This window comes from Aristolochia californica, unplaced genomic scaffold, assembly GCF_029961685.1.
Source record: "Aristolochia californica isolate CCGP_79_NKW_82.1479 unplaced genomic scaffold, dmAriCali1.0.hap1 SCAF_4, whole genome shotgun sequence".
Lineage (NCBI taxonomy): Eukaryota > Viridiplantae > Streptophyta > Magnoliopsida > Piperales > Aristolochiaceae > Aristolochia > Aristolochia californica.
Window position 1 is genome coordinate 45116994 of NW_027182103.1, and position 261449 is coordinate 45378442.

At 39.0% G+C, this 261449-nt stretch overlaps 36 protein-coding genes, 1 long non-coding RNA gene, 1 other non-coding gene and 2 pseudogenes across 70 annotated transcripts; 17 read left to right on the forward strand and 23 right to left on the reverse strand.

The window, feature by feature from the left end:
- Positions 1-2353: 2353 nt before the first annotated feature.
- On the reverse strand, positions 2354-4514 carry LOC137961895 (cytochrome P450 CYP72A616-like). Its single transcript, XM_068808511.1, has 5 exons — positions 4235-4514; positions 3732-3952; positions 3370-3614; positions 2888-3272; positions 2354-2790 (listed from the first exon to the last, which is right to left on the reverse strand). Exons 1-5 carry the CDS (start codon positions 4506-4508, stop codon positions 2365-2367), a joined length of 1551 nt encoding a protein of 516 aa, XP_068664612.1. The 5' UTR covers positions 4509-4514; the 3' UTR covers positions 2354-2364.
- A 10507-nt stretch (positions 4515-15021) lies between these two features.
- LOC137961853 (uncharacterized) lies at positions 15022-15968 on the reverse strand. The gene is made up of 2 exons (XM_068808456.1): positions 15807-15968; positions 15022-15649 (listed from the first exon to the last, which is right to left on the reverse strand). Exons 1-2 carry the CDS (start codon positions 15966-15968, stop codon positions 15098-15100), a joined length of 714 nt encoding a protein of 237 aa, XP_068664557.1. The 3' UTR covers positions 15022-15097.
- Positions 15969-24552: 8584 nt separating this feature from the next.
- On the reverse strand, positions 24553-27157 carry LOC137963730 (cytochrome P450 CYP72A616-like). Its single transcript, XM_068810902.1, has 5 exons — positions 26872-27157; positions 26478-26698; positions 25692-25936; positions 25207-25597; positions 24553-25096 (listed from the first exon to the last, which is right to left on the reverse strand). Exons 1-5 carry the CDS (start codon positions 27143-27145, stop codon positions 24671-24673), a joined length of 1557 nt encoding a protein of 518 aa, XP_068667003.1. The 5' UTR covers positions 27146-27157; the 3' UTR covers positions 24553-24670.
- A 169-nt stretch (positions 27158-27326) lies between these two features.
- LOC137963442 (cytochrome P450 CYP72A616-like) lies at positions 27327-29863 on the forward strand (annotated as a pseudogene).
- A 335-nt stretch (positions 29864-30198) lies between these two features.
- LOC137963575 (large ribosomal subunit protein eL20z-like) lies at positions 30199-33324 on the reverse strand. Its single transcript, XM_068810702.1, has 4 exons — positions 33076-33324; positions 32762-32849; positions 32170-32284; positions 30199-30656 (listed from the first exon to the last, which is right to left on the reverse strand). The coding sequence occupies exons 1-4, from the start codon at positions 33230-33232 to the stop codon at positions 30594-30596; spliced, it is 423 nt and encodes a 140-aa protein (XP_068666803.1). The 5' UTR covers positions 33233-33324; the 3' UTR covers positions 30199-30593.
- A 1151-nt stretch (positions 33325-34475) lies between these two features.
- Positions 34476-37974, forward strand: LOC137963735 (transcription factor bHLH144-like). Of its 3 annotated transcripts, XM_068810912.1 has the most exons (5): positions 34476-34667; positions 35217-35344; positions 35525-35697; positions 36261-37275; positions 37834-37974. In XM_068810912.1, exon 4 carries the CDS (start codon positions 36571-36573, stop codon positions 37261-37263), a length of 693 nt encoding a protein of 230 aa, XP_068667013.1. In that variant the 5' UTR covers positions 34476-34667; positions 35217-35344; positions 35525-35697; positions 36261-36570; the 3' UTR covers positions 37264-37275; positions 37834-37974. The 3 variants fall into 3 exon arrangements, with proteins under 3 accessions (XP_068667013.1, XP_068667012.1, XP_068667015.1); XM_068810911.1 differs by lacking the exon at positions 37834-37974 and having other exon boundaries at positions 36261-37738; XM_068810914.1 differs by lacking the exons at positions 34476-34667; positions 37834-37974 and adding an exon at positions 34693-35086 and having other exon boundaries at positions 36261-37738.
- A 3499-nt stretch (positions 37975-41473) lies between these two features.
- LOC137963538 (WRKY transcription factor 71-like) lies at positions 41474-44325 on the reverse strand. 3 transcript variants are annotated; one of them, XR_011115212.1, is made up of 5 exons: positions 43782-44325; positions 43111-43254; positions 42296-42695; positions 42053-42189; positions 41474-41967 (listed from the first exon to the last, which is right to left on the reverse strand). XR_011115212.1 is itself a non-coding variant. In XM_068810654.1 (4 exons), the coding sequence occupies exons 1-3, from the start codon at positions 44204-44206 to the stop codon at positions 42332-42334; spliced, it is 933 nt and encodes a 310-aa protein (XP_068666755.1). In that variant the 5' UTR covers positions 44207-44325; the 3' UTR covers positions 41474-42189; positions 42302-42331. The 3 variants fall into 3 exon arrangements, 2 of the variants coding, with proteins under 2 accessions (XP_068666755.1, XP_068666754.1); XM_068810654.1 differs by having other exon boundaries at positions 41474-42189; positions 42302-42695; XM_068810653.1 differs by having other exon boundaries at positions 41474-42189.
- Positions 44326-53747: 9422 nt separating this feature from the next.
- Positions 53748-57391, reverse strand: LOC137963896 (uncharacterized). Its single transcript, XR_011115251.1, has 4 exons — positions 57255-57391; positions 57002-57173; positions 54243-54391; positions 53748-54149 (listed from the first exon to the last, which is right to left on the reverse strand). It is a non-coding gene; the product is annotated as an uncharacterized lncRNA (long non-coding RNA).
- Positions 57392-61768: 4377 nt separating this feature from the next.
- Positions 61769-62808, forward strand: LOC137962865 (probable 3-hydroxyisobutyrate dehydrogenase-like 2, mitochondrial). Its single transcript, XM_068809975.1, has one exon. It carries the CDS (start codon positions 61799-61801, stop codon positions 62729-62731), a length of 933 nt encoding a protein of 310 aa, XP_068666076.1. The 5' UTR covers positions 61769-61798; the 3' UTR covers positions 62732-62808.
- A 94-nt stretch (positions 62809-62902) lies between these two features.
- On the forward strand, positions 62903-71300 carry LOC137962864 (tobamovirus multiplication protein 1-like). Its single transcript, XM_068809974.1, has 14 exons — positions 62903-63045; positions 63352-63458; positions 65359-65409; positions 66689-66722; positions 67070-67156; positions 67545-67596; positions 69297-69480; positions 69604-69699; positions 69798-69858; positions 70088-70152; positions 70369-70443; positions 70561-70636; positions 70717-70883; positions 71029-71300. Exons 2-14 carry the CDS (start codon positions 63363-63365, stop codon positions 71050-71052), a joined length of 1068 nt encoding a protein of 355 aa, XP_068666075.1. The 5' UTR covers positions 62903-63045; positions 63352-63362; the 3' UTR covers positions 71053-71300.
- Positions 71301-73486: 2186 nt separating this feature from the next.
- LOC137963849 (high mobility group B protein 14) lies at positions 73487-76784 on the reverse strand. Of its 4 annotated transcripts, none has more exons than XM_068811067.1 (6): positions 76742-76784; positions 75907-76241; positions 74841-74898; positions 74704-74748; positions 74261-74341; positions 73487-73905 (listed from the first exon to the last, which is right to left on the reverse strand). In XM_068811067.1, exons 1-6 carry the CDS (start codon positions 76775-76777, stop codon positions 73867-73869), a joined length of 594 nt encoding a protein of 197 aa, XP_068667168.1. In that variant the 5' UTR covers positions 76778-76784; the 3' UTR covers positions 73487-73866. The 4 variants fall into 4 exon arrangements, with proteins under 4 accessions (XP_068667168.1, XP_068667170.1, XP_068667167.1 ...); XM_068811066.1 differs by having other exon boundaries at positions 73490-73926; XM_068811068.1 differs by having other exon boundaries at positions 73846-73921.
- Positions 76785-79835: 3051 nt separating this feature from the next.
- Positions 79836-87416, forward strand: LOC137962830 (DNA replication licensing factor MCM3). Of its 5 annotated transcripts, XR_011115171.1 has the most exons (19): positions 79836-79959; positions 81312-81395; positions 81488-81600; positions 81690-81898; positions 82174-82304; positions 82417-82655; positions 82756-82992; positions 83077-83231; positions 83307-83515; positions 83652-83820; positions 84248-84441; positions 84827-84886; positions 85003-85095; positions 85246-85433; positions 85619-85690; positions 85819-85960; positions 86055-86143; positions 86592-86778; positions 87122-87416. XR_011115171.1 is itself a non-coding variant. In XM_068809926.1 (18 exons), the coding sequence occupies exons 2-17, from the start codon at positions 81330-81332 to the stop codon at positions 86109-86111; spliced, it is 2334 nt and encodes a 777-aa protein (XP_068666027.1). In that variant the 5' UTR covers positions 79836-79959; positions 81312-81329; the 3' UTR covers positions 86112-86143; positions 87122-87416. The 5 variants fall into 5 exon arrangements, 4 of the variants coding, with proteins under 4 accessions (XP_068666027.1, XP_068666025.1, XP_068666028.1 ...); XM_068809926.1 differs by lacking the exon at positions 86592-86778; XM_068809924.1 differs by lacking the exon at positions 87122-87416 and having other exon boundaries at positions 86592-87054.
- A 1913-nt stretch (positions 87417-89329) lies between these two features.
- LOC137963844 (NAD(P)H-quinone oxidoreductase subunit M, chloroplastic) lies at positions 89330-90426 on the reverse strand. Its single transcript, XM_068811060.1, has 2 exons — positions 89929-90426; positions 89330-89684 (listed from the first exon to the last, which is right to left on the reverse strand). The coding sequence occupies exons 1-2, from the start codon at positions 90376-90378 to the stop codon at positions 89508-89510; spliced, it is 627 nt and encodes a 208-aa protein (XP_068667161.1). The 5' UTR covers positions 90379-90426; the 3' UTR covers positions 89330-89507.
- A 232-nt stretch (positions 90427-90658) lies between these two features.
- On the forward strand, positions 90659-92686 carry LOC137963651 (uncharacterized protein At2g34460, chloroplastic). 2 transcript variants are annotated; one of them, XM_068810807.1, is made up of 5 exons: positions 90659-90866; positions 90947-91151; positions 91255-91371; positions 91632-91904; positions 92011-92686. In XM_068810807.1, exons 2-5 carry the CDS (start codon positions 90957-90959, stop codon positions 92176-92178), a joined length of 753 nt encoding a protein of 250 aa, XP_068666908.1. In that variant the 5' UTR covers positions 90659-90866; positions 90947-90956; the 3' UTR covers positions 92179-92686. The 2 variants fall into 2 exon arrangements, with proteins under 2 accessions (XP_068666908.1, XP_068666907.1); XM_068810806.1 differs by having other exon boundaries at positions 90957-91151.
- Positions 92687-93543: 857 nt separating this feature from the next.
- LOC137963443 (protein SRC2-like) lies at positions 93544-94179 on the forward strand. Its single transcript, XM_068810562.1, has one exon. The coding sequence runs from the start codon at positions 93544-93546 to the stop codon at positions 94177-94179; it is 636 nt and encodes a 211-aa protein (XP_068666663.1).
- A 797-nt stretch (positions 94180-94976) lies between these two features.
- Positions 94977-97196, reverse strand: LOC137963810 (GDSL esterase/lipase At4g10955-like). Its single transcript, XM_068811014.1, has 2 exons — positions 96992-97196; positions 94977-96190 (listed from the first exon to the last, which is right to left on the reverse strand). Exons 1-2 carry the CDS (start codon positions 97108-97110, stop codon positions 95182-95184), a joined length of 1128 nt encoding a protein of 375 aa, XP_068667115.1. The 5' UTR covers positions 97111-97196; the 3' UTR covers positions 94977-95181.
- A 312-nt stretch (positions 97197-97508) lies between these two features.
- Positions 97509-110964, reverse strand: LOC137963444 (uncharacterized). The gene is made up of 7 exons (XM_068810563.1): positions 110210-110964; positions 109809-109970; positions 108956-109104; positions 108542-108865; positions 102309-102899; positions 99120-99431; positions 97509-97933 (listed from the first exon to the last, which is right to left on the reverse strand). Exons 1-7 carry the CDS (start codon positions 110348-110350, stop codon positions 97753-97755), a joined length of 1860 nt encoding a protein of 619 aa, XP_068666664.1. The 5' UTR covers positions 110351-110964; the 3' UTR covers positions 97509-97752.
- On the reverse strand, positions 103214-106801 carry LOC137963811 (urease accessory protein G). Of its 2 annotated transcripts, XM_068811015.1 has the most exons (7): positions 106386-106801; positions 106069-106260; positions 105465-105525; positions 104889-105090; positions 104214-104335; positions 104004-104108; positions 103214-103418 (listed from the first exon to the last, which is right to left on the reverse strand). In XM_068811015.1, the coding sequence occupies exons 1-7, from the start codon at positions 106436-106438 to the stop codon at positions 103335-103337; spliced, it is 819 nt and encodes a 272-aa protein (XP_068667116.1). In that variant the 5' UTR covers positions 106439-106801; the 3' UTR covers positions 103214-103334. The 2 variants fall into 2 exon arrangements, with proteins under 2 accessions (XP_068667116.1, XP_068667117.1); XM_068811016.1 differs by lacking the exons at positions 106069-106260; positions 106386-106801 and adding an exon at positions 105788-106053.
- LOC137963812 (uncharacterized) lies at positions 106923-108036 on the forward strand. Its single transcript, XM_068811017.1, has 3 exons — positions 106923-107109; positions 107481-107549; positions 107633-108036. The coding sequence occupies exons 1-3, from the start codon at positions 106932-106934 to the stop codon at positions 107923-107925; spliced, it is 540 nt and encodes a 179-aa protein (XP_068667118.1). The 5' UTR covers positions 106923-106931; the 3' UTR covers positions 107926-108036.
- Positions 110965-119925: 8961 nt separating the features above from the next.
- On the forward strand, positions 119926-122242 carry LOC137963542 (large ribosomal subunit protein eL20). Its single transcript, XM_068810658.1, has 4 exons — positions 119926-120027; positions 120367-120482; positions 120582-120645; positions 121718-122242. Exons 1-4 carry the CDS (start codon positions 120013-120015, stop codon positions 122057-122059), a joined length of 537 nt encoding a protein of 178 aa, XP_068666759.1. The 5' UTR covers positions 119926-120012; the 3' UTR covers positions 122060-122242.
- Positions 122243-127099: 4857 nt separating this feature from the next.
- On the forward strand, positions 127100-128972 carry LOC137963806 (aspartyl protease family protein 2-like). The gene has a single exon (XM_068811008.1). The coding sequence runs from the start codon at positions 127349-127351 to the stop codon at positions 128966-128968; it is 1620 nt and encodes a 539-aa protein (XP_068667109.1). The 5' UTR covers positions 127100-127348; the 3' UTR covers positions 128969-128972.
- A 665-nt stretch (positions 128973-129637) lies between these two features.
- On the reverse strand, positions 129638-135981 carry LOC137963033 (persulfide dioxygenase ETHE1 homolog, mitochondrial-like; annotated as a pseudogene).
- A 14674-nt stretch (positions 135982-150655) lies between these two features.
- Positions 150656-155410, forward strand: LOC137962222 (C2 domain-containing protein At1g53590-like). Of its 3 annotated transcripts, XM_068808965.1 has the most exons (12): positions 150656-151256; positions 151510-151584; positions 151693-151836; positions 152141-152236; positions 152389-152520; positions 152657-152809; positions 152891-152932; positions 153062-153110; positions 153305-153397; positions 153474-153657; positions 153756-153879; positions 153957-155409. In XM_068808965.1, the coding sequence occupies exons 1-12, from the start codon at positions 151131-151133 to the stop codon at positions 155088-155090; spliced, it is 2352 nt and encodes a 783-aa protein (XP_068665066.1). In that variant the 5' UTR covers positions 150656-151130; the 3' UTR covers positions 155091-155409. The 3 variants fall into 3 exon arrangements, with proteins under 3 accessions (XP_068665066.1, XP_068665067.1, XP_068665068.1); XM_068808966.1 differs by lacking the exon at positions 151693-151836 and having other exon boundaries at positions 153957-155410; XM_068808967.1 differs by lacking the exon at positions 150656-151256 and having other exon boundaries at positions 151693-151817.
- An 842-nt stretch (positions 155411-156252) lies between these two features.
- On the forward strand, positions 156253-160776 carry LOC137963525 (phospho-N-acetylmuramoyl-pentapeptide-transferase homolog). Its single transcript, XM_068810639.1, has 8 exons — positions 156253-156576; positions 156692-156766; positions 156980-157218; positions 157884-158334; positions 158453-158517; positions 159291-159484; positions 160043-160251; positions 160362-160776. Exons 1-8 carry the CDS (start codon positions 156442-156444, stop codon positions 160542-160544), a joined length of 1551 nt encoding a protein of 516 aa, XP_068666740.1. The 5' UTR covers positions 156253-156441; the 3' UTR covers positions 160545-160776.
- A 568-nt stretch (positions 160777-161344) lies between these two features.
- On the reverse strand, positions 161345-161425 carry TRNAL-AAG (transfer RNA leucine (anticodon AAG)). The gene has a single exon. It is a non-coding gene; the product is annotated as a tRNA-Leu (tRNA).
- A 360-nt stretch (positions 161426-161785) lies between these two features.
- LOC137962834 (rRNA (cytosine-C(5))-methyltransferase NOP2C) lies at positions 161786-167911 on the reverse strand. 4 transcript variants are annotated; one of them, XM_068809932.1, is made up of 13 exons: positions 167771-167911; positions 167563-167688; positions 166598-167015; positions 166018-166165; positions 165419-165556; positions 164851-164913; positions 164363-164484; positions 163871-164120; positions 163539-163735; positions 163324-163424; positions 162989-163070; positions 162535-162599; positions 161786-162327 (listed from the first exon to the last, which is right to left on the reverse strand). In XM_068809932.1, exons 2-13 carry the CDS (start codon positions 167679-167681, stop codon positions 162213-162215), a joined length of 1818 nt encoding a protein of 605 aa, XP_068666033.1. In that variant the 5' UTR covers positions 167682-167688; positions 167771-167911; the 3' UTR covers positions 161786-162212. The 4 variants fall into 4 exon arrangements, with proteins under 4 accessions (XP_068666033.1, XP_068666032.1, XP_068666034.1 ...); XM_068809931.1 differs by having other exon boundaries at positions 167563-167911; XM_068809933.1 differs by having other exon boundaries at positions 163539-163698; positions 163867-164120; positions 167563-167911.
- Positions 167912-171629: 3718 nt separating this feature from the next.
- Positions 171630-172535, forward strand: LOC137963445 (uncharacterized). Its single transcript, XM_068810565.1, has one exon. It carries the CDS (start codon positions 171630-171632, stop codon positions 172533-172535), a length of 906 nt encoding a protein of 301 aa, XP_068666666.1.
- A 6563-nt stretch (positions 172536-179098) lies between these two features.
- Positions 179099-183425, reverse strand: LOC137961903 (serine/arginine-rich splicing factor RS31-like). 6 transcript variants are annotated; one of them, XM_068808528.1, is made up of 6 exons: positions 183215-183425; positions 182912-183045; positions 180796-180908; positions 180396-180631; positions 180097-180294; positions 179099-179499 (listed from the first exon to the last, which is right to left on the reverse strand). In XM_068808528.1, the coding sequence occupies exons 2-6, from the start codon at positions 183015-183017 to the stop codon at positions 179469-179471; spliced, it is 684 nt and encodes a 227-aa protein (XP_068664629.1). In that variant the 5' UTR covers positions 183018-183045; positions 183215-183425; the 3' UTR covers positions 179099-179468. The 6 variants fall into 6 exon arrangements, with proteins under 6 accessions (XP_068664629.1, XP_068664627.1, XP_068664624.1 ...); XM_068808526.1 differs by having other exon boundaries at positions 179102-179499; positions 180040-180294; positions 182912-183059; positions 183298-183424; XM_068808523.1 differs by having other exon boundaries at positions 179102-179499; positions 180040-180294; positions 183215-183424.
- Positions 183426-183718: 293 nt separating this feature from the next.
- Positions 183719-187141, forward strand: LOC137962526 (mannosyl-oligosaccharide 1,2-alpha-mannosidase MNS3). 2 transcript variants are annotated; one of them, XM_068809433.1, is made up of 6 exons: positions 183719-183962; positions 184435-185351; positions 185542-185818; positions 185939-186136; positions 186239-186387; positions 186478-187141. In XM_068809433.1, the coding sequence occupies exons 1-6, from the start codon at positions 183885-183887 to the stop codon at positions 186734-186736; spliced, it is 1878 nt and encodes a 625-aa protein (XP_068665534.1). In that variant the 5' UTR covers positions 183719-183884; the 3' UTR covers positions 186737-187141. The 2 variants fall into 2 exon arrangements, with proteins under 2 accessions (XP_068665534.1, XP_068665535.1); XM_068809434.1 differs by having other exon boundaries at positions 185557-185818.
- Positions 187142-187183: 42 nt separating this feature from the next.
- Positions 187184-190790, reverse strand: LOC137963446 (potassium channel KAT3-like). Its single transcript, XM_068810566.1, has 11 exons — positions 190630-190790; positions 190312-190527; positions 189973-190128; positions 189804-189861; positions 189381-189698; positions 188545-188784; positions 188347-188445; positions 188218-188250; positions 187936-188121; positions 187400-187850; positions 187184-187317 (listed from the first exon to the last, which is right to left on the reverse strand). The coding sequence occupies exons 1-11, from the start codon at positions 190788-190790 to the stop codon at positions 187184-187186; spliced, it is 2052 nt and encodes a 683-aa protein (XP_068666667.1).
- Positions 190791-195042: 4252 nt separating this feature from the next.
- LOC137962705 (protein BIIDXI-like) lies at positions 195043-200943 on the reverse strand. The gene is made up of 4 exons (XM_068809724.1): positions 200705-200943; positions 198893-199057; positions 197544-197876; positions 195043-195764 (listed from the first exon to the last, which is right to left on the reverse strand). Exons 1-4 carry the CDS (start codon positions 200787-200789, stop codon positions 195169-195171), a joined length of 1179 nt encoding a protein of 392 aa, XP_068665825.1. The 5' UTR covers positions 200790-200943; the 3' UTR covers positions 195043-195168.
- Positions 200944-202641: 1698 nt separating this feature from the next.
- LOC137963836 (DNA-directed RNA polymerases II, IV and V subunit 12) lies at positions 202642-205193 on the forward strand. 4 transcript variants are annotated; one of them, XM_068811050.1, is made up of 4 exons: positions 202642-202748; positions 203189-203248; positions 203362-203454; positions 204986-205193. In XM_068811050.1, exons 2-4 carry the CDS (start codon positions 203209-203211, stop codon positions 205006-205008), a joined length of 156 nt encoding a protein of 51 aa, XP_068667151.1. In that variant the 5' UTR covers positions 202642-202748; positions 203189-203208; the 3' UTR covers positions 205009-205193. The 4 variants fall into 4 exon arrangements, with proteins under 4 accessions (XP_068667151.1, XP_068667149.1, XP_068667150.1 ...); XM_068811048.1 differs by lacking the exon at positions 202642-202748 and adding an exon at positions 202774-202874; XM_068811049.1 differs by lacking the exon at positions 202642-202748 and adding an exon at positions 202863-202946.
- A 1426-nt stretch (positions 205194-206619) lies between these two features.
- LOC137963447 (uncharacterized) lies at positions 206620-207051 on the forward strand. The gene has a single exon (XM_068810567.1). It carries the CDS (start codon positions 206620-206622, stop codon positions 207049-207051), a length of 432 nt encoding a protein of 143 aa, XP_068666668.1.
- Positions 207052-213058: 6007 nt separating this feature from the next.
- On the reverse strand, positions 213059-217450 carry LOC137963689 (nuclear intron maturase 1, mitochondrial). Of its 3 annotated transcripts, none has more exons than XM_068810855.1 (3): positions 214526-217450; positions 214133-214394; positions 213059-214022 (listed from the first exon to the last, which is right to left on the reverse strand). In XM_068810855.1, exon 1 carries the CDS (start codon positions 217169-217171, stop codon positions 215090-215092), a length of 2082 nt encoding a protein of 693 aa, XP_068666956.1. In that variant the 5' UTR covers positions 217172-217450; the 3' UTR covers positions 213059-214022; positions 214133-214394; positions 214526-215089. The 3 variants fall into 3 exon arrangements, with proteins under 3 accessions (XP_068666956.1, XP_068666957.1, XP_068666955.1); XM_068810856.1 differs by having other exon boundaries at positions 213059-213481; positions 213940-214022; positions 214133-217450; XM_068810854.1 differs by having other exon boundaries at positions 214133-217450.
- A 6410-nt stretch (positions 217451-223860) lies between these two features.
- LOC137963688 (ubiquitin C-terminal hydrolase 15-like) lies at positions 223861-230942 on the reverse strand. 4 transcript variants are annotated; one of them, XM_068810851.1, is made up of 14 exons: positions 230581-230942; positions 228430-228989; positions 227697-228063; positions 227221-227617; positions 226965-227119; positions 226766-226854; positions 226514-226599; positions 226262-226424; positions 225948-226071; positions 225673-225830; positions 225489-225573; positions 225186-225398; positions 224763-224824; positions 223861-224671 (listed from the first exon to the last, which is right to left on the reverse strand). In XM_068810851.1, exons 2-14 carry the CDS (start codon positions 228720-228722, stop codon positions 223999-224001), a joined length of 2865 nt encoding a protein of 954 aa, XP_068666952.1. In that variant the 5' UTR covers positions 228723-228989; positions 230581-230942; the 3' UTR covers positions 223861-223998. The 4 variants fall into 4 exon arrangements, with proteins under 4 accessions (XP_068666952.1, XP_068666951.1, XP_068666954.1 ...); XM_068810850.1 differs by having other exon boundaries at positions 228430-228994; XM_068810853.1 differs by lacking the exon at positions 230581-230942 and adding an exon at positions 230233-230556.
- Positions 230943-235476: 4534 nt separating this feature from the next.
- LOC137963690 (alkaline ceramidase TOD1) lies at positions 235477-237974 on the forward strand. The gene is made up of 4 exons (XM_068810858.1): positions 235477-235756; positions 235842-236045; positions 236480-237040; positions 237271-237974. Exons 1-4 carry the CDS (start codon positions 235522-235524, stop codon positions 237624-237626), a joined length of 1356 nt encoding a protein of 451 aa, XP_068666959.1. The 5' UTR covers positions 235477-235521; the 3' UTR covers positions 237627-237974.
- Positions 237975-238063: 89 nt separating this feature from the next.
- LOC137963691 (uncharacterized) lies at positions 238064-239476 on the reverse strand. Its single transcript, XM_068810859.1, has 4 exons — positions 239014-239476; positions 238708-238854; positions 238538-238615; positions 238064-238460 (listed from the first exon to the last, which is right to left on the reverse strand). Exons 1-4 carry the CDS (start codon positions 239431-239433, stop codon positions 238254-238256), a joined length of 852 nt encoding a protein of 283 aa, XP_068666960.1. The 5' UTR covers positions 239434-239476; the 3' UTR covers positions 238064-238253.
- A 2357-nt stretch (positions 239477-241833) lies between these two features.
- Positions 241834-243218, reverse strand: LOC137964025 (uncharacterized). The gene is made up of 5 exons (XM_068811286.1): positions 243005-243218; positions 242770-242918; positions 242554-242682; positions 242385-242456; positions 241834-242275 (listed from the first exon to the last, which is right to left on the reverse strand). The coding sequence occupies exons 1-5, from the start codon at positions 243198-243200 to the stop codon at positions 242006-242008; spliced, it is 816 nt and encodes a 271-aa protein (XP_068667387.1). The 5' UTR covers positions 243201-243218; the 3' UTR covers positions 241834-242005.
- A 1725-nt stretch (positions 243219-244943) lies between these two features.
- LOC137964048 (uncharacterized) lies at positions 244944-246353 on the reverse strand. The gene is made up of 5 exons (XM_068811313.1): positions 246119-246353; positions 245894-246042; positions 245665-245793; positions 245510-245584; positions 244944-245402 (listed from the first exon to the last, which is right to left on the reverse strand). The coding sequence occupies exons 1-5, from the start codon at positions 246312-246314 to the stop codon at positions 245124-245126; spliced, it is 828 nt and encodes a 275-aa protein (XP_068667414.1). The 5' UTR covers positions 246315-246353; the 3' UTR covers positions 244944-245123.
- A 6418-nt stretch (positions 246354-252771) lies between these two features.
- Positions 252772-254985, reverse strand: LOC137963448 (uncharacterized). Its single transcript, XM_068810568.1, has 5 exons — positions 254947-254985; positions 253585-253761; positions 253358-253486; positions 253203-253277; positions 252772-253093 (listed from the first exon to the last, which is right to left on the reverse strand). The coding sequence occupies exons 1-5, from the start codon at positions 254983-254985 to the stop codon at positions 252815-252817; spliced, it is 699 nt and encodes a 232-aa protein (XP_068666669.1). The 3' UTR covers positions 252772-252814.
- Between the last annotated feature and the right edge of the window lie 6464 nt (positions 254986-261449).

Sequence of the window (261449 nt, forward strand, 5' to 3'; positions counted from 1 at the left end):
AATGATAAAAGAGACTTTCTAAAGAGCTTGAATGCCGTCTTTGGAAACTGTACAAGAATTTCTAAACTCCTTGAATAAGTGTTAAGAGTTATAATTTACAAAACTACCCCTATACACTTAATAAACCTTAATCTCCTTGCTTTGGGGGTCTTATGTATCTGCCACAAGAGATTGCTGGAACATCCCATCCGATTATAACCTCCCGTCTGTCGATTTTCTATCCATAAATGTAACAAAAGAATTACACTACGACTGGTTTTATTTCAAAAGATGAAATGCTTTGTGAATCTCAGGCAGACACGTCTCAAAGCACGAAGCCAGACGTAGAGCTTGCTTTGACAAAACATCAATAATTTTGATAACTTGTGGATGGATGTAGGGCGATCAGCAATCTTGTCTTCTTCCGCAAAAAAATAAAATAAAAAAATCCTCAAGTTGGTTCGTCTCCTACTGTACAGAGAGTCCCCCATGAATGACATATTTTCAATTATTTGAAGTCTCCACCGGCACTTACTGGACGAAATTTTCGAAGAAGGTGACATGCCAAACGGCAAAACGAGTTGATCGAGCCTCAGCATAAACATTAGGAACATTCTTCAACTCAAGGAAAAGCAATATAAAAGCTTCCAATTATCATCTGATAGAAAGAAAGCCTCCAGTTCGCCCAGAAATGTCAATTTTCTGCAAAAACACTCAAACTTCCTTTCAGGTTTCTTATGGTGGTTGATCGGAATTTGTCGTGTGCACTCTCTTTCACAAACATTTCGAAATGGATATAAGAAGAAGACAAAGAAAGAGAGAGGGATGGTGACTGCGCCACGACGTAAGCGACATTCCAGGAGTTGGGAAAGCAATGGTGAAGGCAGGGAGAAGACGAAAGAGAAAGAGGGATAGTGACTGCGTCACACACCACTTTGGGAGACCGCGGTGGCTACCCCACCACGTCCATGTGACATCACGTGCGAGTTTATAGAATGCCCACGTGAAGCACATCTGACGTTGGAAAGAAGCGAGTGGGGGTCGTGACGTGAGTGACGCGTGGCAATTAAAATCATAATGTCAATTCCTTCTTTTATGAGCCTTTTGACATTTCTCCAAATTGAACAATTATTTGACCCTCTACTGGCCACACGTGTGTCCATAGGATTTCGTCCTTTACTTATTTTTATCACTAATTTATTTAAAAAATAATTTTCTTTTTAATGGTTGGATTTGTTTCCACGTAGCAGGAATATGCTTATGCTAAAGGCCAAAATAGTGAAATAACCCCTAGGGTGAGTTTAGCTTGATCTGAATATTTCGAATTCGAGTTTAGCCTGAGAGTAAAATTGGAATCGAACTCGAGCTTGATCTCGAACCTATATTAAAAAAAAAAAAAGAATATTATGATGAATTTAGTACCATCGAATTTGAAGTTATCATGGAGGAGTCTAAGACTTTGAAACGGAGTATACTATATAATTACTGACTTAATAGACCTAAAAGAAAACAAATACCTCCATAAGTAGTGTTTATTTTATTGGTAATCAACAACATTAGATGTTGAGGGACTCAAAAAGACTGAACTATCAGTAGTCTTTGAGGTTTGAGGTAAATAAAAGCAACTATCAACCAACTAAAGAGGGAATCTATGTAAATGAATCGATTCGAGCTAACAAGCGGGTTTGGTATTATAGTCTTGGGTTAAGTACCTATGTCTTCCGCTCCTAACAAGCTGGTCTTTTGGGTAGTATTGGCTAGGTGCTTAATATTTGGTATCAAAGCGGGCTCTCATGTCGCGAGTTCGAATCCCGGGGTGTATAAAGGCTGGATTAAAATTACTGATAGGTTCGAAAGGGGCGACCTGGAGCATTGCGAAGGGGCACTAGGAGTAGGCCACCGGGTTGGGCCAGTGTCGTTGCGTCGCCGTGGTCGTCGGCTCACGAAGGTGGGGTGTGATATTATGTCTTCCGCTTCTAACAGGCTGGTCTTTTGGGTAGTATTGCTAGGTGCTTAACATTTGGTTTGTTATACTTAACAAACTTTATTTCAAGAGTGAACTTGAGCCGCGCTTAAAAAATTGAACTGAACCGAACTAGAACGGTTTGGGAACTCGTTTTGATTAGTGCTACCCCTAAACACCCCTCTTTCCCGATCCGCCTCGGCATGCACGCGCTCATCGTTTAAAATCTTTCAGAACATTAGCATTCTTGTGACAATGTGCAGCTTCGTCGGAAAGAGCCAAGGGGAAAGAACAATTACTATACTGCTTCTGTTTTACAGCCTGCTACTGTTACACATGAACGAATTCACACAAGCAGGGGGTAGGGAGCTTGAAATTTACACTTCGTTTACCACCCAGGACCGGGATTTGGATTCCTGTATTCAGACTCTGCGCAAGATTATGTGAGCTCCGTGTTGAGGATGCATAGTTATGGCAACATGTGGCGCATGGGCGTAGGAGGGAGAGAGCTCGAACCGGAAATGCTGAAGAACCATCGCCAATGCCGTCTTTGCCTCCATCAAGCCGAAGTTTTGCCCTATACAGATCCTTTGGCCCCATCCGAACGGGAAGAATGCGCCGGGTTGCTTGGAAGCCATTGAAACTCCATTGGCAAATCTCTCTGGATTGAACTCACCTGCATCCTCACCCCAGAGACGAGGGTCGCGATGGATGAGGACAATTGGCATGCCCACTTGGATTCCTGGGGGAAGAAGAAGCTTCCCGACTTTCACTTGCTTCTCGGTATGCCGAATAAGTATCGTTGCCGGCGGGTATAGCCTCAGAACCTCGTACAGGATCATTGTCACCTGATACATATCAAGTGTTTGAGAAATTTTATCAAAGATTGGCGGACTGCTGTTTAAAGGGACGATTTCAAGAATAGGAAGTTCGGTAGTTGCTCACACTTTTGAGGCGGCTTAGCCCGTCTATATCCGGGGTTCTTTTACCAAACACTTCCACAACCTCTTTCCTTGCTCGATCTTGCCAACTCGGGTGCATACTTAGCACAACCATTGTCCATGTCAGTAAAGCAGCAGTGGTGTCTGATCCAGCGAAGTAGAATAATTTGCATTCTCCAATGACATCTTCAATGGTGATTTCTATCTTTTCGTCGTAGTCGTTCCGGCCATTACGTTTGGCATCTAATAACAAACCCAGCAAGTCATGAGCACCAGAATCTCTTCCCTCTTTCATTCCCTTTTCTCTCTTCTCGATCATAGCTGTCAAGAGGGTTCTCACTCTTTTGTTTAACTCTCGTCTCCTTTGGTTCTCTTTTGTGGGCAAAAACCTGCTCAACCGGATAAACTTTGATTTGATCATGGGAATAGAGAAATTAATCCTGCACAAATACAGCCAGTTGAACAGAATGAACGACGGCAGCATACCTGAGACCGGGAATATATAAAGCTCGATCAGCTTTTATGTGGAGCTTGATCTGTTCAGATTGAATTTCGAATATCTGCTTCCCTTCTTTGTAGCTGCTCCCAAATGCCGTCCGAGAAATGACATCCCCCGCAAGATTTTTCATCTCCGGCCACACATTCAGTTCGTAGGACTCACCGGGGCCAATTAATGTTTGCCATCTTTCTATCAACTCGGTGCAGCTAACGGAGTATGCTGGAAGCATTCCCTAAAATGCAAAATTCACCATTAAAAGAACAAACACAAAGAAAAAGAAGAAGAAGCCGCTCTAACTACTCATCTTGCATTCTGAGAAAGTTTCTTTAAATGAGAGACAAGAAGCAACCTTCAGCTTCTCAAGATGGAAAGCCGGGGTTAAAAGCCTCCGGTGCTCTGCCCACTTCGCCCCTTGATAAACGGCCAGACCTCCGGCTAGCAACTTCGTGTGAGGATTCGGCTTAAGTTTTTCAAAGTCGCCAGACCTGTTCGAAAGAATTTCCTTCACCAGCTCCGGGGCCATGATGTTCACTCGAGGAACCGTGCCAAACCACTGGACTGACGTCATACCTGCAAGTTGGAGAATCTCTTCTAATCTGAGCATTAACATTCTAAGAGTTGTGAATGCAGGTGACGATATAGGGGCACAGCGAACGAAATTAATCGCGACAGAAGCATGAGAGTTTTTATTAACTGAATTGCAACCCAAAACTTATCTTGGTTCTCCGAGAAGAAACAAAGCACGGGCTAGAAAAAAAGAGATGAAGATAGAAGAAAGAAAGAAATCGAGCAAATGAAGCCATGGCCAACAGAAAGACAAATTCTTCATGAAATCAGAACTGCATAGTATACCGTAGTTCTTTATAATGTCGCAAAGGAAGGGCAAGAGACGTGGGGCGATGTCGTGGGTCAGATTCATGGGCTTGGACAGTGCTTCTTCGATCATCAGAGAGTTCTCCTTCAAATTGCCTTGTAAAAGTCTGTAAGAAGGACCGGCAATGCCCTGCTCTCTCAGATGCTTCTCCAGCTGCTTAGGTTTCCACCAGATGGAGTTCAATAATCGTGATATACATATCAAGAAGAAAAGACAAGAGATACTCAGTAAACCAGCGACAAACTCTTCCATTTTTCTTCTGCTAGCTAAACCAGAAAGAGAGTTGTAATTTCATCCATCGAGATGCTAAAGGCAGTTGTATTAATATGTTCTTAAACAAGTGTTCCCTCTTTCAGAAACGATATTCTAGGCTTCTAGCAAATGGAATATGAAGGGAACCTGTAATCACGAAGTGAATGGGATCTTTCCCAAGGAACAAACCAACTTATTTTAAATGTCCCGTCGTTGGCCTGCAAATTGCAGTAGTAGTCTAGATGGCAGGAGCTTTCATAAACCAGATTATACTTTAATTCGATGTGCTATAGATGGTTCATAAACTAATAATTATCGTTTTTTTAAATGTTAATCAATGTTATCTTTCCATCTCCATTTGCTGCAATAGGAAAGCCAGGGTTGGCTGGACCCTCAAAGACAGAGATAAAGAAAGAAAGCAGGAGCATCAGCTAATGGTTTCCAAGCAACAATACATTCATCCATCGTTGACAGCTACGGAGGCAATGCCAGGAAACTCAATTGGTTGGTCAGTTGGCAATGTCGTGTTTACAGCGGTGACATATGACCAGGATTTTGATGAGTTTAAGAATTTCTCTTTTATTTCTTCTGGGAAGTGATGATAAGTTAAGATCATTGAATCGATTCCAAAAACCAATGAAGCAGTGAAGGAACCAAGTAAATCATTTGTCAAAGTCGGAAGAACAGGGAAATCCATTGATTTGTCAGAGGAAAAAGGGCGAGAAAGAACTCTGGTTACTTTGGTTCACATGTATCCAAAAAACCAATCACAACTCACATGTTACAGTTCCAGTTTATTTGTATTTTATAAGCTTGGTCGTCTTCGAAGTCAATGGCGGATTATGTTCAATTATCTCTCTTCAATCTAAGCGGTTACAACTGTCTCTCTTTTCTCAGCAATGCTTTTCTTTTCTGCTCCACTCCTCCCACCGCCTCATCAATAGCTGTCGCCACCCAGGACGTTTTCTAGTCAATGAGTCTGTTTCAATCGTCATTACTGACTGCATAAGAAGCTACAGAAAATATTAAAAGTGAAACAACGGCATGGCCGTGATGCTTTCTGGGTTTCTGGATCCTTTCCCCTCAAACTCTTCTTCGTTTTCTTTTCTCAGAGCTGTTGGGAGCAGACGCTAGTGGCTGGTCACTTCACTTTTAGCAAAAAACCAATAAAACCGTCCAAACAGTTAAAAAAATAGTTTATATCAAGCCTCAGGACAGCAATATCTGATCAAGAACATCCATTAAGTAATAGCAGATCATTCTGGAATAAAATCTTTAAAATAAGCTATCTCCTATCCAAGAGGGTTTTTTTTTCTTTATTAAATTATTTCAATAATTATTATTTAAACTTATTAAGAATTAATTATTATTTAAATTGTCTAAATTTATTAACATAATAATAATAATAATAATAATAAAAGAGTAGGAAGCAAACAACACTCTATTGAGATCAGAGGAGGGCTTGTTCCATAGGGAGGACGTTGATTGCTCTCCTTGTTCTATCTAAAAGAGGGTGATTGTTTTAGTGGGGGTAGGGGAGCAATTCGTCTGGAGGCAAAATGGCTACCACCCTCCTTTAGCAGTCAAAGGAGGGGTGACCTCCTTCCTCGACTAGGAGGGTGACCATGAAAGGGGGAAGAGGGGCCTACGCCTCTTTCATTCCCACCTATTTGATGGGGAGAGAGATAGGTTCCTCTTAATTTCTCCCGGGGAAGGATTGTCAGCCGTCCTAAAGGAGGAGGGCACACTAGATGAGGGGGTGGAAGGATTTGTTTTAAATGCGGAAGGTGCTCATGAAGAGGTGGAGGACACCCTAGATGAGGTGGGTTGTGGCCTCACTTCGTTCCCTCAGAGCGCCATATTGGGGTAGAACATAGGTTGGTGAGAATTCAAACCAGAAGTTCTGCCGAATCATGGCCAGAGCTAACTTAGCTTGAGTGAGTGCAAAGTTCTGGCCAATGCAAATTCTAAAACCCCAAGCCAATGGGGAAAAAGCTGTTTGATACTTGGTTGCGTTGGAAACTACCCTCGTGAATCTCCTGGATTGAATTCTTCTGCGTCTTCACCCATATTTCATGGTCATGAACGAGGAGAGTGCAGGAACCGATGATCACCAAAAACGAAAGAAAACAATCTCTGACTGTATAAACTGTTAATACATGCATGCGGGAAATTTAGATTGTTCTCCATTCGAAGAGAAAAACAATCCCACCGGAAAGATGTTATGAATCAAAAGAAGAGGGTGAAACAGATGCAATGCGGAAGCCGGCCATGATTGAAGAAAACAAGGAATGAAGATACGGTATTCCACTACGCTACGATGCACAATATTGGAGAAGAGTTCATGGTTTTGGATCGAGCTTTATGGTTTTCCGCGGCGTTTTCGTTGAGATTGCCGGAGAGCAATTTGTAAAGCGGACCCACGATCCCTTGCTCCTTCAACAACCTCTCCAGCTTCATCGGCTTCCACCATGTGGAATACAGCACTCTGGATATCCACAATAGGAAGCAGACGAAGAGAACGGCCACAGGAAAGTATCCCATTTCCGACTTCTTCAGTCTTCACCTTATGGGGTAGGGGTCATTTATACACAAGCTCTATCACAGGAACCCGAGTCTTCGCCTACTGTTTTGACCATTTTCAGCACGAGAGGAGCCTGTGATTATCGTCATGTTTGCGGAATTACTTGGCAAGAACAAATCGAGACCCCTGATATGATGGTTCATAACTTGTTTTCACTCTTAATTCCAATAATTAAGTTCTTGTGAGAGGTGCCGACTGAATTGCTCATTAGCTGTCTCATTGAAGGAGCTTTCTACCGACTTAAATAAAAAGCCTTCTTTTATCATACTTATTTGCACCCTTTCCATCCATGTCACATACAGTTTTTCTGTCTCTTTCATTTCTCCTTCGATCTAATTGCCTAGACCTTAACAGCCAACGACTGCAGTTTTTTCTGAGTAAATTATATACACTTCATTAACATATGCTCAGGTCATCAAACCCGTCCAGGTTAGAAGTTTTCAGAAGGAAATGGGTTTTCTCTTAGTAAAAACTGGACTAGACAATGGTTCCGCTCCAACTAGACTAATCAGTTATGAAAAGAATTCTCTCTTTTTCCTTCGCCCCTTAATCCTTTTTGTCCTCTTGCCTGTCAATATATGCTGATGTTACAACTGATCAATGATCAAAGCTTAATGCACTCCAACAGTAGGAATATTGGTCAGCCAAAAATTCAATACAAATGGATTCATATGCAATGATTATCAGTCCTTAAGCATGTTGTATTGTAGGAAATACAAATTACATAGCTTTCTATCAGCTTGACCCCCTCCCAAAACCTGTCACTGCTGAATAAGTTAATTCTACAATAAGTCAGACTTGTTTGATTAAGAGCATCCTTCTTTGTCAATTCACATACTCATTTCAGTTCGTACAAACCACGAATTTACTCAAACTTGGCTCAGTAAACCAGCAGTGATGACAAAACTTGTTTTCTTTCTATCAAAAGAAAATTTTCATCTCCGTTTCTCACTCAGTTTCGGAATGATATTATCTGTTAATCAGGTATCCTCGTTTGGCCATCTTAGCTTCAACACGCTGATATATTCGAGGATGATACCACCATGGAGTATTGCAGAGATTGCATGCTCAAGCCACTCCTGCCTTGCTTCCTTCTATCTAATTACCTGCTTACAGAACCTTCCCGCACATACACCACTCGACTCAGCCTGACACTTTTTTCAGCTCCAAACAGATATCTGATATCCATAGCATTCAAACGTAAAGCTTATTTAACAAAAAAAAAGTCCTTAGCAAGTCAAATCAGCTCATCACCCCTGATAATGTACATGTACTTCCAAAGTAAAGCCCAAAGGAATCGTGGACATGAGATTCTGATATATGTTTCAGCACATTTAATGATTTGCAATATTTGTATCATACACTTCATCAGACAAATAATGCTAGAGATAATCCTGTCTATTGAGAGAAAGTATGCTTTGTCCAAACAGGTACAGAAACAACAACTCAATGCAAATAAAAGTGAAATATACTTCAATGTCAACTGAGTGCCAGTGAGCTCCTTGTCTATCCAAGATAGTGGCTTTTCAACTCTGTGGGTTGTGAAGTTTACAATTACCAATTGGCACCAATTGGTTATGGAACAAGAAGTTTACAAGCAAAAGTTGCATCTTTTAAACCTGCTCTAAGGCACACTTTTGCTTCTTGTAACTGTTAGAAATCAGTAGAATGGCATTTTGGTAATTTTATATGTAATTCCTGAAGATGATATTGTATTTGAAAAATAGGTGATTTGGGAGAAAATAGAAGAGAAAATGAATTTCTGGAAGAGGGGCAGCTTTGCTGCCTTGGAATTCGAGCCAGAAAGGCCCTTCTTGCTTCTTTATCATCAGGGTTTAAGTGAAAATTTACAAAAGGACAAAAATGCCCCTCAATACTCAAAATTACATATCTCCTAAAACATGTTTAAATTGAATGAAAATTTAACTTGAGATAAAATAAGACATTCTCTATCTAATAGCCATACTATAAGAGAAAAATGTAATTTTGAAAATATAAGAAATGACTAAAATACCCCTGAACTTGTATTTTAACACTCCACTTCAGGTTTTAAAACCCAATTGTAAATTGTTTGGTGTGGTTCCTCGTATTTTTGGATGTACCTATTTTGTTCATATGCTTGGAACTTCGGTCAATAAGTTGTCACCTCGGTCTGTCAAATGTGTTTTTTTGGGATATTCTCGCCGACAAAAAGGATACAAATGTTATGATTTTGTTCGATGGAATACATATGTGTCAACCGCAGTGACCTACTTTGAACATACTCCATATTTTTCATCGTCTATTGAGTTTCTTGTATCACTTGAATCTCCTTTAGATAGTCCTGTTCCTGTTGCAGTTTTGGATGTTGCAGCGTCATTGAGTTCTTCATTGCCTCTTCGTGTTTACAGTCGTCGCTTTCGTACTCCTATAATGCAGTTATCTCTACAGAGCTCTCTTCTCATGATCCACCAGTTTCCTCATTGCCTGCAGATCCTGTTGTCACTGATTTAGACCTGCCTATTAGTCTGAAAAGGTAAACGATCTTGTACTTCTCATCCGATATCCAAATATGTGTCATTTGATTTTTTGTCCCCATCCTTCAAGTCCTTTGCTATGTCATTGTATTCTTCCCATATACCTCGTCCAGTGCTAAAACCTTGTGCTCTCCAGAATGGAAACAAGCTATGGATGATGAGATGCGTGCGTTGGTATCTCGGGGAACATGGCATCTATGTGATCCACCTATAAGAGCAGCTATTGTGGGGTGTCGTTGGGTTTATACTATCAAATATAATGTTGATGGCTCTATTGAACGGTACAAAGCTAGGCTGGTAGCGAAAGGGTATACGCAAACTTTTGGAGTTGATATCTTTGAGACATTCTCTTCTGTGGCCCAACTTACTTCGATACGTATCTTAATATCTGAGGCTGCTAATAAGGATTGACCTCTCTTTCAACTCGATATGAAGAATGTCTTTTTATATGGTGATCTACATGAGGAAGTGTATAGGGAGCAACTTCCTGGGTATGTTGCTCAAGGGGAGACAGAAAAGGTGTGTAAGCTACAGAAGACTATTTATGGACTTAAACAGAGTCCACGGGTCTGGTTTGAAAAGTTTAGTGATGTGGTACTACAATTTGGGTTCTATAGGAGTCATTGTGATCATTCTATGTTCCTACTTAAAAGGAAGACTGGTATAGTGGTTTTGGCTGTCTATGTAGATGACATTGTGTTATCTGGTGATAATCTTAATGGTATTATAGAAGTTAAACAATATCTGACCACACATTTTCAGATAAAGGATTTGGACTCTCTCAAGTACTTCCTTGGCATTGAAGTTGCTCGTAGCAAGCGAGGTATTATTCTTTCTCAGAGAAAATATATATTGGATATGTTACAGGAGTATGGTTTATTAGGTGTTAAGCCCATAGACACCCCCATGGAAGTTAATCATAATCTACATGACACCCAGGGTCCTACACTCAAGGATAAAATTCAATACCGCCGGTTAGTAGGTAAAGTGATCTATACTACAGTAACTAAGCTGGATATTTCATTTGATGTAGGAGTTGTGAGCCAGTTCATGGAAAATCCTCAAAAAGTCCATTTAGAAGTTACTCAGAGGATTTTGAAGTACTTGAAGGGTACACCTGGAAAAGGTCTTCTGTATACTCATAATGGGAAAATTGATGTTCTTGGGTATTTTGATGTCGATTATGCTGGGTGTAAGATGGATAGACGTTCTACATCAGACTACTGTTGTTTTATTGGAGGCAACCTGATAAGTTGGAAAAGCAAGAAACAGATAGTTGTGGCTAGGCCCAGTGCAGAGGCCGAGTATCGAACAATGACTCATATAGTTAGTGAGCTTATGTGGATTAAATTTATGTTTCTTGAGTTTGGTTTTATATTACCTGACCCTATGGTTATAAATTGTGATAACCAGGCAGCTATTTTTATTGCCAGCAACCCTGTATTCCATGAGAGAACGAAATATATAGAGGTTGACTGCCACTTCATTACAGATGCAATTATACAGAGGAAGGTGGTAACTCCTTATGTAAAGTCTTTAGATCAGTTGGGAGATATATTGACCAAACCTTTGGATAGACGTGAACATGTATCCTATAGTGACAACCTGGGATTGTTTGATATCTACTCTCCAGCTTGAGGAGGAGTGTAAAATACAAGTTCAGGGGTATTTTAACAATATTGTTCGGCATGTTTAAATTTCTTTGTATTGCAAATTTCATGTAATTTTGGTAAGTCTATTGGGAGATATAAGGGTTTATGTAAAATGTAACTAAATAGGTGTAGTTTTTGTAACTGCCTAACACTTAAATGAAGACTGAAGTTGCTCTCAGTCAAGTGGTGAAAAGAAAAAAACGATGAAACAAGTGTTTGACCTCAACTCAAGTGCTCTACTACATTTCTTACACATATTGAGGTTCTTACCACATTACACAGAGCTTGTAAAATAATAATCCCTTAGCATTACTAAAGCTTCACTGTAGATTTGTTAGCTAGAAACTCAGCTCCATCTTTGGCAGTCATGGGTTCATATCCAACACCTCTCACTTTTATAATTCAAATCCCTAAATTCAAATTCAAAAGTACTGGGCTCTACCCACTCAAAGTTCCAATTACACAGGGAAATGGGTTTCTCTCTGGAAGAACTGTACTGGACCACTGTTCCACTCCAACCCAGTTTGACCAGCAAGGTTCCTGCTTCCTTATCTTTTTCTTACAGCACTGCTGCACATATAAGAATCAGTCCATGGTTCTCTAACTCAGGATGTGCAGAACTTCTTATACTGCTTAAATGGAATAGCTTGAAAAACATAACCTTCTGCTTCAAGGGTGGTTGAAATAAAATTACAGTGATGGCTACATTAGCAAAGTAGACAAGCTGAAGCAGGTGGTTTTATGTGAGTAAAAAGGCCAACTCTTTTTACTCAACATTCGTCCTAGCAGACTTGATCAACATCAAGGTCTTTCGAGGTCAAGAACAGGGCTCCACAGGAAGAGACTTGATCACCATTGTTCAGATGGATTACTTGAATTATCCTTTTCAACAGAAGTAGGATAGGATGCCTAAATAGATTATTGAAATATATGAGCAGATTTTTCAACTCTATAAGCAGAAGCTAATCAAGATGGGAGTTATGTAATAAAGGTGCAACTAGACTAATCAGTTACAGGCTCCATGGGGTGGTCTTCCTATTTTTTGGCTCAAGAACCTCATCTTTTTTGTTTAGCCCCTTAAATCTCATTGCCGTCAATACATTTATGTCACAATACTAACAAGCTAATCTTCCTTCTCTTTTATAAATGCTTTAGTCCATGAATTTTAATAATTTTTTTGAAAAAACATATTATAAGCTAATAATGAAAAAAGGTAAGCAAGACAAAAACTACTTATCATCATCATCACCATTGAATAATGGATTTGTGTCATAATTTGACTAAAATTTCACAGCGGCCATCAACAATGAAATCTTCTTCTCTAACGGACTTGGACCTAATGTTTGGCATCCTGAGTTAATAGTAACTGGTGGAATTCAAGAAACTTTATCAAAGCTTAAGGGTTGAAGTAGAATGTGCCATTACCACAAACATGAAACCAAGGTTTGCCAAAACCACTTGCACTAGTTCATTAAGGATGACAGCAAGACCTTCATCCTCTGAATCACCGGAACCATCCCCACCACGACCAAGTACATCTCCAGAACCTCCATCATCGCAAATTCCACCGATTCCATGTGTTTTCTCAAACATCCTGAATGTAAGCCACCCATGGCTTTCTCTAATGATTTTCACAGATTAGGCTACAATCAGATGCGAGGTCATTCAACGAGAAATAAACTATGTACTTTTTCTGACAAATCACTGTGATAACTGTGAAGTATTGACGGCTTTGCCGCAACGTAGAGTATTCATGTCTCCACAGAGTAAGGGATTCAACATACAAAAGAAAAAAGACAGAACAACTATGAATAGAATCTTGGACAAGCCATAAAAAGAAAAAAAAGAAAATCCCTTTTTCTCTAGTTCTTATTCTAATAGAAAATGGAGTTTCTGGATAGGTTTCTACAGCACATACGAGTCCTCGCCAAAGTCGGAAGTAGATAAAATGCATGTAATGGAGAAATACAAACACGAGAAGGAAGGTAGCAAGATAGAGATAGAAGAGACATACTGCTTGCTTTTACTTGAACTGATTTGCTTGGAGCTCATCATTAGGCCGCAGTAACAAACTCCTGATTCCCCAACACAATAACCAAAGAAATGAATAACCTAATCAAACACCCAGAAATTTCTTTCTTCCAAAAACAACAGAAGAGATAAAAAAACGAAAAAGCATATTTCAAACTGCAAACAAACTCCGCGGCAATAATCAAGACCAAGATTCAACACTCGACCAGGAATCCTACCCAAGCCAGTATCAACGAGAAAAAAACCCAAGTCCCCTCTCCCACTTCCCCGAAATCTCTCTCCCTACCCGAACAAATGAAGTGTTTAGAACCGCTAAGACCGTGTTCCAGCAATGGCGCTGTCCCTCCAAGATCTGAATGGGCTTGATTCATCTTCTATATAATCGAAGAAGATTAACTTTATTATTAATATAGTATCAAATTTGTATGTCTCAGATTTGAAGTGAGACATTATAGTCTCAAAATTAAAAGGGTCTTATAGTTTTACATTTTGTATTTTGAACAATCTAAAATGAATGCTCAAAATGTTACACTCATCCTGTTCTTAGAGACTTCTTAGGGATCATTTGTGCTATAGAAAAATAAAATAATGGAAAATTATTTCTCCTTTGTTGGAAAAAAATCGTTTTGACTGGTTTTCTTAGGTTTGTATCGCCATAGAAAACAATGAGAAAATAGTTACGATGTTTGTATTTATACTGGAAATAAATTATTTTTTATAAATAATAAAAAAATTAAGAGTAAAGAGTGGGGTGGCGTCAAGTCAGAGCTAAGCTCTAACTTGTGTAGGTTTGAGTTTGGCTTGACCTTAAAACTTCAGGGTCAAAACTTGAACTCAGAAATTGTAAAGGAGTTCAAGTTCGAGCTCGAATTGGGTTTCAACTCAACATATATTTAAAATTATAAAAATAAATAAAAAATATATTGGTGAGTTTAGTACCATTGAACTGAAAACTTTTATAGAGGAATCCAAGACTTTGCAATGGAGTATACTAATATAAAATAACTAGTTTAATAGACCTAATAGAAGAGCAAATACCTCAATCGATAGTGTTTAATCCATCAACAAATAACAACATTAGATGTTGAAGGAGCTAAAAGGGCTAAACAACCAATCGTCTTTGAAGTTTGAGGTAAATAAGAACAACCATCAACCAACTAAAAAAGGAATTAACGAGAGCCTTATTTCTAGTTCAAACATCGAGCTCAAGTAAAAACTGAAGTGAGCCAAGCTTGAATAATTTGGCTTGGTGCCACCGCTAGGACTCAGGGGTATGATAGAGTCTTCGTACGTTTTAACGTGGGATATGATTTGTTGCACAAGATGGATGCATGTAACAGAATGTACAAATTGGCAACCTCACAAGACTAGGAATAAATTTAAAATTTTAAAGTAAAAATATATTCTATTATGTAAAAAATTCACTTGCCAATAAAGCTTTTTAATTGACTTAGGTGAAGATTTTAAAATAAAAGAGGATTTTACAATTTCAAATTATTTTTAGATAATATTATTGTTTCATATTACTTTTAACAGATTGCTGCATTTCCATTAGAGAACACTCTTCGGAGGGAAGATTTACCAAAGAAGGAAGAATCCTCCTTATCCTTTATCAAATGGACCTTGACGATATCATCTCAGCTAAAGCAATCAAAGTGAGGAAGTATATAATAGCAAACTGATACCTACTCAGACTTTCTGCTACATCCGATAACTTCACTTACCAACATCTCATAAACTCCATGAATCTACAACCAAATTCAACTTGAGTTGAATTAAGAAACCAAAGGCATCTCTTTTTGTCATTTAGACGACGCTTTGGCAGGTGCACTCTTCGATGCTTCTCTCATCGCTATGATCCAACACCCCACAATCGAATGACCCATCGAGAAAATAGAGCAAGAAAACGAGGAAGAAGCTGGAGGATAACATGGGAATGGGGCCAAAGATCCAGAGATAGAGGGGGAAGGAAAAGTAGAAGCCACGAAGACCGAGCGACCAGAACAAACTGCCTCGATTGATGGCACGGGCGACATATTCTGCCGATAGACTACCAAATCTAGGAGGGACGTTAATGAGGATGCTAGCATGGCTATAGTATCGGATTGATTGCACGTTCATGAGGAAGGCCACCAGGAAACAAACCAGAATGGCGAAGTACTTGATCGAGAAGCCAAGCTCGCTGGTGTCACCATATACCATTCCATTCACCGGGAAGACTGACGTCCCCCGACTATTATTCGTCATCAAGACGGCAATTAAGGAACTAAGCATGATCGCTGTTGATGCTAGGAGGGTTGATGCCATTATGTTGTTCCGGAGCGTCTGCACTGATAGAACTCCATTTTTCATCGGGTCCTGATTTAAAAATAATCCCCATCAATCGGATATGTTTAAAAAGATATCATGAATTACTAAATAGAATACTGTAAATGAATTACCTCCATTTCAACAGTACAAAACACAGAAAAACGCAAAAGAAAGAACGGAAGGAAGAGAGAGATACGAGAATTACCTCCATCATAGTTCGAACCCAGAGTTTTCTGTTGATGGCGTTGATGCCCATGACGGTTTTAGTGGGGTGCTTCATGACGCGATAGAAGAGCCACGCATGGTAGCCCGTCATTACTATAAGCCCCAATGGAACTAAAACATAATCTAGGATTTGTTTTCTCATGGGGCTTGAATTACCTTACCCACCTAAGCCAGAGAAAGAAAACCAAAAATCAGGCCCTGAAAGTGAGATTTTCAGTGTCCCAGAATTAAAAGAGCAGCAGAGAGAGTGGAGAATTTCTTAGACTCGAACGGGAACCTAAATGGAAAGAACTTCAACAAGATGAATGGGAAGTTTTTTGTAACTTTCAGTTTTCCAACTCTCCACTAATTGTGTTAGTGACTTTGGGCACGCTTTGCTTGCACGTTTAAAACTTTAAGCTAGTGGAAAAGGAATGGATTTTCCGTCGTCAGTTTCTCTTTATTTCATCACTGCCTATGAAGGAATCCAGTATGACTGTTTGAATAAGAAAAACAAGGGTTGATGTTCGTAACCCTACAGCCACCCAAACTCATATTCAGTGGCCACTTATTGACCCAAATCCAACTCCACTAACAAATGTTTCCCCAATTTCACTTGTACAGGGTAAAATCCTGTGCGATGTAACTTGTAAAATTTTGGATGTATGGCTTTGGCCAAATTCTCTCCACTCAGATGGAGGAAAAAGTTATAAAACAAACCAGGCCCCGACTGCTGGATACCACATTAACTTTCACAAAGGCCTTCACTGCTCAAATAGTAGTAACAGAAGCATCTCATCCTTACACGCTAAAAACCAAGAACCATCAATGGCGTCCTAAGAACATAATTTAATTTTATAAACAAAAAATCGATCAAAACAAAGCACTGCAACACGTGCACTCGGCGGGGAACATCTCCAATGGAGGAAAAAAAAATGAATGGGAATTTTTTTTATCTAGTGATCAACTGTACTTGCTGGTTTTCTTCTCATACCGAATTCCAACTGGTCCCGCTCTCAAAATCGCGACCTCTGCTTCTCGAGTCGTGGGAAGTTCCCAGTTAACAAGTTTCTTCAGTTGTTCTCTTTTCTGCTGACATTTCCTTTCTCTTTGGTTTTTCTCCTTTCCGTGCCGGTGGTCGCTTAGATGAAGAACGATAGAGCCAAAAGGAACTGTTGACGGTAACTATCAAATCCTGGATTTTCTTGAATTTACGGGTCTCGAATCAATTAGTTCTGTTGGGATAGTGAGCCGCTCTTCTTGCTATCGCCAGAAACTATTGATCTTGATCTGGTTTTTCATGGATTTTGTTTTCATGGTTTTTCATTGTAAAGGCGTTTGTGAATGTGACGCATCCACTTTTTAACAAAAAAAAAAAATCGTTTAAAATGGAAAATATTATTAATTAGAATAATTGGAATTCTGAATTAAGAATAATTTTCATTAATTTGAATTAACATATTTTTAAATTTTAAATGTACTTTTTAAATATTATTTTTAGAAAATCTCATATATTGACACATAAAAATTTTATATGCTACAATGCCCTGATCCAATTATAATTGAACCGACAAAATCGACTACTTGGTTGTCATAGTAGGGTTTGTGACAACTAAATCTCCAAGTGAAGTTTACCAATTTTTAATAAATAAATTTAATAAAATTATTAAATTTCTATTTTGACAATGGCCTCATCCAATTACAAAAGTAAGATCGAATCTATAAAATTATGTACTTGATTATCCTAATGTGACAAAGTTTGCCAATTTAAGAGGTTAACTTATAATAAAAATTACAAAAAGTAAAGTTAATTAATTATGGTTAAAATGTAAAACTTATATGTGACAATTGCATGATCCAATTACAAAAGTCGGATAAAATCGTGTACTTAATCTTTTTATTTAGGTCATATAAAAGAACATAATTGTGGAAGAGCAAAAACTCGGTTGTCCTAGCCGGGTGTGTGACAACCAAGTTTGCCAATTTAAGAGGCAAACTTATAATAAAAATTACAAAAATTATTAGATTACATTAATTTAATTATAATAAAAATATAAATTTATATGTGACAAAGGCTCGATCCAATTACAAAAGTTGGATCAAACCGAAAAAATTGTGTACTCGATCTCTTATTTAGGTCATATATAAGAGAAAAATTGAGGAAAAGAAAAAAACTAAATTGTCGTAGCTAGGTTTGCAACAACCGAGTTTGCCAATTTAAGAGGGAAACCTATAATAAAAATACAAAACATATATTAATTACATTGATTTAATTTAATAAAATATAAATTTTATATATGACAATGGCTTGATCCAATTATAAAATTTGGATTGAACCGACAAAATTAAGTGTAACCGAATACTTTAAGTTAGAAACAGATTCGTTGTTTGGCATAAATTCTACACTATTGAGTCTTAATACTATTTAGACACATTATTCAAATACTATTCATAAAACACTATTCAAAAATTACAATTCAAATATATATGTTCATAATTGTTTTTCAAATATATCAACACTATTCATACATACAAATATTGTTCATACATATTGAGAAAATTAAAATAATACAAACACTACAGTAATCCCTATAGGTTATTGACCGGTCACCGATTGGTTCCCTATTTCTAATTAGCCATTACGGCTTAAATGGCACATATCGTGCTTTGTTGCTGGAAATCTCCTTTTGCTGAAAAACTCTTCGTCGAAAATCGTCTTCAAACTCTTTTCAGATTTCTCGTTGTTTCTTCGATGATCATTTTGAATGGCAAGAGTCCAATTTATAATTTTTTTTTTGATTTTATCCCTAAAAAGAATGGTTGTAAGGAAAAGCATAAGGGAATTTTTTACCTTTCCTTTTAATTCCAAAATTACCCTTGCATTATTGGGTTGCGCCACCAAAAGTAGGGCTAATTTGGACTTTTCATGTTGTGATATCATCTTTGCTTATGTAAGAGCATCTTCTTTGCTAGTGTCTTGTTGACGTTATCTAGTTAACGGTGGCAGTCGAAGTCGTGTGGCATCCGTTAGTTTGTTGACGATGTCAGGTGACATTTACTGACGTTCTTTACGTAGCACAAATCTTTTTCAAAAACCTTCTTTGTACAAAGACTGTACACATGCCGAGTTTCGAAAGCTTCCTTGAAGGCACAAAACTTTTCTTTTGTTACCATTGTGCTAGGACATTTTCCAAGCCTAATTTTTCTTTCTACTTCTTCTAGGGCCTTCCGTATGGGGGTTAGAGTTGTCAAAGTGGTTCCGTCCACTCTTGTAGGCGGTAACTTTTCGTACCTAACAGATTGGTCTTTTGGGTGTATTGGCTAGCAGCTGTCATGGTATCAGAGTTATGCACACCACGTCCCGCGTTTGAATCCCGTGAGAGACGGTCAAGAATGGGCGGGGTGGTGTCAGAGTGATTTTTGTCCACTCTTGTAGGCGATAACTTTCTGCACCTAACAAATCAGTCTTTTGGGTGTATTGGCTAGTAGCTGTCAAGAGTCTCTTTATAAGTCTTATATACAATCGTCAATGGAACTATAGTCTTATAGACAAAATGGATGCAATAAATCTTTCTTTATTTTGGAGATAATAACCCTCCATTTTTTTGGCTTCATTAACTTTGACGCTTTTCTGCGTTTTATCTCTGCATGATTTTTGACCAAAAATGCAGGGGAGGTACGCGAGGAGTGACTTGCTCATATAAGGCTTTGTGTAAGCAAATCGTTTATTTGTTGGGAGAATTCCTTAACATCTATAGGAGTGTAAACCATAGGTTTTACTTAAATGAACTTATTGGGATAATAAGTTCAAAATCGACAAATGGTTTTTGTTTTGTCTACCATTCCAGAGGTGTATTGGACCAAGTGGATTCAAGAAGTTTTGGACTTATTTGTTGGTGGTTTGTGTAAGTAGTAATGGTTATAAAAGTGGAATCTCACCACATTTGTTGTACTTTTGGAAATGTTGATGGAGAATGTATGTATTGCCAGCTATGGCATAAGCCTGAGAGGGTTTATAGGCATAAGCAAATACCATGTCTCCATTTATTTCTTGTCTAGTATGATATTTTAGACAATAATATTCTGGTGTTTGTTCTCTAGGTGCGTGAAACATGAACCAATAATTTCCTAAAACTAAGTCGAGTCCTATGGTTACAGAGTTCCCATGGCTTAATAAAGAGGGAATTAAAAAAATCTTGCCTCCGATGTTGAGGTGAATTTTGCATGCTTCATGTTGAAGTTGTTTTATTTCTCTTGAGCTGATAGTTACACAATGTGGGTCCAGGAGACGTTTCCACAGATTTTTTGGAAGTAGTGTATGTCGGGCTAGATAGAAGGTACTTCTTGTATCTACTAGGGCATGGATATGGAATTTGTTATATTCAGGTAGTTTTAAGACTACAATGATATAAAAATTTACTAATGAAACATGCTCAACTTCAATTTTGAGACTCATTCATCTTCGGATTGGATGTCATCGTAATGACAAATATATAATTATTCATTTTCGGCAAGTACTATATAAGTTTAGTAATGCATTTTTTGTTTTTCATTGGGACAATCTCTTGCAAAATGTCCTTCTTTTTTACAAATTTAGCATTTGTATTTAGTAGGAGGTTTTCCTTTTGGGCGATAGGACTTTTATTTTGGAAAGTTTTCTTTCTAAAATATCTCTTTTTGGGAGATTTTTTTTTTTTTTTGTATTTTTTACTTCTTTTTAGAAACTTTTTGTGATGGTTTCTTTGTTTGGAGGAATGGTTCTGACAACCATACACTCCTAATATTTTATTTTGTTGTGTACAACAAAGGGTTTGTTTGTATGCATGACTGTTTTTCTAAGAACAAACATTCTTCATAGAGGATGATCCATTGACTTTTACCGAAGCAAGGAAATCTAGTGAGAATCCATGTGGGAGGAAGCAGTTAAAAGTGAAATGGATTCAATTCTTTCACACTATACATGAGAATTAATAGACTTACCTCCAAGGTTTAGACCAATTGGATGCAAATGAATTTTCAAAATGAACCATAATCCAGATGAGTCCATTGAAAAAAACAAAGCTAGATTAGTTAGAGAAGAGGGATCGATTTTTTTGACACATATTCACCGATCAATAGGATAACTATAATTCGAGTGCTTATTGCATTGGCTGCATCATATAACCTTGAAATACATCAGATGGATGTTAAAACAACTTTTCTAAATGATGAATTAGAGGAAAAATTTACATGGAACAACCAGAGGGTTTTGTAGTTCGTTGACAAGAAAATAAGGTGTAAATTAGTCAAATATTTATATGGTCTAAAATAAGCTCCTAGACAGTGGCATGAAAATTTTGATAGGGTAATCCTGTTATATAGTTTCAAAATATGTGATTTTGAAAAATGTGTATATTTGAAAATATATGATAGATATTTCTTTATCTCATGTTTTTATGTTGTTGACATCTTGATATTTGGAAATAAAAATATCAAGATATTAGAGGTAAAGAAATACCTTAATGATAAATTTGATATGAAAGACCTAGGGTTAGTGAATGTAATATTATGAATCAGAATAATTTAAAAAAATGCGATTGCATTGAGTCAATCTCATTATGTGGATAAAGTTCTAAAACATTGCATACCATATGATTCTAGCATAAAATTAAAGAAGAATGGTGGGAATAGTGTTTCACAATTGAGCTACTCTCAAATTATTGGAAGTCTAATGTATTTATCAAACTATACTAGACCAAATATCTCCATACGGTAGGAAGACTGAATAGGTATATGACTAACCTTGATAAAACTCATTGGGATGCTATTGAAAGACTACTTAAATATTTGAAAGGTATTTTTAATTACGAAATATACTATTTTAGTTTTCCTACTGTACTAGAAGGGTACAATGATGTTTACTGGATTTCTGATTTCAATAACACAAAACCACTAGTGGTTTTGTATTTACTCTATGTGGTGGGACTGTTGCTTGGAAAATTTTTAAGTAGACCTTGATTACCAAATCTACTATGGAGGCTGAGATAGTAGCCTTAGAGTTTGCTGGTGGAGAAGCTGAATAGCATGGGGGTCTATTATCCGACATTCCCATGATGGATAAGCCAATTCCAGTTATCTTAATTAATTGTGAGAATTATGCGACTATTATGAAAATTAAAAGTAAAGATCATAATTCAAAGTCGTCTAGGTATATTGAGCTTTGATATAAAATTTTGAGGAAACACATATCCATTGAAGTTATAACCTTGAGTTATATTAAGTCAGTGGAAAACTTGGCAGATCATCTAGGGCATGTCTAGAGAACAAATACATTATGCTTCCAGGGGCATACGATTAAAGCCTATTACTTGAGTCACTGTTAGTGGCAACTCAACCTATCTGATTGGAAATCCAAAGACAAAGGTTCAATGGGAAAAACAAGTTGAATGAGTGATTGGTAAGAGCACCAAATTAAAGTGAATTTTATTCATGTCCCATTTCTATGAAGTATGTGCTCAACTGCACTGGATATGAGGTTGATATATTACCTTAATGATATCAAGGCCATTATAGTAGTATATAGAGATGTAATATACCCGTAGAGATATCACTTATGTGAGTGTGGTAGTGGGCCCGTAGTCTAATAGAGAATTAAGGCTTGTTCTCTAAGTGACACTCACAATACAAGATACCTACACATGGCCATAACACGCTACTCGGATGGAACTCACATGCATGATTAACACTTAGTTGTTTGGTATTCTCAAAGCTTATACGTTAAGTTCAAGTTTAAGATTCGTTCTCTTAGGACCAGTATGTGTGGCAAAATTCCAACTAGATACAGGTTCAAGTCCAAAAGACACATGTTATCGTGAGCTATAGAGTACTGCTGTTATCAATAACCACCTGGAAATGGCAATTGAATAGACTTATCATTGCAAGGACTATTCAAGAAGATGTTGACTGATGATGACTATAGATAATGGCGAACTCGATTTGATTGCCATCTAAAATTTTTCAAGAAACACCATATTTGTCCAAAAAGGGTAAATAGAGAGCATACTGAGTACCTTGGACCCATTTCTGAGTGTAAGATTTAATTTGATATTTGTAATCACCACGAATTGATAATGAAGATTCACATTTAATTTATACTGATTTTAAAACAGAGGAATTACAAAAATTTATTGGTTTTTCCGCCTCTCGACTAACTGGTCTTCTGCCTTTGATTCTGGTAATAGAAACCTAGTCTTCAGTCTTCTGTTATGGTGTGATATCCTTCACACCCCCTGCAAGACGAGCATCAGATTGGAACAGACGTGAAGCTTGGAATGACAAAAATTCAAAAAGAAGACGTGGAATACATTTGGTGAAAATATCGGTAACCTGCAGGTGAGATGACACATATTGCGCGTGAAGTTTGTCAACAACAATAAGTCTACGACGGAAATGATAATCTAATTCAATATGTTTGACTTGCTTGTGAGAAAACAGATTGGAGTTCAGGAAGATTACACTTTTGTTGTCACATAAGATAAGAGGTCGATGTGGAATAGGAACATGAAGATAGCCAAAAAGATGCGATCAATCAGCTCAAATATGCACGAATCACTCCTCTTGCTCTTGCTCTGCGTTTTTGTTTGGTTTTCACCATATGATTACACGAGCTAAAGTTGGTATTTTCAAAACTCGCTATCCAGTCAACCTCGGTATCATGAGATCCTTTGGACTTCTCTCCGCACTTCTTATCTCTACTGTGCCTAAAAGTTTTAAATCTGCTACAAAGAATCCTGTTTGGCTTGTTACCATAGATGAAGAAGTTAAAACTCTTATACCATGTAAGATTTAATTTGATCTTTGTAATTACCACAAATTTATGGTGATGATTTACATTTAATTTATATTGATTTTACATTTGTAAGAATTATAACAATTTATCATTTTTTTTGTTTTTCGACTAACAAATTTTCTACCTTTAATTCCGGTAATAAAAACCTGATTTTGGGGCTTCTGTTACGGTGCGATATCCTTCACAATGATTCCCCAACCATGGTAGATATTTCTAGAGTGATCAAACGGAGGACATAAGCAATTCTGAAAACTCATGCACTTCCACAAGGTTAGATAAGAGGGAGACAGATTCTAGAAAGTGGGTGGAAAAGAGACAATCAGTCCTTTCTCTGCCTTTTCCTTCTTCTTCATCCGAGACATTCCTTCACTTGGAGAAGTACCATTTTCAGCCAAGCTGTTTGGAATATTTCACACTCAATGGGATAAAATAAAAACCCATCCTAGCTTTAAGTTGAGTCCTTCGATCGGTTTCAGTTACAATTTTTAAAAACCCAATAAGGCTGGAAACCAAACCTCATCCCCTCAACCGCGTCTCCAGCCCGGCATTTTCTTGTTTCTGGGTCTCAAAAGTTTGCACAGTGCTTCAACAATTTGTATTCCAAAATGTGTCCTTTGATTATCCATTGTTTTTTCTCAGATAACGTTAGTTACTCTAATTTGACATCATCTTAACTAGCAATAATTTTGAGTTCATTCGGGATTCAAATTTTTTGTTGGAAAACCATTTCAATCTAATTATAGATTAACTTGATATATAAGATTATCTAATTATAAACTTGTTTCCACGCCTTTTGCACTAATCTCTACTAATAACTTGCTTTCATGGCTGTCGAGTTCTACTGATCTTGGAGTTACGCAAGCCTGTATGTTTGGTGTTCCATAAGCTTGTGATTCCTTCAGGCTTCAACGACAACAAAAAACGTTATCTCACTCTTGTAATTAGACAGAAATCCAACCAGGCGACAATTGGAATGCTGGAAAATCTTTATTCAGGATAACAAACTGGCCATGGTGACGAAAACGAGATGGGTCCGGTCAGAATCTATGCAGAATGATCTGAGCGCCATGCTGAGGCTGATGAGTGAGAACCGCACGAGGAGCATGAGCGTAGATAGGCGAGAGCTCGAAGGAGAAATATCTGAGAATCGTCGCCAGTGCTATTTTAGCTTCCATCATCGCAAAGTTCTGGCCTAGGCAGATTCGTGGCCCGAAACCAAATGGGACAAATGCCCCTTGGTTTTTACACGCCTGTGCGATCCCTCCTGCAAATCTCTCCGGCTTGAATTCCTCTGCGTCGTCTCCCCACCACCCAGGATCTCTATTAAGGTGGAGAGTTTGCAGTGTGAGTACCACACCAGAGGGAAAGTTAATTCCTCCAATAGTTGTCTCCTGGAGAACGCTTCGAACGAGGAAAGTAACTGGCGGATAAAGCCGTAATACCTCGTATAAAATCATGGTCACCTGCCATCAGCAGGTTTTCAACAGCATTTAGAACAGTTTGCTTCGCCCAATTCAATATCTTGAAAATAGAAATGATTGGTTGGTCAGGGAACGATCGAGCTAATACTCACAGTTTTGAGGTTATTTAGGCCATCGATATCCGGTTCAGCTTTGCCAAAGAATTGCAGGACCTCTTCCCTGGCACGGTCTTGCCATTCCGGATGCATAGACAACACAATCACGGTCCAAGTTAGCAGGACGGCTGTAGTCTCCTGTCCCGCGAAGAAGAACAGTTTGCACTCCTCTATCACATCCTCGATCGTCATTGAAAGACTGGAAGAAGTTCGCCCTTGCTCCTGTGAATCTCTGAGGTTGGATTCCATCAGCAAACCCAGTAAATCATTATAAGTGCACTGCCCCATTTTCATGTCCTTCTCTCTCTTCTTGATCATATCCTTCAACAGAGCTCGCACCCGTCGGTCTATCTCGTTCCTCCGGTGGTTGTCTTTCGTGGGGAAATATCTGAGATCACATGTTGAAAATCATAACATCAGGGGGCAACAGAGACGACTACAGCCCGTTTGGAATTCTTCATCAGATTGCCGTATATACAAACCTGTAACCAGGGATACATGCAGATTGACCGGCCTGAGCGAAAAGCCTTCCTTGCTCATTGAGAAGCTCGAAAATCTGCATGCCGTCTTCGTAACTGCTGCCAAAAGCTGTGCGGGAGATGCCATCTGCCGTTAGAAAATGTAATTCCGGCCACACATCCAATTCACAAGACCCATCTGGACCGATCAACTTCCTCCATTTCTCGATCAGAGTGTAAGAGCTAATGTAAAACGAAGGGAGCATTCTCTGTAACCATTTAGCGTCCAAGTAAAAGAAATTAGAAAATGTTTGGGGTTTTGCACCAAGTTGGATGCAGTCTTTAATTGAGTGCGGTGGTTCACATTCGGATCCACAGAAATAGAATCTGGGTCTTTTTTTTTGTTGTTGTTGTAAAACTGTAGAGAAAAACTTCTGAAATGACATAGACTGATCAACCCATTGCTAGTGATTGGATGAACAAGTCGGGAGAGGTTGACCATGCTTTTAAATGTCCGAAAGAGATGGAAACCAAACCCAATTAAGGACCAATTCCAGATTCCGTCGACATTTCAAGTATGAGATTCACTCAGGTTTTAATCCCTCACTGAGGGAAACCAAATTCCTCATCTCTTCAACTCGCTTTCATTGGCAACCTTGAAATCCCGTTTCATCCAATCTCAATCGGAGTACTAGCGACCAGGTATTCATATTAGTCAACTCAGGAACCAGAAGAGAACAGAGAATTAATGATCTGGTTCGAGTTCTAGTTCTAAAAAAATTAAAGATGGGGATGGGAGAAATAAAGAACCTTGAGTTTTTCTACATGGAAGGCGGGGTTGATGATCCTCCTGTGAGTAGCCCACTTCTCGCCGTCGAGGAGGGCGACACCCGGAGCTACCAGCTCGATCAACGGGTTTATCTTCACCTTCTCCAGGTGATTGAACTTGTTCAGCAAGACTTCCTTCACCAGCTCTGGATCCATGATACTCACCCTTGCATATGGTCCAAGCCAACTGAGAGCAATCTTACCTGTTACAGAATTACAACATGAGTTGATACTTGATAGGCAAGAATCCTCAAGCTCAACCGCCAGAACAGCAGCCTGGAACTGCTTAACTTGATGAGCAGATGACCGACTTCAACTGTGAATTAATGGTCTTGGGAATACAAAGAATGGAAAAGTGAGAGTGTACGAGAATCACCATAGGTTTTGTGGACTTCGCTGATAAAAGGTTCAAGGCGCTTCACGATCTGGTGAGAACGATTTATGGGTTTCGAAAGAGCCTCGTCTATCAAGATCTGGCTCTCCTTGAGGTTTCCGAACAAGAGTTTGTATGGCGGACCTGTAATTCCTTGATGTTTCAGAATCCGCTCTATCTTCGCAGGCTTCAACCAAATGAAATTGAGTAGTATCCAAATCCATGACAAGGCAAATAGCGAGCAGAATAACAGAGCAAACGAGAGAAAACTTGCCATTTCCCCCTTCCTTCTCCGTCTCTCTCCCTCAACACCTGCTCAGAATATGTCATATACGAGTCTGAATTGATTCAAGAGTATTAAAGTACCCAAGAGGGTCTTAGCCATTGATCTTCACCCGTCCATAACAGATCTGGATCCTGCCTTCTGATTTAAACGAAAATTATCTGCTGTCGCATTAATGCATCATCTCAAATTAATCGTCGAGACAAGAACAAACCGGATATCAGGATTTGACTTTGACCTCTGGAAGTCTTTAGTTCCCATCGTCTGTTGTCCTCTCTTCATTGGTTTTATTTGTCCAGATTCTAGAATGAGCCGCCACGTTTGACGAAAATCAGGAAAGAAAGTAAAAAAAAACGGAGCCAGGTCTGAAAGAGAATCGTGATAGTTGATTCTTCTACCGAGGAGCTGGATCTTCAATCCTGATTGTCTTCGTGTTTTTTTACTTGTTGGATCTCAATTCTTTGCATTCTGCATCTTATCCTCTACGGCTTGTTTCAATACTGAAGTCGAAGAACTTCACAACAGTACTTTATCCAATATCAAGCAAAAACTTGCCCACCACTCCTAGTTTCCCAAGAGTAAAGCCTCTGAAATAAAAGAATAATAATTTATTACTTAATCTGTGGCAAAATGTTTGATAAATTTTGCTGTTGGGGTTTCTCGTAACCAAAAACAAAATCTCTCGACTTCCATTGTTCCTTGGTTCAGAGCTTACTTCGAGTTCCTTGTCTCTTGTCCTCTTGGGAGTGGTCAAACTGGTCTACTCAATCTGGTGGAAACCTAAGAAATTAGAGAAGCATTTACTCAGACAAGGAATCAGAGGATCGCCTTACAGGCTATTGTTGGGCGACCTGAAAGAGCTGGAAAATGCGATGAAGGAAGCATGGTCTAAACCCATGAACCTGAATCATCAAATTCTGTCTCGGGTAATTCCGTTTGATCATGAGACAGCGCAGAAATACGGTAAGTAATAATCCTTCCCTCTTTTCTTTCACATTCCAAGTAGTGTCGATTTACAATTTTAATTCAGTTATCATACTGGATGTTGAGAGCTGGAAATACAGGTAAGGTATCTCTATGTTGGCTTGGGACAACACCGAGGGTGATCATCCAAGACCCTGAACTAGTGAAGGAAGTTCTTTCAAACATTCACATTCAGAAGCCACCAATAAGCCCGGTGCTCAAGCTGTTAGCAATGGGGTTGACGAGCTTGGAAGGAGAGGAATGGGCTCGGCGAAGGAGGTTAATGAATACCGCTTTTCACCTTGAGAAATTGAAGGTATCTTCTGCGTTTTAGATGTCAGCAAGCTTTAATCTCAAATTAATAACTATACCAATCTTGTCAGTCATTTTCGTTGTTTTTTTTCTTCGCTGTCCATAATATCAGGGGATGGTGGCAGCATTTTCAGGCAGTTGTGCTGACCTGATCAGTAGATGGGAGGAGCTAATGAGCTCCCAGGGTTCATGTGAACTGGACTTATGGCCTGAATTTCAGAACTTCACACTAGATGTAATATCACGCACAGCCTTCAGCAGCAACTACAGTGAAGGAAAGAAGATATTCGATTTTCAAAAGGAACTCATTCAACTTGTCATCGAGTCTATGACCACTTCATTTATTCCGGGTTTCAGGTTCATCAAAATTTTTTTGCCCTCTTTTTCACATAATCCTAAAATCTACAGCTGCAGAACCTCATGGTAGAAGAAAATGAGGCTCTGGGTAGAGATTTTCATATAATTTGAGTTAGAAGTTAGAACCGAGAATATAGATTTGGGAACAGAAAATGACATGAACTGTTTTTACCGACTGAAATGCACAGATTCCTACCCATAAAGAAGAACAGGAGAATAGCTTATCTGGACAAAGAAATCAAAAGAGTGCTCAGAGATCTGATCTATAAAAAAACAGGCAGCAATGGAAAGGGGAGAATCGAGTAGTGATGACTTGCTCGGACTGCTGCTGCAACCTAATGACAACGTGGGGACGAGCGGCTTGGCTATTGAGCAGGTCATAGAGGAATGCAAGGTCATGTTTATTGCTGGGCAAGAGACGACCGCATCTTTGCTAACATGGACTCTGATCGTGTTCTCTATGCATCCGAGATGGCAAGAAGAAGCCCGAAAAGAGATTTTCCAAGTATGCGAGAGAACCACCCCAGTTTTTGAAAGCATAAATCACCTGATAATTGTGAGTCTTTTTTGTTCTTTCAGTTCCAGAACGGAAGCCGCCCGAAATCTTCCCCAAAAATGACTTCCCGTCTTTCCAGGTCACCATGATCCGGAATGAAGTTCTAAGGCTGTACCCTTCTGTGATCGCCGTGTATCCGACATACCTACCAGAGCAGCAAATTGGGAGAAATCTTGATCCCTGAGGGTGTGGACCTTGTGCTACCGACACTCCTCATCCACCATGATCCTGAACTTTGGGGTGAAGATTCAGAAGAATTTAAACCTGAGAGATTTTCAGGAGTTTCGAAGGCAACGAGGATCCCAAACACGTTTATACCTTTTGGTGGGGGACCAAAGACCTGCATTGGCCAGAATTTTGCCATGATTGAAGCCAAAATGGCTCTGGCTGCCATCCTGCAAAATTTCTCCTTTGAGCTCTCGCCATCCTACACTCATGCCCCTTACACTGTCATCACCCTCCAACCACAGCACGGTTCTTCACAAACTTTAGCATCATCCTCCATTTGTAACCACACTAGTTGAGATTTGCAACATCTCCTCTGTCTGTGTTCCATGATGTTCTTTAAACAATTTCTAGTAATCGGATAACTAGCTATAAATAATAATTATTCATAATTTTTTATTTAATTAATAATAAACAAGTAAATGGCTTAAATAATTATCAGAATATTTGATTGAGTAAATGTTTTTGTTCAATATGGATATATATAATCGGGTAAATGGATAAAATTTTCACCTTTGGAGCTAAGAAACCCACTACAAGGAAACTCTACTTGAATTAAAGACACAAAAAAACATAAAGAAAATAACAAGACAAAGAGTGCAAATATTAGTTACACGTTCAGATTGTCTGAAATTTCTTAGCCTCTCCCATGTCAATCCCTTATAAAGTAGAACAGGCAAAACAAATATAAATATATATGTTTGAGCAGCAACAGCACTGAAGTGTACAAATCAGATTGCCAGCATATAAATGGAAGGTGTAAAAACAAAATATATTCATGGTACACAAAGAAATATGAAAAACTCATCCAGTCGCGTCAGTATTGAATACAAAGATGTATTGAAACTGTGTCAGACAGGGCCTGAGCATTTGATGTATGTACAATGATCTTAAAACAAGTTTGCCAATTATTAGAAAAGTTTGACATTGTATATCGGTTGCATACTCAACAGTTCAGTATCCATTCTGACCATTCAAATGCGAATAGAGACCTCACAATTGATTATATACAAAAACAGCTCGTCAACATTACCAGTCCAGGAGGTCATCATTTGTTAACCCAAAGAATAATGCAACTGCTAGCAAAGCAACCTACACGCAACACAATAAAGTACATCAACAAAATAAAACTGAACTCAAGAAAAAAGACACAAAGAAACATAAAAGTAAATAATAAAAATGAGTGCAAATATTAGCTATACATTCACAGCTTTGACAGCTAGTTTTTGAGAAAGAAAGAGAGAGAGGTCTCTTTTTCTTCGTCTCCTTCAAAAATAAATAGCCTGAGAGTCACACGTTTCCAATTTTTTAAAAACCATTGACAGATTTTCTAATCTGCACCTCCCAGTTTGAGAAATAACTACCTCCAAAGATTGTTTTCTGTTCTGGCTTCAATTTAGTTATAGCTGAACACGAAAAGAGAACTTATTTACAACTTTCAAACTATATAATTACCTAAAATATAGATATAAAATAATTTTTGTACATTTATATCTTCCATTGCTGGGCTTAATAACTTATTTTTTGAATAATCATCAAATGCCTGATATGGAGAAGTTTGGGCAATACTCACGGTCACAACCACATTACTTTTCCCTCAATTTATCTTCTCAATTCATTGACAAATATGATAAAAACGTAAATACAGATTGCACCAGAATTGTGATTAAATAAATCATACTAGTGAATTTCCCCAAGCACAGCAAGATACGCATTGGGACAAGTGGAGGGGTTAAGAGATCCTAAACCTGCTCAAGATCTATTGAGAACTCCTTAATCAACTCGTATTTATTGAAGGAGAGTAAGACTTCTGGGCCAAAAGTCATAGCAAATTCAGTTGGAGATTTGTTCAGATCAAAGATCCTGCTGCTGGTATTGGGTTTGATTGGTCCCATGTCTCCTGTAAGGCCAACTCCCTGGCTGACCCATTACATGAGATTGGGTCACATTCAGCCAGATTTAGAGATCAATTCCTTTACCTTTTGTAATGATGTTTAATTACTTGGCTGGCAGACCCCCTTGCCAGCTCGTTGTATTCGTTATTCTTTTAATAAAATTTGAAATTTCTTAAATAAATAAATAAATAAAGGTGAGGTTCTCACATACTGGCCATGGAGGGCAAAACTTATTCCTAGACCAATAAAGCTCCCCACCTTAGAGTCGTTCTATTTCTAATGATCAGACAAATACCTTCTCAATTTTTTGTGAAGTTCTCTAGGCAAAGGGAAACAGGGGAGTAATTATCATCGTCACTGTCTTTATACATTGCTCTGCACCTCACTGGTGCAGAATTACCACATTAAAAAACCAATAAAAAGATTCAGAACCATTTGAGAGGAAAAACAAGGGAAGAAAGCAGCGGCTTCCTCGATATTTTCAGTCATAGATAGTTTTTGAGTTCCATAGAATTTTTGTCATTAAAATTGAAAGTTAGAATGATACTGAGAGAGTGGCAATTTTATTGTTTTATTTACAGAAAAAATTGTTGTGGTGCTTCTTTGTTAGAAATGGAAACTTATAACTGTTGCTCCACAACAAAACTCAGATTGTTTTATTAACAATTGTCAGCCTAAAGAGAACAGCGTGTAAGGAGATCAGCACTTACCCCAATTGTGCATGCAATCAATCCTGGTTTCTCTCGGTAGTCGACCCCAACACAGAGTAATATAAATGCCCCAACACACCATGGAATTCCAGCAAAAAAGAATCCACACAAAAACCTAGATACAGGAATTATAAATTCCAGAGCATTAAGCACAACAGACAGAAAAATCTACCCAAAATAGTGTAATATATATGCACCAATATACCATGGAACTCTAGCCAATAAAATAAAATAAATCCACACCAAAACCTAGATGCAAGAATTATCTATTTGAGAATAGCATTTTGCGCAACAGATAGATAAATACAAATGTGAAAAGAGAAATGATGAGCTATCAGTACACAGACAGTGTTGAGAGAGTTGACCAACGAGTAGAACCACTTCAGATATCAGTCGTGTATCCTGCACCCAACTGATTTTTCTTCTGGTTTTCATATAAATTACAATGATATGCATAAATTTCTCTTTTAAGAAGCACTCAGGAAATAAAAATCTACTTTGAAGGGAAATTTCCGAAATTCAACCACAGGAAAGACATCTCCTACCTCCAAAATCAATCTAAATAAAGAGATTGCAACGGCAGAATACTCACAATATCCACCCAATGCCGATACCACAACAAGGAAGCCGGCGCTCCCTCACCGGAATACCTTCCACTACCGTGGCGTAATGGTATCCCACTGACAACACAAATCAATAGAAGGACAGTCAATATTACCACAAAGTATACTCTACAATCTCCACGTAACGTTTTAGGCACAAAAGCTACAATATACGAACCCTTACTTGATAAACCCCATAAAAAAAATCAATATGGTAAAAACATTTAAAGCTAACTAATCCAGGGGATGTATGGAACTATGTTGGACGTGTAAAGAAAAAACGGGTTCAAGAAATCAAACCTACCGGGAACCGAATGATACGGATTAGAGTTCTGGTAGAAGTTCGGTGGCGCAGGAAAGGGGATTGAAGGCTGTACGACTATCTGTTGAGGAATTGGTGGGGTGAACGTGCCATAGCTGGGCTCTTCTACAGGAGTTTTGGACGGGTCATGTTGTGCCATCCTCGAATTTCAGCCGATTACAGAGCGGGAGTTCTTAGCGATTTTGCTCGACGAGAATCCCAGCCCCCTTCGTGACGAAGACGAGAGGTGTACAAGAGATTGGCAATTTTTTCCGATTATTAATAATATATCTAAATTCAAATTTATAAAAATAAATAATGATAGTAAATAATATTTTTTAGTCACTAAATAGAGGTAAAAATCTAAATAATTTTTTCAGGAAAAATCAAACATCTTAAAAAATTATTTAAATATCTTGTGATTGATCTGAATATTTCCACTCTCAAAATCGTTCAGAGATGCCTCATAGAAAAGGGTTGAATAATACAGACATTGGTGGTCTAGGTAGATTGTGACAGGCGTAGCGTAAACGGTCGCAATGGGGTCCAGCTTTCAGGCACTCACTCATGATTCCATTGGGTCCTTTTTCCTCCTCCTCCTCTCCTTCACACAATAATAATCACGTATTACAGCTCCATTAATTATATTAATTATATTGCACATCAAAAGTAGACTACTTCCTTAGACTTTGGGAGGCACCGATGTCACACGTGGTAGCAGAATCCACCTCACGTGGATTTGACGTTGCCTCGGTTGGTGTTACTCGTGGGCCCCCTCTCCTCAAAGAGTTTTTCTTACTCGCGGGTTTCGTAAATAAATTTGAAAAGGAGAGGCGAATGCATGCGCCGTAGGGAGCACGCGCAGGCACTCCCTCCTGCTTACACGAACCAAATCATGAAAAGCAACGTGTTATTATTTGCAGCCAATCGCAACTCTGATTTGCCGCCATTTTCCTTCAGTACGACTGTACAATCCAGAATCGTCACTCATTTGCGTTACAGTTTGAGCCTCGGGCCGAAGAATTGACGATTAAAGAAAGAATCGGCGACTTCATGGTTGGTCGAGAAACTGAGAGAGCTTGAGTTATATCTGGCGAGTCGTAACCTTGGGTCAGACGCCTCCCCGACAATACTATACCACGCCCAACGACAAGACGCGCCGACACGCGTCGACCCACTCACGCGCACGCCGCAATCCTCCGTCCCGCCTCCGTCCCGCAATCAATGGAAAGCATTTCCGAGGCCTCCATCCGACGGTTTCGATCTTTTCCGCATTTTGCTCGCCTTGTGGAGGCACGGGCCCCAATGTCTTAACCCTGGTTGGGATCCCACCCCAGGCTCCAGTTAAAAATCTCCTTCTCCTCTCTCTCTCTCTCTCTCTCTCTCTCTCTGCGTTAAGTAAACCCCTTTCCTCGCATCTCGTTCGCGTTTCCCAGTCACGCAGTCGATTTCCTCTTGTCTCCTGAAGATACTTTCTCTTGCAACCGAAAGCCTGAAAATCTGTCCGAAATTACTTGTCTTACACTTTCTATTTGAGCTCTTTTTTGTGTTTACTTTCTGAATTCTTCCAATCAGTGGGATTCTGAGAAACATAGGTTTGCGTCTGCTCCTTTTTGCTTCACTGGTTTTATCCTACCTCTTGCGGCCTGTACTTGCGGTTTATCTTCTTCGTATTGATGACTTGTTTTTATATTCTGATGAAATTCTATTGTAAGACTTTACAGGTGGTAGTTGGGTTTACCCTGTACGACTAGCTTGTCATCTCTTGATTTTGCACATAGAGGAAGTGCTTTCTGTTTACTTTGTGCATTTTCAGACTTTGTTTCCGTTTTATTACATTGTTGACACGGTTGAATTTCATTTCATTTGTGTAGTCTTATGAGAGTTTGATATTTCCCGGCACCACTGTTGCCGTGTTGCATTTCAGCCAAATATTTTTGTTTCACTTTTGTAGTAGCCGTTACGCATTCGTTGTTTCCTCCAATTCCGAAGGCTGACTTCATTCCTATTGAAGGTTGTGCGAATGCCGACTTGTGTGGTAGCTTATTACAATAATCGTTGCTAGTTATTGGGTGTGAATTCCATTTTGCCTCTGTTTTGGTTATACCTGCAATTTTCGTGTGATTTTGGGTTCTGTTATGCAGATTTTGACGGAGTGAACTGAGGTAATCAGCATGCCTTGGTTGTTTTCCCTTGTTCATTACTGTCAGAACTGTGTTCGCTTGGTGGTATTTTTTCGTGTTATTCTGTAAGATACGAGTTCTTCTTGCAAGTAAGTGGATCTCTGTTTAAGGTTCTATTTACCTCTAGTTTGTTTTCTAGGGTTTCTTATTTTTCAGCCATTAACTCTTATTATGTTTTGCTATAGGATTCTTGTCTGCTTCAACTTTTTCCGCTCTAGTCTTGTGTTTTTCGAATTGTAAAATATCGGTTTCTTGCAATTTTTGTGCAGGTGATAAGCCTTTACTGCAACAGTTTGCTTTCTGTTAAATACCAGTTAGTTCTGAAGGAGTGAGAATGTACGCTGCTGTGAATCTGAAAAGATATAGAACGGTAAACAAAGTTGGAAGAATTACAATGAACATTACAATTATTGCGTATTACCAATTGATGCAAGTTTGCCAGGTAAATGTGCTCTTATCCTGTTTTATATTTCTTCTATTCATTTCTCTGGGGCGTCGTGTGTGCTAAGTCGGCATAATTTTTTTCTCTTTTATTCGTTTCATTGTCACATGTTAAATATCATTAATTCATTATTGCAAACGAACACTATCGTGTCTTGTAGGACATCTGTCTGTTTGTTACACTGTGTCTGCGTTTTCCTGTTTGTCATTAGATATGTGGAAGATGGTATATACGTGTCACATTACTTAATACTTAGTTTTTCAACATTTTTGACATTGTGTAGCTCTGAAGCTTGCTGACAAGCGAGAAAAAAATGAACTGAAAGGAATACTTGTGTATAATACATCAATAAATTTGGGATATAATCAGTGGAGACAAACTGATTTAGTAACATCTAAAGATGAGAAATTTGACTTTCCACCTTGAATTTGAGATCTTTTATTTTTTATTTTGTCTGTAATAATATTTTTGTTTTTTCATTATTCTGTGGATTTGGTGTGTTGATAAGCTTCTTTCTGTAGCATTTGTTGTGTAGATGTTAATTTCTTCATCTGATACTGCAGGCTGAGTATTTTCGCCAGTTGCTTAAGCCTGTTACGTAGTTTTAAGATCAGATTATCTTCTCTTCCAGACACCAGCCTTTTTATTTCAATCTATCATTGCTAGGCATGAAGAGAAACGAAATAATTATTATGGCTCTGTATTCGTAGTACATACTACTCCCTGTGTTCATTGGCAAGACTCTTTTGATTCCTCCTCGTTGCTTAGAACTGCAAATTCCCTTCTTTGACACCACACCCGAAACAGAAACCCTGCCAAATTTGGTTTACTTGGAACAGATCATTACAGCATATTGAGCAATCACTAATACCAATGCAGAAAGACCCGAAGTTGTACCCTTGGAAGCCAGCAAGCCCAATAGCTTATGATTTGGGTGGTTATACCTACAACATTCCTGTGGCACCTCCAGGAGATCCAATGCCAGGGCCTGCTCATGGTATGGGCATAAACACCACAAATGCCACCAAGAGTTTCATCATCTTTGATCAGACAGACAATAAGTGTCGAATCATGTTCTACCCTTCACCAGCAAACAAGTTCAGCTACCCAAACTTTGATTTCAATGCCACTTACCCTCTTAAATGTGGTAAAAGCCAAGAAAATTATGTCAAAGCATCTTCTTCACTAAAAGAAGACACAAAGGATATTGATGCACTGCTGAGCTTGGACTATGATGAAGAAACTGAGGATGATGAGGAAGTTAGCACAGGCCGGACAATGGGCAACAACTATGGAAATAGTTCCCCTGATTCCTCTTGTTCCACTGATGGCTCCAAATCCAGCAACTCTAGGTTGTCCTTTATGGACAAGTCCTGCTGCAGTGGAAGCAGCGGTGAGAGGGGACAACAGAAAATGAAAAAGTTAATGAAGGTACTGAGGGGAATTGTGCCTGGTGGAGATCAGATGGATGCTGCTGCTGTTCTTGACGAAGCTGTCATACACCTCAAGTCGCTGAAGATGGAAGTAAAGAAGCTTGGAATTCGAAACTTGAAGAAGCATGGTTAGATCTACTACACGGTAATTGAGATTAATCTTTCTCAATAATGTTAAATTATTATTATTGTTAGAATTTTTCCCCTCTCTCGCCCACAGTTGTGTTAGTAGCTTTATAAAGCACAGGGACTTTTGGAGATGGTTGTATGGGCAAAAGAGGAGGAAGCGGAGTGTGGGGACCCTGGTGCTGGAGGACTTTCATCTTGGTGTGGTTGTGTTGGGGTGTTCCCATCCTTCTTCTTGTTGGACCTTGTTCCGTCTGTGGAGGGCTGACCTCTATTTTCGTTGCTTTTTTTATAGATTTTTTTTATAACCTTTTGTTATTCTCATGGGAATGTGGGTGGATGGAGGGGACGTTGGCGTCCGATGATCTGTGATATGATCTATGATATTCTGTCAAATGTCGTTGTGTACGACAGACTCTTACCACTAGCTCTTCTAATGGCTGTCCTTATATATAAAAAAACACTATTATTAAAATGCGCACTGAGCCGTTTTTGTGGCTTTATGGAATCTTTGGATGGGCCTATACTGGTTTTCTTTTTGTCTGTTTTCTTATTTTTTGAATTCATTTTCTCGCAGTGCCCTAGGATGCAAGGCAGCGACTTTTGTGGCATATGAATGATTTGTATTTTTATTTCTTTTTAGTGGGTGCGGGAGTGAATGGGCCGTTTGTTTATCCTTACTTTATGCGCAGCTGGAATTACATGTATGGGCTAACAATGGCGGGCTGTCTGTTTTTCTTTACAAGTTTATGCTTTTAGTTTTTTTATGTTGGAAATCAAGAGACACGGGTTGTTCAAACAGACCATCTTACTGGGTTTGCTTTTTTATTTACGCATAATGATGATTCTTAGTGGGCATGTCCTTCCCCATTCCCATTAATCTTTAGAATAGTTATGTCTTTTGTTCATCTTTTCCTCTGAAATTCGTGTTTCGCATATCTACTTCATAACCCATTTCGATTATTAGTATTCGTAATCTCCTAACTAGGCAGACAGAGATGGAAGCGCAGGGAAAGGGGAGAACTGACTGAAGAAGATGGGAAATTATTGAAGGTTCTATCGAATGTGAAGCCCAGATGAGTAGGCGGGATTGGTGGCAGCGTCGATAAACTAGACTTTTGCTCCTTTTAAAGCAGCCTACGCTTCTAATTTGCGTTGGGAGTGTCGTGGGTGAGTGGGTTTGTAGTTCCAAATTAAAGATACAATACCAGTAATAGTATATGCAGCGTCACCTAGCGTACACAAGTCAAAATTCTCATGAAGTAAACATCATTTCAATCCATCCGTCTCAGCCCCGACCACTGGAGCAGAGAAATGAGAGATGCCTCTTCAAAGTGGTGGGTGTAGTTAGGCTAACCTAATTAATTGACGGGTAGCTAACCTCTCCAGCAATTACTGAGTTGATGGCGCTCGCATTTCCCTTTCAGCTTCTCCCCTTACCTCTTTCCACTCATTCGTCGTCATTCTTACCGCTTCAACCGGGGGGGTAGAATCTGGATATTATTTGTAGAACTTCAAAACGTAATTGATAGAGTGCACACGTCATTCACATCTCGGGAAGAACTTCTAGAGATTCAGAAAAGAAAACTAAAACCTACGGACCACGAGGGAATGAGAATGAAATCCCATGGCAGAGGCAAAGGTAGAAAGCAGGAAAGACGACGATCCCCAGTTGCTTGCCTGCGCGACGTAAATTTTATTTCTCGAATGTAAAATTTTCATTTTCTACAAAGCTTCCACGTTCAAATTCCTTTTTTTTTTTTGGAAATTGGACATAAAAGACGATCCACTTCATTCATTTCTTTCAACCCCATCAATTAATTTGATCAAATATCAGATGGTTGCTAACCCCTTTGCTTTTTGTTTTTGTCTCTCACTCTCTATGCTCCTGGTACCGCGTCTAAGCAAGAGGGAAGACTAGGAAGGGCGGAAACAAGGTTGGGCTGCTCCCGATCACTGATCAACCAAATGCCTCTTTTCTAGGTCAGAAACCTACAAAAAGAGAGCATCAGATTGATGTGAAACTCCTTTCACTTAACCAGCAGAAGCAAGAGTTGGGACCCATTAAATTTCAGTAGAAATCTAAAAATGTTGTCTAGTGTTTGTGTGGACTCTGTGTCTGGTATCTGGTTCTCGTTTGGCCTCTCATGTATGACGAGTGAGTTTGATTGATTTACGCGGCTGTTAATTTGAGCCACCATTCCATCATCTTTAAGCATCTGTTAGTAGAAGAAGAGTCGTCTTCCGTTCAGTCGACAACATTGATTAGGTTCTGTGTTCCCTCTTGTCGACTTGTCCAAGATAATCCCATCACAAAAACCTGGATGTCCAAGTCCACGATTGAATATTTGGAACTTGCATCTTAGGAGCTTTGAACAAACTCTTTTCTCTGGAAAATGGAGACTCTTGACGAGCGAGGGAAATATGCGATGATAAAGCTTCCATGTCGGTAAGCTTGCCTAGCATCTGTGGGAAACGAGATCTGGTTTCTGTTCCACAAGGACTGCTTCAACTCTTACCTAAAAAATGAGAGCAAGTTGAGTTACAGGTTAAAAACAGGAAAGAAAGAAGGAAGCCGCGGTAATTTTCTAATTGATTTCTATCTCTGAACGTAGAACAAAGTCAAATAATGCGCCTTTTGTTTAATCGCCCAAGAGAGCAATTACGTCTTTCAAAATACTGACATATATCCTCCCCTTAATAAGAGGCGTACTAATTCACGTAAAGTGATTATGTTCCTTTGAAGTTTTCTTCACTCCCTTTCACATTCTTAAACCATGATCCACATGAATTTTTTTTTTATTTCACAGTACGATCCTCGTGGAAACTCTGAGCACACTGTGTTGGCGAACTCTAGATTTAACTTTCTGTTTGCTGAAGCTGAAAGGAAACCCACTTCGATTCAGTGAACGCATCAAGATGCTCCAGATCATAAGCAGAGAACAATCTGTCAATGTCGATGGATATAGGCGGGGAGCTTGTTGCAGATAAGATGTCAATTCATACACGCATTAACCTGATCGGAACATCCAAGTTGCACCTCCAATCATTCTAACTGGAAAAGATAAAAGTGAAGAATCGAGTAGCTCTTGTTGTAGATGGCACTACAAGGTTTGCGTTTCCAACAGAGTTGAAACAATCATGAACACTTCTCTCCTGATTCTGCTTACTGAAGCCATAGAACGTGAAATAATTTTCCTGGTTCAAGTAGTCGCTCTCAAGAACACAAGATCTTGGAAGCAATAAATGGAAAAGCCATCGTTTCTATAGTGTTTCAGATAACATCTTTCTGGTCAGAACCCACCCAAAAAATAAATAAATAAAAAAGTTACCAGTTACCCTTGGAAGATGTTACGATCAGAAATCCGTGACATTAAGTGATTGAGGTTCCGCCCGAAGTTTACAGTTGAATGAAGGCTGAAAATTCTGCTTCTCTCCATCAACAGTCGTGGAATTATGGTCTCGAGACAAAAAACAGTCTTAGGGGTTAAAAACTGGAAGGAATGAATAATTGTTGTACAGTCTGAATAGAGTATTACTTCTTTATACCGGATTTGGCAGTTTCATGGACCTGGAACGGAAGTTCATTCAGGTAGGAAACTTCGACGAATAATACGATGATTATTTTAATACTACATTAGATTAGTCAAGAAATCTTCGTAGCGTAAAGATACGAAATCTAATCCGACTAAAAATTAGGATAAGATTCAATACGATATAAAAAATCGTCAAGATATCTCTTAGATTAATGAGGAAATAAATAGTAGGTGACTCTAGATTCCCAGAAGACGTTATTCTCATCTTCCATGGGAGTAAAAAATTGCAGAGAAGGAATAAGCAAAATTTGAGCGCCTTGATTGAAGGACCGGCAACGGATGCCTGCGATTTAAGAATTTCTGGAACTTCATCACAACTAAGAAAGGACTGGCGTAACCCAAGTGAAAATAAAAGCTCACATGCATGCATTTATACTAATTAACGGAGAAGTCGCTTCTTTCATATATTTGTTAATGATTTTCTCTATCTTTCTCCTCCCCTTCTTTCATGCAAAGTTCACGAGGGCGGTCGTGCTTCTGAGTGGCTTGACTGTTGCAGTATGTGTTTAAGCTGCTGGGCAAAAAAAATTTCTTTGTGAAAACTCTCTTTGCAGCACCTATCGAGAAGGACCAGATGAAATGCGAAAGGGATATATATAATACAGGGAAGCTCTGATAAACATTGGATTCTAAAGAGGAGAGTGACATAACAAAACAAGCGAGACTGGTGGCAGTTAGGGAGTTTTCAGAGGGATACCGCACATTCTTGCCTGCAAACGGTCAGCGCCTTCTATGGGTATCCGAGAGCCCAGAAATTATAAAGAAAAAAGGAAAAAAAAAAAGTTGACCTTGATTATCGTTTTGGAGGACTTCTGCTCATTGACATTGAATGAAGACCCACTGTTTATTAAACTGCTAACAGCCTTTATTTGCTTGATTTGGATTTAAAAACAGACAGCCCTTAGACTGATTGGCCGGGTTTTCAGGCTAAGTAAATCGTCCCAAATCATTGCCTGTGTGACTCCATGAGGTTGTCTGACAGAGGGTAAAGATACCAAGTTTAGGTTTCTTTGCACTCCATAACTGCATATGTTCTTTAGCCTCTGCTCGAGAATCCTAGCTTTCCAAACCAGACCCAAACCAGCCATGGTGTCTTCAAACTTCCAAATCTTTATCTGGCAGTAGCATCACTTTCATGAAACAAACTGATGCATTAAAACCAGTGGAAGCAAAAGCACGAAGTGATCCAATAATACCCACCATTCCTGGCCCTTTTATCGACCCGTCTGCTTCAACATAAATACACATATGCCTAATGGGCTGCTGCTAACCGAAAGGTTTCCCCTTCCATTACAATGCTGCCGTTGAAGTTCTCATAAACAACTGAAACGGCTATTCTGCAGGGACCAAGAGAGCATCAAGCTTCCACAAGACAGATGAATTTAATGCTCTAGATATAACATACTAGTATAGATGTTCAGGTACGGACAAAAAGTTTAGTACATGTACACTACAAGAGAAGAAGCGATCTGGCTTGCTTCATGGGTGGTGGTGGTGGTGGTGGAAAGAGGGAACCATGTCTTGCAAGAGGCCGTAGTCAGGGAACTGCATCTGCTGCAGAGGAGATAGATTTTGCAGGTACATGGAAGTAGCGCTGGTGTCGGCGCCTTGGATGGTAGATTGAGGAACCTGCATCAGCAGTTCTTGGTGGAAATTCTGAACCGGAGGCGGCGAAGTTAACAGAGACGAGCCCAACATTCCGGTGGTGTTCCCCCTCAGTGTAGCGGGGCTTTGATGGGTGTGCTGGCCTTCGTATGTGGTGATCACTATCGTCGGATCTTGGTACGACCTCTCCACTCGCTTCTTCACCGAACACTTCTGGCTGGTGCAACGATAATAGCTTCTGTAATAGGAAATACAGTTGCCCCGGTCACAAATATTTCTTTTATTCATTCAAGATACATTATGGGCCAAGAACTCATCAAGTAGACTTGACTCTAGAACACCAACAAGCATTAAATAGTCGGCCAGAAAGAATCGCCGGATCGAACACCTTTTATTTTCTTCCATTGAAGGAAAAATGTATCAGTTTGATGGCCGGAGCATAAACTGAAACCGTTACTTTAACAGTCGAATGTGCAAAAACGAATCCAGAGAGTACTTCTATGGCTGAAGACTCGAATAATACACCAACTGGCTTGTGCATCCGCATATTTTTGTATAAATCATACTGAAGAGACGTATAATTTAGGTCTAATGGAGACCGTTATGTATTCAGAAGTTTCAGACGAGATACTTCAAATTTTTATACAACATACCTGGGATAAGGGCTGTGCTTTACTGCCTTTTGGCCATATTTCCTCCATCTGTATCCGTCTTCGAGATGATCCACCTCGCTCTTAGTCATGAAAGCAAATCTAGGCTCTCTTGGCCTCTTCTCTCCTTTCTTCCTCGGCTTGTTCCTGATAATATACACCATGACCATCAGGTATGTAGTGACACCCATTTCCTCAAATCGAGTAGCATGCGCAGGGTACTGTTAATTGATGCAATGCCAAAAACCTAGGGTTTGTTGCATGAAATGAAAAACACTAAACTGATATTGCACTGAAACGAATGCTGAGAATCGGTGACACCAGTAAAACTTAGCAGGAGCGAATTGCGACGGCGTAGGTACATTAATGGAAAAGAGAAGGGAAAAAGATGAATGAAGTGAAAAGTAGATTTTCTTTTCTTTTGAAGAAAGGCGCATCAGAGAAGAGGATCTGCTAAAAGTTAATCGGATTGTCCATCCATAAAACCTTGTTCTGCGGGAGATAAATGGAAAAAAGAAAAACAAAGAAATGCGAACCCATCTTCTTTTTCCAGAAAAAAGGTGGGATGATAAGGCTGAAATGAAGGTGAAAAAACAAACCAAGGGGCTTCAATTAAACAACTATTTCTCATCCGGAAATTCTTCCGTGAATCTATCAAGGATGAACCAACTTACGCTTTCTTGGACTTCTCCACCCCATCATCGCCCCCTTTAGGCTGCTGTTCTTTCTTGCTTCTTACAGAATCCTCTTCCGCTGCAGCCTCTGTAGAAGACGAAGAAACGGAAGAATTGGGAGTAGCCGGGGTCCCACCAGGAGCTCCAGCAGACTCCACCACTTCGTTAGCCGGGGCTCCGCCATCGGTAGAATTGAAAACTTCCGACGACGAGCACGATAAGTCAAATGCTCTGACAAGGGTTCCGTAATCCATGGATCCATGTAAATAGTCCGTGAAACTCATGTAAGTGGGATCGAACACATGAAGATCTCTACTTATCTGGGACTCCGGCGGCCGTATGGAGACCTGGTTGTAGGGCGATGGCATGTTAGAGTAGGAGAATCCGATGTGGTCATGGTGGCCAGAGTCTCTATTACCAGACATGAGTACAACCCAAGTAGCAGCAGCAGCAGAAGAAGAAGAGAAAGATGAGATGGAGAATAAGAGAGGAGAAAAATAAGAAAGAGAGAGAAGGTAGAACCTTGAAAAAGAGGTTTGTTTGTATAGCCGATGAAAGGAGGAGAGGGAAGAGGGAAGATAAAGAGGACTTTGAAAGCTTTGTCTAATATGTCTACTCATTTGAATAGTCGTCCAAGGCCAAGTCCTTTTTTTAAGGGTGAGTCAGCACTCACCACCGGCAGTAGCCGGTCACGTGGCCCCCATTCCTGGTCAATGTTTCAAACACTCGGGCATTGTAAAATCTCCAACACGTGTCTCGGCGCGCAAACCCTTTTGACTGTAGTCGGAGATAACTTGGGCACGTGGGAGAAGCATCCACTGTCCTGCCACGTCGACATCCTGGTGACGCCTCTTCCCGTCATCACGTCTCCGTTTCACATCAGAGATTATACATTTCACTAAACTGATAATTAGCTAACCCTAAACACGATTCCAGAAACTTCAAATCACTCCCTGTGGGTATAATTAGTTCATCCAACGGCTAGGATCGTTTATATATACCTCAACGGCTAGGTGTACGTTGTCCTAATTCTTCTTGTCTTAACTAAATGCTCTTAGACAACTAGACCCTTCTTCAATGGTTTGGATGCGGATGGTTTTGAAGTGAGGAAGAAGACAGTACAGATAAATGCGGAGAGGGGCCTCCTTTAAATGAAAGTTACATCCTAACAAAAAGGCCAAAAGCTGCCTTTGCCATTTGAATACTTGCCCCTGGTAAAAGGCCGAGGATGGTGGCTTTTGTGGACTGATGGCAGAATCTATAGCAGAAGTAGCGTTTTCTGGATTCAGTGGCGTTTCCATTGGAAAGATATACTTCTTTTTTTTTCAAGTTTCTTCGAAACTCAAATAGTTCGAATGATTGGCGGATGGCAATGGAAATTAACCTTCTTCCTGTTTGTTGCAAGAATTTCGAATGTATACAAGACTGATCTGAAAAACCTCTATCACCAGGATGTTTCAGAGCCATAATCAACTGATGTGTGGATCCTCTTGACGTTTCAGCTAACCATATCTGGAAAATTCTTCTTTTAAAATGTACTGAAATATGCTTGTGTTCTGTTGCCTTCTTCTTTGTGATCCACACTGCAACCACGATAGAGGAAACAATGCTGATTGTGATTGATCAGGTAAGTCTAGGGTGGGCCATTAATCCCTTACCCTTTTTCGCCTGGGAATGGCATCTCTTCAGATCAAGTGTCAAGAATAGGCAAAGGTGCAATGCATATTATCAAACAGTAGTGTTAGTTCAAATTAATTGCACCACGTTATGGTAGTGCTTGTGGCCTTATGTCAATCCAGACCAACTGAGCTTAATCATGGCGGAAAGGAAAAATTAGGAAAAAAAACAAAGGTCTGTTTCTGTTTCTGTTTCTGCTCCCGATACGCGGAAATGAATGTGGAGTTGTGCAACGCGTCTTCTAAAATACGGTGCAGATCTGACAGCGAGGAAAAACATGCTCGTCTCTCGACCTCGAATTGGAGAGATTTTGTGTTTCACACTAGACGGAAGTTGGATTTCTCTTCTTCCCTTTTTTTTTTTTTTTCCTTACTTGTTCTGCAAAGATTCCAATCCAGTACCTGCTTCGATGTTCAGCAACAGATGTGTTTGATTGACATATTTCAACATTTCTCCGCAGACAACTCTCCCCTTAATCTTAAAATACTAACCCATGATTCTCTCACCCTTGTAATATAAACTTCCAGTGCAGTTTTCTTCCTCCTTGTTTTATGTAGCTTTGACTAGATGCAAGAAGACAAGGGTCTGGGAGGCAGAATATTTATAAGGAAAATGATGCCACAGCGCTGCTGTATTTGGGCACATGTACACCAGGACAGGAGAAGGATGATCGTTGGTGGGCAATCGTTGCTTTCGGACTTCAGAGAGAGAAGCTGCCTTCTTCACGACGACCAGGAATTGTAATCTGGTTCACATCCAAACCATAATATCGACAAACAGTATGAGTACTGCTGACCCATTTTTGATTTCATGCGCTCATCTGATTAAACACATGAAGATGACAAGTATAAAAGGAGAGTATATTTGTACTAGACCAGATCGGATTTTTAAATGTTGTGAAAGAACAGAAGGTCAGTTGTAATTTATAACAGATTGAGTAAAAAGAGGAGAGTCTAGATTAGAAGACGAAGGCATGGATTCAAGAAACTATAATTAATGAAAATGGAATGAATACTATATTAATACAAGGGTATATACAGTAGATATGAACAACAAGAACAGAACATTGTAAGGATGAAGTGGGAAGAAGAAGGTGAGGGTCGTAGGAGAAGGGCGGTTGCTTAAGAGGCACGGCTTTTGGTGGAGGACGGAGTGATTATGAGAAGGGCATGAGATTGTTGACCTTGTTGGCGCTTTCCATGGTAAGTAATGGTATTTTGGCTCTGCGTGGGTCTTTATCAGAGGAAGGGAGGGGAAGGAGGGGCAGGTTTTTTGTTAGGTCTATGCATGAGGGAGCCTGCGGAGGAAGAAGAGGAATCTTACTGACGTCGACCCCTTTGGTTTATAAAAAGGAACAATGGAGAAAGTAACACCAAAAAAGGCCCAACACCAACCCTTACTGGAGACCTTTATCTGCCGCATCCCCAACCTCCGAGCAAATCATGGACCCAACCGCTACCCATGTATCGGAAAGAAAAACCTGGTTTTTACGTTTCGCCCGGTACAAGTTAACCATCATCAATGACGCCGATCTGTACATGCATAGACTGTTCTTCTGGAAATGGCATGTCGGCGAGTCCATGAGATGTGAGCGGGGGAACGGGGACGCATGACCAGAGAAGAGCATCAGGCATGCCGGCTCTATGATCACAAATACGCCTCAGATGTGAGAATATGGAAAGAAATTTGAGTGTGAACCGATTCAGGTTGAGTTTGATCTTTGTTCAAATAGAAAAAAAGATTTGGACTTCTTCTTGGTCATAAGCATAAAAACTAAGTGTATCAACTCCAACTATGTATCTGCTTCTACTGATAATTTATGTTCTCCAGAAACATAAAAAATTCTCAGGGATGGCTAAAGTGATGGATCTTATATATATTTTTTAATAAACCCAGTTGACTCAATCCCATGCCAAGATCCCTAGAAGCCTGTAGGCAGTCAATTTCAGTTAGGACCAGTTAACATTGTTGATTGATTAAAGAATGAAACAACCTAAGAGAAAGGTGACTTGACTTGGCCACAATAATCTTCATAGACTTGGAATGAGTTCATCGACTACAAAGGCACTTGGAAGCAATCTCTTCAAAAAAGGAAACAAGGATAGTCCTAGTCCACTTCTCTCACCCCCTTCAACTCAACCCTCTGCCCCTAACCCCACTGAGTAGGTCTTCTCTGAAGATTTTTTTAATCGATCTCGTGCCATCTATTATATGATTTATAACGACGCCATGACTGCAACTGACTTAAGAATTCTTCCTTGAATTGTGCCTCCCATATAAACTAAGTAGAAACTCCGTTTAGAAGGGAGTTCACATCCGATTTGTTTGGTGGGTTTGAATGATCAAGTGATTAGTTTCAAGGAAAGAAAAAAAAAAATTAGTCTGTTAAGGAACTGAAGTGGTTATAAGAGGTGGCGTTTCTTATGTTTAAAAAAGAAGAACGGGAATTCCAGAGTTCACAAATTCTCGGTTCAGAAAAAGATGAAACGGGTCGCCTACTCGGACAAATTTAGGCTTTGGTCATTCAAGGGCGGTTCCATACTGATGCAGGTGGCTGTCCCTCCCAACTCTATTCGTCCACGGCGAAGCGAAGAGTTCTTGGAAAGAGAGAGAAAGAGAAAGGGAAATAATGATTTGAACTTTTTGGCGGAGCTGAATTGAATGGAATAGCTCCAATGAATTGGCAGTGGAGTTAGGAGGTTGTCTTTGTCACCTTTTTCGTTGGTGGGTGCGGTTAAGAAATATGGAAAAGGCAGCAGGACCTCGTCAATTCGCCACACCATGGCTATAGACTCATCGCTCTTCTCACCCTTGTTGTGGGTCTCACAGGATCGTACCCTCAGCCTACCAAATCCAGAGGGGAAAAAATGGCGGATGGAAAGGTGAATGTGAGAGAGATAAGTCCATGTCTGCAACTGAAATAAATCGTAACAGACAAAGCTGCTCCAGGAAAACATTTTCATTTCACGAAGACAAAGACATCATATCGTGATCCTAAGATAAATGTGAGAGATTAAAGAAACGTACCCGGTTGCATTTTTTGGCCCACTTTTTCAGTACAAAGCAATATTCGGAGCTCCTTCTGGATTTACCTCCTTTGACTGCGTCAAGATTCAATGTTCTTGAATCAGACTTTTAACCTTGATGACTACCAGGGCCTCTGATGTTGGATTAAAGTTTCCCCTTTTCTCCATCAATTGAGCTTTTACATGTTTGATCAATTGTTATGATAAAGAAAGGTGTTTTTTGCCAACTCTATTGCGGCCTTTCCGAATCATTTAATCCTTCTTTGTGTTCATCATGATCTGTATCTTTTGCGATATTGCAGGGATTTGGACTGAACTTCTAAGATAATGGGTATAAAAAATCTAAGAGATGATGCGTCTTTAACAGCGGTCAAGGGAGAAGGTGGAGGGCTTTTTCCACTGGGACGCTTCATGCCCCAGGCCGCTGCATCGACGCCTTAAAGTGTGCTACTACTTCCCTTTTTCAGTGATTTCCACGAACAGGTAATCGGCCTACAATTACAACACCCAGATGAACTGATCTGGGTTCTTCAATTTCATTATTCCTCGCTTCAATTATTGACGACTGGCGAACGAGTCAGGATTGACGTTTCTTACCAGGACTGACTCGATTCAATTGAGTAGCTCAATGCAGACCCAACCAGCTTTCTGCTACAATAAGAGACACAAAGCTTGAGCCAATATAATAACAATGCTTTCTCTATTTCTTCCAATCCGTGGTTATGATTATGCCTTGACCTTACACTTCGGAGTCGTCACCCGAGGCCAAAGACTTTCTCCATAGAAGACGCCGCAGCATGATCGTGGGTCGGACCCACAAGCCATAAGAATCCCCTAAGGGAGACGTTGGAGTGGGTTTGCCGGTGGACGGAAAACCCCCGCAAAGACCAGCAGCAGCCATGAGATTGAGGTGGTTATTCCTTCCTGGGTAACGCCTTAAAAGCCAGTCTGTTGCTGCTGTCGCTATTTCGAGGCCACCCGGTGGAGATGATGATGTACGGACCAAGCGTAGTAGCCACTCTAATGGAACGCATCGGGTGCCTACCCAATTAGAAATTTGCTGGTTTCTTCCAAGCCCTTGGCTCAATCTGGAATTTTAACCGCTTTAGCGTATCAATTACTCCAATAAAAAAAAGTTGGAAAAGGACTCTAAATTCCACAAATTACTAATGTGATTACGTTTCCAGAAAAGATCTAGAACATAGGAAGAGGAAGACGAATACCCGCAGTTGAATTTCCAAATAAGAAAATTCAGAAGGCAGGACTATTACGCATTGGATCGGAAAATCGACCAGTTCGACGCTGGTTTTAATCGCCGTACTTGGCTGGTACTGCTTCAACGTACCGTGAAAGAAACAGGCATCACTTTCGTCGTCAATTAACTGTTCTGCATTGGTTCCAACTTCAAGTAGGTGAAGGTGTTCTAGATTTTCTTGCCATAAAATCTCCTCCTCCCGTCAAGAACAGGACGTCGTTTGCTATCCCTTCCTCACCAAACTTAGTTCCCAGTTGATAGAGATTCATTATGACAAGTAGAAGCCTTCCAGGGCGATCTTTTAGCAAAAAATGGAAATGCATGTATAGCAATCAAAATCAACAAACGAAGATCCTATCACGGCGGCGACCGCACTCGTAAGTGGAGTGGCACTTCAGGGGTAACCCCAGCCATCAAACTAGCCTGCTAGATGTGAATCATTGTCAACTTTTTTAGGTCCAAAGGCCAGGCTAATTAATGGAAGCTGTAGTTGATGGATGGTGCAAAGGTGCACTCGACGGGTGACTCTGGTTCACCCTCGCGAGTGCGACATGCCCAGGCAAGATTTGGAGTTGGCACCCTGACAATCAACCGGCACCAACTGCTTTCAAGTTTCAAGTGGATGTAGTAGGAATTCACCTCTTTAGGCCCTGTTTGGAACCCATAGAAAATAAAATAAAATAAAATAAAAAGGGAGAGAAAGTTAATTTATGTTGTTTGACAGTTGAAAATCATTGAAATAAAAAAAAATTTAATAAATTTTATCTCACAAAATGATGACATTCGGAGAGAAAATAAAAGAAAAAACAGACACTTTAAAGAGAAAAAAATCTATATTATTTGGATAATTAGGAGGGGTGGGGGTGAAAGTGAAAGTAAATCACTTGTTTGTGTTAGTCTACGCAATGGAAAATGCAGTGTAAAATACTTATTTGTGTTAGTGTGCACAATATAAAGTGCAGTATAAAGTATTTGTTTGTGTTAGTGTGTACAATAGAAAGTGCGGTGTAAAGTGCAGAGGGATTGTTTATTAAATAAAATATTTTCATATATCTGACTTTGAAAAAATTAAATTAATATTGTTTAATAAATAAAATATATTAAATATAATGATTAAACAAATGATTACTTTTATAAAGTGTGGTATAATGATTAAAAAATATTTAATGGCATTAAAACATAATAGTCAATAATTTTGCCACATCTGAATTGCTAATACATCTCGAAAATACGATGCTCTTGCAAATTGTATTGCAAACTCCCTTTGAGTGTCCACATCATCACCATTATCATTGTCTTTATTTTCATTTGCATTATTATCTTCACAATGTTCTCCACCAGAATCATCACTTGAATCATTTTCTTCATCTTCAAATAAATTCATGTAATATTTCATGCATATATAATTATGCAATACACAGCAAGCAATCACAACTTTTACTTAGGACATCAAAATCAAAAGGGGGAGAATATTTTAATATCTTGAAAAGAGTTTTTAAAGCCCCAAATGTACGCTTGATAGTATTCTGTAGAGATGAGTGTCTTCGGTTAAATAATTCTCTTTTATCCGTAAGATTATTATCTCCAAATTCTTGCAAGTGATAGCAAATCACTCGATAGGGAGCCAAACACCCTAGAAGATTTGCATATCCAGCATCTACCAAATAATATTTGTCTACAATAAAATACATATCTATTATAATCTAATAAAAATAATTATAAATTTAAATAGACTATAAAGAGGTGACATTTACCTTCAAGAACACAAAATTTATCTCGTCTGATTAATGATGATTTCATTACACATGAATCAGTTGTTGATCCCTCCTATCCAGCAAGTATATAAGTGAATTGCATGTCAAATGTACATGATGTCATTATGTTCTGTGAGAGGAAACCTTCTTGTTCTAGAATTTTGCTTGTTGATCAAACGAGATATGTACTTTAATATGAGTACCATAAATTACACCAATACAATCCTAATAAAATAAATTCATTAATACAAACATATATTTGATAGTAATTGAGAATTATTCATCAAACCGCTTTATATTTACCTTAAAATATGGATAATAGATATCGATATTCAAGATCTTTGAACAAGTACCTCTTGAAGATCGTTCGATGTGATCAGAAGAAAAATACTTTACCACTTAAAAATAGTAAATGATACTAAAACATAAAGTAACATAATGATAAAAAACAGAGAACTGAAAATTGAATATAGAAATTGTTAGTTCTTTAGCCTTGTCTACCGGGCCCTCATTTGAACTCATGCTTGCATACATGCCTCAAGAAGAAAAGTTGCCAGTGACTCAGCAATTCTAGAATTTGTACATTTTATAGTGCTTGCAAATATATTCACACTGTCATAGATTACATACACATGAACAGAGCCCTACAATCTTAGATTCCACCTTAAACTCTCAACTCCAAAGTCAACCTGGGTCTTATACCATATACTGCAACCATTTTGTTAAAGCATGACCTACCCTCATCCACCAATCCGGCATGGCTAAATGCATTCAGTACAGTAATAAATGTGACATTGGTTGGACCTATGCCTAATTTTTCCATCTCAAAGAAAAAGCTAAGTGCATCATTAGCCCTACCGTGCATGGCTAGGCCTCCAAAGATAGCGTTCCAAGTTACCACGTTTCGAGCCTCAAATAATTTAAGGGCCTTCTCAATATCACCACATTTTACATATGAATAAAAGCATAACCGAACACCGCATCTAACTTGATCCTATTCTTCTCTGCATAAGCATGCAACCACCTACCCAAATCAAGAGACCCTAGATGTGAAATTTCGGGGAGGTCATCAACTAGTATATATCCTTTAACAAAATGGTCGTAGTATATGAATTTTTTACCAAAAAATCAAAATGGAAGTAACATTATAAATCAAAATCGAAGGGGATAACTCGTGCTGAATGCAGAGGGGAAGGCAACCAAATCAAGAAGAATGATTTCGAACCAAGAAGAACGAACCCTATTTTTTGTCGAATCAAGTGAGAGAGGTTGTAGAGGCAGAAGAACGATTCCGAAAATGGAGCCGAAAATTAAAATAAAAAGTAGAGGAACAATTAAGAAACAATAAGAAGAATAACCAACAATTTTCAGGAAGAAGGGTTTACCTTAGTTTCTTTCAAATCGAGCCAGAGAGGTTGTAAAGGGGGCAGAGAAGTCGCCGAAGGTCATCGATGTTGGGGACGGCGAGAAGAAGAGAGTTAGGGAGCACCAAGGAGAGATTGCAGAGGGGGCGATTGAAATTACCAAAGGTCGCAAGCGAAAGAGGAGTCGAAAAAAAATTTCTCCAAAAAACTTTTGTTCGACAGCCCTCCTGACAACCGATGTAATTGATAGAGGGGAAGTGAATTCAGAACTCGATCCGACTGAATTCACTTTCCCTCGGGTTAAGCCTAAAACGGGGAAAAGTGAATTACATTTATAATTTACTTTCCCTTCCAACTTACATAGGGCGCTAACAGGGGTTTTAGTGTAATACATTTCACTTGGGGGCACTAACAAACTGGTTTTGTCTCTTTTCCAACTAGAAGGCCTTATTTCTTGTGCTTAATGTCGAAATAAAGCTATATTCATGGATCTGATCTTCTCCTTTGAAGCTCATATCTTTCTGTTATAACATATATTAAGAACATTATAAGGAAAATTCGAATATGCGACGTGTCTAAACGGTGAATCAACTCATGCAACTCAGATCGACCAAAAATACCTGTTTAAAGTTTGAATAAACTAGGGTACGTCTCAGAGTTTTGTTAAATTATCTATTCTGAATGTTATCCAGCTTTCCTTTTATCGAATAAAAACCTGTGTGACGAGACATGAAGACATAGACTTCGATTTGGCTTAATACTTAATTAGCAGATAACCTTAGCGTGACGAGACATGAAGAAGTCCAACCATTAAGCTGTCTTAGGAAATCAAAATGACAAATTCAACAAGAAAATACTTTTTAAAGTTTGATGTAAAGTTCTAAGTCAGGCTTGTGCAAATAATGCAAAGATCATGTACAGATTTGGAACTCATTGTTACTTGCTAGGTTACAAAACCAACCAAAGAAAAAGTATCACCTTTGTGTCAATATGAGATCCTGCTAGGACAGTCGTATGAGATCTATCAAGGAAGATAATTTTTATATGCACCAACAGGAAATAAAGAAGCAGAGTCACTTGTGAGCTCAGTTGAAATTGTCCAGCAAGAACTGGGTACACCATTCAACCATCTCACAGTCAATATCTGTATGTGATTAATATAATTGGAAATCTCAACAAGGAAGAACAAAACTGACAAAGAATACACCTGCCTAATCTTATGCATCTCATACTCCTGCCTGAATTTATTTGATTCTCCAGTTTGTTGAAAGAATTCATTGTAAGTCTTCCAACTACAGAAAAATTAAGTAAATAGCATAAGCTAATAATTAGCATTTTCCAAATGAAAATACTAGTCAGGTTGATCACCTGAATTTGAGTCAAACCTGATTTCTGTGCGAAAATTTGTTGCACCCCAACCTCCACTTTTCTTGGTTCAAGTAGCAGTGCCATCTGGTATAGATTGAATTCTCACTGGCAAAGCAAGAACCATATCATTGTGGGCAGCTAGTTCTTCTCCAGAAAGCCTTTTCACCTGTGAGTTTACAATATGCTTAGATATGACCAAGAGGAGATTGCCCATACAAATATTGCTCATCTAGGAACATGGAGGATCATAATATGACCTTCAAATAATAGAAGCGTACTAAACAGCTTTATGAAAAGAAATGTCAAGATATCTAATTATTCAACTCTTTTAGTCAAAAATATGTAATACCGGTGTCAAAAAGATTATGTATGTGAATCACCTTTTTTTTTCTTTTGTCGAAGATGAAGCAAAGAAAAGAAACAAAAGAACCAACTCAGCAGCCCCGAGGGCTGAAAATCAAGACAGAAGCAAGCACGTGAAAGAAGAAGAATTATGGGTACTAGTGCAACCCAAGTATGGGTACTGTCCAACCCAGCATCTGTACTTGGACTCCACTAGCACATATAACCCCCAAGCTTCTACGTCCAACATCGTTGATGGCCCCCTTTAACATAGGTCTTGTTCTGGATCAGCCGATCTTTTGTAGCACATTTTACCTTCATGATAGCTCTCACTCAAGCCCTAGGTAGCCCTTTCTAAATGTCCATCTCTCTGAAATATACTGATCCACTCAATGATGGCTTTCATTTTTAGATCAAATAATCCATTCCGCCTTTATGACAGCTCTTGTTCTGGAAATCAACAGCCTTCTCAATATAGCACACCCTCTCTGAATCAAACATGACAAATGGCACTTGCTCTAATACTAAATATTAGATACCTAAATATAATATGAAAGTACTAGTGGTAGATAATCATGCTCATAAACCGATCCCACATACCATGTTAGCCTAAAACAATACACATACCCCAAGTAAGGCCCCACAAGCACATGACATAGAGATAATTCTGAGTTGAGTGAGTGTATGCCTAATATGCAAGACACAGGATTTAAGCATAAATCATTTAAAATAAAATTCAGGAGCAGCCATTTCCCATTTCTAAAAAACAGATTGAATTTGTTAAATTGTTGGCTGAACCCTTCACCTATCCATCCTATCAATTCTCATGATAAAGTAGCTTCTCAACGTTCTCCACTCTCAACCATACTCTTTAAATCTCTTCTCAACTTACTGTATGACCATTTAACAGTGGTTTGATTGATATAGTTGGTTTCATGAATATGTAACAAAGTTACTTTCTTGGAGGTAAGGAGTTAAAGAAGAAGTGACTAAGTTCCTTGAAGCTAAACCCTAGATAGTTCAGTTAGATAAATCAACTGCTATTTTCATCCATAAAGCACATGAAAACTTTACATGGAATAGTGCTATAAAAAAGAGCTGCCTAAACAATTATGTCCGGTCATCTTCATCAGTAGCCTTAACCCAACTATCTTGGGTCAGGTAAATAAACTCTTTTTCCTACATCTTGATTAATTCTTTGCTAACTCCATCTGTCAACTTTCAATTTTCCTCTCACTAGTTTGGTCAGTGTCATTTTTTTTCTTTTCTGTCAATTATTGTTACTTCTAAATGTTCGCCAAACGCATTTGTTTCTAATTCTCCCTCTCCCAATATACCCACCCCCATCCATGCTAATATCCTCAAACGGCCACGTTCATACCTTAAAAATGATGCTTCCTTGTCCAACAAACAGGTGGTATAATTGTACAGTGTACAGTTTTACCTTGCAAAATGGTTCATATTGTGACTATACACATAACTACAAGTGCCAGTTCACCACATTCAATATCTATTTTATAATCCACATCCTCAACCAATTTACCATTCCAAAATTAAAAAGAAACATATGTCATCCTCCAAATCATTTTGCAGACTGAGGTAGGTAGCCAAAGGAGTCTCCCTTTCACAGCATAGATAATACACATAACCCAAACACCCAAGCTTAAAACCAAGACCCCACATTAAGAAGACCACCAAATGGGGCCTTTGAGCCCCCCCAATTATGAGCCCACAATCTGCATCAGATTCACATTCTCCCGAGTTCTCCTCTACACGTGCAGACCCTGAATTTGAATAAGCACGTCTCAAAAGAGACTAAAGAAATAGAAAGAATGACAAAAGAGACTTGACTAAGGAAAATATTGGTGAAAATTATGAGAACTTCATCTCTTTGGAACAATCTGTGGGTTTGACTAGATGTGTCTAGTAATCTGTATAGGCATCACCATTCTATCATTCAGCCATTTCACATGGACTAAGAGTTGGAAGGTTGGTCACTATCACCAAGATTTATGATGCTTCTAGTATAAGCTAACACAAACAAGAAGATGATCGACCTATTACCAGGATATTGTACAACATCAACTGTTCAGAATATGTTCTGTTCCAAGACAGCTTAACAACATCTAAGGTTGCAACGTTATCACAAACTTGGAATTCGGTCCACGTTCAACTTCCCCTTCATCCAGATGCCAAAGACTAAAGAAAAGGTAGCAACAAATAAAGAACAGATATAGCAAGAAGACGCTCCTTCAATTTAACCGTAGTTGCTAAATCTGTACTACAGAAAATCCGATGATCATCAAGTCCAAACAGAGACCAGATACAAATACACTAAAAGTAGATAGAAATGTGACAAATGCTGGTCAAGCCGTGTGAATTAACGGAAAAGATTATGTCAGCCGCATGTCAAACAAGCGAATTTATACCACACCTATGATGAGGAAATTCAAAAAATCCGTCATCTTATGCAAATGATCCTTTTTAATCGCAAATCGCTGCAATTGTGAAACCTCCTCCATCAATCGAGCCTTGGTACGTCGAATCTCAGCGTTAATAGCTACAGAAGATTCCCAAATTTTCTCCATTGAAGCAGTGTCCGCTTTCTAAATTGAGAGAAGTGAAGATTAGAGCCCTGAAAAACCTAGTGATCAGAGACAAAAGCAAACAAAAGAAAGCACAACGACCTGGAGAGCTGCTTCAATATCTGCTTCCACAGAAGCGTAGAGACGAGCGAACGTATCGTCGCCGGAGATGTTAACTTTTCTCTCTGCTTGTCAACGTCATACTTATCGTATTTCCGGCAGGTCGCAGTCGAGGCGAATCCGAATAAGATGGAGAGGGTCGTCATCTTGACAAAATAAATGATAATTTAATGAATAATAACATTTTAAAAAAATAAATACTTAGGTCGATATGGTAGGGGAGAATCTGATAGACCAATTTTCTAATACCCTCACCAATTATCTTGGATAAGAGCTATTGGGTGTAAGGGAAAAAACTACCGGAGACAATATTTTCGTGATTTGACAATTTGCCTATGTCCACGGAAGTTATAGAGGATTTCATTTCAAATCAATTGATGATCACAATACAATAGGGAGGTTTATCTGTTACAGCAGCAGCGTTATCCCACTGTCTCTCACAGCAACGACTCCCTACTACCTCTACCCGCTGCCCTTGGAATGCCTCCTCGCTACTTTTACTAGCAGCCCTTGCAAAACCTTCTTGCTACCTCTGCCAGCAGCCCTTGGAAAGCCTCTTTGCTACCTCTGCCAACAGTTCCTGGAAAGCCTCTTTGCTGTCTCTACCAGTAGCCCCTGGAAAGCCTCCTTGCTGCCTCTGCTAGTAGCATCGGAACTAGCACCTCTCTGCTGCCTCTCTCAACAGTACTGGAATTAGCGCCTCTTTGTTGCCTCTCCCAGCGGCACCGGAACTGGCGCTTCTCTACTGCCTCTCTCAGCAGCACTGAAATTGGTGCTTCTCTACTGCCTCTCTCAGCAGCACTGAAATTGGCGCCTTTCTGCTGCCCCTCTCAGCAGTACCGGAATTGGCGCCTCTCTACTGCCTCTCTCAACAGCATTGGAACTGGCGCCTCTCTGTTGCCTCTTTTAGTAGTACCAGAACTGGTGCCTCTCTGCTGCCTCTCCCTGCAGCGTCGATCAGACGAGAGTCAGAGGCCGAAACCTCTCTTCCGCAGCTCCCACTGATGCCGATCCTGTTCTTCCGACACCGACGAGACCAAAGCTCACTGCTTTGTCTTCCTAGCAAGACCGAAGCTCACTGCTTCGTCTTCATGGTGCACACACAGGCACAGATACAAAATCCCGGGTTTACCCTTTTTCGACAGCAGTGTCGCTTCTCACGAAGGTGAGAAATCTCATCTCTTCCAGCACCAGCAACGGCAACAGCGTTGTCCTTATTGAGCCTCTCTGGCTACCGAAACCCTCTCTTCTGGTGACGGCCACGGTGTCGCACGATAGTGCTCACGACTCTGAGTCCTCTCTCTGGCACCGGCGATGCTCGTCCCGTGTTGTTCTCTTCCGGGGACAAGCATCGCCTCTCTCTGTCAGTCCCTAGGGAGACATGTATTTGGTTGTGTCTCTATCAATTCCAAAGAGAGATATTGTTTTTCCACTTCGTCTCGGTAAATCCCAATAAGGAAGATAACTATCAACAAGGGAAACTTTATTTTCCTTTGGTCATCCAAGTCCCTTGGACCCACCTCTGACAAATTGCCCATTACTATCTGACAATCTCCCACTTGAAGACTGATTTCAATTTGTCTTCACACATATCGATGCAAACAGCTCTTCCTCAAACAAGATATCCTCTACTTCTACAACTCACTGCCCCTGTCTTCATGCTAGAAGACCAACTGAAGTTGTGCAGTTTCTCAAGTGTAACACCTGGTCAGCTCCCACTTGCCTCTGAGCCCTCTCTACTGCCATCGTTTTTCCCTCATACTTGAACCTCAGCTCTGATACCAGCTGTTAGGGAAGAAACGACCATGAAGAGATAGGTAATCATGCACGACACAATATTTTCGTGGTTCGGCAAACTGCCTACGTCTACTGGAGCTGTAGAGGATTTCATTTCAAATCAATTGAGGATCACAATACAATAGGGAAACTTATCTGTTACAGTAACAACGTCGTCCCACTGTCTCTCATAGCAATGACTCTTTGCTACCTCTACCCGCAGCACCTGGAACGCCTCCTCGTTGCTTCTACCAACTGCCCCTGGAAAACCTCCTTGTTGCCTCTGCCAGCAACTCCTGGAAAGCCTCTTTACTGCATCTGACAGCAGCTCCTAGAAAGCCTCCTTGCTGCCTCTCTCAACAGCACCGGAACTGGCGCCTCTTTGCTGCCTCTCTCAACAACATCGGAACTGGCGCCTCTCTGTTGCCTCTCTTAGCAGCACAGGAACTGGTGCTTCTTTGCTACCTCTCTAAGCAACACGGGAACTGATGCCTCTCTGCTGCCTCTCCCTACAGCGTCTACCGGACAAGAGTCAGAGGCCGAAACCTCTCTTCCGTAGCTCCCACTGACACCAATCCTATTCTTTTGGCACCGGCGAGTCCCGACAAGACCAAAGCTCACTGCTTCGTCTTCCTGCCGAGACCGAAGCTCCTACTTCGTCTTTCCGGAGCACACACAAGCACAAATACAAGATCCCGGGCTTACCCTCTTTCGATAACAATATCGCTTCTCACGACGGTGAGAAATCTCATCACTTTCGGAACCGGCGACGGCAACGGCATCGCACGATAGTGCTCACAACATCGATTCCTCTCTCTGGCACTGGCGATGCTCATCCCAAGTTGCTCTCTTCCGGGGTTGAGCGTCGCCTCTCTTCGACACCCCTCTCTCTGTCTGTATTCGGCTGCGTCTCTATCAGTTCTCTACGAGAGATACTGTTTTTCCACTGCGTCTCGGTAAATCCCGATAAGAAGATAACTATCAACAAAGAAACTTTATTTTTCCTTGGTCATCCGGGTATGGCCATTATTATCTGTCATTGGGCATGACATGGTGGTCTTTTGTGGGCAACCAGACAATTAGGTAATATTTATATTCGTACGATTTAGAAGACAAATTAAGTTATATTGGTATTATTATTATTTGTAGTATATATATGAAAATGAAGCCTCAAATCTCTCACTTTCTTAACATCATGCTTAATATAATTGAGCAATTTGTCTAATACAATAGAAGATAACTTACTCTCAAAATTCCATTCGAATAATTTTGGTAGAATCCTTTTTCTCCGAAAATTTGAGGTTTTTACCGCTCAAACAATCCAGTTGGAGCGAGATTCTGGATTGAATTAGTTTTCTGATACATTGTCGTTGACCCATTTGTTTCAGTCAGGTTCACGGTAAAGTCCATGGTCAGAGGATTTGCCTGAGTTTGCCCACTTTTTGGCCTAATGGAGGGACTTGTCCAGGTCATTTCTTTCCCTCCACCATCGATTCGAGAGCACAACGAAGCATTGACAAGTCATACCAGATACATCCTTTGGTACTCTCGTTCTTCTTGTGCAACTTGGCTTTCTTCCTTTTCTCCGAGCGTTCTTTTTATTGACCACCAAACCCAAAGCAGAGGATCATAAAAAGCTTCAGGAAAGAATACGAATCACTTGCTTAAAAAAACAAATTTCGCGTTGAGCCGTTGGCGATTTGCCATTGTCAAAGGCAAGAAATCAATTGGAGTAAGCAGTGATAGTCAGCAAAGGAAGCGAGAATTCTAGCCGTTTGAAGCAGTGGACGTGACAAGCCGTCTCTTTCTTACACGGTAAGACTTTGATTCGCACTTGCAATCTTCTGGACTTTACACTAACCACAACTGGAATTGAAAATAATGGTAAAATATTGTCTATTGGACGAGCATTGGTAGATCAACTGTTCCGCTACTACTGCTTGCCCTCCTTGACCGTATCTGACTAGCTTCAAACGGTGAATTGTGCGGAGCTTCCGTGGCCTCCCCAGCTTTACGCCCTCTTCTTCAAAAGCCCGCATTCTAAATTCTGGAAGAACGCGGATTCATTTTTCTGCTATTGGAAATGGCCAAGCAGCCCTCTTATGTACGTCAGCGTCAATTTCAGAAGATGCCTGACCCATTTTGGAATTAAGTTATTTTATGAATTATTATCGTCTACAGATCGACTCTGGCCTCGGCCAGCAAAACCGCGTGGCGAAGAAACCAAGGATATTTGAAAAGCCTCTGTTTCTTGCCTTTATAAAGTACATCATTCCATTGACGGAGCTATTGTAGCGACTGCTCCTGCCCTTCCCGTCCCTCCGTCCGTCTGCCGTCGTTCTTTCTTATGGGGAAACGTTGGTTCAAGCTAAACAAAATGAGCAAGGAGTCGTGGCCATGGCGGTTTCATATCGCTTCTGTATGGCGATGGAAACGCTTGGATATTCAGCTTTCCATTCTCGACGACGTTCTCTTCAAGATTGTATACGTCTTCGAGGCTATCCTTCTCGTTGCTGCCCTCTGCTTCTTCTACCTCTGCTGCGGCTGTCATTTTTGATATTCAGTCTCTATTTTGTAATTCTGAATTTTTTAATGTTAATTCATTATTTTGTATTTTTTCGTTTGTTGTCATCTAACAATATTTTATACCCAACCACTCCTCCTTTGGAACAATGGAAGTAATAAATAACAAAAAAAATTTCATCCTAGGCGCACAAATTATTGGTTCTCTCTGAGTCTTTGTAGTTTGGATGTCAGTAAAGAGCTTGCGATTCTCGATCATGGAGATTCCCTACCCGAAACCCGTAAAACCTAATCAAACTCGGGTGGGATGGATCGGTATCGGCGTCATGGGAATGGCGATGGCCACGCGTCTACAAGCCGCCGGCTACGCTCTCACCGTCTACGCTCGCTCGCCGGAGAAAGCCCTCCCACTGCAACAGCACGGCGCCTGTCTGGCCGATTCCCCCGCCGACGTGGCTCGTTCGAGCGACGTCGTTTTCACTATGGTGGGTCACCCTTCCGATGTCCGATCCGTCGTCCTTTCCGAAAACGGCGTTCTCGCCGGCCTTCACGCGGGCGGGGTCCTCGTCGACTGCACAAGCAGCCGTCCTTCCCTCGCGCGTGAAGTCTCCGAGGCGGCGCGAGCGAAAGGCTGTTGGGCGATCGACGCGCCTGTGTCTGGTGGCGACGTGGGAGCTCGCGACGGCAAGCTAGCGATACTCGCGGGGGGTGACGGCGAAGTGGTCACGCGACTGCAGCCGTTGTTCGAGATTCTGGGGAAGGCGACCCACGTGGGCTCCGCCGGCTGCGGACAGAGCTGCAAAATCGCGAACCAAATCGTGGTGGGGGGAAATTTGATGGGGCTGAGCGAAGGGCTGATATTCGCGGAGAAAGCCGGTCTGGATCCGAGGGAGTTTATGGAGGCGGTGGCGCCCGGTGCAGCGGGTTCGAAGGTGATGGAGCTGTTTGGGAAGAGGATGATCGAGAAGGACTTCAGACCGGGAGCTTTTGCAGAGTACATGTTGAAGGATCTGGGGATGGGGCTTGAGGAGGAGTTTGTTTTACCCGGCGCTGCTTTGTGTAAGGAAATGTATCTGAGCATGATAGCTAACGGAGACGGGAAGATTGCTCATCATGGCCTTATCACTGCCATTGAGAGAATCAATGGCAAAAAGAACTGAAAGATGTTGCTTTTTTTATGTAGCTGTTCCTGGAAATTTTCTTAATACCAGATTCGGAAACCGTGACAAATACGAAATTGCCTTCGTAACAAAGTGGCAGGACCACGCAGATAACCCAATCACCTAGGTAGGGGCTAGGGCGAGCTACCGCATCTGAATTTCTATCGACAAATCTAACGGATCTCCCTCCTTTACCAAGAATATGTGTCACGAGCCTTTGTAACAGGATGTTCCGTGACGTGCGAGGCGTCCACATTGAGAGAAAATCAGCGCCTCACGGTCCCGCCCTTTCCAATAAGGCGACAAGAAGACAGGTACGCTGTTTTCCTCTCCGCTGATTAATTTAAACTAAAACGGAATAGGAAGTCATTGCCCATTGGAATTAGGAGCAGCTAAAATTTGATTATTAGTTTTTAATCCGAACGAGCGTCGCTCCTCTAATCACAAGATAGGAACCCATCACAAACGACTCCCTCAGATCTGTCGATTGTACTTCAGTTTTTTTCTTTTTTATTTTGTTTTAATCTTTTCAACTGCGATAGAGATACTCAGGACTGAAAAACAGAAGAAAGTGGTTCTCCAGGACTAATCTCTGTATGTTTTGGTTCTGCTGAACGAAGTGCTCCGCATAATGGAGCAGGGGCGTTGCTCGCCGTTGGCTTTGGTTGCAGCGAATGCCGCTCTTGCCTGTGTCGATGGAATTATTGCTGGCGTCGCCTTCTCTCAGGTCGGCTGCAATCTTGTGTTGAATTTCCGGAATTAAATTGTCCAGGCACTTTGATTTTTTCATGTACAACCGTCGACGTGTCTCTGTTTTTCAGATATCACCATATGAGTTAAATAACCGCCATGCAAGTTGCAAATTGTCTTTTTAATTTTTTTATTTGGTACTTTTTCTCTATTAAAATGTACATAGAAAGAAGCGTGAAGAAGAAGTCATGAAATGCATTTCTTAGAAGAGAGATAACAGGGGATGAAATGTGAGTGTGGTTACGTATTATTGTGAGAAATCTATCCACTTTTTAAGTGCCTGTTTGGAACCCACATAAAACAAAGAAAAAGAAAAAGGGGAGTGAAAGGTATTTTCTGTTGCTGTAGAGAATCATTGAGAGAAAATAAACTAAGAGAAAATATCACATTCTCTCTTATTTAATAAATTTTCTCTCATAAAATGATGGAATTTAGGGAGAAAAGAAAAGAAATAGAAACTCGAGAAAAAAATTTAATCAACGAAATTTAAAAATATTACTAATTTTCTTTTCTTTTTCATTTTTCACGTGCATCCTAACAAGATAAACTATATTTTTCTGTTATTTTCTCTCTCAATTTCCATGGGCATCCAAACAATTTCTTTTCTTTTTCTCTTTCCCTTATCTTCCTTTTATTTTCTCTACACTTTCTGTGTTCTAAACACATTCTAGGTGTAATTAAAAAAGAAAAGAAAATTTTGAAAATAAGTTTGTATGTGGTACAGAATAGTTAATTCAGTGTCCTTGAGAAAGTATGGCCGACATGCAAATCCGTTGCCACCGTGGGAAAAGAAAGAGTTTGAAAGAGTCTTAGGGTTATTTGTAACTGAATCGAAGCCATGATCAAAGCTCTTGGTTTGATATATTTATACGAGAAAAATTGCTTATGGTATTCATTACTCAAAGACCTCTTGGTAGTGATTCAGTTGTGTTCAGAGTAATGTGTAAAGATTGTTGTATGCCTTTGAGGGGAGAGTGAATTATGAGTAGCCACTGACATTACACTACAGTATATATAGTAAATAATGGTTATAATTCAGATACAAAACAGAAAGCAGTGCTGAAGAGGCTGTATTTTTTTGGTGTTGGGTAGAACTGAAGCAAGAGAAAGGAAGACTGTTAATGTTGCATCCGTAGGACAGCATGTAGATATTGACAGTCAATAACGAGGGTTACACCCTTCACGTGGAAGAAGTTTCAATAATGATAAACACAGAAAATGGTATTGGTCACATATATCATGTTGTGGTATGGGAAATGTGGAAACGAAGCAGGTCTACTTTGGTTGAGTAGTCTCCTTCAGAAAATATATAAAACAAAGAAATACAAATGAATGAAAAGCATGTTGGTACATATATTTAAGAACAAAGAATGCCTATTGGGGAATAAAGCTAATGAATACTAATAAGAAATTTTCAGAGAGTAGCTAAAATGAGGTGTCGGTCAATCACCAAAATATTAATTTGGTCTAATGCCAAGGGAATTAATTACCTTAGACAACTAGTGGAGAAATATCAGGATAAAAAGAGAACTGCACAGATGGTCTTTATTGTTTTAGAGAGACTATACGATACAGTTCCCAGAGACCTGATTTGGCTGGTATTAGGGAGGAACATTGTGAAACTATATAGTAACTCCGTTATTTAAGGTGTTTCTCATGATTGTGGCTGACAGCAGCAATCAACTTCAAGCCCGTTCTTTTGTAGTTATCATCCATTCACAGTACTGATATTGAAAAGAAAAACTCTCATTTCACAATAGAAAGTAAACCATTCTTCTTTTCTTGTAATTGTTCACAAAAAAGACTATTCGTTGCTCAGAATGAAAATTTGCACAAATGTCTGGTCTTAATCTGATCCAATTACTTTGTTATGACAGTTGGTAAGGATTCATTTGTATAATCAATGGATTGGATGGACACGTCAAAAGGTATTCTATTTCTTTTATTTGATTTAATCAGCTAAATAGAACGTTTTGAATTCAATCTACCATAATTTGGTTGAGAATTTTTTTGACAATCATATTATATTTCCCAATTCTTTAAAAATCTCTAGATCTTTTTCTTTTTTAATGGTGAACAACGAAGTTTTTAAATTTAGCATGTAGTTTCTGGTTGCTCTGTTACTAATCTGCACAAGCATGGTTGAGTACTTACTTTTTTATCTCATCATATGAATTCTTCCTCAGAAATGCCACTAGGTAACCACCAAATTATTTTATTATAGTGCTTTGGTATTCCTTTTCTGTTAGTTCTCTGTTGTTGCTCATCTGGACAACAATTTTGTTGCAATTATTGTGTATTCCCTCACCGCAGTTGCCTTAAATGGGCAGATTCACTCATTATCATGCAATTCTGGTTTTTTTTTGTGATACTATTAATGTTCTTACGAGATCCTTATTTTTGTTGGGAATATGCATACTGTCTAGCAAGAATAAAATTTCCATTATCTTAGAGTTGCTTACTTGCAACAAATGTTTAGAGGAAATGAAACATATCTTTGCCGACAATGAGTAGTTTGTGATAAATAGTTTATTTTTGTTTCAAATTGATGTTGGTAGGTTTAGCAATAAAAAAACTGATGTTGTTTGGTTTATTAATAGATTTTAGTAAAACAACTTTTTTTAGGAAAGCAACCTATTCAAATTAAATAACATATACATTTATTTTTACGTTTCATTCAGAAAAAAAATAGTTTACATGGTCTTATGTGAAGTCTCATATAAGTTTTCAATTGAATTTAATTGAAAGTTTCCTGCAAGTTCAGAAAAGTTTCCTAGAATTTGGGGAAGTTTTTTTTTTTTTTAGTATCTTAAATGGATTTTCTACCCCAGGAAAGAGTTTCCCTTTCTCTGAAAGCTGCCTAGGGACTTCTCTGTAATCTTGTAATCTTGTTTTTTTTTTTTTTTTTTTTTGGGAAAATGATGAGTTTTATTATGCCAACAGGGGGAAACAATCAATTAAGGAACATTCCCCTTAACAACTAGAGATTGGAGAGAAACTCCTTGTTTTGCAAGAGAATCTTGTTAAATAAAATCATTTCCACATTCTCAAAAAAGAGAAGGAAATGGAAAGATAAAGCTGAAGAACATTAAATAATGATATTTTAACCTATTCTGAATGGTAATATAACAATTCATAGGCTCGTCTTTTCTTGTAGATTGATTCATTGAAAGGTTTGCTCATTCATGTATACATGTCCTGATGCAGGTTTTCCATCTCATGATCGGCTGCTCAAACATAGGTATCATTCCTTGGTTTCACATGCTGGCCAAGTTTTTGAGCATATATTTACTTGAGGAAATTTTAAAAATCAATAGGTTGATTTATTGATTTATTATTATTTTTAGCCACATCATTTTTTAAGGACTCATAATGCAAGCATTATTGCATTTTAAATTTTGTTTTGATTAAAGTAGATCATGTTGTCTGCCATTTCTTTTTCCCCGTCTTTCATTGAATTAAAGGGGCCTTTGGTTTTCAATCTTTATTAAACTCTTTTATAATTTAGTTTACTGTTGAATTAATTCTGAGCTTTTGCACTTATAACCTGTCATAAGTTCTCTGTTTTTTAATTTCTCCATCTGGCAGGGTTCTTGGTTTATTTTATATCAACTCTTTTTGCTACATGTGGGAGATGTTTCTGCTGGACTTTGGCTTGTAGATTTATCCTTATGGGTATGTTTCTTCCAGACTTTGCCCTCTGAGTATGATCCGCATGTCCCATTCTGATTCATGTGGAATCTCACAAAAAAGAAAAGAAAAAAGGAATGATGTAGAAAAAATGTTAATAGATAATCCGTTTAAGCAAGGGCACAAGGAACTTAAGTGGCCAAGATATTAAGAAGAGAAACCTCAAGTGAAGCGAGCAATTTTCCTGCACACAGCTGAGCTTATGAAGAAAAGAGTTTCAAAATTAATAATTTTTTGTGTTTTTAAATTTCAGAAAACCTCACCGTTCAGAATAATTTTTTAAAAACTAATTTCAAACAGAAACGCATAAACTATTTGTTTCTTTTTTGTATCTCAGCATGTTGAGGATTTTAATTTTCCAATCTTTGTGCAGCCTCTCCTCAGATTTTATTTTTAGCAGCGTTCCTTCTGCTTCTATCATTTTGGTATGCTCTCTCTCTCTCTCTCTCCTCCTCCCTCCCCTATAATGGTAGTTTACAACTCTTAATAGTGATTGTGTAGAGTATGAATTTATATTTGTTCTATTCCAAGAGATGGCAGACGATTGCAGACAGGGAGACAAGTTATGCACCAAAAGCTATTCTTTATGTTACCTGGGTTCAATCACATAACAGTAACTGGCAATTGAGGAGGACATAGCAGATGGAATAGTGCATCTTTCAGAAGTGGAGATTGGCATCTCAAATACTATGTGATTAACCAAACTCCTACAAGACGACTGCTTCATCAACTTTGTCTACTGAGCAGGATATTGGTGGTGAAGAAGCAACATCTATAAAAGATGATTGCAACATAGATGCGAATGTTGCATAGGTGTTAAAATGATCAAAGGAAAAGGACACTAAAGCATTAAAAATACCTATGAGTAGTTCTGACGGATTGGTGAGAAAGTAACTAATTCATAGATGAGAAAATAAGAAAAAAACATATTAAAATGGTTTGCACATATTGAATGGTTCTAGTGTCTATATGAGAGGAGTCTTACCAGTGGTGATTGGTGAAACAACAAATGGAGGAGAAAAATAGATGATGGAACGTTGGTGCTTGACAAAGTCTGCGTTCAATATGTTCATCTTCTAGATGATAAAATTCAGATGGAAAAAAAGTACTATAAGTCTTCGTTTGATTTCTCTTATAAAGCCAAGGTTTTGAGTTAAATGCCAATTGGATTCTGCTTTCTGTGTGGACCTGTACAAGTACTTTTTGGTGGTTGCTCCAAACTCTTAGTTCCTAATTCTGTGCAAAACATAGTTTGAATCATTTTATAACAGCAGTAACATGTATATGCCTTAAGTTTATCAGTTTGATGCTTTACACTTCTCTAGCTGTTTCTGGGAACATCACTTCATTAGAGACTTGTGGGTCCATAGGGTTTCTCAACCATATCACAACCATTTCAGTAGCTTCTTTTCATTCCAACAGTGGACACTGTCTATCTGTAGGTCTCTGTGAAAACACTATTCTGCAGCTTGATAGAAACCATCCTTCAAACTACAGTCTTCTCTCTCTCTTATGGTATGAGGAAGGCAAAGTGGTACGCAGTGGTTGCTAGTGCATGTAGTAACAGAGATATATGTTGGTTTCTTCCTAATGTTATGGAAAAGCAGGGAAGGAAGACTTCAGAACCACAAAAAAAGCAGTTGTACTAAACTTTTGGAATGCTATATCAGCAGTGGCCATCTTTACTGCTTCAGTCACCATTTGACACAAAAAAATCCCTTTACATTACTTGATGTTGTTTACTTCATATACTCAATCAGGATCACATGCTTATTGCTGCATAAAATTGAAATTACTGTCGTTTGCTGCAGCAAAAAAACAAATCTGTTGTGCTAAATTGGGTCCCTCCCTTCAATCTCTTGTTGTATTTTCTTGCTCTCTTTTTAAATAAAATCATCACCATTTTTTTGAAATAAAACTAAGAAACAAATCCTTTGAAGAGGGCTACTATTAAAGAAAGATTATTTGAAAGATGAATCTCAAATTAGTTTGTCATATGCTCTGTCCATATCCATTTTAACTACCCTCTGTCATCTTTTCTTTTCCCTCATTAGGCTTCACAATATACTTGTAGAGCTGCTTTTACAAGAAGTCCACTATATTCTAAAAGTTTGATGTTTTCCAGGGTTGACCTTTGTCATCAGGCAAGTGATGAGGATGAGGATGAGGATGATGAGGAGAATATTTCTTGTCAACCTTTATTGGGAAAGATTAAGACTGCCACTGGTTCACATCAAGTAGATAACCATCGGAAGTGTCTCTCTTGCAACTGGATTCATGTTGGTAGCCGTCAAAAGTTTGTTATTTTGGTATGTTTTAATGTTTTTCAGAAATATTTGTAACCCTTTTACTAATGCATCATTTACATTTAGGTGTAGTTAATTTTAAGAAGGTAGTTAAACATTTAATCTAATAGTTTTCTATTTTTCTAGGTTATGTTATTAACCTTTATCTTGATGATGGCATTTGCTGTGTTAATATGGGTTGGTAAAGGCAAAAATTCCATTGATTCTTCAACAGTGGCTCGGGTATGTCATACCACATCTTGTTCTTTAAGGTTTTGGGTTCGTGATCTTACTATAGCAGTTCTAGAAATGCTCCACGGCTTCCCTTTTTAACTGTGCAGGTTTATCTTGATCTTTTTTCCACAGCTATTCTTTTATTATTAGGAGTTCTAGCTTGCTACGGTTGGTATTTTTCATACTTTACCTGTTCACCTATCTCAGTAGCTGTCAGAACTTTAGACATTATTTTTCTGTTATACATCGTGCAAATGAGGTGCTCAACTTTTCTCACTATTGCAAACTTCTCTTAAAGATATATATTAGAGTATTGTCTTCCATTTATTTTGCTCTCTGTCATTATCTGGTTTACCCGCTAATTCATACTTTTGGTCTCATGGCTCATTTCTTCAAGGTTTACTACTGTTCTTGAAAATGAGCAAGGTACGTTCAGAACAGGCCTCTGCTGAAATGTGGAAGGTAAAATACCAAAGGGGAGAAACCCTCCGCAAATTTTTCTGTTCTTGAAATTGTGTGGTTAGATCCATACATATGACAAAGATTGAGAAGTTTAGCATCATTTATAGATGAAGGGAGTCATTTATTGGCTCCAGCAATCTCTATTTTGTTCCTCCAAATTCCTAAATATATCTTTCCTGCATGTGTTCAGTTTTTTTAAATATCTCTTATGAGCAGGTCGCAGGTTTGGCAGTGGTCTTGGTTGTGTGTTTCACATCATGTGCTGTAGTAGCACTTGCCACCAATATCCCTGTATGTAATGACTGTTTGAATTCTGTACAAGCTCTTTCTATTGAGACACCATTAACACAGAAGTTCACCGCGCATGATTATTCTTCTCCAACATTGTATGACTTGTTCTAATTGCAGGTTCTTTATCATGGAAATTTTGAGTACAATGATGCTGTCAAGACTTCGATTTTGATAATTGTGTATTACTTTATAGGTACACTCCATATCATGAGCAAGTATGACAAATTAGTCCCATTTAGATCAGTTTCAGACATTAGCTTCACACCTATGCAGGTTCTTCAGTGCCCTCCGGTTTTGTACTTTGGGTCATGAGGGAAATGCCACCACGGCTTGTTGTTATCACACCAGTGCAATCTAGAGTTGTGACTTACATCAGGGATGGAAGGGTGCCTGTGCCTTATACTCAACGCTGGACGACTACAACCAGCTCACAGAACCAGGTTTAAGTTCATAATCACTTTCTACTAAAAAAGAGTTAATAGTTTATTAGTCATCAGAAGCCAGTCTTGCATTTTGGTCTCCAAGATGTCAGAGTTGATAAGGCTTAGTGGGAAGTGGATGTAACGGTTCAACTTGCTATTGCAGGCCTCAAAAGCAAGCCCCATCTAACTCTGATGGCATCAGATGCCTACGTTTCACACATGCCTTTATCCTGCCGGACGTGTAGATTGCTCATGAGAACAATTTCACTCGGGCCACAGACTCCATGGGCTCATGTAAAACTGCAACAATGAATTCCCAAGCTGTCTGGCATCAGTAATTTTATACCTGTAACATAGCAGAAATCTGCTGCCTCCGGTGTACATGATTTAGACGACGAAGGGAGGAGCTTTTCAAGTAATCGGTTCTCTTAATTACCTTGGTGGAAGTAATTTTGATTTACAAGTTTTCTTATCAGTTTCTGATAGCTGTTGTGGCCATTTGGTGAAGTGGAAGATTTGGGTAAGAGGAGCCCAAAACACGGATAGGAGAAGAAAATTTGAAACTCACCCATAATACAGAGCTATAGAAGCCCTATTATTGAAAGAGAGAGCCAACCTCCAATTCAGATGAACAGACAAAAGAATCTACGCGGTTCTCTCAAAGGGCAGTATCAATCTCCGCCCACCTTAAACAAAAAGGATTATATTTAAACGATTCGAGGATTCCTTTTCTTCTGCTTTCTGAAGCGAGATACCCTTTTTCCTACAACATCTGGGACTTGTGGAAGACGATGCGTTTACTCTCACTGCCAATTTGGACTTAAATTAGCTCAGACTTCACAGTGACCTTCCCTTGTCGTATTATCAGGATATTTCTTAATCCAACTCCCCGTCTCTCTCAATAAATAGTTGTCATCTACAGTCTCCTTTTCGTGTCCTCAATGCCCTCTTATGTCTATATCACTGTTGGGTCCAGAAGAAGACTGCGTCTGGTATCTTTTACAGAAAGACAGCCGGAAACCCAATTGGTAACTGAGAATTAGGCCCGCTTTCTAATGAAGGGCCCCATGTTTTCACCTCTCAAAGCGATTACCCACAAGCTACCTGTAATGTTTCCTTCATGAATATATAAATGCAGAAGTTACAAGAGACAGAAACAATGAAGAAACAAAAGAAAAAAGACATTTCATGAAATGACAAACTCAGCGGATTTTTGAGAATTCTCTGCATATTCATGACAGAGATGACTAGATCATACAAGTGACAGAATATCGGGGGTGAGAGCTGGGTAGTGGGTAACGACCCTTAAATCTCCAAGTACATCCATATCGTCCTTTTTCAGCCATCTCCTGTGATAGTTTAATGGATTATTCCTAATCGCTGCCCACCACCTATAAATGGGGCTCTCCTTCAAATGGACGATCATCCTCAAGCAGAGGAGTCTCCGCGGAGAGAAGAGAAGGAAAAGTGCAGTTGGATTAAACAAAAAAATGAACGGCGCTTCTGAAACGAGTCACGGATCAATAAAGGCAGAGAAGAAGCAACTGAATAGCATGCTAAAGGTGCTGCGGCCCAAGGTTTACATCACGGACTCCGCCAGCTTCAAGAGGCTCGTTCAAGAGCTCACTGGCAACGGGAGGAACGCCACGTCTCCCTCGCCCTCACCCAAGAAAGATTTACGTGAGTCGGTTCTTCCTGTGATTGAGGTTGAAGAAGGCCGGAGTCCTGAAAATTTTGGTTCGGGTGGCATAGATTGCGGAGGAACGGCGATGTACTTCAATTCGTTGGAGTCGGAAATCCAGACTTTCTCGCCTCTTGCAGCTTTTACAGCGACGCAGAGTCCATGGTTGATGAACCAAGGCCCGGATGTTTTTCAGCAACAGAATGTCGACGTTTGGCCTGTCGAATTGGAAGTACCGTTTGCATCTTACGATGGTTTCATTTTCCAAACAGAGGAACTGGAGGAGGTGCTCTTTCCTTCTGAATGTGACCTCTCTGCGCTTTTGGACATTCTTAATGGGTGACTGATCGAAGATAGATGACAGATGCATGTATTGTAAGAACATATCTTCTACACTTGACATTTTCTTCTAGTTCAAAGATTACCCCATGAAAAGAGGGGCTCTTGGTGCATGTATTGTAAAGCTTGGAGAAGGAACACTAAAAGAGTGGTTTGATTCGATCACTATCAGTCGTCAATTGCACAGTACTAGCTGATAAAAAACCTCTACAGGTGTATACGTGTTTATTCCTTTTTCTGGCTACTCGCCTTGATCCTTCTCCCTGTCCCTTGCACCGATGATTCAAATACTTACCGAGCTTGCGTAAGCCAACAGTGATCCAAGATAAGCAAACCAAGCACATGAATAATAAAGCAATTTAAGCGGCAAGTCGACATTTTTTCAACAATAAAAAGGTCTACTTGGGAAATCGGAGAATTGAATTCGGGATCATATAAGTTGGCGACGATGTTTATCCTGTTGGTTGCTCATTCTCTGTGGTCAAGAATAATTAAAATAAATGTCCTCTTGAAGATGTAAAAACTGTGCAACTGTAGCATTACTTCCACTATGGAAAGAAGAAAATATTAAACTGAGAATAATACAAAGTAGTTTGGAACCAGCAGCTTCTCTACCATTACTCTTTGTCCTTCTTCCTTTTCTTTTGAGCTGTCAATTTGTATTGCCTAAAGCAAATGCTTTTTTTTTAATAAATCCATACAATTACCAAATCCACAGAGTTTTTTTTAGACTGGAGACGTTAAGGTGTTTCATTGGGAATTCATGATTTGTCTTTCACATAGGACAGTAGAGTATGTAATTGATAACAGTAGGGAGAAACAAGAGAAAGTTTTTACTGTCTGGGCAATTAAAAAGATCAAACCTGAAAAATGGGACTCACATTACATGTACAATCTTAAAACCAGCAAGTTTCACAAGATCGATGCCTACAAGATGACTTCAACTGAAGAATAAGGTCCATGAACACGATGCACAAGTCTCTAGTCAGACATATCCCCTTCATAGTCCTCATCAGATTGCTGCAAATACTCACCGCTTTCCTTCAGGCAATGAAAATGATGATAAAATGAATAATGATATGGAAAACCATACAAATGACCGTATTTGAGAGAACAAAGAACAAAAGCTTGAAACTAAGAAGGCCTATATAGTAAGTTTCGATTAAATAATTGATTGACCACTTTATAAGAGAAACCTGTGCTAAAAGACCAGTTAACACATTGTGCAAAATCAGCGACTGGTAAGTGTTCAGAGGTTTCTTTTGTTCTACATATCCTAAATGAGGTTAGCAGTTTAGAAACACAAGTTATGCATCCAGGCATTCCAAGACATCCTAGCGGCAGCCACAGAAATGCAGCTAGGGAAGGAAATTACCTTTTTCTTTATATATGCTGTCATAGCATCCTCGAAATCCTGCCGCTTTTCTGTGGCTATATCATAGTATTTAACCTTCTCCTGTAACACAAACCACAACCCAAAACTAGTTGTCATTTATTATGGCTAATTAATCTCAGAGTTCTTTCAAAGCTTCCGAGGACAGAACAGCAAGTGAAAGCTACTGCCAAAGGATAGATAAATTCGATGACTCTTCACCCGCAAGTAGCCTGAAGAATCTTCTAATTCACTGATTTCATAACAGATCATTTCTTTGGTTGGAATTCTGGGGTACAAAGAATGCCAAAGTTGTGTGTTTTTGCAGCTCCAAGTGGGAGGGTCCATAAAATCCAAAATTGACATTGGAACACCAACAAAACAAGAAGCAAACAACTCCAAGAGTATCTTGCAAACATATGAGAAGTTCAAAATCACTGACAAACCTCAAATGACATTGTTTTCCACTTCTCTCCACAGGCCTTTCCTATCTGAAAAAAATGAAGTATTATGGTTTCAGAGCCAAGAAGATTAAACAGACATAACTTCATAATAAAGAATGCCATAAGTGTTTGCTGCATACATCACGCATGGATTTGACATCTGGATGCTCCTCTTGGTAACTTTTACGGAAATCTTCCCTATTAGAACAAAAAAAGAAAGTTTTTTGTTGAGAAAGCGTACTCATGTGAGAAAAATACAGTCCCTGTGTTTTTTGAAACTGTTTCGTCTCTTTCTTTTTTTCAGGACATAGAAATCATATTAGCATTCGACAGTTTGAAGAAATTTAGATATAATCAGAGGAATTCGTTAAAACACTACTAGCCACTCGAATTTGTAACCACATTTAACCCACGGTCCTGCCCAAGATCCAAAACATGGAGGTGATTTTGGGTTAGCACAAACTGAACTTTGGGCTTCAGTGAACTTGTTGAATCCAGTTTAATGCATTTTTCTCTTTTCTAAAACAAGTAAATATCATTACCACCAAGCTGAAACCAAATTTCTGATCGCTAGGCATTTGAGATGAAGTGATAAATAGATTAAGCACTTGTAACACAAAATTTAAACAGGGGGTACAAATTCAAGTCAGAAAGTCGGTTTTTTCTCAAGAATGGAAGCCAAAATCTGATGAGTATCATATCAAGTGACTATTTCTGCGCACACCCATGGCCCAATATAGACTAAGTCAAGACTGCTTGCCATGTAACATTTACTTATTGCTGTACTCATCTTGGATGGAATATTGCAGACACCTCCATGGACAGGTTTCAGGATAGTATGTCATATTTGCTGAAAGTCCTCAATAACAGAGCACCGTTTGAGGGCCTTAATTCTCAAGAATCAACTAGCTGTAGGCACTTCCCATTTCGGCCAAATACACCCCCAAAAATTTATCGGGTGCACATACAGTTTATACTTCCTATCGAATATGGCGTCTTCCTACCAAGTGCTAAGGATGTATAAAACTTCAACAAACATAAGCGTCTTCAGACCAAAAGTTGACACGAAACAAAATAAACCGAAAGCGAGTATTTATCCACTATGTGCAACACCGAACATCTCTCTCATGATATAGTGGAGCGGAGTAGTCAGAAACAAATAGTCTCCACCTCTACTATAAATTAGAGAAGGTAAGCGACACTCACAAGAAGTAGAAGAAAGCCGTAGGGGGTTTCTTAGGCTTATCGAGTTCCTCTCTGGTTAACTTCTTCTTCGGCTTTGGCTTCACCTTGGGCTTCGGTTTTAAAGATTGGAGTTGATTTTCAGTCTTAGCAGCTTTCCTCTGCTTCGTATTCTTCTTCATTTTGCTGCTGCGCGTGAGCTTGGCGTCGCTACTTTTTCCCTCAAGAATTTCCACAAACAAGAGGAGGGCAAGGGGCAGATAAATAGGATAAGCTCTGCGAGGAGGGTAGTTGGGGAAAACATGGTTTAAAGGGTAGGGGCAAATGAAAGAGCGAGACGCCAATGAATTCCCGCGAACCTGTTGTTTGAAGCATAAAAATATTAAATTTATTCTCATTTAATGGTGCAGATAAATTGTTATTTAATTTTAATTTATTTCTGATTCAGTTATATAAATTGTAGTAGTTTAATATTTTTTAAAATTAATATTAATTATTTAAAAATCATTTCTAGGTTTTGTCTATGGAACTTCTGTTTCATATCTGCTTTGCCGCTTACAACCACGCAAATTAAAACCAGAGAACAGTTTCAGATAAAATTGCTAGCTATATTCTCTGTGGGCACTGAATGAACCAACCTTTTGATCTAATCAATATCAATCGTCTACATTTACAAATCATCCCCATATGAATAAGCTTGTTATTTTCAATCGAAAGCAAAGAATTGATAATGTTTTATGTTTCTGGCATTGAAGAAATTGAAATTTTTATTTACACATGTTATATGCTTTGCATAAATAACAAACCAGAATTGGTGAATTTCCTTCTACTGCAATTTGACAACCTACTTAGAACTTACTCTCATTGTGTTTCTAATGACGAATCGCAAGATCATGAACGGGATTTCCTGACCACCATGAGTGTATAGACAACTCAGTTCTTATTGCTCTCACTATGCCCAGCATCGATGCACATGAGCTGTACGATCTGACCTGAAACAGCACCAAGACAGGCACATAAAGATGATAAGCTATTCAAACTCAGGCCATACTAGTTTCCTCCGAGACAGGCCTGAAGATGATTTGTAGCTGTACTTGTTGTGCAACCATACTAGTTTCCTCCAATAGCACCCACGTTTTCAAATATGGTACTTCTAGAAGATTATATGCAGAATGAATCTGCAAATTCTGTATCAACTTTATTTTCAGTCAGAGACAGATACAGGGCAAACGCTTATAAGGGATATTAAGAACACATGAATACTATGTAAATTCTTGAACTGAAAGCCTTAAGACTGTCAAAACCATACAATCATTTAAGCTAAGAAGGTAGAGAACCATTTACGGAGAGACATTATTACAAAGAGATCATAAAGGTATCCAGAAATGAAAACTACATAGTGTATATAAATAGATGCACATGTATCTGCATGGGCAGAAGTTTTTGCAAATTTTAGAAATGACTGCAGAAGCAGCCATTCGGATTTTATTCCATGCTTCATCTGGGTTGCAGCCTTCACCAAGTAAGAGCTGCAAATTGTACTCTGGAAAGAAGAATTTTGCAAGTAGAACCACCAAAAAGCATTGAAAACAGAGTAGAAGGCATCACTTTAGACTCTTTCGTTTGAATAACCTGATACCCTGGCAGAAACATACAAATCAGGAAACATTCTCACGTGAATCAGGGGCTCACCTTGCCCAGATACCATGGCTGACAAGAAGACTCTCCATTTACTATTAACCAGGTGCATAAGAGGTCCATTTAGCTGAGAGTGCACAATGGAACACAATAACATAATCAAATAAGGATAGGTTTGAAAATTTTTACAATGGCAGAAAATTGAAAGCAACAAAACTTGTAGTTCTGTATGAATTAATGCACAGGATACATTTGAGCCACCTCTTTTATTCCTTGCAAAGCTGAATCTTTGAGCCCCAATATGACAAGTGGTTCTTCATCTAAGACAGGTTCCTACAGAGATATTAAAGAGACTATTCTATGACAAAATATCATAACAAATTAATAGACAGCCTTTGAATTCTTCCTTCAGGGGGGTGTTTTTGGCCCTGCTCTTTGGGGGAATAGATCTCTTTGGACCAATAAGCTTTTTCCAATAACTTATCAAGGAGGTGAAAATTGATTCTTTCAAAAATCCACTAGTCAGTGGCACTTTAAAGTACACAGTGAAATTTAATTTTAAACAAATTTACATGGTTATGTTGTGCCCAAATAACTCACTTTAATGCACAAAGAGAACCAATGAATGGAAAATGAAAACAATGAAAGATTAAGTAGCCAAAATGTGTACGGTGCAAGATAAATTCTTCTATATCATGCACATCAGCTATATCCTCTGTAACCGAGGACAAAGCTTGCAACAAGAGGAAAGAAGGAAGTACTTGTTAAACAAACAAGATCCACATGCTGCAACTGCTGCTTCACAATTTTCATGCATAAAATATTATGAAGTGATTCAGCATCCACTACTGCAATGGTGATATCTAAGTGTATTCCAACTTCCTCCAATTCTGCCACAAACTTATCAGGTTTTCTCAGCCAGAACTTTACGAAACAAAAACCATCAACCTTAGATTTGTTAAATACATCAAAGGAACAACAACAAATCCATTAACAAATTCCAGGACCACATGATCAACATAATGGAAGAAGCAACTGATGACGCATAAGACATTGTTTAGCGTGAACTTAATTCGAGCCCCAAATGTAGTTTGACTAGACGATTCCAAGTGTCTACTTAGTGAATTCTAAGTGGATGGTTGAACTTACATGTACGTATACTATCTTTCTATTTGAGGTTTAATTAGGATCTGTACCTTGATGCTTGTTACCAGTTAAATGCACGAAATGGTTAGTAGTAGGCGCACGGTGTTCTTAAGAAAATGCCACTTATGATTGCTTTCCTACCGCACAAGAAACCAATATATTTCTCAGAAACTAATATAATCCTTGACATTCAACTCATAAACTCCATGAGATTCAGGAAGAACTGGGATATACAACCTATCTAACATACAGAGATAAAAATAAAAGAAATGGAATAAAGGAAAAGAGAACCTCAATGAGGAGGCAATCGAAGTTGCGTTTGCTGTTGACGACTGCTGCACAGATTCTCTAAACAGACCGCTCACGTTGCAACAATCACAACCTACGAATTGAGAGAGCAAAAAATGAAATAAGAAGGCATTCAATTACTGATAAACTGGAAGAAAGTAAAAGATTTGAGAGATATCGAGAGACGACCGTAAGGGAAGCATTGGAAAGATTGAAGGCGGCATTGAGATTAGTGAAGTTGGTAAAGAGAGATTCGGCGCCGGGATCAGCAAATTCACTGACGAGTACAGCAATTCGGAGGTCTCCGCGATTCTCGAGGATGTGCTTCATGGGCGTGGTTTTGCGGCTACCCAGCAAACCTGTGACCAGAGTGCAAGCCATACGTCCTCCACTCAGACCCGAGCGCCGATGTAAAACCCGGTTATCTTACGCCAGGCTCCTCGTTTCCCTCCATTTCTTCCAGACTTGTAACGCGAGAGAAGGAATTTACGACACGCGAGCTTCAAGAGAAATACGGACTTTCTGATTTGAATTCTCGTAGTGCTGAGGTCCGAGATACGCACGTGCGTTGCGTTGGGGGCACGACTGAGAGTACCGATTACTTAAACCGAAATTCCATTTTCCCGCCGCCAGAAGTCGACCTGTCTACTCTATTCTTCCCGCCAAAATCCGAACAGAGTCCCCGGGATCCCTCTTTTTCACTCGAACCAACTTCCCGGCATCCGGGGCCTCCATCGAAAATTCTTTGCCAAAAGCGGGACGAGGGCACGACTGAGAGAACCGATTACTTAAACCGAATACCGAGTTTAGCTCCGGATTCTATCCCATTTTCCCGCCAGAAGTCGACCTGTCTACTCTATTCTTCCCGCTAAAATCCGAGGTTGGGCAGCACAGAAAGTCCCTAGGACCCCTCTCTTCCTCTCGAACTAACTTCCCGGCATCCGGGGCCTCTATCGAAAATCTTTGCCAAGAGCGGGACGATCTTCCTACCTTCACCGGTTACAGGTACTTTCTCTCACTTTATCTCGTTCGTTCTCTGTTTCACCGGTCGTGCTATGTTCATCGGTTGCGGGTACCTTTACAGTTCGTGCTTTTGAAGTCTCATTGACTGCTTTTCACATCTCCTTCTTTCTCTGTTTCTTCTTTCTTTTTTCTCATTTTGTGGTGAACATTAGGGAAACAGTTTGTGAACGATTTACTGATAATCACTTTGACTTGTCTTAATGTTTTTGGTCGATCGAGCTGCTCTTCGGAAGGTCATTCTGCCCGTAGATTTTGATTGGTTCAATTATTTTAGGTTGGATGAACAAATTTCAGGTTTTGTTGGTTTGAAGATCAGTAGAATCTTAAGATAACTATGGGAGATTTTAGGTTGTTTTTTTGTTGCGATTCCAGTTGAGTTTAGCAAGTTAAGAGAACGGATGGTTTCTTTATTAGGAGCTTAAGTGATGAAGTTAAAGCTGCCTGATGGGTTTGTTTGATGCATATGAAGTTTCTTAGATGCATTACTGGTAATCAGTCACAGGTTATGAATTCGACCTTTTTTCCATTACTCTGATCTGTTATTGTTTATCAGTTTCTTATGTTAACAAGTTCTACTGTTTTTTTTTTTCTCTCCAAGTTTTGAGGTTGCTGTGATTTATGGGAAGGAAACCCTTTCCAGTTTTTAGTTATAGTTATGCTTAGGATGGTTTCAAATTTCAAACAAATCCTTTAAATCATGACACACTCCGGTTTTTGTTGACTGTGTTGATTTTTTTTTTTTTTTTGAACTCATGAGTTTTGGAGTCAAATTGTCCTCGAATTTACTGGTTGTTGCTTCTCAAAGAGTTAATATTTTAGTACTGAATATGTGAGTTGAACCGAACCTGATATAAGAATGGTGCATTATTTCTCTGTTGTTGGCATTAACATGCTCAAATAACGTCTAGGCTGTGAGTTGGTAGCAACATTCATGATCAAATATGGAGATGCTCTGTGAAGTACACGTAGCCAATTTTGCTTTCATGTGATACTCTAGGGTGATCTTGTCTGTGTTAAGTAATGTTTTTGTTCTGTTTTTTCTCTTCCAATAAGGCTATCAAACAGGTGCTCACTAGCTTGCAGTGTTGATGGTTTCTTAGTGGATATCAACAGTTGAATACCAAAGCACAATTATCAATTTGTCTTTATGTTAATTATTCATTGGCAGGGAATTTCATCATAATTTTTATGTTGTGGTGATTGTTCTCTTCTTTCTCTTTCTTTTCTCTTGACTTTTTATGCTGTCAAATGCCAGCCCAAAACAAGGGCAAAGACTCCAATACATCTCTTTGTTTCTCTTTGGTACTCACTCTCTCTTTGTTTTCTCTCTCAAGCAATCAACAGAGCTAGAAATGGAGATCAGCATGGAAACCCTGGCAATTCATAAGCGCACATTCATGGATTTTTTGGACCAAGATGTAAGCTGAACCACCCTTCTTATTATTTTTTGTTGTTTATTCTTAATTCCTGTTCATCTGATTCCTCTAAGCCCTTACTTTTATTTATTCAGGTCGGAAGGGGAATATACATGCAAGCAATAAGGGACATGATTCACAACAAGCGTCATCGCCTTATCATCGATATGTCTGATCTCCTTGATTATAGCCGAGATTTAGCTCGAAAGTCTGTGATTTCTTTCTCTTGCCAATCTTTTTGCTTTAGCTTGTTTTCGTCTCATTAACCTAATTATGCTTTCTTATCCGATATGTCAGTTTGATCCGGAACCCGGGTGAGTACATGCAACCCTTCTCTGATGCTCTTACAGAAGTGAGCCGAAATGTCGATCCCAAATTCCTCAAGGAAGGGGAGCAAATCCTTGTTGGATTTAAAGGGCCTTTTGGCTTCCATAGGGTTACTCCTCGGGAGCTTCTTTCTGGATTTATAGGTACCATGGTTCGAGTTGAGGGCATCGTCACCAAATGTAATCTCTCTCTTAATTGCCCTTAAATTTTTCTGTGTTTATTCTCACATGTTTGTATGTAACAGAGTGATGGGAAAGTTTTACCAGTTTTGATTGGTTTGATGATGCTCTGTCATGTGTTTTGGTGCTTAGACGTTAGTGAAAAACATCTAACTGGTTTTCCTCTTCATGCTTTAAACAATTGTTAATTGAAAATTAAGCTTGTTTGGTTCTGGGCTCAAGTTTGGCCACAGCTTAAATTCACCAAATTACCTTCTTTTTGTTTTCGATGTAAGGTTCCCTTGTAAGACCAAAGGTTGTCAAAAGTGTCCATTACTGCTCTACAAGTGGACAGTTTACTACCCGTGAATATCGAGATATCACATCCAACCTGGGGCTTCCCACTGGTTCTGTCTACCCGACCCGAGTATGTAGTAGCTGTAGTATTTCACTGTTATTGCTTGTCCTCATTCATGATTATTGGTTTTATGCTTTCCACGGCTGTCAAGACGATTAATTAGAATAGTCATGTTATGCAGGATGAAAATGGGAATTTACTAGTCACTGAGTATGGTTTGTGCAAATACAAAGACCATCAGACCTTATCTATGCAAGAAATGCCTGAGAACTCCTCTCGTGGTCAGCTTCCTAGAACAGTAGATGTGATTGTTGAAGATGATTTAGTGGATTCTTGCAAACCTGGAGATAGGGTAGCTGTCATTGGGATCTACAAAGCTCTTCCTGGAAAAAGCAAGGGTAGTGTTAATGGTGTATTCAGGTAACTTATCTTTTTCACTCAATGCCCACCTTTTGTGTTCAAGGACAAAATATAAGTTGTTTCTTATTTATGAGTCTGAATCTTGTGGTCTGCTTTGTAGGACTGTTCTCATTGCGAATAATGTTTCTCTGCTAAACAAAGAGGCGAATGCTCCAATATACAGTGCTGAAGACGTAAAGAACATCAGGAAAATAGCTGAGAGAAATGATACATTTGATTTGCTTGGAAACTCTCTGGCACCATCCATATATGGGCATTCATGGATAAAGAAAGCAGTGATTTTGTTGATGCTCAGTGGAGTTGAAAAAAATCTAAAGAATGGAACCCACTTAAGAGGGTAAGTAGAAGCTCGCTGTAATTTCTGGATGCCAACTTGATCATCGATAGCCTAGTTCCTTCTATAATCTGCTCTACTTTGTAGGGACATAAACATGATGATGGTAGGGGACCCTTCCGTTGCTAAGTCTCAACTCTTGCGAGCAATAATGAACATTGCTCCTTTGGCTATATCAACCACAGGGCGTGGTTCATCTGGTGTTGGTTTGACAGCTGCTGTGACTTCGGACCAAGAAACAGGTAATACTTACCTTTGAGAAGATGTGTTTTGATTCATCTCTCAAACTTCTGAACTTCATGAGGTTGTATAACCAGGTGAAAGAAGGCTTGAAGCTGGTGCAATGGTTCTTGCTGATAGAGGTGTTGTCTGCATTGATGAGTTTGATAAGATGAACGATCAAGATCGTGTTGCCATACATGAAGTTATGGAGCAGCAGACTGTAACCATTGCCAAAGCTGGTATACATGCCTCATTAAATGCTAGATGCAGTGTAGTGGCTGCTGCAAATCCTATATATGGAACTGTAAGTCGTATTTTACCATGAATTGGTTAATCTTATGTTACAAGAAAACAAAGATTAATGTTGTTATATCAATGTTTGGAAATGATTTTGCTGAAAGCTATATTATATTGACCATGTTGATTTACTGAATATGCAGTATGATCGATCGTTAACTCCAACAAAAAATATAGGACTTCCAGATTCATTGCTTTCTCGTTTTGATTTGCTCTTTATTGTCCTGGATCAAATGGATACAGAAATTGACAGAAAAATTTCAGAACATGTCTTGCGCATGCATCAATATCGTCCCATGGGAGAGGATGGAGGTAAGATTTTTGCCTTGGAGTTGCATGGTGGAGAGGCTCTTCCTATTGTCTTGTCATTTTGTTTCTTTTGCTCCTTAAAACTGTTCTGAGTTTCTTTTTTGAAAAGGTATCTTTTGAATTATAATAACATGTTAAGAATTTGCCTTCCAGTTGCATGGAGGGGTTTCTTCCTCGTATGTAATCATTTTTTTAGCACTTTTATAGGATCTTTTATTTTTTGATTCCTCGCACTGTTGTAAGATTGTCATATGAGGTAGTTAACTTAAGGAAACAGAACATGAATATCCTTTGATGTTCATACAAATTCCATTTGTGATGTTTTTCCTAATTAGGAAGCCTTGTCCTAGTGGTCTGCTGTTTACAGATGTGATGTAAAGATTTCAAATTTCATCATACCTTGACTAATTTAAAAATGGTACATGAGTAGGGGCACATATCAGTGATACAAGGTATGGTGAAGAAGAAGTTGATACCAATACATCTGTATTTGTCAAGTATAACCGCATGCTTCATGGAGAGAAAAGAAAAAGGGGTCGCAAGAATGAGACACTGACCATCAATTTTCTTAAGAAGTATATACACTACGCAAAGAATAGGATCCAGCCCAAGCTGACAGATGAGGTAAAACTGCCACATTATCACCTTTTTGAATAGGTTACAAATGTTGGTATGCAGTAAGTGTTGGCTGGTACTTGGAAATGCTTTGTTGATTTGTTAGACTACAGGTTAGTTTAAATGTAATTATCAATTTAATGGACAAGTGCACTTTGTTTATGACATGTTGGCATATTTCAATGTTACATTTATATAAGCTTGAGTAGGGAAGCAGCATTAGATGTAATATAAACTAGCTCTTGACAAATTATAAAACTAATGTTTTTTTATCAGATGGCATACAAACTAATGTTTCTAAAGTCCTAATATGAAAGGACTGCTTTTTGAAGAATTTTTATATGGTGTCCCTGCAATTGTCTAGGTGTCTTTGTAATATCTGTTTCACCTACAGGCATCTGATCATATTGCAACCACATACGCGGAGTTCAGAAATGGTGCTACTAATGCAAAGGTTGTCCCGCAGTACATAAATTACATTTAGCAATCTGGCATGTGTAAATGTAATTTGATAAGTTAAAGCTAATGCTGTGGGATGCATAATCATCATTTACCTGTTATTCATTTTAGTCTGGAGGAGGCACACTTCCAATCACTGCTAGAACACTGGAGACCATCATCCGGCTGTCAACTGCTCATGCTAAACTGAAACTGAGCAATAAGGTTGGTTTTGAAAAATTGTATTTAACTGCTTAGATCATATTATCCAGAGTTTATGTCAACACATTATTTCCACTCCCACTATCCAAATTATAAAACTTAATACCAAACAATGGCATCCTTAGCAGTTTGTATCATTGACTATTCTTATAGGTGTCAAAGACTGATGTTGAGGCTGCTCTGAAAGTTCTTAATTTTGCAATCTACCATAAGGAATTGACTGAGATGGAAGAGCGAGAGCAAGAATGGGAAAGGGAGTTGGAGAGAAAAAGAAAAGCTGAACAAGAAAGTGGGGACCATGGTATAGTACAACAAGATGGAAGTAGTGCTCCCGTAGGGAGGTTAGTTGGCCATGTACAAGCTTTTGCTAGATGTGCATTGAACTAAATACTTGTAATCAATTTCCACTATTTTTTTTATCATGAAAAATTTATTGTCCAAATCAATTAACTATAATCTTATTAAAAAACAGTACTAAGTGTAATCATTTAAACATAGTTTATTCTGTTTCTTTCTTTTGATTCAGCAGACCATTAGATCCGATGGAAGTTGATGGGTCATCTGCTAGAGAACCTAGTGCAGATATTTCAGCAGAAAGGTCAGTTGTCTTTCTGCCAGCAATAACAATGATAAAGGATGTGGCAAGTTGTTCTAGGTTCATTTTTCAAACATTGTCTTCCGCTGTTAGTATTTCTCTTTCAAGTCTTCTATTTCTATCTGGTGCAGAAAAGAAGCATTCAACACTGCCTTTGGTCAGCACATGGCAGCAAACCGTTTGGATGTCATCTCTATCAGTCAGGTGGAGCAAATTGTTAACCGAGGAGCTGCTATACCATACTCAAGGCCGGAGATTCTTTCCCTGTTACAGGTAAATGGTGCATTTGTAGTGAATAATGAATGGCAAAAGCATTAAATTTCATCTGTAGGATTAGTGCTTAAAAGCATTTCACGGTGTCTTCTAGGATCTACAAGAAGCTAACAGGGTGATGGTAGCAAACGACACGGTCCATATTGTTTGAGTGCTGGCAAGCAACTGTATCACTGAAGCAAGGTAGGATGGAAATGCAGATATAAATGTTCCTCATTTTTATGATATGAGAAAATGCCTGCTTATTCATGAAACTCTTGTTCCTCTTTCTTTTTAATTATTGGTAAATACTGCTTTATTTCTTTCTTTTATCTTGAAAAGAACTTGCCAGGCAAGTAGAAATATCTGGGCTATTATTCTGTTGTGTTATAAAAAAAATGTAATCAGGTTCTTTATTTGTCATATATATGCATCTTTTCAATGATATAGCTTTTCTTTGATTAATTGAGTACTAAATAAGATAGGGGCAAACTTTCAGTACTAGTATAGAAGGTGATCTAAATCCTAAGACCCAAGAAACTATTCTCTCACGCCTAGTTGAGCTCAGTGTTTAATTCGACATGGATGACTTAACATGAAGACTCGACACAAAATACAAACGCAATTACCGTACGTTGGTCAATTTTGCTAGGTCTTGCTGCCGGATTTTTTTCTCCACCAAATTATGAGGTGTAACAAGTGGGTTGTCTTCTGAAGCTTCAATTATAGTCAAATTGCACAAGAACCTCGGGACTGTTGATTCTGGCCGACTCGTCACATGGAAATGGCATTGCAGAAAAATCTCCAAACTAATTGAACTGTTGGGATTGCCTCTGAAGGTAAAAATTAAACATATGATAATCCAGTCCCAGGTCTAAAATACTTCATGGTTCATAATGAAGTGACCAATTCATTGGAGGAACAATCTAATTTAGTAAAAACAGTTGCAGTAGTTGTATGATGATTTCTTTTCTTATAGATTAATATGTAAGATTCTTCTTAAGATGTTTGTTGGGGAGTATTTATGTACATTATCTGCCTGGGATCATTGGTAGTTCTCTACCGGTCTCAGCTTGGGGAAGTGATATATGACTTGCTCATGGGTGCGAAGTTGGAATCAATTGAGACTAGTCTTCACACCTAAATCAAACTAAAGTAACTTAATTACTTGCTTTTTTGTAGGCGTACCTGTGCTTGATCCAGTAGCTATGGTTGTTTTGTCAATACGCTTTTAGGTGGGCACTCATGGTGCTAAATGATCATGCACAGAAATTCTTGCCTCGGCTGCTTATGTTGCCAAAAAATGAATTTAGGTGTCGTACTACCAAGAATGTGGACTAGCAAATTCTTTTGCTCCTTCCGACGAGCTCCTCTCATCTTCTCAATTATAAAAAACTAGAAATAAAAAGAAAGCATCTATCTGTACGACGATTATCTAAACCTCAATTCGAAAGATTTTCTTCTGTATGCCCTCAACTTTTACGGGTAAACTTTCTTCACCTTTGGTTATTCGTTTGGGTTACTGCTGCTCTTTTTTTGTTTTTTTATTTTTTATTACCATTTCGTTTACCTGAAATCTCAACATCGAACCTAACAGATAATTGCATCTTCGCTGATTAAAGCCCGATATCTTATATCTATCTTGAAGTGCACTGCGCTATACTGCTTCCAATTCTATGGTGAATGTTTTAAAAATTACATCTTCTCGATTCGGATGTCCCTTTTAAGTTATGCTTATTTTAGTGTAAGTCTCTGCTTTACACTTCGTGGAGCTAAAAAAATGTTAGATGGAGAGAAGTGATGTAGAATGAACCAATGCCTTTTGTTTTTAATGGAGAAGTAACTGTCTTAGACCCTGACAGGGCGTGCAATCGATGTAGTGAATAGATGAAGAAGGGATTCTTTAGTTTCTTTGAAAGACAAAGTCGGCCACTTCTGAATGAAGTAATAATGCCTTTTGTTTTCGACAGAGGACTGTCTTAGAGCCTTATGGGTGTATAAAAGAATGGATGAAGGGCTTCTTTTGTTTCTTTGGAATATGAAGTTAGTTAATTACTCCGAAGTTTGTTTAGAATAGGTTACTCATGTGATTTGAATCATGCAGGAGAGAACTGAACTCAATGGGGACACTGATTTCATAAATCTGATCATGTGATCTAACCATGCAGTTCCTAACTTTTTTCTTCTTTCATAGTTTTTACTTTACAATTCCGATGCTTTCTTAGTTTGTTGCTGTCATCACATTAGTTAGCATTGTTCTTTCATAGTGTAAGGAGCTTTTTCCAAGTACTTTAGTAGATTGTTGGTGACACAGGTTGATCTGGTCAAGCCTACATAGAAACTCAATACTCATACACACTACAAACAGAAAGTAACAGCAGGATTCTCATTGTGGTAAAGTATGAATTGGAAGATGAGTTTCGTGTTCAGATCTAGGCTAAAAGAAATTTAAGCACAAAGGGTCTAAAAAGAGCTTCTTCTTCTTTTTTTCTTTTTTCTTTTTTTTTTTTTTTTTTTGAGAGAGAGAATAAAAAGAGCTTATGTTGAAACAGAGAAACATAAATTTCCAACATCAGATCAAACTAATGGGCCGAAAGGTAGTAAGAGACATAAGTACAATTGTAAAATTGATCATCCTGACATGGACATGAGAATGAATCAGGAGTGGTGGATATAATTACATGACATTCATAAACAATCTTAGAGTCCATGTGTACACAATGGTTTTGGAATTGGGCGATCCTACTATTGAATATGATAAAATAGATGAATCTTCCCATGGCACCAGAAGGATCATCTACAAAAAGTGATGAACCTTGTGAGGATCTGCCAATAGTGTCATTTTCTTCCAGGCTACTGGCCTTGAATGCATCTGTAAGACACCATTTATTTTAATGTGAACAATATGATACAGCTTTCTTTTGCTACTCCCTAAGTACAGATTAGTGAGAATTTGTCAGGGAGTTTCTCTTATGATGGTTCATTACTTTTTGAGACAAATCTAATGGCCTCTTAGTAAGCCTTATAACAGGAAAGAGCATAAAGAACTCCTCAGAGAAGTATCCACTTATAACAGGAAAGACGCTTGCGAAAGTGAAGTGTTGCCTATCCATCTGACAGACAGGGCAAGTTTTATCTTGAATATTTCTCTGGTAATTGCATTTTTTTGCCCCAGAGAACCTGGTGAATGATTTAAGAATTTATATGTTAGCTAATGTTTAGACAGTACTAATGTTATTGCTCATCTTGATGGCTCTGCCAAAGGAATAAACGTTCATCATTGACAGTTTTTTGGCTAAATCCTTTCTCTGCTCAGAGCTGATTCTTGGGTTTTTTGTATGTATTATGTGTATAAGTCCTGCACATAGGCTTTTTCATACTGTCAAGTAGTATAAGTGCAGTTTATTGCTTTTTCTTTTTCTTAAAAGGTATCCTCCACATGCTGCCTTCTTAAATTCTGCATTTTCAGATATAATCCACTAGATAGCATATTTTCAAACATGGCCTTAGTAACAGGAAATTGAAATATGCATCAGGTCTGTACTTCCTGGTGTCCAGTTTATGATTCTCATTCGGCTCTTGGAAGTTGATTGCTGTTAAATAGCACTCGTGGTTTTCCCATGCTGAAGTTGAGAACTTTTGCATTCATGTTGTATTTGATCTCCCCATCGTATAGCAGCTTGCGGATGTAGTGTTCAATGTCTGAACCGATCAAACGGAGAGTGTACTCTGTTAGTGGAGCTCCCTGCATTCATCACAACTTCTTTCATTAGTCGATCAATCATAAGATCATTCCCTGTGAAAATATATCCATTACTTTTCCTCAATTTTGGGTTTGCTCTTTTCTTCGCATCCATCCCTAAAATTGTATTCGATTACTCATAAGAAAGAAAAAAGGGGAACGTCTATTTAACTGAGCACTACTTCATCGATCAAATTTCCAGCCCCGACATTGGAAAACCAGAAAAGAAGAAGGAATCACTGGTTACCTCATAATGGTCGACAAGCTCCTGGAAGTAGGCATAGACTTTGTTACAGGTTTCGTTCGTCCAGACGAATTCGTTGGTGGGATCGAGAATTAAGGTCAGCTTGTCCATCTGGGTCTGATCAAACGCGTAAGTGACTGGATCGATATAAGCTGCGTAGATCCTTACATGGCGAGTGCAGGAGCTTAGCCACTGACCCCCGTATTCTCTGTCCAAATTCTTGCTCCTCGCCATCGGTTGAGCTTCTTGTGTTCTCGGTGGCGCTGGTTGCTTTTCGACGACATTGGCTTGTTTACTTTCCTCCCCTTTCTGCACATTCGCTTCTTTTTGTTGGACTTCAGTTTGCTGCTGGGCTCTTATGGCTGTAGCTACTTTTCTGGAACGGTGACGCTGAGTCCATTCCGGCGAGGAGACTGTAGTAGTAGAAGCGATGTAGATGGACGTGGCGGCCATGGCTAACAAGAGCAAGAATCTGGGCTTGGCCTCTGGCCTTGTTCTGCTTTGAAGTAGCTTCCATCGCTTTTCCAATCATGTTAGTATAGTGCTCAGACATCCACACGTAAATTGGCTTATTTATCTGCTCTATCTGTGGACGAGGTTCGCTTCACACTGTAGATGATGTCGAATTTATCTGTTTCTCTCGACGTTTTATTTGCGCTGGAATTTTAATTTTTACCGGGAAGGCAGTAGCCATGGCCAATGGATTATATCAAAACTAACGCAACGACTGGTTCAGCGAGGCTGGGCTTGGGTCTGCTGTAGCACGTGGCTTCATGAAAACCTATCAAGGTCAGACGTCTGAAACGTCTGAAAAAATAATAGCAGCGATAATGGAAGCCATTAGTCGGTTCGCATACTGCCGTCTCCAATTTCAGAATCCGAAATTTCTCTCTCTAAAGCCTCTCCCCAGGTTTCATTGCTCTTCAGTTTCGTCTGCAAAGGTAACGGAAAGAACCTAAACGGTGTTTGCTTCTCTTCTTTTTCTTTCCCCATTTGGTTAGTTCAGATTTTCTAGAATTAGTTACCTGCAGATGGAGATGAGTGAAATTGCAGAAGAGGAAAACAAACAAGTTCTAAAGAAGAAGATTTTCGTCGCCGGGGCTACAGGAGCAACGGGTAAAAGGATAGTGGAGCAGCTTTTGGACAGGGGGTTTGGAGTTCGGGCTGGCGTTCGCGACCCTCAAAAAGCAAGGACCTCTCTTTCTGATGACCCAAATATCCAAATTGTGCGTATTGTGGATTTGAAGCTATGGAATTTATTATGAAACTTAATTTTCTGTAGTTTTATTCGTGGAACATCTTTGATTGGAATTAAGTGATTATTTGCAGGTGAAGGCAGATGTAACAGAGGGTGCCGATAAATTAGCAGACGCCATTGGAGATGCAGAAGCTGTCGTATGTGCCACGGGCTTTCGGCCTTCATGGGATTTGACAGCTCCATGGAAGGTATCCTCTGCTTATGCAGCTACCTTTGTCATTCTCATCTGACAATACTACTGTTGGTTCTCGAATTTCTCCAGCTGTTCTTGTAACTGGTGTATTCCTTTCTTCTTATATAAGGAAAATACACAAAACGATCAGCGTCTCTCTAATTAAGTCCAAAAAAAAAAAAAAAAAAACATGACAAGTTTATAACCTCTTTTCCATGGACATTTCCTGACTGCTACTCTTTTAGTTCATAATCTTAGGTCCTGTTGTCGCTGTAGGTCGATAACTTTGGCACAGTCAATCTTGTGGAAGCATGCAGAAAAATTGGGGTGAACAGATTTATTCTCATTAGCTCAATCCTTGCGAATGGAGCTGCTATGGGCCAAATCCTCAATCCAGCTTACATTTTTCTGAATGTATTTGGGCTCACTCTGATAGCAAAACTACAAGCAGAAAATCATATAAGAAGATCTGGTATAAATTTCACAATTATTAGGCCTGGAGGGCTGCGGAATGATCCCCCTAGTGGGAATATTGTTATGGAACCTGAGGTAAAAAAAAAAATGTTTTATCTCTTCCTCAGCAGTTCCTTGAAACACTAAAATCTTTGGTGACTTCTCAACTTTGTTTGTATTTTGGATGTTTTCCTGTTTGCAGGATACTCTCTATGAAGGCTCCATATCAAGAGATCAGGTTGCAGAGGTTGCTGTGGAGGCCCTGTTACACCCAGAATCCTCTTCCTACAAAGTGGTGGAAATAGTTTCTCGTGCAGAAGCTCCAAAACGTTCAATTGAGGATCTATTTGGTGCAATCCAACAACGCTGAAGTTTGGGGTATGTGAAGGGTATAAGAAGATTTCCCATTTCCTGCTATAGATCCCAGCATTTTCTTCATCCTCAAAACTCCAGCCTTAGTATAATGGTAGACTTCACTGGTTTCCCAAAGGTATATTTTTCAAGCATGTTGAACCTGAAACTTTGTAAAGCGTAAACAAATGGTAGATGCAAACTCACATTCGTGTTATCCAAGTGCGTTTTGTAAGAGTGAAGGAGAGTGTGGATTTTACTCACCAACAGATATAAGCAATAAATACTCTCTGAAAGTCTGAACTGAGTGCTTCTCTCAGATTCTCCTGTACACTTGAGGTGTGATATTGGAATGTTGATTCAAATGTTCTCCCAACTCGTGCAATTCTTCTGTCACAACCGCATGTACAAAAGAATTCGGAATCTCAACTTACAACATCCATCCATGACGAAACAAAAAGAAGCAATTCAAAGGAACCAGGCGAGAAGAGAAACCACGGCTGTGACAACAGCGGGCGCAGGCGCACCCAGGGCCATTGCTCCATTGGACATGGCAGGAGATGGGGCCAGTTCACCCGCGTCCTCCCTTATAGCCGCAGCTCCCATAGCAAAGAAACCCAGAACCATGCTGAAGACGGCGAAAGCGATGGCCGACCTGCGACTCTCCATTGCTGAATTGTAAATGGGTTTTCTGGTTTGCGGCGGGGGAAAGAAGAGAAAAAAAGGTGATGAAATTGGAAGCGATGCGGCTGCTGAAGTTGTTCAGAGGTTGTGAGTGAGTTGCAGAGAACGATGTACTTCAAAAAAAAAAAAGAGTATTTAATATTAAATTGGGAAGAGGGTGATCAAGGGAGAAGGATATGCCAGCTCTTGGCTGTAGAGACAACTACTAGCAGAATCATTTGAGGCGGTGGGCAGTCAATAATTTGCTCTCCTGTAACGGTCATATGACGGCGCTGACTCTGGCACACAATAAAATCATATTCCGCTTCTCTTCTGGCCCGTAAGCCACCCTACAAAGCCCCACAATTGAGAAGCTAGACCTTGAAATGGATCTCCTATACGTATTACGTCTTTCCGTATCGGGCATTCATGTCGTTTTCCGGGTTCTACCGGCGCAGACGGAAAGGTGCGGAATTTTGCCTCGTTACGTTATATATGCAGACAGTTGCAGTTCGTTCACGCCGCCCACCAGTAGCCTCCAACTTGCAATAATGAATGAAATTCAGACAATGCTCACGCCACTCGCCCCTGAGGAATCTCTGCACAGGGATGCACGTGAACTCTTATAATTCCGAACTCCTCAGAGTTTACTCGGTGGTACAAAACATCGTTTCCGACGCTCCGGTTAGACAGAAAAAGGGTTGTCTGATTGTCTTCAAAGATGAGCCCGACGAAATACGTCCTCCAGCCGATACAGAAACCAGAGGCCCGGCTGAGAGAGATTGAAGTTCTCATAATCTCCGCTCAGGACCTGAAGAACGTGAAGCATCTGACCAGGGTGCGGGCGTACGCGGTAGTGTACGTAGACCACGACATGGTGTCGAAGACGAGCGTCGATAGGGAGGGCGGCGTGAACCCCGTGTGGAACGAGCGCCTGACTGTGAGGTTCCGGGAGCGGCCTTCGCCGGAAGAAGACGTGTTGACGGCTCTGAACGTGGACATATACGCGCACGGTCATTTGAGGGAGAAGCCCATCGGCTCGGCTCGAGTGTTGCTGTGCGACGTCTTGGGGGAGGGAAGCGTAGAGGAACCGGCGGATAACCCGATACAGTGTCTGACACTGCAGGTGTGGAGGCCGTCAGGGAGGCCGCAGGGTTTCCTCAATCTCTGGGTTCCGCCGACCGGGAAATTCCTCCGCAGGAGGGACTCGTTATCGTTCGGTGTCAGAGACGAGGTGATGGAAGAGAAAGGCCAAGACGATGAGAAGGAGAAGGAGCAGGAGCAGGCGGAGGCGGAGGCGGAGGCGGACGTCCTCGATGACGACAAAAAAAACTTACCTTTTTTGTGCCATCAATAACCATTAGAATTTTCTACCTTGGATGCTGTTACTTGTTAGTAGTAGATTAGTTAATTATGTAAGCTTATAGTGCATTTCTGATTACCACATGAAATCCATTGAATAAAATTTAAACCCGTAAAATTCAACGGCAGTTTCTGCTTCTGCTTGGATCTTCCGCTCTTTGATAACTCTAAGTGAAGGTGTAAACTTCCGAAATGGAAACACTGAGTGACGTTGGACCATTCCTCCGGAAACTGAAAGGAAGTTGGATAAGCACGAACCGAAACGAAGCAGCCGTTAACAAATTAGACCTACAAAATATTAGCTGTTTTCGTTTTTTTTTTTTGTAAGGGGCATACAGTGACGAAAAGCTGTGAGCTTTTGAAGACCGAGGAGCGAGTTTGCAAATCGATGTACTCTGTTTTGTTCTTTTGTGATTATTTTTCCTTACAGAGAACATACATTGAATCGATTATTTCCTTACAGAGACCGGACGTGCCAAATTTGGACTGTCCTGCACCTGCGAAACCTTTCCTAGTTCGCTGTATCGTTTGATTTCTTAGGCCTTTATCTGTCAGGAGTCTGTGTTGGACATCGAGAGTCCGCCTCCACTCCCCAACAAAGTTTCTGGATCTTTTTTCAACGAAAAAACATGGACATGCCCAGCCTATTACAATTTACAAGGTTGGGAGAACTCTGGGTTGCTTATTAAACTTTAAAATATTTGTTCTCAATCAGAAAATTCGGTTTAACAGTGGGGGTTGACTGATATGATTTCTGGGACCGGCAGACCGGCAGAGTTCAAGAGCAGCAAATGATGAACAAGTAAAACAAGAATTTATTAATCATCTGGAAGTGCACCATTAAGCGGCAATGCCAGAATTCACCCAGCTTTCTTCGACACAACAATGACGGTTTAAAAAATTGCACTCAAGACGAGTTACTGGCAAACTAGGTAGAGAACTTCCAGTTTTCATAGTAATAAAAGAAAAAAGAAGAGATTCAAGGAAACGATAGTTGTTATTGAGCTTTTCCCTGGGCAGAATATAACGACTTGAGCTGCTTGGTTATAAGCTTGCTGTCGTGGATAGCCAGTTGAAGCTCCATATCACTTGACCACCACTGCTCCAGTCCGTGAGCTTCAAGGAACTTCTGTGGACCCTTGGACATTATCACGAACATCTTTGCGGTAACATCCCCCTTCTGTGCATCATTCTTCAGTAGCTTCTTGGAACCGACAGTGGCAACCTGCTTCGCCTCGGCATTCTCTGCCGGATCGGTGTAGTAGCAACAGATGTAATCACTGTTGTTCACGTACAGATGGGGAACCCATTTCTTTACTTCTGCACGCAGTAGGCCCCATCCATGGCTTGAAGGGCTTCCCTTCTCCTCCTCCTCGTTGTTGGGAAGAACCTCCACACTGGAAGGAAACATAGACTTCATTCTCCTCCAGACATACCCTGCTTTCTCTCCGAGATTTCTCAAGCTCATAGCTATTGAAACAGAAGGTGGATTAAATAAATGAGTCTCTACAAATACCCCTTGTTTGGCTAATGTTTTGCCGACTTGGAAGGCAAAACCTGCCCCTAAAGAATGACCTGCAATGCACACATTGCAACTTCCAAATCTTTCTACAGCAGATTTAAGTGCTTCCAGAGCTACATAAAACCTTACGGAACCCTTCAAGCTTTCCCAAGCCAAAAATCGAAGATCATCCTCCAAGTCCCTCCTGATTGTGTGGCTCTTCAGCAATGTACCCCTGAGTGCCAGAACAGCCCTTGGGGCGCCACTGGGTCTCATCAAAATGAAATCTGTCAATGCTGCCGCACGGTCCCACTCCAGAATTGCTCCAAATATGGATCCGTCCCTTTCATCCAGTAATGTTTGGCCTAGCTTGTACTTGAAGGGCTTCAACCATCTGAGAGCAAGACCGTCTTCTCCAGTTTTATTTTCTTGGCGGTCAAGTTCCATCAAGTATGCCGCTTGTATGAAGCAGGCCATCACCGTCCTTTTGTAGTTGTTATCCTTCCTGTCAGCCATTCGGAAAACTTGGATCACTAAGCTGAAGCAAGATGGAATGGCTCAAGATTTATTTGAAGCAATTTCAAAGCCCAAATCTGCAATTACGTTAAGCTAACCATACATGCGATTCTGCCCGTTGGTTCGAAGGTATGCAAGTCGTAAGAATCAAACCGTACAGTAAGGGTCTCCCTCATCCAACAGACTTAAAAGTTACTCTCGTTACTAAATGATTAGAGTATCTGATAAGAATTTTCATTTTCTTACAAAACATGGTAAAAGACCAAAAAAACAGAGGATGAAATAAACTAGGCATTTGCTATCATCTGGAAGGCGAAGCAACTGAATCAAATTTTTAGAGAAGATACGACACAGGGAAGTGCGTTATTGCAAATAATCAGCAGTAGCTGTTTTAGATTCGGCCACAGAGAAACTCTCAGCTAAAACCATTCTTGAAAAACATTGAAGGACGATCAACTCAGGATACGTCGTTTCCGGAGTAATACTCGGATAAAATCAAACTGAAAACCGGTAAGACCAGATAAACCTTAAAAGATCTTCTCTTTTTCGTTTCCTTTAGACTCTGAGAAACCTGAAATTTGTTGATCCCCACTTCCCTATAAACAGGAGACGACCCCCAATGTTCAACATTAGAAGACAGGCAGCAATGGTTTCAATTTCAAAAGTGACTATCATCCGGGACTGCAACTTTGCCTCCAGAAAACACTGTATAAGGATCTAAAAAAGCGTGGAAGTCCCAGGATTTCAGAAAAAGCATAAACTAGACAAGAAAAAATTGAGTCGTATTTACCAGTTAGAACTAACAAGATCTCTCCAAGTCGGCGAAGAAAGATTGCGCGGTCCAGAGACATGGAAATCATACGGATGACCATCCTGTTCAGTTATCTGCTCAGCAGAGGGCTTTGCCATGAAGAATTAGCCTCTGCTACCTGAATTGTGGTCTATGGTTTTCAAAAACCTCACCTCATTACAGAGGCATCAGGAGGAATGAGAAACGAGAGGAGCAAGCTACGGTCAGGGACGCTTGAATAGAAAGCGTTGTGCTTTTGTCTTCGTCTGCGGTCCCTACAGATTAGATTCGGCTGGAAAGTTTTATTTCCTGGTTATTCGTCTCCAACGGTCATCTTTCTTTCATGCAGCCTCCTGGTCTTCGTTTCCTTCGCCTCCAATAAACGGTTTCCACATTTAAATTAGGCGATACGAGAAGGAACGGTTGTTTAATCCAAATTTTATTTAATTAGAAAATAATTTTAATTAAGTATTTTAAATATTATTAGATTTGATTTATTATGTAGAGAGCTTTCGAAGTAGATTTTTGAGAGAAATTTAAGAAGAAATTTATTTACACAGGCGGTCTCAGACATTTAAAAGAGCTATTTTATTGCAATTATCTCCAGTAGCACTGGATAATGTCACTCCGTCCATAACTAGTTTACAAAGACACAATTCTGTGGCTGAACGGATGCAAAAGATCCCACCATCTACCCATTGCAGGAGACCAACGAATAGGCTTCGTATTCATAGATATTAGCATGGACTTCGAGTTTCATATCACTCGCCAGCTCCACTCACTTGGGTCTCTTCTTGTGCTTTTGTAGCTATTAATTTTTCTAGCTGTTTTCTGAGATATGCTTGCTTTAGTTTCTCCCTGTGAGCAGCTGCCTGCGCTTGTCTCCGTAGCTTGAGGGTAGATGCCTTCTCCCTCGCTTGATTTGCTTCCTCGTGCACTTCCCTGGATGAAATAATGAATACATGAATGATTCATAGAAACATTTTTACTGCAAATCACAATGACAATTTGAAAATGATAGATGATGTAACAGGGCACCGCAAAATAGATCTTCTTCCAGAGACGAACAGATTACTCCAGAGCTAAAAGAGACCTCTGCAAGGAGAGTGTCATCTTCATTTTAATTTTCTGTTTCCATACGTTGGTATAAGATAGTAAGGACTACAGGTTCTAAGGTCACAGCCGACTCAACAAATCAGGAAATAGAGTATATTACTTTGCAAGCTAATACCATAAAGAAAGATAATAACTTAAACAATGAAAATATACTAAAAATCACTACAAATATGTATAACAAGTATTAACTAAAAGAGAAAATACCTTGGAAATAAAAGTTCTTAGCAATTTTGGAAGGATAGAGAACAATAAGGCTCAAAAAGGATCAAAGATGCAATTTTCAGGCATGTCCTACGCTGATTTAGGCAATCCACAAAAAAACAAAAAAAAATGATGACAGAACTAAAGGTGAATGTGAAAGCTGATAGAGATATGCTTTAATTGAAGCAAATGGTCTTGAAATTGAAGAAAAACTACTGAATTTTGAAGAAAAGGGGGTCAAAAAAGGAAAAAGAACAACTACAGGGTTTGCTACATAACCATGCTATGAAAAAATGACAAAAATTGCTTTTTTTCTTACTGAAATAGAGCTAAAATTTAATGGCCCAAATTAAAACATCTTATTGACTGAAACTAAAGGCCAAGATTAAAAATTCAAAAGAACACCGATGGACCTTAAACCAACACTAAAAAGGACAATCAAAGTAAAAAAAGTATTATAGGCAAGGACAAGGCCAACTAAAACATAACCAACTAGAAATAAAAACAAAAGTACAACTAAAACCTACCCAATTTCCTAAAACTACTAACTAACAAAACTCAAGTATTGGACTCCTCATTGAGTCAAATGGTAACATTTCTTTTCTTCTTCCATGAACTTGCTTGGAACTTTGATCCCCATCATATATATGAGCACATTGAAAACAGGAAATTAGCGCTAAAAATATTTTTGTCTATCTCAGTTTCATATTCCAGAGGGAGATTAGCGCTGACATTCTAAGCAGTAAACAATAATGGCACACCTAAACCAGGTTTTCATTAAAAAGTTTCCACAGTCTGTCTAGGATCATACCTCACAAAGCGCTTATGCTCATCAGTGTTTATTGTAAGTCCAGTTCGGCCAGGTCCCACTGGTTTTGCACTTGAAAGCAGATCTGCATCATCCACTTCATTTTCTGGTGGCACTTGAGGAGTATCACGTCTTTCTGCCTGCTCAGAGCTATCCTGCTCAAGGCCCTTACGGAAAAAATCAACACAGTATTTCTCTCTCTCTTCCTCGTCTGAAAGCTCTCCATTGACTAATTTCTCATATAAATCAGCCTTCCTCTCTAAAGCTGCATAGCTAACTGAACCATCTTTTTCTGCTTTTAACTGGAGCTTGTCCCTGAATTGTCAATGTACAACTTTAGATGATACTGGAAAACAAGAATAAGATCTAAGACTAAAAGTAATTAAATGGACATTTAAAGAATGAGGAATCAAACATATTGAAGGCCTATGTTTAAGGCAAAAATAAATAAATTTAGAACAAAACAAGTAATTCCTTTGAACCAACTCTTACACGTTCCTTAAGCCTACCTATAGATTAAGCAACCCTTTCTTCACAATCACTCAGATATCTTCCTTTCATGCTTCTCTTTATTATTAAGACAGATTTTTATCACGCAAATTGATCATATAGTGTCTCAACAGTCTTTTTTTCTCATAGAAAAGACCAAGCATTTAACAAATAATCTGTACTTTCCATTTCATTGTAGAGTAGTACAAAGCACACTGATGAATATCCTAGGACTAGTAAGAAAATAAAATTCCTTGGTATATTCAGGCAAAAGATCGACCCTAGCAATGACCCAGCTAAGTTCCTCTTGATAGAGAGAGAGAGAGAGAGAGAGAGAGAGCTTGCTTTAAGGGCTTGGGTTTTGAGAGGCAATAGAAGCAGTTAGTTGATCACCTGACTTTTGAGTCTCATTGTCAGGGTGGTTGGATTGCCTTCAAATTTCTGGTCTGATTACATGTTTCACAGTTTAATAGATGTAAAGCAGATGAGAGACCAGCAAACCCAGTTTTCTAGTACGAGGAGGCAAGTGATTAGTGGCTCTTGCTAGACCTGACTATTGGTTCTAACAAGCGGTTTTCCTTTAGTCTTGGAAGACCAGATCCTGCTCTGAATGCCTCTCTTGTTTAAGGCCTTGTTTTTTGGTTCTTTTGTGAGCTTCTTATACGCTTTTCTGCTATCTTAACGGTGAATTACTGGTTATGGTCTTTAATTGGTTAACAGTTAGAAAACCATGCTTTATGGGGCCCCTTGCACCCTATGAATATAATGAGCGTATTTTACTAGCAAACAGCGTGAACATAGTGAAAAGTTTTATTAATACAAGGTGCCTATTGTGGCACGAGTATTAGTGAAAGAAATGAATGAAGTGAGCTAAGCCAGGGGGAGGGAGCTAAGAAGACAATAAGGCAAGAGATGGTAGTAGCACTAGGTAGAGCACAAGCCTTGTAGCGTGTCTCAAGCTCTATTGCTAAGGGCTACACACTTGACATACACTTCAAGCACTCTTCCTATCAGGTAGAAATCCCCTATACGAAACAGGAGCTTCAAGCATGCACAATTGGCTGACTATATTAGATTAGATATAATAGAGCAAACTAAAACTCTTCTTCTTTGATACAAAGAAAAGCAAAGGAAATCATATGGATAGAGAGGACACCCTAAAGGAGTGAATATCCCTCGGATGTCTTCTTTTATCCATCTATAGTATAACTTGAACAGCAAACCATAATATGACTTGTTACTTCTGTACACTTTATGCAAAAGCACATGGAGAGGTGAATCTAGCAAGACTTCTAGCGGTGTAGTGTAATTATAAGCTACATTCGATGTTACCAATTAAGTGACGTAATTACAAGCCATTCTGGTACCAACTGAAATTACAAGCAACATTTTGGTACCAGTCTAAATGCTCAATTCCCTCTAGTTCTACTGAGGCTTAATTAATGAGAGCTCACTCTCTTGAAATGGTTCAGGTACAGAGATGAAAGGATGATCCATCTTGCAACACGTTATGATAACAGTTGATCATTGGTCGATCTGGATAAATCGACCATAAGCACAAAGGCAGAGGGAAGACTTTATGGGGAGACCACGGGATTAAAAGGTGGCTTTCCAATCTCTTTAACTTAGGTCTTAGAGGGACAGCACAACCAACTAGCCTGCACCTCCCAAGCTAGAACTTAAAGATAAGTCAATGACCAATTGGTCACTGAGCATATGCAAAATTGGTGAGGCAGCTTCACTATTTGTCATGGCCATCAACATAAGGATAGAGAAACTTTCTACACCAAACAATCAAAAGCCATCCAATAATTCTACCTTTCACCTTTAAAGTGTTATGGATTCAGAATACTAACTTGACTTATCCCTATGTGGCATCTAATGGCTCCTGTGAAGGATAAGCTTCAGGCAATTTTTTGGACACAGATTGGGCATTGTACAATAAGGCATTGTTATCTCGTTTTTCATCTTATTGCATGTGGAAAAGAATAAGAGGCAAACCATCTTTTCAGAGAAAGGTCTACGTTGATCCCAACCACCTCCTTCCATGTGCCATGTGACATCAAGTTCTAGCTCCAGCAACCATGTAATCAACAAATACTTCCATATTCCTTGGACAATAAGTACTCTCGTCATATCACTAATAACACAGGTTTTTACTACAAGTACAAAGTGTACACAAATCCCTAAGCAAAAATTAGTTTTGAGGATTGACAAGTTATCAAACCCATTCTTGCCACTTCTGGCCCCATCCAGAATCAGGAAATCCTGGTCCAAGCTGCAGTCTCTTCTTTGAGGCAAAATTTGGAAAAGGCTTTCTAGACGGAGACATCAAAGGCACAGGAAACTCCGAGTCGGCATTTGTTATAAGTACTTCCAACAGAGAAACACTCGAACAACAAAAAGCGTCCTTTCTTTGCAGCCAGGAGCTGAGAACTAGCATATGCCAAATTTCCGGGAGATAGGCAGTAACAGCAGGATGCAATGCACAATATGCTGTTACCTTTCAAAAAAATGTACAATATGCTGTTTTAGATCATTCTTTTATCCTGGATTTCATATTTGTCGAAGTATGCAAAACTGCAGAAAGCACTCTAACCTAGGCAATCCCCACTCACAAAAATTAAAAGATGAAGTTCAAGAAGAGAATTCCCTAAACACCGTACATAAGAAAAAATTGAGAGAGAAAAAGAAAAAGGCCACCTTTTAGCACGGGACTCAACTCCAGAATTCTTCTGCGAAAAGATATTATGGGACACGATTTTCTTTGTGGCGCGATGGAACTCCACATCGGGGGCCAAGTCTTTGACCTGTTTGGCCTCTTCCTGAGTCTTATAGAGCTGGGCTTTGAGGTCAAGGATTGAGGAGGGGCCGACGCCTTCGATGGCCTTGTGCCGTTTCGGTAGCACAGTTGATTCCGTCAGCCATCCCAGCGATTCTACCCTCTTGTGCCTCTCCTCTTCCACCATCTCCCTGATAAGGATCGACTGAGATAGATGCTGAAATAAAACTCGGCAGCTCTTCCTCCAAGTAGCAATTGGGGAAGAGCAGCGATGATGAATTGAAGTTGGTGCGTCCAATATCGATTCTCCCACAAATTTAAAGCGATTTCTGGATGGATATTTGGCGGTGAAAAGGGCTAAACATTCAAAATACAGAAATGTAACTGGCTCGACCAATAAAACGAAGTTAGGGTAGAGGAAGAGAACGCAGGGAAAAAAGGGAACCAAGGTGCGCAACGACGAAGTGGACCTGTGGGGGCTGTAACCGCCAGGCACCAAGGACTTGGCATAACTACACTAGCAACGTCACAGGCCCTCTGATCCCACTTGGGCCATCCAATCTGAATGATTCTGGTTATCGCCTTGTGTTTCCCGTCCCCTTAGATTGCTTCCTCACCCTTCTTCTCCAACTCATTTCCCTTCTTTTGGATGATGGTTGCGCTCTGATGGTTCAACATTTATTTAATTTAAACTAACATTTATATAATTCTTATAATTAATTCACATAAATGTTTTTAATTAAATTATATGCTATTTTATATAAATTAATTAATTAGTTTTAATAATAAAACTCATTAGTAATTCAAAACAGCAACTTGCACTGAATCAATAGTTTAAATTTGGTCATGTAATTAAACTGATAGAAGAACACACTTAACAATATGAGCAACTGTGGAGAGGATCCAAATTCAGTTAGAACTGGATAAAATGCACAAGGATGACAAAATTAGTGGCGTTTTTTCCCTGTTACAGCCTCCCAATCTTGTAAAATGTGGTTCACTATCTCTTCAACACCAATCCCATGTTTCACCTGCCCATGCCACACAAATCACAAATGAATTTGGCTTCAGTATCAGTTTTATTGTCTAACTCTCAAAAACTTGAATGATCATGGGAAATAATACATCAACATCTTTAAGATAACAGAGTAATTTGAATTGATGAAGCAACTTCTATCAGACCCATGTTGGCCATATCATTTGCTTCCTTCTTTTTTGGTTTGAAGAATGTGTTTCATTCAGAAACCTTCCTCTTTCCACCATCCATATTGAACTATGACAGCAAACATGATTGATACAATTAGCCTTCAAGAGATTACCAACAATATTCCCTGATAATTGTCAAATCTTTACCTAAAATATGATTTAAAATGTTATATAATCTGTGTGATCGTTTCAGATTTCAGGTACTGGTAATGCCTCAATTTTTTTAAGAAGGAAAACTCTATCTGGAACTATACTCAAGCACAATATTAGATAGATTAATCCAGGAAATGGCAAATGGATCAAGTGTCAAGAATAAATCCTCTTTTAACTACTTTTAGATGATTGACATAAAATTTGAGGGAGCTATAGCTAAATGATTCCCTCTTCAAGAGGCTAGGCACTAAATAGACCTGAGCAAAGACGAAAGGCCCTCCATCCCGCATCCGAAGTGCATCTCGCTGCATGACTGCCAAATCAGCTCCTACTGCTTGTGCAAGATCAGTCTTGTTGATTACCTGGTGTTCAAATTTGAGGTTCAGATCATTTTATCTAAAGAACAGTATTGCAGATGGCTTGCAAACAACTTCAAAAATAGGACAAATGCTAATGTGTTAACATACAAGGAGGTCGGCCTGAGTAATTCCTGGGCCTCCCTTACGAGGTATTTTGTCACCTCCAGAAACATCAATGATGTAGATGATGTAGTCAGCCAACTCACGGCTGAAATTAGCAGCGAGATTATCTGCACAGTAAAAGAGTAGCAAAACTGTTAGCTTCTGCACTTTCTAGGCCTGTCATGTAATGGAACGACTAAAGACCAATATTATATTTCTTCCCAATGTTTTCCACACAAGTTATCGAAGCAGTCATGAGAGACATATACGACTCCTTGCTTGTCTAATTCTGAGGGGAAAAACAAGTAAAGACTATATGATTCTACATAGAAGAGAGAAGCAAGAAAAAGAGGGGGAGGAAGTCCTCTAGAGAAAAACAAATACATAGAAGAGGGAGAGGAAGTCTTCAAGCCTCAGAGGGAAAAGGAAAATAGTATCCAACTAAGAGATAGATCATGCTAGACCCTCTCTAGCTAAGGTATGTGAAATACTATTGGCAATCCTTAGCATGTTACCATTGTACATTTATGTGGTACCAGATCAAAGAAAAAAAAGATCCTCTAAAAGCATAAATTTGAAACTCACAAAAAGGCCTGGTGAGTCAAACAAACATTGGATGGACGAAGGTTTAAAAACTTCAAAGATCAAAGGTGTGAAAAAAATTAAAGCTACCATATTTACCTCCTCCAGATTCACAGAGGAGAATATCTGCTTTATATAAATTTGAAAGCTCCTCAAGTGGACCAAGATTAATACTGATATCTTCACGTATGGCAGCATGCGGACAGCCTCCTGTTTCTACAGCACGGATCCTTTCTTCAGGAAGTGCTCCATGCCTCACTAAGAACTCTCCATCCTCCTTTGTGAATATATCATTTGTGACCTGAACCAAAGTTCAATTTTTTCTGTGTAAACAGCTAACTACTTGCAGTTTTCCTGTGTCAACAACTTTTAGTTCCATAACAACATGCTGTTTCACGTTACAAATCGTCTACAAATGTTTCTTAGGAAGCTCTGATCCCAACTTCACAACTATCTACAGAACTGAATCCCCAAACACATTTTATATCAAAATTTCCATTGCTTTTCTCTCTACTTCAAGAGAAAATACCTTTTAGTCAATTGGATCTCCATGAACGTATTCATGATTTCACAAAGCTTGAACAACAGCATTGACAAAAATGCAATTAAGGCCATACAGAAATTTGAGGGTTGAATTGTTCCCACATATTTGGCAGACAAGAATATAGAACATACCGCTGCAAGACTGTACTTTTCACGCAAGAATTGACATAGAGCCAACATCAAAGCTGTTTTTCTGAACAGAGAGTGATCAAGCAGTGAGCACATATTAAGTTTTTACAAGAAATAGCAAAACTATACAGTCGTATTAGTGAAAATGTGAGCAAATGGAACTGAGTAATCACGAATGCAAATAGAATAAGATCAGCTACGACTTTTAGTTCGTCTTTCTTTTGTCTTAAAATATTATTTTTTTTAAATTTGGAGATTTCCTGCTAGTGGATTCATTTGCAGTGAATTGAATACTGATTCTCAGATCTAAGGGGCAAAGGAAGAACCTGAAGCACTCCTCATTAACTATAGCACAGCCGAACAGTAATAATTGTAGCGATAAGCACCGACGGAGAAAGTTCAGACACTTGCCAAACTCAAACAACCGGAGAAGATGAGACATTAGGACCAATGCATGTCAAAGCAGAAGCCTAAAATAAGTGTTTTTTTCTAAAAATATAAGAAGCTAAGTACGTAAGTTTATAAACAAGCTTGCGAAATCTTATCTGAAAACTTCAAGTGAACAAAAAGTAGGTAAAGACACATCTACGACAATCAGAGATCATACCCAGTTCCAACGGGTCCGCCTATCCCAATAGTGAAAGCTCGTTCACTAAAATTCCTCGTTTGAAGGGGACGCGCCCTTCTGCTAAAGTATCCAGGAGAGTAAATGGGTTCATGAGAATGGGGAGCCAAACGATCATGGCTATGATAAAGTTTTCCATCTGGCCCTACCCATGAGGATGAACCATGAGATCCCCTACGAAAGAATGTAGGAAAAAAGATCAGATGAAAAAAAAACAAGAGTATTAATGAACACAGTTGATCAAAGCAATATTTTCCGAGCGGAATTTGAGATTTGAGACATAGATAGCAGTTATTTACTCGTGTTTGTCATGATGGTGGTGGTCATCATGATGATGATCCTGCGACGCCATTGTTGGACTTGCGGAGAAGAGAGGAGCACCGCCGGCGATAGAGAGCGACAAATTCAGTAATTTCTTCCTTGAATAAAGATTCTAGGGCAGTACCTCGCAGCCAACAACTAGAGTAAAAGGGTAACAGTAATCGGAGATTCCTAGAAACAGAACCGACGAATCATGTCAGTTTCTTTCTTTCTTTTTTTCTATTGCGTGGACTCTAGACAGCGAGAACGGAGCAGTTCTTCTGTTTGTTTTCAGGTGAGCATGCGAGGGCTACAGAGTCTAAGACGCGTCTCATAGTCTGTCTCTGCACAATGGCTATTACACTCGGTTCGCTCTGTCAACTTCTGGAAGTGTCCCGGAGAGAGTCTGACCACAAAAATCAGAAAAAAATGATCATTTTAACAAGTGCATTTCTATATTCTTGTATAAATTTGTGGTCTTTACCGACTCGCGAGCTTACTAATGATATAGCCAATAGAGTTTCTGAAAGAACCAAAGAAAAATCATGGCGTTGAACTTTGCCGCCTCCACCCTCCCCACGCCTTCTCTCAGAAGTCAGGCCCTTGGATTTCCAAGATACAGGCCACTTGCGTTTGATGATAAGGCTGCCAGTAAAGAAAAACAGCTCTCTCTCTGTGCAGCAGCGAAGTCTGAAGGGCTGACTGAAGAATCCAATCTACAAGGTACGTTTTCTCTCAACCCAAGAAGGAAAATGGAGTAATGGACAGTTTCATTGGGTCTCATGACCAAAACTTTAAGAAAGTCAAAAAGAGGACATGAAATTGTCTCTCAGTTATTTCTCCTCTTCGAACAAAGAAGACCCATTTCACAGTACTTGAACAATGCTTTATTAGTATAAAGATTTTTTTCTTCTATCCTCACGAAAGACTGACTGCTTCTTTCAGTTTTTTTTTTTTTTTTTTTTTTTTAATTACTGCTATGGGTTCCTTCTGCTTAAAATATCACCGACGCTGTTGGCTATGAAGGCAATTGTCTTTCTTGATCCTTTCTCTCGTTGCAGAAGTGTACTGAAACCCTGTTTCTTGTTTCCCAGAAGGGTCTTCCACGCGATCCCAGTTAGATCTGTTGGAACAATTGACTTCCACCAGTGCATCCCCCAGTGGTATTACATCTACTCTCCCTTGTGGAAATTCTCAAATCATCAGTCGTTGATTTATAACAAATATTGCATTTATGTCGTGATAGGATACGAGAGTGATGGCATCTCCTACAAGCCAACAATCCGGGGTCAACTATCTCAATTGGTTCGAGACAGAGAAGGTGATTTCAGCATTCCATTAGGTAAAAAGCTGAAAGCGAGCATGAATTCATTAACGATTTCACAGAAGAGAAACATCAAAAGACAGGCTTACTTGGATAAAGTGTCCCGGAGGAACGACTCTCGCTTCTTTGCTACAATTGGAGCATTCGTTATTCTTCCTCCCCTTCTCATTTTGGCAGCCGCTGTACTAACTGGTTATGTTCAACTTTTTCCATGAGCATAAATATTTCGGCTAAGTTTACAGGAAAGATGTCCCGTTAGCCTTTAAGGTTTAAGGTTCGTTGATACAGTAAATATCTTGCTTTCACATATATGTCACCACTGTACAGGTAATGGATTGTTGCAGAAGAAAATCTACTAAAAGATCCTTTTTCAACTAATTGGAATTGATTGATTCCAACTCGTTCTAACGGTTCATTTATCTTATGACTGCTCTTCCTTGTAGAGAAGAAAAATAGTTGATGAACTCGTGTTTAATTGTAAGAAATAATAATATCCAGTTACATCGTTTTATTACAACTTCATGTAATTAATCCAACCAAAATTTACAAACCATGCTCTTCATTGATCTCATCTAATCTCTTCACTTCTAAAAAAAAATTAGTTAAAATCAAAACCTTACACTCGGTATTATTGCAGTTCAGCCGAATTCATCCTCAATCCGCCGGCCGATCAGGAACTCCAGGCTCCCTTAGTCCCATATTCGGACTCCAATTGGTCAAATTCCAAGACCTGTACACAACAAAATTCACAACAATCTGCCTTCTCATATTAAAAAGCACGAGCAGGAAGGCTGAAGAAAAAGAAAGCATGTCACTGTGCCTGTTCAGAACTTGAACTTTATCGATTCATAACAAGGGACCGCCAACTCTTTGCTGTTTTCTCTCGATGCGGGAATTTGATCACTGGGTGCCACTGGCTCTTCACTCAGAATCACTCCTTGTTTCTTCATGTAATCCCACTTGTCTTGTAAGAGATAGAGGAAAGCAATCAGAGAGACCTCAACAGAGAAAAGCAAAGTCCAGAGCCCAACGTGTCTTCCAGTCCTTCTGTTGTAAGCGTGCAAACCAATATAAATGTTGAGGATTCCCAGAAGAGAAACTCCAGTTCCAAGTGCCCAGTGTACAAAATACCATCTGCTCCTTCCTTTGATCCCTCTAGAAGGCATAAACAAAACCTCAATACTCAAATTTCTTATAGACGAAAGAGGGTAGCAATTAATTAGTTTTTTCTTAGCAAACAAGTACCTGTGTGGCCTGCAGAATCCGATCACGGGTTGCAACAATATCACACAGTAAAGAGCCAACCCTATTCTTTGATGGGTGTTGCTGAAAGAATTTTCGAAGTTTTTGATGGACAGAACTGCTCCAGCTGTTGCTAGGAGAATTGATGCAACCTGATCACCCAAAAGAAGGACTACAGAACATTCAGAAACACAGTTTACTGCAACAAAGGCTAGATTATTGTAGAACCCATGATGGGTCTTCGACTTCATTGTTTCTGCGTTTAAAAACTTGATCAAATGATCTCTCTTCCCTTCCTTTTTCTTAATCTAGACATTATGTTTATTCATGTTGGAAGTTTTCCTGTCTTGCACTCCAAGTATTGCTTTGTTTGTAGTAATAATCAACCTATAATAAACCATAAAAGTTTTTAACTCGAGATTAATCAGAGAAGTGAAAGAGTTTAGAAGACGCCTGTTAATAATAATCGGTATGAGATGAATAATGTAGTCGATGCTTTAGCGAGAAACCCAAAGAAAGGACTTTGATTATGACCTTCACTCATTCTTTCTTACCAGTCGCCTGAAAACCATCAAGCACTGGGAATTATGGAACGATTGAAGGAGAATCTTGAGGGTCAAGACAGGCAATTAGAAGGAATAGTTTCGATAATGTCGATGTCAGATGGGAGACCCACTTCTTTCATCTCCACATTTCAAAAGTTGGAAAGCAATTCGCCTTTAGTAATTTTGGCATTGAAAAAATTCATGTCACTGACCGAAACGAGAAGGCACATTTAGGGGTAGTTGCAGAATATGGAGAAAGCTTCGGCATCAAGGTTATGCAAAGATTGAAAAGACAGAGTCGAAAATTTCACCTGAAAAATAACGTGAGAGTAGAAGAGAATCTTGAGTCTTTTCCCACATCGCTCTCTTGTCGACATTCGAATTATGAGGATACCAACAGGCATCAGAAACCCCATTGAAGCCCAGAGGAGAAAACCATGGAGTGTAATCTGGAACGAGAGTTGAGGACCAAGCTGCAAAACCATGGAAAAAACATCTACTTTAATCTGATTCAGTTCTTCTATGGACAAATCTTTATACTTGGTTTTTGGTCATCAAGATCAGAAATATTCTAAATGAAATAAGTTATTTCTGCAACTAACTTGCAATCGAAAGAACGTAGACAAATTCGGACCTCTGGATATCCAAGGGAAAACAGGGTACAAAATGGATGAATTTTTCCAAACGACTCCTGAGATATCATGCGAAATACCTTGTGACTGCTACCTGTGTTATGCTTATGACGGCTGACATGTTTCTCTAGCTTTCGAGATGACAACGCAGATGGAAGCACTGAAAGAACGATAAGACTTCCAAAAATAACGAGCAGTGTTAGCCTCCAAAAAGCTGGCATCTCAGATATTGTGCTGTTGGAAGCCTTGAGCTTCTAAATGGTAGCAGCTCCTCCACCCAAATCCGGCACAATCAACAAACTCAGTTCACGCCTTCAGAAGTTAAATAACCAGAATCTTAATTTCTTTTCTTCGTCCTCACTTTCTGATCTTCGTCTACCTATGCTGCTGTATTCGGACGAAGCTGATCCTGGGCAAATTGGAAAACAAGAACGCTTCAATCTCTTCTAAAAATGCACATTAATCTCCCAAAGTAGTATCCGAGTTGCATATTCGTTTGCGTTGAGAGAAGCAACAGAGAGAGGGATTTATCAGTATGAAACCGGCAAAAGGAACTGAGCCCAGTTGAAAATCTAAAAGTGCTTTGTGGAGAGAATTTGATGGTTTTAGTGGTTTGCTATGAATATATAAAGAATGAAGGAAGTTGGAATATCAGCACAGCTGTTTATCTTTTCCTGATCCTTTTGTTGAAGTCGGAATGGTATGTGGAGTTTCAGGCTTTAACTCCACAGGCCTGAATGGAGCAGCAATACAGACGGTGAGAAAAAGTGGAGACAGGGGGATACATTCAAGCAAATATAATTATCGTCTGCATTCCCACTACGTAAATGGGACTGCCACACCACAAACGACGCTAAATTCAAAGCAGTATCTGGTTGCAAATCTCTGTACGAGTGAATCTGTTCACCAACAAAAACAACTCTCCAAATTGGAGCTGACTGCTTGGAGGAACCCAGTTCTGGAGGTCACTGTAATCTCAATTTTGACAGCAGAAACCATTCATTTTGGCCTCCAAATAACAAACATAATCTTCTGGAAAAAAAAAAAACACAGGAATATAAATCCTAATCTGGACTTTTTGATTTATTATTGCAGTCCAACATTCAAGAAAGTAACCCAACTGTAGGATGTAAACAGAATCTAGATGACAGGGATGGTCTCCATTGAAAGTTCTTTCTTACTTTTGCGGAAATGAAATAATTCAAGTTCAGTCTCTGTCGATTAACCATTGGTCATGAGTAAGATACAGTCTTGCAAATTCTACATGCAATGGATTGGTAGATTGAAATCTGGAAGATTGACATAACTTTTGAATGTCTACAAACTTTATCTGTTATCTACTCTTAGCGATTATCCACTACACCTTTACTTTCAACCAGGGCAATGATGGTGTTCTGGAACCTCCTACTTTTACACATCCATATTCTGTCTTGTTCTTTGTTTTTGTTTTAATTCTCTTGGGTTTGAGCTTAGAAGAAGATAGAAATCCCTTAATTTGTTGTTGACAAGTCACATTCAATTCAAAAACCCGTGTCCCCTAAATGATTAGTTTGAAAGAAAATAATCTACTCAAAGAAAGGATGTTGTTTAAAAGGCTGGTATCCTTTTCTGCAAGGAGAAACCAGAGATTTTGGTCCCAAGTCCAGTGATTCGCTGGAAGAGAGGGTGAGGGTGAGGGTGTTAATTGAAGAGTTGAGCTGAAGGTTTAATCATGCCAACGTATTGAAAAAAAATGGTTTTGGTTATCATATTTGGCCTCTTTGAAAGCTAAACTGTTACACATGAGCCTAACCAGCAGAAACATACCATACTCCCATCATTCTCGTTATTATTATTGCTGCTTTCGTCTCAAAAGCAAAAAGAAAACCATGGGCGGTGACTTATCTTGTTGCTGATAAATTAAAAGAAGTTTAACAACTAACAAGGGTTAAAAAAAAGTGAAAGAAGCTTGAAAATATAATTATTACAGGCTTATGGACCTTCCCTTCTTTTTCCTCCAAAAAGCATAAGATTAGAATTAACTGTTAAGATCTAGTAAAATAGCATTTTTGAAGCCATGAGTATCGGGATGACGGAATCTCATCGAAAGCTGATATCATTTCCAACCAGTTTGAAACTACAGGAAAATGCTCTTCCTGGCTGGATACTTGAAGCCATGAATATCTGGAAATGGCACTCCTCGACTGATATCCTGTAAGAATTGAAGGGTGTTCATGTTTTCAAAATGGATAAACTTGAGTTTTCTATCATTCAACTACGGAACTATGGCAAGAATAAACTGAACTTAAAGAGGTCTCCTTAAACAATACCTTCACCTTGTTTTCTGCTTTCATGGAACTGTTCATTTGGTTTCTATTATTGAGACAAATACAGCTATTAGTTTTCGTCCTAAAACAATCAGTTTAACCAATAGCTCAAGACCCATTTGATAGAACCTCAGATTCAAATCCAAAATCCATCGATTCGCTCATGTTTACAGAAGTCGACAAAAGAGATATAGGACCTCTCCGTCCTTTCTCATTGATCGTAGGCGGGTTATGGTGATTTTTTTTTTTTTTTTTTCTGACTTTCTCTCCAGAAGCAGTAATCCTCTCCTCGTATCTGCCAGCAACTATTCTATGCTTAATCATATGAGTCCACGAACTATAGAAGCCAGTTAATGATACCACGCTCTCTCTTGGTGCTCACATAGATCATTACTTGTTCCTTTTGCAAATCTATTATAGTACAGGTAGTGTCTCTCTGTCTGTCTCTATATCTTCTGCACAGACCAGCTGCCGGAGTAATCTCCATTTGGTTTGAACTATGGAGCTTTCAATAATGAACTTCATTTCCAGTCTAGATAACGATCCATTGTTGAATACTTTGGGGTTTGTTTAGATATCGAACTCTCATTTTTGTTTGGATTTGCTGAAACTAACAAAATATAAAATCATTGAAAATATATGCTATGATCATGGAAGTTTTTTTTTTATCTCAGTTGGTTGAACGGAATTATGTTAAGGTTTTCTTTCTTAGCTCCATATTATGTCGAGCTGGGTTTTGTGGATCCTCTTTCCGATCTTAGAGACTAAAGCTCAGAAAAATTGACCCAAAAAATTTATTACCATGAATGACTTAGCCAGATTCCAAGTTCCATTAATTCTGATTCGTCCAACTAAAGGGTTTTTTTTCTTTGAAGGATAGTGTCAACCAGTTATAAATGGTGAGACCTAGACCTGAGGGAAGAGCCAGGCCCATTTTTTTTTCTACTATTTATATATAGGAGGCATGTGAGCCTAATCATGTGGTAACCCCACTCCCCGTTTGTTCCTAAACCCTAAACCCTATATTACCTTATAATTCTATCTACCTAAAATAGAGTTGATTTTTATCTTGTTTGTACCTACCTTATATAATAGGTTACAAATAAAATCATACAAAATTAAAAAAAAATGTTAAAAATATTTGACACTATATATTCCTAAACTTTGTGGAACAGGCATGGAAAAACCTGTAAGGACTATGGATACACTACCTATCTCCACATTGGTATGATATTGTCCACTTTGGATTTGCTCATGAACACTAGCCCTTATGGATTTGCTCTTGGGTTTTACCCCAAAAGACCTCATACCAATGGAGATAGTGCCCACACTTATATATCCAAGATCCTCCCCACTTCTAACCAATGTGGGACTTTGGTCGTATACCCAACAAAACCACCCTCCAAACATTGTAGATTTATACATTGATAACATTGGCCTGATTTGTTATTGTCTTATATTGGGACTCTCAAAATTCAAGTTGAATTAGCTAAAACTTTTTATTATCTTGACCAACCCCTATCACCTATCTCCTAACTTAGATTTAGCTATTTATTAACTCGAACTAAGACACAGTCTAACCAATTTAATTTCCACTAAGTAACCTATATTTCCCAAATCCATATTTAAGTCAATTTGTTGATACTTAAAATGTGAAAAAAAAAACCATTCATCCCCCAAATAGTGCAAGTTTTTGGACTTCATCTAAACCCCAACCCACCGGGTCAATAACAATGGGGGAGGGGAGGTTCCTACTAAAACCACCCTCCTATCATCCTTAGGTGGTAATGGTAGGGTTAAGGTTGGTCTAGATCAATTCACATCTATTAGTAAAAAATTTAACAAAATAGGAAACAAATTAACTTGATACAAATTGGTCTAGTAGAATAGGACCACCCTACAATTGAGAAGAAGGGTTCTTGGTCCTACGAAAATTAAATTAAGTCATATGTTATATAAAAGGGTGAGGAGGGGGGGACTACCCTTCAGTGGTGGCCGTGAGTTGAAAAAAAAAAAAAAAAAACCTACTAAGTGGTCATATTTCCAAATCAATGAAGTCTTTAGAGAAAATGAAGCAGTTTTAGACAAATAGAAGCAAGTGAGACCAATTAATTCACGGAAAGAGAAGAGTGAGCAAATCAGCTGCCGAAAAGAGAGGGATTTGGAAGATTGATGGATTCTTCGTATCCGTATCAAAGATCTAGTCTCGTTCTACTAGTCATGGGGAGTCAAGAATCAAGTGTCAACCTCACGTTCAAAGAAGCTCTCGGCACAGAAAGCAATTCTGCCCAATGCACTTCCACCAATCGTTCCGGGAAATTTTTGTGGAAGCGAATCTCCAACTCACCAAGCATCGGTGCTTTGGATATGAGAAATTTGGCAAAACCCAATTGCAAATCTTTGGCTATAAAACCTGTCAACTGAGTTTTCTTCAAGCGATGAGCAACTCAATCGGGTGAGACCCATTTTTCCCAATAATCCTCCCACCCGTCCCTCCCCACAGGTGGAGATGATTCTCGTAGAAGCTGAGTAGAATTGGAGACCAGAATAACAGAATACGTATTGAGATCAGCAACTACTACAAAAGTCTTAAAATATTTATATGGGAATGGAATCCAGATGCACTACCTTGATGTCCACTTCTCTCAAGTGAGTGCACTTTCAAAGAACGAATGCGATCAATATAGATTGGCTTATGTCATCCAAATCCAAGTTGATGAAGAGTCCTTGCATCTTATCAAACTCATGCATTCGACGTTTGATTGGGCTTTCCTGGATACAAAAGAAGACCAGTGAAGACTCAGATAATTAGGAACGACGGGAAGAATAAGCTGATACGATACGTATCATTGCCAATTTTTGGCCATAAATTCCTAAATAATCAGGTCCAATCATTCTAAGGTCTCTCGCATGGGTGGTGGGTAACTTTTGGTTTAATTTCACCTCTTCATACTTAAGAATATGATCATAGACTAGCTCATGGTTATCCAATTAAACAAGGGCCGAGTTTTACCAGATAAACATGGATATCAGATTCTGTTCAGAAAAAAAAAAAAAAAAGGTTCTTACCCCATCGAGAGAAAAATAGTGACGTAGAAGTTCTGCATCGTTGTGGCACGAAGAGGATTCGTCAAATGGCCAATGCCTCAAGCGCCGATTATCATTGTTGTCAGGAGCTTCGTAATGTTGAGTCAACGTGTCTTAAAAAAAAATGCAACCAGAAGACAATATTTTGAGGTTCGGAGCGTCAATCTTTTGTATCTTTTCTACCATATCACTCACCAAAATATGAAGATTTTGTGCTTTGATCTCGACACGAGCAAGCCTTCTATCGAACTTGGTCAATTCTAGTACTCTTAAATTAGACGTGGAGCAAATCGTAACGCGCTCCAGTTTAGAGTACTCTCGAAGGAACAACTTTTCCAAGGCTACCCAGTTAGAGAGGATACCCTCGAGCGTTTCAGCCTTCAATGCTATATTCTGGAGCTTCAAGGTTCTGAGATTCTTCGAGTCTTGAAAAGACCCAGGAAGTAACTTGAAGTTGCTCAGCTCTAACTCACACACTGCTTTACAGCCGATGAGGGATCCAGTCAAAAATAGATTATCCAAGTTTCGGTGGCGGCGGCCATTGAGGAGGCCAAGTTGTTGAATACCTTTTAGTTCCAAAATCCCCACCCATCTATTTACATTAGAAGGAGAATGGTGTTCGACACAAAACACGATGCAAAAGTGCGAGATGAAGACGCCTTTATGAGACGATAATATTTGATCCACTTCTTTGGTTGTTAGGCAACATTTTTTTGCCTTCTATTTGTGTTGTTTACAATCTCTTGGACGCTAATTAGAATGTTTCGCATCCTCTCTCCCCTCCGTGCAGGTTAAAATTTGTATCCCAAGTCTATAAGTCTCTCCATCTTAGTGATAATATGCTCGTTCTTGCAGCTTCATCGATGGGAAGGTAAAAAATAATGGAGGTGATTATATGATTGGGTATGATGTCGAAGGGACTCAGACGTTCTCTTTGATCTCCTCCTTGCGGAGGAAGAAATTGCTGCTTCTCGCCCATTTTTCTCCTTTTACTGTGGTTTTCCTGTGTCGCTCGCCAATCTCTTCAACTTCAAATTACCAAACAAAAAAGACGATGGTTCTACTAAAGAGATTATAGACAAATTGTATTCATACGTGATTTTGTTTAGGAGATAAGATTCTATTTAAAACTATATTTATCCTGCGATTAGGAGATTTCTATTATAAAATTGCATATAAATACCACTTTTAAATCAATGCACATCAATTAATCCTCTGCAGGATTTTGTTTTTTAATTTGCTTCCCCTTAACTAAGCCAGATGAATTACTATATCTGGTCATGCAAGTTGGTGAGCTTAACGGTGCTCCAAATTTCCATATCACCACATAATTAAGCATCATGTGCACTCTGATACCATATAGGAAACTGAACTATCTATTTCAGCCCTGAATTTCTGTCACACGTCCAAGGGTAAAGAGATGTCAAATGTTAAATGAAACGGGCACATCGAGCGTTAAAAGCCAAGGAAATTTCTATAATTTGACTGCACAAGATCAAATCATCCCATCAATGATGTCTAACTGAACCCTTCAAAGAGTTGACAGTAGGGAAAATCGAGAGAGACCTGCCGACAACGATGACTCGATCAAGCTCGAGGAGTCGACGTTACCGCTAGATGAAACGATGAACGAAGAAGGGAAGAGCCGAGGAATCGTCAAGGGACACTATCATTATGGCACGTTCCAAAGCGGTTCAAGTTATCCTCCTCAACCGGCGATCGGGTTCCCTCAGCCGGCTCCGCCCCTGGGTGTCCACTCTCCTCTGTTTGCCCCTTATTACGGCTACCAGGCTGTTCTAGGTATTTCTCGTAAACCACATGTGCGAAAGGGTTAAGTTCTATGGTTGGTTGTCCGTCTTTTGGTAATTCTTTTGTTAGCTTATTGATTAGATCGTAGAGACTTCCATCGTATGAACGAATGCAAAATTTTCTATGGTTGACTTGGATCGTGTTGGATGATCAAACTAGGCGTCGTATTTGTTTTGAAGACGTGAATTTTAATGCTTCCATAATCCCACCCCCTAACCCCCTCATCGTGTTATGGGAAAAATCATTGAAATTTTCTAATTTAGACACCCAACCGTCTACCCTATTCCGTTTTGCAAGAATGGTTCTATAGAAGCTCATCACAGGACAATTGTCCACATCGGAGTTGTAGCATGTTTTTGCAAGCAGAAAGAGACAAACAATTTCTTTTGAGAAGCGGGTTATCAGTCATTAGACTGGTCTCAGGGTTTTTAGACTTGTGTCTCTCTTGCTAACAATGAAAAGTCAGGAATTTATAATTTCGGCTCTTTGTTTATGTCATTTATCCCCATAGCTCCGAAATAATGAATGTGTGTTGTATAGCCCTCTCTTTTTTGGTTGAGACTTTGAGTAATCATGTCTTCATTATTATCTGATGGTATTAAGGTTATCCGGCAGTTGCTGAAGGTAGCTAAGAGAACTTGTTGTGCTGTGGAATTGTACTTGGCAAGTTTTTGTAAGTTCTTCCAACAAGTACTTTGTGGTTTTTTTTTCAAAATAAGTACCTCGTGGCTGTAAAACTCTAATTTTAGGGATTTTCTCTGGGTTCACAGTTGGTTTGAGATGACTCTTTCTAGGGAGACGATTTTCTTTTCATTTTATTTCCTTACCTTGATCGTTCAGTTCACTTCTTGCTTGTAAATGTGTGTGCTCTTGGGGCTGATGTATCATTGGGTGAGTTATTCTAATTGAAGGCTTTATTTTTGGTACTTGAAGGTTCATAATTGGTTTCTTTCTTACTGCTATACCCTGGTATGTTGGGGCGTTCATAGTCCTCTGCACGAGTGTGGATTACAGGGAGAAACCCAGATTCGTAGCATGCACAGTTGCTGTAAGTATTTATTGTTCTTGCATCATTTATTTAGGCTTATAATGATGTGTCTATTGATATGTTTATTTGATTTCTGTTTTTCTTTCTTGTCTCCTCTTTGTATTTTGTATTAACTTTTTGGTGGTCATATCTCACATTTATGCTTATATCCTGTGGAATAGTTTGTTTTCTATCTTCTTAGCAGAATATACATGACTGTTTTACCTGACCTTGAGTGGAAAACTAATATTTGGGCTCTGTTTTTGAGGATTTCCCTTTTTAACTAATTGAGCTCTGAGCGTATCAAACAATTTTTTTTGTTCTTGTATCATATGATTTAAACAATGTTTGAGTCCTAGTTAACAGTAATAACCTAGCATCCCTCTGTGATCTCTGGCTCCATTCTTCATCATAGTTATCAGTAACCTAGCTACCTGACTGGTCAAGGTTCCCCTCTTGGTGTCCTTTGATGAAATACTGAAATAAGCTTTATCTTGTCTTTGTTAATATCTACACGAAGAATGTTATTCTTCTGCTTAAAAAGAAACGAAAGAAAACCTGTTTTTGTTCCTAAATTTTTAAGCGTTCAATTGGACTCTAGATGAGCACTAAGCCAGAGTTGATTCTATTTGTAGATATCATTGTAACTAGTGTGTAATTTTACCATTTTATTTTTTGCAGGCTGTTATTTCTGCAATTGTTGTGATTCTTGGGGTGACAAAAGGGAGTCATGCATAGTGATGGGATCAGGAAGATTTACAAGCAGCAAATGGATTGTAAATACGGTGGTTGAATTCCATAGAGTAGGGCATATCGATTCACATTCTCATGGATATTTGTATTGTTGGGAAGATCTCTTGCAGCTTATAAATGCAATTCGGAAACTCTGTGAAATTTGTATTTTTCTAGTTTTATCTTCGTTTCGTGTTCTTCGTGTCCATGAGACTTATATAATGTGGTTTTCTTGAAATGTCTTGACAATGTTAAAGGAGAAACTTACAGATACATTTCGTAGTTTGTGTAATGTATTCAACTGCCTTCTTTGAAATGTCCATCTTCATATCCATGTATTTGCCTCTTGTCACCCTTATAAATGCTAAAAAATTTAAAATAAATAAATATAAAATATTGATTTATGAACAACAAATAAATATTTTATAAATAAAATACTTTCTAAAAATATAGAAATGATTGATTTATTACTATAATAAAAAAAAGAGAGTGAGAGATCAAACAATAGCATAAAATAACTAAAACATTAAAACTAAAAATAATAAAAATATTGAGTTGAAAGCATAAATTGATTTTACTATGAAATAATAAAAATAGAATTACATCAAATATTAAGTAATATATTAAAAGCTAAATTAATTCTTCAATTTCAAAAAATAAAAAATAGAAATTTTCAAAATCTCGAAGGGAGTATTTAGCGGTAGAGTGGAGAGGAAAAGGTGCCTGACTTTTTATATGTGGGCCCACGGTTCCCGTGGACTGTGACGTGGATTGTGCACAAACGTCGATCGTGTTCAACTTAACATTAGGGTTTTACACTTGAGGAATATAAAGAGAAACCCTAGGAGACTCGCCCTCCGCTTTTCCTTAAGAGAGAAGGGGTTTTCAAGCAAGAGTCACGATCGTTCTTCTCACTGCAACAATGGTGACTTTCAGGGTGAGTTTATCATTCATTCTGCCCCTTCTATCAAAAGTATTTGTGGTTTTCTTAGATTTATCTTAGATACTTCTCATTTCGTCGTCTGTGGTTCTAGCTTTTGCTACTAAATGCATAAATGAAGCTTCTTTATTTTATTGAAATTGATTTTTCGTCCGTTTGATGCTTTTATTGAAAGATCACTGTTAACGGATATGCATTTTTTATTTATTTTTCATTTGGTCGTTTACTTATCCCTGCATTATTCTGTTTCTTACTCTCATTTTGCAACTTTTTATTTAGTGTTCGGATTTCTTGTTATTGTGGTGTTCATGATCTCATGTCCTCTTCTTTCTTCAGTTCCATCAATATCAGGTGGTAGGAAGAGCTCTTCCATCACCCACAGAAGAACACCCAAAGATCTACAGGATGAAATTATGGGCGACTAACGAGGTTCGCGCCAAATCCAAGTTCTGGTAATTCTGAGTACCTAATTGATTTTGCACTTGTTTATGGGTGAATGTATTCCCGATGTTTGTTTTAGTAGTGTGTCTTCATCGGGTTTGTTTGTGTAGGTATTTCTTGAGGAAGCTGAAGAAGGTTAAGAAGAGCAACGGGCAAGTACTTGCCATCAATGAGGTATTTTGGCACTACCGTTTGAGATTGTATACGTATTTGATTAGATTACAGATTTTGTCTCGTAATGCACTGTGCATGATTGTTGGGGTGAATTTCTGAAAACAATCACAGTTGTTGTGCAAAGTGTACATATTAGATAATATGTGTAGTGTGCATCAACTAGTAAATGAGTGATTCCACAGATGTACTTAGGTCTGAGTTTCTTATTATCTTTGGCATTCAATTATACAAAAAATTTGACCTTGTCTCAGCTTGTAGTTTGTTATGGGTTTGCTGTGTCTTGAGAATTAAACCGTGTTTTGATGCAGTAATTTCTATAGATTATTGAATTTATGTTGCATCTGATAAAAGTGATCTTCAATGTCTTAGCTCGTCTTCTTCTTCCAAATGTTTGCAAGTTAAAGTAGTCTTTGTGTGTTTGTTCAAGCATTTCTGATTGGTTTGTTACTTTATTAGCTGTCTTGGATTTTTTTTCTCTCTACGAGTTTTATCTTTTTGCTTTTTCATTAATCTTGGATTATCTACTGTTATGGCTTTGTCTTTGGTTTGATTCTCTGGGACACATGCACTTCCATATTTTTGTGTTGCATCCAACTGAATTTGTGTGAAGCTTGATTGGATCTGTGGCAAATATATATTGTTCTCTCATCCATCCTCTGAGGAAGAACTTGTCCTTTAGGCATCTAGTATAGCTACTTTTCAATGTTATCTTTGTTTAACTTGTCCTAGTAGACTGTAATACAAGTATGAGGTGATAAGATTAATTTCTATTGCTTTTATATGTCAGTATTTTTAATGTTCATGTACAGTGTAGTTTTATATGTATTTATATGGATTTGGTTCCTACAATATGTACTCAAATAGATTTTTTTATGGTACGGAAGTTTATGATAATTGCATGTAAGGAACTTGGTTGTCCAGTAAAAAGAGCTGGCAATTTTTTTTTTCTCTCATAATAGGTTATGAACTCAATGCCTCTTGTATTATGGTATTTATGATTAAAAATTTTGTTGCAGTGATCTAATTCTTTACTTTTTAAGTTCTTGTTTCATAATCTTGTTTTATATTGCAGATATTTGAGAGGAAGCCTACAAAGATCAAGAATTATGGAATCTGGTTACGCTACCAAAGTAGGACTGGCTACCACAACATGTACAAGGAGTATAGGGATACTACTCTTAATGGAGGTGTTGAGCAGATGTACAATGAGATGGCTTCTCGCCACAGGGTAAGGTCCCCGTGTATACAGATCATCAAAACAGCTACAGTTCCCGCTAAGCTGTGCAAGAGAGAAAGCACCAAACAGTTCCATGACTCCAAAATCAAGTTTCCTTTGGTGTTTAAGAAGGTTCGGCCGCCAAGTAGGAAGCTCAAAACCACATACAAGGCATCGAGGCCCAACCTATTTGTGTAATCTTGGCTAACCTTAGCCAATTATATTGGAAATTTTGGTCTGCCAGATCAAACTATTGCGAGGACCTTATCAAGTGGATTTTGTTCTTGTTATAAACCTCAGTCTATTTATTTTATCTATCAACTTTGTTATTGTAAGCTTGAAATGGTTAGTAGATTATAACAGGCTTGTGGAGTTTTTTTTTTTGGTTTTTCTTTCTATCTCATTTCCATTGATACCTTGTTGCATATACTTTTATTGATGGTCCAAACCATGAGTCAAAATTATAGAGACCAATGTTAATGGTCAATTTATCGTCAAAGTTAGGATTTGGTGAAAGCTCAGACTGAATGATCAGAACCAAACTAATGACTGAGATTACAGTCAATCATAGGAAAATACCAATGGCCTAATCTTATTGAAGAGACGAGATATGCTTTACCTTTTCGTTTCGCATATCTTCAACCTTTCCAATCAATTCTTCGCTTCTCCTGTGAGTTTTATTTATCTTACTTTTAGTATCTGTTAGTTATTCAAACCGGTTTTCATTTAGTCCTTTTGGTTTCTGTTGATTCTCATCGTCTCTGTTTGAGCCTCTGCAGTTGCGTTTCTTTGCACTCTGTAGTAGTTAAACCGGTCGTGGAGTTCGGAACGGCGCAAGAATCCGGTGACCTAGAAGAGGTACTACTTGATCTTATTGAAAACTCCAATGTTCAGTTAAATTTGTGTATGGGTAACACGCATTTACAAATACATTACATCCATCAGATAATGGAGATAATGGCATGTTATGTATAAATATACAGAATTCACACCAACACCCACACCCACAGCTCTGAATCATTCTTGCAGAGAGTCGCCATTTCCAATTGCAGCCCAGCACCCAAACCAGCACAAGAAATCGCTCATGAGCAGTGAACAGTGGGGCCTTGTCAAATGATTTCAAATTGTTAAAACAAAGAACAATTTGGGGTCATGAAACTCCTTGGAATGATGACCGCAGAGTATCAAAGATGGAAGTAGCTGCTGCATTTTGTGATGAAGACAACTTCAAGCGGCCAAGCAGTTCTCCATCTTTATGAAAATTGAAACTGGCAATGTTTACCTGTAGGAGGTTTCTTTTCTTTGGAGAATTTGTCTAGGGCCTCCCAGTCTCTGACTGTAGCCAATGCAAAAACTTTGAGCCAATACCATCTCTTCTCTGATACCTGTATTAGTAAATTAATTTCACAGTTCTAAGAATGGAGTGGTACCTGATCCCAGTATATCAATAAAGATCATTGATTCTGAAACTCAGTCCAATTACTAGATATAATGTTTTAATACGAACATCTTTTTGATAAAGATAAACTTTAAAGGTCAACCTGTTTAGAAGAATGTGGGTCATGTTCAACAAGCACAGCAGCTAATTTGTGGCGACCACTCTTGCCTGCATGAGCAGCAACTGCTGCATAAGATATGATTTTGCAGAGTTTTGGCTGAAACACAAAACACAAAAAATTGATGTCTCATTGTTGATGGATAAAGAGCATTTTGATCCCCCAGAAAAGGTAAACTGCACAGACTACAGAGAATGATCTGGTATTTGCAACATAACGCAAACCTTATCTAGCAAAAGTTTGAGAAGAGTTGCATCAGGGATAGACGGTGTGGTGTGGTGTGGTGTGGAATAGCATTCTGCTCTACTGGGAGGAGATGCAATTGATGGCGGGGCCCTATTGTACTTGAAAATGATTTTGGTTGAATCAGGCCAGGTCGAGTCAGGTGGAGTATCCAGCGAAGCCCGGTCCTGTGCACGTCTTAAGTCTGAATGTATCCCATATAGACGGTGGGTGGTGACCCATTTGCTTATGTTAAAGATGCTGTCATTCTAATCTACTAGGAGATGGCCCATACTGTCTCATCGCTGTCTGTACTCGTATTAAAGTCGTGCTTATGTGACAGTGTAGATGCTCTCGTAAGAAAAGGATCAGGCAGACAAATTACTTTTTCCTTCCAGTTGCTTTACTCCATCAAAATGCTTGAAAACCAAACTGGCTTGTTCACCCCATGTCAATCAGTCCACCTGTTAATCAAAACAAGAAAACCAAACTGCAGTAGCAGCCTGAATATTTAATTTATATGCTTCCCAGTTCTTGTCCAAATCAAGCTTTCCCAGTCTTGTTACACATTTACACAAAGGGGAGTTAGGTTGAGAGGAGGACACCCATTTGCTCCTTGTCTACCAACTTTCAAGACTTTCCATTTTTATATTGCACTGAGATGGTCTTAAGAGCAACATCCTTCTATTCCACCTCCAGTTCCTATGCTTAGCGTGATGCTTACGGATTGATGCTCTTTTCATGTTACTGAAGCCCTGTTTTAATTCAATATACATACGTTATCATCAATTTTCAATTCGTTTTTCTGGTTTGAATCGCATCGTTTACCGGTGCGCCCCCCTTTTCTGAAGACCATGTGCGACTGGTGACCGTCTCTGCCTTCATGTACAGAAGCCACTTTCATTTGTATACATCTTCTTCATCGGCCGTGACTGGTGACTGGTGAGACCGACGTTTCCCATGTTTTCGATGGACGAAATTTCAAGAGAGACGACGGCTCAAAACTCGAATTCCGACGCTTGAATCCTTTGAGAAAAAAAAAAAGATGCAAATTCATTACCGACGGTCTTTATCGTTTTCTGCCACTTGCCATTCTCACCCAGAAATTTCTGTTCCTACTATATTGAATCCCCCCCCGGCTCCGATCATGCTATTCTTTTATCTGATTCTGCTTCGATCTTCACAATTAAAAAAAAACAAAAAAACTTCCGCCATGCGCCTTGCATTAGTCGGAAAACTTAAAAGACTCGTTCAACTGTCGATGCATTTCTTGCATCGATTACGAATTCAACACAGACATCTCATATGGCATTTCCATAGACTATTTTACATCTTCACGGACAAGTAATAATACTCTGTAATTTGTATCATCGGTTCCAATCTCCCCTTTCATTGATCTGCAACACCCAATTGCAGGCTTTGGACTTTCCCCGTTTTAGCACAACCTTCCAAAATAGTGAAGAGAAATACAAAACACATCTAGGTTAACTTCCCCAAGCTTTGCGTAAAGGAAATTTTGGGGACAAGTCGTGAAAAAGAGCTCATAAATTCAAACATCACATGAGAGACAACAACCTTACAAGATGGGAATGTGGGTGTAAATCTATATTATATAACCCCGCCACACAAAATCCAGTTCCATTCTCTTTCTTCTACTCGTCTTTGACTCCAAAAAACCTCCCTGAGAATTAATTAAAAAAACACACACACAGCTCGCAGAATTCGGTATGTTTGCCTTCCAACAAAGCACAGAGTACTGATTTCTCTCCAAAGTTGTTCCGCCCCAAATAAACAATCTCTGCGATAGCTCGCTTCCTCGTTTCTGAGAAGGCAACCTTTTCTAAACAATGAAAACCGAAAAAGGCAATCAATAAGTTTTCATGGAGAAACCGAGACTAGTTCATGGTGGACACGCTGAAATCAACATTGAAAGATGAGCACTGAAACAGTAAACACTTGGCTGTTCTCCACTCGACGGGTGGTGCCTTGCGTAGTTGCAGAATTTAACAACCAATGGTGACATCGAAATCTTCCAGCATTTCCAGTTTCGATCATGTTGACCTTTTGTGGCACAGGCACAGGCACCGGCATCTTATTCGACAAAAACAAATCCAACCTACCATTTTCACGAGAAGTGGGCAAAGGTCAATTACCCCAGAGTCTTCAATTTTTTTTTCGCAACTTGGAGCAGTAGATAGGTGCGTCATCAAAAGAGTCAAGTTGGGTAAGCGTTCATTAAAGGAGACTGTGCTCGCTGATGCAGATCGAATTGTTTCATTTATTGAAATAGGTGGCAGATTATCATGAACCTGGTTGACGATATATATGGATGAAAAACTACAGGGGATGGATGCATATCAGGAATACAGATTGGACTTGGTCAAGAACAGTTTTTTGAATGATTTTTCTTGTAAAATCGTTCAAAACTCAAGAGGCTTTACGACCAGACTCGAAAACCAGCTTTAACAAATGGATCTGCGTGTAGAGCGTAGAGCCATGGACGGAGAACCCAGAAGCCACCCATCGCTGTTCTTTCTCTATTTCCTTACTTCGCGTCCACACTTGGCACACCAAAAAGTGGGGCATCCTTAAAAGTGTAAACGTTGATCGGAGCCGGAAGGGGGAATCGGGTCTATGTGAAAAGCTCTTTGATTTGACGACTATTTGGCTCTTTGTTCATCTCCGCTCTGGAGTTGAACTTCTGGCGGGGCTGCAGCCTGCAGCCGCAAGGCCGAGCTTTTGGCGAGAAGTGGAGGTTTGACTCGTTTCTTGTTTATATCCAATGCATTTATTTATTACATCAACGCAAGTGGCGGGACCCGTTCGCAAAGAGATAACCGAAAATGGGGAAAAAAAGATGATATGAAACAATTTTATAATCGTCTGTGATTGTTATTGAACTCTTAATTGATAATTCCGATTCGGTTTATTTAATCACGGTCAAATTCTTCACTGTTTAAGCTCGATTCGACCAACTCAACGAAACAACAAACAATCTGCACTTCATCCATTCTCATTTGGTAGCTAACTGGACTTTCTGTTAACCCTGTGTGATTTTCACTTTCATCCAGTTCGTTCAACACAAGGTAGGGGTCAAACTGCAGGAGCAGAGAGTTCTGCTTCTTATTCTAATGGAGAGGAAACTGTTAGGAAGAATCCCTATGAGACCCGGTAAACTACCTCGATGAAACGCCAACTTTAATCTTTTTTTCTCTTCCCCCTTTTCTCTGCTGGAGACGCGTTTCCGGACTATAGGTACAGGCGAGAGAGAAGAGGCGGATATATGTTCTTCCACCTTCTTCGTTTCTTCTTCGCTCTACAGGGTGATTGATTTCCTCTTTTCTTTCTGGGTATTTGTAGATTCGTGTTGAACAAGCTCATCCTTCTCTTTATCACTTCCGTCCTCGACCAAATCGGCTTCATTCGAGATTTTTTGGTTTCTTCCCTTTCGAAATGTACTCCTACTTTTGTTGTTGATTCTCCATTTTCCAATTTCCGGTGGACGAGACTTTATTTTTCTTCATCCCTTCGGTTGTTGGCTTCGATTAACTCAATCCAGGCTTCGATTCGAGGTTCACATATCAGTTTCAAGTTTCATAGCAAAGGCACATCTTTCTCCATTTCTTCTTCATCTCCTTCATCTCCTTCACTGGTTTTGTTCTTTTAACTGTCTAAGAAGCTGCGAGGGAGGATTAAGTAAGAGAAAAGAATGCCTTCTTCCAAGAAGGTCGTCTTTCTTCTCCTACTCTCCTGCTTGCTTTGCAACGGGTTCGTCGTCGCAAGATCCAACGATTCTCACCTGCATGGTATTGAATTTCCTGACCACCCGAGTTTCAATTCGGTCATTTCTGCCTTCGATAGTGGGTGCCAAAACAGAAGGTCTGATATACTAGAATCATCTGAGGCGAGGGAAAACGAAGAAGGTAATAGAGCAGGACCTGATAGGCCATCTCTAAAACTTCATTTGAAGCACAACCCAACCAAACCCGGATACGAAAGCAGCAAGAGGGAATCGGTAAATGCGTCCAAACACAAAGACCAGGTTAGAATTCACACCTTCCACAGAAAAATCATAGAGAACAAGAACCAAAATACGGCGTCAAGGTTGGTAGCACCTGCTTCGGCGTCTCCGAAATCAAAATCTCCTCAAAAGAAGGACGCTCAGGAAGAAGGAACAACCACCATGATGGCAACGCTGGAATCCGGAGTCAGCCTTGGATCAGGGGAGTATTTCATGGATGTTTTCATCGGAACACCACCCAAACACTACTCGCTCATTCTCGACACAGGCAGTGATCTGAACTGGCTTCAATGCGTTCCCTGCCATGATTGCTTCGAACAACAGGGGCCGCACTACAACCCAAAGGATTCCTCCTCCTACCGGGACATCAGTTGCCAAGACCCTCGGTGTTCGCTGGTATCTTCCCCTGACCCATCGTGGCTCTGCAAATCGGATAACCAGACCTGCCAATACTTCTACTGGTACGGCGATAAGTCCAATACAACAGGAGAGTTGGCTCTGGAGACGTTCACCGTCAACCTCACAAGCCCCTCCGGCGAGTTACAATTCCGGAGTGTAGAGAATGTAATGTTCGGATGCGGCCATTGGAATCGTGGGCTTTTCCACGGCGCCGCCGGCCTCCTGGGCCTCGGCCGGGGCCCTCTCTCCTTCTCTTCTCAACTCAGAGCTCTGTACGGCCACACCTTCTCCTACTGCCTGGTGGATCGCAACAGTAACATCAGTGTCAGCAGTAAGCTGATATTCGGAGAGGACCCGGTTCTAATGAGCCACCCGAATCTGAATTTCACTTCGCTCGTTACCGGCAAAGAGAACCCAGAAGATACTTTCTATTATGTTGATGTAAAAGGGATCATGGTGGGAGGGGAGCTTTTGAACATCCCGGGCGATGTCTGGAAGATTAAATCAGAAGCAGCCGGAGGTACGATCGTTGATTCGGGAACAACGCTAAGTTACTTTACGGAGCCTGCGTACAAAGTGATAAAGGAGGCGTTCGTAAAGAAGGTGAAGGGCTACCCGGTCGTGAAAGAGTTTCCAGTGCTGGATCCTTGTTACAATGTATCAGGAGTGGAGAAGGTAGAACTGCCGGAATTCTCCATTCTCTTTGCAGATGGAGCAGTCTGGGATTTTCCGGCCGAGAATTACTTTATCAGGCTAGATCCAGAAGAGATCGTTTGCTTGGCAATCTTGGGTACTCCTCGATCTTCCCTCTCAATCCTGGGGAACTACCAACAGCAGAATTTCCACATTCTGTATGATACAAAGAAGTCAAGATTGGGCTTTGCACCGATGAGATGCGCTGAAGTGTAGGGATGGTGAGGCGCGATTTATTTTGACTGACCCACGAGAAATCCCAAGTTGGGTCCATCTTACAGTTAACATTTACATTTTAATGATACTCAAAAGAATGTATAGATGTAGAGTCTCTGAAATTTGCTTGCTTTCGGTCTGTTAATCTCTCTCTCTCTCTCTCTCTCTCTCTCTCTCTCTCTCTCTCTCTCTCTAAGGAGAGAGATAAGACACATTCAATTTGATACCTTTTCTTCATTTGATCCAGTTTGGTTCCTGATATTCAATTATCAAATTTAAATGATATTCAGAAGCTTTTATGAGTACTAGACAATAAAATGAATTTTAGAAGCACCGATTTCGTCTCATGCCCTTAACATCAAGGTCAGCTAGTCAATAAAGGGTTAAGTTCAAAACATTGGAAGAACTAGCCGCAACTCTCGAAACTACACCTCAGCTTCACCAAGGGGGACCAAGAATTGTGATCCACGACTGAGTCATGTGGAAATCAGATTAGTTCCTAGAGCGGTCAAAACTACAATCAGCCAAGTCAATCCTAAAGTTGATCATTCATCTCTCCAAGGTCTAACATCAAATAGTAGTCCTTTTCGACTGAAAGAGAAAAGATAAGCAGCAGGGAACACGACTTGCGTTGTCAGCGAAGACTCGAAACTGCAATTATGACTCGAATGGTAGGAGACATTCCTGGAAGCCCAAGTTGGGGATGAATGCCCCTTTTATGCTTCAAGAAACTGTGTCCCTGTTATGACCACAGCTAGCAATAATATTGAGGTACAGAAACCAAGACGCTGTCCCACCTGGTTTTGGCTATTGTCTCCTTCATTTACTGACGTTATTACTACACCCTTTTAGCAATTTACAAGAAAATCTTTAATGACCAGCCTTGTAAGGCTTGATGTAGTGAGAGCCTTTCAGACTGATCATGAGAAGCAGGGACCTTTATTCTTCCTTTAACATACAAAGAAATGCTCAAACAGCGACAGGTTCCACAATTTTCTCAGTCAAATCTTGCAACCCACACACCATGTTTGCTGGCACAGCTTTGTCTATCATCTTTGGATATGGTAAGTTCGAATCTGTAAAACAGCAAAATTCTTGACTTATCTACTCTGTGTGGAAATGACAAAAAGCAATAAGAAAACAGCATTTGATGTTACATTCACAAGAATCTAAAAGCAATCTTACTTTCCATGATGATCTTTAACATCTCCTCTAAAAGAATAGAAAGGTCAGTAAGTGAATAAGACTCCAAGCACAACTTTAAATAAGAGAAAAACATGAGCTAAGGAGAACATAAATCAAAAACATCAACTGAACATATGAAGATATTTTACTTTTAAGCAGAAAGGTCTCCCCAATGGATGCGATTATTATCAACTTTGTTTTTCCAAGGTGGTCATTTTAGCTAGAACAATCTATTATCTTTTAGAAAGGGACATTAACATTCCTACAACTATATTTTTGGTCGTCTTCTTGAAGCATCTGCTCTGGAGTTTACATAAAAAAAGCTTCTGCCTAACCAACTCCAGCTTTTAACAACATGATGCAAAGCTCATGTATCAGTTCTAACATGCATTGAAACTGCCAACATAAGTTGTATGTATCAAACTACTTTGCCATCATCTATAAATGCACATCAACAAGTGGTGCATGCACCATGTGATATTTCTGATGGCTCATAACTATGAAAAAATGATTCAAATTTAAACTTACATTAGTGGAAAGTGAAGGTGAGATTGAATTCACTTTCACTAGCCCAAAAGAGTTGGTGTGCGCCACTTAAAACAAGTGAAAGTGAATTACCTTTGTAATTCACTTTCACTTGCTCTTGAGTAAAATGAGTGAAAGTGAAATCCGAAGTCTCACCCTCTGAATTCACTTTCACTCTCGCTCTCAACGCCCTAGCCTCCCGTTCTCCTGCTTCCTCTCTGTCTCGACGCCCTTCCTCTAACTCTTTTTTTTTTTCTCTCTCGCCTTGATCCTCTCTCACTGTGCTCCGACTCTCTCCCATCGCTAGCCTCTCAACCCTCTCTTTTCTCGCCCCTTTAACTTTTTATAAAGAAAATATATGAATTATGTACTTTTATTAGGTATTTTTTATAATAAAATACTCTATTTATTTATTTATTTATATAAATTCATGACTTTTAATATTATATTTAATTACTAACTTAAGAATGAAAAATTAGTTATTGTAAAAGTAAACATTTGATTAAGCATCTGGACATTATAAAAATAAACATTTTTGTTTAAGTATTGTATTTTTTATATTTAACTAAATTATTATTTTTATTTATCTTATTTTATTAATAAAAAAATTACATAAAATTATCTTATTAAGGTTAAATCTATCAGACTATTTTATTAATAAAATCCTTCTCTACTTTCAACAACATTTTCTATTGTGCACACTAACACAAGAAAGTACTTTACAGTGCACTTTTCATGTACACACCAACATAAAGAAGTAATCCACTTTCACTTTCCATTGTACACACTAATATAAAAAAGTAATTCACTTTTACATTCACTTTCACTTTCCATTTCACTTTTGTATATGCACTAATGATTAGCCCCTTGAGATGTAAGCAAAAACAGTTTGCTAAAAAACAATGCAAGAGCTTTTCGGAGAAGTTTAATCAAATCTTTTTCATTACACTTATTAATAACAGGAAACTTTTGAAAAAAAATGCCCTAATCCTTAATGGATACCAAAAGAATGAAAACAATTACCTCATTTTTTGTCAGATGAGGGTTGTACAGCATCTCCTCCTCAACTGTGCTAACCTGAAGATTGACCACCAAAGACATCATAAATGTATGAACCAACCTCATCTCCTCAAGTGCTGTGCACAGATTAATACTATGAATCCATATGTCATCATAATGGTGATAACTTTCAGATCCATCATATAGAAGAATTATCTCTTCAAAAACATTTTTACACATCATGCCATAGTGGCGATGTTTTACTGTTCAACTTTACAGGTACTACACCATACTCGCAATGGTTGCTGATGCTGATTTTTGGTATATGGTGATCTACCTCCTAAAGTGGGAAAGTGAGACTGCAAATACTATTTTATTGATTGTGGAGAGTTCTAGCACAGTAATTATGCAAAGGTGTTTCATGTTTCTCACAGTGTCTCCTTTATAGTCATGAGCAGGATAGAGCAACGTGTCTTTTGGCAATGTGAAAATCGGCTCGCAAGAGAAAAAAGAATCAAGGAACAGAATTGTTAAGAAGCACAATAATACTTCAGAAAATATAAATATCTCCATAAATAGTCGGGCAACTATGATTTGCATTATTACTTGCAAATGCACTGACTTATAAAGCTGTTCTGAACAACCCCCCTGCACGCAGAAAATTAATTGCCATTTTACCCGAATCTGAAAATTGCTATTTCAATCTAGATTTATTACCTACAGGCAATATCTTATTTTTTGAATTATGATATCACCTGGAAGTCTGTCCTTCCACAGCCACGTATCAGCAAGGCATCCCCTGTAAAAGCCATCCTTGGTTGAGGTTGATCAGGCCTATCTCCTGTCACATATGCAACACAACCTACCGTATGTTCAGGAGTAGGGTGGACCTGCAGGCTTCAAAAATCAATAAAAGGTCCAATTGTACTCTGTGCTTCCTTAACTGTTGTGTAGTAGTGTTACCAAAGTTTTTTTTTTTTTTGAACTAGTTACAAATTAAATTTTATTGCCAAATTATGAGAAAAATACAAGAGGAAGGGAGAGGGAAAACCTCAACCCTCAAGGGAAAGGGGGAAAGAATCCGCAACAATTACATTACTCTTTGAAACACCTTCTTTAGCCAGGCTATCGGAAATACTATTGGCAGATCTGAGGTCCTGCTGCCACTAGACATCTAGCAAGGAATTAGAGCTGAGAATTTCATCAAAGATGTGGTGAAGCCTCCATGGGGAGAGAATTCTATAGACAGACAGCCAATAACCAGGGAGGATTCACCCTCAATAATCATTGAAGAGGAAAACCGTTGAGAGTAGAGTCTGATTCCAATGAGAAATGCTGAGATTGCTGCTTGGCCAGTATCACCAATGCCAGCTGAAAAATACCACCCAGACCTGCCAGACCCGGATTCCCAATAGAGCTGCTCCAGAGTTCAACTTCGTCTAACCGGGAGGAGGAGGAAACTAAGGGACAGATGAAGGGGGAGGTTCTCTATGTAATTTATAAATTGCTGCTAGTTTCTTCTGATTATAGAGCAGGGAATGAGAGGAAGGGTGCCCAATATAAGGAAGTGTAAGAAATCATTTCAATGACTCCTCTGATCGAGCTGGCTTTTCTATTGAAAGTTCAGTCCTCATGCTCTTTCCAAATATGCCAAATTACCACCGCAAAAGAGAACTTCCAAAGGGAACTGCCCATAAGGGCTGCAAACAAGCTCAGAGAAGCTAGCTAGAGTGGCAGGAAAGCATGTTTGAACCCCAAAATAGCTCCCCAGACTTGAAAAGATATAGGGCAGTGGAGAAAGGGCTTTGGTTTTAAATAAATACAGAGACCGGTGAATAACATTGAACTTCTGATTGGGATCAAAAGAAAATAATGAACTCCTGAAAATTTCAGAACGAACAAATTCAAATCAAGACAGAAACGAATAAACTTGAAAAATTAAAATAAACATAGGATGAGAAGAATTTTTTTACTACGTGGCTAGCTATATAAAAAAAGTTGTCAAATCGTGTTTGATTGACACAAGGCCCTTTCTGATTCAACTTCCAGTCCACTTTGTAATATTGGTCAAAAGGATGCACAGTCAAGTCAGAAAGCCTAGAAGGTAATCTTATGATATAGAATGTCAAGAAGTCAGAATCAGCAGAATACCTCCAGGCACAGATTACCAAAATTTATTCTGTCTCCACCTTCAACCAGAAGATCAGCTTTTGCATTGCTTGCTTTCGAAATAATAGACTTCACACCAGGCATCTTAGTCTGAGAAGAAGTTCCCATTGCCATAAGGAATGATGTACAATAAAGTGGAACTTCTAAGCAGAAAACATCACAAGATAATGAAAAAGATGTTTCTTCCATATCAGTATTTTTTATCCAAAATAAAGCTCCAATGTATGTCAATTAGTATTGACAGCCACCTTACGAAAAAGAAGTTACAAACCTTTATGAGGCCAGTTCCAGTTACATGATCAGCATGGACATGAGTATTAATAGCATAAACGAGCTTCAATCCAAGATCCTTAACAAGGGAAAGGTCTCTCTGTTGTCTTATCAACTGGATCAATCAACTAAAACAGAGACTTTCAGCTCATACTGTGATGCAGTAAGTTAGAGACAGAGATAGAAACCGAACACAAAAAAGATATCATTGTTGGTGTTATGATCATACAAGATACTAAAAAGAGAGCTTCAGAAAGAACTAAATAAACCTAAAGGGTCTTGATGTATAGAAACTTTCCTAAGTACCAATGCAAGATAATATGAAACAGAAAACTAATAAAAATTGGATAGGTTTATTGTATTTAACAAGAGTTAACTATTGCTTGCTAGAGTCATATCCTTCAGTTCAGAAAGTAGCCCTATGTAAAGCACTCGATGCAAACCACAATAATAAAGGATAAAGATGCAGAAATCAAACTGAGACAGTGGCATGGCTGACAAATATTGACATCTCTTGAAGAGTGAATTCAATCAGCTATCCATCTTTCAGCTTGTTAATTTAAGAAGAAGAACTATGTGCCATTCAAAAACGAGCAAACAACTTGAGCAATATGGAACGAAATAAACCAAAATTTGACCCTCAGTTAAGCCTCTTAACATGTCAATGGTGGAGAATCATAACCCGTATATAACAGTTCACAAACAAACCATAATTTGATTTTGGTCAGTAGCTAAATCGTCTTTTCTATTTAACAGTTGGATCAACTGAATACTATATTATGCTCTATGCTGGAACCTGTTTAAGTGGGCAGCCCAACCAAAATTCTACCTTATAGAAGTCAGGTGTGAATGTTCTTTGGGAATGAATGTAATGGTTTATTTCTGTCAGTTTGCAGTTTCAAAAAAAAAAAAAAAAACTGCCATATTGAATAGTAAAAGTAAAAAACAGTAGGCTATGGTCAAATGCAGATTGGCTGAAAGGAGTAGCTCAGCAGGACGGGCAATCAAAGAATTTATAGTTAACTCTTATGACTAACATGGTTCCAACCGGAACCTCCAAGATCACTGTCAAAAAGCTAAAGATATAAAAGAGAATATAGGATGAATAAGACCACAAAAAAATTGAAATAAAATTAAATGATAAAAGCTATATAACACGTGCCGAACTATAATGCATAAGTTTGTTTACAAAATACAGGAAATTCTAAACATTTGCCCGGACTGAAGGAACCATGAGGTCCCTCTACTTGAACCAATGTGACTGCCTAGGTATCATTTGAATCAAAGGATCCCGTAGTAGCAATTCATAGAGTCACTGATCTGGCAAAGACATGCCAATCACCACCAATGGACACTCTTAGAGCGTCTGACTTGAAGGCGTAAAAAGGTATTGTGGAGCTCGTAGACATACATACCAATAGAAAAATTGAAGAATGGAAAAACAACATTCCACCTCCAGAAAACTCTCAACTGTCTATAGTATTTATACCAAACAACTCGAATCAACTATGGACAAAGAGGTTATCAAATGATAGCAGCATTAGAGAATATAAAATAAAGAATTAGAGATATAAATGCTTACACGAGCAGGCTTCTCTGGGTGACCAACATGGGCGAGCAGGTAAGTATTGGTGGAAGATTCCTTTTCGAAGAGCTGGCGGAACAAAAGCTTTGGCGATTCTGCAGCAGCAGAGAAAGTTGCCATTGCGGAACGAACCTTCGAATTCAAATTTCCCCGGAATGTGTCGGAAGCAAAAGCTAGGGGTTTTATTGTGTTTCCCCTCATGGGCGGAAGACGGAGGAGATGAACACGAATCATTGGGACTGGAATATTGGTCAGTGCATTAGGAATTATCTAAGCTGTATCCAATACGTCACCAGTGTGATCTCATGCTTTGAGGGGTGGCATAGGCCGCCCGAAACCTGCCGATTAGCCGAACTGATTTAAATATTTTAAATTTGAGCTCAAGCAGAACTTACCATTAAGCCTAAAATTATTATTGAGCTCCAATTCAATAATTTTAACCGAGTTCGAACTCCAACATTCATTTAAAACTTTTCAAAAATTACATGTCTCGAGCTCAAACTCCAATATATATTTAAATTTTTTCAAAAAATATATATCAAATAAATTGTATATAAAATTATACATATATTTTACATAATATTGGATATATATTTTACATAAAATTGGACATGACCTCTACATAAAATTGGGCATGACTTCTACTTAAAATTGGGCATAAGGGTGGTATCGAATCCAGCTGAGTTTGAACATTCCTATGTTCAAGTTGAGCTTAATTTAAAGATTTCGAACTCGAGTTCGAACCATCCTAGCCTCGAGCCTAAAATTGTAATCGAGCTCGAGCCTAATAATTTTAACCGAGCTCAAGCTCGAGCTCTAGCCAAGTTTGAGGTTAACCTATATATAATACTCTACATAAAATATATGTCAAATAATTATCTATAAAATTATGCATACATTTTTAGAAACAAAAAATGATAGGGGAGGTTCAGGATTGATTCTCGATAATAGATTAGAACCCACCAATATTAATCTTTTTTACCCCAAATATTGTCTAGCTTATTTTGTAATTTTTTTATCTGACCATAAATTTTCTATGGCCTCCTTAGTGCCCCTGATTGAAAATTTATATTCTAAGAAAAACTAGAAATGTTTTTCCTAGGATACATATTTCCAAAAAAACCTTTAAATAAAATCCTATTACTGTTAGAGACGTACTAGAAAATTACAAGAAATATTTAAAATTTTATTACGAAAGTTAAATGGACATCTTATTGCCTCTTCTAGTGAAATAAATAAAAATAAATAGTCAATCTAATATATTACTATACTTATCAATAAATTTTTAATCAAATAAAATGTCAAACACAAAATTGCTATGAAAATTGCCTCATGCTAAAAGTGTTATAGCATCAACTATCAAATACTTATTCAAAATTTTTCTATACGATTTTCCAGCCCATCTTGGCAAGAAAATCTTACTTAAAAAATTATATATATATTTTTAATAAGAATTTATAATTAGAAAAATATTTCCAAAAAATTTGAGGCACTAATAGTCCCTATATTTCTACTAATTTTTTTTTTAACATTTATTGAAAAAACCACTAATAGTCTCTAGAAACATATTTCTACTAAAATGTCTTTTCAATTTCTTGAACAGCCATGAGGAAGGGACAAAAAGTTTTTTTTTTTTTACTTGTTTATGATCTCACATGTGTGACTTTCACACGTGCGAAATCACCTTCACACAAGTTTAGATCTCTCATGTGTGACTTTCACAACTGGGGGGGATTGTTTCTCACAACTTAGGTCTCGACTCTCACTCTGGTTTTCCGCTGAGACGATGCGGCGCCTACGAAGATGACGGCGATGGAAGCGGCAGCGATGGAAACAACGGCGATAGAAGTGGTGTCGACAGAAACAAAAACGAAGAAATCGGAGGAAGAGGAAGAAATCAGAGGGAAGGGGATGTAGCGGCCGACGAGGAGTTGTCGACAATGACAAAGGCGGGGGACGGGAGGGGCTCGACGTCCCCCCCCCCCCCCAATCCCACTCCGATCCCGTGACTCACGAGCCCGTTAACGAGCCAACTAACTTGCCAGCTTTCAAACCGAACCTTGATTCGATTGAGATCAAACGAGACGTAGCTGGATCTTGAACTCAGCTCGAGATCCAGGTATACCGAATCGAACCGAGCCGGCTCGGTTCGAAGCCACCCTACTTGTTTTTGTTACAAGCTTCCAACGGGTGCGTTGGTATGCAGCAGAGACGACAAGTTAACTGCAGTGGTCATGAAATGACAAAAATACCCTTGACCAACCTCTTTTTGCATTTTAAAGTTTTCAGCAATCGAGGAAATGACCCCAAGTCACCCAACCCCCCGGTTCTTGACTTGGTTAAGAACCAAAATCCCCTAAATGATAGAGCAAATTCTGCTCTAATCTATATGGGACTAAAACTATTCTAAGTTTGCTTCTTCCTTACTCCACCTCTAGATACATCTAATATAGGCCTCCATTCTTTGACATTAAGAAAACCCATTAGGATGCAATTTTAACAAAACTAGGAAACCTAATATTACACAAGATTCTTACTTTAAGGGTCTTTTTAGAACCCCAAGAAAAGAAAAGAAAATTAAAAAAATGAGAATTTGACCATTATTATTCCAAAAAATAGTTAGTAAAAATGAGATAATAATCAAATTTTCCTTTTCACTAACTCTTTTTAGGAATAATAATGGTCAAATTCTCATTTTTTTTTCCATGGGGTTCCAAACAGACCCTAAATAAAATTCTAACATGGCCAGGGGTCATGACTCCTAAAAGGGATAAGAAAATTTTAATCTTGATTCCTTCAGTCTAAAAATAAATAAAAAGAGATAATAAAAATAAAATTCTATTGATCCAATAAGAAACAATGAAACAAAAAAGAGAGAATTTACCCACTCCTTGTCTCCTTGATCATTTGTCACTTTTACCTTCACCTTATCTTATGTTATTTGCATAACTTTTCATTTTGTTCTATCATAGAAACAAACACTATAATTTAATTTCAATAGTTTTCTATGGTTACACAAACACACTGTCAAAGAAAATTTGATACGAAAATGTAATTTTATTTTCTTGTGGTAGCAAAGATCATCCCTTATTCAACTTCCATGAGAGACCTCGGATTTATATCAAAATTAACAATTTCAACTTTCTTGTGTGTTTAGAGTTGATTAAACGTGTGTAAAGGCAGGGGTCTAGTGTCTGATTCAAAACAAAGGGAAAGTGAGAAGAAAACGTAGTTGGAAGTGACCCCTTTCAGTTCATTGATGGAGGTGTAGAACCCTTCAGATTCTGGGATTTCTCAGGGTGGCTGCACGAGCGTCTCAACGTGCGCTTGTCCTGGTTCGTGAGCGGACAGATATCCAAAGCGAAAAAGGACGTAGGACCTCCGCGTCCCATCAATCGCGTTTCTGTGCAGTCTCTCTTCGGAGCCTGAATGCACTAGGTCTGACCGTCTGAGGCTCTGAACTTTTAAGCGACGGGGCTGGGGCTGGGGCTGGGAGAAGTACCGTGGCAGGGAAGGGTGGGGTGGGTGGGATGGGCTGAGGGTGAGGCAGATATTGAAAGAGCAGAACAGCGCCGAACACCAAGACAGGCGGAAGCAGGCGGTTCAGCTTTCCAGAACCCTGAAAAGTCGAACGCGCTTTGACGTGCCGCGCCTCCGTCATCATCATCTACCAAAGAAAGAGAGGCGCAGCGGACGATCCATCTTCCATTTTCGGCAAACTGATTACGACCAAACGGACGCCGTCCTTATACATAGCACAAGGAGACAACTGGGGGGCTTTTTTGTCATTTCACTTACTCTTCCGTCATCTACCAGTAGTGGCGGAGAGTGAGCCGAGCTCCGCCACCATGTACTTTCCAGTTTTCGCCCTCGAACGAAATGTCATACGTAGAACCAACGGATCGGAGACCATCCATTTGCCTCTCTCAATCTCCGGTCTCTCATCAAACCTTCTTGTCCCTCTCCCGCTGCTCTCTCGCTAGGGCTACCTGTTGCTGGTTCAGACATCGGAATAATCACCCGCAACACTCATGAGCGTTAGCCGGTCATGCAGGTGGGACGTCCCGTCAAATGATCGCAGCCGTCAATCCAAGAATTATGCGTGGGCGATATTTCTACTCCTTCTAGGTTCATCGATTTGACACACTCGACATTAACGTCGCTTCTGATGTGACGACGATTATTCCTTGTTTCTGTGTCACAGAGTCTTCTGATTCCGACGGTCGGAATCCAGCCACCATTGTGCTCCTAGATCTCGCAGTTTTAGCCAGAACAGTAGAAAAAAGGAAAAAGATTTACCTGCTTTCTGGACCTGATTCAGAGTTACAGATGGCTCGTATGAGTATAACGACCAGGGGTTTTCCCAATTCCAAAGTTGTTCGCCAATAAATGAGAAGCGAGAGCGGATCAAGTACTGAAAAAGTCGAGTACGCCCTCTTTGCGATGAACGAATCTTTCATCGGGTTGGATACAAACAGATGTGATAAAGGATGACGAGAAGAAAAACAGGAAGTGAAGCCATTATACCATGAAAGTCGCCCAGTAGAGTACTAAATAAAGAAGCGAAACTTTGGCAGCCAAATTATTTGTTCGATTTACCAGAAACTTAGCAAGAAAAGCACCCACTTCAGATGGCGCCACTAAAAATACAGAGAGAGAGAGAGAGAGAGAGAGAGAGAGAGAGAGAATCAAAAATACACTTCGGAGATCATGTAAGTCAATGATCAACCCAGAGGAAAAAAAAAAAAAAAGAGCTTCGGGGTATACCAAGCAATCGCAGCATGTTGATCTCTTCTGAAAACGAGAGGATTACTGAGACTGAGGATCAGATCATGCGCAAGGCCGCACAAGCTAGACATAAGCATCGCATTGAGGTAGTGGACTATCGGTTCTTCTAAAATCCTTGCTTCAGTGCTTGTGTTGCCGACCCTCATCTCGCTCGGATGATATAGATAGATCCCTACCACGATGCGGTGTATATGACTCAAGTGCGCGGTCTTGGGCAAAATCTTCCCGAGCAGCGCAGTGCAGTCAACCTGCAAGAGGAAGCATATGATAGAGCTTAGTTTCAGGACATGAACAAAAAAGATTAAAAGAGAGAAATCCTGAGTACAGAAATAAAAAGTAATGACAAAACGGTAAAAGAAGACACAGAAGTTACACGCCGCGAAGAAAAGTGAGCAATCCTTGGGCGGTATTTATAGAAGAAAGACGGTAGAGTCACCGAGACTGAAACTGAGATGGTGCCCTAGAAAACAACTTTACTTAACCCTCCTCGCCCCTGGGAGGAAATTACGGACTAAACCATCCAGTTAACAAATGCTGCTGTTTATTACTTGGTTAGAACACATTTCCACTTCTTCTAAGAATAAGAAAAAGAAAAACAAAGAAGAAGAAGAAGAAGAAACAGTGGCGTCTTCTGTCTTCGTACAGGCCCGATGTAGGGAGAGACGGAGAGGTATCTGAGTTGCTAACGGTATCGATATCTGCTTACTGTTATTGCAATTACTCCGTTGGTTAAAAAATTCGGCTGGCTTGGATGCGGGTGAAGACGAGAGCTCAAAACATAGTCTAAAGCCACGGGAGCCCAGTTTTTTATTCTTCCCAGAAGAGATAAATCTAGTGATATCCAAGAGTGGCTCCTGCTCGTACTAAAACATTTAAAGCTTTGCGTTTTGAAAGAGACAAAGCCAATTACAGTCTCCAAAATGGAAAGCTACCCGTTTCATGTGATATAGAAAAACCTTTTCATTCACTTCTTGAATACCTTTTTATTTTTCATCCTTTGCTTTGGGCTTCACCCCTTTCGGGTTGAGTAAGCTATATAAGGGATCCTTGTTTGATGATGGGGGTTGGGGACCCTCTCTTCCAGGAATGCAAGGGAGGGGAGATAAGGGCACTCCCTCTCCACTCTCCCTTCACATGGGACTGGGATGGCAATGGGGTGGGCTCACAGGGAACCACTCCTTCCCCCATGGGGGGTCACATTATAGGCTCTTGAGGATTCTTAGGTGTGTGTTTTATTGGAGAGGATCTTCTTCCATTGATGCTACGAACTTAATTAGATCTTTCTTCCTTGATGCAGAGAGCATGAATATGGAAAGTGCGTGTTTGTGTAGAACCTTGACGTGGGTCTCTTGAAGGAGATTTTGTAGGTGGCTTGCTTTGTAAAATGTCTTGCATGGATGGGAAGATTCGTTGGAACCCTCTGCATGGAATCGAGCTCTCATGTTTGCATGGGAATGGTGATGTTGGGGGTTGTCTTAACAATACTCAGAGGTAAGTGTGTAACCGATATATATCATGTATTAGTTGATAAATATCAGGTTTTAGCTGAGGTGATACAACTGATAGGAGGGAATATCAGCTGAAAAGGCTGGTATGTATCATATCTTAAACTAAATTAGCATGGTAATTAGGATATCCTAATAGAAAAGCAAATATTATAGATTATTATTTTAAATTTTTTATCTCTACTTCCTCCTTTTCTATTCTCCCTTGTGTGTGAGAAAGAAGGGAAGTTTGGGTGGATCGCCCCCTCTACATTCCACCCGGCAAGGGAGGGAGTAAATTAAACAACAAAGAGGAAATAGCCCCTCTACCCCCCTCCCTTTTGCACAAAATCAATAACATGTCTCTCTTGTATTATAGAACTGAAGCTAGAGGCTCTCCCCTTCTATTGAGGTTGTTGGTTTTCCGGTAATAAATTCAAATTTTTACGAGCTAATTTAAAATTTTAAAATCGATAATAGAGTAATTATCTCTTTGCATAAATTTCACCTTGTTTTGAAGTCTATTGATCCTTTTTTGGTGACCTGTTATGTACCTAGCCAATACATCCCAAAAGACCGGCTTATCAGGAGCGGAAGATATAGGTACATAGCCCAAGACCATAACATCACACCCACGCTCGTGAGAACCAACGTCCACGGTGGCCCACTTGCGACGGCCCATGGTGCGGGAACACACTCAGGTCGCCCCTTCTGCTTATAGCGGTGGCCCATTGGTGCGGGAAACACACTCTAGTCGCCCCTTCCGCTATGTCGCCCCCTTCGGGATTCGCAGTCACGACGTAGCGCTAGCTCTGATACCTAGCCAATACTTTCCAAAAGACCGGCCTATCAGGAGTGGAAGACATAGGTACATAACCCAGGACCATAACATGACCCTCTAGCTTGATGGCAAGTTCTCCTCTCACAAGATGGGGTAGAGTACCTCCACAAAATATACTGATAAAAAGTCCAATAGTCTATCAATCTATCTATCTTTATGAAGGATGTCTCCACTATCTTCACTTCTCACCCAAACCCTAGTTGATTAAGGTGTTCCCTAACAATTATCAGTTTGATCCTAAATATGACATCCAACATGTGGGTCCAATAGAAGTAATGCTCAATTTTTTTTTCAATAAAATTATTTTAAATTTTCATAAAATAATTTAAAATAATTATTTATAAAACTATTTATGAAAATTAAAATATCCATACTTTTGAGTATATCTAGTAATTTCCCGAGATCAATGACTCCTCTCAAAATTATGACTTTGCCCTTGGAATGAGCTTCTCTTGGAGTAAAAACCTCCCAAGTCCATACAAAAATACAAATTTTCCAATGTGGCTATAATGTATCAAATAATTTTTTTATGTAACATGTTTCCACTCTAAAAGAGTCATGCATCTCTCACAATAGTTAGGTCATTTTTAAGATCAAAGGAAGTGAAATAAGAAAGTGACTAGGATCATGCGCTCAAAACCCAGTTATCTAACCAAGTAGTTACTCGTTTTATGTGTTGTACACTTACAATATTGTATGATGATGCGACATCAAAGCCAGTATATTATTTTACACAACACCCCATATATGGCCCTATAACATACAAATGTTTAAGTGAGCAAGCCCAATTTTCACTATTATCAACCCAAATAAAATTTTGAGCACTAACTCCATGACATAGCACCAATACGACACCCACCTCTTATTGATCAACCAATAGTGTGATGAATTCTATGAAACTAAATAATGCATGCAAGAATTAGATAAAATTGTATTATGAGTAGGAGCATGCAACAAGAATGCTAACAATCTACCACTTGGCCCATCAAAACCAAAGAGAATAAATTACAATGCTGATACCATTCAAACTCCAATGAACACTTTTAACACCCAATCTCTTAGATAAGGGATCGATAGCCATCTTTACAAAGTTTTTTTTAAAATCACTAGCATGTTTTCTTTTGCATCGTTAATGAAGTTGAAATTTTCATCAATGTGTTTTACACTCAAATAAATTTAAAAGACCTTGGTTAAACCTTTTGAAACTAGTATCACAACAAAGATATAATTGGGATTTTCATAAAATCCACTTCTTCTAGAAACTTTGGGCAAACTTACTTCTGGAGCCTTAAAGTTGCAACGTAAATACTTTTGTCTCCATTATAGAAGTAATATGACAACTATGTCATTTAGTTTTTATGACAAATAATCTTCATCAAAGCAGAAAATTTTAATAAGGAAAAAAAATTGATCACCTAGATCATCTTGGTATTCCGAGTCTTATTATTTTTCTATCCAAATAAATATAACAAATAAAACCTAATGGTCCTAGTTCCTTTCAAACATCTAACTAACTTGTTTTACACCCTTTCCATGGCATGGGTCAAGATCTACCTAATAATAACTAGTATAGGGGTAGACATGTTTAAAAAAGAATAGTATCACTACTTGAAAATCCTATATGGTTCACTGGCGCATGCAATATTTATTCGTTGAGTTATTAAGCTTTATCAAATCTCAAAAAAACTAAGAGAAAAGTTACATCATAAAGGCAAAAAAATTATCAATCTCATTTTATCCATTTATCTTTCCTCGAGATCACATCTGATTGTGAAATATCTAACTAAGAATTTTTCACATCTTTGAGGCATTGGAAACAAACCCATTGTTCATTTCATTTATATAACTCTTCCAACTCTCTATATGAGCAAGTCGTTCTATTAGAAAGCAAAAATAAGTGTGTCAATGTTAGGAAAATAATTTCATCTGCTGACTCCTTAAAAGTTCCAAGGGATAGAATTCCACAAGACTAGCTATACTGATTACGCAACGGGAAAATTGTTAAGCACCTAGCCAATACAACCCAAAAAAACCGACCTAATAGGTAGCGGAAAGCCAAGTACCCCAGGATCATAACAATACTCCGCCAGTTATGAGCCGACGTCCTCGGCGGACTACTCTAGCGACACTGGCCTGACCCACTTTTTGGGTTTACCAGTAATTTTAATCCGGCCTCTAGGTCGCCCCCTTGGGGATTCGAACCCGTAACATGGTGCCTGTTCAAATTCCAAATGTTAAGCACCTAGCCAATACTACCCAAAAGACCGACCTAATAAGTAGCGGAAAGCCAAGTACTTAACCACATGATCATAACAAAAATCCAACAACACTTTTATGTAAAAGAAGATGTTCAAGATGAATCTAAAAACACCTGAATTTTGATGATATCAAACACATACATGTTGCTCTAATCATGGAATAATTTTTTTGCAGAAAAGTTCTTAGAATTTTTTGTTTAGAAATGGATATGAATCCAATCATGGATTTGAATCCCATCTGAAGGAAGAAAACCAAAAAAGGATGCACATCCCACTTATAGAAAGTTTCATAATTAAATAAGGATTTGAACCCTCAAAGGATGTAAATCCATCAGCTTGAACCCATGTATGAGAAAAGGTTGTAAAGAAGGATGGATTTGAACCTTACCAATTGGATGTGAACCTCGAACAAGCCAAGAAATAAAAAAGGATGTGAATCCAACTAACAAAAACTTTCAAATTTAAAGGAAGATTTGAACCCCGTATGAAGAAAGTACACTATAGAGATCGAATCCGTGGGAGGATTTGAACCTATTTGAAACAAAATCAACAACAAGGATGTGAATCCTAGAAACAATTACTTACAAAATCCTAAACCCTATAGGGAACTAAAAACTATGGTATCAAATCTAGAGGTAAATTCAAGTGTAGAATCTGACTGTTGGAAGGAATGGAATCAAATCCTTGGCAGTGGATTCCTTGCTACAAAAAGTCAACTTTTTAAAATGTCAAACATAATTTCATAAGGTTATAGGTCTCCAAATTTTTAAGTGCCCTACTAACATATTCAACAACAAAAATAGGATTTATTGATTATTTTGTGAATTTTTAGAGCATATCTTCATCCATTTTTGTTGAATAACAAAAGTAACCTTATCCTCTCTAATAGCTAATTTTTTAACATTTGGAAATGTGTTATATATGTGACACTCAACTCAATCTTCAAAAAACACTTGCCTACTCCAATTTCAAAGCTCCTAAATGCTCCCAAATGTTTTCTCAAAGTGCTAGTGCCATTAAGAGCCAAGAAGAAGTATTCATGTGCATTGATTTTTAGATCTCTTTTAAATGCTTGGTTTCTTAATTATGGAAGGTGTTTCCTTCTATGTAATCAATTTTGGGCTCAATCTTCATATTGTCTGATAAGTTTTTTTTTAAACCCTTCTACATTTCCAACATTTGTAAAGCCTTCATGTGCCTTGAACTTAAAACTCATATCATTAGTGTTGCTAAAAATTGCTGTAAAAATTGCTGGTAGATTCACCCTAGGATTGGTGTAATCAATTTGATGCTTTATTATTATATTTATCTTATAAGAGGTATATTTATACATTGAAAGCAAGTAACTATTGCAAAACTTATCAAATTCAATTGAAAGTTGTAAAATCCCTTACTTGGTACCTAGTTGTTTGTACCTAAGAGCTGCTTACCTTTAAGTTCCAAGGTGTATGGCTGGTGTTGTATTTTAATATCTTGAAACTTTGAGTTATAGATGTTGTTGGGCTAACCGTAGTGAAAATCTTAATTCCAAGGCAAAGACTCCCTAGGAGTGGATTAACAATCTAAAATATAGACTGTGAACAACTATAAAAAAATTCAGTACATTGGTTGACTGACTTTTTTCGTGTTGTTAAATATAAAAAAAGCGCAATCATGTTTGATTTTGTCATAAATTTGATAAACCTATTCACTACCCCTCCACCAGATTTATCCTTGTAGAACCTTACACCTTATAATAAATTCTTGCCGCTTTAAGAGGTAAAGGATTATATTATTATCCACCACATTCTATGTGACACTGCACATCCTATAAGAAAAAAAAGTAATATTAATTTCTCTTCAATAGATTATCAATGATCAAATCAACTTTTTTTCCTTTTAAAATAACCATCCTTTTTAATTTCGAACAATCATATAATTGGAAAACAATATAGTCTAATATGTTTTCCATATATGTAATGTGATTTAGCATGCCTACTCTTATTCAATGAGACCACTGCCTTACATTTACTAGAAATATCAAAATTTCCTCCAAACTTGTAACTTTCTTCAAACATTTGAAAGTTTGTCAAGTAGAGTCATTGAGATACTCCAATTAAATGCCAATATTGGCGAGTGATTTTGTTTTTTTAACCCAAGATTTATGAATCTCCACTAACTTTAGGTTGATCACTAGAAGAGAATTTCTTAAGTTCTAGAGGACAAGACAAAATGTCATCAATGGAACAGAGGATAAATTTCTTTTTGCACTAGAAAACTTGGCTTCTATAGCATTAATGATTGTTCTAAACATAGATCAAACTTGATGTGTTTTTTACTATACTATTCAATATAATGAGTTGTCAAATATCACAATAGCTTTTTATCATCATAGTAAAAAAACACAATCGTTTAAGCTTTTGTCTTAGACCAAGTCATAAAAAGTTATCTGATGATAACAATCATGTATACAACCCTTACTTCATTAATGCATTTTTATTGTTAAGTACAATTAAACCAACTATTTTCCCATGAACCAAGCTAATTTAGGTCTATAATATTAATTTAGGCTATGGGTGGTGGCCTTTATCTTCCGGCATGTTATAGAAGTAAAAGTTAACTATGGTTTTAACCTTTGGGAGGGGAGGTCGTTGTGTGAAGGAGGAGAACGAAATCACTTGTCTTTATTGGAAAAAGATATTGCATGCAAAGCAAAAAAGTGCTTTCAAGTGGTCTCCTCTCCCCATTGATATAGTAATACACTTGTTATTTTGTTTATATTTATATTACTATTTATTTTGTTTTGTTTAGATGTAGATTGTCATATGTAAGTTTATGTAGATGAAGTATTTGTGGATCAATTAGTTTTGTTTTAATATGATTTCTTAATAATAATTATGTTTGTTATTATATTTTTGTTACTATTTATTATTTTATTTAATAAATATTTAAACAAGAAAAATTAATTTACAAAAATAAAAATAAAAATATACTTATCTTGGTGAAATTATTATTTTATTCGGTAAAATTTTGAAAATTAAATTGATTTTAGTTTCTACCGACAAAGATTAAAATTCCATAAAAAAGGCGCCTTTAATGTATAATTTTTTTTCAAAATATTTTATTCTAGCAAAAAAAATCGATATAATTTGTATTAGTTTCCTTTTTTTATTTAATTTAACCCCCCAAATTTTTATTTTTAGTTGGTAGAAACAAATATATTACCCTAAAAAATAAGTATTGGGAGACAAAGCGTTCAACTCTTTTTCCACAAAAATCTATTTTCATTGGTAGAAACTCAACTTGTACATTCGAAAATAAATTTTTGCCAACAAAGTTTTCAAAAAAAATTCCACTGTTGAAGAGTCATATGAAGGTGTCTAAGACTAGTCTCATGCAAAACATATCTCACAAGTTTTACGCAGTCCAAGCTAAATCTTATGCAAGACAAGTTTCACAAGAGAAGTAAACCCAAAGGAAAAAACTGAAATTTAAGAGGATGTTTCCTAATTATGTTTTGTCACTTTTGTATTTTAATTAGCAGGTTATATTTTAGGTTTAATTAGGTATACTAGAAATCTATGTCAAGTTTATAATTAGAATTTTTTTATTCTATTAATAAAGGTGTTTACAGGAGGAAGAAACACACGTTGATCTCTGAGCCCTCTTTTTTGTCAATGCGTTCTCTCTTCTTTTCTTCTCTTTTCCTTCTCTCGTGCTCTCCTCTTCCTCGAGCATGCCTACATTATGAAACTTAATACCTACAAAATATAAGTTTTATTGGCGCTACAAGAATTTGCACTGGTAAAAACACACCAAAAGACTCTACCCACTAATTTTTTGTAGGCAAAGGTTTTATTGACAAAAAAATTCAAATAAAATAAATTTTATTCTAAATTTAATTAAATTAATATTATTAAATAAATAAATTATTCAAATATATTTAACTTAAATTTAAATCATTACATTCATTATTAAAGAAATTTTTATTTGAAAATAAATTTTATATTTATTTTAAATATATACCATATTACTAAAATATTTTACAAAAATAAACAAGTTAGTATTATTAAATTATTGATATTTTTTAATATTTAAATAGTTTAAAATTATTATATAATAAATTTAAATTTAAGAATTTTCATTATATAAAATTTAAGTGAAAACATTATATAAATTTTATTTAAAATTTTAAAATTAATATATTAAATTAATTAAATGAATGTGTTAAATGTAAAAATGTAATACATTTTAAAATTAAAATAAATTAATATAAATTAGTATATTAAATTTATTTATTTGAATTAGTAAAATATATTTTAATATAATTTAAATTATTATATTTTTATTAAAATAAGGAAATATTTTTATTATTAAATAATAGGAGGGTTAAATTTCGCTTTTTCTATTTTACTTCTTTCTCCGGAATTTACATTCGGTTCTTAGAGAAATGAATTGGAATTTCACACTTGCGAAAAAAAGTAGGAGCTCTTGCAAAAGAATTTCATAAGAATTCCAAATTGGCTAAACTGTTGACTTGAAATTAGATTTCAAATCCAGAAGCAATTCAAACACGCTAACTCCTAATGAAAAAAAAAAATGCAACAAGCAGTAATGTTAAATATTGGATGTCACATCTTAAATTCATTCTAAAATGTAGGTTAGGTGTAACATAATTGTCATGATTCGTGTTACTTCTCAAAAATGTCAAGAGAACCGTATCAAAGTCAAAATCTTAGATTTTTGTTATCTTTTTTGTTTTCCCAAGAATGTTGAATATACTTTCGCTAGGAAAACTGACTCCAAAAGTGTAGTGCACAGGTAATTCACTTTCACTCGTTTAAGTGAAAAATCGAGTGAAAGTAAATTTACTTACACTCATCATTTCACAGGAAGATTGACGTTGAAACTAAACTAATTCAGTTGGATTTGAATGATTTTTAATAATATATTAAATTACTAATTTAAGAGTGATAATTTAGATAATGTAAAAGTAAGAAATTGATTAAGTATCAAGACATTATAAAAGTAACCAAGTTTATTTAGGTATATAATTTTTTATATTTAATTTATTTATTTTTTTATCTTTAAATTTTATTTTTTTAATTAAAAGGTTAAATAAAAATATCTTAATAAAGTTAAATTTATCAAAGTATTTTATTAATAAATTCATTCTCCACTTTCTTGTAAATTTTTACACTTTCTATTGAACACACTAACACAAAAAAAAATTCATTAGGTAATTCACTTTCACTTTCCATGTTACTTACTCCATGAAGTAGCGTCACATATAAAAGTTAAAAAAAACACCTGGCCAAATCCCGCTCAACCGCCTGAATGTCTACGTGGAATCGCATGTACGCTAACGAGTCAAACCGGCATTTTTTTCTTTCCGACACGTTCAGAACGCGCCTCTTGCCATGTGGGACTAACGTGGTCCATGTCCATGTCGGTTTGTCAACCGCTATAGTTACCAACGTAACGTGCCGTTACGCACCGCCTTCCCGCTCCTCGTTTTGTCTCCTTGCCCCCTCCTCGCCTGAAGCTTGTTCATTACCGGAAATGGTATTCTCCTCTCGTACGAGTACTCTCTTACGGGTCACAGCAGACGACACTAAATGTATTGAAGTTTTAGAAAATTAGTTTCTATTGAAGCTACAACATTTTATTCAGCATTGAAAGGCATGGATGTTTCAGAAGTCGATATCTTCGGTTGAGTTCTCTTTTATTAATCATGAGCAATTTGAGCGTTCGTTTTGGGTTCTAACATTTTCATTTTGCCGTTCGGCTACTGTTACGTATCCTACAAAGAATGCTGAGACTTTCCTTTTGCTGAAGTTAACTCGACGAGGGGTAAGATGATGAGATTCTGACATCAATTATCAGATTCTCAGTTTTAGACGTCTTCCCAGCAATTCCCCGTCCACTCTCTCCAAAAAACTGAATAATTTGGATATTCATTTGATCTTGTGGGTTCGGCTATTTGGGGATTGGCAACGTGTTTACATGTCTAGGGTGTACTGTCGACGGGGTTAAACTTTCCGTGACGATTAGTTTCGAATTTGAATCCGTAAGAGGGATGGATATCACAGAGGTGTCGATACTGCATCATATCGGGATTGTGCTGATCTTGTTATCGATATTGTCTTCTTGTGGCTGGTGTCACCCTGTTGCTTACTTGATATCTTTCATCTATCTATTCCTGGTATGGTTTTATTGAACAAACTTTCATATTTTATTCTTCAGAATAATGCATAATTTTGCAGTTTCTAGGTCTCTTGATTGATTAATTACTTAAGATAGGATACAGATATACGGTATAGAGGAGACTTACTTGGATGTTTTCCTTATATGAACATTCCCACTACGTGGATCGTAAATTCATGATCTTCTGCAAAGCTTTTGTCAAATTTGTGTTCTTGTCGGTTTCTCACTTTACTTGCTCTCCCATTTCTAAGGTTAATGACCAATACATTTTGCGGTTGCGGAAGAGATTACAATTCGAGGAAAGGAAGCAAGCTAACCAGAAAAGGGTAGACTTTTTCAACATTTCCTACTTGCCTCATTTCAAGAATCAGAGGGAATAATCGGATTGGAAGGGTGACGGATTTCGGATTTCCCATCATTGTTGTTCTTTGCAGCTTCTATCTGATTCTGAAACTGTAAGGTGGTTGAACCATGCTGTGGAGAAGATCTGGCCAATATGCATGGAAGAGATTGCATCGCAGAAACTTCTTCTGCCTATCATCCCTTGGTTCTTGAACAAGTACAAGCCTTGGACTGCCGTATGACTCCATTCTGAATAAAAAATTTATGCTAGGATGGGTGATTTCATCTGCCGTCTGTTAGTTCTAGATTTACAATTCTTCTCTAAGGCTAGTTATTCTTAGCGACTACTGATTAAAATGGAGCATTTACGATTTTATTTTTCTTTGCTTGTCATTTCTTGTATCTTTTTGTTTCTTACTCCTGAAACTTCCTGGATGAGCACTGCAAATATTTTTCAATATGTATACTTGTTTTGTTGATTAGATGCATCAAGTGATCAATGCTCATTCCACTTATTCGATCAATGTTTAGAATTGACAGAAAAAAGCAGTCCTACAAAATTTGTACCTGGGAAGAAATCCACCTATGTTTACAGAGATGCGAGTTGTTGGTCAATCAACTGATGATGACCACCTGGTATGCATCTTAATTTTTTTTTTTTTTTTTTGTATGTGTGTGTGTATTCTTCTTCTCTTAATTCTAATAAAGTTGTGAATTGTGTCTATTTAATGTTTGTTACTAGAGGCTTTTACCTTCTGCCTTATGTACGCAATCGTTACTGATTACAGGTTCTTGAGCTGGGAATGAGTTTCCTATCTGCAGATGATATGAGTGCTGTGATTGGTGTGAAATTAACGAGAAGGCTAGGATTTGGCATGTGGGCAAAGATGCATATAACAGGCATGCACCTTGAAGGAAAGGTAAATTATGAAAATGCTCTTATCCGATAAACATGACCTTGTAAAGATTTGGTCTTGAGGTAATACCTGTGTAGATTAATCCCTCTTCTTTTATCTATCTGGATCTAGTCTTTATGCTCAAATTTTCACCTGGTAGGTTAAAGTGGGCATGAAGTTTCTGCGGAAATGGCCCTTCCTTGGTCGTTGCCGCGTTTGCTTTGTGGAGCCACCATACTTTCAGATGACTGTGAAACCAATATTCAGCCATGGGGTAGACGTTACAGACGTTCCTGGATTTGCAGGATGGCTGGTAACTTTAACTTGCATGGAGTTTTTATTGTTTATTTTTAAAGTTATTTGTTTTTCCCTCAATTTCTTTTCTTTTCTTTAGGACAAGTTGCTTGCATTGGCATTTGAGCAAACACTTGTCGAGGTCAGTACTGTAATTTTGTGAAAATCTGTTTGTGGATCCAGAATGAAATATCAACGTTAACAGGATTTTGATTTTTATAAATTTTTTTTTGTTTGTTTGGTCATTGCTAATCTATGTACATCCTTGCAGCCTAATATGCTGGTAGTTGATGTGGAAAAACTTGCTACAAACCCAATAGGTAAAATGAATTTTTAATCTTGTCATAATTTTTATGATGAAGCCTGGTTATTCCAATAATTCATGCTGTTATCTACTAGAATTGCATGAATATTGACCAATGACCCTAAAATTTGTCAAATTTTGCATAACATTGACATTGTCCATTGCAAATAAACATAGCTTGTTAAACTTGTGACTGTTCTAATTTTTCAGAAACATGGTTCTCCATGGATGAGAAACGTCCAATAGCTTTTGCAAAAGTGGAAATTCTGGAAGGAGCAGACATGAAACCATCTGATCTAAACGGTTGGTTCCTCTTATTCTTTTGAAACAGTAATTGTACTCCAGTGTCTTGCATGTGAGTCTTATCCATATCTTGCAGGTTTGGCTGATCCATATGTGAAAGGCCAGCTTGGGCCTTACATTTTTCGTACAAAAATTCATAAGAAAACATTGGCCCCCAAGTGGCAGGAGGAGTTCAAGATACCAATCTGCACATGGGAATCACCTAACGTTCTGCATCTAGAAGCTCGGGATAAGGACCATTTTGTTGATGACATCCTCGGGTTTTCTCTGAACTGTCTCATATTTTACTGTACAACAAATTCTTTTTAGGCCATCCATGGCTCTTTCAGACTGCTGAAATTTCTCCTACAACTTGCAGAGACTGTTCTATAAATATTAACGACTTTAGGGGTGGGCAAAGGCATGACAAATGGTTGCCTTTGCAAAACATTAAAATGGGGAGGCTGCATCTGGCAATAACAGTTAATGATGTAGATGATAAGGTAAAAATTGTTGGGTGCCTATTGTTAGGAACACGCAGTTATGGATCCACTAACCTTAACCAGATCCTTCTTAACAGGAGGAGCTGCTTTGTGATGTCGAACCAGCAAGCAGGAAAAGAAGTATGAACTCTGAAGACTCTGACCTTGAAGAGTCTGATCCTACTTTGTCTTCCAAAGAAGCCCCAAAAGTAGCGGGTGAATTTGAACCCATAAATATTGCAGGGCAAGAGAGGACTGGAGTATGGGTTCACCACCCGGGAAATGAAGTATCTCATACTTGGGAATCTAGAAAGGGAAGGAATAGACACCCCGAGACCCGGCTTTACAGCGAGGGCAATGACTCTGTATTCAGTCCTCAATCTGTTGGGCAAAATGACCACGATAGCAGCTCTGAAGATAATCCAGAAGGAAACAGAGTACACCTATTAGCAGCAATTAAGAAGAGTATGAGAAAGATTGGGTTGATATTTCACAGAAGTAGAAGCCCTCGAAGTGAGGATTCTAGTGAGAAAGGATCTACAATTCCAACACCACGTGCCAACATTCAAGCAGAAGGTGCTAAGGGCACAGGAATTGGGGTAGTAGAAGATGTGCCCAAAGTCAGTAAGGATCTGAAAGGAGAGAAGGATTTTCCAAGTCCTGAGACTGATGAAATACAAAGTCCGCACAAGAGCCATCAGGTCAAAGGAATGGCAAAGGGTATTCTTAAGCAGGCAGGAAAGTCAGCTCATGACATTAAGAATGCAGTAAGTCGGAGGCTTTCGCTGAAGTCCAAAGGGAAATCCGCATCAGCAACCGAGAAAGAAAACTGCCAGGGGTCGGAATCAACCGATGGTTCTGTGCGGTCATCGAAGGAGTATACTCCAAGGAGCGAAGGAGAGTCATTGCCCGCTGCTCAGTTTGGGAGTGACAAGGACTCTTCTAAAGCTGAGGACGATGATGTAGGGAAGCTGTCAGATTCTGGGAGAGAGACTGAGGATTCTTTAGCCGAGAAGGAAAATTTGCGTACATCAGAAACTTCCAACGATGGCAAAACTGACGATATTCCTGGCTCTTCACAGATCCTTGATGGGAAAGTATCTTTCGGAGGTGTGGATACGTTAGGTGATCGTGTGCTAGACCACAAGGAAGAACATGGAGCAGATGAAGAGCAAGGACAAGTTCAAGAACAGGAACAAGATGAAGGTTCTTCTGTTTCCAATACTAGCTAGCTAATCCCTGCAAGTGGATTTGAAAGAGTGGCTGCACAACCCAGAGTGTAGTTTGGATACGAGTGCGGTTGTTTAGCTACTTTGATGCTGTTTTATCTATATCTGTGCATCTCTTATGTAAATCAAAATGAAGAAGCAATATTTGGGAGGAGTTGTTTATTTTCTTTGTATTAAAAGAGGACTTAAAAAAGTAGTCCATTACTAAAAGCATGTCTGATTGTTTACCTTACCAAACAAGAGAAACAAGTAAGCAGGTGCTACACTATCATTTGCAGGGTCTTCCTCTCCATAAGTGTTATCCCATCAATGCTATACAGTTAAGTCTTCTTCTTCAAACACTGCGATGTTGTCTTATCCCGATACTTTCTCTCACTCTCAATGTTGTCTCTTCCCATCCTCAAAACAGGTACTAGTCATTTATCTCTCTCTCTCTCTCCTCTTTTCCCTCCATCTCCTCCCTTTCCTCTACCTTTTGTTTCTAATTTTTAATGGTAATAAAATTCCAACCATGGACACTAAAGGGTGTACGTGTATAGATTTTACAGGGACCAAGAATACTAGTAGCTTGAAGTGGCAATCGTATACAAAGCTATCAGTCGGCTAAAATTAGATCTGCTAAAATTAACTGAAAGACATCTCATTGCCATTTGCCGAGGTGGGTGAAAAAGTTCTTTCACTATTTGTTTACTAAACAGAAGAATGGCATTACTAGTCGGTGGTGAAGCAGGGATCGGTGGGATTTTGTTTGTCTATTTAATCCTCCTCCAGTGGTAGATAGGGATGGTGCACAAAATTAACTTCTGTGACAGTGAGAGGGATGTCATGGGTCATCTTCATGAATGCTACTTGAAGTTGCCACCTCCTGAAGACTGCAGATTAAGGTCCTTTGTCCGTAACCCATGAGAGAGAGAGCGAGAGAGAGAGAGAGAGAGAGAGAGAAAAATCAGCTTTACGGAAAATCGACAGCAACAAATCCAAGCAGCAGCTATATAAGGCCCAACTCTTTTACGAGCAACCGAGATTCCTATCCTCTTCTGAAATTCCTCAACTCTCGAATGTCTGAAAGGAAAATTCTTTAACGAAATAACAGAATTTCAAAACGTAATTGTATGTTTACCATACGGAAATCGGAAGCATGCAGTCCGAAAAGGTTGAAAAACCCTTTTTATGATTAAGTAAAATTGTAAAACGTGGGGAAGGTATAAATTGGGCAGAGTTTGAAGCGCCTAGTCTCTTTCCCTCCCTTTGGTACGGTCGCCTGCTTGGCTTTTATTTGCCACCAAACGACGTTGAGGTGATCCTCGCCAGGTTTTCCTAATTTTCTCGTTTTTGGGTCTCTCTTCTCTTCTCGATGTGCTCTGCGAAGCCTTGCCTCCTTAATCTAGGGTTGCAACAGACCCGGATAATGCGAAGATCCTGTGCTCCAACACGGTTACCCACCTCTGCCGTCTCCTTATTTTCTTCCGGGCTCTATTCTTTTCTCAAGGTGAGTGCATGTCTTGCTCAAGGTTCTGCGATCATTTCCCTCCTTTTCTTTTTTAATGATCTACTTTGTAGATTTTTTTACTTCTCCTAATGGTAGTATCTCTCCCTTTTTTCAGGTATCTAAATTCGGAATACGAAATGATGAATGCAAATCACGCTATGGTTGGGTTGTTGTCACGGCAATGGATGAGGTATCCTCAACTCGGTAAACTGTTTGGATTTTTCATCTCGGGAAATACCGATGATGTTCTGGAGTTTATCATACTGTGCCTCTTTATTGAAGTCTCCAGTTCAGCGCGTGATTACTTTAGATTAGGACAAGATTTATGTTTATAATTGTCGTGAGAAAGTCTTATTTCAAGCAACACACATTTATTTTTTTCTTGTAATTATTCATCTGTCAGGACTCGTTGGATTTTTCGTCATTTGATGAAAGAATGGATAATGAGGCAGCTTCCAACGACGATTTCAGGATATTATCATCAAGTGAAAGTGAAGGCAGTGATTCAGAAGTTTTTGTACTTCCTACCACAGAGGGAGACTTGCCTCATAGTAGCAAAAAAAGTAACTATTCATCTCACTTGGATTTATCCATGACTGGTCATCATCTAGGAATCTTCCATAAAAAACGCCGAAGGCGTAGGTAAGATTACCTCCTGCATATGCTCCATTCTGTTCCGATCCATGGAATTCAGGATAATAGGTTAATAGCAATTTGATAATCATGAATGAGCCAATGCAGTCTAAAGGAGAAGTTTATCTCAAATGGTTGGTAGAGTCTCATTCATTCATGAGTGAAAGCTCCAGTTGAGGATGTGTACACAGATTTTGGGTTCTATCTCAAATGGCTGGTAGAGTCTCATTCATGAGTGAAAGCTGCAGTGGAGGATGTGTACACAGATTTTGGGCTGACCAATTAAGCCTCCTGCATGGATGGGACTGCAAGAAATGGTTCACCTTTTGGATAATCCACAGCCAGATTATACCGAAGGGCTGTAAAATCATCTTGTGGAAAGGTGGTTACAGCTAGATTAGATACATTCATCCATGTCAATGAGTATGACCTTGGTGGGATGCTCAGGTTGGTTAGCCATATGTTCTGTCCTCTCTTGGTGTCTTGACTGATACTGATACCTCCATTTAAGTGAACTTGTTGAGATTCAACTGTATAAAACAACAGAAAATATACCTTCCTTTCCAAAAAATAAAAACATTCAATTGTTGCTATCTTTTGCTTGTAAGACTGGGTGTAGTTTCTTTATCATAAAAAAAGACCGGATTCAGTTTGCTGTATGTTTCTTATGGCAGAATACAACCTGGAGCAGTTCTTAATTTGGGATTGATAACCTTCTTAACAATAATTGTTTTATTAGTGGACTGGTGTTCGTGGCGGATTGTGAGACTACCCCTTCCACCCTTTTACATGACACGGCCCTTTTTTATATCAGCAGTTTTAGCCTCTATTTCAGGATATGTGTTTGTCCCACTTCTTGAAAGTTTTAAATTTCACCAAATAATTAGGAAAGAAGGACCTGCAGCACATTTCTCTAAGGTGGGAACTCCTACTATGGGTGGACTATTTTTTATCCCTGTTGGTATTTCCGTTGCGATAGTTTTAGCTAGTTCCTCTTCTGTTGAAGTTTATGGGGCAGCAGGTGCTACACTATCATTTGCAGCAATTGGGCTAATTGATGACATCCTAAGTCTTTTCAAGAACCACAATTATGGATTACCTGGCTGGATTAAGCTTTCTTTACAAGTAAGGATTATTTATGTAGCTTATTCTTTACCTTGAGTCTTTGCTTGCTTTTTTCTTAGAACCTTTTGAGCACTACCTCATTGTACTGATCTAGTTGTTTGAATGGTGGTTTGAACAGGCTGCTGTTGGGATCTGTTTTTCATATTGGTTGAGCTCGACAAATATTTCATCGCCATACAGCATGTAAGCTTTCTAATGTCCAATCTGATCAATATTTCTATGATAGTAACATTCATGAAAATGTGCTTTCTTATAAGTTTTCACCAGCCGTCAGGCTTGAATATTTAAAAGAAATAAATACATCCATCACTGATATGAGAATCTTCATAAGAGTTCTAGAGTAATAGGATTATGGTGCCAAGATTCAAGATCCATTTATTGTAGTTGAAGGGCTTATTTTTGCGTAGTTTTTTTTAAATGGCAAGATTTTATTAAAAAAGCCAAAGAATGTTTATTATTTGGTTAAATTGTAAGTTATAAATACTTAACATTGCTTGAAGTTCTTACTAGGATTCAAGAAGATGAGAGATATCATTAAGGATATTAACTGAGAAATTAGAGTAATATATTTTCAGTTCTTTCATGTATCCATCTTTGCATAATGCGTCTATTGTGGTTCATGCTCAGTTGTTAATGTGTGCATTAATTTGCATCAACCTATTTATTTCTTACTTCCACTGACCCAATGATCTCTGGACCTTGGCATGGTACTGTCCTGCTCCATTACAGGTGAAATACTGTTTATTCAAATAAATTCAGGATTTGTTCATTGTTAAATACGTTATGTGCTGCTAGAGTTTTTTTCAGAGAATGTTGTACAATCAATTATCTTCTAAATATTTACTGGCATTGGTGCCACTAAAAACAAACTCAGCTTTAGCAGACAACAGAATTCAAAACGGTTGCAGATACCTTTTGGTGTTATTATTGATATCGTTTTGCATTAGTTGATGCAGGAAATTTTTGGTACCTCTCCCAGCACCCTTGGGACTTGTGTATTTGGGGAAATTTTATTTGTTTTTTTCTGCGTTTTGTTTTGCTTCCATGGGGAACGGGATTAATTTGACTGATGGGCTTGACGGCCTGGCTGGTGGAACAGTTGCATGTGCTTTTATAGGGATGTCTATTGCCGTTCTGCCAATATGTCCCGGTAAGTGCAGTTCCCCTCTATAATCTTGAAACTGCCATTTGGTTCTAATGTCTTCTTTCTAAGTGGTTCTCTTTTGTTGGCTGCTTGCAAGTTCTCTTAGAGATCTAATACTTTGGAGTATCCACCATGAGAAGTGACCTTATGTTTCATTGGTTCGAGCTAACTTGCTTTTACTGTGCGTCTTCAATTTTCTTTACTTGAATAGAACTTTTTGGTTAAGATGTGTTTTCCAAGAGTCGAAATGTTTCTGAAGAAGATAACTTCCAAAAGGTCTGGAGTTGTGCTCTTTTACAACACATTCCTTATAGCTTCTGTAACTGTATGGATGAAAATTTTGTTCGAAGAGCATTTTTCTTTCTTTTCTGTGAGCAGCTTATGCAGGGTCTTCCTGTTTCATTAATATATGCACTTTCTCAAAAGATAGTATATTTGTGTTCACTGTGTTGCTCCAGAAAGGTTGTTTAATGGTAACCTTGTATATTTAAAAAAAAAAATGGTAACCTTGTAATTTCAGTAAATATTCTTTCTTGCTGACTTTTCTGTTGATTCATGAAACAGATCTTGCTGTATTTGGATCATCTATGGCTGGAGCTTGTATTGGCTTCCTATTGCACAATAGGTACAAAGCTTCTATATTCATGGGTGATACGGGATCCTTAGCTTTGGGAGGAGCACTAGCAGCAATGGCTGCATGTACTGGAATGTTTTTCCCATTGTTCATTGCATCTGGTGTCTTTGTCATAGAAGTGATATCGGTTATCATGCAGGTACTTCATAAAGTTCTTTCTTTTGTATTATTGCTTAATCTTTTTTTATCTAAGGCTGCATAATAATTTCAGCAATTTGTTGCATCTGAGAATCTCCTACTGTGGGTCAGGTCAGTTTCAAGAAGGTCACCGAAAGGTTGTATGGTGTACGCAGGGGCTTGTTTCTAATGGCTCCATTTCACCATCACCTCGAATTAAGTGGGTTCAAAGAACCAGTCATTGTCGGAGGGGCATACACACTGTCACTTTTGTTGTCATTAGTTGCTGCATACATAGGTCTTATTTCTGCTTAAATTTGCCCAGAGATTATTATCGATTTTCTTGGATAATTAGATGACCTATTTCTTCTTTTGCAATTTTGTTCTAGACTATTTCATTCTGATGTCCTGGAATGGGCAGGATCAGTTGTTGGCATGTATGATCAATTTGAGTTTATTGATTATTACATACCTTCAGTGTTATCTTGTGAAGCAATTGTAGTTCAGATGCATATTATGAAGAAATCAACATATCTGGACTGTTATATTGCCCTAGAAGTTTTTCTGAGACATTTTTCACTAGTCTTACAATTTTGTGGTCAATTACGACTCAACAGACATGAAACAGATCTTACTCGGACATAATTACTCAGATCCTTTTGCAATATGACCAAATTGTAGTTTGTCTAATGCTCAAAGGTTCTAGCCACCATTGATTGGTAACTGAACGATTTTTATGGCTATTTGGTATCCGGAACTGTTTTCTTCTACTGGCCTATTTGGTCTGTTTTAAAATATGTTTAAATAATTTGTTCCCCTGTACATATTTCCATTTCATTCTGTGAATAGTCCTTCAATGGGATTTGCTGAATTGGGTGAAACCTTTCCTACTTTTCATGAATAAATAAACAACATTCCGTCTGTGGGTGTCCTCTTGGTAGAAGATGAAGATCTAAATCGTGTCTTAATTCTTGTTTAAGTAACTAAACAATGTAACTCAATTATTTTGGATAAGATACTGAAACCAATTGAAAGGGTCAAATAATAGTAATAATATGTACTTCTAAATCGTTGAACGTGAAAAATTATATAACAGGGAAAGAAAAAAATATTTTTGTTGAGAGTGGGATTTGAACCCACGCCCTTTCGGACCAGAACCTTAATCTGGCGCCTTAGACCAACTCGGCCATCTCAACCTTTTATGATTCAATTTGGAAAATCCTCCATCCCAACTTTGTTGCCTAACGTTTAAGAAATACATGAAGCTCTGGTAACCTTCCTTGGAACAGATCTAATGAGAATTTTGAGGGAGAAAGAGAGGGTCGAAAAGGGGCAGCCACTTTGGAAGGGATAAAATTCCCTTCCAGGGCATGGACCCACCTTATCTCTCAGAGCACAAGTTAATCAAAGTGCCCTTATCTCCTAAACCACCAATAAAGCACCGTAACTCCTCTCAAACGGTAGAATGAATTGATGAAGCAGCTTACAGAACACTATCATCTGCTTCCCAAATGTCAAAATGCAAGTAAACCAATAATGCTTTTTTAATTGGCAGTAAGGGAGTCATTCCTCATTTAATGAAAGTATAAAATATGTGAAATTTCCAATTGATTACATTGGTATGGACTCACTATCACCAAAACTTTCATGCAGAAATGAGTATAATTTTAATGTTAAATGGTCACAGGAAAATCGTGCCACTTGATGATTGTTAGCAACACAGCATCTAGTGGACTCTGAGACCGCAGGAATGCCTAGTGTCAAATGAACTGAAAAGCTCGGTTCAAGCCAAAGCTTTTACAGGCAACCAGCTTTTTTCGTTACAAGACGTGTGGAGGAAACAGTTCTTACGATGCTCTCTTGGGAGGCAGGTTGCAGCGCTCCTCGGCTGAACTGCAGGCCTAATTAGTCCAAGTCATACAGAACTTTCCCTGGAGAGCACGAATCTGAGGAGACAAGCAATGTGAAGAAAGACCTATTTATTTAGGCCTTGTTCATGCCAACACTAAATTTAGCAATGAAGAAACCAATGGTGTCTAGTGGAGACGATGGGTCAAATCTCTGGACAAATTCTTCTTCGCCATGTCTCAACCATTCCCTGGAACGTTATAAAGAGATTAGACACATGTGAGTCAGGGAAGCTTCTGGATAAAGGTCCATCTTTAATATTTAGAGCAGTTTTATCTACATTCTTCATTAGGTTGATCTAACAGTTTGAAATGTTGCAGACTCAACTCAATGATAAGGAAGAAGATATGCTCTCAAACTCTAATTATGATCATGGATGACAATAAAAAACACTTACTCCACAAAATTTTCATCAGATAGATTACATTTTCCAACAAGACCTGGCCCTCCAATTCTTGGGTGCTGGCATTAGTGAAACAAAGTTCAGTTAGTAGCTTGCTTTATAAGTTGACTGAAGCTGCAAAACGTACTTCTTGACAACTTACTACTAGAGCTATTTTATCAGTCTGATTTTAATAAGCCAGTAATTTACCTTCTAGAGAATCAAAAGACTTTTGAGCTCATACAAACAGGTAAAACCAATAAAAGGTTATATTTAACTCAATTACATTGAATATGCATAATTTGTGCATTGAGATGCAATTATTATCTGAAGATGAATGCAAATGGCATTCAATCACTTGCATTGTTTTCATCAATTTTCTTTTGGTCCATTGAAAAAACATAAGCTAATAACTCAAGATACTTAGCAGGGAAAGACAAATAAAAGAAGAAAATACATAACAAATTACCTGCGAAGCAAGTGCCAGAAACCCATATGTATCCAAAGCATACCGAACTAATGCTTCATTCTCACCTGGGTTTATCGTGCATCTGTAATAATATCACAGTATAGAGTAAGAACTCTGCAACCATGTGTCAACTTTTTTATCAATATATATGTTGGGCTAACATTCTGTAAGCAAAGGTTGAAGGAATAAAGACAGTTTTACATGAGGAGCTGTAAAAGGTAAATGGATTATAGAATCAAACGTAAACAGCAGATTAAAATGCATTTTCACATTGAAAAAAGCTACCTAGGAACTCACACACGAATGGAATAAAAACATCAGAAATGAAATCTTACGTGGAATAAACAAGAACTCCACCAGGGCGCACCAATTGAACAGCCTGATCAAACATTTTTCTCTGATATTTTACATGATTTCTTAAAGATTCTACTGTTTCCTGCATGAACAAAAAGAAAAGTTTAGTCGCCCACAATGCAGTCTTTTATATGTCTTCCATCCCACAGGCAAAGGAATTCAGAAAATACTAAATCCAAACTACAAAGAGTCTTGCCTCTCCAGCAAAGAGCCGAGGTCTCAAGCCAAGGGCAGAACAAGGAGCGTCAAGAAGCACCCGGTCAAAACTATTAGGATAAAATCCCTTTGAACTTTCGACTCTACCACCTATGCTATGGTTTCTTCCTGGCCCATTTTTCATTCTTCTGGCATTCTTCCTGTCGTGAGCTTTGCTAAGGTAAGTTCCTTGATTTGCTTTTTCATTCCAAAAACAGTCAATTCATTAGATTTTAGAAAATCTCAGCAAGTCACAATTTGCAAGTATTGGAGTGTGATTACATAAACATTTTATTTGAAAACACTAACTCTTAATAGCAACAATATACCTACATTTTGCACCATTTTTTGTGCATTGTGTATCATGGTTGCATACTTCCATGGTAGGAGAATGATCAGTGTCTTTGGGAGAGTGGAGCAGAGCTGACACTTCAACATTAGCATCCAGAGATTCAATCTTATGACTTGAAAGGTTTGAGCCAGTTGAGTCATTTGCTCGAGAGACAGCTTTGAGAGCATCAAGCTTATATGCCCTTATACAAGTTAAACCCATCTCTGCAGCCAGATTCTGGATATCCAATACCTTAAAACATATTTAAGGTTTGTTAACTTAACACTGAAATAAAAATCTGCAAACAAGCTGACCTGGATGAAACACAACCCAATAAATCCAACACTGACTTCTTCCATACAGGACCGCCCCACAGGGTAACTTTAGCAGTTGCATGAGATGTTCCACTTTATTTTTGCATTTATCAACAAATTCACAGGCATATAGTTGTCTTTCAAAGTTAACTTAGACATTTATCTGAAGTTGTTTTTTACCTTATTGTGAGATCTGTCAACTGCAATGACTTCTCCCTCATCCTTCATGAGAATTGCAATAGCAGTTGTTTTCCCTCCAGGAGCAGCACACATGTCCAATATACGCTCTCCTCGTTGAGGATCTAACACAAACAGTTCAAAAAAAAGAATAAGTATCTGGAAGTGAAAAGTGAGACTTCTACTAAAGTTGGGTCCAGGTCCATCCCAATATGACTAATCAAAATTAGGAAGTTTTTTTCCAACTAATAACTACAAGATTTTTCTGGACTTTAGCCTATATGGATTATTCCTAACAACTCTAAAGCAAGAAATTTATTTAAAAAATCTAAAACAGGAAGATAAACTATATAAATATCCTAGGAAATGAATCATCCTCCAAGTAGCATTAATAGCTCAAAATTTGAGCACAGATAATGAGATAGGAATATATTGACACTAGCATTAAGGAGTATGAAATCATTAGTTAAAGAACAAGAGCTTGCACATACCAAGAACACGAGCAGTGACAATGCTGGGCAAGTTTTGAAGAAATATTTCCCCCTCAAGCACATCTAGGAAAGACATGAAACAAGAAGTGTCACTAAATAACATATATGAAAGCACGTAAAACTAGCTTGCCAGTTCTCTTCGGGCATGTCAGAAAATCCAAACGCAAAAGGACTAGCTACAATTTAGGACTTTCAGACAGCCTTAAGTTACTTGTAGACATTTATAAATGGGATATTTTTTACCGCATTGGTGTAAAAACCCCATGAATCCCAAATATGACTAGATGGCTTGAGTCAGTGATTCGACCTAATCATCTAATGCTTCCTGCACAATCTGTTAATGATATAAATTCTCTACACATGTCTCTGTCATCTTGGGCTACCGGATTTCCAATAAACAAGTTGTAGATGATGTTCATGCTTTACTTCTAGCAGGAGATGGACAACAATAAGAGACAAGCCAACAGCTTATAGTGACGAACAAAAGTAATAAGAGAAACAGATCAAATTGCCCCAGAAGGTCATGCACTGCCACCTATGATGTGAATCCATGGTAGAAAAATAATACCATTGAAGGATGGCAATTCGAACACTCTCTTTGTCATTTCCACAGCCACCCCTGATGACTCACGGAAGATCCCAGCCCTCGACATCATCGTAGTTCCTTGGCCAATATACATGCCTCTCCTCTCGTGATACTGTGGATCTGATGCAGACAAATCAGGACATGAAAAATGAACTAGAGCTGGTCTGAATATTAAGTTTTGATAACAGTGAGATATAGACAAGCTTATCTATATACCCATCACAGTTGCAGCCAATTCAAATAGAGAAAGTAGCAACTAGCTCATAACCATTTTTTGGCTTTGGAATCAATTAACTCCCCTACTTCCGACAAGGAAATAAAACGAAATAAAAAATACATATATTATGTACATTGTATAATCTGAACTTGAAAATGGACCATGAAGAGTTAACCTTCAATTGTAAATTGGTATCCCTAAATCACTATTCACAAATGCTCTCATAATATAATATGCATCAAAACTCTTTATATTTTTATTACAACATTTCAAAGCTTATGACTAAGAAATATGATTAGGCTTCCAGCTTGGTTCAGGTAGACCTGAGTTTGGCCTACTTATGGAAAGACTGATTATAAGTTACCTGTTTCCAGACCCTGCAAAACAGTTCCACGAGTAAAACCAAAATTCCGTCCACCATCACTGTTTGGCTGCTCCACAGCAACAGAAACTGCAACAGTATCTCCCTTCTCAACATGTGCACTACAAGCCAGTGCACCAGGAACAAATATCTGAAGATCGACCCCATGAGAAATGCTTGCATCAAGATAGAGCTCCAACAAAAAATCAAAGAAACCAGAAAATTATGGAAAGTGATAGTCATAAAAAAATATATATAAGTTGACTTTATAAATTGATAATGCACTGTAAGATGTATCGCATCATTATTCATACAAATGAAACAGTAAAGAATCGGTAAGTAACCACAATAAACACATACTCCAAGGATGAGGATCCAATCTCATTAAATAAAGAACCTCTGGGATGGAGTAACCATAGGAGACATCAAACTGGAAACATTAGACCTAACAAAAGACTAGAAAACATTGCCAATTCTTGATTTCCCATTTAAACTCTAAAAAGGATGTAATGTCATTCCAACATCTGACTTAGAAACTTTCATGAATGCTACAATTCTGAATAAATGTCATAGAAATGCATACCTGAGCTCCCCGAAGAACTGCCTCGGCACATTTACGGCTGACAATTACCTCCTTGAAAAGCTGTTTGGGTGCATCACTGTACTCAATTTTATGTGGTCCTGATCCTTTAACAAACACGACATTGTCCAGTCCAGGCATTGGACACTTATAAACGAGGGAAGCAGCTCCATGTCTAAACAATCCTAAACATGGCCCACAATTATTTTCACCGAGCAATTCAAGTTGCCGTTCTTCAATTTTTTCTTCTTGCTTTTCGTCTGAAGCAACAACAGAAGTGCCATTGCCTTTGCTCACATTCATACCGTGAACACAACTACTCAGCTTAGCTTCATGGAGGATGCTCGTTAATTTCTCTATAACAGAGTCAGTCGTGGCCTTGAGAGTATTCACGCGAATGCAAGAGTAGGTGGAAGGGCGCCTAATCAAGTTATACAATCAGTGAACTGAAAATTTTAAATGTGCAGGGAAAAATAAATAGTTCAATGGTCGTCTTCCAGAAAAATAAATAGTAGTTTTCAATGGATAAGCAGAATATGATACGAGACAACGCAATAAGGAGTACAAAAAACAGAATTGAAGATTCAACAGAAATATGCGAACTTTCTACGTTCAGAAACACAAGGTTCCTCCACCTTCACCCTGACTATTACTACGTTTATCAGGTCCCCGGCCAACCGTATGAACACTTTTAACATTTCTAGGAGGAAATGTGTCTACTGAATAATAACTTTGAATCAAAAGCTATGAAATTAAACTGAAGAGAAAGTCTAGAACCACTCAGGGAAAGACTCGTTTGCCTCGTTGAGTTGCAACAAACAGTTGTTTCATCATTTGAAAATAAATAAGCCAAAATAACTAAAAACCAAAAGAAAAAAATGAAATAAAGGATTTGAAAGAAAAATGTGAGCAAGAACATGGATAGCGGTTGAAAAATTCAATGAAAAATTTCACGAGGTATCACTCACGTAAGGGCTTCGGAGATTTCATAGAAGTGTTCAGCACCGTATGCCGTGACGAAGTATTCTTCGACTCGGGCATTCCACCGCAAGCTAGGTTTGTAACAGCGCCGCTCTGAATGGGCCATCCGAGATCTGTTTGAAGAGAAATAACAAGAAATTGACCCCTGCTGAAAAGAGGGAGGAGAGAGATTAAGAAAGGAAGACAAAAGGGAACCTTGAAAGCTCGATCACTTAGTACGTTTCTGCAGAAAAAATCGAGCAAACGCCTCCTTTTCATTCAAAGCACGAGATGAGCCGCTACCCTGCCCTTGGAACCGGAAGGGAGCTGCAATTTACGAAACAGGAGGGAAAAGAAATTGAGAACAGTGCATGGAGCCGAGTGTCAGCCCAAAATTTTTAATATTTGAACCCGAGCCTCTAATTTATATTTAAAATTTTATAAATAAATAATTAAAATATTATGATTTTTTTTATACAATTGAACTGCAAAGGTATCACAAACGAGTTCAAGACTTTGCAACGGAGCATACTAATGTATAACAACCAGCTTAATAAACCTAAAAAAGAGTAAATATTTCCATCAATAATATTTATTCTATTAACAAACAACAACATTAGATGTTGAAGGACCCAAAAGGGCTGAACGATCGATCTTCTTAGAGGTTAAGAACAATTATCAACCAACTAAAGAGGAAATTAACGAAAGCAATTAAAGTAAAGGGTATTTTCATACAAAAAATTATACTAAAGAGTCAGCTCACAAACTAATAAGCCGAACTTGAAAAATCTTGAGTTTGGATTGTTATACTTAACAAGCCTTATTTCAAGTTTGAGTTAGAGCCAATCTCAAATAGAAATTGAAGTGAACTGAACTGGAATGGTTTGGGAGTCGGTTTGGCTTGGTACCACCCCTATTTATTAGTGAGTAGTTCTATGCCTTTATGGAACAAGAGGAGACTATAGGCCTATCATAAAAGAACTAACATAAAATAATTTTCAATGCATATAGTTTGTTCTTTTTTCGTCGCCAATATCATCTTCGGGGAGATTATTATTTTTATTTTATTTTTTTATTAAACTATCATAGCAAGAAATCAAGTCAATTAGAAAGTATACAAATATTTTTAAAATAAAATTAATTTCTTCATATATAACACATTGAATATATAAATTATTCATACTTTAAATAAGTTAAATATCATATCCAAAATAAAATTATAAAAACAAAAAATTAAGAGCTTTAACCCTATACCAATAGTTGTGCTACTATTGACAACATCGGTTTTAAGATCGTTTAAGACTCTGACCTTTGAATTGGTTGTGTTCATCTTTACTTGATCGAATGAATTATCTAGATCAAACTTCAAGATTTTTACAAATTTTATTTTATTGGTACTTGATCTTTGACAACATTACAATGGTAGTTTATAGAGGTCAAATGTGTGTTGGAATATTTTGGTGATCTGTGTTATGACCTGGTCTTCCGCGCCAAACCAAATGCAAACGAACTCACGGGCATTCAAACGCGGGATGGCGTGCCAAATGTTGAGTACCAAACCATCCTCACCCGACAGGTTAACCGTTTTAGGTGCGGAAGACCAGGTCATAACGCAGATTACCAACATATTCCAACAATGTGTAGCACACACTTAATAAAATATCACAAATGGTTGAAGTGTTATTTCTAAAAATTATCAATTACATCTTAACAATATTGACTATGTTTGTTACTTACAAATTTATATTCACTAAATAATGTACTTGTAAAATACCTATGCAAATTTGTTGTCACGCAACCAAAAAAATAAAATAAAATTCTAACTCCATATGTCAAAACGCAGTCCATTATATGGGTAGTATCTATATGGCTATTATTGTATCTATATGGCTATTATTGTATGATACCTATGAATCAAAAAGTAATTAATATATTATATTATTTATAGATGGATTAGTGTTTAAATTAAAAAATAAAAATATCAGATTTAAATTAAATAAAAAATGTATTAGTGTTTAATTAAAAAATAAAAATATCAGATTAAAATTAAATCATTAAATTAATTTAAAAAGTAAATATAATAACAAAAATCTGAAAAATTACAAAACATAAATATTATTAAATAAAATAATTAAGTGTTACATAATTTTACCATAGGAACCTAATTAATGGAAAAAAAGAGAGGGAGAAAATTTATTAAATAAGAATTATTATCATATCAATTACATACCTATTTATTGGCAAAAATGGACATAATTTTAAATCCTTAACCAAAGCTTTGAAATTCCTTTATTTATGTCATTTTCATAATTAAGGTAATAAAATAATCAATATATTTTCTCTTATTTTTGGCAATTCATGATTAAAATTGCCAAAAATATGTGTGGTTTTGTATTGAACTAAAATTGATCTGGTTTGAGCAAAAAATGATAAGGAACCAAACCACACAATAAACGGATAAGCGAGCGTTATGTGGATCACATGTTGAAGTTGCACATCGAATCCAAAATCAAGAAGTGGTATATGTCACGAATGTGGCTATTTCGTGTGAGCCACACAGGCTCATCTTCTTCCTCCCAATAGCGAATGAAATCATAGCCACAAAATTGGCAATTGTGAAGTCATTTTTTCCAATGGTTTTTTTACCAAAGAGGAGGCAAAATGATCGGAATTGTATTTCCTTTCAAATAGAAGTTTCAATTCTAGAAAATTTCAAAGAAAAATTAAAAGTTTCAACAAAATTCTCCTATGAAAAACTTGAAATTCATGATTATTTCACAATATTTTTATTTTCAATAAAACAAGAGATGAAATGTTCAAGTTGATGTCTCTAATAGATGAAACAATTTGGATGAATTAATATAAAATAGATAAAACAAAAAAAGATAGTGAAAAATGACAGAAAAAGAAAAAATAAAATCAAAGATTTGACCTTTAGCTATAATACCATCAAATAATCTATGGTAAAATGAAATTGAATTCCAGAAAAATGAAAAGACACAAAAATTTTCAATGGTTAAGTCCTTAGAGCCCAATCCTAGGTAAAATATACTAATCAAAGACAAACATCAATGACGGCATGAAGGATAGGAACTCATTGTATAGGAATCGTTTCAGTTCCGAGCAAAGGGAAGCAGCAGCAGGAGTAGTTGATCCCAATATCGTTGAAATTGGTGGCAGAAAACGATAGTTCAGGTAGATGGCCCCCCCTCACCACCCCTCCATGTGCTCCCCGATTCATTCATCGTCACTTTGTATATTGATTGACTGGGTTCAGTAGGTTCCATTTTTTTCCTCTAATGCACTGTAAAACAACCCATCTTCTACCTGTTGAAAATCAACACCAACGGGTCTAGCCAGTGTGGGCCCACCTTTTTTTGTGTGTTTAAGCCGTAGACGCACAGTGCGTCGGGTGTGAGATACAATAAGGGAGACTTTATCGGGGAGAAAAGGAGAGAGAGCTCGGGAAGCTTTTGTTGACGGAAGAGAGAGAGTTGGGGAGGTTCTCGTTGTAGCAGGAAGAGAGAGAGTTGGAGAGACTTTCGCCGTTGACGGAAGAGGAGGAGTCCGGGAGGCTCTTGCTGTTGTTGCCGGAGCTGGAGCACGAGACTCGGGATTGTTGTCAGAAGAGGTCAGGGTTGGAAGCCAACGTTGTCATTGCTGGACAGAGAGCGTGAGAAGCGACGCTGCTGCTGAATAGTGTCGTTGTGCGCAGCAAGGAGGTTCCTTTTTCTCAAGTTTGATTTTTGTTTAATATTGTATCTGTGGACCCTATTTGTGTATTTATATTTTATGGATGTGTATTTGCCCACTGTGAAGTTTGTATTCAGTACGAGAACTGAATAGAATAGCAATTTGGTTGTTGTGTATGTGAAATTTATTCAACAATTGGTATCAAAGCGGGACGGTCAGGGATCGTTATTTTTAAGTGAAGCTATCTTGAGGTGTGAACAGTAAGGTACTCTGCAAGGTTGCTGCTATCTGAGGTTGTTGGGTAGAGTGAAGTTGTGCCAGTATAATAAATGATCTTCATGTGGGTGGAGGAGTCAAGAAGCTCAACCACAAAAACTATAATATGTGGTCAACATGTATTGAGTCTTACCTACAAGGTCAAGACCTGTGGGAGGTTGTTGGTGGCAGTGAAACTACACAACCAGTTACAGAGGATGCCAATGGGATCTTACGAAAATGGAAAATTAAAGCAAGCAAAACAATGTTTGCCTTAAAGACCACAATTGAAGAAGAAATGTTGGAGCACATTCGGGATGTAAAAACACCGAAGGAAGCATGGGGCACTTACGCTACACTGTTCTCAAAGAAGAACGATGTAAGATTGCAACTGCTTGAGAATGAGCTGCTATCAACGGCACAACATGACATGACCATTATTGATTATTTTCACAAGATGAAGTCGATATGTGGGGAAATTTCAGAATTAGACCCAAAAGCTCCCATTGGGGAACCCAGGATCAAGAGGATAATCACTCATGGTCTGAGACCCGAATATCGGGGATTCATTGCTGCTATACAGGAATGGCCGACTCCACCATCACTTGTTGAGTGTGAAAATTTACTCATTGGTCAGGAAACCTTGGCTAAACAAATGAGAGAAGTCTCACTGAAAGGTGAGGCAGAAGCGCTCTACACTAGCAAGAGCAGAGGTAATGTCAAACGGTACACTGGTAGTGGGTCTAGAAAGGATAGTGACAAGGTAAAAAGTCATCAAGAAGAGGGAAGCTCTCGTCAGAAGAGTTACCAAGAAGAGGGAAGCTTTCGTCAAGGGGGAGTTTCGAAGAATCATGAAAATAGTAGAAGGTTTGATGTCAAGTGTTACAACTGCGGGAGGCTGGGCCACATAGCTAGAAATTGTTGGTCCCAGAAACAGTCTGTTGAAAGTAACATTGCCACTTACACATCTCAGGAGAAGATTGAAAAGGAGTGGGATACTGAAGCACATTTTGTTATGGAGGAAGAAAAATGACACTTGGTTATGGGGGAAGAAGAATTAGCCCTCACTTTTACAACTACTGAACAAATAAGTGATGAAATGTTGAAGAAAGGGGGAAGAGAAGAGGAATTTGAGAGGGATGAAGAGGATGGCCTAGAAATTGAAGTTGATAACACAATTTTTCATCAAAACCATATGGCATCTCAATCATCCCATGCAGTCCCCACACAAAAGGCTTCAACAAAGATTTTAGTCCCAGTCACAACTATTAAACAAGTGAAGGATGCTATTGAAGATGAAGCTTCAAAAGGAAATTATGTTTCTAGCACTCTTGGTGATGTATTGGGTCTTGGGAATTATGCATCAGATGATGATGAATTTGATAATAAGGTTCATAGCTTTGGAGTACTTCAGTTTACTGAGCAGAGAAAGGATGATGTGTCTAAGGCATTGAACAAGGAGACCAATGGAGGTCACATGTCTGAGAATAGTGAGAGAAGCAATGTTAGTCATAATGGAATCCTACAAAACCAGAAATCAAGAGTAAAAAATGGAGAGGCAGGACCATTTGCTCATAGAGGTGGGGTCCCTGGAGTTTATGATGACTGCCAGATGAAGGATAATGATGAGAGAAGTAAAGGTTCCCAAGGTAAAATCTCATTAAATGCTGTTGAATCTATTTCAGATGCTGCTATTGGAGGAGCCCTTGTGAAATCTGAATTGACTACTGGACACCATGATAACAGTAAGGGAAATAGACATGTAAAGAAGATGGAAAGAGACATCGGTAAGGGGGATAAAGGCTCCATGAAAGAAGTGAGAGATCTTAAGGAGATAGAGAAAGATCAAGTTGTTAAGCCAGGAGAAAATTAACAAAAAATCAAAGAAAAGGAAGCCAGAAGAGAAGGAGGTCACGAGGCGTGACCGTGTTGATAATACATGATCTAGGCACGAGAGCTCGTGTTGAGGGGGAGAGTTGAAAATCAACACCAGTGGGCCTAGCCCGTGTGGACCCACTTTAAGCCATAGACGCACAGTGCGTCGGGTGTGAGATACAGTAAGGGTGAAATAAATTAGGTTAAGGGAAAAATCGTTGGTGCGGCGTGGTGTGAGAGCAGAAACAGAAAAGGGAAAATTGAGGAGAAAGGAGAGAGAGCTCGGGAGGCATTTGTTGATGGAAGAGAGAGAGTTGGGGAGGTTCTCGTTGTAGCCGAAAGAGAGAGAGCTGGGGAGGTTCTCGTTGTAGTCGGAAGAGAGAGAGTTGGAGAGACTCTCACCGTTGACGGAAGAGGAGTCCGGGAGGCTCTTGCTGTTGTTACCGGAGCTGGAGCTCGGGACTCGGGATTGTTGTCGGAGGAGGTCAAGGTTGGAAGCCAACGTTGTCATTGCTGGATAGAGAGCGTGAGAAGCAAAGCTGCTGCTGAATAGTGTCATTGTGCCCAGCAAGAAGGTTCCTTTCTCTCAAGTTTGATTTTTGTTTAATACTGTATCTGTGGACCCTATTTGTGTATTTATGTTTTGTGGATGTGTATTTGCCCACTATGAAGTTTGTATTCAGTACGAGAACTGAATAGAATAGCAATTTGGTTGTTGTGTATGTGAAATTTATTCAACATGATCGGATTTGTATTTCCTTTCAAATAGAAGTTTCAATTCTAGAGAATTTCAAAGCAAAGTTAAAAGTTTCAACAAAATGCTCCTATGAAAAACTTGAAATTCATGATTATTTCACAATATTTTTCTTTTCAATGAAAAAAGAGGCAAAATGTTCAAGTTGATCTCTCTAATAGATGAAACAATTTGGATGAATTAATATAAAATAGATAAAACAAAAAAAGATAGTGAAAAATGACAGAAAAAGAAAAAATAAAACCAAAGATTTGACCTTTAGCTATAATACCATCAAAGAATCTATGGTAAAATGAAATTGAATTCCTGAAAAATGAAAAGACACAGAAATTTTCAATGGTTAAGTCCTTAGATCCAATCCTAGGTAAAATATACAATCTGAATAGGTTTTAATGTTAAATTGGGTCTCCTTTAACATTTAAGAACTAGATATTAATCAAAGGTAAATATCAGTGACGACATGAAGGATAGGAACTCATTGTACATGAATCGTTTCAGTTCCGAGTAGAGGGAAGCAGCAGCCGTAGTAGTTGATCCCAATATCGTTGAAATTGGTGGCAGAAAACGATAGTTCAGGTAGATGGCCCCCCTTCACCACCCCTCCATGTGCTCCCCGATTCATTCATCGTCACTTTGTACACTGATTGACTGGGTTCAGTAGGTTCCATTTCTTTCCTCGAATGCACTGTAAAGCAACCCATCTTCTACCCACCTTCACTGATGGCCTCCTCTACAATCTGCCCATATTCCAGCAAATCCAATGTCGCTGGGTCCCCTAATTCATTTCGAGGAGGTTAGACCTCGTCCTGGCTTCATCATTGATCATCATCCAACACGTGAAGGTTGTCTCCTCTTATCTGTGTTTCTGGCCTGCCTTCATAAACCCCACTTTAGCCACGACCAACCCTCAATTAATTGAAGTCCATGGACGCACTGCTCACCCATCTCCTGACAGCAGAAGCTGTTCACGGTCGGTCTGATTATCAAAGCCAAAAAATCTATTGTTCATGTCCAAGTTTGTCTACAGAAGCTAAGAGCAGAATATACAAACATGATTCGATGGGTCTATTTGGCGTTAGTTGTTATTCGTTAAACACCTACAAGATTATTCTGTAAACTTTGATTTCATGAGTTGAATTTAATCAATAGTCGCCGATCTACTCTAACTTCTAGCTGTCATTCACGTGCGATTCTTACATGTTCTTCTTCCTCCTTGTTTCAGTTCAAAGCATGATGATCTCTTCTCCTTGTTTACGATTCACGTTTCAAGCCAATTATCGGAATGTAAACAAAGCAAGGTGGTTAGTTACTTTTGATTTATTCATCAGAACGTGGTTTTGCTTGCAGATCAAGGGGCAGCTCTCTGTATTCTGTACGCTGTCTGCTTCTCGAATCTCGCCGTTCAAAAGAAAAATCTCCATTGTTTGGTATCCTCGTCCTCGGATATTGCTTTCGTTACAATAAAGAAAAAAGGCTCGTCCAGATTAGCTTTACAAAGATGGCTAATGATCGAGCAGGAGACACGGCGGAGATGGTGACTCAACGTCCATATTAGTGCGGCCAACTCGAGAGAGACTTTAATAATTTCCAAATGTATGCATGATTGACATTTGGTAACGCCTCATGTGAGTAGACCAGACGATTGGTCCTCCCTTAATTTGCTTAAATTGTAAAGATGAACCACAGAGATCATCGAAAGTCAAGGTAGATAAGATCAAAATTTAAACCCACCCATGTGCTCTCGATTTTGATTAGGTAAAGAATAAGCGAAGGTTATTGGTGTTGGTGTCAAACATGCTCATTAAAGCCAAATGAATGGATCCCAAATCTGGTGTAAAGATAATTAAGCCACCAGAAAAGAAAAGAAAAAAACCACTACTCTAGTTCGTCATTTGATCGGCTTTTAGAATGATTTTGACAAACTAGTGGCAGAGTCTAATTGGGACGTTAAATTAAAGAAGTAAATTTCGGTCATCTCTCCTAAGTTCAAACCGACAAATTGCAGCAAAACAGGCAACATCGTCATCGACCAATGCTAATGATGTTCTTTGCGAACGATCTACTTTTCGAGTTGAATGAAAGGGAAGCTTTCATTTGATAAGCAAGGGTGATGGATCCCACTTTGAGGGCAAAGAGCGAATGAAGATGGATATAAGTGGGGAATGCATTCTGGATATCTTGTCCGACCGACCGACTGTCGGTTGCGAGGCAATTCCGTAAGGCTTACAACTCGTATTAATAATCCTTGTCTTGGTTGAGCCGTGGAAGGGAACCCATCCAATTCCGCCGAGGACATTTACTATTCCGATGTTAACTGCTATGAACCAACGCTGGCTTTGTTTGGTCATCGCCAATCGCCATTATCGAAATGGGAACAGAGATGTGACGCTTTTCCTCGTCCAAACCTTACAGTTAGGATCACGTCCCATCTCATCTTGCTTCATTTACCTCTTCCGGGTTATTGGATGCGAATCGATCTCCAGTATCTTCAGACTACGGAAGTAATGAAGAAAGTGAAAGTAAAGGAACTCAGTGTTCAACCCAGATGAAGAAAATAGTAATGGGCGATGGTGGGTTGGGTTCGGTAGGAAGGGAGGGAGGAAACTGGAAACCGCATCCATCACATTGGTGCAGATTCACCACCCATTACAGATAAGAGATTGGAGATCTAAACCCACCAACAGTGCCCACCTTTGTGTTGGCAACCATGTGCAGCCAACCGTGCCTTCCTGCCTTTGAGTGGATGGTTACAAAATAAAATACGGGCATCATCTTCAACCACCCTTCTCTTCCAAAATATTCAATCCGATTACTTGTTCTTCTTCGTGATCGCCCTTCGTTCCACATTATCCCACTCGCATGACCCTTCCTCTTTCTCTCTCTCACACTCTTTTGATAGTGGTTGGCGTGGCCCCGGATCTTCTGTTCCCTTGTCCATCTTTCCACTCACATGTACCCTCCACTGACCTGTAAAGGTCATTCTCATTTCCTGTTTCTAAGCTACCTGTTTTTTTTTTTTTCTTACTAGTTATCGAATGATTTATCAATGTTTATTTCTGTACGTGTGTGAGGGGGAGGACCCATGAGTGGATAGAAGAATTAGGTTCATCTGACTCTCCACTTCTTTCTATTTAAAGGCCTTCGTGGATTATAGGATGAGGCGACCAACTGTGAAGAAGCAGCTTTTGTGTACTTGAACTCGTACTGCTCAGCTTGTTGCAGCTTTCAACTGTTCCCTTCTCTTAGCTCTTTCAACCCTCTAATGGCCGCTTCTGTTTCATCAGACAACTGGGAGACCGTCTTCGAGGACGTTTCCCAGTTCGACGAGTCGCTTCTCATGGCCTTCCTGGAAGAATCTCAAATGGAGGAAGCCGAAGACGAGCAGTTGGGATGCGTGATCAGATCCCTTCAGGAGGAGATCGACTCCAGGGCTGCTTCAGAGCCTAATGACGCGTACGGAAGCTGCGACTTGGTGATGGGGGGATTGGACGATGATGATGAGCAAGATAGGTCGAGATCGATGTGTCACTTAGATGACCCCTTTGATTGGGTGGACATGGATGTTGGTCCCTGCGAGGAAATGGGTGAGTGGTACCTGGACATGGGCGTCGCCCAGGTGGGGATGGCGGGTTATGCAGAAGATGGGGATTACATCAGCTCTTCTTTCTCTTACTACGGAGGAGGATATTCAGGAGAAGAGGCGATGGAGCAGGAGTACATCCCTCTCTGGCAAGAGACATTTGATTACAGAATGTAGGAAAGAGGAGGTGTAAGAGGATAGATTATCCGTCGAATTGTGGATAGTCAAACTACAAAAGAAACTAAGCTCACAGCAGATTCAGACCTATTTTCTCTGTCTTTGTATCTGTATAACTGTCATCTGTAGCATCTATTTTTGTTTTTATTTTTCCATTCATATCAAGGCCTAGACAAAGAAAGCCAAGGAAATGAAAGCAGCTTCAATGCTTGCCTTTGAATCTATGACTTTTGATTTTCAGTTCGAGGAAGGCCTGATAAATAATCTCATGAGAAGATTAATTCACCCATTACCCGTCTAATCTCTGCAGATTTTTAATATAATTTTATGAAATCTGAGTAATTTCCTATAAATGATATTGCTACATTTTAAACTTTAAAATTTTCTAGAACCAAAACTTTCTCTTTATTTATTTTTGTAGTTTTAAATATAAGTTGGAACTCGAACCCAACTCGAGCTCAAACTCAAACTTGGTTAAAAATTTTAGGCTCGATGTTGAGTTCGAGTTCAAGGTATTCAAATCTAGCCAAACTCGAACATATACAGGTTTGAACTTGGCTAGACTCGATGCCACCCTTACTTACCCGTTGATAAACCTATTTACTCGCGTTAATTCATGTCGTGCCACCCTCTAAAAATGAAAGCAGGATTTCGCAAGAAATTCACATTTTATCCTTGTCGGAATTGCATCCTGCAATAGCAAGGAGACAGTAACATGATGCTCGTTGATACTGTAGGCAATAGGAAAATGAAGATACTTAGATGATAGACAAAGAAACAAAAGAAGAGCACGAAAACGGAAAAACTTGTAGGCTTGGTATAATCAGTTGCTCTAACCATCTAACCATAAGACAAGCCACAGGACCTTAATGGGTTTTAATCATGGTATAAATATAATTGCAACCAGGTATCACAAAAATTAAGGAAGCCAAAGGCACACTGTTCTACTCGTTTTTTTTCCTGCTTCCACTTTTCTTCTGTTCATTCACCATGCAGATTGCAGAGACGTGCAGCTTTGAACGCCATACTGATTTCTCACGTCTCTGTATCTAAGAAACAAACGAGTAGCCAAAGCTATAGAACAGCCGATACTTATTTCAGTCTCTTGCGTGTTCCTTTTTGTTAAGAATTTAACACCGACACTCATCATGGTCAATATAAAAATTTTCACGACTTTGCTCTTGAGCTCAATATAAAGCAATTCTCACTTTCCATTGCATTAAAGTAATGCCTAACCTTCAATCACACAACATGAACACAGGCTGAAAGAACAACGATGAAGGTCACAGCATCAGGCTCCATCCTTGCCTCTTTCATCCCATTAAAAAAATCCAAAGCCTCTTTTGCAAACCCATGTTGGGCATAACCACATCTATAGAAGAGTACACACGAATCTCAGTCCCTAAAATTAGTTGCAAAGAGTACACGTACAGCCGTCCATATCTTAATCTAACGAGTCAACCAAAAGGAGCAACCCTTTAACTATAACACAAAATATTACATCCCAAGGCAACTGTATTTTAAAAAGTATGTCATACAGTAATCTGCTCCGTCAATCTCATACATCAACTCTTAAACCTTCACGTTCTTGACCTCCGAATTGGTGAACGGCTGCACATGTTGAAGAATAAGACAGGTTAATCTCAGTTCACCATAAGCATCGAAGGTATTCATAACAAAAAAACCATGGTAACCCTTATCAGATCATTGCATCAACTGATACATTATAATCGCTAATTAGAGCTCTTGCAAACACTTTCATTTGCAAGAAAAAATTATTCAAACTATCCAGCACCACTCCTGTACTATGGGACAAACATATATTTACAAATTTCTTCTGATTTATCAGTATCAAGTAACTCCTGCTACACCCGCTAAAGGTATTTCTACTATGGTGCATCTTGCTTAGATAAATGATAGATCAGAAAAGTCTTGACAAGAAACAAGAAGAAAAAAAAACTAAAGAAAAGTAGATAGTAACCTCCAATAGCATGCTATAATTATCAAGCAACAAATTTTACTTGTCATAGTACAAGTGGAGTTTTGCAAGCAATTTCTTGTTAGCCGTTGTTTTGCTGATGTTATCATTTTCGCCAAAAAATGTCTAATGCTTTTTCCCAAAATACTGTGACTAGAGTACAGATCTCAAACCTGCGGTATCGTCCATACTCAGAGCTTCTCTTCCTGTCATATGCAGGGCCACTGTACCTATCATAAACAGGACTCCTTGGACGACCATAATCAGGAGTTTGTCGTCCTCTATGACCATCAGGACTCAAAGAATGGACATAGGGGCTATCACCACGTCTAGTTCCATAACCTCTTCTTGGGCTGTCATGACGTTGGTCCCGCTCATCATCATCTCTTAGTGCATATTCCACAGAAACCACCCTATCAAGAATTTTGCTGCAACAAAATCAATCAACAGAGAGAATATAAGAAACCCATTTTTGGAAAATTTCAAATTCCCAATTTAAGAAAAGCAACAAAACAAGGAAAAAACCAACCTCATATGAGTGCAGTCCAGGGCTCTTGTGGCCTCTTCCTGTGTTTCAAACTGAACAAATGCAAAATTCCTCCGAACTCGTACATGTAAAACATTTCCGTATGGCTCAAAATGCCTCTCAATGTCCCTAACTCTGGTGTGAATAGGATCAAAATTAATCACAAACAGTGTTTTTGTGGGCCTCTGATTTGCTATTGCCCTAGAGCCTTCACGATGACGTGGTCCACGATCTCCCTGCTGACAACAAGTGAACTGGTCAGTTATTAATAATTCCAATAACTTTCTCTATGTAACATTTTGAAGTAGAAAATTGGGATTTGGAATTTTATATCCATAGCCATTGATATAATAACTCAATCAGAAAAGGAAGAGCAAGCCATTAAAGACAAAAATATTATTACCCTTGACCACTCTACAGAGAGCCTACGTCTATTGTACCCAAAGGGTATGTCATCAAGACCTCGGATCGCATCTTCAGCATCACGTTCATCATCAAAATAAACAAAGGCAAATCCTGCAAAATTTACAGCATTAGAACAAGTGATGGCAATCAATCTCTCGATATACAGCTTTTGACCTCATATTTTGTTACTGCATCTGTAACCCAAATCTGGGTTTTTATTTTCCTCAGAAGACAAAAGAATACAACACCTGCAAAGACTTGAAGTTCTGACTTTAAGGATGATGAATGTCAGTAATAGAAGGCCTTGCATGATGAACTAAATCATGACGTGATACAAGCAAAACCCAATTTCAGAAGGAGAGAAGGCATTGTGGAGCATGCTTCGCCATTTGAAAGAGCAACCGTGCAGTTCATGGCATGATGAATTGATTCCTCAATGGATCATACTTGGTCAAATGGCAACTTTGGGCAAGGAAGGGGTGAGTAATAGTGAGCCAATGAAGGAAATGCAAGACAATGCCATTTGTGAATTGAAGGAAGCAGGTGTGCTGGCAGGAAGGTTTCCTTTGTCATAGAAAGTTTTTGGGCAGAGGAGATGATGAGAGCCTAGTCCCTTAGTAATTCCTGCGTCAAAGCAAACATTTAACACCACTTTCTCTAGAAACTAGATATTTTTCTCATTACACTTGTTCCCTTGTTATTGTACATGACAGGTTTGCACAGTTCCATAAACAGTGCTTGGTATTAATGCTTTGTGAAAAATGTAGATTTGAACAGACTTACAAAACTAATGTAATAGTAAAGTGAGCTTGCAGTCTCATTAAAGCCTATAAATAACAACTGGAAAGAATGTGTTATTCATCATCATCATTAATAAAGATTCTTGTTGTTACTAGCAACATGAATTCTTTTCATCCATTTCATTTCAATCTATCGTTCTTCAACTCTATTGTCAGGCCAGCCTTTTTAAAGCCTGTTAGCACTGCCAATCACATTTTTTAGCCTTCCTCCACTTTGCATTCCATCAACTGACATTAACAAAATCCTCACCGCCAGTGAACAATTAGTCTCCATTAAACATGTATAAACCAACTAAGAAAGCTCTTCTCTTATTTTCTCATCTAGTGCCACTTACACTAGATATTATCCAATACTAAAGTGAGCTTAAGAAAGTAAAACACTACAAATTCATAATACACACACAGAAATTTTGACATTTAATAGGAAGACTTATTCAAAGAAATTTGGATAAATCAGAGTGATGAAGATGAACCGAAGGAAACTTGGGAATATAGCTGATGGAAAACTATTCTGATCAAAGATGAAATAAATAAAACAATAGTTGAACAATGACTTCGACACAGGGTAAAGCAAAACCCCATTGGCTTAATCAATCAACAACCAAATCAGCCAAGCAACTAACATTGAGAGGAGACTCTTCATGCAGGTAGAATGACTAGCTAGAGTATTACATTCAACTATAAGTAAATAAAAAACGAATCAATAAATATCAAAACCTAAACAATATCAAGAATAAAGTCTTAGGGAAATGCTTAATTAGATGGCCTTTCACAAAAATAGTTATGTTTCTAAGGAAAATCATTAGAATACAAAAAAATATAACTGTTTTGCAACTTGTTTCATGCGTGCCTCTTTACTTCAATGAATATAGCAAATAAGTTTCGATAGTTTTCATGAGTACAACTAGAAGAATTTCAAACTTGTGTTATATTTTTCTGCAATATTTTTAATACATGGTCTAAAGAGGACCAAGAAAACAGCAGATTTCCTGCTACCTTTTTTTAAAGTAGCCCGAGTTCAGAAGCCACATGAGTAGCTACTAATAGCCCGGGATGTAACAACTGGCATTCAAGAGAAAAATCAGCAAGAGAAAGCAAAAACCCTTACCGCAACCAGTGCGAGTAACCCGTACTGCCACAACGAATAAAATAGTGGACAGACTCACATACAGAGTGATAAATAAATAAATAAATAACAAAGAGAAAGGCAAACATCAAATTTCATCTGCGGTAGTGCTGGATAAACCAATGCCAAACCCATCCATAAACTGATTAAAAGTGATATCTATTTCTCTCTGTGCAAAAAAGTTGTACCAGACTTCATGTCGATGCGATCAACACGACCATATTTGGAAAAGAGCCGCTCCAAGTCCGAATGGCGCGTCTCGTAGTCGAAATTACCGACAAACACAGGCCTCATAGTACCGACGTCGAGAGTCAAACCAAATCTTCTGTCCAAAACCTTAAAAATTTTAAAAATAAGAACGAAGCCTCGGTGTAGAAACATATCAGCTATCTGCGGAGCATTGGCAACGGGAGGACGTTTCGACAATAATAACAAAAAAAATCATCCTACGAGCAAAACCCTAGACAAAAACTAGAAGGAGCTGGCCGTACCTCGGAGGCTCGGAGTATTGAAACCCTAATCCAACGAGGACAAGTACCAAAATTGAGAATTTGAGAGGCAAATTGGGACGAACCAGGTTTAAATTACGAGAAAGCCTTCCTTTCTCTCACTTCCCAGAGGCCAGCAGCTTGAGCGACGCAGTTCGACTTTTAATTTTGCAAATTATTTAAATTTTTGAGACACCCCGATTTCAAACGTCAAAAAAGGAAATCCAGAAGGGCGAAACGGGTCCATTGTTCCGGTTACGGCTCTTCCGAACCCAGAGAAGACTCTTCCGAACTGCATTTGTACAGTCAAAGGTGCCACGTAACCTTTGATTACTTACGTGGTGCCGTATCATCACACCAGATCAACACATGAAGAGTTGTGTTTGTCGTAGTGGCCTTATTAAGTTGTGTTTGTTATAGTAGCCTTATTTTAAGTTCGAGATCGAGGTGAGAAAACACTGAACTAACCGGATCAATTTTCGAGCGGAACTGATAGTCGGACTAAACATGACGGGTTGAGCGAAGGCTAATGGTTCTCCGACCTTCAATCTTCGCACGCATAGTTTCTTCTGATTTCCTCTTCTCTGTATTGGTACAGACAACGCGCGCATCCTAGACAGCGGAAAATTTGGACTGTTCGAAACCCTAGCTCAGAGAGAGAGAGAGAGAGAGCATGTCGAAATCTCTTCCTTATTCGATGAGAGATGTTACATACGACAATGCCAAGTTCCGTCAGCGTTCCATCTTCCAGGTGCGTAACTTTGTGCTGAATATTTCTTTTCAGATCTTACAACTGTCAGATCATACAACTCTCAACGTTTCACTGTCATGAATTCGCAGTCTTTGGGCGAAAAATTCTGTTTTTTCTGTGCGATTTATTTTCTTGCATTTGTTGTTTTCTTGGTAGCCCACGGAATTGTGTTGGTTCATACCGGCCTACGTTTCATTCATACAATTGTATTAAGTTTCTCCCTCTCTCTCTCTCTCTCTCTCTCTCTCTCTCTTCCTTTTTCTGCTGGTTAGATCTGCTTCTCTGAAATCATTGACTTTTTTTTTTTTTTTGTCGATTGCTTACCTTTCGCTTCTTTATTTCGTTGTTTCAATTGAAGTTCTTTTTCCCTCTTTTCTAATGCGATTTATTGAACTTATTATTTCACTCAATAAACCAAACAATTCTCAAGGTCAAATCCATCATCAATTGCTTTTGTGTTTATTGCGGCCAGATAATTAGTCAGGCGTTGCTCACTAGTAGCTTCAGACGAGATCGTTTCAGATGCTCCACAGGAAAGCTTTTAGCTCTATTGATGATCTCTGGCCTAACTTATCTTATGCTAACACATGAAAGTCGTATCGTTTCCACTCCTGATGGACTTGTTAAAGGTACTGCTAGCAATCTACGAAAGCTTTGGAGAAAGCCGCCAAGGCTTCCTCCTTCTGAATTTGGAAGTTCTATTCTTGATCCGGACAAGCTGAATTCTATCTCCGAATGGGTATCCAGGCAAGAAAAGGTTAAAGAGGCTTTCGTCCATGCATGGTCTGGGTATGAAAAGTTTGCATTCGGTTTTGATGAACTTAAGCCTTTGAGCCAGAAAGGAGTAGATGGACTAGGAGGATTAGGAGCCACAGTAGTCGACGCTTTAGATACAGCCATGATAATGGGTCTTGATGACATTGCCTTAGCAGCAGGGTCTTGGATTGAAAAGAACCTCGCCAAAAGGATTAGTGAGAAAGGACAAGTTAATCTCTTTGAGACTACTATACGGGTATTAGGCGGTCTACTAAGTGCATATCATCTAAGCATGGCCAAACAAGGAGGAGAATTGGGATCTTCTAGAACACTCAATGGGTCTCAACCTGATGTTTACCTAGAAACTGCAAAAGACTTGGCAGACAGATTGCTATCTGCTTTTACTTCCAGCCCTACTGCTATTCCTTATAGTGATGTTGTTCTTCGTGACCATTCGTCACATCCAGCTCCTGCTGGACTCAGTAGTACTGCAGAAGTTTCCACACTACAGCTTGAGTTTAATTATCTCAGTGCTATTTCGGGTGATCCAAAGTACACAACAGAAGCAATGAAGGTCTTAGAGCATTTCAGGACTCTGCCTAAGGTGCAAGGGCTAGTGCCGATTTACATCAGGTATGACTGGCTGCATTTGATGTCTTGTGACCAAAGGTGCACATCATATAGTGTCAAGATTTCTTATTGCAGAAACACCTTTATATTTTCTTCCACATGCTATTCAGCCTTCTAAATATTTTCCTTTATTTTCCTCTGAGCTGTTTCACTTTCTCTTGACTTTTGTCTGCCCCCTGTACTCATTCAACAGTTGTGTGTGCCCCAGCCCTTATACAGGTGAGTTTAGTGGAGATAATATTCGACTTGGATCTCGAGGTGACAGCTATTATGAGTATCTCATCAAAGTTTGGCTTCAGCTGGGAGGAAACCAAAATAATCATTCCAAGTATTTACATGAGATGTTTGAGGAAGCAATGAGGGGTGTAAAGGATCGTCTTGTTCGAAAGTCTATCCCAAAGGGACTCGTCTTTGTTGGGGAGCTACCTTATGGAGCTGATGGTGCCTTTAGTCCCAAAATGGATCACCTGGTATGAGTTTATTTATTTTATATCTTATAAAAACAACTGAATACTAGTCCTTGAAAAGCTAAAGTTTTAAACCTTTAAAAGTGGGAAGTCTTTTTAGGCTACTTGAGTTTTACCATGCAGGTCTGTTTCCTACCAGGGACACTTGCGCTTGGTGCTACTAAAGGAATAAAAAAGAAAAAGGCGATGGAAGAAAATCTACTCACTTTTGAAGATTTGGACAATCTGAACCTGGCTGAAGATTTGGCACATACGTGCTTTGAAATGTATGCAGTGACAGCAACTGGTCTAGCGCCCGAAATAGCTTACTTCCATGTAGAGGTTGGTTTAGCTATATATTTTGTCTGCAGAGGTTAGAGTGCCATCTTCTTGACTTTTTTCTTTTATCATATAGAGAACTTATGGGTGTTTTACTTGGTCCAGGGACCTTCTGAGGAAGGCTTTGATGGGGGCAACAAGAGTTCAGAGTACATGAATGATATAATAATTAAACCCCTTGATCGTCACAATCTTTTGCGTCCAGAGACGGTGGAATCTTTATTTGTGTTGCATCGAATCACAGAAAATCCAAAGTAAGCTCTTCACTTCTGTCAACCAACCTCCTTAATACCCAAACTACAGTGTTATCCTTATTTTTAACTTTCGATTTGTACTTATCTCAGGTACCGGGAGTGGGGATGGCAAATATTTCAAGCCTTTGAAAAGTACACGAAGGTCGAGAATGGGGGATATACTTCCTTGGAGGATATCACAGTTGTGCCCCCTCGAAGAAGAGACAAGATGGAAACCTTTTACTTGGGAGAAACCTTGAAATATTTATACTTGCTCTTTGGCGATGACAATATCCTTCCTCTAGATAAATTTGTTTTCAATACAGAAGCTCATCCCCTACCAATCCATCCAAGCACGAAGGAAGAATAAGTCTCTTACAGCGAATTTCTCCAAACTAGACTTTTTCATCATGAGGCCCCTTTGGCGTATAGCAATGGGAGGAACCATTTACTTCGCCCTAATCAGGAGCTCTCCATTCCGCCCTAGTGAGAGAAGATTGCTGGGATGAGTTTTGGCTCCTCCATCTGCCCACAGGAGCCCCATTAGTTCCTTTTGGTTTTTTCACCTTGGTTGAGTTTAATTTCATGGAGTAACTAATTAATCTCTTGATGATTCTTTTACCAATTGTAATACTTTCATGTTACATAGACTCTTTAACTCTCATGAGGGTTACTCCCAAAAGTTAATACAATCGATGTACTATAATGCTATGGGATTAGTTGTGCTGTACAATTTTGTTGTTACGGATTGAGCTTTGATTTGTAACTATGAGATATTGACAATTTCTGCTACTACTTTATAGCTTTACAAGAATATTCACAAAACTTTCTCGCTGTTCTCATTCTCAATCAGAAACAGGTGGTCTCCGTCGCGTACAACACTAATGTCGTCTACTTCTGCATTCTCGCCGTTGACTACTTTGACAAGGTGGCGGGCCCCCAGTTTTTTACCTGCAGTTCAAGATTAGACGGCATGGTGCGTTAAAGAGGACAATGGAAATTTCAGGACTAAAGAGAACAAGAAAATGCTTACCACCAATTCTGAGTAGCTCTTGCAGAGACTCAGGGAGATTTATTAACTTCCCCAGCTGTGCTTGAGATGCATTCTTCAAGTAGATTGTTACTCTTTTGTTGGTATGTAGCAAAGATTTGCTATCCGTGGGACCTCCGTGACTAATTGAACTGGGTTTATGAGCGTTCTTGGCAAACAAAGAGTTTGAAAACTCCTCCGATGTACTTTGATACTCGTCTTTTTTCTGTCTGGTTATTGTTTCTGTTTCCAGTATATCTATTTTATGATCATCTGCGTTCCCGTCTCTGCTTTCCAAGCTTTCTAAGACATTAGAATCCTGGGTTAACTGTGTTCTTTCTGCCTGTGAAAAATCAGTTGCTCTGTTGTAGCCTTTGTGTAGCCATTCTGTAAGGACTAGTCCCGGATCCATATGTGGGTCACCGGGCCCAAAGATATCCTGCCCCTTGAGTCTCTGTAAGACGGAGAAGAAATTCTCAGCTTCCTTCTGCTAAAATTGAGAGAACAGTTATTTAGTTTAGAATGAATAACGTCTATACTTGAAGAAGGTTCTTCATTACGATACTTCCGTCATCCATATTCGCATGAATAATGTTCACGAGTGGCGCTCTGTTCAGTCTTAAGATTTGGGAAAGCTCTCTGGTCTTCACTGTGAATGGCTGCGGTCTGTTGCAGAGAACCCCAATCTCCCCAAACATTTCCCCTGCCTCCCTGCTACGACGGACCTGAATTAAGCGAGAGACGACTCTAAACGTCAGTAATGTTAGTTCCACTTGAATGAACTCTTATGGAAAGCAGGGTTTTCCATTTATAAGACTTACTTGATGATTCTCATTTGCATGGATTAGGAAGTCCTGCGATCACAAACCATTAACCAACAACCAATGTTAGTTTTCCGAGTTTTAGTATTGGGTTTTCTTTCATGAACGAAGCTCGTCGATTTCACGTACCACTGACCCAGATACGAGGATGTAAATATCTGCAGGAAACTCATTCTGGAGCATCACTTCTTCGTTCGGTGGATAATACTCGGCCTGCATTTCTGGAACCTTTCCAGGCAGTAAATGATATTTATCAAACATCAAGTAGGGACGAAATAAAAGTAAGCGAGTAACGGGAAAGGATCACAAAAGTATGGGAAGCCTTACTAGTTGGAAAAGGAAGTCATTGGAGACTCCTTGAAAAAGATAAACTTTCTGGATGATGGGGAGGAAGAGGAAGTGAGCTATGCTTGCTCGTATTGCCTTCGGAAGACCGTTCAAGGCTTCCTGCTGTTTGAGTCCCTCTGTTTTAAATCTGAGACATATATGGGACAACATCTGGTCCCCAATTGGCAGGGGCAGCTGATTTCGAGCTGCGAATTCGGAAGCTGCCTGGACTGTGTCTCGCTGCATCATCAAAAGTAACTTCCATTAGCAAGAAATTAAAAAGAGTGGCCGCGAAAATCAAGAAGAGAAACATTCCAAGTGAAGTGAGGTCTGAAAAACTTATTACTGAAATCTATCGAAGGCAACAGATCGAGTGGTTAACCGTTATTTTAGCTTATGTGAGTTCATAAACATCAAATGGTCTGAACAATCCAAGATTGAAAAGTGACTAAAAAAACAAAAATGGGTTACAAGGATTTCTGGGTCTTCCAGCATAATTGAAGTCATTTATTTATTAAACACCACTATGATGAACGTTCAGAGGCAGACGCCTACATTTGTTCTGGACCTTGCTGCTCTCAGTTACTTACCAATCACTAACTGTAATCTCGTTAGCTGATTGAACTGCAGCAAATAATTTACTGAAAGGAATGATACAGAAGTTTCGTCTTCAATTCTCTTTTATGATCATAGAGAGAACTCATTAATGAGGACTAGTTTATGGAAGCACAAAGGAGGAGGAGGACCCTTATCAAAAACAAGGAAATGGAATATAAGAATATTAAAAAGGATTCGCCTGAAAATCATTGCGAGTTTTAATTTGACAGAGAGCTTACGAAGTTTCTTGTGCGGCTAGTTCCATGGACGACAAGGTTCGTCATGTTTCCGATGAGGTAAGCTGTGAGGCCCAAGTTGAAGAGCATGTAGAAGAGAATGAAGAGCATCTCTCTGGGGTTCTCCGCATGGAGATCTCCGTACCCCGTTGTAGTTAGAGTTGTAATGGACCAATACATTGCCGTCACATATCGAACCCAAAGACTCTGCTCTTTGAAATCCGGCATAACCGCTCCAATCCATGTTTTCTTCGGGTCGGGGTATCTGTCCGCGATGAGATAGTTAAAGCATCCCCCGCAGTGAACTGCAAACAGAGTAACCTGGCAAGGAACAGCGCGGGAGCTCGGTGTTTAATCGCTTCACGTTCAGAAAACAGATTCAATGAATGCCCAGAAATAAATAATCCAAGGAGAATAAGAGCTTACGGAGACAAGCTTCGTGCAGCGGGTCCAGAAGTAGTTGAAGCGGATATCTTTCTCGAGTCTGAGGAGAGAGGAGGAGGTGGGCTCGTGAATTTTTTCTATATATATATACTATCTTTCTCAGGATTCAATCAATTGAAAGAAACTAAATGCTGGTGTTCGGCGGATCCACCTTGCAAAGAGGGAGCTCACCCGCCGAAGGCGCCACAGTCGGAGCATGTTGAGAAATTTGAAGCCGAGGTTGCTGCCATGTTTTCTGTGGAGGAGGCTCAGAGACTGGAAAGGTATCGTGGAGCAGACATCGAAGACGAACCAGGTGGACAAGTACCTGTGGGACCGGAGTCGAGAAAAATAGAGATTAAATTACAAGGAGCCAAAAAGTTGGGAAAAACCGAAAAACCATTGTCGACGATTTCTGTTTTTTCTCCTTTTTATAGAAAAAAATGTGGAGCTTGGAAAGCTACTGAAACTGAACAGAAGAGGCAACCAACCTCAAAACTCAGTCACGTACCTGGACGCAATTTTTTTTGGATCATCTACGAGAAGATACGACCTTCGTTCCAGAAAAGCCACGAAAAAGGTGAGGATGATGTCAATGGCAAAGAAGCCATTCATTATATTATCGACGATGAAAAGCACGTCAGGCCTGTACTTAAGAAATGCGAACTCGAAGGGGCAGATCCAGGCCGAGTATACTACCAGAGGAATCAGAAACATCTGCCATACCCTGAGGAGAAGAACGACAACACAGGAAAGCCGGTGAGTTACCTTCTTGCATTTACATGTTAAAAAAATGAAGCAGAATTAATATAGAAGAATCATGAGCCACCTATAACGAGGATCAAATGGAGAAATGATATGCTTCCTAAGCTGGACAGACTGGTTGATTTGAGCCCCGAGAGATGGCAAGAGATCGTTTGAGAAACTATGGCCACGCTGATCCACTCGGAACTCATCGCTGCAGAAGCGCTGACAAAAAGAAAACGACATCTCTCCCAGTGGTCGATCGTGTGCAAAGTTCTGAGAAGCTCTACTCGAAGCTGCTGTAAAACCCAGCTGGGGGAAGGCAGAAAGGAGCTATTGTATAAATAGAAGAGCAGGATGAGCTCTCCTTGTGTTGCCTCACTTTGAATGGAATCAGCGGGATTATTCCCCGAGGAAGATGATGAGAAGAGCGGATGAGAAAAGGCGGTTCCAAATCTGTAGGAAAAATAAAAGAGAGAAAGAAAATCCGGGGTGGGGTAAGAGCGGTGCAAGTGGCAGACACGAGTTCCCTGGACTGCAAATGCGGAGTCGAGAGCTCATCCAGAGACGTACTGAAAGATGGTGGTGGGAGCTCCAATACCAAAGGAGGTGGTGGTAACAAGAATACGCCATTGAAGGGCAAAAAACGGTTGCAATAGGTTCAGTAATGGAAGCTTCATTAATTGGCTTTACCGGAAGTAAAACCAGACGGGGTGATTGAGGTTCAAAGGTCCAAATCGTGGACACCACATGTGGACCAGTGAGAATCAGCTCCCGAGCATTGCCTCCTGAATCGCAATCCGAACGACTGGGTTTTCATGTATCACCAGAGATCGACGCTTCCATCTACTTGTACAAATTTCCCATAAAAGGATACGTATCTGGTCTGTCTTCAGAGATCACAGATCCACTTGCAGCACGACACTCCGTCCAACATCAAGGCGGATTTCACTGCATCTTCGCTCTCGTGGTGGGATTTACACGAACAGGAAGAAGATCCAAAAGAAAACAGAGATTACCCTTTTGCTTTGCGTTAAAATCTGTAGGTAAAAACACATTTGTTGTTTTTATGTGAAGTGCGCGTTTCCCTTTATTGTGTTCAGCAGAGAGCCCGAAGGTCTTTTCAACTTTCGGAAGAGCCGTGTCTGCACTTCAATTTTAATTGGTAGGAAAGACGTTGAGGAGTTTCTTCCGATAACGACGAGAGCTTGATTGAGAAGTTTCAAGAATTTTTCGCGAGTTTGTAAATGGGACAAAATTCACAACAAAGAAGATTTAAAACGAGTATAAGAACGAAATTTCAGAAAAAAATAATAAAAAGGCCGTTTATCGCTTTCTCTTTTACAAAAGGAAATGAAATCACGAGAGAGCCCGTTTTGAAGACTTTCTATGAACGAAATCATCACGGGAGAGTTACAGATCTCTTTGCCGCTAACTCCAGAGCAGAGTTAAAAAAGGTGAATTAAAGACTGGGTTCTGTCCTCCTCCTGCAATCAACTTTAGCGGGGTCCATAACTGCCTTGTTCTTGGCACAGGGCAACGATTCCTTCCTTCCTCCTTCCTCCTTCCTCCTTCCTCCGTCCCTCTTATCGGAGTGAAGCACAACGGCGCTTTGGTCAAAAGCCGATCATTGAACGCCGTTTACGACAAAACAAGATATTTCCAATATTATAATAAAAATAAACCATTTTTTTTGTGCCTTTTTAATATTATATTTCTTGAAAATTTGTTCGCGCGACACGTGTGATTGGTCGGTCCGGGTCGAGACGGTTCGGAGATATGGTTGGGCCCATTCCCGCTGTGATAAATAAAAGCAAGTCGGCCATAACGGTAACGAGACTGTTGGCTCCAGAAAGAAAGAAAGATACCTGTAAACGGAAAAGCAGAGGCACATCTTTCTAGTCCAAAAAAGCCCCTCGTAGACTAAATTACTCTTCCAGGAAAGGTCGTTGTCCGGGGTAAGTTAGTCAATTAAAAAATTAATCAAGAGTTGAAGATAGCGTGATTTGGAGGACCCTACCGAGAAAAGTATTATTAAAGACAGAAAGGTAGCAATGGGTTCAATGCATGTGCTGTTTGTTACAAGGGGACCCTCTGTAGTAGTGGCTGCGCCGCGAGTAAATCAAACCGCGGGCCAGGCATGCATCCACTCGTCTCTGCTTCATCAGTCGCGAGCGGTGGATGAGAATGGACTAGACCAGGGGGGGTCCCTTCCATGTGGTCCTCCCAACTCTCTTATCATCATCCTCAATTAAATGAAAGATGGTGGGTCTTTTACTAAGGAGAGGAGGGTCCCATTGATCCATCGAATCGAAGCATGAAGAATTCCTTAAAATCTGATAGTGATTCCTGTATGCTCATGAACGCTTGTTCGCTCAAGGGTAGGATGTGTCAGGCCCACCTCACAAAGCAGTTCGGAGTTTTGGTTGTTTCTTCCACAAGGTGCAGGGAGCCCCAGAACACCCTTGGATTCTCACGTGTTTATCCCGAGAGCCTGTCATCGCAGATTTGGCAATCTACACTAGCACTTCTTCGGATCTCCTACCTGCATGTCACCAATTGGCGATTTCCAAATATTAAATGTCTGTTCATGGACGCAGAGATGCTCGGGTTGTGTCGTTAAAGGGGGAGGACAAGAAGACCGTGATGAAGACAGAACATTCGTTTAAACATACAAATAATCTGGAGATGTTCCTTAACCATTTTTCTTGCCTGAATTCCCTGTGGGAAATTAGACTGAAAATCCGGGTTTATCCTCAGATTGCAATTCACCTTAAGCAAACATTTCAGCAACGGGAGAGCCTCGTCGGCGCAAACTTCCGACGGAGATGACAGAAACACGGCCTGCATGTGATCCACTCAGGCATTTTCGTTAGTGGTTGGCGAGGGAACACAGAATCCTGTGAGGCCCAGATTGAATGCACCAAAACATGATGTGGCTGGAGGCTTGTTGCATGTACCCTGTAATCTTTCATGTGAGGTGAAGGAAGGTTCAATGGTCCACACTCATGAATTTCATTAGTGGTGGGCGGTTGCGGTTATCCGTTCCGTCAAGATCACAAGCAGAGAGAAGGGGGAGGGGGAACTGGGGGAAGATGGTATATCACATGTTTACGTGTGAATGGCATCACATCCTGAAGGCTTCTTGCACGTCCCTTTTGACTCGGAATTGCGCTCAATCATTCAGCTCACCCATCTTACTTCTTCGACAGCGTGTTTGCTGTCAAGCCAGGAGAAATTGATTGAGCTTCTCAACTTAAGACCAGACAAATATGATGAAAGAGATTAAAATCTCAATCCTCAATCCTCATCCCTATCTTCGCAGGATGATTTGATGTTTTGGGTCGTCCTTCCACTGAGAAGTCACCACGGCCGACTGGAGATCCAACTTTTCATCCATTGCCAGATTCCACAGGTTCGTCTAGATTTGACTAATGAATCGAATTGTTTTGTAAGTTATTTTGCGTCGAATGAATGATCTTCTCATTAAACACGTACAGTACCCGCGCACATGGTAATAGTTTCTCGTTTTGAAACTCCCAAAGTCTCAAATGAATCATTGAATAGGAATCCAGCTTCAGAAACACGTATTTGATGCTTTTCACGAACTCATGAGAGGGCGACACTCTTCTGTATTATCCCTTTCGTGCCAGAGATTGGGAATCTGTAAAAGCAGAGAGATCGACTGCATCCCCATATTGAAAATGTGGGGTGTAGTCTCTGCTCACAAATGCAACCTGATTCACCTCAAACTTGTAAAAGGGGGACACAGACGAAGAGGGGCCAAACCTAGGCAAATTTCTTTCAGCAAGAGAAGGGATGTGGAGCTAATAAGAGTGGAGCGATAACAAATGGTCACTTGAATTCTCTGGTTACTGGTCGTATAAGGGAATCTCCATTGGATGTTCGTATTTCAGTACTCCCACCCATGGATGCGTCTTGAGATCGCAACAATCCGATGATCCCGGCTTTTCTTTTCTGTGGTTCTTCCACGATAATATGTCTGCCTACACTGATAAGACCCATATTATGCGGCTGGTGTTGTTCAATCTCCTACTCTTCTAGTAATTTCTCAAGGAGGTGAAGAGCATCTCAAGATCTTTTATAGTCGACTAGCTCTTTGATCAAATCTGCCACCGCAAAGAAGCATCTGCAGAATGTGGCCAGCTACTTATATCTCTTGGCTGTGTGATACATCCCACCCATAAATAGTGCTTTTCCTACTTGAAAGCTCGAAATTCCCAAGAATCCACGATGACCTTATGGTTATCGTAGTTTCTTGATCAAACTTATCGCCTATCTTGCCCTGCCATTTTACGAAAGATTTGGATGATAAGGAATCATTACATGGTCATCGTGATCCAACTCAATATTCTGAACTTTCAGTCATCACAGAAAGCGGAAACATATAGTTTCGTGGAATAAACTTTGTTTAATCAAGATTCCCACGCCTCTTAATACTGATAAATCGATATAGACTACACATAGCCCAGCCAAAAACAGCAAAATGCGATCATTCATTCATAATCTTATCCCGCTATAATATATTACACGACAAGACTCTTGGTTGCTAACAAGGCACTACAAACGCGAAACCGTAATCAGCAAGGGAAACTTGCAGAATCTAAGCGCAAGCCAAAAACAAAAACAAGATCATTCCCAGTAATCCATGGGCCAACCTCGCACGACCTTTAACCGACCCCGATGCTCCCCACACTCTCACTTCATCGATCACAGGTCCACACAGCGAGCTCTTGTCATCAGTCCTTGTATTGTAATAGACACTGTAAAAAGCAATACGGGACCTCTCAGCTTTCGCCGTGAAAGACAAATTTTGACTCTGGTGAGTTGCATTTCCAATGGACGTGTAGTGAAAGCTCTCTGCTTGATCCCCAGCAAAGGCCATTACTGCCAGGGGCTGCTTGCATGAATCTCCTGCATCCCCTAAAGAAAAGGTGAGGCTGTACTGTTTGTTCGGTGTGGTCTCAACCATTTGAGAGATAATGCCTTCCTTCCCAGAGAGCAACTCAACTGCACGTTTACCTTCGGGTACAGAGTAGTGGTAAGAGTCAATGTATCTGACAGCTCTGTTGGATTCAACTATCCAACCAGGCAAAGAAGAAACCTCTTCGTCAAGGTTTGTAGGAAGTAAGACACCTAAAGAAGTATTTCGGAACATCCATGGGCCTTCCTCAAAGTCTCCATTGATAACGGTATTATCTGCAGCAAGACAAAATAAAAATAATGAGGAACAAATAAAAGACAAACAATTTCCTTAATGAAATCAGGTGAAAATCTAAGACAAATTTCCACTTTTTAATCAGATAAATTTACAGACAGATCTCCCTTTATGGATATAAGCAACTGAAAAAAGGATTTAATTGGAAAGAAACGCTTTAGCAATTGTAAATCAAGTACCACATCTCCAACCACTGTGCGACGGAAGATTTTTCAAGGACGTGGCAATCTTGGGTTTTTCGACAATCCTATTTCTTATGACTACCACATTTGCACCAGTATTTGATGGAAAAATTTAATGGAAGTGACAATCATGGGTTTGCAATGATCCTATTTTTTATGTATAAATTCAGATTACATGATATAGAAGGTATAATTCTAGTCACACCTGAGAGACTGGCAAAAGTTTTTGCCACTAAACAAGTACAAGGGATATGGGCTTTGAAGCAGGGTTTACAGTTCCAGTTAAAGGTTCGCATTCATCCACATGTTCGGGTCCACATCCATTCCGCAAGAATGTTGGTCTAAAAAAACAGCTCTACTATTCTAGGCAAATTAAAGCAAGTCTCAGCATATCCATAAGATCTGCTCATAGTTTTTATCACAATATCTATACACACAGTTAGTCCCGCATTTGGCTTATCCCACAAATTTTAGTAGGACCGAGACTTATTACTTAAAGACACCTGATAAAGGCACCACTGGAGATATTAAGGTAAAAATTGTTGGCAGAGACCTCTAGAGAAACAATTGATAAACAGGGGCTGGAGTGGTTGAAGAATTACATGGAAACAATGATCATAACAGTCAAAGCCGTTTCCAACAAGACTAAACCCAAGACAACCTGTTTAATTACCAAATTCTTTTACTGAGCTCAAATAAAAACCTGATTGTTCAACACATACAATTGTAGAGTTCTTCTCACAAATTTCTAGGTCCCTTTTATACAAGTTGTCTTTTGGAACTATTGGTGTGACTATAACAAGAGAACTTCAACCACAGGCAATCTTATTGCCAATTTGAAATGTCGTTGCGGATGTAGTCCATAAATAGTAAATAGTGTGAAGTTGGGTCCAAGGCCTATCCCAAAATGACTAGCCAACTTAAGAACCTTTTTCCCAACTAATAACCTCAAAATTTTTATACCCACTAATCTACATGAGACTATTCCTTAACACTCTCCCTCACAGCTCTCTTTTGTGGCTCTACATGTGGATAATGTGGGTGGAGGCCCACATATGAGTACCTGCTCTGATACTATGTGAAGTTGGGTCCAAGGCAATCCTAAAATGACTAGCCAACTTAGGAACCTTTTTTCCAACTAATAACCTCAAGATCTTTGTACCCACTAATCTATGTGGGACCAGATCACCGTTCTCCTTAGAGAATCAAGGATTAAGAAGAACTATCAATGACCACTAAGTGTGTATAATTTTGAAAGTATTAAATCTCACAGAAAATCATATAAGGAGCTAATGAAGGCTCGATGTTACAGCCAAAAACAGGAACAAAGAAAAGCTCCATGTTACAGTTATTCTAAATGAAACTTAGAAGTTCCACACAAGATCGAGAAGAGAGGTTTCACACCTGAAATGCTTGCTTCAAATTTCTTTTGCTAATTATATAAGCTATGCTTGCCAATTAACATTAGGTGGAAACAGGTCAAATAAATCTCCTAGTGTTCTATCATTTCCCCGTAAAATATCATCACCCATTTTCACTAAGAAACAGAAATAATATGAAAATAAATATGATTCATACCTTTGGGTCTATCAGGAGTGAAGAGCTTCTTGATAGCAATGTCATCAAGGATTGGCCCACAAGTGGGGTCATCTTCCATGCCAGGGTTCCGAAAGGTGAGTCGGACATCATCTGAATCAACCAGGAAAGCCAAAGCATATGGATCCCAGCCCTCAATATTATAGAGGGTTTGGAGATCAACGTTATGAGAAGAAGATGGAACAGAGACATTGATAGATTCCAACTGGGCACATGTTCGTGCTGCACTAAAAGTGACAGAGTAGATTGATCCTTTCTCCACCTTAATGTCTTGGCTCACCTCTGCATCATTACCCAGCCTTACAGCATGCAGACCTAATATACCATTTCAAACCGATATAATCAGTCAGTAACTTGGTAATTGAAAGCCATGAAGATTCTGTTGAGTAACTTAACCAACACAATAGCACCATGCAGAGCAACCCCCTATATGGACAATGATATAGCTCTTAAGCAAATAGAAGTGCCTCATGGGCCTACTGGAACTATCTAGCTTAGGAACAACATACATTAGTCATTTCATGGTCAACATTTGGCACAATATAATATCCAATATATAGGGATGGAACTTGTGGACAGAGTTAAATGTAAAGCTCAAAGTTGAATCGATCAGCACCCCAGGATACACACTTGGATTTATTCACCAACTATTAAAAGCATGCTCTCAAAGTGGACCTAGAAGAATCAGTTAAACTTACATCCTTCAACTTGAAGCCATCAGCCACCCCAGAATCATTTGTTGAATCACTACCCATCCCAAACTCTTGACTACTGAGATTTGACTTCAGCCTATTACAACATGCTACTGCCTCATCTAACATAGATCAGATGATAGATTAAGCCATTTTTTGGGCTGCCTGTATCCGAATTGCCTACCCTGTACTTTGTGCTAAAGTCTCACATTGTTGTTGCCCCTTCTTTAAAACAGCAACAAGGTGGTCAGGTCTTTCAAGCACAATAGTTCCTGACCAAACAATTCATAAATGCTTGGATGATCCCTTCTTAGGCAGAACAGGGTAGACGGAAATTCTCTCTCTAGTACTCTCAGGCTACAATAAGACTTCACAATCGAGAACAGGAAACCAGAAGCAGGGAGGCTGGAAGCATATTTTACTACAGCCATTACTATAGAAGCTAATACATGTTGGTTATATAAGAACCCCTGTACTCATCTATTTCCAGTCTCACCCTGTGCTAAGATAAGTGTTGTAGGCAGCAGCAAAATAGATGGAAGTTTTTACATACTGCAAGTCAAAAGCACTTCTGCAAGGTTTTAATCTCTACTTTAAAAGTATGAAAAAGAGACTGGAACTGTGTTCCTCAATCTTTACCTTTAGGTACAATAAGAAGCATTCCCCCCTGTTTTTGGCCCGACTCCACAAGCTCAACTGTTCCATTTGTAATCCAATTGGGAATAGCTGACGTCACTTCTCCGAGACCAGAGTCAGGAAATCCATCTGGCGGTGGGGTTTCAAAATCACCATTCACAAGCAAACCTGCAGTGTAAAAAAGAAATGCAGATAATTATATGGACTCTACATCGTTGCTAATTAACAAAAACTCAAATGGCTCCTCATTGATGAGTCGACTCAGCCTAGCTTCGACTCTTAGAACAGCTGAGCTCGTCTCTCATGATTTGCATCAAACACAGGACGGCCTGTTACATTATTGCTTGTAGCGATAGGGCGATTGATTTATACCACCAAACCACAACAAAAAATAATAATAAGAAGACGGGTCCCTTGAGTCTTTCCCGCGTGAAATCAAGTACTTTCTTCAGGGGGCATTCAACAGGTATTTAATAGGAAAAATAAGGACAGAAATCGAAGGCAGAAAACGAAAAGTTAGACAGCTGTTCTATCAGTGACAAAGTAAAAGAGCGGTATCTCATTCTCTTCTGTATTTACGCCCTCCAAGCCTATGAGCTTGTTGAGGAAACGATTTTTAGTTTCGCAGAAACGCGGTTTGCTACTCGATGGGACGACCCGCGTACCAAACGGAAAATGAAGAACTAATGGGGCATCCAGCTTTCCTCCAATTTCGAGTGCCGAAGCTGCCCCGACCCCATTGAAGAACTTAAAATTGCTGCTTTGCAGCTTCGTGACAAAACGAGTACTAAGGCAATTTCGCGGCCGCATTAATGGACAGAATTGCAAATGCAGCAACTTTACCCGCCGTAGATATGAGTTCCTAAGAAGGGTTCTCTCGTCACACACGATTAAGTTGAAAAAACTCCCATGGCCCAGGAATTGCTAAACACTCAGAGGCTTGAGGAGTGAAAGACTTGAAGAAATGACAAAACGATCCCCAAATTCTTTTACGATTTAAACTACTATGTGGTTCTCTGAAACATCAACGTCCTGGTAACTGGTTATTCAACTTTCTGTAAAGAATATCAACTTGTTTCCTCGGCTACAATTGAAGTAACACCTTCTCTTTGCGTTTAAAACTATTTCTATTGCCATGACATAGTCTAAAATCAACTATTCAAGTACTACATCGGTCGGATGCTGTAAGAAAAATACATGTTTGAAGGACTCTGCTAATGATTAATGAATGTCATGGCATGCACCGAAAGTTGTTCGATTTTTTTTCTTATAGAACAGAGAATGCAACTTCCGATGTGATTCTTTGAAATGCATAAGATCCTCAGAGAAAAAAGCTGAGAATGCAACTTCCGTTGTAATTCATTTACCGCTTAACAGTTAAATTGAGTATACACAACAACAAGGAGAGATTAATGAAGCTATTTTCCGATGAAGAGTTGGAAAATCCTTTTTTTTTACGTAAAGATTAGTCCACAGCACAATAAAATTCCATAGAGAAATTGTCCTATTTCAGAAAAAAAAAAAGTACGTCATCATCACTTATCTTCCGGCAGCTTTTTAGAAAAATGGCTGAGGATTTCCCATCCGAAAGCACATTTCGAACATGAACCCATTTTTTCCAACCGAAAATGCTGAAGAAGCAGAGAGGAAAAAGAAGTCCCAATCCGGTTTAAAAATTTCAGAGGATTCGAAAGGAAAAACGCGAACCCCTGGATCAATGATTTTCGACTAAAAAAAAAAAAACGGACAAGTACCAAAAGATAGCTGATGTAAAGACCAGTTTCGTCAGCGAAAATGGGGCATTATGATACATACCATCGTCTGCAACAACTAGAGTGGAGCAAGCAAGTAAGATGAACGAGAAGCTAGTCCAGCAGCTCCAACCCGAAAGCCGAGTCATTTTCCAAGCTGCGTAGATACGCTGCTGGTTTGGGTTTGGAGAGAAGGGAAGCTTCCTCCTCTCCCAGTCTCCTTTCGTCCCCACGATGGAAGGAATCAAGGATGTATGAAGAGTAAAGAGTAAAGACTAAAGACTGAAGAAAGCCCTGCCGCTTTTTATCGACGATCGTTTCAGGGCTCAGGCTTTCAGCTTTTCGTCTTTATCTTGAAATCACATTTGTGCTTTTACTTTTACACAGTGTGTACTGAGTAGATACTGTTGAATTTAGAACAGAGCAACTGGGCTTGTCAGAAATTCCAATTTTTTAATCGAAAAGAAGCTCATAATAGTGTTCCAGTGTGTTTTGAGCTTTCCGTTTGTTTTTTTTACCTCCTCGGATCTCCAGATAATTTAATTTTCTTCCATCAAAATTACTAAACCGCCACTTAATTTCCACGAGTGAAGAACCCGAACCAAAAGAGCCCCATGCCCGAGTCTTTTCTTCTTTATTTTGTGTTCCGACATAAGATCGCAAATGTCATTTTATCCAGAGCTGATGAATGGAGCAACATCCGTCATGAAACGCGTTCTTCTTCAAGATAACGAAGAGGACAACTCAAGCTGTCGCTTTGTGGGAATGAAAGACCTCAGTGTAGAATCTCCCAGCTCATTTTTTGTCAATTCCTTTGGTTCAGACAATGCTCCGACGTGATCCAGTCGTCATATGTCGACTCGAGGTAAGCAGATTAACATAGAAGAATCCTACATCTATTAGAATAATATGTACGAGCAACCCCTTTCCGCTAAGTTTGAAAAGCAACCAGACCAGTATCTCGAGACGAGGATGATGTTAATCTAAAGAGTATCATATGCTCGATGAAATGCGGCTTCGAGCAATCCCACCAACCCTTGCCCATTATATGTTGGACAAAGAGTAGTCGAGAGGATCGCGAAATGCCAATTCAAGAATCCAGTCCAGGAGCGATGATGCAGCAGTATGTAGTTGGGACTTGGGGGGTCCCGCCTTTGATGAGAAGGTAAGCTGGCACCTACCTACTCCACTGGATCCGCCATTTAAATTCTGTGGAAGATGAATTGAATACGAAATTCATGGTCAAGTATCATAACTGATATATGATAAATATGTCCAGCAACCAGCAGGTGTAACATATTAACCCTATCAGACTCCACATTTTTAACACTTGCACCGTAATTCGATAAAAGTTGAGTTAGTTCCTTGGAGACTGTACTAGTGGTTCCAGTTGGAAGCTATTTGAGCATCACTGGAAAGCCAAAAAGAAAAAGAAAAAACGGAAGAGATGGGTGTGAAAGCATCAAAGCGGGAAAATCCTTTGATTGAGGAAGCTGCTTCAGAATCCGCGGATTGGGATTGCTTTTAATGCTTGTTGCAGCGAGAGGGAAGGAGAAGAATCAAAGCGGCTCCACCACACGCGCTTCCGCATCGGCCACTGAACAGTGACGTACTGTTCGTTCTATTCTAACATGCGTGGGACCTTACGTCAAAGAACAGAAGACGCAACAAGCAGGGAATCTTTGCTCCCATCCAGAAGATGTGGCTACCGCACTAAAAAGCTGAGGCGCTGCTGTTATCTGGCAGTCAGGTCGGCAGTTCACCGGTATCTGGCAAATGGTCGAATAATATACTAAACTTTGGTTTGATCGACGCAGCGGGGAGGTTTCCAGTGACCTTGCCATGGAAGGCATCGGGCAACTCCGTCTCCCTTCGTCTCGGGATGAGGTTGAATCTTGTCCCCCGTATTTTGGGTCGGGTCGAATCACGTTCCCTGCCAAACCTATCCCGATGCCCACCCGAGAAAGAAAAAGCGGAGCAACCCTCTCCGTTAGTCTTGACTCCTTTTGTTTATTGGCAAAGACCAGGGATGGGTATCGGAAGCCGAGGCCTGTGGGCCGAGTTGGTTTGGCCCATGTGTTGGCGGACTTTATAAACGATTTTGCCGCGTAATCCTTTTCTTTTCTTCGCACTTCATTTGCTATTAAATTACAAGTTAAAGTCTTCTTCTTACGATTCTGAATTGTATGAAGTCGGACTCCCCAAGCTTGTAGTCTTGCCCTAGTCTCTCTCCTGTAAGTTTCTGAAGATATCGTTTGCTCTGGCTGCAAAATTTGGAAACTATCTGAAGATTATTGAATTTCAGTGTATTTTTCTTCGATTTCTGCATTCTTGCTTTAATATTCCGAATCGCTTGCTTGATTCTTTGCGGTCAATTTCATAGGTTATCAAAGCTTCTCTCCGTTCATTTTTTTTTTTATTTCCAGACCTTTCTTTTTAATTTTTTTTCTTGTTGGGAGATTGATCGTCTGCGTTTCTATTATATGAGGCCGATGAGTACGCTTTGCTAACTTTATTTCTTCTTTTTCTTTTTTTTGCCAATTTTCAGAGACCTGTCATCCGAAGGTTATGGATCCTCAACCGGAACCAGTGAGCTATATATGCGGAGGTAACTCGTACTCCGCTTATTGTAAACCCGTTACTGTTCTTCCGCTATCACCATCTTTCTTTTTGCTTCCTGACATGGTGGTGGTATTTCTTAATTTGATTCCTGTTTTGTAGATTGTGGAGCAGAGAACACCCTCAAGCCTGGAGATGTGATTCAATGCCGTGAATGTGGTTATCGTATTCTGTACAAGAAGCGCACTCGTAGAAGTATGTAAAATCTCTGTTCTTTAGTTATTGGAGGTGGTTTATGTCTGTTTATGTTCTGACAATCTTTACGAGGAACATGATCTGCAGGTCAAACATAAGATGTGCATGTGATTATTTAGCAAACATGTGGCTGGATATTGCAATGTGTCTGAATATTAGCTGGCTTATGATATACATTTTAATCTCAGTTCTTGCATTATCATCATTTTCCCTATCGTCCGGCAGCACAGTTGATGCAGATGCCTTTTCCCAAGATTGGCTTATCTCTTCCTAAGAATAAGTAGGAGTTTGGTTGTATTGGTTTATATTATATGTTGCATTGTTTCTCAAAAATTGCCAGATAACTAAGTTTGGATCATGGATGCAGTATAAAGGGCCAAAAATCTACTCGTGCTAGTTCTTTAGCTTGAGGATGCCGAATAATAAAGAGAAAAGAGAGGAGTTAATGGATAATAAAAAGAGGAGTTATTAACTGGAGTTTGTTTGGCTTCTGTGGGTAATCTTAGAAGAAAGCATAGTCTTGACTAAGACATATAGTTTGAAGGCCTAACAACAATATAGCTTATTACCCATTCACTTTTTTTATTTCTATTTATAGGGCCTGGTGATTTAGTTGTGGGTACACCTGGTATTATGCTAGTCAATTTATGTAAAACGATGAATTACAATCTAAAGGTCAAAAATTATGTCAACATGAAATTGAGTGGGATTAATAATAGCCTTTGGTGTCTGAGATCAAGTTTAGTTGTCTTCTGCTGCACTATACTTCTTATTAGACAGCGGAATGCTGAGATTTGTAAGAGAATTCATGACTGATTGTTGAAATTGCAAATCACTTGGCAGAAATTTGGTGTCCATGTGTCATGTTAATAGAGATTCAATCAAGCAAACCTTTCATTACTGTTTGATGAAGTAGCAAATCACTTGGCGGAAACTTGGTGTCCATGTGTCATGTTAATAGAGATTCAATCAAGAAAACTTTTGATTACTGATTGTTGAAGTAGGAAATCACTTGGCAGAGACTTGGTGTACATGTGTCATGTTAATAGAGATTCAATCAAGAAAATTTTTGATTAATGGTTGTTGAAGTAGCAAATCACTTGGCAGAAACTTGGAGTCCATGTGTCATCTTAGTAGAGATTCAATCAAGAAAATTTTTGATTAATGGTTGTTGAAGTAGCAAATTACTTGGCAGAAACTTGGAGTCCATGTGTCATCTTAGTAGAGATTCAATCAAGGAAGCTGTGCTTCTGATTGTAGTAATAGATAAATGGGGTCCATTCACCTGCACAAAGTTTGAGAAACCATTTACTTAAGTTCCTCAGTCACAGACCACATTCATTTATTACGTTAATTTTTTTGTCAAATAAGATCATGTTAAATGCACGTGGTGTTGCTGTTGGATTTCTCTTCTTTTTCTCTTTTAAATTCTTTCACACAGATGGATTTTCATTGAATTTTATTTACTGCTAGTTAGCTCTCATTTTCCCGTTTAGATGGTCTACTAACATACCCCTTGCTCTTGTTGCAGTTGTTCAATATGAAGCGCGCTAAGGAGAACTGAAAACGGAAGCAGCAACTGGCTAATGTTTTGTTCATGAAGTGTCTCAAAAACGTATTTATATGAAAAACGGTATATGACGATGTAGATGTTTACATTATGTAAAGCACATTTTACACGAATATGCCTCAGACACCATTGCTTTTCATGAATGTAGATCTTTACATTATGTAAAGCACATTTTACATAGTAGGATTAGCTTTGGTGATTATAAATCAGCATGAAATTATAAGCCATGTGAAGTCAAATAGCTATGACGATGTCTTGATTGCAAACAGTAGAAGATAACTTAATAAGCTGAAATGGTATTGAGGATATTTCTTATGCACAACACTAAGCAAAAAAGCACCCTGGTTTCTTCCTGACTTTCCTGTTTGTCATCAGCTTTTTCACTTCCAGAGCTTCTTTTCATCTCTTTCCAAGAGGAAAACATGTTCCACAGAAGTAAATTCCATCCTCAGCTGGTTCTAGTTCATTTATCTTCTTTCCTGCTACAGCTAATTCCATGTTTCCCAGAACCAAACAAGCACTCATCAGTGACCTCCAGATGACTCCATCTGGTTCTACATTCGTTCCTTCTTTAGTTCCCTGTGCATCATCTAGATGGCCTGCACGTCCTAGAATATCCACCATACACCCATAATACTCCAGTTTGGGTTCCAAGTGGTATGTCACTTCATCTGGTTCTACATTCGTTCCTTCTATAGTTCCAAGTGGTATGTCACTTCGTCTTCTCCCTATCCACGTTGAACGACTATTTTAGATTTAAATCGCAGTGTCTGCAACCATAGCGCCATGACCCACCGACTTGAAGAAGCAGTGAATGTCAACTTTCAACGCGGAGAGGCCAAACGAGGAATCGCTATCCGGCTAACCGCTGCACATGCCTTTTTGGTGTGATCCAGCAACCTGAAGAAAGACAATCAGAAAAGCGAGGACGAGGACAGGTGGAGGGGCTGCGGTGCAAGGAGACACGCATCGTTTGTTTGGCTTTTCCTCTGCTTATCTTTAAACCAGTGGTGTGCTGCATCATGGGGTATTTCGAAGTGCTCCGTCAAGGGTCGAGAATGGGGGAGGTGGAGGGACAGTTGTGCGACGTTAATAAAGCAGACGATCGATCAGTCGGTCCACCGAATTTCCTCGACTGCCCTTACCTTGCTTCAATTACTTCTGCTCACTGTTCATAATTAATCCAGGACAAGATCAGTGATCACCCCCCCTCTTTCCTGGAAAATGGACGAAACACTGGCGGTCCCATTAAGAAAATAAAGAAACTTTAGTCGGTAAGCCATGGGTGCTTCAATTAACGAAAAACAGTCCGGAAATCGCATCCAGTTCCTCTTCTTTCTCTCTTACTCTGCTCTCCTCAAAATGGGCCAGAAATCCTAATTTGGAGGCGGCCATTATATGTCTGATTACAAGTAAAATCAATGAAGCTCCAGGGGTATTTCCGTAATGCATCTCCACCGTCCATACCTCAACGACTATTAAAGCCAAGCCGCACCGCAAGCGTGGGCCTCAACAAGTTGATCGCCCCTCTTCTCCTTTCCCGTCAAGCCAGAAACTCCCTCCAAGAGTTAAAAATATCCAGTGATCCGCCTAACATGTCGACTCAGTTGATCGCCAGCCACCGCGAGAACGCCGAAATCTACCACGGGGACGCCATTTGCAAGCAGAAATCCATGGAATTGCTTGAGGAACTCAACCTTCCCAAGGGTCTTCTTCCCCTCAACGATGTCGTCGAGTGCGGGTACAACCGGCAGACGGGCTTCGTCTGGCTCATCCAGAAGAAGAAGTGTGAGCACTACTTCAAGAAGATCGGCCGCCAGGTGTCCTACGGCACCGAGGTCACCGCCTTCGTGGAGAACCGTCGGAATAAGAAGATGACCGGTGTCAAAAGCAAGGAGCTCCTCATCTGGATCACCCTCTCCGAGATGCTCATCGAAGATCCTTCTTCGGGGCAGATTACCTTCAAGACCCCCACGGGTCTCGGCCGAAGCTTTCCCGTCTCGGCCTTTGAAGTCGAAGCCAAGTGAGGTTATGCTCTGAACCAAGAAGTTTTATCTGGGTGATAATCAGTCATGTTAGTTGGGTCGGTTAATAGGGATAAATGCAGGAAGAAACAAAGTTAAGACTGTATGCTGCCTGAGGAGGATGAATGACTCCACACAGTAGTATTTTTTATCACTCGAGTTCAGTCGATTAATGCTGTTCTATTTTCTACATTTTTAATTCATCGATTTCATCATGGTAGTCGTTTTACCGTATTTCCGTATTCGCATCCACTTTTCCCTTGGCTCTGAAGCTACTTTATCCATTTGATACGCAAGAATTAAAAATGGGTTGTTGACTTCTTAATGAGATTCGGAAAGCCGGGACTGGTCGCTGTTCAACTGTACAAGTGTCGATCCGCAGCGATTTTTAATGAGTAATTTACTGAAACCAGAACAAAATAGGGGTAGTATGTTTCCTTTAGCTTCAGAACGTGATACGCAGATGACGGCACGGAGTTGGTCAGGCAAGGTTCCGTTACAACCTCTACCATTGGATTAACCAGCAAGGAGAGAGAGAAGAGCAGAAGAGGGGCGTGAGTTCAGTCCAGACCATACGGAGAACGAAATCATGTTATAGAAGGAAGGTAATTCAGAGAGTGTGCTGGGCAGGATGTTTTTCTGCTAGCTTCCTCTATTGTGGTGTCACGTTCAAGTTATTGATATGGCTGAAAGATCAATTGCAATACTTGAGTGAGCTTGAGCGAGATTTAAAAACAAAAAAATTTGAACATTGTACGCATGAGTTCTATAATGACAATAAACTACAAATATAAATGCTTCCGTTCTGTAACCAGCTAAGGATATTAATACTTCACAATTCCTAGAGATAGGTCTTTTAAATGATGATCCCAAGTTAAAGAAGACATAAATTTCCCTCCCCCCTAACAAAAATAGAGTTTTAATTGCTAACTGTCGCAATTTCAACTACAGTGATCCGAATACATTGGGAGGGGGGGTTAGTCAACTTGAAATCTGAGATGAAGATTAATCGTATTACGCCCTTCATCAATTGAAGTCGTTAGTGGAGCACAGATGACATTTCATCTAGATGTTGGGGATGAAGCGGTCCTCCATTCAAGTGGTTTTTGACCTTTTTTTTGCCATTCATCCAAATGCATGACGCGTGGGGGTTTGAACCTGCGACATTTTTTTCCCCCTCTCTCGCGCGTCCTCATTGTCATTTTTTCCTCTCTCATTTCCCTGCACCACCGACGTCTCTGCTCCCTCTCTTCTCTCAAACTCTCCTCTCTGGCCTCTATCTCTGCTCCCTCTCGTCTTCGGCCTCTGTCTCTCGTTCCTCGGACTCACCCTCTCTCTTGCACCCACTCTCTCATCTCCGTGCCTCCCTCCCTTCTCTCGGCTCGCTCTCCGTTTTTCTCTCTAGCTTCTCCCTCTCTCTTATCCTTCTCGACCTCCCTTTCTTCTCTCTTCACCCTCTCTTCTCCCTTTCAGCCTCCCACTCCCCTTTTCTTTCTCGCTATTCTCCTTTCCCCCAAAATACCTTCTGATTTCGTTTGATTTTCCCATTTCGGCTTCGATTTCCCCATTTACTCTATTGTATTAGTGATTTAATAGTGATAATTAAATTATTATTAACTCAAACACTTGGTTTAATTAACTCATTTTTATAATTAATAAAATCAATGGTTGTATATTTAATGGAAAAATATTTTAAATTAATAATATGTAAAAATATATAATGTGTTAAAGTTAGTATTTGATAGATTTTTCCTATTTAATCATGACTTTTTTATGTTAAAGAACACCATATATTATCAATACATTAATAACTTAGATGTATTAAATTCGTTTATGTTATTTTTAACGTTATTTTTTTTTATGATTAATCATGTGCATAGTTAATTGACTCACGTAATTACAATATTAATGTACAATAAACAATAATCTTTAACTAATATAATATATAATTAAATTAATTAGTACATTAATATATTTGAGTTATACATTAAATTAGTTATTCGTGTAGTAATAATAATTATTTTACCTAATTTAATATTTAAGTAATATATTTTAATTAAGTATACTTAACAAGTTACTAATTCTCTTAGTTTCTGCGTTTTCCTCATTTGGGGGCACTAAAACTGAAAATTGTTTGTCAGTGGACATGAACTTGTCCACACTAACACCCATTTCGAAGATGAAGATCATGTAGATGTATGAAATGAAAAAGAAGATCAAGATCAAGATCAAATTTTTAATTTGTTGACTAACCCCCCTTAAGTGAACGAGGCATATAGTGAGACAAATACCTCATCATTTTGCAGTACTTTGTTCATGAGGCAATTCATGGCGGGAAGCTGCAAAACTAGTAAAGAGAGTACCATGTAAAACTCTTAAAATTGCGTTGCTTCTGGGTGTGTATTTACTCAAGCATCCGTTATAAGTAGAGAAGACAAACACAATCATAGAATTTTGCAATTTGCATAGGTTAAAACTGCAAAATTTAATTGATATTAGTTATGGTAACTAGGGGTGGCATCGAGCCGAGCCGAGCCGAGTCGAGTCGGAACCTGCTTATGTTCGAGCCGAACTTGATTTAAATATTTCGAACCGAGCCGAGCCTCAAGCCTAAAATTGTTATCGAGCTCGAGCCCAACGAGTTAAAGCCGAGCTTCGAGCTGAGCTCGAGCCTCAACATACATTTAAAACTTTTCAAAAAAATATATAACGAATAAAATGTATATAAATTTATGCATACATTTTACATAAAATTGGGCATAACCTATATATATAATACGTGTATAAGATTGGGCATAACCTCTACTTAAAATTGAGCATAATCTATATATATAATACTTGTATAAAATTCGGCATGACCTCTACTTAAAATTGGGCATAATCAATATATATAATACCCACATAAACACTCTATAAAATTATCTATACATTCCATAAATATTCCATGAAATTGCTTATACACTCCATAAAATAGTCTAAACACTCCATACACTACATAACATTATAAATAAACTCCATATAATAATCAAACACAATAAAATTAAATGAAATATCACTATCAATTTACAATCACCCAAATAAAAATTATAAATCCTTTAAATTACTATTAGAGACTTACTAAAAAATTACAAGAAATATTTTAAATTTTTCTTAGGAAAGTTAAATGGACCTCTTATTGCTTTTTCTAAGGAAATAAATAAAAATTAATAATTAATCTAATATATTATTATACTTATCGATAAATTTTTAATCACATAAAATGTCAAACACAAAATTACTATAAAAATTGCCTCATGCTTAAAGTATTATATTATCAACTATCAAATACTTATTCAAATTTTTTCTATGTGGTTTTCTAACCCATCTTGGCAAGAAAATCTTACTTAGAAAATTATATGATTTTTTAAAAAGAATTTATAATTAAAAAATATTTTGAAAAAACCTGAGGCACTAATGGTCTCTATATTTCTACTAAAAATATTTTTTAACATTTATTGAAAAAACCACTAATAGTCTCTAGAAACGTGTTTCTACTAAAATATCTTTTCAATTTCTTTAAGAGCCATGATGAAGGGACAAAGAGTTTTTTTTCCCTTGTTTATGATCTCACACGTAGGGGTGGCTTTGAATAAATTATATATAAATTATGCATATATTTTTTAAAAATATAATGATAGGAGAGGTTTAGGATTTAGTTTCAATAATGGATTAAAATATACCAATATTAATCTTTTTTACTCCAATTGTTGTCTAGCTTGTTTTATAATTTTTGAATCTAGCCATAATTTATTATGGCCTCCTTAATGCCCCTAGATGAAAATTTATATTCTAGGAAAAACTAAAAATATTTTTCCTATGATACATATTCCCAAAAAACCCTTTAAATAAAATCTTATTACTATTAGTGACTTATTAGAAAATTACAAGAAATATTTTAAAATTTCTTAGGAAAGTTAAATGGATCTTTTATTGTCTCTTCTAGGGAAATAAATAAAAATTAATAATCAATCTAATATATTATTACACTTAACGATAAATTTTTAATTAAATAAAATATCAAACACAAAATTGCAATGAAAATTGTTTCATGCTAAAAGTATTACAACATCAACTGTTAAATACTTATTCAAAAAATTTCTATACAGTTTTCTACCCCATCTTGGTAAGAAAATCTTACTTAGAAAATTATATATTTTTTAATAAAAAATTTCAATTACAAAAATATTTTAAAAAAATGAGACACTACTAGTTTATAGAACTTATTTCTATAAAATTTATTTTAATTTTTTTCGAGAGAAAAAAGTTATTTTTTTTTTACTTTATGACGTGCGAGATCATCCTCGCGCAGGGGAGGGGGGAGATTATTTCTCCCCTAATTTCTCCCCTGAACTTAGGTTCTGGTTTTCCGCCGAGACGACATGGAGGGAAGGGGGTTACGGCGCCGGGGAGGACCTATCGTCGGGGATGACGGCTACGACAGAGGCGACGACGACGGAAACATAGGCGACTGCGAGGAGAGGAAGAAATCGAACGGACGGCCACAGAGGCGACCGTCGAGTAGCTGCGACGGCGGTAGAGACGGCTGGCGAATAGCTGCGACGGCGACAACAGCCGACGGGAGGGGCTCGACGGTGACGAAGGGAGGAAAAATTTTCCCCCCCTAGCTCTCGATCCCACTTCCCCGCTCCCAATCTTGATACCGATCCGACTCACCTCGAGCCGGCTCGCGAGCCGACGAACCAAACCTGACTTCGGTCGAGCTCGGCTCGTTAAGGTAAACAAGCCAATTTCGGTGCTCGAACTCGGCTCGAGCTCGATAAATAACGAATCGAACCGAGCCGAACTCGAGCCAGCTCGGTTCAAAGCCACCCCCTAATGGTAACTGCGAAACCGGTTGAAAAAAATAAAAAATACATATAACACCAACTCATCTTACTTGAACAGACCAAATGGGAGCACAAGGATCAGTTAGACATAACATAAACTCAAATGAACAAATTAGATAGGTCCAAGGAAATGGTAAAATAAAAACAAGACGAGACATGAGAAAACTAGTTCAAATAAACAAAAATGAACATTACAGTGTTTACCACCTGATCCAACAATATAAGCATTTCTAACTTGTAAAATACCCACAGCTTCAATTCTCTTGTAAAGAGAAAATGATGAGTTAACTAAATTGACTCTCAATGAATATTCTCTCTTTTGGTTGCATGAAGGAACACCCCACATGGCAGCTTGGATAAGAATGCATTACACTCAACATAAGGTCACAAAGAGATTGTTGGGCTAGAAAGAAAGCAAGTCTGGCGTTGTCCTTTACAATCCTTGTTTTCTGTTTGCAAAGTCATTATTTATTTATTTCTTTATTTCTTGTACCTAACGTCTTGTCCTTGTAAGCCATAAAGGTTAAGATCAGCTTCTTCATACCATTTTTTATTTTTGCTGTTAAATGTTCACTGGAAGCTCTCCCTGTTCTCTTTCTTTTTATATCCAGTCAACTTTCTTTGCAATTGGTCCCTCAGTAAAATCTAAATTCTGAGTTGTTTGCTTCCTCTTCTGAAAAAATTCTTTTCTTCATTAAATTAGTACTCTTTTAACTTTTTATTCTAGTCAAATCCATTCATGAAGTCTGTCAATAAACAATTCAACTTCATGTACTACATTTATTTGCGATCTCCAAAGGTCTGTACCAATGTAAGATCAACAGCTCTAGTGGCAACCATGACAGCACTACTCAATTTTGGTCCTTTTTTTTTCTGAAGTGTAATTTTAGTCCTTAGGTGTAGTATTTATAGCCATGGAGGGAACTGGTCAGATACTTCTGGTTAGAGACAAATAGCTTAATGAGTGATGACCTTGGTCAGGAAAAGAAAATATATACTAGGTTACCGTTCTGTTCTTTCTTATAATCTTCTAAACACTGAAAACCAGTGGAAGGTCAAAAACTGAATTACATTCAAACAAACAAAAGAAATTTAGTCTACAGCCAAATATGTCGGATCCACTTTGAAATGAAAATCCTTAAAAATATAATTTTCTGCAAAAATGGGAGCTGTTATATTCTTTTTAAGAAAATGGGATAATATGTTATAAGACAGAAAGAGAAATTAGACATAAATACCCCTAAATACATAGGTGGAAGACCCACGCTAAGAAACCATTAACCTTTATGCATATCCCTTCCCTCTACTCTTCTCTTCCTCATCTCAAAAACACAAACACCAAGCGTCACCACTAACAGCAGAGGCAAGGAACAGATCCTTGATCAGAACTGAAACAGGTTTGCTGAGGTCATGATGGGTTAGTTCATCTATGCCAAATTCCAAGGCTTCATGAAGCAATTGTATTCCTGAGGAATTTGAGGCTCAATGCCAGGGACACCATTCCCACATATGCAGTTAACAATCTCATTAAGAGACTCGGTCTGTTGCTTAATTCCATCATTTGAGTCATTAAGACAGAATATGAATAAAAAATGGAAAGTAGGTCTCAGAATCAAATAACGCTTTAAATGAAAAAAAATGCACCTGGCTCTACAAACATCAATAAGGAGTAGCATACAAGGACAATAGAAAACTAAGGAGTGCATTAGTATAATATAGTTATATATTTTTTGTTTATCATAATTTTATAGGAAATAGACAAATAAAAAGAACTATTGCTAAACCGGCCATCACTGTTTCACAGGAAATCACCTTAAAAGAAACAAGAATTCTAAATTCATTTTTCTTCAACATAGGAACAAGATGGTCTATAATTAGAAAAGTCTTGCAAACTGTTTCCGTAAATCCAGTTTACTTCTACCGTTAAGAAGTTGATCATGGCATCCATATCTTGAAATTATGAGCGCAGACATATGCACAATCATGGAAAAGAATGAATCAATACCTGTAATAATATAGTCAAGCTTTCAATAAGTTTGAATATCCAACAACAGCTCTTCCAGGAAGTATAACCACCAAGACCAAGAGCTGAAGAGACAAATGGGCATAAAATCACTATTTGGTCAGACAATAATCATAAATCAGAGATTAAAACCATTGTACAGAGGAGAGAGAGAGAGAGAGAGAGAGATTCATACTAGTCTGACAGCGAGATGGCTGGAGGTTGAAAACTGCAAGATCCAAGGGCACACAGATGATGGGACCTGATAGACTTAGGAATGAAGCCCAACAGTTTTCCATCCTCTTGCATGGAAAACTCTGGATGGAAAATCAATGTAATTTCCAGGTAGATATATATTTCCAGAAATAAGAGGAAACTAATGGTCTGTGGAAAACCTGGAAACAAATCTCAAGCAGTTCATGGAAAAGGGACTATCATGATCCTTGGAAATAAGAAACCTGGATGTTCGCAATTGTAAATGAAGTAAGCAAAAAAGCTATCAAAATCACTCCCACGAAGAGAATACTGCAGACTGAAAACCTGTCAATAAACTAATCAAACTGCTAAAGGGAGCTGCAGTGAATTTTACCTCATCCTTGGACCTGACTCTAAGCACACTGGTTCCAAAATCATGTGACAGCATACCATATGTTTGTCCATGTATACAGCATGAGCAAGGACATGCAGTTATCTCTTCCAATGGATGCCAAGAATCTTAGTCTGGTCAGGAACTGACAAGTATCTTAAACACAGTCACAGATAGCACCTTCATACAGGCCAGTTCATTCATAAATGCACCACGGGAAAATAGTCATCCTTTAACATGTGTGGGATGACAATACTCATTCTCTACAGAATCCAAAGAAGTATGTAGAAGGATCAAATCACTGAAGGCCATATGGCAAAAACAAAGTCCTCGTATAACCTATTGCTTCCCACAATAACAATCTACAAACAAGTTGGTTAACATGATGAAATGGGGCTTGAGAGTTAAAATTCCAAACATTCACATATCACAACTTTGCAGGAAATAAAACCCCATACTCCTTACAGATGGTTAGGCAGCACATATCATCAACTGAGAAGCAATGTTCTTCTATATCAACAAAAAATCAGGAGCAATTTTGACGCAGTTAATTAGAACACTAGCTGTTTATATCCTCTTTTCATTCCCACTCTCATTCAACCTTTTCAGCTGTTTTACATAGGTGTAGGGGCGACCTCCTCGGACACCATGGACCTTATAATCCCATACAATTTTTGTTAGCTCGTCCTGAGGTATACACAAGCCTTCTCGCTTCACCTCCTTGAGCAATTCACAGAAGAATTTAGGGTCCTGCAATCTAATGTACTCCTGCAGTATTCTTTCATGATCTGGAATCCAGTTCCTAGGAAATGGGGTATAATCACAAGATGGTATGGATGACATATGAGAGAATTGTACACCTTCAATAGCATCAACAAGCCCCATTCTCAAAAGATCTGAAAACTCGGGTGTATGATTTCTACTACTTTCCCTTAATGGATTTCTAAGATCACGAGAAGCAATCTTGTATACTTTGGCACGGGACTTTAATCTATACCTAGCAGCATAGAGTTTAGCCAGAGAGCTTCGAATCACATAAGCACAAAGTCCTAAAACTTTCTTGCGATTATCAGCATACCTATACCAGTCCGCCATTGTCTCAAGAAACTTATTCATTTGTGCATTTGTATGGGCCTGTCCTGAGTAAAGCATTGGAGTACAGGGAAGTGGCTCTGGGTCTTTATCACCCTTAACGAGCTTAAGCCGCCTAAATTGTTTAATGCATTGCTGTAAGCTAGCAGTGACTGACAGTACGGTCCCGACACCTTTCTCATTCACGATTTTCCCACCTGTACCTGTATACCGCAATGTGGCCCTAATCACTCTCCGTGAAATTATATGATCCAAGAACTGAATCCCTCTACTGACATGCTCAATCTGTACTTTTGTATTGTCTAAACGTGACCCATACTTCCTTTCACAAAATTCAATTAACTCTTTCATAATAGCAACTGCATCCTCTCGAGGCCCACGTATTCCAATCAAAATGTGCCCACCATACCGAATGTAGTCCAATTTCCGTGTCTTCTCCCGTCCACTGGCAGGCACAAACTCTGGCCAGGATGGGTTGTGGCACCCATCTGTAATTGATTCTTTCCAAATAGAATCGAGCTTGGATGGGCAAAAGAACTCAACAATCTTGTCTTCCATCCACTGATCCAACTCATTAAGATACACATTAGCTAGCAATGGACTCAACATCCCGGAATGACCATAAGAAGGAAGAACTGCAGCTTCCTCGGGGGCAAAATCGAAGAAAGTCCTCAACCAATAGGGGTCAGGTTTAGGTTCATTTTCCTTGAGTATTTTCTTCCTACTACCTTTTTTCTTCTTCTTCTTCTTTCCCTTCTCCTTCTCTAGAGATTGAACTTTAACTGGAGTTTTGACGGCTGATTTGATCAGAGTAAGTACTTTCTTATCTGAAATCCTCTTTTCAAAACAACCCATTAGAACACTAGCATCAAGACTCTCGAGAATTCCTGTTAAGTCTCCTTTCAAGAACCACAAATAACCAGCAAAATTACTTCGTAGGGTGCGTATAACCGTGTGGGCGTTCCTTCCCGGACGAAAGGCATGGGAGCGAGAGGAAAATTGGGCCTCGAAGACAGGTTCGACGATGGAAAGGAGAACTTCCTGAACGACACGGTCCTGGAAGAGGGGATCATTGGATTCGAGAAGCGCCTGGAACTTACGCATGGAGAGTTTGGTAATGGGTTTGTCATTGGGAGAGTGGAGGAGTTGGTTGGCGCGCTGCCCCCACTGGAATCGATTAGAGAGGACGGCAGACTGGAGGGAGAGTAGGGACTGAAGCACTGGGAGGTGGATAGCGTTGCGAGGAGGGAAGGAGGAGGTGAAATGTGCACAAGTACGCTGGTAGGCCAAGATCCAGAGATCGAATTTGGAGAGAAAGCCGGTAAGATTGGAGAAGGGCTTTTGAGGTTGAGAGAAGGATTTGAACCAGATACCAGAGAGAGCTTCAATAGGGTCGTCCTTCATGAGAGAGTAAGGATCATCTTTTTGTACCAATGGCCGGAGACTTTGAAGGTGGTCCACTTGGGGAAGGATTGAGTTAGAAGTGACTGGTCTGAAGAAGAAAAAGTGCGTATGCAAAGGCAATAGCTGGAATTTAAAGGGTTTCAAGAAGAGCATTCTGTTGTTTTTTCGCTCCGTTTCCGTTCCAATGCCGTAGTTGGGCTTAAACTAGATGGTGCCGATGGAAACTCGGACACCAGAAGGAAGCGGAGATTGCAGCAAAGGCGAGAGTTGGGCTTTAGTCAGATTAAAGCACGATCTAAGAAGAATGTTCAGTATAAAGTTACACACCTTGAAGATGGATCGCTGAGGAAGTTCGGCTTTTTTGTATGCAATATCTTTCATCAAATAAGGAGATTTCGACATGCTCTCTCTATGAGGTAGGGTGTCACTCAATCCAATTACCCGCTCTTCGGAGTGCTTGTCTTGTCTGCGAGGATATAAAAGTGGGACGAGCATGAGGGAGCCTACCGAGTCAACCCTTAGGTTTTTGTTTCGACGGATTCGTTTTGATTTCAGTTTTTGAAATAGGGACTCGGGAGAAAGGTTGGGCATCGGGTCGGGTTAAAGGGGGAAGTGAATCGAACCCGCTCGACCTGAAAATCCAGAGTTTGGGTTGAGGGAAAACCTAATGTGGTTTGGGTTAAGAGTTAGGGGAAAACCCGGGGTGTTTCTCGCTCCTCACTCAAATATTCTATTGACCTTTTCATATTAAAATAGTAATATATCATGTCCCTTCCGTCAGATTTTTCGATTACATTCAAGGGAAAAACGATAACAAAAAGAAGATCGAGATGACGGCACTGGTTATGAGTCAAGTCGCCCCAAGCGACTGACCCTTCTGCGCCGCCTCCTCCGTCGGCAGTTTCTCTGTCCCGGCGAAGAACCAACCCAACCCAACGCCGCCGAAAAATCTCCACGTCGAGAAATGGGGTTCCATGTACGCGGCTGTGAGACAATTCACTGGAATCGTCGACGGCCGCTGTGGACAGAGCCACCTCCGGCGACGCCACAGTTATCTACACCGCTCGAGTTCAACAACAGGGTTAATGAGATATGGATGATGTTCGATGAGGAAGATCTTCACTCGTGAGAGTCGTAGATTCATGGATTATATCATGCCTGTGCACCCACTGTAGGCTAGTCATGATTTTTGCACTTAATGACCTTTCAATGGTTAGTAATTTCCCAGAAAATAAGAGATTACATGTTAAGTTTTCTGCTTAATTCATGCAAGAAAAGAGTGGGAAGTGGGAGCTGTCCTTGCTTCAACTAAGACTTGTGTCAAAGGTAGAGCTATCTTTGGAAGAAGAAAGCTCTTGGACGTTGGTCTCTTTAAATATGGAAAAAGTGCAATTTCATATCCTTAAGTTTAGGAATATTTTACTTGCAATATAATTATGTCTCTCTCATTATAATGACAAAAACAGAGGGGTCCCATATTTAGAACTCAGAACATTGCTTCATTTTCTTAAAAGTATCTAAATAACAAATCTGCTGAAGCCTTTTCAACCTTTAGTTTGCAATTGTAGGCTCTCTGATTGCTTCAAAGTTTTGATGGGTTCTACTTTTGTGGGACTGAATCTGCCGCAGGTGCCATTAGATGAATAAAATACTATCATTCTGCTGAGATTAGGCTTTTAATTTAGAATGTTAATTGCCGAGGGAGGAGCCTACGTTTGGATTTGAATAAGTAGTGGATCGTGGCTCGCCACAATAATGCCATCTCCCAGCATTCTCTGCACGTTTCAGCCTTGGAGGCTGGAGCAGAGGAAGAAATATCAGATATTCTATTGCTGAAGTCCATCAAAAGGGTAGAAGTTGCTGTTGGTCTTTCACAGAACAAGTTTTATCCTCAATTGAAGAGTTAAGTTAGAGGAGCCTCCCTTGCTGAGCTTATGATTTCCAGGAAGTTTTCTATCTGATGCAGTAATTCTCATCTGATTAAAAACGTAGATCCCTAAGATTGTACAAAGAAGACGCATCGTTCAGGGAGCCATATGCATGCATGGAGTGTACGCTACGAAGATCTTCAGAGCCACGGTTTTGAGATCCTTCGAACGATGCAAAATCACATGCGTCCTTGTTCAAGGAAGAAAAGGGTGTAAGGAATAGCAAAGGTCATGCACAGTTAGAGACATGAAAGTGAAAGATGCAGAAGCTGAATAAAGAAGGGCTTGATTTCAGAACATGGAGCACATAAAGATGTCTCCCCTTTTTTTCCTTCGCCGCATCATTAATGGCTATCTTTACAAATATTTATAATGAATAATTGGAATTGAAAGGGAGATGCCTTTAGGAGTGCGACGACAAGGAAAAAAAGAAATATCATATCAGTAGCAGTATATCAAAATTCAAACAGGGTAGCTTTATTCAGAGCACAATCTCAGTTATTATCCACAGCTTACAAAAACAAAAAATTGGCTTTACAAAATCAAAGCTATTCTCTAATTTTCAGCACATCAGAAATAACTGTAAAATTTCAGATCATATTCTCTTTCAAGTTTCATCACCAACCCGATTCAAGAAAAGACGGAGAGAACAGAAAAACCTGTAAAATTACAATCCCATTTTTGCTTTCTCATTTTTCTTCTACCGGAAACAAGATATCTCCAAAAAGAAGACAGGAGGATAACCAGAAAAGAGATTCAAGAAGCTTAATTGGGTCTACGGATTAGTGGCGGATTCATCGCAATAGAAGTTGATCGAGTCAGGGAAGCTGTTGTGGCACGAGGATGAACCGGAAGGAGGGACGTAACCTTTCGGCAGCATGGCCGAGAAGGGTCTTGATCCCCAGTAGTCGGTCTTCTTCCTCCTCCTGTTCTTCGCGACGCCTTCATTCAACACATACGGCTTGACGTTCTTGATCTTGAAAACTTGGTATTGAATCGGCGCAAGTGGAGGAACATTGCCGTGGATTCTTTGAGAAGGAGAGGGAGAAAGCAAGGAGGAGAAAACTAGAAAGAAGAGCAAGGTCGAGACGCCCAGGAAGTGGCAGAAACCCATGAGAGATAGGTTTTAGGTGGAGATGCATCTGCATTAAGAGTTTAAGCAGGGTAGAAGAAAGAAGAGGAAACGTATCGTGGATCTCGTAGGCGTTATTCGTACATACTGCTGCACACGGTGTTAAGTCTTGTATGCAGCTTGAAAGGGTGGTCAAAAGATATCAAGAAAACATTCCTCCTTTTTTCTTTCTCTATGCGTTATTATTTTGAGTAATTATTGTTATTCCTTTTCTATAAGTCGGTTTTTTTAAGGTTCTCTTTCTCGGGGTCCTATATCAGAGCCTTTCCTGTACTCGATGAGCCCTTTATCCTTCTTTTGACCTTCCAAAGAGGAGCACTTGTCTCCATTTTTGTTCAGGTTCTCCGTTTCCTTCCTTCTCTCAGTTCAAGGCGCGACGCAACGAGACGTTTTATTATTATGAAAGACAGGTGCGTGACAATTCATTTGCTTTTGATGGGTGATGAGACTGAAGCGCAAGAAGACGTGGGTCGCACAATACAGATCGATCGAAATAAAAACAATTTTATGCGGCCACAGCTTAATCATCATCTGATCCAATTCCAACGTCGTCTCCCCTTTCCGCCGATGGTTAAGAATCATATAATGCAAGATTGTAGAGACGAACTATACTCGAATCACGTTCAGGTTTCTACTTCATCGCTACTCACCCGTAATTACAGCAACTACAGAGTAAGTAACGGCATCGGCTATAATTAGTGCGGTCTTACTTTAAATCGACGGACCATGTTTTGGAATCCAGCTCTCTTTTTTTCTTCTAATCGATTGTTTTGAAGAGCAAAGCAGAGTGAGGTTTCTGCAAAGGAGGGTAAAAAGAAGCTTAGTGATGGACTGATGGGGTCGCACTCCCTAGTACTGAATCATTCAGGGCAGGGCCCCATGATTTGAAAAAAGCATATTTATCAAGAATCCAAATCATGCGCTCGTGAATTGAATTGTCTCCAAGTTTGATTAAAGTTTGATGAGAAAAGCATAGCATAATCCAACAACAAAACAACAGAACCAGACGGAGCTTCAAGATACTGCCATGGACATCCCCATTAAATTCGCTCAAAAGTAAGCTCCAGAAGAGCACCCTGTTGAAAATATGCAAATGGGCATTCACTTTATAATTGAAGAAAGGTTTGGAAGGGATGGATACGTTGAAGAGGGTTGGTGGTTTATAATTGGTGGCTGATGGGGACTTCTCATCCCTGTGGGCTGAGGGAAGTTCCTTTCGTCTTTCTCCTCGTGCATGCCATACTGGTTTGATCAAATTTCAATCATCGGAGAACCACTTCTCCATCAATGAACCAGAACCCGTCTTCTGTTCAAGCTGGGACCAACAGTGTCGATGACGACCATGAACGTGAAGGGAGCATTCAGTCACTCTCAAGTCTCAAATGCCCAATGATGAATGCAATGCCGTGTTCCGTTAAGAGACCCGCCAACTCGCATGCAAGCTGGAGATTGTGACTAATGATTTCACTGGGCCATAATACGAATGATTCCTATCGGATCAGACTTTCTTCACATTTCAGCCTGAGACGAATTGATCAGGATCGGTAATTCCTATATAAGTTCGCATATATAATTCAAATATGAATATTAAATCCTATAATTCTGAATATAGCCATATGAATTCAAATCTGACGAACAATTAAGGTTACACTGTTAATATGTTTCCATCAATTGTCTGCTTGTTACAGGTTCCAGACGCTGATGTTTTCTTATTCTGATAACTATGGTTGACGCTTGAAAGTCATGGAATTCAGCTCAGAGGTCACAGAAAAATCGACAATTGTCGTTGGAGAGTCAACGATTGAATCGAGTGGTGGACCAGGCCATGCTTTCCAACTGTTCTTTATCCCTTCTCCTTCTTCGTCCCAAGCCATCATTTTCATCTTTTTGATCACTTTCTCTTTGCTCCCACCTTAGCGAACTCCCCATGTTATGAACACTTACCATGGCCTTTCGGTTTCTTATCTATACGCTCCCAGAAGAAAGAAAAAAGCTATAACTTGCGACAGATCGAGGCAAGAGTGACCTTCTCCTTTCTTTACTGGACCACAACTCTATGACGCACGGACCTACCCACCTTTTTACCCAGATTGGTAGAGACTGATCGAATCCAGCATGATAGCTGGAGCTCACTACCATGTATTATCATCTCCTCCGTGAAGTGGGATTCTGGGCCTAACGCGTTAGAAGAGCGCCCGAGAAACTTCGCAAAAGACGGTTATTCTTACCCACTTTTTTTTAAGCGACGGAGAAGAAAACAAAAGGCGGAGCCGGTGCCGGAGAGGGGATTGGTGGATGGCCCCGCCTCTCGTGCGCTTGCATCGACCGGTGGCTGCAACTTGACGCGAGCCACGACGTGACCCATCCGTCGCTTTCTGGTTCCCTCTTCCCGACGACGTCACCGCCATTCAGTGGTGATAATGGTTGTGTATGTTAGTTTATGCATCTAGTCAGCCGAACCAAAAGGGCTCGTTTCCAACTTGTGATTAATGTCTGGTCGTAGTCACCCAAAAACAAACAAAACAACGAATTTCTCCGGTCATCGCTGTGGGACTTTTTGGTCATTTTTGCGGCTGTTCAGAGGCTCTTCCGCTCCATTTATGTTCTGCGGTTCGATGTGGAGTGTTTTTGCTCTGGCCATTGTGGGTCTTCGGCAGATCGTTTTGCTTTTCGTTTTTTAACACCATCTTCTCCTTTAAATAGAGCTGCAATTTTCTGTTGGTTCATCATAATATCCCTTCCCGGTGTTCCGGGTAATACCCTCCGAGCTGGCTAGTTTTAAGTCTTGAACTATTATTCCCGATTGATCTTCAATTCTTCATTGTTTATAGACAAGACGATTAAGATCAGCCCATCTGCAATGCATTTGCATTCTTCTCCTTGTCGACGGCTCGTTGCTTTGGGTGCCGCCCTCGGCTAGCGAGTGGTGGTTGCATCCTTGGCTCCTGGCAGCTCTTTCAGCGGCTGTCCAAACCCGGGTCTTTGGTCACGGTTCAGGCTCCCTTAGATAGCACAACAAGGCCAGGAACAGAAAGGCAGAACGACAGGCCAACCTGTTTGCCGCTCTTGCCTCTTCTCTAGGCAGCACATCCATGGTTGCCGGAGCAGTTTACTAACGTTTTGCATGGCAGATGCAGGTCTGTTTTTGGCCCGACATACTACTAATCTTTCGGAACTAGTACGTAGATTCTTGGCGCCTTTGTCGAAAAATAATTTCATATCAAACAAGTACGTATAGTACGTGTGTCTTATACTGGAGTGGTTTATGTATGCTAATTGTGTGAGAGATTCCCTGGGAGATGTTGGGGACTTTCTCTCTGGCGGTTGGTGCCACGGTACGCGATAGAAACCCACCACGGCAGTTTCTTCTGAGCTGATTTCTACTGCCTTTTTGACGAACGACGTGTTCGTTATCATCTACTGCTTCCTGGCCATATCTCTCATGGCGTATGGCTTCTTCAACAAGGACCTCTTTCTAAGTCTCTTCTTCATCGTTTACTGCGATCAGTGCCGCCTGAGATTGTGTTTATACATAAAAATGTTTTAACTTTCAGGGTCCTTTCTGGACTCGCTCCTGCTTGTAAAAAGACTGCTGTAGCTTCAAATATTATTCGATAAAACTGCAGGAATTAGAAGATGTCGGAGGATAACAAGAGCTGGAGAGAGAGATGAAGGCTGAAAACGTAAGCAGCATGAAGTCCACCAATTTATCTGAGGGCCATGTTTGCGAAGATTCTCTTCTTTGGAAACTTCTTTTGTTAGTTGCCCAACAATTCAAAACATGACCTGTATGCCCCATCTCACTAAAAAATATCTGAGGCATAACCAGTTCAAAAGACAGGGAGCGAGAGCAACCACATAGAATGAGGCAGCTCATAAGCCTATGCCTACAAACTACAGAAAGAATCTACCTACTAGTACTAAAGTCCACAATGTCCACTAGTTTGGACAAGAGTAGCTTTGGGATTCCTCCCATATCTTACAAACCTGCTACAGTTGCTGGCTGGCAGGACCAGAGATGGATCAGCCAAAGAAACACTGACCTCTTCTGAGTTCTTTCCCGTATGTACAAAACTGCCAGGCCGAGGGCCCTGCACTGAAGAATCCAAAACAAAACCCTTGCTCTCCGAGAAGAATCTTGTGTGAGGCCTGCAAGGTGAGTACATTTTACAGGAGATGGTGCTGTTGTTGTATTCAGGTATGCCCAAGGTGCTAAATAATGATGATACTGGGTCCCCGTTTAAAGTGTCACTATAATCTACGGTGCTAAATGAGTCTCGGGTACTCTCAGTTGTGAAAGAGGATTCATCTGAGCTGGTGAAAAGAGACCAGTCACTCGATGTCGCATCAGAATAATCTGTGCCTGGTGGATCTGCATAATTGCCACCAGCACTAGAATACATTTCGGGTCTGGGAATTCTTCTCCCAACAAACGATGGGGACTGTGATGAGTGCGATATGTTACCACCTTTGCTACTATGCCCTTGTCTCGGAGATTTATGACATTTGGATGTAGCATTTTTTGCCGAAGCTGATGCTTGAACTGGAGCAATGCTACCATTACAACAAACTCTTTGAGGGCGTGGGTAGGACCTGAAGAAAAATCCAAGAGGAACTTACATACAAAATACAGATGGAGATGAATGATAGCAAATAGAAGACATTCCTTTTTTTTTTTTTTTACCTCGAGTAGAATAGGATATATGCACCTTCAGACATAACCTGACTCATTGGAACTGGCTCAACCTATAAGACAAATTTGATAGTCAATGAAGAAATCCTAAACAACAAACACAAAGATGCACAATTTTGAGGAAAAAGAGAAAGATAAAATAAAAGTCTCAAATTTCAGAAGATTCACATGACAGCGCCGCCACCTGAGCAAAGGAGAAAAAAAGAACAATCTCAAGCTTCACTCACAAGACGAGCTTACAGAAAGACATTATCAGGGTTTGCCCATCAAAAAAACTTTTGGACTTGAGCTGTTCCAATATATAACTTCTGAGGTTCTTCAATATACTTACTCCTTGTTCAATTTTCTATTTGGGACATCAAACTCCAAATCGATATAACGACTGAGATAGATTACTCAATGTTATGATGTTACCTGGGTGTCATCAATTTTGAACCATATGCCTTGCACATCTTTCACATATGACACATAATGGCCAGAGAAGGACGCATTTTGCGTATCTAAATGCACAACAACACCATATAGCATGTAAAGGGGAGGACTGTCACCATTGCCCGTCATAAAAGGAATCATGTCCAGCATATCAGGAAATGTGATGCATTTATTGATTTTTCCATATTTCCCTGTCTGGAGGATCAAGAAAGAGATGTTTAAAAAATTATTGTCTTAGAAAATGATGAAAATTGAAATAATCACAACTGGTATAACTTTCTTCACCTGAAATCTCTTCAAAACAATCGTGAGAATGTTTGGTGCTTCATGTATGCTCAGCTGTTTTCTGGCTTTAACATATGCAGCACACCTTCATTGTGAAACACAGAGAAATGAGTACCAGCTACGACATGTGATTTTGGTGAAAATTGATGGATAAGTTCAACAAATCTTACAATCAGGATCATACCTTCCACATCTATACATATTTTCACCATCCAAATCCTCAGGTGCAGTAAACTGAGTAAGCGCATCCTCCAAAGACTCCACCCAACCCAATATTTCTAGCGTAAGATCCATAATGTTCTCATACCGTTCAGACTCATGGTGACATCTCAGACACATAACCTGGTAATACATCAAAAGATCAAAATTGCATCAGAAAATTAGATATAAAATATTTGTGTAGTTAATCAATGAGGGTGTCGGGAAAACTTGATATTGGAGGCCAAAAAATAAAAAAACCTTTGATCTCAGGCGACCTCCAAAAGTATGTTGTATAAATGTGCTTTCCTGTAATTTTGGGTCAATTTCCTTCTCACTACCCAATCCTTCGAGGCATATAGATTGCATGGATGCAACAAGAAGCCTGAAATGTATAGCCATATCAACATGAATGAGAGAATTATAACTTTAAGATCAAGATGCTGTATTAGTTTCTAACATTTAAAAACAGATGTAAGAGTTTGATCTGATAGGATTTAAAGGAAAGGCCCAAGTTCTTAATCATTTCCTTCAATGACATTAAAAAAATATTTAATGTTACATGTTTCACACACCTTAAGAACTCATGAGCATCTTCTTGATTCCCAGCACCCATGCGGCAACCAATGTTACGCATGCGTGAAAGAATTGGGCTAGGAGATAAAGGACCACCACCTTCCCGCATCATTGCAACATGCTGCTCAAGCTCACACATAAGACACCAATCTCTCTCTCGGCCTAATATATATTGCAGATAGGGAGTTAAGAAAACACAAATCCAGAAGCAGTTACTTGTATAGACTAGCTCATAGTTAAAGAGAAATTACAGGCACTTGAATGTGATCTCCGAAGAAGGTAAATCATGAGGGGCTTTGTGGATGTCAAACATTGCAATACAGCATTTGCATAGCAGCTGCAAATATTAAACATAAAATACGTGATTAAAATGCTTCGTACTAGGGCAACTAAAGATGCTCATTCACAAAATCTATGTTGAGCCTTAACTAAGACTTTAGGTCTAGTAGTTTAACAATATCGGTGGTCAAGTTACTGGAATAGGCCAAGTGATAAACAACCACCTGTTTCCACAATTTAGAAGTCCTCTGGGCGACAAATCCCAGACTTCGCATTGAAAGAACTTGACAAATTCTTCATAAGGGAACAACATCTGAAGTGTCAAAACAAGGAGCATCCAATGAAAGCATTTATCATTAGTAATTCAATAGGAAAATGATCAGAATAAGTTAAGATTATTTTTCTGTCTGGCAGTGAAATGACCTTATATCTGTTAACACCGTCACTTATAGCAGTAATACTATCTTGTCTGGGAAATTTTGGCAACTTTTTTGGGCCCACCATCTTTGTCATCGACTTTGAAATGTCATTTGTCTCTTGCACCTTGTTGTTCGTGGAAGCACTCATAGTTGGAGTTTCTGATCCAAGATCAAAGGCCAAAGAATGAGAAATAAATAATACATACTTTATAACAAGTACGGAACCATCTAAGTTTGAAACAAAGTCCAAGATAGCATACTGGATTCACTTGCTAAAAATGACCTCCTCTGTCCCCCTGAACATGGGTATGCTCTTGAGACTTTTGCCAATCCATGTGATATGGAACCTGAGGTCCCTAAATTATAAGGACTCCTGGACTTTGAGCTTCCTCTGACAGGGAGTCTTTCATTAGTGGAGCTCACGTTTTCCTCCTTGATGAAATGACCATTCTCCGCAGTGTAGTATGGAATGAGTTCATGTGAATCTGTGCCATTTCTGTCTAAATAAGGTGAATTGCAGGATCCACTGCTTATCTCTGATAAGCCTCCATTTTGGTCTGGAACCTTGTAAGGTGGACCACGAGCAGTTATTGGCGTACTGCTGGTGCTCTGCTTTATCAGGACATCTGATGAAGCAAAATGACTGTCCTTCCCTAACTGAAATCATCACAAGGAGAAGTGTGATTACTAGAGAAATAGGTCAGGAAGGAATAAAGCCAACTTTAGGTGTTAGAACCTTGTGCCTCACAAGAGCTTCCTTTGATTGAAATGCAATGGAAGGCCCACCATTGTTGGCCTCCTCTATAGAAATAACAGGATTATCTTCAGTCTTTGCCATTTCCTTGAAGATTTTCTGGGACATCCACTTTTCCGAATGCTTTCTGTCTTTAGTAGTACCCAGGCATTCATCAACATCAGTGCTAGATGTGACAAAAGCTGCATCTTGTCTTAGACTATCAGAAACAGGCCTTGAATTCTCCTTCAGTAAAACACTCTGTTGAACAGATTCTGAATTTGAGGCTGAATCCGAGTGATAATCATCCCTTTGCCAGCATTCCAGCTTATGACTTTGCCTCCAATGGATTATTTGGCAATTCCCTGAACTGCAGATAGTGATGAGTTATGCAATTTTTTTAGAAAATTGGAAAAGATATACAGCCTCATGAACAGAGGCTATAGAAGCAGAAGTAATCCCAGGTGCCCTGGTTGTTGGTTGGAATCCTGGAGGTAAATGTCTCCAACAGCCAGATTAAAATTGATAGCTATGGAGTATTTAATGAATAGCTGTGGGACTACAACTCTGACCTCCAGAGGTCTAAATCACATGCCAACACGTTCTGGCATGAGAATGCTGCATGAGTCACAATTCTAATGCTTGCTAAGAAAACATAAAGGAAACAAAAACGCATATCCTCCCTACATGATACACATGATGTTTCTGTTTCAGTGGGATATTAAAAGAAACATACCAGTATCTAACTGATTTGCATCTAGAACACCGAGTAATGGCCGGAGCAAGACATCTAGCACACTCATGAGACCCAGATTTTGATGGAGATCTGACAACTGAAGGAATGACACTAGCAGTTGCCATAGCCTCTACCTGAAAAGCTTCTTCAGCTGCCAATTGAGCAAGCATGCTTATCCTGGCCTTCTTCTTGCTAGTCTCATTCCACTTGCCAAGTAGAAAGTAGGTGACCAGAGGAAGCACAACCAAAAAGAGAAACAAAACAGGTATATCGGCTTCCCTTGGCTCAAGCATGTCCCCTCCAACATACTCATGTCCAGTCCTCTCAAGTTTTTGTCAGAGAAGAAACTGAAGATAATTGCAATGAACTACTACCAGTCCCATGTCATTTTACATAAACATCCAATATAACATGTTCATGATCCCCTGAAGCAAATTAGGAGTCTATGTTCTATGTTAAGTGAACTGGGCTGTCAATCTAATAGCAAGTATCTTTCTTTGATAACAAGAATGAATCCTTGTGATATATATGACAAGCGGATCACATTTGAATTGAAAAGTCTGCACTGGAAAAGTAAAAAAACAATCAGAAAATTACACTTGTACATATATAAGTAAAGGATGAAGAGAAAAGATGAGATGGAATTAACTGATGGCGCATCCAGAACAGACACAACTAAAGACAGTTAACTTAAATGTTCTTGAGCGGGATATATGAGAAAATCATTAATAAAATTTCTATTTTTGAACAGCATGTAAAACATCATGATTCCAAAAAGGAACTTTCAGAGCATTCTAATGTCTATACTGTTTAATTCTGTTCAGCGCTATAAAGTTCCTGACAGCAAAATAAGAGAACAGGAGATCATCACCAGGTGATAGAATAAAGACACACGAATCTAGTTACAGAAAAATATAATAAAGCCCGTTTCACCAAGTCCAAAGTAAATATTGAAATGTTAGAGGACCACAAGGGAAAATAGCAGCAAAAAACCCCCACAACAAGCAATCCAGCTTTCTGCATCCTTCTACGAGCTCCACCATTATTTAGGTGAAACTAAATGCAAAAGAAATCCACAAAGCATGAGACAGAGAAAGTGAGAAGCTGTGTTTTTGCATTCAGATAGTAAAAGAGAAATCAAGGAAAATCACGACCTCTTTACAATCATAAAAGAGAACAAAACTCTTATAACCTACACCTTAGCCCAAACAATTAAAACCACAAAGTTTTTACATCCGACTCACAAGTTAACATATTCCCAAATATGTAAAATTGATTAAAGAAAACTCTTTTTAACTTCAATGAAACTGCAAAATGTACATGCACTCCAGAAAATCCCAGCTCTTAGTGGAAACCCATTTGGCATCTCTGCCTGGACTTGTCACCTGACAAAGAAATTGAGAGAAAAAAAAAAAAAAGAGATAAATCCCGTACAAAAGATAAAACCAGAATGTCTTTGTTTTTCTTCCCATAGATTCCACAAAAAAGCCCGAAACTATTTCGCATGAGTTGAGCACAATAAAAACCAAAACCACGGAATAAGAGCAGCGCATATCCAAGATTTCAAGGGAAAACCGCTCCAGTAGTGCTTCTCCCTGCCGTTTCCAGGCTTCAGGACGGAAAAAAAAAAATAATAATAATAATAAAGATGCACATGCTTTCTGAAAATATGAAGCCATAACCTCAGGCTTTTAGCTACATGATTCCGAGGAAATTGAACATATTTCCTGGTCTGAGGAGGAGTAGAACAGCCAGAAAATCGAACTAACAGTTACAATAAAACTTCAAAGAAAACCACTTTACCAAAAATTTTACATGCAACTTCATCCATCAAGGGTACAAAAAAAGTAATCGGAGTAGCCCACTATCAATGTCTCCACAAAATGGTCTACAGAATCCGGCATTTGCTACACCAAGATTCTACCATAAGTGACATTCGCAGGCAAAGGAAAACAAACAAATCCGGCCATTAAGTTCAATATTTCACCCTCTCCAAGCTTCTATTTTAGGAAAACAAAGGCCGAAAAGCGAGCAAAACAAAAGAAAGCCATATTTTTTGTACAAACCTCTCATGAAATCATCCAGCCCGAGTCCAAGATTCCACCAGAAATGATGTTATATTTAAAACACAAGCAGTTAACTTTCCCTTACCTTGGATTGGGCAATAACTAAATCTACGGAAGCAAAGTGAACAGCTTCCGATTACTTGATTCCTCTACAGTCAAACACTTCCGAGCGGTACCTCTGCTTGCGTTCGACACACCCACCCCTCCTTGGACGAAAGATCATTAACCAGCAAATAGAAAACACGAAGAAACAAAACCCTTTTTCTCTTTTCTTGAAAAAATTCAGAAGAAATTCCTTCCCCGTCCTCTCCGGCCACCCAAAGAAATAGAATAAGCTTTTTATTCCGTTTTTCTTTTCTTTTTTATAATTCCTGCTCAGGCTGCTCCTCGCAGGCCTGCTGCATGTACTTGGTTCAACATCTTTCTCTTTTCCTTTGCTTTCTTTTATTTTTTACTCTCGTATATGGAAAGTACTGTCGACATTTTCTCGGGAGAAATTAAATTCTCGCTGCTGCAAGAATCAATCTAAAGATCTCTCTTTATCCATTTCGAGAGAGGAGTTCACCCCATGGTGGGGGCTACACATCTTCGGACATCCAAGTCCGGCGTGGTGGCCGCGCCTCAGGCCGTCTTAAACATATCGTTTTCAACTCGAAAGGTAGAGGCTTGTTTCGTCGTCATAAATTATCTGATATTAAACTCCATTACATGGTCCGGTACTCAAAAGTGAGGCTGAGTCACTGACTGTACCTTCAAACCCCAAATAAGATCTGATGAGATGGAGTGATTTGAATATACCATCATTTGCATCATCTGGAAAAGCAATGAGGGCTAAGGAATCTCTACGGACTCGGGAGAGATGAAATCGAAAGTAATTTTTTTTTTCCTCTTTATGTCGCAACGACTTGATGTGAATACTAGGCTGTAAGAGATCAGCGCAGAACCTGGTTTTGTCATCAGTGAATAATTTTAATAAGTAGCACAAAAACAGCTTCCTGTAGATGACTTGCCGCAGTTACATTGCTAGGTTTAGATGAGAGTATTTTCAACAGTGGAGTTGGTATAAACGGAGCTTGCTTTTGTTTGGCTAACAAGTAAGAACTCTATTCTTTCCCCCATTAAGAGCCTCTCGTGTTGTACTTTGTTTGACTGGTGATATCCCCGTTTCGAAACCTAATCATAGTCTGGAACCCATGACTCATTATTCATTCTATACTTCCTCTCTCTCGTTTCTTCTTCAATTGAATAGGAATTCCCAATGCGAAGCAGTTTGCCGTTCTGATTGTTAGTCCAGAGTTGATTTTTTTTTTCTGATCAAATCGATCGATACTGGGTCAGCTAAAGCAGAATCACTGAGACCTAGTCTTTTCGTCTTTGTCAATAGAATAAAGCATGCTCTATAATCTAAATTTAGTAGCTACAGTTTAGAGTGCCAATCGAATCGGGAGCTATGAATCGTTAAAGTTGAGTTTTGACGTGGTTGCATTGCCAACATAAGGACCCACCACCGACCGTCTCCTCCCTATAATGGCAAGCCAAACGTCTCCAGTGATCTCCTAATCCTACTTTTGCCTTCTGCAGTGCGAATAGAGCGCGGGGTAGATGAACCAATAATTTGTATAAACAGGCAAGAAGAATCAAAAAGAAATTGGTCGGACGAGGAACATGGGTTATCTGATTGTACTGCGACCCCTCACAAACCACGAGGGCCACCGTGAAATTGCCGGCGGATAGCCGATTACGCCAACATTCCTTTTAAAATAGTGTATAAATGTGTTAAATCACAGTTTATGTACAGCAACTCTCTCGTACAATAATGATTCCGATTTCTGACTATTTTCCGATTCCGAACAATGAATACTCGATCATGGCGGCAGTAATCAAAATTCCAGTGAACGACCCAGGAAGCCTCTTCTTCTCATCGCATTCACGGATCGGACCCAAACTGGTGAAACTCAGAAAATTTGCATTCTTTGTCAACGACTCCTTTCAAGAAAGAGGAGATGGTCGCAGTCGCATATGACACACCAGTTATCACGCCTCTCCTTCGCATGTTTTCGCCGCCTTTTCATGCTCCCAAGAGAGAGGGAGTCTAACAGTTCTGAAACTAGGCAATAATATTTCATTTGATGGGTCTTAAAGTCCATGGGAACTCCACCGTGATCTCTGTATTCTATGAGCAGTTCATATAGATTAGCATATTAAACTATGGGTAAAAAATAAACAAAGGTGAGAGGCATAACTGACACAGCTTAACGGGACAAATTAGGATTAAAATACATGGGTTTAGGTGGTGGCAACATCATTTTGTCACAAGATGACATGTATTAAGTATTAAGTAAAGAGCTCAATTGGGAATGAATCTGTAGAGGTTTGACTCCTTTTCTATGATAAAAGGGATCGGCATTTTAGATTGCAGAGTTTTTAAATGGGGTTACATTCACAGGTGGGTCTTTGATTTGACTCGTGGGCAAACTTACAAGTGCAAAAGCTAGCTTCATTTGCCATTAGATAATTGTTAGAACTAAGCAGCTACAGCTTTCTCAGACATACCTGGATATTGCCCTTTATTGAACCTGAATAAATAAAACCATGTTATTCTATTTCTTCTACATGCAAGAGGCCTTATTGAGGATCCTACAGGCTAAATCATAGGAATGTGAATTGGAAAGATGTTTTCTAGGTAGTTCAATGAAGTTATCCACAAAAAATTAGCCAAATGATATCTACAACAAACAAACTAGCTAAGGGTTTACAACACCTAGCCAATACATAGGACTTACAATAACCAACTATTAGGTACCGGCACCTAGACCCACTTAAAGGATTTTCAATAGTACCCAATATGTTTATACAAGTCTTGATTGGTTTATACAACAATATAACGCCCTGAAGGAAAATACAACATTGGGAGCGGTAGGAAGAATAGTAACACTAGCAACGATTGCCGACGTTGTTGGCAAGAGCATCAAGTGGGAATGAGAGAGACGAAGAAGAGACGACTGTGGCGATTTCCAAAGACAACGTAGGGGGAGCCTGGTGCGGCCCCGTCTAGGGTGGTTACCTGCAAAGCAGACAACGGCTGTAGCAAGAAGGGGCTATAGAGAGATAGAGTTGGGAGTGATTTCAATGGGAAATAGGCAAGGGGAGACGGACCAGGAGAGGAAAGAGAGAAAGGCACAAAAGTTACACATGGTTCTTGCGATAGGGAGCGGCGATGGTGACAACAAGCGAGGGGTGAAGAGTCGAGCCTGGGTTTAGGGAGTGGTGTTGCGGAGGTCGGGCCCGAGGTTTTGCTTCAATGGGGATTTCTAGCAACAACGAGTTGGTTTTGATTAATCAATTGAGAGCTCTCATACCGTATAAAATTTAGGAATTGAGTATAATATTTATCATGATTTTTGTTGATGATTAGACATGTTATACAACAATGACTGTAGAAATTACAACTTTTTAGAGTTTGAGTCTATTTGGTACTTGTATTTCGATCCTTATCCTTATCTAATTAGATCTTTATCCTTATCTTTATCATTTCTCCTATTATCCAACCACATTCGCCCATCATTAACCCATCCTTACATTGGCTTATGATTCATCCACTCTTTAACATAACCTTACAAAAACTTAAAATTTTAAAGAAATATAATAAGATATGAAACATAAAATAGATAGCATAATAAAATTATAAAATTAAACAAAGTCTAATGTCAAGAAGTTGGCCAATACATCCTAAAAAACTAGTCGTTTAAGTGCGGAAAGCCAACCTAATCAAGAGGTGGACCGGAACCACCTCTGACACCCATCCCGCTCCTCGCGGGATTCAAAGGCGGGACATGCCGGACCTAACTCTAATACCATATCAAGGGGCTGGCCAATACAACCTAAAAGACTAGGCGTCTAACTTAAAACTCTAAAGCTAAGTGAGCTTGGACTAGAGTAGTATTAGGATGGATGACCTCCTGGGAAGTCTTATTGGCTAGGCGTTTGACATGGTATCAGAGCTGGACACCACGTTTCGTGTTCGAAATCCCGGCGGAAGTGGTAGGGAATAGGAATGGTGGGTGTCATAGCTAGGTAGTTCTTGTTCACCTGGGTTAGGTTCTGTCCACCCTGGTCCGCTGATGAGTTAGGTATTTAGCTTTCTGCACTTAACAGACCGGTCTATTGAGTTGTATTGGCTAGGCATTTGACATGGTATCAGAGCTAGGCGTCCACGTTCCGCGTTCGAATCCCGAAGTGCAGTGGTCAGAACCCGGGAACGGTGGGTGTAAGAGTAGTTCCATCCACTCTTGTTAGAGTCTCTGTTTTCCGCACCTAACAGATCGATCTTTTGGATGAGAGTAGTACTAGGATAGGTGATTTCCTGGTCTAATGACTTCAGGTTAACCTCACCAAGTGATACCACATACTAATATTATACTATAAATATAATTGCCCAACCCACTCTTGGCGGTGGGCCGACTGGTAGTTGGATCGTCCCAGTTTCATGTTTCACCTATGTTATAACTAAAGGTACATTTTGTTCGTCGTCCTCGAATGATGTTGTCGCATCGGTGAGAAGAAAGGAGATCCAGAACAGACAAAGGAGTGAGGCCCAATCCACCAAAAGTCACAATCATGTTAACAAAAATAAGCAATAATAGCTACGCAATTGGGCCCATGTGATTCCAATTCCAACAACTTCGGCGGACGCACAGACGTACACGACCCATCGTTTTTACCTGAATACCCCGGTTAACGTGTCCAATCCCGATCCGATTTGACCGCAGTTGTTCTCTCCTTCCAAAACTAATTCGTAACCCTCTCATTCATATCTATTTATCCATTTTTGCCCTCAAATTCTTTTTTAATTTCATTTAAAATGTATATATCGAAAACTTAAAAGAGAAGCGTGGGCTGGCGATGCCATTACGACCTCAACTACCTTGAGAAGTTAAGGGCATATCGGGCATTTCGACTTCACGAACATTACTGAAGGCTTCTCTCAGGCGGAAAAAAACACGAAGAAAGGTCAACAGAGAAACCAATGACAGCGCCTCTGCGCTCCCAAACCAAACTCCTCTGCTTCTCTCTGCTCTATCTCTTCATCTCCCTCTTCCTCGCTCTCTACACCTCTCTCACTGCAACAAAATGCATAATTCATACCCATTCCTTGGATTCGATATCGAAGCCTCTCTTCTCTTACCCCAAAGGCTATGGACAGCACAAATATGCGATTCCAACCATCCATTCCTCCTGCGATTCTCCTCTTCGTTTTTCAGGTTTCTCACGAAGATGCCGCTTCTTTTTCTTTATTTCATCTATCTTCTGATCTCAAGGTAACCGTTTCTTTCCTATGTTAACCAGATTATGAGGTAGTTGTGGAGGAGATCAATGAATTGTGCAGGAACTCGTCGCATTTTTCCTCTGCTTTGAGATATAATGAAGACACAGCGGATACTTTCGCGGGAAATTTCAGTTACCAGAAGAGGAAATCGTACTTCCATTTGAGTGATGATGAGAAGGAGATTCCATGCGGGTTCATGAAGAATTTTCCGATTTCAGAGACCGGTTTGTAAATTTATCTCCTCTCTCTTTCAAGTTTTTCCATTTATGGTTACCAACGCATTGCCTGTTTCTGATCACAGTTCTCTGATGGTATTTTCGTATAAGAAACTGAATTTTGACGCCGAAAATCCGTCGTTATTACATATACACTTACAATTAAATTTTGCTTGTATGAAATTTCTACTTGCGATCTCTTCGATACACTCAACTTCGATAGAGGAAACGTCTGCACGCAAAACTGTTAATACCCATTAAACGGTAAAAGAAATAAATGGCTCCGCAATCTGCTGCTTAAATTTCAGGCATTTACGAGTCTATTAGCAGCAAATCCTAATGAATCATTCAATTTCTGTTCTTGTTTTCCCTTTTTTTTTTTCTGTATCGTATAGTAGAATCTTCTCAACTCTCAAACTTTTCTATTTTGATATTGGATACAGACCGAATGGCGATGGAGAAATGCAATGAAGTTGTAGTTGTCTCAGCAGTATTCGGAGATCATGATAAAATCCGTCAGCCAAGAGGCGTGGGAGGCAGAACTCCGGAAATAGTTTGCTTCTTCATGTTCATAGACAATTTCACCCTCCAAGGTCTTAATTCACATAACATTCTTTCAAATACCACAACCGAAAACAGATTAGGAGTGTGGAGAGTAGTGCAGATTCTGGGTGATTTGCCTTATAGAAACCCAGCCATGAACGGAGTTATACCCAAGCATCTGATTCACAGGCTCTTTCCAAACTCAAAATTCAGTATTTGGTTAGACGCAAAACTTGAGCTGACAGCGGACCCATTAGTATTGATACATTCTCTTCTTCTCAAGGATAAGTCGGATATGGCAATTTCGAAACATCCATTTAATGTCCACACCATGGAAGAGGCAATTGCAACTGTGCGGTGGAAGAAATGGGATGATGTTTCGTCGTTGAGGATGCAAATGGAGACCTACTGTGAGAACGGACTGGAGCCATGGTCAACTAATAAGCTCCCGTATACCTCAGGTGCTTCGTCGTCGCAGTAGATGCATTTTTGATGATTTTTCTCTTTTCCCTTCTTTTATACAAGATGATAATCATCGAGGGGACCGCTTTCTTTTTCTTTTTTCTTTTTTTTTTAAAGCTTCTAACGTAGTTGTTACGCTTCTGAAAGTGAGAAAAATAACTTGAAATTGCACCCATTTTTTTACCTTCTAATCACCTAACTTTTGACAGTGTGATCATCTGTGTTGCAGATGTGCCGGACACTGCTCTGATATTGAGAAAACATGGAGTAGCCTCAAACTTATTTTCTTGCCTACTATTCAATGAATTGGAGGCATTTAACCCAAGAGATCAACTGGCTTTTGCGTATGTGAGAGATTTCATGAAACCCAGATTGAAAATCCACATGTTTGAGGCAGAGGTGTTCGAGCACGTAGCCATGGAGTACAGGCACAATCTCAAGCGTAACGGAAAAGCCTCCCCCTCTTCTTTTCCTTCTTCCTCCAAAGAGAGGTTGTTAAAGACAAAATGGGTCACCTCGGAGGCGGTTGAAGTCAGTAAATGTGGAGAGTATCTTTCTAGAATGTGGGGGGAGTCCCATGATTAAAGCGTGAGAAAGCTACACCAAGTACTCGGAGGAAAGAGCCAGCAAACGATACAAGCCAGAGCGGCGTCGGTGAAAGCTATGAATTTGCCAAAGACGAAATGCCGCTTTGGTTACTTTTTGCACCATTGATGTTCTTTATTAGAAGAGTGGTCCCTTCCGCTCTGTCGCATCTAATTCCGTGTCGAATGGCGGCGGTCCCTTTCTCTTCCCGTGAACCATCGGAACTGAATATCACAGCTGGGTTGTTCCAACTACACCTTGCAAATGCGAATTATTGGTAGCCATTTGCAAAACCATCGATTTCAGGGCGTGGAAATGCAACTCCCATTTTCTTGACGTTTTTTTTTTTATCGTAGTTTCCTTTTTCTGGGTTTCGTAGTTCGTGAGTTCTTTGATTATTGATCGCAATCACGAGAGGAAAATAGTATACCGATCAGTGTACGCTTAATTTACAGCATCTGGTGCAACGATACCAGGTTCAAGTGAATTTCATTTTTCTGAGAAACAAGATTGAATGAGTAAAGGCTGCTCCCTAATAACAGTAAAGTATTCCAAGGGGAAAGAAAAGAAAGGTAAATCTTCAAGTTCTTGGTTCTTGGGGAAGAGATTATGACATATGCTAGTGATTTAAAGTTTGAGGGGTTGTTTTTTCTCAATTTCTTTTTTAAGAGACGTGATTATGGTTTGAAACTCCTTGAAGTCGTCGCATGCTTCTGGGAGAGCTTGTGCTTCGTCTTCAGAGTTTCGCCTCATGCAAAGCTCCTGAAACTTCAGAAACTCCTGCCAGTTTTTCTCCGCGTTTGGAATGTTGCCTTCCATAACATCGAAAACAGCCTGCGTGATTCATCCATCGAAAATATATTTTAATAGTAAATTTATAGGTTTTGATCATAAGGTACATGCAGTTATACCTTATAAAGTGGACGACGGGCATCGGATATATAATCTTGTTGCAAGCACTTGCAGGCTTTAGCTGACTTAAGATCTCCCTGAACGAGGTAAATAAATGATGTAAGGTCGATATCAGTACTCGCAGACGCAGGGTTTTGAGATAAAAAGAGGCACTTGAACTGAAACAAACCCCATAAATGAGCATTTCCACCAGTAGCATGTCGAGCTCGTATGCCTCGTGGACTTGTTTGTTCTCCCAGGCCTTGTCCCTGGCATCTTTTAGAATCTTCACGGCTTCATCATCCTTCCCGCTCATTTCCATCTTCGCCACCAGTCTCTGTTCAATGAGTCAACTTGTATGTCGTTAGGTTTGGAAGACAAGCAATCGTTCCACAGGATGTTAAGAGAGAGAGACGCAAAATAAGGCGAAGAAAGCCCAGAAGCAAAAACTGAAATAACTCATAAGCGTTGGTGATGAGGTATTAATAAGGTAAACCTCCAACTTGTTGAAGTCCATATCCTCCTTGGACGAGAGGTTTGACAGTAGTTCTTTGGTTTCTTCCTTGGCCTTCTGGAACGTGGAATTGTCCACTTGAGCATGTTGGGCATCCAATACTCTCTGCAAGACCGACCTTCCTCCTCGAATAGCCGACAATGATAAGCACTTTTGGGAGAACCCACGAGCCTCCTTTCGGCTACGACGATATCTGCGGCCAATGGCAATGAGGGCAGCGGCCGTGACCGCCACCATAACGGCTCCTTCGAGGCGTTGCCTGGTCACTTTGTTAAAAATCCATCCCCAGAACGACTGGGATTGTCGCTGCAGTTTCTGCTGTGACTGCTGCTGTGACTGCTGCTGTTGTTGCATATTACTCTCTACATGAACTTGTTCGCTGACAGCTTGAACAAGGGACATTTTGTGCCTTTGTGCTGGCGGAGAAGGTAAGACGGATAGGAGAGGTTGGAGGGCTTTAGGGGCTTCAGACGAGGAGGCGAAGTTCTTAAAGGGAAGGAGAGGGTTGCGCAATGTTGATGTCTTTCTTGATGAGATTGTAAAGGATTAGGATGCCCTAGGAAGCTCTCGGAGAAGAAATATTAACGTTCACGCATGAGGAAGGTATCGTATCGCTTCTCTTTCTTGCTTTCTTTCTCAAGCATAGCAGCAAATCAGACGAGAGTAGCAATTCATCACTACCCTTCACCGTTTCTTCTGCAGCAAAAACGGTGGCATTGGTTTCGTCATTTCCGACTTGATCAGTCACTCCTCTAGATGCTGCCGGATCACATTTTGTAGCTTGCCATGTAATTAACTGAGAGAACAGCGTTTAATTTGTTAGATTAGGAAAGTCTGGGGATCCTTTGATTGACTTCTACTCTTCTTTTGCCTTTACCTTTCCCAATTTTCACTTAATATGTAGTGGCTTCAACTTGAAGTCATTTTTTGAGTCTCTCTTCCTACTTTGAGTAAATGAAAATAATAATACATGTGTTCTAATTATTTCTTAACCTTTTCACTTTTAAAAAGCATAGGCAAAAAAAAAAAAAAAAAAATAGAAATGTGAAAATCAAAAGCCCTTTCTTCATAAAAAGCTAGTCTTGTTGCAACAGGTTATTTATAAAAGCAAGGTATTGATTTTGATTGAACTTATGCTCATGTTGCTATATTTGATACAATTAGACTTGTTCTAGTTTTAGCTACTAGGTTTAAATGGAATGTGTTTTAAACTAATGCAAAATATGCTTCTCTAAATGCATGAATTTTTGGATGAAGAGATTTATGTGTTGTAACCACAAAGGTATGAGATTACTTGAGAAGAGAAAAAGATATATACATTGCAGAAAGCTCTTTACGGTCTTAAACAAACACCAGAGCATGGTGCGACCGCATTGATGGTCATTTTGTTTAGAATGGATTTGAAAAGGGAAAGAGTGAGCCGACCATAGTTATCAAGTCAAAAGATCTTTGGACTGATGTAGTATTTTCTTTGTTTATTTTTAAAAAATGAAATATTTTAATTCGGCCATCGTTCCTATATGTTCCAATTAAGAATTGATTATAGGGGAAGTGAAAGTTCATGGTCGGATTTGTTGAAGCTCGATTGGTAGTTTATCATATCTTGCTAACACTAGATCAAACATTTAGTTCACTACATTCTTTTTATCTAGGTTTATGTAGAATCCAAAAAAGGTTCACTTTGGGGCACTAAAGAGGACCTTGAGATACCTAAAAGGAACAAATAATTATGGGATTTTATATGCCTAGACTAACAATTTTTACTTTTATAGTAACTCTGATAGTGATTGGGCAGGTTTACAATGGATCGAGTGCAATATAATGGTCCTCGAAGAAGCAACAATCCACAACATTTTCATTATCGGAAGTTAAATACGTTGCAGCTACTACAATTGTATGTCAAGCCGTATGGATATGAAGGATCTTGGACAATACGAGGCATGATCAAGAAAAAGAAACCATCATCTTTTGTAACAATTGGTCCACCATTTCAATGACAAAGAATCCGTATCATGGCCGCACTAAACCATCATCTTTTGTGCCAATCAATCTACCATTTCAATGGCTAATCAACCTATATACATGACTAATGGAGATTTCTTCTTTATCTCAACTTTTCGCTCAAACACCAAATAATTGAGTTTGAAATATGACATCCATCACGTAGGCTCAATCTAGCCCAATTCTCTTAAACATTTTAAAATATTTTTAAAAAAATCATAATTTTTTTTAAAATAATTATTTATAAAGGTATCTATGGGAATCAAAATATCTATAATTTTGGATATAATCAATAATTTCTAGGATATTTTGGTTTTCATAAATTAGAATGTTGCCCCTATGATGAGATTCAATTGGAATGAAAACATCGAACTATGTTGATAATATAAACTCTCCAAAGTGGGTAGATGCATCAAACAATCTATTTATTTGATTGTTTTCGCTCCAAAAGAATCATGTACCTTAAAAAAACTTATCGGTCTTAAGATCAAAGGATGTGAAATACGAAGGTGATCGGATTCATGAACTCAAAGGCCCAATTACTCAATCAAGTGGCCATTCATCCTATGACTTACACATACACGATTGTGTATGATAATGTGATATCAAGCCAGTGTATTATTTTAAGCCCAAAACTCCATATGTGACCTTCTAATATAAAGAGGTTTAGGTTAACTCTCCCATTTCCACCATTATCGACCCAAATAAAGTTTTGAACACTAAGCTCAAGGACAAGTACTCGAAGAATTAGAGAAAAATGAGTAATTTTTTTCTTATGAAAGTCCTAGTAAAATTGGAAAGTAAAAAGAATGCTCATCTTCTTTATATAGAATTGATCGATGGAAGGCGGAAGCACATAAACGATTCCACCAAACCCAACAACACAGACAACTAAATTCAGCGCAGCTGATGTAGAACAACAAGCGTTTACAGTAAAAGCATGGGATCAACTATGATTCCGAACAGACACAACTCAATTAGTTGTCTGCTCGTTTTCTTGGGGCTTCCCGTTATCTTTGGTCTGCTCGTTTTCTTTGGTGAGCACCTTTCTTGCTATCAGATCGTTCAATTTCGTGGTATATTCATGAAGTTTATCAGTTGACTGCTTAGCGGTATTCTCATTCAGGAGATTACTAAAAGCTTCATCGAAGGGGCCTTTCTCCTGGAATTTTTGTTTAAATTCAACCCACCATTTCGTGCTTTCCTCGTTGTAACTGTCTGATATCAGAGCACAAGCAACCGCCTGCAAAATGCATTATTACAAAACGAAGAAGGTAGCAGATCAGGTATTTTGCAAGGTAGCTCAATCTCATCTATCGCAAAGATTTAAGGAGTCTTTTAATTTCTTTCACCTTCAAAAGGAGAAGAGTATCTGAAGGGGCAGCCTCTCGAGGAGGGAGATCCACAACTTCTTGGTACTTCCCCTGGAATGATAAGCAAATGCAAAATCTCCTTCTTCATTACTCGCTCGCACCGCAAACCTGAACTACACTTCAAAGGAGACTTGAGAGCAGAATTTACCTGGTACAGCAATGTTTCTGCCAGCATGGTCTCCAAGCTATGCTGATACTGATCAATTTTACGCCATTCTCTCAGCAAGTCCTCCGCCTCTTTCAAGTGTCCAGTCTTTATAATCTCCATACAGATATTCTGCCATAGATCAAGTTCCTGATTAGCCCACTTATCAGGCTGTTTTTCTTAACACCGAGAGATTCACTAAAAAGAAAACAAGTTAACCTTGATTTGGCGCGGGTTTTCTTTATAGGCGCTGATGTTCTTTGATAACTGCTTGGGTGCCTGAATGAGAAAATCATGGTCCGTAAACAACCTCTTGAAGGTGGCTGTCGGAGTGGTGGAAATGGTGGTCTCCTCGCGCTTCTCAATCTCTGTCACAGAAGTCAAATATGTAGCTTATCTAATTGAATGAATGAAACGAATTACAGAAAAAAGTTATATCCACAACGAAACTAACCATCTTCTTGGTTCTTAATTGTTAGCCTTCTCGTGCTTCTCAGCCACGACTGTGCTTTGCTCTTTGGGAAATGCAAAGGGCTTCGAAGACCAACGCTTTGGCTGGCCCGTAATTGATTCTTCCCGGAGTCGGTCAAGGGGCTCCCGGTTTGGAGAGATTTGGGGCTTTGAGTCGAGCAAATCAGAATAGCCGCCATGGGTTCGTCAAGAGGGAGGAGATTCTGGCTCTAGTAAGTAGGCTGTGTGGAACTGAAACCTTCTTGTTGCTCTTAAATACTTTCACAAAGGGAATCGACTACAGGCTAAACCTGCCTTTGGTACTACGTTATGCGAGAATCATTTTATATAGGAGTTTCCCGTCGGATGCAAGGCATACTATGTCTTTCTGCTTTAATGGAACTTCCTGCAAAACGCAATATTACTTGAGTCTAATTTTTTTCCTTCTTCAGTTCTACCGAGAGTACCTTTTTGTCTTGGTATGAGGTCAGCATACATGGAAAGGAAAAATTATTAAATTATGGATGTGCAAGCCTCCTCAAGGCTAAAGCCTAGCACGAAGTAATGTTACAGCCTAGTGTCTCCAATTTGATATGATACGTAGACAACCCATTAAGAGGGGGCACATTCGCATGGACCAGGAGAATGTCCGTGCTATCTTCTTCCCTTGCTCCCTTGTTTCCCTCTTAACGGTCTCTCGATGAAGCAAACCCTCTTCCCAGTTACCGCCATGACCGATGAGGACGGAAACAAGGTTTTGCAGAACAAAATTTTATAAAAGAGAAGAGGTACTCTTAATTTGCACGATTCAAAGTTGCAAGGTAGAAGAGGATATTTTTTTCTTTATCCCTTGCCTGTATCTTGATTGATGTATGGAAGGGATCGACAGAATTTTTCGACAGTAGACTGATCGCCGCTTCTACGGCTTTCATCGTCATTGTCAAGCGGTTCCAACTCTAAGCCTCCATACTAAATTGCAGAAGCCGTTGAAGGGGAGAGTGTTGGAAAATAAAACGATCTCTTTAAGGGTCCGTCTATCTCTCTATTAAACGTTTTTGTAAGTTTCTGAAATTTTCTTACAGAGATGGAAGAAGAAGAGTATCTTCTATAACTCTCTCCGTATTCTTCTCTATCTTTTTTTTATCATTTTACATAGTTTACATAGGTATTTATAGGTAACAACGGTGAATAATCACCACATAAGTCTCTGTTTAATGGCAAATTCATTGCCATACGTTTTTATTTATCTTGCTTCTTTTCCAAGCTTCTTGCCAGCACAACGACCTTATCTCTTGAAAACCGACTTATCTCTTAATCTTGAAGTTTCCTTAAGTTGGGATTGGATCATAAATCAAGTTTATGATCCAACAGATGGGAGATTTGTTGGGAAAACAATTATGACAATTGAGGTAGTAAATATGCTCGGTTTAGTTTGATTTGGGAGGGAGATTTGAAATGTCCGGGAAAGAGCTTTTCCGTGGATAGGGGCATGGAGTGTTCTTGTCGTTGAGGGACAAATTGATGAAATCAATTCCGAAAGAGGAGAGAAGAGAGATAAAAAAAAAGGGATAGAAGGAGAGGTTGATACCTGCAGATTGCCCAATGTATTGACACAATGACGGGAAGGAAATAGGGCTCTCTTGCTTTCTCTTGTTCGTAGGAGGTTTCTCTCGCTTGTGGAACGAACGAGCTTTCTCTGATAAAATGGTTTTCCTTCTTGTTTTCTTTTCTTCTTTCTTCTTTTTTTTTCTTTGTTTTTCTAAACAGACCCAAGGATTTGCTAGTATATTTTGTAGTTATGCTCAAAAGAGGAGGGTTATTTTTCTCATGGAAGTCATAACATTTCTCATCAAACTGGGACTGGGACTCAAGAAGCTGGAAAGCTCATAAATAGCTTCTTTTAAAACAGCTTAGAGGACTTTTAAATTCAGCACAACTGAACCAGTCCCTTCAAATTACACTCAAATTTCATGAAAATAAAGAAAACAAAACAGAGGAAAACACGATGACACGAAAGAATAAATTTCCATGCATCAACTTATACTCTTCTCAAGATAAAAGGCCGTGAAATATTCCTGGTAGAATTGCTATTTAACTCCGACCGGACGGGATCCGTTCAGATCCTAAGTAACTGTGATCATTTTTCCTTGCTCCCCCTTGTCTTCTTTTTCTGCTGATTTGTATTTTTGAATCTCTTTGTTCAATTCCTTGGAGTACTCAAAAAACATGGCTCGGTCCAAACTCAGTTGCTTCCCAAGAGCATTAGGGTCTTCTTCCACAGTCAAATGACTGCTGAACGTTTCCCACCATTTTTTGGCTTGATCCTCGTACTCTTTTGATAAGTTCCTGCATCTCTCAGCTTCTTCGTCCAAATCTTGAGAAAACATAGCATAGGCAACCGCCTGCATCATTAGGCAATATGTTACCAGGAACTCAGCTAGCTTGCAGTGGATAATGCAGATATTCATACAAGACAGAGAGCTGTGAATGTTGAGTTTCACTGTTTCACCTTCAAAAGGGGACGAGCATCTGAGGGGCCAACCTCGCCAACGGCGCAGAGCTTGTTAGCTTCTTCGAACTTACCCTGAAAGAAGAAAAAGTAACGAAGACTAAACTACCAAACTGGATGTTGAAGGAGATTGATGATTTGTGGAATTTACTTGCCTGATAGATTAGGGTTTCAACAAGCAACGTCTGCAGCGGATACTTATCTTCACTGAAGTCGCACCACACTTGAAGCATTCGCTCTGCTTCGTCAATCTTCCCACTCTTGATAAGCTGCACTGCAATTTTCTGAATGCAGCCACAAACCAGAATTAGATATATGCGTGGATGCCTTAAACCAGTGACTCGGAACTCTCGGTTGTGACACCAGAGAAAGGAAATCGCGTACCCTGATTTGTGGCACCTGCGACAAATAGACTTTTTTGTCAATTGGTGCAGTTTGCGCTTTCGGAGTGAGAAAATCGTTCTCCTTGAACAACCTAATGTAGGTCGACACTGGAGTCGTCGGATTGGGAATGCCTTGTTCATTGCTACCTCCTGTCTCCAAATACCATATCTCCATTAGCTACTCGAAAGGAAAAAGAGCAAAATCAGTTTATATAACGAAATATACCGCCGCTATATCTGTTCTTTACAGTCAGGCTTCTCGTGGGTGTCGGCAACGATGGCTCGTTGCCCCTTGGAAAATGCACGGGGCTTCGGAAATCAATGCTCTTGCTGACTTGAAATGGTTTCATGCCGATGCCATTGATGAGACTCGGGGTTCTTAGACCATTGTGGGTCTGAATCGAGCAAATTGGAGCCAACATCCCTTCGTCACAGAGAGAGTGAATTTTGAACTGGTTAAAATCGATCGGAAGCCGAGTAATATGAGAGAGACGCAGTTGGAGGGGCATTTAAACACAGAGAGAGAATAAAGTACAGGCATGATCTAACATCATTTTGCTTTGCTGGAGGTAAAGTTTGTGCTCTGCACAGGCAAGATCTAACATCATTTTGCTTTGCTGGAAGTAAAGTTTGTGCTCTGCACAGGCAAGATCTAACATCATTTTGCTTTGCTGGAAGTAAAGTTTGGGCTCTTCCATCACGTGACCATGTCTCCTTTCTTCTTTAGTTGCAGTTTCTGGTCTGGTTGGACTCGGATTGGGAGATCATTGAGCAATGGATGAACCTCAAGTACTGAAAAATGTTCACTTAGCTACATTTTGGAACAGAAAGCAGCAGAAGCTCAGAATTTTTCCATAATATACAACTATCTAGTGAGAAGTGAGAACCGTCCAGTAACAGAAAAAGTAATTTCTTGTTCGAGTGTTGAGTTTTGGAATACATTATGCATGTATTTGGCTCAATATGGAGTGAGTCTGATTGGGGCTTCTTGAAATCTGGATTGAACTTGATCAAACAAGGCAGATTTGTCAAGTTGAGTGAGTTAAAATTAAACTGAGTAAATATATATCTTAACACCTAAGGGGGGTTGGTTGGTCAACAAACATAAAATTTGATCTTCGTCTTCATCTTCATTTCACGCATCTATATGAACTTCATCCTCGAAATAGGTGTTAGTGTGGACAAGTTCATGTCCACTGGAAAACAATTTCCAGTGTTAGTATCCCCAAATGAGGAAAACCGCAGAAAATAAGAAAATTAGTAAACTCGTAAAGTATAATTAATTAAAATATAATACTTAAACATTAAATTAGGTAAAATAAACAATATTACTACACGAATAAATAATTTAATGTATAACTAAAATATATTAAGGTACTAATTAATTTAATTATATATTATATTAGTTAAAGATTACTGTTTATTGTACATTAATACAGTAATTACATGAGTCAATTAACTGTGCACATGATTAATCATAAAAATAAATAAATAACATTAAAAATAACATAAACGGATATAATACATTTAGTTATTAATTTATTGATAATATATGGTGTTCTTTAACATAAAAAAAGTCATGATTAAACAGGAAAAATCTATTAAATACTAACTTTAACACACTATTTATTTTTACATATTATTAATTAAAAATATTTTTCCATTAAATTTAAAACCATTGATTTATTAATTATAAAAATGAGTTAATTAAACCAAGTGTTTGAGTTAACAATATTTTAATTACCACTATTAAATCAATAATACAATAGAGTAAATAAAAAATAAATATGATTAATAAATAAATAAGTATTATATTAATAACATAAGATGGATTTTTTACATGGTATTAATTAATAATATATTTTGAAAAAAATAAAATTAATTAATTAATTAATCAATTGCATACTTTAATTATATTTTATTTACCAGAGACTTAAATATGAAGTTTAATATAGTAATAAAATTTAACAAAATCAGAATGGGGGAAATAGGGGAAATTGAAAATTTAACAAAGTCGAAATGGGGAAATCGAATAAAATTGGAAGGTATTTTGGGGGAAAAGAGAATAGCAAGAGAGAGAAAGAGTGCGAGGCTGAAAGGGAGAAGAGAGGGAGAAGACAGAGAAGAAAGGGATAAGAGAGAGGGAGAAGAGAGGGAGAAGACAGAGAAGAAAAGGATAAGAGAGAGAGAGAAGCGAGAGAGAAAAGTGGAGAGCAAATCTGAGAGAAGAGAGGGAGGCATGGAGAAGAGAAAGGGGGTGCGGGAGAGAGGGTGAGTCTGAGAGATGGAGGCCGGAGCCCTCATCCAGATGATTAGCAAAAATGGTCAGAAACCAAATTTCATTTTTTATAACGTGGAGATGATGTTCTGCTTCATCTCCAGCATCCAGATGACATGAAGTCTGGCACTCCACTAACGGCGTAATGCAACTGATCTTCATCTTACCCTTCAAGTTGACTACCCCCCCCCCCCCCCCAAGTGTAGATTCATTGCGAAACTCCTCAAGGCTAAAGCCTAGCACAAAGTAATGTTACAGCCTAGTGTGTCCAATTTGATATGATACGTAGACAACCCATTATGAGGGGGCACATTCCTATGGACAAGGAGAAGGTCCATGCTATCATCGAGTGGCCAGGCTCTCCTTTGTCGGGAGGTGATCCAGATTCCACTACCATTACTTGGGTGAATGTTGTAGATATATATATATTTTTTAGAAGTAAACTAGAGGGATGTGAATATAATTTAAGTATTTTTTAAAAGTGTGTACAATACATTTGCATAAACACCAACCTGTTAGTACACTCTGTAAGTGAGAGGGATTTCACTTTACCTAGTGAAAGTGCACAAAAAATTGTAAGTGCACTCTATAAGTTGACATGGAAAGGGAATTACACGGGTAATTCACTTTCCCCCATTTTATGCATAACCCGAGTGAAAGTGAATTCACTCTATTCGACATGTGAATTCATTTTCACTCCTTGAATTACGTCATCGGGGTGTCGAAAGCTCGGGAGAAAAAATTTCAACCCTCTACAACCTACGCGCCCCTCCCCCCTATGACTACCCCCTCCGTTGGAAGCTCTCCCCGTTTCTTTCTCTCACCGATCCTCTCTTTCTCTAGCCGTCCCCAGCTGGAAGTTTGGCACAGACGACCTTCATTCTATGATCAACACTATTTTTTTTACTCGCACGATTCAACTGATATTTGGGTAAACCCTTCTACATAGGATTCACTTTACACTGCTTTTTCTACTGCACATACTAATATTAACAAGTGATTCACTTTTACTTTCACTTTCCCTAGCATTTACAAAGTACATGAATCTCCCCCAGGCGACTACCCCCTCCGTTGGAAGCTCTCCCCATCTCTTTCTCTCACTGATCCTCTCTTTCTCTAGCTGTCCCCAGCTGGCATCTTACCATAGACGACCTTCCTTCTACGAGCAGCACTATTTTTTTTGCACAATTCAACAGATATTTGGGTAAACCCTTCTTCATAGGGTTCACTTTACACTACTTTTTCTACTGTGCACGCTAATATTAACAAGTGATTTACTTTTACTTTCACTTTCCCTAGCATTTACAAAGTTTTTTTTTGGAATCCCTAGAAAAGAAAAGAAAAGAATCTCGTTCTCACTTGATTGGATGCCATGGAAAATAAGAGAAAACAAAAAAGAAACTGAATTTTTATTCAATTCAGCCAAGTTGGAAAAGTATATGATCAAGTTTTTACCCTCTCTTTCGTGAATTCATTCAATGCAGAAACTGTGTCTTAATTTGCATGATTCAAAGTTGCAAGGTAGATGAGGATATTCTTTTCTTTGTCCCTTATATCTTGATTGATGTATGGAAGGGATAGACAAAAAATTTCAAGAAAGTTATGGTGACAGTAAACTGATCGCCGCCTCACCGGTTTTCATCATCATTGTGTTCACACTCGAAGTTTGCACACTAAACTGTAAACGCCGTCAAAGGGGAGAGGAGATTCATTGGAAAAAAACAGTTAGGCCCTGTTAGTACGCAGCGTAAGTGAAATGTATTTCACTTACGCTGGGTAAATGGAGGCAAAATGCATTAGTGTGCAACATAAGTGCAGGGGGAAAGTGAAATACAGATGTATTTTGCTTCCCCCCATTTGGAATAAACCCTTCTTCATTGGGTAAACCCTTCTTCATAGGGTTCACTTTACACTACTTTTTCTGCTGTGCAGACTAATATTAACAAGTGATTTACTTTTACTTTCACTTTCCCTTGCATTTACAAAGTTTCTGTTTGGAATCCCTAGAAAAGAAAAGAAAAGAAGTTCGTTCTCACTTGTTTGGATGCCATGGAAAATAAGAGAAAAAAAAAAAGAAACTGAATTTTTATTCTATTAAGCCAAGTTGGAAAAGTATATGATCATTTTTTTACCCTCTCACTCGTGAATTTATTCAATGCAAAAGAGGAAATTCTTTTCTTTGTCCCTTGCTTATATCTTGATTGATGTATGGTAGGGATCAACAAAAAATTTCGAGAAAGTTATGGCGGCAGTAAACTGATCACCGCCTCACCGGCTTTCATCATCATTGTCATGTGGTTCACACTCGAAGTCTACAGACTAAACTGTAGACGCCGTCAAAGGGGAGAGGAGATTCGTTGGAAAAAAACAATTAGGCCCTGTTAGTGCGCAATGTAAGTGAAATGTATTTCACTTACGCTGGGTAAATGGAGCCAAAATGTGTTAGAAAGCAACATAAGTGCAGGGGGAAAGTGAAATACAGATGTATTTTACTTTCCCCCGTTTTAGGCCTAAATCGATGGTAAGTGAATTAAGAGGGGTTGAAGTCTGAATTCTCTTACCATCACTCAATTACATCTCAGGCTCAGACTATCGGGAAGGATGCTCTATCGAATGAGGGTTTCAGAGAAAAAATAATTTCCCTCTCGATCACTCGCTACCTTCGGCGATTTCAATCGCCCTCTATTGTGTCACCTTCGGCCTCTTTTCTCTCGGCCTCCCTCTCCTCTCCCTCTCGACCTCCGTCACAGAGCACGGGAGGTTGAGCCTCTGTCAAAGAGCCTCTTAGCCTCTCAACTTCTCTTCTCTCTCAGCCTCCCACTTTTCTCCCTCTCGATGTACCGTCGGAGCGTCACCTCCTTCGCCGCTGCCCGCTGGCCAACTGCTGAGGAAGATGACACGCGATAAGGAAGACGATGTTTAATTATCCAATTAATTAAACCATTAGTTTTTCATTTTTTGTTAATATATTATTAATTAATAATATGTAAAAAATATATATTATGTTATTGATAAATTAATATATTTATTTATTTATTATGTATTTTTTTATTAAAATAGTGAGTTTTAATGTTAAACTATATCTTTTGTTATTACAAAATAATTTATTTATTTATTATATTCACTTATGTTATTTTTAACTTTTTTATTTATTTTAAATAATTTATTCTGGTCACCTGTAATTATTATATTCATTTATAATAAACTACAACCATTAAGTAATATAATATAGTTTTTCATTAATTAGGTTATTAATATATTCTAATACTACACGTTAAATCACTTATAGGCCCTATTAGTGCGCAGCGTAAGTGAAATGTATTAACTAATATTAATTTAATTTTCTAAAAATCAGATATATCAAAATATTTTATTTAATAAATAATCTATATGCAATTTACACCACACTTTCCAGTGTGTACACTAACACAAACAAGTACTTTACATTGTGCACACTAACACAAACAAATACTTTATACTGCACTTTCCATTGCGTACACTAACACAAACAAGGGAAAGTACTTTACATCATAACCCACTTTCCTTCCGCACTTACAATGTGCACTAACCTCCCTTTAGGACAATTGAGGGAGTAAATCTGGTTGGTTTAATTTGATTTTGGAGGGAGATTTGGAACGTCTGGGAAAGAGCTTTTTCGTGGACGAGAACATGGAGTGCTCTCGTCGGTGTTTCAGGGGCAAATTGATGAAATCAGCTCTAAAAAAAGAGATAAGAGAGGCCACACAAAGGGAGAGAAGGAGAAGTGGATACCTTTAGATTGCCCAATGTATTGATATAGTAAGGGAATGAAATAGCGCTCTCTTGCTTTATGGGGGAAGGGTTTTCTCTTGCTCGTTTCGTTGGAGGTTTCTCACGTTCGTCGGGAGGAATGAGATTAGTTGAGGAGATACATAGCATAATGAAGAAAGGGGACAGATGAAATGTCCAAGATCCTGAATCACCCCGATAAAATTTTCTCCCCATTTTTCATTTCTTTTCTTTTCTCTCTAATTTTTTAATCATTTGATAGATAAATTTTTAATTAAAAGAGAAAAAGGTTTTCCATCTTGTTTTCTTTTCTCTCCACGATTCTCTTTTATCAAACAACAAAAAGTTCACGTTCTTCTTCATTTTTTATTTATTTTTTCTCTAGGATTTGCTATATTTGAGGGGTATATTTTGTAGTTATGCTCAAAAGAAGAGAGTTATTTTTCTCATGGAAGTCAAAACATTTCTCATCAAACTGGCAATCAAGAATCTGGAAAGCTCATAAATGACTTCTTTTAAAACAGCTTAGAGGACTTTTAAATTCAGCACAACCGAACCAGTCCTTTCAAATAACACTCAAATTTCATGAAAATAAAGAAAACAAAAGAGAGGAAAACACGTTGACACGATAGAATAAATTTCCATGCATCAACTTATACCCTGCTCTAGGTAAATGACCCGAGTAATATTCCTCGTGGAATAGCTATTTAAGACTCCGAGCGGACGGGATTCTCGATGATTTCATCCGTTCAGATCCTAAGTAGCTGTGATCTTTTTTCCCTGCTCTAGGTAAATGATCCGAGTAATATTCCTCGTGGAATAGCTATTTAAGACTCCGAGCGGACGGGATTCTCGATGATTTCATCCGTTCCGATCCTAAGTAGCTGTGATCTTTTTTCCTTGCTCTCCCTTATCTTCTTTTTTTGCTGATTTGTATTTTTTAATGTCTTCGTTCAATTCCTTGGAGAACTCAAAAAACTTGGCTCGGTCCAAACTTATTTGCTTCCCAAGAGCATCAGGGTCTTCTTCCACGGTCAAATGCTTGCTGAACGTTTCCCACCATTTTTTGGCTTGATCCTCGTACTCTTTTGATAAGTTCCTGCATCTCTCAGCTTCTTCGTCCAAATCTTGAGAAAACATAGCATAGGCAACCGCCTGCATCATTAGGCAATATGTTACCAGGAACTCAGCTAGCTTGCAGTGGGTAATGCAGATATTCATACAAGACAGAGAGAGCTGTGAATGTTGAGTTTCACTGTTTCACCTTCAAAAGGGGACGGGCATCTGAGGGGCCAACCTCGCCAACGGCGCAGAGCTTGTTAGCTTCTTCGAACTTACCCTGTAAGAAGAAAAAGTAACGAAGACTAAACTACCAAACTGGATATTGAAGGAGATGGATGATTTGTGGAATTTACTTGCCTGATAGATTAGGGTTTCAACAAGCAACGTCTGCAGCGGGTACTTATCTTCACTGAAGTCGCACCACACTTGAAGCATTCGCTCTGCTTCGTCAATCTTCCCACTCTTGATAAGCTGCACTGCAATTTTCTGAATGCAGCCACAAACCAGAATTAGATATATGCGTGGACGCCTCAAACCAGTAACTCAGAACTCTCGGTTGTGTGACCAGAGAAAGGAAATGGTACCCTGATTTGTGGCACTTGGGATAAATAGACTTTTTTGTCAATTGGTGGAGTTTTCACTTCCGGAGTGAGAAAATCGTTCTCCTTGAACAACCTAGTGTAGGTCGACACTGGAGTCGTCGGATTGGGAATGCCTTGTTCATTGCTACCTCCTGTCACCAAATCACATATTTCCATCAGCTACTTGAAAAGAAAAAAAGCAAAATCAGTTTATATAACGAAACATACCGCCGCTGTATCTGTTCTTGACAGTCAGGCTTCTCGTGGGTGTCGGCAACGATGGCTCGTTGCCCCTTGGAAAATGCACGGGGCTTCGGAAATCAATGCTCTTGCTGACTTGAAATGGTTTCATGCCGATGCCATTGGTGAGACTCGGGGTTCTTAGACCATTGTGGGTCTGAATCGAGTAAATTGGAGCCAACATCCCTTCGTCACAGAGATAATGAATTTTGAACTGGTTAAAATCGATCGGAAGCCGAGTGATATGAGAGAGACGCAGTTGAAGGGGTATTTAAACACAGAGAGAGAATAAAGTACAGGCAAGATCTAACATCATTTTGCTTTGCTGGAAGTAAAGTTTGTGCTCTGCACAGGCAAGATCTAACATCATTTTGCTTTGCTGGAAGTAAAGTTTGTGCTCTTCCATCACGTGACCATGTCTCCTTTCTTCTTTAGTTCAGTCTCTTGTCTGGTTGGGCTCGGAATTGGAGCACATTGAGTAATGGATGAACCTCAAGTACCGAAAAAAGTTTACTTAAGTTTACTTAGGGGGGGTTAGTGCACATGACTCATGACATGATCTCCGTGCGCATTACGCAGTTCATGTCCTGAGGTCGTTAGGGAGCGCAGAAATTCATGTCATGTACATGAACATTCATGACTCAGGAGTTCATGTCCCAAGAGTAAACGGAGAAAAGTGTTTTCCGCCCAATTTTGAGAATCATCTACATGACTCACACGCGGGGCTGTCTCTCGGGGCTTTCTCTGCCGCACACCCTCTCTGCCATTTCATTCCCGCAGCCCTCTCTCGTTCTCTGCTCCCTCTCTCATCTCCACTGTCCCTCTCCTGTTTCCCTCTCTACGGAGTCCATCTCGCTGCGAACGTCCTTTCGGCGTCCTTCTCTCCATCTCGGAGTCACTCTCCCTCTAAACCTCCTGCTCGATTTTGACATTTGGGCTTCGATATTTTAATTTCTACTTCGATTCGTCATCGATTTCCCCATTCGGCTTTGATTTCAACCATCGGCTTCGGTTTAACAGCCATCCTCCCTCTCCTCTCCCTCTCGACCTCCGTCGCAGAGCACGGGAGGTCGAGCATCTATTGCGGAGCTTCTCGGCTTCCCTCTCTTCTCCCTCTCGGCGTACCATCGGAGTGCCGCCTCTGTCAGTGTTGCCCGCCGCCATCGCCTTTGCCTACTAGCCCATTGTCGTCGCTGTTGCCCGCTGGCTCGCAGCTGAGGAAGACGACGATGGTTTAATTTTTCCTAAGTTAAGAAAAATTAAACAATCTTCATAAAAATAATTAATTTATAATTTTAATTTATAAAATAATTATTTTTATTTATAAAATAATTGTTTAAATTTATAAAAAAAATATTTTTATTTATAAAATAAATATTTTTTATTTATTTAATTTTTTTATTTTACAATTAATATATTAAAATAGTGATTTAATAGTCATAATTAAAATATTTTTAAAATAAATATTTGATAAATTATTTTGGCATAATTATCTGATTGCTATAGTTAATTAAACCAATGCTTTGAAATTTTGTGATAATATATTATTAATTAATAATACATGAAATATATTATGTACAAATATATAGTGTGTTAAAGTTATGATTAGATCAATTTTTTCTCTTAAATTATTCATTTTTAGGTTAAAGTATATCATATGTTATTAATAAATTAATAACTCAACGTATTACTTTCGTTTTTGTTATTTATAACGTTATTTATTTATTATTTGTAATTAATCATGTAAGTATTTCATTGACTCATGTAATTATCATATTAATGCACAATATAATATCTAATTCAATTAATAAATATATTAATATATTTAATTATACATTAAATAACTTATTCGTGTAGTAATAATGGTTGTTTTACCTAATTTGGGGTTTAAGGATTAATGTGTAATTAAATGCATTGTAAAGGTTTAGAGATTCTCTTATTTTTTTATGTTTTTCTCATGTTGGGGCACTGGAAACTGTTTTCTAGTGCACACAAAGTCGTCAACACTAACACCAAGTGCGAAGGTGATCTTCATGTACATGACTGACATGATCTTCATGTTGGACATGAATTTGAACTTGAAAAATCTATTTGGGGGACTAACCCCCCCCCCCCCCCCCCCCCCCCCCCCCCCAAAGAATAGCTACATTTTGGAACAGAAATCAGCAAAAGCTCATAATTTTTCCATAATATACAACTATCTAGTGAGAAGTGAGAACCGTCCAATAACAGAAAAAGTAATTTCTAGTTCTAAGTGTTGAGTTTTGGAATACATTTTGCATGTATTTGGCTCAATATGGAGTGAGTCTAATCGGGGCTTCTTGAAATCTGGATTGAACTTGATCAAACAAGGCAGATTTGTTAAGTTGAGTGAGTTAAAATTAAATTGAGTAAATTTATCTTAATACTTAAAAATTTGATCTTCATCTTCATTTTCATTTCACGCATCTACATGAATTTCATCTACGAAATGGGTGTTAGTGTGGAGAAGTTCATGTCCACTGGAAAACAATTTCTAGTGTTAGTGCCCCCAAATGAGGAAAACCGCAGAAAATAAGAGAATTAGTAACTTGTAAAGTATACTTAATTAAAATATAATACTTAAACATTAAATTAGGTAAAATAAACATTATTACTACACGAATAACTAATTTAATGTATAACTAAAATATATTAATGTACTAATTAATTTAATTATATATTACATTAGTAAAAGATTACTGTTTACTGTATATTAATACAGTAATTACGTGAATCAATTAACAATGCACATGATTAATCATAAAAAATAAATAAATACCGTTAAAAATAACATAAACGAATATAATACATTTAGTTATTAATTTATTGATAATATATGGTGTACTTTAACATAAAAAAAGTCATGATTAAACAGGAAAAATCTATTAAATACTAACTTTAACACACAATTAACTGTGCACATGATTAATCATAAAAAATAAATAAATACCATTAAAAATAACATAAACGAATATAATACATTTAGTTATTAATTTATTGATAATATATGGTGTACTTTAACATAAAAAAGTCATGATTAAACAGGAAAAATCTATTAAATACTAACTTTAACACATTATATATTTTTACATATTATTAAATAAAAATATTTTCCATTAAATTTAAAATCATTGATTTTATTAATTATAAAAATGAGTTAATTAAACCAAGTGATTGAGTTAACAATATTTTAATTACCACTATTAAATCACTAATACAATAGAGTAAATAAAAAATAAATATGATTAAGAAATAAATAAGTATTATATTAATAACATTAGATGGATTTTTTACATGGTATTAATTAATAATATATTTTGACAAAATTAAAAATAATTAATTAATCAATTGCATACTTTAATTATATTTTATTTACCAGAGACTTAAATATGAAGTTTAATAAAATTTAAAAAAATCAGAATGCGGGAAATAAAAAATTTAACAAAATCGGAATGGGGAAATCAAATGAAATCGGAAGGTATTTTGGGGAAAAAGACAATAGCAAGAGAGAGAAAGAGTGGGAGGCTGAAAGAGAGAAAAGAGGGAGAAGAGAGAGAAGAAAGGGAGCCGAGAGGGATAAGAGAGGGAGAAACGAGAGAGAAAAATGGAGAGCAAGTCTGAGAGAAGAGAGGGAGGCACGGAGACGAGATAGGGGGTGCGGGAGAGAGGGCGAGTTCGAGAAAAGACCGAGAGATGGAAGCCGGAGAAGAGTGGGAGTAGAGACAGAGGCCGGAGAGGAGAGTCTGAGAGAACAGAGGGAGCAAAGACGTCGGGGGCACAAACCCTCCCCCCCCCCCTAGTATAATACTGTAATTTGCATTGCATTGTAGATTCATTGCGAGCCTCCTCAAGGCTAAAGCCTAGCACAAAGTAATGTTACAGCCTAGTGTATCCAATTTGATATGATACGTAGACAACCCATTATGAGGGGGCACATTCCTATGGACAAGGAGAAGGTTCATGCTATCATCGAGTGGCTAGGCTCTCCTTTGTTGGGAGATGATCCAAATTCCACTGCCATTACTTGGGTGAATGTTGTGGATATATATATATATATATATATATATATATAGAAGAAAACTAGAGGGATGTGAATATAATTTTAAGTATTTTGTAAAAGTGTGTACAATACATTTGCATAAACACCAACCTGTTAGTACACTCTGTAAGTGAGAGGGATTTCACTTTACCTATTGAAAGTGCACAAAAAATAGTAAGTGCACTCTGTAAGTTGACAGGGAAAGTGAATTACACGGGTAATTCACTTTTCCCCATTTCACACATAACCCGAGTGAAAGTGAATTCACTCTATTCGACATGTGAATTCAATTTCACTCCTTGAATTACGTCATCGGGGTGTCGAAAGCTCGGGAGAAAAAATTTCAACACTCTACAACCTACGCTCCCCCTCCCCCCCTACGACTACCCCCTCCGTTGGAAGCTATCCCCGTTTCTTTCTCTCACTGATCCTCTCTTTCTTCCCCAGCTGGAATCTTGCCACAGACGACCTTCATTCTACGAGCAACACTATTTTTTTTACTTGCATGATTCAACTGATATTTGGGTAAACCCTTCTTCATAGGATTCACTTTACACTGCTTTTTCTATTGCGCAAACTAATATTAACAAGTGATTCACTTTTACTTTCACTTTACCTAGCATTTACAAAGTGCATTAATCTCCCCCATGCGACTACCCCCAACGTTGGAAGCTCTCCCTGTCTCTTTCTCTCACTGATCCTCTCTTTCTCTAGTTGTCCCCAGCTGGCATCTTGCCACAGACGACCTTCCTTCTACGAGCAACACTATTTTTTTGCACCATTTGACATATATTTGGGTAAACCCTTCTTCATAGGGTTCACTTTTCACTGCTTTTTCTACAGTGCACAGTAATATTAACAAGTGATTTACTTTTACTTTCACTTTCCCTAGCATTTACAAAGTTTTTATTTGGAATCCCTAGAAAAGAAAAGAAAAGAAGCTCATTCTCACTTGTTTGGATGCCATGGAAAATAAGAGAAAACAAAAAAGAAACTGAATTTTTATTCAATTCAACCAAGTTGGAAAAGTATATGATCAATTTTTTACCCTCTCACTCGTGAATTCATTAAATGCAAAAATTGTATCTTAATTTGCATGATTCAAAGTTGCAAGGTAGAAGAGGATATTCTTTTCTTTGTCCCTTGGTTATATATTGATTGATGTATGGAAGGGATCGACAAAAAAATTTGAGAAAGTTATGGCGATAGTAAACTGATCACCGCCTCACCGGCTTTCATCATCATTGTCATGTGGTTCACACTCGAAGTTTGCACACTAAACTGTAGACGCCGTCAAAGGGGAGAGGAGATTCGTTGGAAAAAAACAGTTAGGCCCTGTTAGTGCGTAGCGTAAGTGAAATGTATTTCACTTACCCTGGGTAAATGGAGCCAAAATGCATTAGTGTGTAACATAAGTGCAGGGGGGAAAGTGAAATATAGATGTATTTTGCTTCCCCCCGTTTGGAATAAACCCTTCTTCATAGGGTAAACCCTTCTTCATTGGGTAAACCCTTCTTCTTAGGGTTCACTTTACACTGTTTTTTTCTATTGTGCACACTAATATTAACAAGTGATTTATTTTTACTTTCACTTCCCTAACATTTACAAAGTTTTTGTTTGGAATCACTAGAAAAGAAAAGAAAAGAAGCTCATTCTCACTTGTTTGGATGCCATGGAAAATAAGAGAAAACAAAAAAGAAACTAAATTTTTATTCAATTCAGCCAAGTTGGAAAAGTATATGATCAATTTTTTACCCTCTCACTCGTGAATTCATTCAATACAGAAATTGTATCTTAATTTGCATGATTCAAAGTTGCAAGGTAGAAGAGGATATTCTTTTCTTGGTCCCTTGCTTATATCTTGATTGATGTATGGAAGGGATCGACAAAAAAATTCGAGAAAGTTATGGCGACAGTAAACTGATCGCCGCCTCACCGGTTTTCATCATCATTGTCATGTGGTTCACACTCGAAGTGTGCACACTAAACTGTAGACGCTGGCAAAGGGGAGAGGAGATTTGTTGGAAAAAAACAGTTAGGCCCTGTTATTGCGCAACGTAAGTGAAATGTATTTCACTTAAGCTGGGTAAATGGAGCCAAAATGCCTTAGTGTGCAACATAAGTGCAGGGGGAAAGTGAAATACAGATGTATTTTGCTTCCCCTTGTTTTAGGCATAAAGTGATGGTAAGTGAATTCAGAGGGGTTGAGCTCTGAATTCTCTTACCATCGCTTAATTACATCTCGGGCTCAGATTGTCGGGAAGGATGCTCTCTCGAATGACAGTTTCAGAGAAAAAATAATTTCCCTCTCGCTCGCTCGCAACCTTTGACGATTTCAATCGCCCTCTGTTGTGTGACCTTCGGCTTCTCTTCTCTCTCAGCCTCCCTCTCCTCTACCTCTTGACCTCCGTCGCAGAGCACGGGAGGTTGAGCCTCTGTCGTGAAGCCTCTCGGCCTCCCACTTTTCTCCCTCTCGACGTACCGTCGGAGCGTCACCTCCGTCGCCGTTGCCCGCTGGCCCGTCGCTGAGGAAGATGACGTGCGCTAAGGAAGACGATGTTTAATTTTTCCTAAGTTACAAAAAAATTAAACCATCGTCATAATTGGTTTAATTATCCAATTAATTAAACCATTAGTTTTTCATTTTTTGTTAATATATTATTAATTAATAATATGTAAAATATATATTATGTTATTGATAAATTAATATATTTATTTATTCATTATGTATTTTTTTATTAAAATAGTGAGTTTAATTGTTAAACTATGTCTTATGTTATTACAAAATAATTTATTTATTTATTATATTCACTTATGTTATTTTTAACTTTTTTTTATTTTAAATAATTTATTCTAGTAAGATGTAATTATTGTATTAATTTATAATAAACTATAATCATTAAGTAATATAATATAATTTTTCATTAATTAGGATATTAATATATTCTAATACTACACGTAAAATCACTTATATCCCCTGTTAGTGCGCAGCGTAAGTGAAATATATTAATTAATATTAATTTAATTTTTTGAAAGTCAGATATATCAAAATATTTTATTTTATAAATAATCTATATGCAATTTACACCACACTTTCCATTATACACACTAACACAAACAAGTACTTTACATTGTAATTACATTGTGCACACTAACACAAATAAGTACTTTACACTGCACTTTCCATTGTGCACACTAACACAAACAAGGGAAAGTACTTTACATCATAATCCACTTTTCCTCTGCACTTTTCCTTTATGTTTTTCGTGGACGAGAACATGGAGTGCTCTTGTCGGTGCTTCAGGGGCAAATTGATGAAATCAATTCTGAAAGATCAGATAAGAGAGGCCACACAAAGGGAGATAAGGAGAAGTGGATACCTTTAGATTGCCCAATGTATTGATATAGTAAGGGAATGAAATAGCGCTCTCTTGCTTGTTTCATTGGAGGTTTCTCACGTTCATTGGAAGGAATGAGCTTTCTCTTCCTTGTGGGAGGGAAGGAGCTTGGTTGAGGAGATACAGAGCATAACGAAGAAAGGGGACAGATGAAATGTCCAAGCTCCTGA

What these genes read in the sequence shown, in the direction of transcription:
- LOC137961895 (XM_068808511.1), bottom strand. Translation starts at nt 4,508, where the DNA reads ATGGAAGAGTTTGTCGCTGGTTTACTGAGTATCTCTTGTCTTTTCTTC. An exon ending in TCCATCTTGAGAAGCTGAAG is followed by an intron (nt 3,615 to 3,731) that starts GTTGCTTCTTGT and finishes TTTGCATTTTAG; the next exon opens with GGAATGCTTCCAGCATACTC. An exon ending in GGCTAAGCCGCCTCAAAAGT is followed by an intron (nt 2,791 to 2,887) that starts GTGAGCAACTAC and finishes GATATGTATCAG; the next exon opens with GTGACAATGATCCTGTACGA.
- LOC137961853 (XM_068808456.1), bottom strand. Translation starts at nt 15,968, where the DNA reads ATGAGAAAACAAATCCTAGATTATGTTTTAGTTCCATTGGGGCTTATA. An exon ending in GGGTTCGAACTATGATGGAG is followed by an intron (nt 15,650 to 15,806) that starts GTAATTCTCGTA and finishes TTTTTAAATCAG; the next exon opens with GACCCGATGAAAAATGGAGT.
- LOC137963730 (XM_068810902.1), bottom strand. Translation starts at nt 27,145, where the DNA reads ATGGCAAGTTTTCTCTCGTTTGCTCTGTTATTCTGCTCGCTATTTGCC. An exon ending in CGAAGTCCACAAAACCTATG is followed by an intron (nt 26,699 to 26,871) that starts GTGATTCTCGTA and finishes ATTCTGTAACAG; the next exon opens with GTAAGATTGCTCTCAGTTGG. An exon ending in GCATGTATCCCTGGTTACAG is followed by an intron (nt 25,598 to 25,691) that starts GTTTGTATATAC and finishes ATGTGATCTCAG; the next exon opens with ATATTTCCCCACGAAAGACA.
- LOC137963575 (XM_068810702.1), bottom strand. Translation starts at nt 33,232, where the DNA reads ATGGCACAACATGACCCGTCCAAAACTCCTGTAGAAGAGCCCAGCTAT. An exon ending in ATCGGCATTGGGTGGATATT is followed by an intron (nt 32,285 to 32,761) that starts GTGAGTATTCTG and finishes TCCTGTATCTAG; the next exon opens with GTTTTTGTGTGGATTCTTTT. An exon ending in TGATTGCATGCACAATTGGG is followed by an intron (nt 30,657 to 32,169) that starts GTAAGTGCTGAT and finishes TGTTGCGTGTAG; the next exon opens with GTTGCTTTGCTAGCAGTTGC.
- LOC137963735 (XM_068810912.1), top strand. Translation starts at nt 36,571, where the DNA reads ATGCAGAAAGACCCGAAGTTGTACCCTTGGAAGCCAGCAAGCCCAATA.
- LOC137963538 (XM_068810654.1), bottom strand. Translation starts at nt 44,206, where the DNA reads ATGTCTGGTAATAGAGACTCTGGCCACCATGACCACATCGGATTCTCC. An exon ending in GTGGAGAAGTCCAAGAAAGC is followed by an intron (nt 43,255 to 43,781) that starts GTAAGTTGGTTC and finishes GTATATTATCAG; the next exon opens with GAACAAGCCGAGGAAGAAAG. An exon ending in AAGCACAGCCCTTATCCCAG is followed by an intron (nt 42,696 to 43,110) that starts GTATGTTGTATA and finishes TTCCTATTACAG; the next exon opens with AAGCTATTATCGTTGCACCA.
- LOC137962865 (XM_068809975.1), top strand. Translation starts at nt 61,799, where the DNA reads ATGTCAGTAAAGAGCTTGCGATTCTCGATCATGGAGATTCCCTACCCG.
- LOC137962864 (XM_068809974.1), top strand. Translation starts at nt 63,363, where the DNA reads ATGGAGCAGGGGCGTTGCTCGCCGTTGGCTTTGGTTGCAGCGAATGCC. An exon ending in TTGTAGATTTATCCTTATGG is followed by an intron (nt 67,157 to 67,544) that starts GTATGTTTCTTC and finishes ATCTTTGTGCAG; the next exon opens with CCTCTCCTCAGATTTTATTT. An exon ending in CACTTGCCACCAATATCCCT is followed by an intron (nt 70,444 to 70,560) that starts GTATGTAATGAC and finishes TTCTAATTGCAG; the next exon opens with GTTCTTTATCATGGAAATTT.
- LOC137963849 (XM_068811066.1), bottom strand. Translation starts at nt 76,777, where the DNA reads ATGATCTTGCGATTCGTCATTAGAAACACAATGAGA. An exon ending in TCATTAGAAACACAATGAGA is followed by an intron (nt 76,242 to 76,741) that starts GTAAGTTCTAAG and finishes TTCAAACAACAG; the next exon opens with GTTCGCGGGAATTCATTGGC. An exon ending in ATGTCAAATCCATGCGTGAT is followed by an intron (nt 74,749 to 74,840) that starts GTATGCAGCAAA and finishes CATTTTTTTCAG; the next exon opens with ATAGGAAAGGCCTGTGGAGA.
- LOC137962830 (XM_068809926.1), top strand. Translation starts at nt 81,330, where the DNA reads ATGGAGATCAGCATGGAAACCCTGGCAATTCATAAGCGCACATTCATG. An exon ending in AGTGTTAATGGTGTATTCAG is followed by an intron (nt 82,656 to 82,755) that starts GTAACTTATCTT and finishes TCTGCTTTGTAG; the next exon opens with GACTGTTCTCATTGCGAATA. An exon ending in AATGGAACCCACTTAAGAGG is followed by an intron (nt 82,993 to 83,076) that starts GTAAGTAGAAGC and finishes TCTACTTTGTAG; the next exon opens with GGACATAAACATGATGATGG.
- LOC137963844 (XM_068811060.1), bottom strand. Translation starts at nt 90,378, where the DNA reads ATGGCCGCCACGTCCATCTACATCGCTTCTACTACTACAGTCTCCTCG. An exon ending in AGCTTGTCGACCATTATGAG is followed by an intron (nt 89,685 to 89,928) that starts GTAACCAGTGAT and finishes TGATGAATGCAG; the next exon opens with GGAGCTCCACTAACAGAGTA.
- LOC137963651 (XM_068810806.1), top strand. Translation starts at nt 90,699, where the DNA reads ATGAAAACCTATCAAGGTCAGACGTCTGAAACGTCTGAAAAAATAATA. An exon ending in ATTTGACAGCTCCATGGAAG is followed by an intron (nt 91,372 to 91,631) that starts GTATCCTCTGCT and finishes TTGTCGCTGTAG; the next exon opens with GTCGATAACTTTGGCACAGT. An exon ending in ATATTGTTATGGAACCTGAG is followed by an intron (nt 91,905 to 92,010) that starts GTAAAAAAAAAA and finishes TCCTGTTTGCAG; the next exon opens with GATACTCTCTATGAAGGCTC.
- LOC137963443 (XM_068810562.1), top strand. Translation starts at nt 93,544, where the DNA reads ATGAGCCCGACGAAATACGTCCTCCAGCCGATACAGAAACCAGAGGCC.
- LOC137963810 (XM_068811014.1), bottom strand. Translation starts at nt 97,110, where the DNA reads ATGGCAAAGCCCTCTGCTGAGCAGATAACTGAACAGGATGGTCATCCG. An exon ending in GATCTTGTTAGTTCTAACTG is followed by an intron (nt 96,191 to 96,991) that starts GTAAATACGACT and finishes AATGGCTGACAG; the next exon opens with GAAGGATAACAACTACAAAA.
- LOC137963811 (XM_068811015.1), bottom strand. Translation starts at nt 106,438, where the DNA reads ATGGCGTCGCAGGATCATCATCATGATGACCACCACCATCATGACAAA. An exon ending in GGCGGACCCGTTGGAACTGG is followed by an intron (nt 105,526 to 106,068) that starts GTATGATCTCTG and finishes CTCTCTGTTCAG; the next exon opens with AAAAACAGCTTTGATGTTGG. An exon ending in TTACTCAGGCCGACCTCCTT is followed by an intron (nt 104,109 to 104,213) that starts GTATGTTAACAC and finishes TTTGAACACCAG; the next exon opens with GTAATCAACAAGACTGATCT.
- LOC137963812 (XM_068811017.1), top strand. Translation starts at nt 106,932, where the DNA reads ATGGCGTTGAACTTTGCCGCCTCCACCCTCCCCACGCCTTCTCTCAGA. An exon ending in TGAAGAATCCAATCTACAAG is followed by an intron (nt 107,110 to 107,480) that starts GTACGTTTTCTC and finishes CTTGTTTCCCAG; the next exon opens with AAGGGTCTTCCACGCGATCC. An exon ending in CACCAGTGCATCCCCCAGTG is followed by an intron (nt 107,550 to 107,632) that starts GTATTACATCTA and finishes ATGTCGTGATAG; the next exon opens with GATACGAGAGTGATGGCATC.
- LOC137963444 (XM_068810563.1), bottom strand. Translation starts at nt 110,350, where the DNA reads ATGCCAGCTTTTTGGAGGCTAACACTGCTCGTTATTTTTGGAAGTCTT. An exon ending in GGATTCTGCAGGCCACACAG is followed by an intron (nt 108,866 to 108,955) that starts GTACTTGTTTGC and finishes TATGCCTTCTAG; the next exon opens with AGGGATCAAAGGAAGGAGCA. An exon ending in TATGAATCGATAAAGTTCAA is followed by an intron (nt 102,900 to 108,541) that starts GTTCTGAACAGG and finishes TTGCTAGTGTAG; the next exon opens with TTATGCCAAGTCCTTGGTGC.
- LOC137963542 (XM_068810658.1), top strand. An exon ending in CGCGCCAAATCCAAGTTCTG is followed by an intron (nt 120,483 to 120,581) that starts GTAATTCTGAGT and finishes TTGTTTGTGTAG; the next exon opens with GTATTTCTTGAGGAAGCTGA. An exon ending in AAGTACTTGCCATCAATGAG is followed by an intron (nt 120,646 to 121,717) that starts GTATTTTGGCAC and finishes TTTATATTGCAG; the next exon opens with ATATTTGAGAGGAAGCCTAC.
- LOC137963806 (XM_068811008.1), top strand. Translation starts at nt 127,349, where the DNA reads ATGCCTTCTTCCAAGAAGGTCGTCTTTCTTCTCCTACTCTCCTGCTTG.
- LOC137962222 (XM_068808965.1), top strand. Translation starts at nt 151,131, where the DNA reads ATGGATATCACAGAGGTGTCGATACTGCATCATATCGGGATTGTGCTG. An exon ending in CTTTCATCTATCTATTCCTG is followed by an intron (nt 151,257 to 151,509) that starts GTATGGTTTTAT and finishes CCCATTTCTAAG; the next exon opens with GTTAATGACCAATACATTTT. An exon ending in TTAATGATGTAGATGATAAG is followed by an intron (nt 153,880 to 153,956) that starts GTAAAAATTGTT and finishes CCTTCTTAACAG; the next exon opens with GAGGAGCTGCTTTGTGATGT.
- LOC137963525 (XM_068810639.1), top strand. Translation starts at nt 156,442, where the DNA reads ATGTGCTCTGCGAAGCCTTGCCTCCTTAATCTAGGGTTGCAACAGACC. An exon ending in AAAAAACGCCGAAGGCGTAG is followed by an intron (nt 157,219 to 157,883) that starts GTAAGATTACCT and finishes TTCTTATGGCAG; the next exon opens with AATACAACCTGGAGCAGTTC. An exon ending in CGTTCTGCCAATATGTCCCG is followed by an intron (nt 159,485 to 160,042) that starts GTAAGTGCAGTT and finishes TTCATGAAACAG; the next exon opens with ATCTTGCTGTATTTGGATCA.
- LOC137962834 (XM_068809932.1), bottom strand. Translation starts at nt 167,681, where the DNA reads ATGGCCCATTCAGAGCGGCGCTGTTACAAACCTAGCTTGCGGTGGAAT. An exon ending in CAGTTCTTCGGGGAGCTCAG is followed by an intron (nt 166,166 to 166,597) that starts GTATGCATTTCT and finishes GTCGATCTTCAG; the next exon opens with ATATTTGTTCCTGGTGCACT. An exon ending in CACAAAAAATGGTGCAAAAT is followed by an intron (nt 163,736 to 163,870) that starts GTAGGTATATTG and finishes GGAATGAAAAAG; the next exon opens with CAAATCAAGGAACTTACCTT.
- LOC137963445 (XM_068810565.1), top strand. Translation starts at nt 171,630, where the DNA reads ATGTGGTCAACATGTATTGAGTCTTACCTACAAGGTCAAGACCTGTGG.
- LOC137961903 (XM_068808526.1), bottom strand. Translation starts at nt 183,017, where the DNA reads ATGAGGCCTGTGTTTGTCGGTAATTTCGACTACGAGACGCGCCATTCG. An exon ending in TCTCTGTAGAGTGGTCAAGG is followed by an intron (nt 180,632 to 180,795) that starts GTAATAATATTT and finishes ACTTGTTGTCAG; the next exon opens with CAGGGAGATCGTGGACCACG. An exon ending in CTGGACTGCACTCATATGAG is followed by an intron (nt 180,295 to 180,395) that starts GTTGGTTTTTTC and finishes ATTTTGTTGCAG; the next exon opens with CAAAATTCTTGATAGGGTGG.
- LOC137962526 (XM_068809433.1), top strand. Translation starts at nt 183,885, where the DNA reads ATGTCGAAATCTCTTCCTTATTCGATGAGAGATGTTACATACGACAAT. An exon ending in GTCAGCGTTCCATCTTCCAG is followed by an intron (nt 183,963 to 184,434) that starts GTGCGTAACTTT and finishes TATTGCGGCCAG; the next exon opens with ATAATTAGTCAGGCGTTGCT. An exon ending in GTCCCAAAATGGATCACCTG is followed by an intron (nt 185,819 to 185,938) that starts GTATGAGTTTAT and finishes TTTACCATGCAG; the next exon opens with GTCTGTTTCCTACCAGGGAC.
- LOC137963446 (XM_068810566.1), bottom strand. Translation starts at nt 190,790, where the DNA reads ATGTCGTTTTCTTTTTGTCAGCGCTTCTGCAGCGATGAGTTCCGAGTG. An exon ending in CTAGCCGCACAAGAAACTTC is followed by an intron (nt 188,785 to 189,380) that starts GTAAGCTCTCTG and finishes TTGATGATGCAG; the next exon opens with CGAGACACAGTCCAGGCAGC. An exon ending in TCCTCGTATCTGGGTCAGTG is followed by an intron (nt 188,251 to 188,346) that starts GTACGTGAAATC and finishes TTGTGATCGCAG; the next exon opens with GACTTCCTAATCCATGCAAA.
- LOC137962705 (XM_068809724.1), bottom strand. Translation starts at nt 200,789, where the DNA reads ATGACTCGGCTTTCGGGTTGGAGCTGCTGGACTAGCTTCTCGTTCATC. An exon ending in GCTTCTTATTGTACCTAAAG is followed by an intron (nt 197,877 to 198,892) that starts GTAAAGATTGAG and finishes ATGGTATATTAG; the next exon opens with GTCTGCATGCTGTAAGGCTG. An exon ending in CACTCCTGATAGACCCAAAG is followed by an intron (nt 195,765 to 197,543) that starts GTATGAATCATA and finishes GTCTTGCTGCAG; the next exon opens with ATAATACCGTTATCAATGGA.
- LOC137963836 (XM_068811050.1), top strand. Translation starts at nt 203,209, where the DNA reads ATGGATCCTCAACCGGAACCAGTGAGCTATATATGCGGAG. An exon ending in AGTGAGCTATATATGCGGAG is followed by an intron (nt 203,249 to 203,361) that starts GTAACTCGTACT and finishes CCTGTTTTGTAG; the next exon opens with ATTGTGGAGCAGAGAACACC. An exon ending in CAAGAAGCGCACTCGTAGAA is followed by an intron (nt 203,455 to 204,985) that starts GTATGTAAAATC and finishes CTCTTGTTGCAG; the next exon opens with TTGTTCAATATGAAGCGCGC.
- LOC137963447 (XM_068810567.1), top strand. Translation starts at nt 206,620, where the DNA reads ATGTCGACTCAGTTGATCGCCAGCCACCGCGAGAACGCCGAAATCTAC.
- LOC137963689 (XM_068810855.1), bottom strand. Translation starts at nt 217,171, where the DNA reads ATGCTCTTCTTGAAACCCTTTAAATTCCAGCTATTGCCTTTGCATACG.
- LOC137963688 (XM_068810851.1), bottom strand. Translation starts at nt 228,722, where the DNA reads ATGCTTGAGCCAAGGGAAGCCGATATACCTGTTTTGTTTCTCTTTTTG. An exon ending in TGCAAATCAGTTAGATACTG is followed by an intron (nt 228,064 to 228,429) that starts GTATGTTTCTTT and finishes CACTATCTGCAG; the next exon opens with TTCAGGGAATTGCCAAATAA. An exon ending in TATATCCTATTCTACTCGAG is followed by an intron (nt 224,672 to 224,762) that starts GTAAAAAAAAAA and finishes ATTTTTCTTCAG; the next exon opens with GTCCTACCCACGCCCTCAAA.
- LOC137963690 (XM_068810858.1), top strand. Translation starts at nt 235,522, where the DNA reads ATGACAGCGCCTCTGCGCTCCCAAACCAAACTCCTCTGCTTCTCTCTG. An exon ending in TTTTCCGATTTCAGAGACCG is followed by an intron (nt 236,046 to 236,479) that starts GTTTGTAAATTT and finishes TATTGGATACAG; the next exon opens with ACCGAATGGCGATGGAGAAA. An exon ending in TAAGCTCCCGTATACCTCAG is followed by an intron (nt 237,041 to 237,270) that starts GTGCTTCGTCGT and finishes TCTGTGTTGCAG; the next exon opens with ATGTGCCGGACACTGCTCTG.
- LOC137963691 (XM_068810859.1), bottom strand. Translation starts at nt 239,433, where the DNA reads ATGTCCCTTGTTCAAGCTGTCAGCGAACAAGTTCATGTAGAGAGTAAT. An exon ending in TGGAAATGCTCATTTATGGG is followed by an intron (nt 238,616 to 238,707) that starts GTTTGTTTCAGT and finishes TACCTCGTTCAG; the next exon opens with GGAGATCTTAAGTCAGCTAA. An exon ending in CCCGTCGTCCACTTTATAAG is followed by an intron (nt 238,461 to 238,537) that starts GTATAACTGCAT and finishes TGAATCACGCAG; the next exon opens with GCTGTTTTCGATGTTATGGA.
- LOC137964025 (XM_068811286.1), bottom strand. Translation starts at nt 243,200, where the DNA reads ATGGCGGCTATTCTGATTTGCTCGACTCAAAGCCCCAAATCTCTCCAA. An exon ending in AATTAAGAACCAAGAAGATG is followed by an intron (nt 242,919 to 243,004) that starts GTTAGTTTCGTT and finishes CTTCTGTGACAG; the next exon opens with AGATTGAGAAGCGCGAGGAG. An exon ending in CAGAAACATTGCTGTACCAG is followed by an intron (nt 242,457 to 242,553) that starts GTAAATTCTGCT and finishes TTATCATTCCAG; the next exon opens with GGGAAGTACCAAGAAGTTGT.
- LOC137964048 (XM_068811313.1), bottom strand. Translation starts at nt 246,314, where the DNA reads ATGTTGGCTCCAATTTGCTCGATTCAGACCCACAATGGTCTAAGAACC. An exon ending in AAAGAACAGATATAGCGGCG is followed by an intron (nt 246,043 to 246,118) that starts GTATATTTCGTT and finishes ATTTGGAGACAG; the next exon opens with GAGGTAGCAATGAACAAGGC. An exon ending in TTGAAACCCTAATCTATCAG is followed by an intron (nt 245,585 to 245,664) that starts GCAAGTAAATTC and finishes TTCTTCTTTCAG; the next exon opens with GGTAAGTTCGAAGAAGCTAA.
- LOC137963448 (XM_068810568.1), bottom strand. Translation starts at nt 254,985, where the DNA reads ATGGCGGCGGGCAACACTGACAGAGGCGGCACTCCGATG. An exon ending in TTGAAACCCTAATCTATCAG is followed by an intron (nt 253,278 to 253,357) that starts GCAAGTAAATTC and finishes TTCTTCTTACAG; the next exon opens with GGTAAGTTCGAAGAAGCTAA. An exon ending in ATGCCCGTCCCCTTTTGAAG is followed by an intron (nt 253,094 to 253,202) that starts GTGAAACAGTGA and finishes CTAATGATGCAG; the next exon opens with GCGGTTGCCTATGCTATGTT.